The sequence below is a fragment of the Balaenoptera acutorostrata genome, chromosome 9 (assembly GCF_949987535.1).
Source record: "Balaenoptera acutorostrata chromosome 9, mBalAcu1.1, whole genome shotgun sequence".
NCBI classification, from domain to species: domain Eukaryota; kingdom Metazoa; phylum Chordata; class Mammalia; order Artiodactyla; family Balaenopteridae; genus Balaenoptera; species Balaenoptera acutorostrata.
In genome coordinates, this window is record NC_080072.1 from 39,102,653 (window position 1) to 39,356,318 (window position 253,666).

The following is a 253,666-nucleotide window of genomic DNA, read 5'->3' on the forward strand; positions in this document are numbered from 1 at the left end:
ACGACTGCCTTTGGTATTTGTTCTTTTAGAGATGTCACCTCGATTTACAATTATGAGCACAATTAATGAGGCTAATTGATTATTTTTTCCCCTACCAGATAAGAAGTTGCATAAGAGATGAGACCATGCCTGTTTCTGGCCATTATTGTATCACCAGTGTTTAACACAGAGCCTGACACATAGTAGAAGCTCAATACATATTTGGCAAATAAATGAATGAATGTCTGATTAAACATGCCATATAGCCTGTAGGGATCTCACTGAGGGAGGAGAGCTAGAAATGATGAAGAGGGAGAACTAGAAGGACTGGATATTGTGGCCACAGGAAAAAAAAGTCCACTGGTAATGAGGCAGTTAAAGGGCTAACAAGAATGGAGATAATTGTACAGTGAAGCAATGGCTCTCAAACCGTATTCCTGCAGAACTTCAGTGGTTCCTTAATGTTCTGTGAGCTGGCCTGAACATGGCTTTGTACCACTTAAAAAAAAATAATCCTAGGCTTGTTCTCAATTTTAATTTTCTCAACCTTAAGTTTTAATTTCATGTATTTTTCTTAATTTTTTGATACCTGCTGTCCCTTATCTATATGAAGACCTAGTGTATTGTGGCATGTTATATAACATATAGTCAGCAAAAATTTAATATAAAATGCTTCATAAAGTCCACAAATAACAAGATGACAGCCTATTTGAAAATACCTGGGGAAAAGGGTTGCAGATGGCAGGATTTGTTTTGAGGTAGCAGGGTCTGGGAGACCCCACACTAAAGCTTCAAGGCACCTTAGAACTGTGTTGGGGAGGTTGCCCAGATATAATGTTGTCCCAGTAATGTCTGCATCTGACCAGAGGAGAAGAGCCAGCTCTTTTGGTGACCATCTTGTCCCACCAGCCTGGGCTAAGCTTCTAGTTAATTAAATCCAAAATATTTTCTTCCATCCTTTGACTTTGTAATTTTTTGCATCTAAATTTAGGACTTGGTATTTTTCCTATTATGTTTTATCTCTGTTGATTCTTGTCCATAGCAACTTTGTGGATCCAGATTCTGGCAGTAAGTTCCATAGGTCCTGTCCATCCTCTCTGCTGTGGACTGAATTGTGCCCCTCCTCAAATATAAAAGCCCTAACCCCCAATATGATGGTATTAGGAGATAGGGCTTTGGGGAGGTAATTAGGGTTAGAGGAGGTCACTGTGGGTGAGGCTCTCTTGATGGGATTAGTGCCCCTCTAAGAAGAGACACCAGAGAGTGTGCCCTCGCCCTCGCCTTCTCCCTGTCTCTCTCTTTCTCCCCACCATTGATATCACAGCTAGAAGGCAGCGGTCTGCAAGCCAGGAAGAGACTCCTCACCAGAACCTGACCGTGCTGGCACCCTGATCTCAGACTTTCAGCCTCTAGAGCTATGAGAAAATAAATATCTACTGTTTAAGCCCCACAGTCTATGGCATTTTGTTACAGTAGCCTAAGCTGATTAAGACACCCTGTTTACCCCATTACCTCATGACTCCATTATCCTCAACTCTCCCCTTCTTTGCCATCTAGTTGCATCACCAGGTTACATGATTACTCACCTTCCAGATGCCCTTGCATTTGCTCCACAAGCTACCCTAGGTCCCACCTGGCCTCTATCCCTGCCAACTCCAACAAAATTGAATATGCCCTCCTCTGGGTTCTCCCTCCTCTATTAATCAAAATATGGAAGGCAGAGAGAGCCACTAACATTTAGCAAATCAATTAAAAACATAGGCTCTGAGGCCAGAATGTTAGGGTTCAAGTCCGAATTCTGCCATGTTAACTTCCTGACCTTAGGCAAGTAATTCAACCTACCTGTGCCTCAGTTAGCTCATCTATAAAACGAGGTGATTACATGAATTAATAAATCTATAGTACTTGGAATGTTATCTAGCGCATAGGAAAGACTCAGTAATTGTTACCATTATTACTACTCTGTCCCAGGCACAGTGCTAAGTGCTTCACATGTTGTATCTTATGTAATCTTTATATCAATCCTGTGAAGTAGGGATTACCATCTCCTTCTTCATGTAAGCAGCACCCCTGCCCACTCTATCCCTCTACCCTATTTTATTGTCTTTATAGCATCTACTACCATTCCCATACGACATTATCTATTAGTTTTCTTGCCTGTTGTCTGTCTCCCCAACACCCCTTCACACCTGCTAAAATGAAAGCTCTTGGAGATAAGGGACTTTATCTTGTTCACCACAAAATTCTAGTACCTAGTAAGTTCTCAATAAATATTTTTGAATAAATGTCTGATTGAATGAATGAATGAATGAAAATAAGGAGCTCAGGCACAGAGACGCAAAGTTGCTAGGCCACGGTCACATAGCAAGTAAGTGGCAGAGCCAGGATTTGACATCAGGTCTAGATGGTTCTAAAAATCCATACTGTCTCTGTTGCTCCCCAGAGCAGCAGAGATGAGCGCAGCTGGAGGAAGAAGTCAGGGGGAGAGAGTTAGATAACATTCAGCTCCCTAAGTCAGAGCTTCCCCTGTCTCCTCCCACTGGTCAAGTCACACTTCACAGCTGGTAAAGTCCATGTTGACATCCAGGGTGCCTTCATGACTTGTGACCCAGCTCCACCTTGCATCTATGAGAGGAATGTCTGGGATTTCACAGAGAGAAAGCCTCAAGTATAGGAATGGCCCCAGTTCAGGAGTCCAGAGGCCAAGGCTACAATCCCAGTTTAGCAAGTCAACTACGCATTGAAGTAACACGCCAATTTTTTTTTGGCCTGCACCATGAGGCTTGCGGGATCTTTACTACACATGCCTCTCTCGGCTAAGATGAGTGACTGTTACTTGTCTTGTTTATCAATGACAGATTTATTATCCCTGTAGTCAGCTATCCCTGAAAATGAGATTTATTGAGATATTCTACCATAGAATTGCTATCACTTTCTCTTTTTATTTAATTAATTAATAATTATTACTATTATTTTTTTTGGCCACACCACGCAGCTTGAGGGGTCTTAGTCCCCCGACCAGGAATCAAACCCAAGCCCTCTGCAGTGAAAGCGCAGAGCCCTAACCACTGGACCACCAGGGAATTCCCGAGAACACTCCACTTAAACTCTCTTAACCTTTCTTCTTCCTTTTTTTCATTTGTGCTGATGACATGATTTTATTGACACAAATTAATAAACAAACTCACCAGAAAGGGAACGTACTTTAGTACCAATTAATTGTCAGAAAGGCTGCCTTAGCATTAATTATGCCTAAATTTTAAAATGCTGTATTTGGCAGGAATTCTCCAAAATTTAAGTGAAAAATATATGCTGAATGGCCAACTAATTTGCTACTCTGGGTACATTTGAGAGTACATTTTTGGGAAGAGATATAAAATGATTTTTTCTGATAATTACACCAAGGCTCAGTTTTAGTAAAAATTTTTATTCTTTGTTAAAGTAACTGGCTTGTAATATTTTCACTTAACATTTTAGATATTCTCTTATAACCTTTATATGCAAAATGGTGGTATTTCAGCACTTTCCTTGAATTTTAGTTTCTTCCCTTGTAAAAAGGGGACAATAATCCCTACCTCACATATATGTTAAGAAATTCACATGGAATAATGTGTGTTGAACACTTGGAAGAGAGTGTGATACATAGTAAGCTTTAAACAAATGGTACTTCTATTAGTTTTCTTTTTCTGCATAACACATTAACCCTAAACTTCACACAACAGGCGCTTCTTATCTCATGGTTTCCAACGGCCAGGAATGCAGAAGTAGCTTAGCAGAGATGGTCTGACTCAGTCTCTCAAGAAGTTGCAGTCAAGTTGTCAGCTGCTGGCCTAGGGCTGCAATTATCTCAGGGCTCAAATGGGGCTGAAGAATCCTTTTCCAACCTCACTCACAATGTTGTTGACAAGCTTCAGTTCTCAGCTGCACAGAGGCTTCTATTCCTTGCCTCGCAGGTCTCTTCAAAGAGCTGTTCACAATGTAGACGCTTGCTTCTCCAGAGTGACAGATTGAAGAAAGACAGGGAAAGCGGGCACCCAAGGTGGAAGCCGAAAACATTTGTAACCTAATCTCGGAAGTGAAATCGCTTCATTTCTGCCAGATGCTAACCCAGGTACCATGTGGGAAGAAACTACACACGGGTGTGACTATCACAAGGCAGGAACCAATGGGGCCATCTTGGAGGCTGGCTACTATAGTATTTATTATTATTTCTTCTTCTGGTGAAAATTCAATTTCCTGACCCCACCTCTAGACCTTCCCATGTAGTAGTACTGAAGTAGCCATCAAAAAGCCAGGCAATTTTGATCCTGGTAGTCTGCAGACAGTGGTGAATTATCCAGTACAGAGATAATTGTAGTTATCTAAACTCCAGCTATCTAAATCACAAGTTCCATGTATTAGCAAATAAGGGAAGCAGAAAGATGAGGAAAGGATTTTATGTTTGGTATTTAAAAGATCAAAACAGTCACAGTGGGAAAATTCAGAACTTATAGACATCCATACCTTTTTATTTTTTAATTACATATGGGTAAGGAGGTGGAGTCAGTGTTTTTCAATGTTTAGGGCCTTGTCTGGAGTACACACTTTGAGAGCCACTGTTCTCATTCTAAATTCTCTCTCCTGGACTAAACTTCTTGTTTTTCCCGTTTAGCATCTGCCCCTACTTCTGGCCTCTTTGTCTTTCTCTTCTTGCTACTGTTAATATTCTAGTCCTCTCCTATCAGTAGCATCAAAAACACCAGTGACTAACATGACCACAGGCTCTTTGTCAAACCAAAAAAGTGATGTCTCAGACTGTGTTACTTGAAGTAAAGTACCCAGGTGAGGAGAGGCTTCAGGCCCTGCCCTGTGCTGGCCTTTCTCATCCACAGTTTGTATGAATGTCATCTTATGCTCTGGCTGCCTGAGAAGCGGCCAGTGGTCAGGGTCCCTCCACAGCAGCTCCTTGAGTACAGAGGTTGTGGGCACTTTTCTAGCTCACACCAAGGGAGGCCAGGCATCCTAGGAACCAGAGGTTTTTCCATGTGTTCTGGACAGACCTGCCCAGCTTGCTGCTGCCTCATGACACTCTCCGTTGCCCAGGGGCTGGACCCATTTCCCTTTTCCCATCTCATTTTTGGACACATTGCTTTCTACCTCTTAGTCTGACTTTGACATTCTTTGTTTCTTCTAACTTCTACCTTATTTTAAATTGGTAAAGGTAATATTGACATGTGGTTTAAAAAAATTAACAGGTGGGCTTCCCTGGTGGTGCAGTGGTTAAGAGTCCGCCTGCCAATGCAGGGGACACGGGTTCGAGCCCTGGTCCGGGAAGATCCCACATGCCGTGGAGCAACTAAGCCCATGCACCACAGCTACTGAGCCTGCACTCTAGAGCCCGTGAGCCACAACTACTGAAGCCCGCCCACCTAGAGCCCGTGCTCTGCAACAAGAGAAGCCACTGCAATGAGAAGCCCACGCACCACAGCAAAGAGTGGCCTCCGCTCGACGCAACTAGAGAAAGCCCAGGTGCAGCAACGAAGACCCAACGCAGCCAAAAATAAATAATAAATAAACTTATTTTTTAAAAAAATTAACAGGTAAAACCCATGCGGTGGGTAGTAAACTTCCTTCCCATCCCGGACCCCTGCCTCCCTCCATCACGGAACTAGTGTGGACGGTTTCTTGGGTACCCCTCAGAATCGGTTTATGAATTCATAAATACATCTCATTCCCTCTCTGTTACACACAAATTGACAAATCTGTGTGTAACAGAGAGGTAAGGTCTGCACATTGAGAGACTTGTCTGCACATTGCTTTGTTCACTTGGCAAAATACCCTGGAATTTTTTACTGATCAACATATAGATCTACAGCATTCTTTAAATGGCTGCATAGTATTCCATTATCTGGATATGTTACCATTTATTAATTACGTCCCTTTGCATGGATGTTTAGGCTGTTTGTTTCTTTTGGTTTTGGCTAGTACAACAATGAACATCTTCATATGTTTCCACATATATGTGAAAGCAAATCTGTTTGATAGATCCCTAAAAGTTAAATCACTGGTTAAAGGCTACATGCAATTTAAATTTTTATATTAATCCAAAGATGATATGCTAGTCTCCACCCACACAGTATTTCCTCACACTTTCAGAACATTGAGTATTATTAATCCTTTTGATATTTTTATTTTTGCCAATTTGAGAGTTGCAAAATATCTCATTTTAATTCAGGTTTATTCATTTAATTATGAATGGAGCTGAGCTTCTTTTCATGTTTATTAGTCATGAATAAGCTGTTCTTTTTCTGTGAGCTGCCTGTTCCTTCCTTTGTGATTTGATTTGAAATTCTAGCCCTGATGGACAGCAGTCCCAAAGCCCTTTCCCAGGCCTGCTCTGCAGCCACCATAAGCCCCTCCCCCTGTCCTGCTCAGTCCTCTACTGCCGCCTAGTGGTAGGGGTTGGATTTACCACTGGCCCTCACGGATGCTCTAAGTGCGGGCTCCTCGCTGGGGCTAACTCCCTGTGCTGAAATGATGCTCTTGCTTCCTAGGTACCTCTTTAAGCAAATTAAAATGCAAGACCTCCAGTTAATATGAATATCAGATAAACAACAAATAACTTTTTAGCTGGTACATATTTGTACTAAAAAATTACTCATGGGCTTCCCTGGTGGCACAGTGGTTGAGAATCTGCCTGCCATGCAGGGAACATGGGTTTGAGCCCTGGTTCAGGAAGATCCCACATGCCGCGGAGCAACTAAGCCCGTGCGCCACAACTACTGAGCCTGCGTGCCACATCAATATATTATTGATGGGAATCTAAATTGGTACGTACAATTAAATAGTAGGGAAAACAATTAAATAGTAGCTATCAAAATTTTAATTGTGCATACACTTCACCCCAGCAATCCAGTTTCTAGGTATCTAAATATCTAACACAGGGAGCTTCCCTGGTGGTGCAGTGGTTAAGAATCCACCTGCCAATGCAGAGGACATGGGTTCGAGCCGTGGTCCAGGAAGATCCCACACGCTGAGGAGCAACTAAGCCCGGAAGCCACAACTACTGAGCCGGCGTGCCGCGGCTACCAAAGCCCACGTGCCTAGAGCCCGTGCTCCACAACAAAAGAAGCCAACGCATTGAGAAGCCCACGCACTGCAACTAGAGAAAGCCTGTGGGTAGCAACGAAGACCCAATGCAGCCATAAATAAATAAATAAATAAATAAATAAATAAATAGAATTTAACAACAAAAAAATTGAACACAGGAAAACATGAGGAATATTTTCACATTAAAATACGTACAAGGAGGAAATTCCCTGGCAGTCCAGGGGTTAGGACTCCGAATTTCCACTGCAGGGGACACAGGTTCGATCCCTGGTCGGGGAACTAAGAACCCGCAAGCCGTGCGGCAGGGCCAAAAAAAAAAAGTAAAGCACGTAAAACGATATTCATTGCAGCATTGTTCGTGATAGTAAAAATTTGTAAAAAGCCTTACAGTTCATCAATAGTAGTGTGGTTAATTAAACTCTGCTAAATACATACTATGGAATATGATGTAGCATCTATAAAAAATAAAGTAGATCAATATGTCCTGTTAAGGAGAAAAACCCAAAATGGCGTCATTCGTGCCCGTGATACTAAATCTAGATTTAATACCTAACCTAATTGTAGTTTCAATCTTCACCAGAAATTAAATCTTAACCATCTCTGGAATTTTCTGGTCAGCACACAGAGGTGATCTGTCATCTGTGCCCTCTTCGTTCCCATCCTCCTCCCCGAAGTAGAGATAGTTTGCATGATAAAGACCTTGCCCGTTTCCCACCCCAAAAGAGACATCCTGGCCTTAAAAAATCTTTTATTTTCTTTTGCTAATAGCTCCCTTGCCCCACATTTCTTCCTATAAAAATCTTCCAGTTTATACAACACCCCCTTAGAGCTCCCGTCTATTTACAAGATGGGATGTTGCCTGATGCATGAATCATTGATTAAAGCTAATTAGATCTTCAAACTTATTCGGTTGAATATTGGTTTTTAACAGTACTGACATGAAAAGAGCTCCACAATGTATTTTTTTTTTATTAATTAATTTATTTATTTATTTTATTTATTTTTGGCTGTGTTGGGTCTTCGTTTCTGTGCGAGGGCTTTCTCTAGTTGCGGCAAGTGGGGGCCACTCTTCATCGCGGTGCGCGGGCCTCTCACTATCGCGGCCTCTCTTGTTGCGGAGCACAGGCTCCAGACGCGCAGGCTCAGTAGTTCTGGCTCACGGACCTAGTTCCTCCGTGGCATGTGGGATCTTCCCAGACCAGGGCTTGAACCCGTGTCCCCTGCATTGGCAGGCAGATTCTCAACCACTGCGCCACCAGGGAAGCCCCCACAATGTATTTTAAACCGAAAAAAAAAAAAACTTTATATATACATATATTCACACATAGAATGATCTCATTTCTGTAAACAAACCAAATTATATGTTTCCAAATATACCTATTCTCTATTTGTATTAATATAAAATATTATATATTCTATGTATCAATAGAAATCTATATTGTATCCTATATATGTATATAACCTATATACTGTACCTTAGGCATAATGGTGCATATCAAAACACCTCAGAAAAACCCCAGCAGCATGATATGGTAGTTTCCTCTGGTAAGGGGGGTGAAATTAAGTGGGGCAGATGGGGGCTTTTATGTTATTTATATTGTTCGAAATGTTTTTACATCAGGCACTGTGTTCAAATACTGTGCAACACATATATACAATGGAATATTACTCAGCCATAAAAAGGAATGAAATTGAGTTATTTGTAATGAGGTGGATGGACCTAGAGTCTGTCATACAGAGTGAAGTAAGTCAGAAAGGGAAAAACAAATACCGTGTGCTAACGCATATATATGGAATCTAAAAAAAACGGTACTGATGAACCTAGTGGCAGGACAGGAATAAAGACGCAGACGTAGAGAATGGACTTGAGGACACGGGGAGGGGGAAGGGTAAGTTGGGACAAAGTGAGAGAGTGGCATGGACATATATACACTACCAAATGTAAAACAGATAGCTAGTGGGAAGCAGCTGCATAGCACAGGGAGATCAGCTCGGTGCTTTGTGACCGCCTAGAGGGGTGGGATAGGGAGGGTGGGAGGGAGGCGCAAGAGAGAGGAGATACGGGGATATATGTATACATACAGCTGATTCACTTTGTTGTACAGCAGAAACTAGCACAACATTGTAAGGCAATTATACTCCAATAAAGATGTTTAAAAAAATACTGTGCAATACACACATTTAAAAAATAACAAAAAGTAACTGGCCTAAGGACACATAGCCCTTCCAAGGCAGAGCTAAGATGACAGCCTAGACCTGAGATTGGCAAAGACAGCTCATTCCATTATTGCCTGTTCACACAACTTCTCTGAGTTTCCTTTCTCCCAGTAGCCCCCACCCTCCCCCCCTCATTCCTGCATGTATCTCACCTTTTCTTCATCACCAAATGTCTTCACCTCCCAAAGTCACCCGTTCTTCCTCCCACTCATTAAGCCCTGGTCACTCTGTTCCCCTCAGGTCACATGGATGAAACTGCTTGTTAAAGCCCTGCTGTCAGATTGGGTTTGTATAATTACTGGAGGAACTCTGAGTGCTGAGACAGCTAAACACACAGGCCTGCACTGCTCAGGCCTCTGCCTCTCACCAATGACAATAAAAGCACGACTGCTGTAGCTCAGCACTCCAGAGAGTCCATTCCAGATGGCGGTCTCTGATAGAGTATCTCATGTCTATAACATGACTCTCCAGAAAGGGGTCAATAAGGCTTTCCTCTAAGATCATTTGAGCATCAAAGAACCTCATGCATGTGAGTGCACATTATAAAGTGGAGAGCGCTACAAAACCATTGGCTATTATAATCTCTTTTTTAAAGCCTGAAAAAAAATGGTGTATTTTGAAAAAGCGGTACATGCACAAGGAGAAACATCCAAACGGCACCAAAGAGAATGAGGTGGAAAGTAAACCTTCCTCCCTCCCACCTGTGACTGAGTTCTCTCCTCCACAGAAGCAATCATTTTCTAGCTCATCGTCTTGGCAACCATCCCTTCAGAGATAATCTTTGTATATACAAGTGTATGTGTATATCACATCTATATTCGCTTTTTTTTTTTTTTTTACCCCAGTAGGGGCACACTTCTATGTCTTGCTCTTTTCACCCAACACTATATCTCAGAGATCATTCCATATGCATACTTATAGATCTGCCTCATTCTTTCTAAGGGCTGCATAGTTTTCCACTCTAAGGCTGTACCAAAATGTGTTTAATTAGTCTCCTACTAATGGACATTCAGATTGTTTTTCAAACCATGCTGCAATAAATAACGTCGTTCAATTGTCTTTGCACACATGTGTGAATATTCTGGTAGACCATTTTCCTAGAAGGGAAATTTCTGTGTCAGGGTAGTTGCCTTTTAGATTTTTGACTGATAGGGCCAGGATATTGTAGTAGAGCACAGACTGGAGCCACGTGCTGGCTCGTCCTCTTACCAGTTGGATGAACTTGGACAAGTCCCTTAACCTCTTCATCTCTAATGCCACAGTTTCTCCATCTCTAATAGGACCTCCTCCACAAGGTGGCTGTGAAAATTCAATGAGTTAATATACAAAGGAAACTGCTTAGAAGAGCACCTGGTATGCAATAAACACATAGCATTAGCTTTTATTATATGATATAATTTTCTTACTTTGTCACATTGCCTTCAAGAGGTTAAAGTAACTTATATTCCCACCATAGTGTCTTATTTCCCTGACCCTCACCAACATTGCTCATTTTCAAACTTTTGAACTTGGTCAATCTGATGGGTGAAAAGCATATCTCATTATTATTTTAATTTCCTTTTCTTTTTTTAAATTTATTTTTTTGGGCATTTAAAAAAATTGAAGTATAGTTAATTTACAATGTAGTGTTAGTTTCAGGTGTACAGCAAAATAATTCAGATATATATATTACAGATTTTTTTCCATTATAGATTATTACAAGATATTGAATATAGTTCCTTGTGCTATACAGTAGGTCCTTGATGTTTATCTATTTTATACGTAGCGCTGTGTATATGTTAATCCCAAACTCTTAATTTATCTCCCCCACCCCTGCTGGCCCCTTTTGTTTCTATGTCTGTGAGTCTATTTCTGTTTTGTAAATAAGTTCATTTGCATCTTTTTTTAGATTCCCCATATAACTGATATCATATGATTTTAATTTTCATATAAAAACTCAATTGCTGAATTCAGTGACCTTCTGAGTCTTATTCCTACTGAACCTCTTGGTAGCATATGACATTTGAAGCCTAGACCTATTAGATTGTCCTCTCCTGAACAAGTCTTCTCCAGGGCCTGCTGGAACACTGCACTCTACTCTTGGGGTTCTCCTCCTGCCTCTCTGACTGGTCTTATTTATTTATTTATTTATTTATATAAATTTATTTATTTTATTTATTTATCTTTGGCTGCATTGGGTCTTCGTTGCTGTGTGCAAGCTTCCTGTAGTTGCAGCGAGCAGGGGCTACTCTTCGTTGCGGTGTGAGGGCTTCTCATTGCGGTGGCTTCTCTTGTTGCGGAGCACGGGCTCTAGGCGTGCGGGCTTCAGTAGTTGTGGCGCACGGGCTTAGTTGCTCAGCGGCATGTGGGATCTTCCCGGACCAGGGCTTGAACTTGTGTCCCCTGCATTGGCAGGCGGATTCTTAACCACTGCGCCACCAGGGAAGCCCCTGACTATTCTTTTTTACTGGTTCCTCTTCCTCCTTCTCTCCTGCCATGGCTCTCAAGACCTTCTCAACATGGGTTCACCTACTTCTCTGGCCTTATTTTCTTCTAAACACATCTACTTGTTCTCTGAACACTTATATATGTTTTCCTGCTTCTCTGTCTTTGCTCATGTTCTAAGTGGAACTCCATCACTGTTAGGGTTGCCAGATAAAACACAGGACACCCAGTTAAATTTGAATTTCAGATAAAAAACAAATTGTTTTTAGTGTTTATCTGAAATTCAGATAAACATCTTATTTTATTTGCTAAATCTGGCCACCCTACCCCCAGTACTTTGTACCCCTAATGCAGTTAACACTTTGTCTGACGTCATTGTTACTAGTGTTCATACAAGAACTAAAGCCCTGGCCAAGCAAGGGCTGGGTCTTTGTATTGTACATAGGGCTGGGCACACAGTAGTTTCTCAGGAAATATTTGCCGAATTCAGTGATACAAATTTTCTTTGGGCACAGGAAAATTGCTCCTTTCCTCTTATTCCTTACCTCACTCCCACATTCAGCAGTTGTTCTTGGTGATTTTGAGTAACCATATATTAGTTATCTAATCCAAGCTCTCTTAGATTATCTATAATTTCACGTGTATATGTTTACACCTGTTCATGGATTAATTGAAATATAAAGAGGCAATCTAGCATGGTGGCCAGTCTCTCCCAGATTTAAGTCTTGGTTCTCTTATTAACCAGTTGTACAATATTAGCCCAGTTATTTCATCTCTTCAAACCTCAGTTTTTCCATCTATAAAATAGGAACAAGTGCCTTACTACAGGCACTTATGATTAAATCAGCTATTATGATATTGAATATTGAGGGCTTTCATTTGGCCAAATATGTGGGGTTTTTTTGGCCATGCCATGCAGCTTGCGGGATCTTAGTTCCCCAACCAGGGATTGAACCCAGGGCCCGGCTCCTAACCACTGGACCGCCAGGGAATTCCCCAAAAAATGCTTTCTTGTTTTTTTTAAATGGTAGATCTTTTCCTTTTTCATATTGAGGTAAATTGACATAAAATATTATATAAGTTTCAGGTGTACAACATAATGATTCAATATTTGTATATATTGTGAAGTGATCACTACTGTAAGTCTAATTGACATCCATCACCATACTTAGTTACAAAATTTTTTTCTTGTGGTGAGAACTTTTAAAATCTACTCTTTTAGCAACTTTCAACTATGTATCCCAAAGTGTTTATTGCAGCTTTTATGTGCATGAGCAGGGAACTGTGCTGGTGACAGGAATAGTAATGGATAAAATAGGTTTGGTCCCTGTTTTCATGGACCTTACAATCTAACACTAGAGAGAGCCAGTAGTTAGAAAGAAAAAAACACAAATACGTAATTAAAAATTGTGATAGGTTCTATGAAGCAAAATGCTGGGGGTTGTAAGAATTTATGAAACGGGTCCTGAGCTAGTTCAGAGAGCTTCCTTGAGAAATAATACCTGACATTTATTGAATACTCAGCATATGCCGGTGTATTAGCTTGCTAGGGCTGCCATAACAAAGTACCACAGACTGGGTGGCATGAACAACAGAAATTTATTTTCTCACAATTTTTGAAGCTAGAAGTCTGAGATCAAGGTGTCAGCAGGGCTGATTTCTTCTGAGGCCTTTCTCCTTGGCTTATAGATGGCCATCTTCTCCCTGTGTCTTCTCTCTGTACCTGTGTCCATATTTCCTCTTCTTATAAAGACAACCATCATATTGGACTAGGGCCCACTCTAATGACCTCATTTTAACTTAGTTATCTCTTTAAAGACCCTATCTACAGGGAATTCCCTGGTGGTCCAGTGGTTAAGACTCTCACTTCCATTGCAGGGGTCACAGGTTCCATCCCTGGTTATAGAACTAAGATCCCGCAAGCCGTGTGGTTCGGCTAAAGAAAAAAAGATTAAAAAAAAAAAAGACCCTATCTACAAATATGGTCATACTCTGGGATCCTGGGTGTTAGGATGGAAGAAATTTCCTCATATTGAGGTGTGGGGAAGTCATCCTGGCTTATACATGATTTAACTTTAAACTTTATGCTAACTAGAATAGCCTGTTTTGTGGCATATTAAGCATACACTGTACATCTGCTCTAACCATTAAAGAAAAGGGTGCATTGTCCAGAAGTAAAGAATGTCTGTTTTGAAGATAGAGATAAATACCTCCCTTCCTGGAACATCAATGCTACACTCCTTTGATGATAAGACTCTCTTTGCAGGCGCCAAGGCCAGGCTGATTTGCTGTGTACGTGCTCATCTGTCTTCTTTGAAATTTTGAAGGAATGTACCCTGTAATGTTTGATGTTCTTTGCTCTGACAAGATACAAAGCTGCGCTAAAAACCATGCTTCTTTGGAACAGTGCCTCAGAGATATCTGAGAGACTGTCTCCTTGGCTATAGTCCTCAGTTTGGCTCAAATAAAACTCTTTTCTAGTCCCATTACAGATTGTTTATTGCTTATTTCTGTCAACAATATGAATTTGAGGACACAACTCATCCCATAACAGCCAGATATTAATCTATAGCACTTACATGCATTATTTTACAGCAATCCTATCATTGCTACTTTACTATTATAGATTAAACTGAGCTACAGAGAGAGGTTACGCACTTGCCTAAGGTCATACAATACCTAGGAGTCATGAAAACTGGGGCTTGAACCCTGATAACAATCACCACAAGCTTACGGAGTGCTTGCTGAACGACAAGTTGGAGCTGGCCCAGCAAAGGCTAGAGGGCGCATACCAGGCAGATGGGATTATATGGAAAGGGCCTGGAGTAGAAGAGAGCTTGGCGCTTCTAACAGAATGAAAGAGTCAAGTTGATGACATTAAAGAAGAGGGCCAGAACCTAGGGGCAGGACGGCAATAAAGATGCAGACCTACTAGAGAATGGACTTGAGGACACGGGGAGGGGGAAGGGTAAGCTGGGACAAAGTGAGAGAGTGGCATGGACATATATACACTACCAAATGTAAAATAGCTAGTGGCAAGCAGCCGCATAGCACAGGGAGATCAGCTCGGTGCTTTGTGACCACCTAGAGGGGTGGGATAGGGAGGGTGGGAGGGAGACGCAAGAGGGAGGAGATACGGGGATATATGTATATGTATAGCTGATTCACTTTGTTATAAAGCAGAAACTAACACACCATTGTAAATCAATTATACTCCAATAAAGATGTTAAAAAAGAAAAAAAGAAGGCGGCCAGGGTAACTCATAGCAGTCCTTTCAGGCCACGATAGGATTAAGATTCTGGTCTTCATCCTAAGAACAATGGGAAAACATTGACTCTACCTGCTGAATAGAGAACCACTTGAAGGAACTTTTAAAATCTTAGTTTTAATTTTTAATAGATGAGGAACCTGACATCTGTTAGTTTTTTCAATATATTACACCCAAGATTCCATATAACTTACAATCCTGTGAGGGGGAAATATTTGTAGAGTTGGCCTCCGGCAAGTGTGAACTACTTAAAATAGATGGGTATGTATTTGAAAGGAACTATGGCATAAGTTACAGTATGCTATGCTGGGCTCCACAGAGGGCGTAAAAACATTGAGAACTACAGTTCTGCCATTGGACAAAGACTTAATTTTGGTCTGTTGTTTGGGCAGCCTTAAATGGAGAAAGGTAGTTAGGGCCACACCTCAGCGTTAAACTTCGGTTGATAAAGGAAGACAGAGAGGCTTTGCCTAATATTTTTAAACAGCTTTATTGAGATAATTTACATACTGCAAAATTCACCTGTTTTAAGTGCATGATGATATGCCATCAGTACATCCAGTTTTGGAGCATCTCCATCACACCAGAAAGATCCCTACTGTTTGCAGTCGACCCGGCCTATTCTTACCCACAGTCCCAGGCCTGCCTAATTAGTGTATTTTACTGAGTAAAAATTACCCCAGATAACCTTAAGAGGAACCCTCGACTGGACTCCCAACGAATATGAATACGTACATATAAATATATGTACGTTTTGATCAGTGGGCCTAGTATATCCAGGCCGCGAGTGTATGTGAGAAATTCCTCCATTTATCCACTGAGCAAAACACAGTTCGCTGCCCTACATGGGGCTTATTATCTAAATGAGGCAAAAGCAGTAAGCGGGCGCCTCTACACACGGCACGCGTGCCTGTGTGTAGGAGGTGAGCACACGCCCCGTGCCAAGACGCTTTGAGTAATGTGCACCCAAGACAGACGACCAGTCGGTGCGGTTTGCGCCTGCGCAGCTTGGCGAGTGCCTACAAACGGGTAACAAACCCCCTGCTCGAGACCCGTCGGTTCTGCTGTTGGGACGCCGCCGTCTCAAACCTGAGCGTCCACCCGTGACACCCAGCGAACCCAGGCCTGGTAGGTAACCCCTCACCCCCTCGCTTCCCCTACCCAGAGCTCACAAGGAGCACCAAAATTGTCAGGCCTCGCGCCAAGGCCCACAGGGTAGCGATTCTCTCCCTTGGCCACTCCCCACAGTTTACTAGGCCGAGTCTCCTTGGTCGGTGAAGGGCTTAGTCCCGCCCCTTCGAGCCGACGCCAGCAGCCACGTACCACGTTTCTACGTGTCTCGAGTCTGAAAGCGGAAGTTACGCCAAAGACTCGCGAGGGAAGCGGCGGACCTGGAAGGGTACTGGCCGCTGGAGGAAAGGGGGTGGGCAGACGGCTTTGGAAGGCTCCGGAAGTGGTTGTGCAGGGGAGGGGTGGGAGAGGGGCTGGGCAGGCAGTTCATTCGGCTGTTGCTGGTCGCCTCGCTAAGGCGGAGATTCCGTCTTCTCCGAGAGGCTGGCCCAGTCCTCCGCCTCGGCCAGAATGGACTTCAGGGAAGTTCTCCTGATAGCTTCCAAAGCACAAGGTGTCAACAACGTGCCGGTAAGTACCAGCGGGGGCGCAACTGTAGGAGATCCTGGTCTTCAAGTTCCGAATGTGTGGCCCGTGGAACTTCCAGGAATCCGTCTGTCGGCTCCGGGAGAGGAAAGACCTGGACGCCGTTTTTGTTGGTTGGTTGGTTGGTGGTTTTGTTTTTTTCTCTTGGACATGTACTTCTGAGTACTGGGGGTGAAGACGGGCTTGAGATGCGAGGTGGGAGCCTTCTGACGAGCGGCTTGTTTAGGCTGTTACCCCTGCAACTTTGCGCTGGTGAGTAGAGCCATGCCTGGCACATAGTGAAATCTAGCGCTAGTAGTTTCTAGCTTCGGCGTAAACTTCAACCCAGGGGTTGGGGAGTTCAGGAATTTTAGGGACTTGGCCTGATAGCTTTTGAGGCGATTTCCCCCTGATCTTTGGGTCAAACGTTTTGTGATTTCCCGAAAAAGTTCTTTGACTTGTGGCCCCACCCACTCAACCAACCAGGTGATTGAATTATCACCTCCCAAGGCGGGAGTTGAGTGGATTCCACGAAATCCTTGGCCAACAGAATGAGTGAAATAGTTTCAGCTTCCATTTATTTGTGGTCGTCCAGATTTGTCTTTGTTTCAAATCTAGGTCCCATTTACTCAGTAAGGTTTGCTAATTCGCTAATATTCGCAGAGAGGTGTAAGACTTTAAATGAGGTAGTGGGTGAGAGTGCCTGCTTTGCGGGGGTGTAGCTGTTTTACATAAACTAATCATTTCTGTATCCTCAGATGGTACCACAGCGCAGCTGTAAACCGATAAATTGCATTGTGTTACCTGCGGTTTGAGAGATGAGATGTAGAGCTCAAATGGCTGTCTTTTAAAGTCAATTCAACTGGACCTTACTGAGCTCTCACTATGCATTTGTTAGATTTTTGTATATTTGCAATATTTTTTTCCCTCCCCTGCACTTTTCTTGTCTTTTGAGGCTGGCTCATTCTTTTTACTCTTTTGAAGATATTGATCTAAAAATAGTAAAATAACTGGTAAATAAAACTGATATTCATCAGTTTATTATATATATTCCCATCCCATCCCAAATACTCCGAATGATCTTGAAGTTATGCAACCTTGAATGACAGAATTACTTTCTGCATCTGTAAATTTCCTAGACAAGTCGATATTGGATCTAGTAACATTCATATTTGCATAAATTAGGTCCATATTTCATTCTACATCTTACTCAATTTCAGTGGAGGTCAAAGATAGATAATACTAGCCCTGATGCCGAAGACTATTCTGTGGAAGAATCAGAACCAAGTTACTCGTTTCTTATTCTAAAAACCAATGGTTGCTGAGAGAAAAGTACATATTTCTAGAGCAGAAGTTTTCAAACTATGTCTGTATTTCAGAATATATATATTATCGATTTATCTATGATTGGAATAACAAAGATTGGAAGCAAAAAGGAAAATGGGTAAATTGGCGGTCATTTAAAATGTAATAGATGAACATAGGCATGTACTTCAAGAAAGCATGCTTTTCCCTCCCACCCACCCCAAAAGCTAGTAAGCCTGGAAGTTTGATTTAGTTATCAGCATTATAATCCTTATCTTTTTACTTCAGATGAAAGTAAGTCACAAAAGAAACTATTGAGGAATAGAGCAAGATTGTATTTAATTTAATCCATGATCTTGTTTTTACTCGATTCATCTAATTATTTTAAGTTATTGAATATTTGCTTTATCAGCTCAAAGTAGAGCCTTTTAGAGCACACTATCACTTGTGAAATCTAACACATATTGTACAGTGTAAGATTGTTACAAAGCAAGTATCTTTATAAACCACCATCCAAGTCAAGAAAAACATTTCTGCAAGTGCACGGACACACACACACACACACACACACACACACACACCCCTGCTTGACAAAAACTTTATTGATTGAGTTATGGTCTGAGAACCACAGAGGCTTTGCAGTAATTGCAGATAACTCCATCCCTCTCTAGTGCTTGGTTCATATTTCTCTTTTAGCCATCTCTTCCCCCACCTTCCATTTGGATCCTATTGGAGCTGACTTTCGATTTCAGTCATCACGTTCCTGTGTCACACCTTTGCTACAGAAAAGAAATACACTAGCATTGATTAGACTAAAATCCAAGGGAGGCTAAAATCTGAAACACCTGTACAGCTATTTGGAACTCTTTGCAGGGCTTTTATTTTTAAGAAGTGTCTGCTATATCTGACTTGAAAAGCAATGAACAGTTCCCATTGGGACAGCTTTCTTTTACATTGTTTCTTTTTAAGAGAAATAGTTAGCTTTATAATGTTTTAGTTAAAAGAAGGATTGCATCATGCCTATAAATATTAAGCATGCTATCATTTCGCAGTGGAAAACTGAATACAAAAAAACAGCTGATAAAGGTGATGTAACCAGTCACTGTTATTAGCGCTGTTTATTTTAAAGGAGGAAAGATATTTTTGGTAACCTTGCCCTTAATATTTTTCTCCCTGGGTTCCTCTAACAAAAACAAAGTGGTTGTCTGATTTAGTAGAATAGAAGAGCTTAGAATCTGGATTCTTACAGGTTACAAGTAACTATAATTGATGGCTTGTAGTGCATGAGGCAAGTTAAATGGTCTTTCTCACAGTCAGTCTGAAAATCACCCCAGACAAGATACTGTAGCTCTGGTGTGACCCTCAGATCAAAAAGTAAGGGGAAGCCTTCATGTGGTATCAGACATATAAGGATTTGGGAAGCTATAGAACCTTGAGGGTAAGAATATAGGTACTTTATAGTAGTTACATTTCCTTTTTTTTAAATTGAAGTATGGTTGACTTACAATATTGCATTAGTTTCAGGTGACAGTATAGTCATTTGATATTTTTATAGATTATACTCCATATAAGATTATTATAAAATACTAGCTATATTCCTTGTGCTGGTTATCTTTCCTTTTTTATTTTTTAAAAACTTAAAAATTAAATTATTATTGGAGTATAGTTGATTTACAATGTTGTGTTAGTTTCTGGTGAACAGTAAAATGAAGCAGTTATACATATACATATACCCACTCTTCTTTCGATTCTTTTCCCATATAGGTCATTGCAGAGTATTGAGCAGAGTTCCCTGTGCTATACGCAGTCCTTATTATCTATTTTATTAGAGAATAAAAGGTCCTTATTATCTACTTTATATATAGTAGTGTGTATATGTCAACCCCAATCTTCTGATTTATCCCTCCCCCCCTTTCCCTTGGTAACCATAAGTTTGTTTTCTACATCTGTGACTCTATTGCTGTTTTGTAAATAAGTTCATTTGTACCATTTTTTTTTAGAGTCCACGTATAAGCGATATCATATGATATTTGTCTTTCGGACTTCACTCAGTATGACAATCTCTAGGTCCATCCATGTCACTGCAAATGGCATTATTTTGTTCTTTTTTATGGCTGAGTAATATTCCACTGTATATATGTACCACATTTTTATCCACTCCTATGTCAGTGGACATTTAGGTTGCTTCCATGTCTTGGCTATTGTAAATAGTGCTGCAGTGAACATAGGGGTGCATGTATCTTTTCGAATTATGGTTTTCTCCAGATATATGCCCAGGAGTGGGATTACTGGATCATATGGTCATTCTATATTTAGTTTTTTAAGGAAGCTTCATGCTGTCCTCCATAATGGTTGTACCAATTTACATTCCCATCAACAGTGAAGGAGGGTTCCCTTTTCTCCACACCCTCTCTAGCATTTATTGTTTGTAGATCTTTTGATGATTGCCATTCTGTAGTTTTGATTTGCATTTCTCTAATAATTAGTGATGTTGAGCCCCTTTTCGTGTGCTTTTTGTCCATCTATATTTCCTTTTAAAGAATAGTATAGGCCAACAAAAAAGTTTCTGCAGGCAGTCACTTTGTAACCCTTGATGATAGTTGATTATAACTGGATTATTTCCCACTCTTAGATCTGAAGATGACTTTTCCAGTGCCTGGAGCAGCTTTAGATTTCTAGCCTGGAGCAGTACTTCTGAACTGGTGTTTTAGGGAAAGGGTCTTTTAGAAACTACTGCCCCACAGAGATTCTGTTATTTCTCTTCCCCATCACTACCTAGACAATCTCTTTATGAATAATAAGGATAACAGTAACAACAATTAACATTTATAGTGCTTCCTTTGTGCCAGGCACTGTTCTAGGCACTTTTTGTATATTAATTAATTTAATCATCATAATAACCATATACGGAAGCTTGTTTTACAGATCAGGAAACTGAAGTCCAGGGAGATGAAGAAATGTTCCCAGAGTCACACAGCTAATAAGTGACAGGGTTAGTCGTGGCAGAGCAGAGAATGTAGTCCAGGCAAACTGGCTTCAGAGTTCTTGCTCTTAATCACCGCCCTGTGTTGAATGAGGAGAGTCTTTTGGAAATGGGGTGGTGAGGAAGGTTGTCTTCTATACAGCCTGAATCCATCTAGCTCCCTACCCCCAACTCCAGCCTAATATAGCCTTGGGCAGTAACCCTGTTGTTTTTTTGATGACACTTCTCAGTGTACAGTAAAGTCTGACGGGAGAGAAATTTAAAGACCAAACTAACAGCATATGGAAACTGGAGGATAGAGATTTACAGCCTGTTTGGGAGAGTGCCAGCATAGTTAACAGAAATAGAGTCTGAGGTTGAGGGAAAGTTCAGTGGTGGACCTGTTTGGGGTAATGGCACGATCTAAGAGGCAGGTAGAAATTAGGGAATGGCATTTAAGAATGAGGTTCGAGCTAGAGATGAAAGTGTTGGGATTAAGTTAGAAGTGAAGCATGTTGTAGTGGGAACACTTTTGCCCCTGAGTCAGGAGACCTAGATTCTAATTCAGACACTGCTACAAATTGTGTGAGTGATAGCCAGTAAATACACAGTTGTCTTTTGGGGGCCATTTCTAACATGAGGTTGGACTAGAGGCTCTGAGGTATCTATCTGATACTATTAATACATTTTATATAATCTGGTATATGTTTTAAACACAATAATAGTAAAATTTACATTTGACCCCATAGCAGTCTTGAATAGCATGCTTTTTGGTGGTTTTATTTTCACCCTCTTAGCTACCCAGCTAAGCAAGCCTAATGCAAATCAGTGGTTTTCCAGGCCTGCATTCATTCCCTGAGTATGATGTTTTGAGAGGATTGTAGAAGTTGTGTAGTCATTATTAAAGTTAAGGATAAATTTTTTTATTTTTATTTTTTGGCTGCATTGGGTCTTCGTTGCTGCGCGCAGGCTTTCTCTAGTTGCGGCGAGTGGGGGCTATTCTTCACTGTGGTGCACGGGCTTCTCATTGCGGTGGCTTCTCTTGCTGTGGAGCACAGGCTCTAGGCACGCGGGCTTCAGTAGTTGTGGCTCGTGGGTTCAGTAGTTGTAACTCGTGGGTTCTAAGGCGCAGGCTCAGTAGTCGTCACGCACGGGCTTAGTTGCTCCGTGGCATGTGGGATGTTCCCGGACCAGGGCTTGAACCCGTGTCCCCTACATTGGCAGGCGGATTCTTAACCACTGTGCCAACAGGGAAGTCCAGGATATATTCTTTTTTTTTTTTTAATTAATTTATTTTATTTTTGGCCACGTTGGGTCTTCGTTGCTGTGCACGGGCTTTCTCTAGTTGCGGCGAGCGGGGGCTACTCTTTGTTGCGGTGCGCGGGCTTCTCCTTGCGGTGGCTTCTCTTGTTGAGGAGCAGGGGCTCTAGGCGCACGGGCTTCAGTAGTTGTGGTTCGTGGGGTCTAGAGCGCAGGCTCAGTAGTTGTGGCACACGGGCTTAGTTGCTCCGCGGCATGTGGATCTTCCCGGACCAGGGCTTGAACCTGTGTCCCCTGCATTGTCAGGCGGATTCTTAACCACTGCACCACCAGGGAAGCCCCTAGGATATATTCTTTGAATATTTCTAACTCCTATTTGTAACCAACGATAAACCTCTAATTTATATAAAACCATAAGGAAATTTATATTTTCTACGATTACAACAATATATTATCTCCTGAGTAAAGAACAGCTTTCAAGAAGGAATTGACTATTGATTCTAATATAACATATTTGGTGAACATATATTTCCAGACTGAAAGCTCCTTATTTTCTTAATCTGACCATGACAGTATAGTTTCAATGCAAGGAACACATGTGTTTAAAGTGACTTAATATTTTCTAGGTCTCTTGGCTTCAGAATTACAAATCTTGGCAAAATCTCTGATACTGTATTTCGATGGCATGAGCTTCACTGTTGTGGATCATTCACTGGGGCCCAGCAGAATGACTGAGTCGGCTTGCAGTATAATAAAATGGATACACTTAGGATAAAAGAAACTCTTGTCCAGCTGCTTTTCATGAAGCTCAAACAATGAAGCAGCCTGGTGCCTTGAGTCAGATACAGAATTGGTGGATGCATCTTGATGTGTTGCTGCTAGAGCTAAAAGTGACCATCTGATGTGGGAGAAAGTGCAGACAGTTCTCCTGCCTTATTAAATGGAATATAATGTAATCCCAGCCTGAAGCTTTCTTTTCAACACGTGGTTCTCTGCTGGGCACCTCTGTGGGGGAAGGAGACTGTCTAATAAAATATTCTATTACAGCAAATCTTCTAATACCAGGGTCTGACTGCAACCCCTTTTTCAAAAGTCTAGCCAGCTCAATGTTAGGAACGTCTATAGTGATAGACCCAAGAGAAAGGAAAATACACGTTCACAGAAAAACTTGTACACAGATGTTCACAGCAGCATTATTCATAATAGCCAAAAAGTGGAAACAATCTAAATATCCATTAACTGATGATTAGATAAATGTGGTATATCCATACAATGAAAAATTATTCATCCATAAAAGCAATGAAGTACTGACTATGTTACAACATGAACCTTGAAAACATTATGCTAAGTGAAAGTAGTAAGATACCAAAGACCGCTGTAGCAGTCAGGGTTCTCCAGAAAAACAGAACCAGTAGGATCTGTCTTAGGGAATTGGCTCATGCGGTTGTGGGGGCTGCAAGTCTGGAATGTGTTGGGCAGGCTGGCGCTCAGGCTGGAGTTAATGCTGTCGGAAGTGGGGTTTTGAGGTGTCATCTGTAAAGCTCGAATCCATCTAGCTCCCTACTCCAGCTCTCCAACTCCAGCTCTCCAACTCCAGCCTGATAAAGCCTTGGGCAGTAACCCTGTTGGTTTTTTGATGACACTTGTAAGTGTTCGGTAAAGTCTGATGAGAGAGAGTTTCACATAGAAATTCTGGAGCAGATGGAGAAAAAAAAGTTTTTTTAATTGAAAAATCTTACCTACTTTGTATAATCACTTATCTACATAATTATTTACCTACAGCTTCTAAATTTTACCTTATTTTATGATGCATCTCAGTCACTATGTAATGGTACACTGGATGCATGATTTCATTTATATGAAATGTCCAGAACTGGCAAATCCATAGAAACAAAGTAGATTAGTGGCTGCCAGGGGCATAGGTGAAGGGGGAATGGGGAATGATTGCTGAAGGGTAAGGGGTTTCTTTTTGGGAAGGTGAAAATGTTCTGGAATCAGATAGTGGTGATGGTTGTACAACTCTATGAATATACTCATACATATTAAATGGGTGGATTTTATCATATGTGAATTAAATCTCATTAAAAATGTTAAAAAAGAAGATCATTATTATCTCTGGAGACCCAACCCTTTTTTTTTTTCTCCCCAGATTTCTAGGTTTTGATCTAAACTTTGCCTAAGAGAATATTTTTATATTCTCCTGGTATCTGCTTTTGAGTGCATCAAGCTACAGAGGATGTAAGAAACTATTAATTATGACTCAGCTCGTGTCAGTAAATAAGATTAAGCCTCATCAAGTAGGACCTTGTCCTACTTAAATTGTTTCCCAGCAGGCCCGCAAAGTAAGACGTTTTATAGATTTATTGAATTCCTTCTCCATCATACGGACAGGACAAGGACAGCAAAATTGTTGGGTTAAATGTGAGGCCAGCTTAATAAGTATCCTTAAGGGTTAGCAGTGTTTAAAAAAAAAGCTGAATTTGAAATTGGCATGTGAATTGATGAAAATAGGTGTATACTTTGAAAAAAGCTCAAAGTAGTCTTTGGGATTCTTTTCTGAGTGAATCCGAGTTCCTGAACCCCCTCCCTTGTTTCTTTATTGTGTTCTGCCTTTCCTGTGCTTGTTTCCCAGTCGGTGTTTCCCAAAGTGCAGTACACATAGCTTTCGCTGTACCATGATTTTCGGTGATACACAAATACGTTTTATTCCCATAGTTGCATTTTTTTAAGTTATATATTTTGATAGGATTTGGAAAAATATAACTAGCCCTTCAAGCCTGTCATTTTATAGGTATTATTGCTTGAGGTAAAGCTGTAGTAATAAGTCATGGTGTTTGATCTACATGTTTTCTTAAAATTAGTAAATAATAATACAAGTGGTATACTATAAAAGGGCAAAAATCATGAAGGTGATATGCGAATGATTGAAGCTTAGTAAACAAGGCATTAAACTGCCCCATTGACACTGTGGTTTACTTGTTCAGTGCCTGTATTCAGTCAAGAGTAGCTTTTCTGCTAGTCATATCCCATTACCTACCTCTTTAAGTCCCAGGTTAGGAAGAAAGATGTCTACCCTGAAATCAAATTAGGAAGTGCTCACTTGCTGCTGTACTACCTAGGTAACAAACCAATCCTATTTTAAATAATTAACACTAATGTGTATATTGGCATTTTGGGGTAGGGGGAGCCCTGTATAAGCTTTGATTTGGCAGGTGAATCTCTGGGCTGTATAGTTGGCAGGGACAGAAAAATCTTGAGCCTTGGCAACACAAATCCACCCTTCCTCTTCTCACATATCTACTTGATGGGATGGGGTAGAGTGAGTGTGTGCCTCTGCTTATGAGTCTATGTGTCTTATGCAACTTGAATCATCTTCATGGTAGCACTTCTATTAAGAAAATGGGAGTTTCCTGTGGATAAGGCCTATGTTTGAGGTTCTTGTAAACCATGACAAATTTTATATATCTAGTTAGGTAAGCAATATTTTTTTTTAATTAATTAATTAATTAATTTTATTTTTGGCTGCGTTGGGTCTTTGTTTCTGTGCGAGGGCTTTCTCTAGTTGCGGCAAGCGGGGGCCACTCTTCATCGCGGTGCGCGGGCCTCTCACTATTGTGTCCTCTCTTGTTGCGGAGCACAGGCTCCAGATGCGCAGGCTCAGTAGTTGTGGCTCACAGGCCCAGTTGCTCTGCAGCATGTGGGATCTTCCCAGACCAGGGCTCGAACCCATGTCCCCTGCATTGGCAGGCAGATTCTCAACCACTGCACTACCAGGGAAGCCCCAGCAATATTCTTTTTCTCCTGTTTTCCTTTCCATCTCCTTTCTCCTTTACATATTGGGTCACAATCCACTATGGAAAGGATTGCAACTAGATTTGCAAAGATATGGACTTATTAAAGGATTTTATTATGACAGCCAAAGGGACTGGGAAAGGAATCTGGATGTTCTCTTTTGGAATTTCTCTCTATGTGGGATGTGTCAGGTCTCAAGCATTGCTATCACGCAGGATTTTCAGGTTGGATTAGGGCCTGCTTTCTTGGCCAGCTGCTTTGTTGGTAGACTAACTTAGCTGGAACTTCCAGCCTGTTTCAAGATGCCTTCTATTTGGCAGCTGTGTAGTAAGCATGAGTCCTTTGGCTTTCCTCCAGGAATTTCATACACATTTTGGGAGTCACTTCTTTGGTTCCTAAGTAGCTCAATTTGTTCTCATAGGTTAGTGTTTCTTAACTAGCACAGCAGCAGGTTGAGTGGATAAGAATGTCATCTGCCTAAGACGAAAGAAGGAGGGCATTAAAAAATTCTTATTTCCTAGCCCATAAATTTAATTTGGAATGGTCCTGGAGATTAATCATCCTGGTCTGAGTTATTAGCTCTGTTTATCATACTTCTCTAACGATAAAATAAAAGGAAATATTTTTCCTTTTATAGTTTAAATTAACATTATTCTAGTTTTAGTCATTTCCCAATGCAGTTAGATAAAAATCAAAGCCCAGAGAAATACCATCTGTTCCAGGATAATGTTAGTAATTTTTGGGTGACATGGAAACCTGTCTAAAAGGGTTTGTGTGGCAAATTAATATTTAACGAACATAGAGCTACACTTAAAGGTTACAGAGACTTGGGCCCTTCTTGCTGCTTAAATTTCTTTGAAATGCTTTTTGGCTATGGCTGGCCACCAGCTTTGCCCATGGTCAAAGTAGGATCTCAGTATTTCATGATGAAAGCAAAGTAACCTATGAAGCAGCTATGAAAATCATCTGGAGTAGGGTACTTAGGAGGAAAACAGTTGTGATAGTAGTTTTTTCTGTTTGGAAAGTTCTGAAGAAGGCTAATCTTTTAAATCAGAATTCTAAAGCACTCAATCTGTTTTAGTGGTGATTTTTTTCAGTTCCCCCAGTCCAGGTATCTTTTTGGGAAAATAGCCTGAAAATAGTGTTCCTCTCAATTGTTCATTTATGTATTATTGAGGATGTTTAAAGAAACTCTGCACCTAAAAATAGTCATGTATAATCATATTTAGCCTGAAATTTTATAGCTAAGTTTTCATGTGGGTTATGTGATCTCTTAATTATTCAGAATAGATTCTTCAGTCAACATTTAAACCTCTCTGTTGCTTCAAAGTTAATTGTGTATAACTTTTCCTCTGTTTTTATTTTTAGAAAAGATACAGTTTGGCAGTGGGTCCTCCCAAAAAAGACCCCAAAGTTAAGGGTGTCCAGTCGGCAGCTGTCCAGGCTTTTCTCAGAAGAAAAGAAGAAGAGCTCAGACGAAAAGGTATGAATCTATATCCTTATTCTCAATTTTAAAGTCTTCTTTCTTCACAACTAGCTTGTACCTAACCAGTGGATGTTTGTAATATCATAACAGGCTAATGGATTTGTTGTGTATGTGTCTGAATCAGCTGTATTTATAGCATTACATATATTCTTATGTTGATCATTTGTATGGATGCTATCTTTTATTTCCTCTTAAATTAAAAGCTTTTTGGGTATAGTGACCATATCTTCTAATTGGCCATGTTAGCTTTCCAGTGAGAAGTAAGAACTCCATTCTTTGACCTTGGTTCTTTTCCTGTTTGTTTTTTTTTGTTGTTTTTTTTTGGCCGTACTGCATGACTTGCAGGATCTTAGTTTCCTGACCAGGGATTGAACCCGGGACCACGGCCGTGAAAGCACTGAGTCCTAACCATTGGACAACCAGGCAACTCCCTCTTGACCTTGGTTCTGAATCTGCTTCTACCTACTTTGTATTTTAATTTTTAAAAATATGTTATTAAGAGTGCTATCTAGGGACATCCCTGGTGGCGCAGTGGTTGGGAGTCCGCCTGCCAGTGCAGGGGACACGGGTTCCAGCCCTGCTCCGGGAGGGTCCCACATGCCGCGGAGTGGCTAAGCCCGTGTGTCACAACTGCTGAGGCCCACGCGCCTGGAGCCCGTGCTCTGCAACAAGAGAAGCCACCGCAATGAGAAGCCCGTGCACAGCAGCGAAGAATGGCCCCCGCTTGCGGCAACTGGAGAGGGCCCGCACACAGCAACAAAGACCCAACGCAGCCGAAAAGATTAAAAAAATAAACAAATAAGAGTGCTACCTAAAAGGTTAAAATAGGGACACTTTTGTAAAACGGGTAAACTCAAGCAGTAGGTTTACTTCACACAAATGACAAGGAAACTAATTCAATAAGTTCAAGTATCCACTGATTCGTAATTAATAACCAACTGTTAAGTGGGTACGAATATTCTCTTAACTTGGTATATTTATTTGGTATGAACTATTTTGTATATTTAAAGCTAAAAGCCAAGACTCTCCCTTGCTTAGTCATATAGAAAAACCCATATGGGTTTTACATTATGTAAAGATGACTCAAATTGATACTTGTTTAATGACTTCCTCATTTGATTCTTAGATGTCATTGAACTTCTTCAAACTGTAACTTGAATGTTGCTTGGTTTTGGCCACCTCCTGATTTCAGATAAACATACTGTTATCGAGACCCTGAAATAATATGTTGTTTTGTCTCTTTTAGCTTTGGAAGAGAAAAGGAGAAAAGAAGAATTAGTGAAAAAGCGAATTGAGCTAAAACATGACAAGAAAGCAAGAGCTATGGCCAAGAGGACAAAGGATAATTTCCATGGTTACAATGGGATTCCTGTTGAGGAGAAGTCAAAGAAGAGGCAGGCAATGCAAACACACACTAGCCAGGGAACAGACCAAGAGTTTGAGATGGAAGAAGAGGATGAATTCTTAGAATACAATCAAGCAGAGTCAGAGCAAGAGTATGAGGAAGAGCAAGAACTTCCCAAAGCTGAAAGCAAGCCAAAGGTCCCCCTTAAAAGTGCCCCACCACTCATGAACTTCAATGATCTACTCAGGCTGGCCGAGAAAAAGCAGTACGAACCGGTGGAGATAAAGGTAGTGAAGAAGACAGAAGAGCGGCCTATGACTGCAGAAGAACTTAGGGAGCGAGAATTCCTTGAACAAAAGCGGAGGAAAAGGAAACCTGAGACAGATGCAAGATTACCACCAACCAGAAAAGTACCCTCTCAGAAAGAAAGTGTGGGCACAAAACTTAGCAAAGGTTCTGGAGACACGCATCCTTCTTCCAAGGGTACTCCCCTTCCTTATGCTGAGAAGAAATCCAGACCCAGCACAGCTAATGAGAAACACTTGCGTTTATCCTCATCCAAATCCATGCCAGGAGAAAGGACCAAAGTAGTATCTGGCAGTTGCGCCCAACCCTTGCCTTGTGAGGGCCGTGACAGACCTGTTTTCAATGGGGCTGGAAAGCCCCACTCCAGCACCTGTTCACCAAGTATCCCAAAGACTTCTGCTAAAGGGACTCCAAAATCTGCTACTGAGCACAAAGCCAAAAAATCTCCTCATCCTAGCCGTTCCAGGCCTGGACCCATGGTCACCCCACACGATAAGGCCAAGAGTCCAGGTGTCAGGCAGCCAGGCAGCAGCTCCAGCTCAGCCCCTGGGAGGCCTAGCACAGGGACTGCTCGGCCCACGGTTAGTTCTGGCCCCGTGCCCAGGCGCCAGAATGGCAGCTCCAACTCAGGACCCGAGCGATCAGTCAGTGGGACCAGGAAGCCAACCAGTGACTTAAATCCCCCAGGACGGACAGTCAGTGGTACAAGTGGCCTTGGTCGACCTGCAGGCAGCTCAGGTTGCTCTGAGCGACCTACCAGTGGCTCCGGTGGTTCTGGGCGGCCTGTGGGTAGCTCTGGTGGCCTTGGGCGGCCTATGGGCAGCTCTGGTGGCCCTGGGTGGCCTGTGGGCAGCTCTGGTGGCCTTGGGCGGCCTATGGGCAGCTCTGGTGGCCCTGGGCGGCCTGTGGGTAGCTCTGGTGGCCTTGGGCGGCCTATGGGCAGCTCTGGTGGCCCTGGGCGGCCTGTGAGCAGTCCACATGACCTTCGACGACCAGTGAGTGGCTCAGGGGCCCCTAGGCGGTCAGTCAATGGCCCTGGCCGATCAGTAGTTCCAGCTGGACGAACTGTCAGCAGTTCAGGCCCTGGTAGACCAGTGAGCAGCTTTGCACCTGGGCGGACAGTTAGTACCTCAGGTCCCTCTCTGAAGCCCAAATGCACTGTTGTCTCAGAAACGATTTCTTCCAAGAATATAATCAGCCGATCCAGCAATGGACAGATGAATGGAATGAAGCCTTCCTTATCTGGCTACAGATCTGCCCAAGGTAGAATTTCCCCTCACCCTAAAAGTATTTATTTGTCACTAGGAAATTGGAAAGGATACTTTGTTTTATATAACCAAAGACCCTCTGAACTCTTCTATGTGCTTTCAAATGTATTCTTGTGTTGATAGAATCCTGATGTTTTGTCTGTCCTATGCCAGAGAGTTCCTTTAGTAACCATGGCTTGGAAAAGTCTTTAGAAAGAGACTTATCTAGGGCCCTCTGTGTTCACTCCTGTAATGTCTCCAAGTGCGATAAACTTAGCTATGGGGTTTGTAAGACAGGGTGAGTGTATATGCCTTTTGTGGTTCAATGAATGAATTCATCTTTACCTCTTCATGAAGACTATAGACACCTGTCTTCAAGGACTGGAGTGTATTTGTAAGCTTGAAGCCTTTTGTTGCATTATTTGGCCATTAAATATTTGTTAAGCACCCACGATGTGCCAGGAACTATTTTAGATTGCCCTTGTGTTTCTGCTGCTGACAGTGGCCCTAGCTACCAGTCCTTTAGGGTTCTGCCGTCCCAAGGTATGGGATCATTGGTGGCACCTACTAACTGCTGGGTCATAGTTTCTACACAGTATTAAGGATTTGTTGAAGCACTTGTTAGGCACCATGGAGAATATAAAAAGAAACAAAAGATGAGATTCCACGCTTTAAACTTCCTAATTCAGTCAAAACATTGGTTCTTAACCAAGGACAATTTTGATCCCCAGTGAACATTTGGCAATGTCTGGAGACATTTTTGATTGACACACTGGGGATGGGATGCTACTGGCATCTAGTAGATGGAGGCCAGGCTATTATCGTACACTGCACAGGACAGCTTCCTGACAACCAAGAAATATCTGGCCCAAAATGTCAGAGTGCTAAAGTTAAAGAAACTCCGAGCTCAGGAGACAAGCCACGCATATTAAAAACAACTGTAGAACAACAGAGGGAGTGTCTGTAATCAAGGACTAGAAAGCAGTTGTTCCCAGATACTGGTCTGTTGATCAGTGCCTGTCTTTTGCAGAATTTTTAATCAGTCTTTTGGCAAAATGACAAAAATTAGGATGATTCAGTGAGTTTTTCCTTAAAGTCAGACTTGCTCAGTTTGAACAATTATCCATATCTGGGAATCTGTCATACTTCATTGGACTTTTTAAAACTTTAATGGAATTATGGTGATAATAGATGGTAGATTGTTACCTTTGGCATCTTTTCTTGGCATGAGTAAAATTAGTGATCCTTTAGTGATTTGTAATTTTTTAAAAAAAAAATTGTACTAGTCTTTTAAATCCAAAAGAGTAGGAACTACTAAGCTAGAAAATGTAACAGTTCTAGTAAGCCCTGGGATAGACAGGAATTCTATTCCTTGTGGGTACCATGAAGCAACAGGGATGATGTAGTCATGAGTTCATGCTGGGGGCCAGTTGCTGGCTCTGGTTGGTTGGTTGGTTGGTTTGTTTATGGCTGCGTTGGGTCTTCGTTGCTGTGCGCGGGCTTTCTCTAGTTGTGGTGAGCAGGGGCTACTCTTTGTTGCGGCGTGCGGGCTTCCCGTTGTGGTGGCTTCTCTTGTTGCTGAGCGCAGGCTCTAGGTGCGCGGGCTTCAGTAGTTGTGGCTCGCAGGCTCTAGAGCGCAGGTTCAGCAGTTGTGGCGCACGGGCTTAGTTGATCCGTGGCATGTGGGATCTTCCCAGACCAGGGCTTGAACCCGTGCTCCCTGCATTGGCAGGCGGATTCTTAACCACTGTGCCACCAGGGAAAACCCTGGCTCTGGTTTTTGAGGCTGCCATCTTAATGAGTTCTTAAAATCTCAGCTTACATAGGACTTTGTTGGGACTACTAAGTTTTAATGATCTTATAAATAATGGCTTTTCTATTCTTAGGTCCTCAAAGGCTTCCCTCCCCTGGTAGTTACAAAAGGCAGCGAGAAGATGAAGAGGAGGAAGATGATGATGAATATGACTCTGAAATGGAAGATTTTATTGAAGATGAAGGAGAACCTCAGGAAGAAATATCCAAGCACATTCGAGAGATCTTTGGCTATGACCGAAAAAAGTAAGGCTAAAGAAGATTTAGAAATATATACTTTTTATTATGAATAATCCATGCTATGGGGAAAAAAAATAAACATTAATAGTAGAGGCATTGAATACAATTCTTAATTAGGAATCCTTGGATGATTGTTTAGATTTACTTTTTTGGCACTTAATATTTAAGAATTAATGCAGAATTATTTGTGTAGTTACTTGTATGAGGGCCAAAAAATATCCCTTTTTAACTGTTCTCTTTATAAGATATATATTTAATGAGAGTGAAGCAGCTTGGTGTAGTAGAAATGGATTGGCTTTGAAATCAGAAAGCCATCCACAGAGCTATGTTGAAAGCCAGTTTGATCTGACACCTGCTTTTCTTTGATGTAAAAAGCTTTGCTACTCAAAAGTGTGGTCCGTGAACAGCAAGCAGTATGGGACCAACAACATTGACGTCACCCGGGAACTTGTTAGAAATGCAGGCTTTCAGGCCCCACCTTAGATCTGAATCCAGATCAGCTTTATAAGGTTCCCAAGTGATTCACATTCATATTAAAGTTTGAGAAGCACTGATGTAGAGCAAAGCTCGGGGTTTGAATGGAAGTTCCACAGCTTACTAGCTGGGTAAACTTGAGTAAGTTATTTTTTAAATGACATTTGGGAGGTTTAAATGAGGTAGTATACAATTGACCTGTGAACAATATGGGGGTTAGGTAAAATCCATATGTAACTTATAGTCAGCCCTCCGTATATATGGTTCTTCTGTGTACCAGTTCCTCCCTATCTGTGGTACCACATGTGTAGATTCAACCAATCATGGACTGTGTAGCACTGTAGTGTGAAAAAAAAATTCTCATGTAAGAGGACCCATGCAGTTCAAACCCATGTTGTTCAAGGGCCAACTGTATAAGTAAATCCGTCAGCACTTGCGCTCTCCTTTGAAGTCATGGATATTAGAAATTAGAAGGCAATAGTAAGAAAAGGTCTTTAAAAAAATTTAGCAGAAGAAAGAACTGGATTAAAAATCAGATCTAAAAACCTAATCTTAGTAATGTCATAAGCTAGCTATATGCTTTTGGTCAAGCTGTTATCTGCCTCAGTCTCTGTTCTGAATCCATGAAACTCAAATGAGATTAATATATATATATATAATAATTTTCATATATATTGTGCTTTCATGATTTTAATATACACTGTCATGTAAATAGAGGTGAGTGAGTTGAGCAAACGTTGTTGGATTGGTACTTTGATCAAAATTAGATTCAGGAATAGTTGCCTTCTGGAAATACTAAGGGGTCATTTAATTTATCTTTACTTTAGAATCTCCCCTTTACCCAACCTCTGCCCGCCTCACTGTCTGCCAAACAAGGAGGAATAATCCTAAATGTATGTTTGATTTAGTTATAAAGATGTTGATGTTAAAAACAGGAGGATGTAGTTCCTTTAGAAAATCGGGTTTTTCTTTTTTTTTAACAACTTTGATTTTCTCTTATCAGATACAAAGATGAAAGCGATTATGCCTTACGTTACATGGAGAGTAGTTGGAAAGAGCAGCAGAAGGAAGAAGCAAAGAGGTAAGCACAGATGTAACACGTTTGTGCAGAAATGTCCTAAAAGTTCTTTTCTGTTCCCTCCTTCAGTTGCATCATTGGGAGCAGGGGCTTTGGGCCATGCTGTTTGAATTCCAATCCTGCTTACTTGCTGTGGGGCTTTAGACAAATCCCTTAGCCTTTTAAATCTGTTTTCCCATTTGTAAAATGAGAATATACTGTTTTTATTCATTGAGGTTTTGTGAGGGTTAAGATAATGTGTACAAGTTGCCCAGTGCAGTGACTCACCCATGTAGGCACACAATAAATGCTAGAGGCCTCCCCTGATCCCACTGTAGCATGTTCTTATTTTTCTTTCCCCATCCTTAATTCCCTTTCCACATCAGATACATCTCAGTCTTGCTAACCTGTACCACCGCTGGCCTCAAGGACCTGTTGAGGAATATGAAATTTCCTATGTCTGATTCCTGTTTGGCCACCTGATATCAAATAAATGATCATTTCTTGGGTAGGGGTAACAAATGATTACTTTGTTTATAAGGTTAACTTGGTGAAATAATTCACCTCATTCTCAACCCAGAATATTAAACCTCTTTCTCCCTCTTGCCGTCCCTCCTCTAACTAGATAAAATATCAAAATAAGGTGTTGGGAAGGGACAAGAAAAGAATGTTATTTATTGAATAAATGTTTCTTGTTCTTTAAAGCTGATGAGATAATTTATATTTATTACTGTAATGGGAATATTAAGGTGTTGAGGTTATATGTAAGGTCTTTTTTCCACTATAACTTGAGGCAGTGGCAGTGGCTCCTGGTGAAAAGTATTCCTGCTTAGTCTGTTTTCAGTGGTAAAGGCTTGAGGCATTTTGAGTGTATCAGCACATTCCATGTAAGCTCCCAGCTGAAATTTCATTTTTGCTTTTTTAAAGAGAGTGGTAATTTCATGTATATTGATAAATACCCCCTTTTTTTTCCTGACAGTTTAAGACTGGGTATGCAAGAAGATTTAGACGAAATGAGACGTGAAGAAGAAGAAATGAAACGTCGAAAGGCCAAGAAGCTGAAGAAGCGTTAGCTGCTGCTTTTATTTATTTTTGTGAAATTCTGAAAACAGTCTCCTGCAAGGAAGTCCTGCCTTCAGACTGAAGAAGCCCCTTATCATTTTAGAATTCTACTTGGGTACTCAAGGAGAAGGAATGCATACTGTCATCTATTTGCAGGCTGTCGTTAGAGCATAAAGTATCTTCAGATACTTTCCAGGGTGAAATCTGTAATGCAGATGACATAACACCCAGTGAGTGCTCTTACGAAGCTAACTGTTCACAGGTGCCACCCTTGATCCTGATGAGCTATGCACTCTCATGTGGGGCCGCTCACAAGTCAGCCAATCTTATGTTATTCCTTTGCTACTCTAAAAGGAAAAAAAAAGGATTGCTCCTTTACTTCCGTAATTCTGCTGATGTGTGAGTACGGCACTGCCTGGCTCCCAATCAAATTTATTTTGTCTTTTGATGAGGAAACTGGCCCTTCCATTAATGCTGCCAGCAATAAAGTGACCTGTCCTAACCTATATGTTTTGATTGAGAACTTGAAAATGTAGAGTAGCTGTTATAATTATATGGATGTCATTTATGTGACTTTGAAGTAAAAAGTAGAATAAATTGTATTCTGCATTATTCATGGATTGGATGCTGAGCATTCTTATTCACTAATTTAGGTGATTAGGCAATTAACAAAAATTTTTCCAAGTTAAAATACAAGTTATGCCATTTTATATAAGAATATTCTTTTCCAAGGTTTACTTTCAGATTTACTGTTATGTTGGCTTTAGTGTAAAATAGACAAGGTCACTGTGCTGTTTGATTTTTATCTAAAAATTTCATTTTTATAATTGAAGAAAAAATACTTATTTTATTCAAACATTAGATTTGGAAGAGTAATAATAGTTTAAAAAATAAGGAAGTGACATGTGAGGCTCCCCTCCTCCCCATTCCGCTCCCCCATTATAGAGATATTTTGGAATCCAAGGTGCCCTGGACCTTTTCATGTTAATGACTTTGTATTTTTATCTTAAATTCTTTAGTGATTAACGGTAAAAAACCAAAAACTAAATTCATGTGTATCAAGACCACCACCTTCTCTCTTTGCCCATATCGCACTTTTATTTCAAACTATGCACTGTGAAGAGATTTTTTTCCCAGGTGGAAAGGATGTTCCCTGTTACTGGTATTTACTAGGCTGTGGAACTTCTTCATTCTCACCTTTCTTCAAGTCATATCTATAGACTTGTTATATCTCTTAAGCCTCAAGTCCAAGCAATTCCAATCGGGCTGACCTAGGTTCTGGCTGGAGAGAAGCCAAGTCTCAAGGAAAGTCAGCAACAGAAAATGAGGTATGATGATGCCAGAGAGCATTTGTCCTTGACTCTGAGGGTTGGGGACAGTGGGACATAAGCTTGTAGAACAATTCTGTAATAAACATTGTGGCTATCTTAAGCCATTGACTGGTGGGGATTAGGAAGTAGGTGAGGTTATCCTACAAGAATCCTTACTCTTCAACAGGTCTAAAAGTTGTTTTTGTATATTCTTTTTTATCCGTAAAGCTTTCTTTATTCTCAAGTTTGGGTGTTATAGATTATCACTATTAGCCTTCCTTAATGGGATGACCCATCCTTAATGGGAATACCAGTCCTTTTAAGACTTTTGACTCATCTTGAATTGAGTTTCAAACTTTAAAAATGCAGGAACTTATTTTTGAAGTTGAATCCTATGAAAGGTGTCTTCATCACTAGGAATAACACCCTTCTAATGATCACATAGAACTGTTAAACACTGGTGGCAGAAAAGCCTATTGACTGCCTCTCACCAATCTCAAATACCTTCAGTGAAATTGATTCAAGGGTAGTGTGATATTCCATGTAATAAAACAGGTTTGGAACATGATTTCCTTTGCTGTCACTTAATGTGATGTTTTTTTCCCCCTTCAAAAGTTTGCTTGAATGTATTTTTTTCACTATTCAGACTCGTTGAAATCTGCAGTTACAATCAAGTGCTTGTCATAGCTGAAAGATTTCTGGTGGCTTAAAGCTTACTAGCACTTTACTCAATGATATTGTGCAGTTATTTGTACAGAAAGGCACCATTGTGTTAGCTAAAAGTTCCAGAACTTGGTAGAAAAAGTCAGGTTGTGTCCTTATGTGTCATCACTTCTGGGTGCGTTTCTTCTTCTATAATACAGATGTTGATTTCAGTTTTCTTCAGCATCAGCATTATAAAAGGGCACTCCTGTAGCTCATTAAAAAAAAAAAAGGTTCTGAATCTTTTAATCTTGGCCTTGTTTCCAAATCCTGTCTTCCATTTTGTTCTGCATCTCCTGACCACTCTTAGAAAAAGCTCACAAACCTTTGAAGAAACTGGAATAGGCTGTTATTTTATCAAGTTTACAAATTAAGTGCTTGATTTTTAATGTGTCCTCTACTGTTTTGATTTTCAGATTTTATTAATATTTGAAGATGTGCCTTTTATTGGATAATGATAAGTCACGAATGTAGTAATGTTATTTCAGTATTGTAATAATGTTACATGATCATGGATGCGGCATTCTCAAACACGATGTGAAGGGAAAGTAGTTTTCATAAAACTCATATAGCTCTGATTGCACAGTCCCACTTGCTTTAGGTATTGCTATGTCAAAGCAGGGGGGACTTTCTTTAAAGGCTACTTTCAGAACTTGTCTTTGTATTTTCTCTAAACTGTAAATGCAGTTACGTCCATTTGGAGGCCAGGGTACCACATGTCACAGGCAGCCTTACATGTGTGCCGTGAGAAGGTTCAAAGACTGTTAACAAGAAAGTCTATGGGAACTCGAAATTTCATTTTTTAATGTAATCCCCAAGATCTTTTCCAAGAAATAAATTACTGTTTTGTATTTTATAACTTAAAAGCAGCTGTTAGTACATTTCTGAGATATAGCAGGAGACCAAAACATGTTTGGAAAGAGAATAAATATATGAAGAGAGACCGGTTGTTTTATTTTCAATGTGCTGAATATATTAGACTACTATTTATTTTGTGAGTGGATGTGATGAAATAAATATTCAGGCGTTTAGTGTATGATTAAGAGTGGAATATAGATGTCTTTGGAGTTATTAAATCCATGTCTTTTACATAATGGACAAATCAAGTTTAAAGAAACATTTACATAGCATAGCTTGTTTTCTGGTGCTGTTGACCTGCAAGAGAATCTACTTTTGCATATACAGATAAAAGTTTTGCAATTTATGTATAAAAGACATTGTAGGCATTAAAAATATTTTATTGATATTTTCACTGGTTTGCATTTATTTACTAAAACTCATATTCCTTATTTCATCACCCTGAACATTATTCCAGCTAGAAACCCCAGTAGACTCATCAGACTTCAGAGATGGGGAGTAGACTCATCAGACTTCAGAGATGGGGTTTACCTCCTTACACACACCTCTGTTCCTTCTCCCTTACACATTCCCATCTGCTCAGCCCCTGCCACTGACACCTCTCCCCTCTTGCACCACCAGCTTAGAGAACTATTCTGGTATTAGACACCCAAGTTAGGAGAACTGTTTGGAGGTATAGCCAGGGAACACGGGAAGAAGAAGAACTGGGTATATAGTTCCTCTTTTCAAGAAATTGAGTGGTTCTGATCCCCTATAATACAAAGAGCCTGAGATGGCTGGGAAGATGAGTCCTTAGGAATATATGAGGCAAGTGGGCACAGCCATGCAGCCAGAGAATGTAGGCACTTAACTCAATGGAATGTGTTGAGTCTAGGTCATACAAGGATCATAAAAGATGCTGGTATCCTAGATTTAGAAATTATAAATTTTTGCTTATGAATCTTGAATTCACTTTTTCTATTAAAAAAAGTAATCCATACACTGCATAGAGGCACTTAAAAATACTTCAGCAAACAAATACCAAATAGTCATCAACAATATGCTTTCTGTGTAACCAAAAGATCTACTTTGTTGGTAAGTGTGTACTTTTGAACAATGAAACCATTGGTCATCCCAAAGCAACCACAGAATGGGAGCAGTTCCATATAATTTATTTTAAAAGTATTTGTATTTGTTAGGTTTTCTTTCTTTCTTTTAGGGTCAGAAAGCTCAAGCCACTTTTAGAGGGCTTGTTAGGAATATCCTAGGGCTTGGACACCCAAATTAATTGCATGGGTCTTATACTTAGGTTCCCATTCTTGGTCTCATGAACTCAAACTGCATCATATTGAGGACTGGGCAGTTAGCTTTTGTTTCTACACATGCTGCCTAGATCAGCAGCAGTCACTGCTAAAAGAAAAGGCAACTTCTTGTTTATTCAGGTGAGGAAGACTTGAACCAAGAGGTAGTCAAGGTCTTGGATAACCCAGCCTCTCTTGCTTGGCTCCTTTCCTTGGCGTGTAAAAGCACACCAAAGAGAAGACCTGGACCTTAATTTTGACTCTGCTACCGAGAACTGTGTGGGTTGGTAAGGTACTTAAGCCTCTCGACTTCATTTTTACCATTTTGTAAAATGAGGCTGAGGTTACTCTAAGGATTAAAATACTGTATAGTTTAGTATCTAGCACCCAATATGAAAATGTCCTTTCCCCACATGGTGTAAGCTTTGGGCTTAATGATAGCTGTGAAAAGGCCACAGAGAAATACCCTCAGAGAATAGGCTTAAAGTTGCTGCAATCTCTAACCCCTTCTGTAACGTTTACATTTTTCACCCCTGCCTGGACCCTGGACCTTGGACCCAGGAGAAAGGTATTATGTGGGAAATAGGTCTAAAGAGCTCTAGAGGATTTCTATGTTCAAGGGTACAGAATAGGGGACAAATTGAAGTAGGTATCTTAGTCTTAATCCCACTCTTACAGACTATGAAACAGAGGGGACCCAATCACTCCCATCCACCCAACTACCTCCCGACCCTCCATCTCCCTGTTTTGAGCTAACAGAATACCAAGTCTTCATTCATCTTTAAAAGTGTGGTAACTTGTTACATAAAATGTGACAACATGGTATGCAATTACTTTATGTGAAACCAACAGGAACAGTACAGCTGGCCAGGAACGCTTCAGAGCTGCATTACTTCACCAGGATCATCTGTGTTTATTTCCACCGGGGTCTGGGGGGAAAAAAGTATGTCAGGTGGGTGTTGCCTAGTGCTTGCTAGGGTGTGGGGCTGAGATAACTGCCTTCAAGGGCAGGTAGGGGTAGCTGTGTCCCATTCTGTCTCACCTAATGCCTCCGATCCCAGTTGCCACAGGGGCTTAGCAGTGTGGGAGCTGACAAGAGGCAAAGAAAAGATGAACATCCAAGGTCTAACAGGAGGAGAGAGGAAAGAGACATCTGCCACCAGAACCGTTTTACAGACCAGTGTTTACCTGATGAGGGACAGTTAAGTGTGGGTTGCTGGTGTGGGCTAAGTGGTATAGAAGGCTGAACATATAAAGTGTCCCATGAGCATGAGACTAGGTCAGCACTGTCAGACAGCTTTGAGTCTGGGCCTGAAATATCTTTATACCTCCAGTTTTTTTGAAAGACACTGAAGAACCTAAAAAAAGTAAAGACTCTTAGGAAAAGATGTATAAAAGATCACATGAAAGAGGGAACTCTCTCAACTCTAAGTAGATAGTGAATAACAATAGAAGTAGGTATGCTACAATAACTTTTTTAATAAAGAAGAGAGTATTTGTTTCAAAAGTTGGATTTTGATGCTTAGTTCATTTATCCCGGGGAATACATTTCAAAGTAGGAAGAGAGAACAAAGTTGAAGGCACACTTACCCCTCCTGGGGGATACTTATATCCCTTCCACATTGTTCCTGCAATGAGAAGCATCCATAAGACAACGATCATTGTGGGGCTTCTTGCTTAGCTGGTGGTGTGTGCAGGGGGAAACAGGCGGTTCTGAAAGGTGTGGTGTTCTATTCCCTGAGTCCTGGAAACTGGGCTGTCCTCATTCAAGACCAGATGATGGATGGTCCAGCATGATAGCTCCTGGCTGAGGAGCTTCGTGGTCTAGTCTGCCCTGAAGTGGCTCGCCATGGCTATTTGGTGGTCAGAGCTCAGACACCAATTGTGACATCAGCTCCTGTGACCTTGGGGATCAGAGTGAGTAGCTATGGGACAGTTGGCCAGGATGCCAGGTGTGTAGAGGCTAAAGAGCCCTTAGCAGAAGGGCTCCATTCTTTAGTGACTCTGTGTGGTTAGGATCTAGCTGATATCTTATCTTTATTAACTCATCACCTGCCAAAATTTTGACTACTTGCTTTATGCAATCAGATGCAAAAAAACCATTGCTGTGAACAAAGCCAAATAAAACACACCCTGGATTAACTGGGAGGAGTGACTGGCTATGTACAACTATAAGCAATTACTTAAATAACTATTGTTAGGCTATTCAAAGAAGAAAAATCTTGCACTTTGCAAAATGGCACAGTTAAACCCTCATCATGCAGGGGAAGCCGCCTATCAACTTCCCTGAGAAGGGAAGAGAAGGAAGATGGGCTATTATGCCCATTTCATAGCTGGAGAAACCGAGGCACAGAATAGTTTCAGTGGTTTGGTCAGGATCACACTGTGGCAGTGGCTCAAGCTGAACAAGTGCCCAGTGCCTCCATCTGCATCCCCACCCCACACAGGTCTGACTGTTGGGCCAATACTCTCATAGAAATTCTGGGGCAGATGGAGAAAACAAACAAACAAAAGAACCACCATCATGCCTTGCTCCTAGTATACCTGGGCCTGGGACTTGATAGATACCCATGCCTTCTGGAGAAGCTTCCCAGAAAACCTGCTCCTGTAATCGGCATATTACTAAGACTCTTAAGAGTTAAGTTTAACAATGGGAACATCTTTGAAAAAACTGGTCTGAATGAAACGGGGTGGGATTTGAGAAACCCAGGAAATGGTGTGCTAAAAGGACACGGCTACTAATGTTTCCTATCGGCAGGCTGGTCTAGTGGAATGAGTGAGAGAGGTATTAAGTCCCGAGATCTATGCTTGCAACCCAGCTTCACAAATGGGTTGGTTTGTGTGGCCCTAGGTAAGTATAGTCACCAGTAACTCTTTGTTGACTGGTTCATTATTTTGCCTAGTTGTTAAGTTAGCATTTACTAAATGCTAATTGTCAAGCTTTGTAATAAATGCTTTACATGAATTCCCAAATGTAATCCTCACAAAAACAGAAAGATACTGGAACATCTCCGTTATACAGATGAAGAAACTTGAGGTTCAGAGAGATTGAACTTTCTCAAGGTCACATGGCTAGGAAGTTGCAAGGTTAGGACTTGAACTCAAATTTACACTAACTCCAGTTTCAGAGTCTGCCAAAGGGGGCATTAAAAATGCTGGTCTAATTTATTACAGAGTTTGCATGGAGAAAATAAGTTAATAGATGGAACAGTCTTTGAAAAGAATACCCATGAGGTATGGTTATTAACAAATCTTTGAACCAGGGCTTGCTGTCCTCAGCAGTACTCCCCAAATTCTTTCCCCTTCCGCAGTCTATTTTATTTTCCAGAGGAATGTAAACTTTCCATTGAGATTTCAGGGTGCCACCAAGTTCTCTTGAAAGGGAAGAATCCAGCCCAACAGACCGTCACGTCCACCCACAGCTGCAGATCTTCATCCAAAGTCCGGCTCCTCGGGTGTGTCTTGCTCTCCTGAACAGCCTACCTCTCTTTCCACTTCAGAGTTGGAGGCTGAGGAAGAAAGAAACTCAAAGGCAGAGCTGGCCCTACTCATTGACACAGTAGGTGACTGCCTCTGTATGTGACTGGAAGGGCTGCTGAAAAGGTCCCACCAATGTCCACATTCCCTTTCCTCCCAGCAACCACTGATCCACTTGGCCTGAAATCCAGAAGTCAGGCACTGTCTCCACCAGACTCCTTATAAATTCCATAGTGCTTTGAAATAAGTGATGTTAAGTACCCAAGTGGAAGGGGAAAGGCTTAAAGATGTCCCAATGGGATGGGAAGTAGCCTGCGAAACTAACTTTGTTCCCACCACATCCTGACCTCTTATTAGTGGTGAGACCCCAACTATCTTTCCTGTTTGGTCAGAAACCCCAGCTGGGAGGGTTAGCCAGAGCCAGGACTGACTATGAGGGATTAACAGGCAAGGTTACTACTTACTATGAACTCTGGAAATGTGCCCATGTAACATGCAAATCCAACAAAAAGCATCCAGCCAAGCACAATCATGATAATAAGTAAAACAATTTCTAAGACACGATTGCACAGCAAAAGACTATTCACCAAGATCATGACAAAGGAGTATGCTCATGAAACCCTCAGTTGGTAGAGGTCTCGCATGTAAGTTCCAGTCCTTAGCTCCAAAGGATCTGCAGCTCCCTAGTAGAGAAGCTGGAGTCTACTAGGGCATTGTGACATCACTGATTATATTATGGCCCAGGCCACAACAGGTCGGAGAGACTGCCCCCAGACCAGCAGTTGAGCAGCAAACTAAGCTCTTTGAATGCGTTATCTCACAACAACAATATGAGGTAGGTACTATTATTTATCCCATTTTACTAATGAGAAAACTGAGGTTTACAGAGCCTGAGTGACCTGCACTACTAGGTCACACAGGTGATGCTCCAGGTCAGGGCCCAGTTGCCTGTTAGGAAGTTGGGCTCTTTAGACTAGAGACAGGGATTGGGAAAGGTGTGTTCCTAGGTCTATGACAGCTATGAATGAAACAAAACTGAATTCTAGGGAAATGAGAACTCTATTTCTGTCCTTGCAATCCCTCCCCTCCCATCTCAAGGGCTCTCTCACCACCATTTTATACCATTCTTCAATTCCTTTGGTCAGCTCCTGTCCACTGGTTCTCTTTTCTTTTCTTTTTAATATTTTTTAATAAATTTATTTATTTATTATTATTATTTTTTTGGCCGCGTTGGGTCTTCATTGCTGCCCTCGGGCTTTCTCTAGTTGCAGCGAGCGGGGGCTACTCTTTGTTGCGGTGCGCAAGCTTCTCATTGCAGTGGCTTCTCTTGTTGGGGAGCATGGGTTCTAGGCACGCGGACTTCAGTAGTTGTGGCTCACGGGCTCTAGAGCGCAGGCTCAGTAGCTGTGGCACATGGGCTTAGTTGCTCTGTGGCATGTGGGATCTTCCCGGACCAGGACTCGAACCTGTGTCCCCTGCACTGGCAGGCGGATTCTTAACCACTGAGCCACCAGGGAAGTCCTGGTTCTCTTTTCTTGGCCTTCAAGAAGCCACAAGTATCCTTGTCCTCTACTCACAAAAACCTCCAACTGTTGCTGGGGCTCCCTTCTTAACTGTCCTGTTTCTTAACTGCCTTTTACGACCAAACTTCCTAAACAAGTGGTCCATACCCGAAGCCTTTCTTTCCAGTCCACGCTTTTCTTCCATGCATCACATCCTGACTTCTGCCCCCACCCCACTACTTAGATGCTCTCTCGGAGGTTACCAAAGATCTCCTTTTTGTCACGTTTAATGACCTTATCTCGATCCCTTTGACCTCCCTGCACTGGTACGGTGGACCTCTCCCTCCACCAGAGTTCTTCCTACATACACATCTCCCTATTATTTTGATATTCCCTTTATTTTCATGATAAATCATTGTAAAACATGAAACTATCCAAAGATGTATAAAGAAAAACATAATACTCTCCCCCTCTTTCTTAGCCACATGATGTAACCAGTGTTACCAGCTTAGTGTGTGTTCTTCTGCCAAAGACTTCTCTACGAGCTTGCAAATATCACTACACATATAGAGGGATACAAAGGGGTTTTTTCAGTGTTGTTTTATTTAAGGTGATCACACTACATATGCTACTATGTAACTTGCTTTTCTCCTATAACAATACATCATGGACATCCTCCTGGGTCAATTAATAAAAAATCTAAATACATTCCTTTATTGTTTCTAATAATAAGCTTTATTGAGGTATAAATCACATATGATAAAGCACACTCATTTTTAGTGTACAGTTGATATGTTTTAAAAAATGTGTCAATCTTGTAACTACCACCACAATCAGGATAGAAAAAATTGTGATCATCTCAAAAAGCTCCCCGTGCCCCTTTGCAGTCAATCCCTTCTCCCTAAATCCCTTGGCCCCTGGCAACCACTGATCTGCTTTTGCATTTTCTAGAACTTCATATAAATGGAATCATAACCTTCTTCCACTTCCTTCTTCCAATCATAAGGCTTCTTTCACTTAGCATTAATGCTTTTGAGATTCATTCATGTTGTACAAGAGTTAGTTCTTTTTTATGGAATATTATTCCATTGTATGGATGTATCGGTTTATCAGTTTACCTGTCAAAGAACATTAAGGTTGTTTCTAGTTTGGGGCTATTTTGAATAGAGATTTTGTATTTTGAATAGAGATGTTATAAATATTTGTGTACAGCTTTTTAAGGGAATATAAGTTTTAACTTTTTAGGGTAAATCCCAGGAGGAGGATTGCTGGATCATATGAAAAGTGCCTGTTTACAAAAGACCCCGAATAGCCAAAGCAGTCTTGAGAAAGAAAAACGGAGCTGGAGGAATCAGGCTCCCTGACTTCAGATTATACTACAAAGCTACAGTAATCAAGACAGTATGGTACTGGAACAAAAACAGAAATATAGATCAGTGGAACAGGATACAAAGCCCAGAGATAAACCCACACACATATGGTCATCTTATCTTTGATAAAGGAGGCAAGAATATACAATGGAGAAAAGACAGCCTATTCAATAAGTGGTGCTGGGAAAACTGGACAGCTACATGTAAAAGAATAAAATTAGAACACTTCCTACACTATACACAAAAATAAACTCAAAATGGATTAAAGACCTAAATGTAAGGCCAGACACTATAAAACTCTTAGAGGAAAACATAGGCAGAACACTCTATGACATAAATCACAGCAAGATCCTTTTTGACCCACCTCCTAGAGAAATGGAAATAAAAACAAAAATAAACAAATGGGACCTAATGAAACTTCAAAGCTTTTGCACAGCAAAGGAAACCATAAACAAGACGAAAAGACAACCCTCAGAATGGGACAAAATATTTGCAAACGAAGCAACTGACAAAGGATTAATCTCCAAAATTTACAAGCAGCTCATGCAGCTCAATAACAAAAAAACAAACAACCCAATCCCAAAATGGGCAGAAGACCTAAATAGACATTTCTTCAAAGAAGATATACAGATTGCCAACAAACACATGAAAGGATGCTCAACATCACTGATCATTACAGAAATGCAAATCAAAACTGCAATGAGGTATCTCCTCACACTGGTCAGAATGGCCATCATCAAAAATCTACAAAGAATAAATGCTGGAGAGGGTGTGGAGAAAAGGGAACCCTCTTGCACTGTTGGTGGGAATGTAAATTGATACAGCCACTATGGAGAACAGTATGGAGGTTCCTTAAAAAACTAAAAATAGAACTACCATATGACCCAGCAATCCCATTACTGGGCATATACCCTGAGAAAACCAAAATTCAAAAAGAGTCATGTACCACAATATTCATTGCAGCACTATTTACAATAGCCAGGACACTGAAGCAACCTAAGTGTCCATTGACAGATGAATGGGTAAAGAAGATGTGGCACATATATACAATGGAATATTACTCAGCCATAAAAAGAAACGAAATTGAGTTATTTGTAATGAGGTGGATGTACCTAGAGTCTGTCATACAGAGTGAAGTGAGTCAGAAAGAGAAAAACAAATACTGTATGCTAATGCATATATATGGAATCTAAAAGAAAAAAAAATGGTTCTGATGAACCTAGGGTAAGGACAGGAATAAAGACACAGACATAGAGAATGGACTTGAGGACACGGGGAGGGGGAAGGGTAAGCTGGGATGAGGTGAGAGAGTAGCACTGACATATATACACTACAAAATGTAAAATAGATAGCTAGTGGGAAGCAGCTGCATTGCACGGGGAGATCAGCTTGGTGCTTTGTGACCACCTATGGGGTGGGATAGGGAGGGTGGGAGGGAGACCCAAGAGGGAGGGGATATGGGGATGTATGTATACATATAGCTGATTCACTTTGTTATACAGCAGAAACTAACACAACATTGTAAAGCAATTATACTCCAATAAAGATGTTAAAAAAATAAGAAAGAAAAGTGCCTGTTTAAAAATTTCTCTATCACTAATTTTCAGCAATTTTATTTTCAGGTTGCTTTGTGTAACTTTCTGCATGTTTCTTCTACCAGGGGTTTGGTGAACTTCTTGAATCTGTGAGTTTATGGTTTTCATCAAATTGGAAAAATATTTGGCTACTGTTCCTTCAAACACTTTTTCTGTCCCCCCCTTTCCCCTTCTGTGACCTCCACTACTTGTGTATTAGACCAATAACCAGTGTGATTCTGTCCCACAGCTTGCTGGTACTCTGTTCATTTTTCTTCTCTTTGTGTTTCATTTTGGATAGTTTCCATTGCTGTCTTTTTCAAGTTCACTCATCTTTCCCCCTAATCTTCTAAACTTCTGTTAATCCCATACAGTGTATTTTTAATTTGATTTTGTATTTTTCATCTCTAGAAGTTCAATTTCTTTTTTTTTTTAATTCTACCTTTCATTTTTCTCCACATGGTGTTCATGTTTTCCTTTACATCCTTGAGTATATTTATGAGATTGATAATAAGCATTTTAAGGAAGCTGTCTGCAAATCTATCATCTCTATCATTTCTGGGGCTGTTTCAATGGTTGATTTTTCTCTTTGCTGTGGATGATATTTTTCTGTTTCTTTGAATGCCTGGTAACTTTTCGCTGGATGTTCAACATGGTGAATTTTACAGTGTTGAGGGCTGGATTTTGTTATATTCTTTCTTTCTTTCTTTCTTTATGGCAGTGTTGGGTCTTTGTTGCTGCACTCAGTCTTTCTCTAGTTGTGGCAAGTGGGGGCTACTCTTTGTAGCAGTGCGTGGGCTTCTCATTGTGGTGGCTTCTCTTGTTGTGGAGCACAGGCTCTAGGCGCGCGGGCTTCAGTAGTTGTGGCGCGTGGGCTCAGTAGCTGTGGCTCGCGGGCTCTAGAGTGCAGGCTCAGTACTTGTGGCACACGGGCTTAGTTGCTCCGCAGCATGTGGGATCTTCCCGGACCAGGGCTCAAACCCATGTCCCTTGCATTGGCAGGTGGATTCCTAACCACTGCGCCACCAGGGAAGCCCTGTTGTATTCTTTTTGATAGTGTTGGGTTTTCTTCTGGGATGCAATTAAGTTACCTGCAATCAGTCTGAGTGTTCTGAGGCAAGTTTTAAGCTTTGTTATGGTGGGCCAGGAGCAGCCTTTTCTCTAGAGATAATCATCCCCACTACTGAGCTATGACCCTTTTAAGCACGCTCTCTGATGCCAGTGGTATTAGGTCTTTCCGATCTGTGGAATTTCCCACAACTCCCAGCCCTTCTGGGAGCTCCAAGAAATGTTTGGCCTACTGTTTCTGGGTGGTTCTCTTCTCGGTCTCATGGAATTTTACCCCATGTGTGCACAGACAGAACTCAGCTAAAGACTCACAAGGGTCCCTGTGGAGATGTCCAGAGTTCTTTCTCTGTGGAATTGCCTCTTTTCAGTACTCCATCCTGCAAATTCCTGGCACTTTGGCCTCCTTAGTACGCCACTATCTTTCTTTTCAATTCTGCTTCGTTTGGGTAACCCCTCTCTGTGCTGCAGTCTGAAAACTGCCTCTGGGCAGTAGGCAGGGGCTTTTAAAGCTCATCTCTTTTGTTTCCTTTCTTTCAAAGTTCACAGTCTGGTGCTGGCCCTTGTGCAAGATCTGAAAATAACTATTTCATATATTTTATGCAATTTTCTATTTGTTTATGGAGAGAAGACAACTCCTGTAGCAGTTGATTCTTCATAGGCAGAAGCAGAAGTCTAACTTATTTTTTTTTAATTCCTGTATAATATTCCACGTGTATTTCTTCTTTCTCTCTCTCTCTTTTTTTGGCTGAGCCGCATGGCTTGTGGGATCTTAGTTCCCTGACCAGGGATTGAACCCAGGCCCCAGCAGTGAAGGCACCAAGTCCTAACCACTAGACCATCAGGGAATTCCCTCATCTTTCTCCTAATAATGGATATATCAGTCAAGATCTAGTCAGGAGATAGAAACCACACAATAATTTGAACAGAGAAAGTTCGATAAAAAGAATTATTAACTAGGAACAGGAGATTAATGGAAGAGGTAGAAAGCTCTACGTGCCACAGGAATAGCATATATAGGGAGCAGCCACCACCACTAGAGCTGAGGCAAAGCATCCAAGGAAGGAATAAACTTGAAAGAGTCTCTGACCTTCCAGGGTTGAGATCCAAAACTTGCACAAGTGGTGGTCATGACCAACCGGATGGTAGGGAAATCCAATGAGCTGCTGTAGGCCGAACCTGGTACATAGGGTGCCACCCTCTGAGATGCTGGTGGAATCTGCTGGGAAGTCTCCATGGGGGGCGTCTGTCAAGCTTACTGATCACTGCAGAGAATCTACCCTCTGGGGATATGCCAGTAGAATGTACTGGGAAGCCACCTTGTTGGGGGTGGTAGAACTCATTGAGTAGCAGGAGCATCACTGAAACTCAACGGAAAGCACCCTACAGAGGGGCCACTGAAACTCGACAGAGGTGAGCACTACTGGATATCCCGACTCATGCCACTGGCAGCCACATGGCAGGACCAGGAACAAAAGCACACTGGAAGGAGGAAGTCTCTTCCTCCTGCAGTATCACCCCCAGGCCCTCTATTGACAAAACTTAATATTGTGCCCCCTAGCAAGGGAGAAATGCTTAAAAGGTCCAGCTCCACAATAGCAGAGCAAGCAATAAATGGTGTATTTGGAACTGAAAGGTAATAAATTAGTAACAGGCACAATGTGCATTTAGATTTTTTTCCCAACTTTTTATCACCGTAAACAATGCTGTGATTGTCATAAACAAAATTTCTTGGACACATTTCTCTTGCACGTTGCCGATTTTTTACTTAACCAGAGAAGCAGCAAAATGACCAAAAAAAAAGTATGCCAGTTCAGACAGAGCATGAAAATTGAGAGGCGATATAAAATCCTTAGAAAAAAGAACTAGTTTAAGAAAAGAAAGATTGCAGTTTCATTTCACAAAGTCAAAGGACATTTGTGGAAGGATGGCCTGAGATGCAGCATATGCTGTCAGTCAATGAATAACAATATAAGCTCCACACATCTAAAGAGTAAATGATACTGTCTTGTTTTTTTGGTTTTTTTTTTTTTTTTTTTTGGCCGCACTGCACATAGCCTGTGGGACCTTAGTTTTCCGATCAGGGATTGAACCTGGGCCATGGCAGTGAAAGCACTGAGTCCCAACCACTGGACCACCAGGGAATTCCCAATACTGTCTTCTGATGAACAAAATTTCTAAATTTTCATGAGGTCCAATCTATTTTTTTCTTTTGTTGCCTATGTCTTTGGTGTCATATCCAAGAAATCACTGCCAAATCCAATGTCATAACGCTTTTGTCCTACATTTTTTTCTAAGAGTTTTATTGTTTTAGGGCTTACATTTAGGTCATTGATCCATTTTGAGTTAATATTTGTATATGGTATTGGATAAGGATCTAACTTCATTTTTGCATATGGATATTCAGTTTTCCCAACACCATTTGCTGAGAAGACTGTCCTTTTCCACCTGAATGGTCTTGGCACTTTTGTCAAAAATAATTGACCATATATGTGAGGGTCTGTTTCTGGACTCTCTACTCCACTGGTGACATACTTAGAGTAGTCAAAATCACAAAGGCAGAAAGCAGAATGGTGCTTGCCAGGGGCTGGAGGGAGGGAAGAATGGGAAGTTATTGTTTAAAGGGTACAGAGTTTGTTTTACAAGATGAAAAGAGTTATGGGGACAGATGGTAGTGATGGCTGTAAAACGTTATGAATGTAATTAATACCACTGAACTGTATACTTAAAAATGGTTAAGATGGTAAATTGTACATTATGTGTATTTTACAATTAAAAATTTTTTTAAAGAAGTAAATGATAAGGATACATTTGTCTGATATTCAGAATACCAAGGTTTTACCCCTAAACAATGTGTCTGATAGGACCCATAACTATGAAACCAAAGAGTGTACACAGAGATCAGAAGCAGAGGACCAAGAAAAGCCATTCTTGTGTTTTTTCTCAAACTATAAACAAAGGTCCAGAATATACACTTTGCCCATTTCTTAGCCTGGGGACTTTTTTTCCCTTTTAATATAATTAACATCTTTGTATAATACATACATCCTGGGTACTTTTATTTCTCTAAGACAAATTCCCAAAAGTGGGGTTAAAACTGGTATGTATACTTAATTTTGTAACCTTTTCTCCCCAGAACATTGTCAGTAATACATCTCTTATTCAACAGGATCTCAGAAACAAGGAAATAGGAAATACTTCACTAAACCTCAGTTTGCTCAACAGTAAAAGTGAGGTAATAATTGATAATAATTCCATCTAGAGTTTTGTGAAGATTAACTGCAATGAAGCGCATAAAACTCTTAGCAATGTACCTTCCACATGGGAATTGATAGCTACACACACACACACACACACACACACACACACACACACAGGCATAGAGTGTTCCTAGTGCCTATAATTCATCCATAGTGATTAAACCAGAAGAGAATTGGTGGTTTGGATGGAAGGCTTCTTCCATAAAAGGTTCTTTCATAAAAGATGGAAGAACCCTGTTCAGGCCTTACTTCTAACTTGATAGCTTTTCCTTGATTAATGGATTTCTGATAGATTTAACAAAATCTTAGAATCTCTGGAAGTTTCAAAGTTTCTGAGGTGTGTTAGATCTGGCTGAGGTGCTCTTAACAAGCCTCTTATCCTTCAACCGTCTCACCTCCTACCTTGCCTCCCGGCTTCCACTCTCCACTACACCCCCACCCCCAGTCTCTTCACAACTCATCTGTCAGACTTATTCTTTTCCAACTCAGTCAGATCGTGTCACTCCTCTGTTCAAAACCCTCCAGTGGCTTCCTCTCTCTCAGAGCAAAAGCCTAAGAAAGAAAAAAGCAGCCCCTGACATCTGGGAACTGGACTGACCAAGCTAGGTCTCACTGTTGCTACTAGGTGACCTGGCCCTCACAGCCAGGCTCCTGTTGTCTCCTGTTGGATATAAACAATCTCAGAACACTGACATCAGACAGGGTCACTCAGATCATGATAAAATGAGACCAAACAAGCCCTCGTCATAATTTCTTCTAAGCAGAGACAAAAACAAGGTCACTGTGCAACCCAGGAAATACCCAAACATCCTCTTCTCTCTGCTAATGCGACTACTGGTTCTCTACCAATTACAGCCTTAACCTTGCTCTAGTTTACCCATCTGAGAGATAATATATATTGAGATACCCATTCATAGAATTGTCTCTGCCTTCTGACAGCACCCAATCCAAAGTAAAGCTTTGATTCCTTAAGCCCTCTCCCAAATCACCCAGAGCCCAAATCCTATAATAGGTTCTTTCCACACTCTTACTCAGCTGTCCCAGTGGTTCTCCACAGTATCTGCTCCCTTATGGGCAGGAGTAATCAACCCAACTTGTTTAAGTATGTGTGTGTTCCTGATGGTCTCTGGTGGGAGGGCACTGACAAGCCAGAGTCACAGCTGTCCCCAAAGTCTTTATAGTGGTTAGAATCACCCAGGCCTGTTAAAACAGACTGCTTGACCTGATCCCCAGAGTTTCTGATTCTGTTAAGTCTGGGGTGAGGCCTTAGAATCCGTATTTCTAACAAGTTCCAGGTGAGGCTGAGGCTGCAGGTCTGGGGACCACACAGGAAGAATCACTGTCCTAAACCCTCTGCGGCTCCCCCTTATTTCTCTGAAGTAGCCTACTTCTGCTTCCTCACCTCTTCTTTGGACTCCAGCCACACTGGCCTCCCCGCGGTTTTGACTCTCCCCAAGCACACGTCTGTCTTAGGGCTCTGGATGCCCTCTAATATGGAATGCTTACTTTCTCGCCTCTCAAGGAGACCTACCCTCACTTCCTTAACCTGCCTTTTAAAAATTATTCCCCACAACACTTAATCACTTCTAACATACGGTCTAATTTACTTACTATATTTATTGTTTTGCTCTCCTCCTCCTAATAAAAGAATGACAGCCTTAGGACTGCTGATACTTTTGTCTATTTTGTTTACTGCAGTATCCGCAGACCTAGAAAAATATTGCAGGGGAGCAAAATTTGCCACCCTAAAATGTGTCTCTTTGGCAGGAGGGTTAACTTAGGATGCCCATTTTTAAGGCCCCCTTAACTGCCTAAAAGGATTTAGAGAGAAGGCCCGTTCCCCTTATTAAGCTGTCACCAGAGATATCTGCAAAGAATATGGGCTAGGTGTGGTGGCGGGAACTCGGCAGAGCCTAGAAATCAGTCTCCTAGTCTCTGCAAGGGCCAGCAAACATTTGTTTACCAAATATTTACTCTCTCTCTCCATGTGAACTGCCTTTTTCCCCTTTGAAGTCTCAAACCACAACCCCCAACATCCTCTTTTGCCATAGCTGAAGATGGTATTTAAGGTGAGGGCTTCAGCCATTAAGGGGAGTCACTCAGTTCTCCTGGGTCTCTCCCAGGTATACATGCTAGTAACTTTTGTTTGATTTTCTGCTATTATTCTGTCTGCTGTCAGTTTACTTCTTAGACCAGCCAGAGGAAGCTAGAAGAATAGAGGAAAATTTCTTCCTCCCCGACAATATCTAGCAAGTAGCCAATGCTCAACAAAAGTTTGTTGAATAAATAAGTGCTCCTTCCAGCCTTTCACTTTCTTCTCCTAATAGAATCACAGCATTCCTACCTTTGGCTCTTCCCATAAATACAATCACCTTCCTGCCCACCCAACCTCTTGACAGTTACAATAGTCAGCTCCCAGGACTTTTTAGGCCCACTGGCTCAAACCAGGGATGCAAAGCAGGTAAGTAACTCATTCAAGGAGACCAAACAAGGCCCGCAAATTGCATCTCTTCGTCTTACTTCTCCGGATGACCTTAGCCACCAATCTACCTTTTTTGTCTTCAAACTCTTTTTGTTACCTGACTTTTTCCTCTCTCGGCCACCAACGCTGTTATGCTCTGCCCCGCCCCGCCAAAGGCAACCCCCGCCCCCATACTGCACCACCCTCACTCGGCTGTCTTATCTCCCAGTTCTGACAATTCTCCTCCTGCGTCCGTTTTCCTTTCTAGCCCCCCCGAAATTTCTCTTTTGAAGCTCCATTACCTATTCCTTCCTAAATCCAACCACAGTTTGGGGTCTTTCTTGATCTTTCTCGATACCCTACTGAATTTATCACATCCTTCTCGGAACTCTCTCCCAGAACAGTGCCAATATCTTCTACCTCCTTTACTGCTTCTCCTCGGGTCCTTCCTATTCCTGTCTTCACCGATGTCCCCAAGTTTCCCTCCAGCAAGCTGGGTCGTGGTTCCCTTGGCGCTCACGCGTTTCTGAACGCGCTCAGGGTTCGCGGAGGAGCGGTGGTGAGACTCCGGGCGGAGCCTCGCTGAGCCTGGGGCGCTGGACATCGGTGGACTTTCGAGTCTGGGAAGGGGTGGGGCCTTGGACCGCTCGGGAAGTTTGGTCCTCGGCAGCCGCCGTCCAGGACAGTGCGGAAGGAGATTCCGGGCTTGGGGTCTCAGAACCGGACTCGCTGTTCTGGCTGGAGATGGAGTTCAACAGTGAGGGTCTGAGGCGACTGCTTGGCAAGGTGCGGCCAGCCCGCCGGGCAGGGTCTGGGGCGCCGGGGCTTGGGGGCGTTTCCACCCCTGGCCGGGCCACCTCCTTGGGGCGTTTCCCCGGCTTGTCATGGGGCTTGGAGCGGGGTGTGGGCTGGCCTGAAGCCGGCTACGGGGAGTGGCCGCAGGGAGGGCGCGGACCTCTCCTTCCCGAGGCCGGGGCTCTGGCTTCGCCTGCAAATCCGAGATCCCCCAACCTCCACCCGCTGTGAGACCTTCTCACGCCACCAGCTTCTCTTGGTCTCAGCTTCCAGTACTCGCCAGTCCCTTTAACCACGCCTTTCTCTCTGCAGAAATGGCCTGCCCTCACCCCCATCCCCTTTTTTTATGACTTGCGTTGCTCATCCTTTGTAGGACTCAACTCAGATGTCACTCCCTAGAAACAGAATCACTGCCTCCTTTACTTGCTTTCAGAAATATCGATTATCACATCGTGGAGTAATTATTTACATACAAACCTTACTCGGGCGGTGAACTCTGATGGCAGAGACAGTGCTGTAGTATTCCCATCACCTAGCCCTGTGCCTGACACGACGGAGTGCTGAGTAACTGTGCAGTGAATGAAAGACCTGTGTAGACTTGAGAATGAAGACAGGGTTGGAAGGCCCAGAAGAGAGCCTCGTAATGTTGAAAGGTTGAGGTGGAGGGCTGACCCGGAAGTCTGACTTGCGTTTCTCGGGCATGACTAACGCCGGTTTCTATGTTACACCAGGCTCTTAGTTCAGGCTCTCTGATTCCCCACCAGTGTACAGTCTGAGGCAACCACCTTTTTCACCAGTTTCTTAGTTAAGTGATTCATAATGCTTCTTAAAACTTCCCTATGCGGAAACCGTACGTTTATGCCGTTTTTTTGTTTTATTTTTTATGAAAAAAACTGATAAAAATTTTATTGAAGCATGAGACATGATACATTCTGAATAAAACAGTAGCAAAATGTAATGGCAGCAGGTAAATATGAATCATATACATGCACATACTTTTCTGGTTCTTTTGATTACATTTTCCTCTCAAGATAAACTGCTTTCTCTTTAGTTGGGTTTGCCTGTGTCTTTCTTTGTTGGGGCAGTTTGTACACCCCTTTGAGGTTTTGAAGGCTTATGATTGAAATTGTTTATATACTTGATTTGAATGATTTTATCTACTGTGACAGGTGTGTAGGTCTTGTAGGAAGAGAAGTATCATCGTCCTTAGGATTATACCCTTTTCTGTCTCCTCTTCAGAGAACATGAAATTAAAAGAACCACTCTATCAAGTTTTTCAGTGACGGAAGCATGGTGTATTGTCCAGGGGGAAGAATTGCTAAAGCTGAGAATAGAAAAAGAACTTCATAATTTTGGTGGAACTGGAATGCAGGAAAAAGACAAAAGAGAGACAATAATTTTCTCAAGGATGGGACCAGAATAGTTGAGGAAGGTTTTTGTTTTTGTTTTTTATCATCAGTGCATAGCATGGAGTCTGGCACTTAGGTGCTTAATAAATGTCTGTTGGATGTGTAAATTAAGGAGACTATTTAGAAACACGTTAGTCCAGCATATATTTCCAAAGTTCCTTAACCCTCGAGGTAGGCAAATAATATAATAACTTAATACTTAGAAATAATTTTACTGCTGAAAAATTTGTGAAGTGAACAATACATTAAAATCAAGCAACTGTAAGGAGAACATGAAAAAAATCTTATTGAAAACAAATGAAACCTAATAAGTATTCCAACCTAGATAAATATTCCAGCTTCGTGGATGTGAAGATGTCAGCTCTCTCCAGGTTGATCTATAGAGTCAATGCAGTTCCAGTCAAAATTCAAACAGGGTATTTGGGGAAATTTTCAGACTAATTCTAAAATCATTTGGAAGGGCAGAAGGCCAGGAATAATCTTGACATTTTTACAGAAGAAGAATAGGTGTGGAACTTGCTCTACCAGATGTCAAGACTAGTAATTGAGGCTTAGTGTGATATTGGTATAGGATAGACAAATTAACCAGTGGATTAGACTGGAGGGCTTAGAACCATGTTCACACGTGTTTGGAAATGCGATATACAACAGAAGAGGCATTGCAGATAACTATAGAAAGGAGGATGCAGGGACAAATGATTATCTATACAGGAGAAAATGAAATTGGACCCTTACCTCTTACCAAACATAAAAATTCCCCGTGGACTGAAGATTCAAGTGTAAAAGACGAGCTTTAAAACGTATAGAGATAAATGTAGGAAAGAATCTTCATGGACTCAGAGTATGCAAACATTTTTTAAACAAGACGTAAAATACTCAAAGAAGAGTGATAAATTTGATTTCATTCAAATTAAGAACTTTTATATAAAGACAACACGAAGAGAGTGAAGAGGCAAAATACAAACTTGGAGAATAATACTGTAACGCATAATTGACAAAGTATTGGTATCCAGAATATATAAATTAGCCTACAAATCAATATTAAAACCAATAGAATATTGGACAAAAGACACGAATAATCATTTTTTAAAAAACAAAAGAAGAATCAGGGAAATGAATGTTTGCTCAACCCATTAGTAACCATGGAAAAGCAAATTGAGAGCATGGTAAAACACCATTTTCTCTCACTAGATTGTCATAAATTAAGATCATTTCAAAGGGTTTGGAGGATGTGGATGAATGGGAATTTTAAACTCTATGGTAGTTACCATAGAGAATTCATAATATATGAAGCAAGAGACATTCGCAGAATTACTCATAATTAAAAATTAGAAACAACCCAAATGTTCATTGACAGAAGGAAGGATAATTTGTTCTCTACTCATTCACACAATGGAAAACACTATGCAGCAGTGAAAATGAATGAACTACAACATGCAGCAATGCAAGTGAATCTTAGAAACATTATATTCAGTGAAAAAAATTGGAGCTTATATGCAAAATTATATTTTGATTAAAACAAGAAACAACTAAACAGCAAACAGTGTGGTGTTTAGGGACGCACACAAATACGATAAAAACTATGGAGGGCAAAAGCAAAGGAATGTGACTACACAATTTAAGGTAGGCAGTTGAATGGTTAAGAGAAGGAGCACCCGGACAGATGTAATGGAATTGGAAAGGTCTGTGCTGTCCAGTATGGTAGCCACTAGCCACATGTGGCTCTTTAAATTCATCAAAATTAGATAAAATTAAAAATGAGTTTCTCGGTCACACCAGCCACATATTAAGTGTCAGTAGCCACATGTGGCTTGTGGCTACTGTATTGGACAGAACACATAATGATCTTTTCCATCATGGCAGAAAGTTTTGTTGGACAGCACTGTTCTAGATCAAACATGGGTGAGTTGGTGCCTGAGTGTTTATTCTTCAAAATGTGTATATATGTACATATATGTTTATATGTATATATATTCTTTAGTTGTGTTAAATATTAAGTTTAGAAAAATTCTCTGGTTCCCTAATTCCTATTTCCCACTCCCCTGGCCAAGTTACCTTGGACAGGTAACTTAACCTAGATTTGCTCAGTTATGAAATAATAGGATTGGATTTGATCTGTAAGATTCCTTAATGCTTAATTTTTTTTTTAATAAAATGATGCCACAAAGTATTCCTCAGGGTGTCCAACATTTGAGCAATGTCATACAAGAGTACTCTTGATGTTCATAAGTATCAGTCTACTAAATAAACATACTGTAGTATAGTGGATAAAGTTAAAATTTTAGTAACTTCTCAGTTTTTCAACTGATTTTTATGATAGCATAATTGCTTTAGTTTTAGAATCTCATGGGCCAGTTTTCCTCTTTAGTTCCCTGCCTGCACCCTTTAAGCAAATGGCATTGTCTGAGGCATATTCCTTGGAGAATGTTATACAAGCTTCTCTTAGGTGGTATAGGAACAGTAATGGAATATATGTCTTAATATAACACTAAGAAGATATTCTGTTTCATATATAGTGAAAATGATGTGCTTTTTATTTTTCTAGAACAGATAAAATAGGTCTTTTTCGTCAGAAAGGCAAATCACATATTCGACTAGTAATGATGTTTGGATTTTCAAGCCTTAAAAAAAGAGTGCTTTTGCCTTCTTTTGACAAACTTTTATGTCAGTTTTGCAGTTAGATCAATTCTGGTGTATAGCCCTATGCAGCCATTAATCATTACATTCTCAGAGGATGTTAAGGATGTAGAAAACAGCTTATAACATCAAGTAGAAAACAAAACAAAAATTATTTGGTTCATAAAAAATGTATCTTCCAGGTGACAACAATGCAGCCTTTTGTACATTTATGTAGTGTCTGGAGTTGGGATGGTTTCATTCACTTTTGTTTTCACTGAATCAGGGACACTGAATCTGGGACTCATTTTTACCCTGCTGTAGTTAATACTGATCGATTCTTAGTTTTAGTGATCTTAGTGATCGATGCTCAGTCCTTTGGATCATAATTGCTTTCTATATCCACTCTACTGGTATAAATCTGCCTCTTTGCTAACTCCCATCCAATTAGCCTACATTTATTGAAGCCATACCCTGTGCTAAATGCTATGGGGAAATAAAAATGAGTAAGAGATGTTTCCAGTCCTCAAGTTGTTAATTATACACTTTTTCTTCTGCCAAATTCTTTCCCATCTTAAAATGACCTTCGTCCTTCCCTCTAATTTTCTGTACCGTTCTAGGCTCTAATGTGAATTGCAGACAGCTCTTTTCAGAGGCCTTTCTGTAACCTAGGTATGCTTTGTCGATTCATCGTTTCTTGTCAATACTTACTATTGTATACATATTTTGTTTAATATCTCACTTTTACATATGTTAATCATGAGATCTTCATACATACCTACTGAAGTTAGGGGGCAGTAGAGCTTATCTCTTTTGCCCATGAAAAACTTAAGACTCAGAGAGAGGAAATAGGATCTCTTAGCAGTTATTTTATTTTCTCCCTATCTCCTCCAACCCTAGGCACCCACTAAGCTACTTTCTGTTTCTATGGATTTCCTATTTTGGGTACTTTATGTACAAGTCATACAATATGTGGCTTTTTGTGTCTGTTTTCTTTAACTTAGTATAATGTTTTCAAGGTTTATCCATGTATCAGTTCTTCATTCATTTTTATGGTTGAATATTCCATTTTATGGATATGTCACACTTTATTCATCAGTTGATGGACATTTGGATTGTTTTCACTTTTTGACTGTTATGAATAATGCTGCTATGAACAATTGTGCACAGGTTTTTGTGTGGACATGTTTTCATTTTTCTTGGGTGTATACCTCAGAGTGGAATTGTTGGGTCATAGGGTAACTCTGTGTTTAATCTTTTGAAGAACTGCCAAACTCTTCCAAAGCAGCTGCACCATTTTACCACCAGCAGTGGTGTATGTATATGAGGGTTCTGATTTCTCCACATCCTTTCCCACATTTGTTACTGTCTTTTTGATTATAGTATGAATCCTCAGACTTCTTTTTTTTTTTTTTTTTAGTTTGTTTTTGGCTGCATTGTGTCTTCGTTGCTGCACTCAGGTGTCCTCTAGCTGTGGCGAGTGGGGGCTACTCTTCGTTGCGGTGCGCGGGCTTCTCATTGCGGTGGCTTCTCTTGTTTCGGAGCACGGACTCTAGGCGCGCTGGCTTCAGTAGTTGTAGCACGCGGGCTCAGTAGTTGTGGCTCGTGGGCTCTAGAGCGCAGGCTCAGTAGTTGTGGTGCACGGGCTTAGTTGCTCCGCGGCATGTGGGATCTTCCCTGACTAGGGCTCAAACCCGTGTCCCCTGCATTGGCAGGCGGATTCTTAACCACCACGCTACCAGGGAAGCCCTTTTTTATTCTTTTTTAAGATTGTTTTGGCTGCATTCCTTGAATTTCCATATGAATTTTAAGGTCCATTTGTAAATTTTTGCAAATGAGCAAAAGTCAGCTGGGATTTTGATATGGATTGGCGATTGTTGAATCTGTTGGGGAGCATTGCCATCTTAACAATATCAAGTCTTCTGATCTATCGACAAGGGATATCTTTCTGTTCATTTAGATCTATTTTAATTTCTTTCAACAATGTTTTGTAGTTTTTAGAGTCTAAGTTTTGCATCGTGTTAAATTTATTCCTAAGTATTTTATTCTTTTTGATGCTATTGTAAACGTAATTGTTTTCTCAGTTTCATTTTCAGAATGGTAATAGACTCTTAACATACTTTTTTTTTTTTTTTTCATTTAATGCCTAGCACAAGTCCGGTAGGTGGGTATACTTTCTCTTTGCGAATGAGAAAATAAGTTCAAAGAAGTTAAATGATTTTGCCCACAGGGCAACCAAGGTAGTATTTCAGAGACTACTTCTGGATGAATGAGGAGGCAGTTCACTCAACCTGACTGCAAACCTTTGCATGCTTTCTGTTTTCCCTTTGAAACCCAGCTGCGGTACCAGGTAGGGAAATTCAGGGTGTCTCAAGTGAATGAGATATTCAGGCATGAGAGGTGGATCTTACAGTGATGACAGGGGTGCTTCATCCTGCCCTATTTCTTAAGCCTTCAGGAAGTATTTGGAGGCATTTGATATAGTGATTAAAGGCCCAGGCACTGGGTTTGAGCTCTGGCTTCACTACTTAACTTGCTATCTACCACAGCAAGTTATTTTGATTCTCTAGCTTTCATTTTCATCTTCTATAAAGTCAAGCAGTTATAAGCCCTGCCTACTTCATAGGGTCATTATTAAAAGGATGAAGTCAAATACTATTCATGTTTGTAAAACTCAGAGCCCAGGGCCTAGCACATAGTAAGTGTTCAGTTAAATGTTAATTTGTAATTGTTCTGTTGCTTATAATTTTATTCTTATTCCGTGTTCATTTTTCTCTCTTCAGTACAAGTTCAGGGATCTAACTATGGAAGAACTGAAGAATGTAAATATGTTTTTCCCACATTTCATATATTCCATGGATACCTATGGTAAGAATTGTATCCTCTAGTTTTTGCTACATTATTTAAACTATTAATTATTTGTTCCTAGAGAGCTACAAACTTATTATAATTTGTCATTTCTCTCTTTTATCCCCTGATTTTGAGCTACACTTTATGACCTGTGGTTTTTGAGGAAATTTAAGTTAATAAAATTTATATGGTATTAGTTTTCTATTGCTGCTGTAACAAATGAACACAAATTTAGTGGCTTAAAACAACACAGGGACTTCCCTGGCGATCCAGTGGTTAAGACTTCACCTTCCAATGCAGGGGGTGCAGGTTCAATCCCTGGTCAGGGAGTTAAGATCCCACATGCCTTGAGGCCAAAAAACAAAACATAAAGCAGAAGCAATATTGTAACAAATTCAATAAAGACTATAAAAATGGTCCCCATCAAAAAAAAAATCTTTAAAAAACAACAACAACACAAATTTACTATCTTACAGTTCTTTGGCTAGAAGCCCAGCACAGGTCTCTGTAGGTTAAGTGTTGGCAGGTCTTAGTTCCTTTTTGGAGGCTCTGGGAGATCATCTATTCTCTTGCTTTTTTTAGTTTCTAAATGTCACCCATATTCTTTGGCTCAAGGTCACCTTCCTCCATCTTTAAAACTAGCAATGTTGCATCTCTCCGACCATCCTTCTGTAGTCAAATCTCCAGAGAAGAGGTTCTCTGCTTTTAAGAACCAAATGTGATTAGCTTAGGCCCACTCTAATCATACAGGATAATTTCCCCATGTCAGGGTCCTTAACTTAATTGTATCTAAAAAGTTTCTTTGCCAAGTAAGGTAACATATGCACAGGTTCCAAGGATTAGGGTATTGGACATCCTTGGAGGCCATTATTCTGCCTACCACATATATGGTTGATAATAAATTAATAACAAAGTTTTAGTTATCTTCTTCACTTAATATAGAGGGTCTGGTTACCTGAGAAAGATTTTACTTTACTATCTTTCAAAATTTCTGACCACAACCCACACTTGGAAATGTATTTTATATCATGACCCCATATACACACAACTAAAGTATTATGTACACCTTGGCGTTTTCTCTTCTATTCCATTCCATACCGTTTAAAAAAAAATGCTGACTGAGACTCACTAAATTGATTTCAGGACCCACGAATTAGTCAAAACACACAGTTTTGAAAAGCTTCTTTATTCTACATGGGTATGTTTTGTATTTGAATTAGCTTGGGTTACAAAAATATGTCTAATTCAGAATTATATATTGGAAAATTTGAGGCATTATTGAAGTATTTCTTAGGAATAGCTAATTTTATGTGTAGAAGAAATGATTAGATTCTGGCCTACCTGTGTCTGGCTTCTCTTGATTAGCACCCAGGTATTTGGTGCTGCATAAATGCCTGGGATGGGGGATTTAACAGCTACTATTTATTGAACACCAGATATACTTCCAAATGTTTTATCTATATTATTTTACATATTCTTGTACAACCAAAGCTGTGAGGTGAGTATTATCATCTTCACTTTTCAGAGAAAGAAACTGAGGCCTAGAGAGTTTAAATAACTTGCTTAAGATTACACAGCTAGTTAGGCATGGAGTTGGGGCTTGTACTCATGTCCATCTTGCCCTCTGCTTGAATAATACTTGTTCTTTTACAATCTGTAAGTAATCTTATAGATTTAAACCTTTGTTATACCAGTTAATTCTTGTTCTCATTTCCCCCATCTAGAGGAAGTAGGCTGTGGTGCCATTAAACCCTCAAGCTATAGGATTAATATTGTCAAGGTACATTTTATTATTGAAGACAATGTTGGTCGTGTATTATAATCATTTTTCTTTTGGCTTTTTGAATAATTTGGACAGTGACTATTTACACCTGTAGTTTCTCTACCACATTTTCAGGTTCTTCTGTGTCCCCGAGAAACAATCCCTGTTCCACTCCTCTGTCCATTTTAGTTTTGCCTTAGAGTGATCCCTTCACCCATTGTTACCTTTCACTCATATAGTTCAAGGTAAATATTTGTACTTATGTACACTCTTGGCCTTGAGTTTTCTGTCAGCCTGGCTTTTCCTCTTCTCCCTTTCTGATAGGTCATCAAATCTATTTAGACTTTTTTCTTCCCCTGCGTAAATAGTATAGTAAGCTACTGAAGTCCTTAAAGGACCACATTCCAAGGCACTTTGACAGTTTGAAGCCAGATGTAGTGTTTTCTGTATTCAGTTCAGAAATTAGGGCATTGATTCTCCATCAGTGTGTCCCAGATGGGTAAGTTGAAATTTCAGGGATGTGAAGATTGAGAAAAGGTTGAGAATAATGGAGTTAGAGAAAGCAAAGATAATTGCTAATCCTTCTAAAAGGTCACTTTCAAAAATAAAACTAACTTTTTTCTTCTGATTATAAAAGTTATAATCTGATATCTAAAAGTGATTATAACTGATGTTACATGTGACAATTATTTGATAATGTCCCCACATTTTATAATCCTTTACTTCTTATTAAGGGTTTTCACATCATCTCATTTAATCATTATGACAACTTTATGATGCAGTCTTTATAGATTTTATATCTTTATTTTCTAGATGATGAAACTGAAGGTCAAAGAGGTTAAAGTAACCAAAAGTCACATGCCTCTGTCGACAGAAATAATAAACAGTCTATAATAGGATAGAAAAGAGTTTTATTTGAGCCAGTCTGAGCACTATAGCCTCAGATAGTTCTGAAGAGCTTTCCAAAGAAGCATGGTTTTCAGCACAGTTTTTTTTTTTTTTTAATAAATTTATTTATTTATTTATTTATTTATTTTGAGCTGTGTTGGGTCTTCGTTTCTGTGCGAGGGCTTTCTCTAGTTGCGGCGAGCGGGGGCACTATTCATTGCGGTGCACGGGCCTCTCACTATCGCGGCCTCTCCTGTTGTGGAGCACAGGCTCCAGATGCGCAGGCTCAGTAGTTGTGGCTCACGGGCCCAGTTGCTCCATGGCATGTGGGATCTTCCCAGACCAGGGCTCGAACCCGTGTCCCCTGCATTGGCAGGCAGATTCTCAACCACTGCACCACCAGGGAAGCCCTTCAGCACAGTTTTATATCTGTCAGAACAAAGAACATCAAACGTCACAGGGGTGCAGTCCTTCAAGGTTTCAAAAAAAGACAAATGAGCATGCACACGATGAGTCAGCATGGCCTTGGCGCCTGTGAAGGGAGCTTTATCATTGGAGTGCTAGCGTTGATGTTTTAGGGAAGGGAGGCATTTATCTCTGTCTTCAAAACAGACATTCTTTACTTCTGGACAATGCACCCTTTTCTTTAATGATTAAAGCAGATGTACAATGTATGCTTAATGGGCCACAAAACTGGCTATTCTAGTTAGCATAAAGCTTAAGTGAAATAATGTATAAGCTAGGATGACTTCCCCGTATCTCAATATGTGAAAATTTCATCCATCACCTCTAAGTAGGAAAAGTCGGCCAGGAACTTGGGATTTCAGTATCTTAAGTCCTGTGTTCTTTCAACTACCTGCTCTGCTTTCTAAGAGAACATCATTTAGTTCTTTGCCCTTGTCAACATATTTACTGATTCCTAGATGATGGTATTTAGAAACTATGTGTGTTTCTGTATGTGTGTATGTACATGCACACACTTTAACACGGTTCTTCCTACTTCTGATTGCGCATTCTGGGGCTTTTTTTTCTTCCAGTTTTCAAAGATAGTTCCCAGAAAAACCTGCTGAATTTCACTGGCACTATTCCTGTGATGTATCAGGGTAAGTGTGGAAGTTGAGAAAATGTGGGAATTTTCTAAAAGATCAGTTTAATTAGAACTTATATTTGTTTAGTTCCATAACATTCTCAAAGTGTTTTTTGTTTGTTTGTTTGTTTTTTAAAGAACATTTTTACGAGCTGGTCAATTTTTAATTTTTTATTTATTTATTTTTTAAATATTTATTTTTTTGGCCACGCTATGTGGCTTGCGGGATCTTAGTTCCCCCAACCTGGGCCCCCAGCAGTGGAAGCTCAGAGTCCTAACCACTGGGTTGCCAGGGAATTCCCCTCAAAGTGTTTTAACATGTATATGATCTATACTGAACCTTACTGGATATAGCAGAATGCTGTCCCAGTGAAGGAAGGCCTAGGTTAATACCAACAAATTCAATTCAGTTCAATGAATATTTATTTATTGAATGTCAACTATCTGCCCACTACTCTGCTAGGTTTTGAGGTACAGAGGTGAGCAAGACAGACATAGGCCTGCGCTTGTGGAGAGTTAACTCTGCTTTCCATAGGAAACTGCAGGGATCCCACCTTTTTCTCCCATTACATGAATGTTTTGTTCCCCTCCCTTTCCCTCTATATGATGTAGCATTATCCCCATTCTGTTGGTGAAACTGAGTCCTGGTCACGTGGTTTACCTGAGTCCACACAGCTGGTGTCAGACTGGAACTTAAAACTCCAATAGGAAATTTTTAAAACACAGGCGCCACTAAAGCTCAAAAAAAGCAACATATTTTCAGATGACCTGACAGGTTAAAATAGCTAAGTGTTTGCCCAAAAAGAAAAAAAAAATCACTGACTTCCCTATAATTAATTCTGTTTGTCTAGACCTACTTCCTTCAACGTTTAACAGGACTAACCTGTCAGATGGGTGTCATAGGAGGTTGCTTCTCTAGTATGATTTGAAGAACACCAGAGAAGTGTTGGTTCCAATTATTTCTCTGAAGTGGTGCTTGAAATTCCACCTTTAAAAATCCATTCCCCTTTTAAAATGCAAATAATCTCAGGAGGAATAACATCCAAAATCACTAATATACAGTGCTGTGCTTATAGAAAATGCTCGGTAAATATTTGTTGAATGATTGAGTTAGTTTATTTGATTACTGACTGAAGGGTTTAGGAATACATGAACTTACCGGGTATTTGAAAGAGGAGGTGCACTGAAAAAGGGCTGAGGAAGATCTGGAAACCAAATGGGGAGAGAGCAGTGCAGTTTGCTGTCTCTTACAAAGGATTCATCGCTGTATTATGGGAGCACATTGCCCAACAGACACCAAGAAGATGTATTTTGGGGGACTTTTTTCAAAGTAAGTGCTTCATTATGGTAGTGGCTAGACTGTTACAAACCCTCCTTTATTGCTTCCCCCTGCCCCCATGATGACTTATTGCCAGAGGTACACTCATGTTTTATTCTTCCTCTGTGTATGTCCAATCATAACATCTCCTTTGGCACAGAGAATGCTTAGAAATTCAGTTTGGTTTTTATGAATAGGAATGTGGTTGGAGATGAAAGTAGGTCGCAGTGGGCTCTGAAAAAATTGCAGTGAGGTAGGCAGAGCAGGTATAGAGTCGATTTTTATTTTCTTTCCTTGCTTCTCCCCTCCCAAGCTCTCAGACTGTTTTCTGGCTGCCTAGAGAATTTTACTGAGACCTGTTTCCCATTACTTGTGTTCTGTGTTTATTATGGTTAGATGTTAGAGAGAGAAAGAATTCTTACCACCCCAGTGATTGATTGATTGATTCCATAGTTCTTACCAACCCCAGTGATTTCAAGGGTAGTTGCATGTTGACAGAGGAACTTACAAATTTAAATGAATCATTGCTTAGTAGCCCTCAGTTTCTAGGACAATGTGGGGAGGTTACAGGAGGGCATAAAAGTTATCTTAAGATGCCACTCATTGGCACTCTGCATCTTCCTAGAGCGGTGGAGTCAGGTCATTGATTCTTATGCTGGTAGTAATTCCAAGGTAGTAATGGTACCTGCAATACCTTTTTTTTTTTTTTTCTTTGGTAGTACACTCTTTTTCCCCTTTGCTTTTGACTAGAATTATAGCAACTCCTTGTGATGCATACTAGTTATTTCCTGCTGATCAGAAGGTCAGAATGTATTATCTTTCTCATCTGTAAAATGGGCCAATGATGGAGCGTAACTCTACAATTTTGAGGATTAAATGCATTACTCTAAGTAAAGCTCTTAGCATAGTTCCTTGCACATAGTAAGTGCCTAATAAACATTGGCCATTATTATGTGCATGCTTTTGTTACTTTTATCTGGTTACTAGTTTTTTTAGTATAATAATAGTACATGCTCATGCTAAAAAAATTTAAACAATTGAAAAGAGATGAGGTTAAGCTTATATCTAACCTCCCACCCAGTCCTATTCCCCAGGTGAATCTTCTGTTGATATTTCCTTATATATACCTGCAGAAATTTTCTGGATTATTTCTTATCCCTCCAAGATTGTGTCAAGGTTGTGATGACACTTTTCCTTCATCCGTCCATTGTTTAGAGATGTGTATCATCTTAGTAAGATGATACCCATCTGAACTTTATTTACAGCTAACTTAAATTATATCCTTATGATATAATTACTTTATTTATTTATTTATTTATTTTTTTTTTATATTTTAATGTTTTTATTGTATTATGAAGGCAAAGTTCACATTCTTTTTTTTTTTTTCAAACATCTTTATTGAAGTATAATTGCCTTACAATAGTGTGTTAGCATCTGCTTTATAACAAAGTGAATCTGTTATACATATACAATATGTTCCCATTTCTCTTCCCTCTTGCATCTCCCTCCCTCCCACCCTCCCCATCCCACCCCTCTAGGTGGTCACTATAATTACTTTAAATCTGAGGACTCTACCAGGAGTCCTGACTCTTTGATAATGAATTACTGAAAGTAAATGGGCAGGGTAGGAGGCAGGGCATTTGCTGACAGAAAAGAATGAGAAAGAAGGAAGAAGGGCACAGAGAATACCAATAGTGGAATCTTACAAGTTATAGACATGGGAATCAGGCTCACCATGCGCTTTGCCAGGAGTGTGGTATTAAAATGCATGAATGCTGCTGGGGAGAGGCATTGATGGAGGCAGCAGATCCTTGATCAACCAGGAAGATACCTTCAATAGACATTTCTTTCCTTTTCTTTAATGTGTAGTGATTAACATTAGAAAATGGCTCCATCGAGATTGGGACTACCACTCCAAAACAAAAAAAATTGCATGGCCTAGGACTTCCCAGGAGGTCCAGTGGTTAGGACTCTGCACTGTCAATGCAGGGGGCATGTGTTCAATCCCTGGTCGGGGAACTAAGATCCCGCATGCTGCACAGAGTGGAAAAAAAAAAAAAATTGCATGGTCCAAACAGTGGCTTTTAAATGTTTGATTGTGACCCACAATAAGAAATACTTTCGTATACATAGTTATATATGTATATAACTAAAATTAAATTTATTGTTTGTAGCCCACTAAATTAATTTCATGACCTATTTATTGTGACCAACATTTGAAAAACACTGGTCTAGAGTATATAACATTAGACAGAGTGACTTCTGGAGGAATGTGATGATGTGTCTCAATACCTGTCGGTCACTCTGTGGTGCTGTGATCACATGACTTTATAATCATAGAGTACCAACAGCTATGCCTGTATCCATACTGTAAGTACTTAGATACTATGTATGGTGATGGATGTTAACTAGACTTATTGTGGTGATTATTTTGCAATATATACAAATATTGAATCATTACGTTGTATACATGAAACTAATACAGTGTTATATATCAATTATACCCAAATAAAAACAGTTTTTTTAAATACTTAGATAAAATTAGAAGAGGAATATGGTTCTGAGAACTGCTGATATAAAATAATAGAAATAGTACTAGGACATTTCTATTATGTAGTGACTTCCAGTTCTCTAGAATTACATGGGAAGCTTTTAAAAAATGTTGTCCAGACCCTGTCCCACTGAATCAGAAACTTTTGGGGAGAGGCCTGGATATTGGTATGTTTCAGAGTTCCTTAAGCATTTCTAATATGCAGACAGAGCTGAGTATCATTGTGCTTAGGGCAGGAGGAAGCAAGATGAAAAAAGTAGAGGATTTCCTTAGTAAGAAAAAGATTGCAGTGGAGAAGAAAACTTTTTATTTATACATTGCTTATTTCCAAAATGGGTTTGAGGTAAATTGTAAAAATTACCAACCAGTCATGGTACTTACCATGTCATGTACTGTTCTAAGCATTTTATGTACCTTAACTTAATTTTATCCTCACAACAATCCTATGAGGTAGGAGCTTTTATTATTCTCATTTTGTAGAGGAAGGAGTTGAGGCACAGAGAAGTTAAGTAACTTGCCTAAAATCATATAGCTAGTAATGTGTGCAACTAGGATTTGAACCTAGGCATTTGTGCTCCTGAGCAGCCATGTTTTTAAATATATTGAAAGACATATGCATTAAGACTGTGAAAGCAGGAATAAATATCGGGAGATACAACAGAACAGTTAAGATAATTGATCAAATTTCTAGTTTAAGGTTAGTTTTTGCACTTATATTAGGTTTAGCTTTGGGCTTCCTGTAAACCAAAACAGTCAGAGATTTTGGCTCTCAGTAGGCATGACATACATGGTTACATAGTATGTGGTACAGGGTTACATAGTACGTGGTACATGGTTACATGGTACATGTACATAGAAGAGCTTTCATTTGGGTTCCTATCTCAATACAGTAAAATTTAAGAGCCACTGGACAGGGCTTCCCTGGTGGCGCAGTGGTTGAGAATCTGCCTGCCATTGCAGGGGACACGGGTTCGAGCCCTCGTCTGGGAAGATCCCACATGCCGCGGAGCAACTGGGCCCGTGAGCCACAATTACTGAGCCTGTGCATCTGGAGCCTGTGCTCCGCAACAAGAGAGGCCGCGATAGTGAGAGGCCCACGCACCACGATGAAGAGTGGCCCCCACTCGCCGCAACTAGAGAAAGCCCTCACACAGAAATGAAGACCCAACACAGCTAAAAATAAATAAATAAATTTATTTTAAAAAAAAAGAGCCACTGGACAAGGTGACTGTTAAGGTTGTTTTCAGCTCTAAGTTGTATGTATCTAACCCAGCTTGTATGTTACAGTAGCTGCAATTAATGAGCAACTTGAGGGCCAGTATCAAATGCATCTTTCATTTGTTCATTCACTCATTCATTTAAAAAACATTTATTTATTTATTTATTTGGCTGCGCTGGGTCTTAGTTGCAGCACGTGGGATCTTTAGTTGTGGCATGCGGGATCTTTGGTTGCAGCATGTGAACTCTTAGTTGTGGCATGTGGGATCTAGTTCCCTGACCAGGGATCGAACCTGGGCCCCCTGCATTGGGAGTGTGGAGTTTTAGCCACTGGACCACCAGGGAAGTCCCCATTCATTCATTCTTATTTATATAAGAAACTTTTATTGAGTATCCAGTATGTTAGGCACTATACTTGTTGTAGGGGACATGGAAATGAATAATACCTAATCATCTCTAGACGTTTATAGTGTAAAAACAGAAATAGACTTGTAGGCAAATAAATTGGGTGAAGCAAAGAAGGTTACCTAAAGAAGATGTTGTATCCCATACTCCTAGCACAGTAGGTCCTATAAATATTTATTGAATTGAATTGAATAAGCTGGCCATTGTCTTGATTATATTTCCTCAAATGTTATACTGGTGCTTTAATGGGAGCATATTTCCAATGTGAATGTGGATGAAAATAGGGAAATAGGCCTCAGTTTACATAAATCCTTTATCTATAAACTTGACTAGACTTGTGTTTTAAAATGTCACCTAGCTATACCATAAATATAATGTGTGGTTCATTATTGTTTGAAGATGTGTTTATTTTGTCTCAAATAGGTAATACATATAACATACCAATTCGTTTGTGGATTTTGGATTCTCACCCTTTTGCTCCCCCCATTTGCTTCTTAAAGCCAACTGCAAACATGGGAATCTCAGTTGGAAAACATGTGGATACTCAAGGCAGAATATACTTGCCCTATCTCCAAAACTGGAGCCATGTAAGATCAGTTTGGATTTTCTTTTAAAAGTTTTTATTTTTCTGAATATTTATCTTCAATCCTAATGGTACAAATAAGTTAGTGAATTTTCTTTCAATGATAATTCTTCTTGTGGGCTTTAAAAATAATTTGAAATTGAGCTCCCCAGAGTCACCCAAGACCCAGAACCCTGATGATGGCAGCCTGCATCAAGCTGCTCTCTCCAGGTCTGGGAGCCAACCATTGTTTGCTCCCTGTCTTTTTATAGTTTGCCGTTTGATAAAGCAAATGAAGAGCTACTAGCAAAATATTGGGGCATTATTTCCTAGTTCCTCCCCAGTAAAGATTCTTATGTAATATGTGTATTTATTTGTAGTTTTGCCGGTTTTTAACCTTTATGTAAATTGAATCATATTGTATATAATCTTCTATTTCATGCTTTGTTTTAACTGAGCATTAAGTTTTAGAAATTCACCCACAGCGATGCATGAAACTGTAATTTATGTGTTTTACAATCCCTCACAGGGACTTCCCTGGTGGTCCAGTGATTAAGACTCTGTGCTTCCACTGCAGGGGGCACAGGTTCGGGGAACTAATCCCACTAATTTGGCACGGTCAAATAAATAAACATAAAAGTAAAACAATAAAAAAATAAAAATAAATGGCCCAGACTTAAAAAACAGAAACAAAACAAAACAAAACAAAAACACAAGCCCTCACATTATGCAGTTTTGTATTCTGCATATTTCATCTATCATTATATCGAGCATTTTTCCATATTAAACAATGTTTTCAAAACACATGGTTTTTAATGGTTGCCTGATGTATTTGTAAATTGCTCTGTTAGAAATTTAATGATGAGCATCCTTAAATATAAACATATGTAAATATAAATGTATATATCTTATAAATCTTTAATAATTTCCTAATGATAAATCTCTAGGAATGGAATTATTGGATCAAAATTTTAAAATGTTTTGAAGGCTATTCTTATATATTCCCAAATTGGCCTTCAAGAGGTAGACAAAATGTTGTAATTCTACCATCAATAGAAATCAGTATGGGGGGTACCTGTTTTACAGCACCTTTGCTCTAAAGGGTGCTATAAAAGAAGGTACTATCATTAAAACAAAACAAACCTTTGCTTATCTCTATGGTTCATTTACTTAGAAGGATGTAGAATATGCTCTCATTTTTGTAACTAACACTTTTATGAAAGGTTAATTTATAATATATTTGTATATACCCAGAAAGTTGTAGGACCGGAGGACAGGGATCTGTCAGAGAGGAGTGAGGTTGAAGTAAAGGATGGCATTAGGATTATCACTTCTTATTTTATATACATATTGTAAAAGCATATGCAATTGTGGATGCATTTCATATTGTTTTATGGTTTTCTATTTTTTTCATATAAATAAAACTTTTAAAAAGAAGAAAAAAAAGAAATAGAAAAAGAAAAGATGCATACCAAATTGTCAGTAGTGGAGTTCAGGTGGGGAAACATTAATCTTTTACTTTATGAACTTGTACATTATTTGCATTACTTAGTGATTTAAATAATAAGATTACCAGTTAAATGTGATGAATAGGGCATGATAAAAATTCATTAGTTGGAAGGACAAAAATGAGGTCTTAACCTTAATGTTTAGTTCTTTGGTTATTTGAGAAATTGAAATCTTATCATACATTTATTTATCATGTACGTTTCTTCTTTTTTGAATTGTCTGTTTATCTCTTTCATCCATTTTTACAACTTTTTAAAAAAATACTATCCTTCAACAGTATTTTGACATCTGTGCCCTATTGTGGGAATTTATCTTTCCTGTTTCCTCTTTCTGATTTTCTTTGGCATCTCTTTTCATAGTTTTGTTTGTTTAATAAATACTCAGAGATAGTCCTATAATCTAGTCAAGGTTGTGCTTGATTTCAGATCAGACAGTATTGATTTCATTTTACTATTCTGAACCTCTTTATTATAAGCTAAAACTAGTCTTAAGAAGATACTATATTATTTAAATGGCCCTATTTAGAAGAACTACATTTGGGGGAGGGGGAGGGATTAATTAGGAGTTTGGGATTAACAGATACACACTACTATATATAAAATAGATAATATGGCACAGGGAACTATATTCAATATACTGTAATAACTTATAATGGAAAAGAATCTGAAAAAGAATATATATATATATATATATATATATAACTGAATCACTTTGCTGTACACCTGAAACTATAACACAACATTGTAAATCAACTATACTTCAATTAAAAAAAAGTATGATGTTATGATTTTTAAAAGTACTATGTAAACTTTAAGTTCCACGTGCAGTTGGAATTACATAGTATAATTATACAGAGTTTGGAGCTAGAAGGAATCTAGAGGTCATCTAGGCCAAGGATTGCAGACATTTTCCCCAAGAGAGTCAGTGTGCTGCATTAGGCCTACAGAATTTTGTTTGAACAGCACAGTGGTTTTGTTTTGCTTTGTTTTGTTCTTAATATGAATTTGAATGACTATACATGTACTCTTTCCAATTTGCCACAGTGACCATCTCCCCAAATTTTCTTATACTTGACAACTTCACACATTATGTTATCTGCTTAGTCTTTAAAGGTATATGAGTTTTTTTATTCTAATAAAAAATTTATTAGAGTGAAACCCAGACTCTGAGAAATTAAGCAATTTTTAAAATGAGCAAGCCACTAAATATTCCTAATAATAATAATAAAAACCATATATTTTACACTCACAACATATAATTTGCATACATTAGCTCATTTTTTTCTCATATTATTGGGATTTATTATTCACATTGTATTGCTAATAATACTGAAGCTCAGAGAGGTTCAGTGCATTTCACTAAGTTTGCTTAACCAGTTAAATTAAAATGAACAGTACTGGATTAGATAAATATCAGTATTCATTTTATGATTTGATAGTGGTTATATAGGAGAATGTTTTGTTCTTTCTTTTAGGAAATATATGCTAAAGTATTTAGGGCTGAAGGGGTATCATATCTTCAGTTTACTCTCGGTTCAGAAAATAGAGGAAAAGAGACTAAGAAAGCAAATGTGATAAAATGTTAACATTTGAGTAATCTGGGTGAGGAGTATATGGAAATTCTTTGTACTATTTTTTTGCTACTTTTCTGTAAGTCTGCAATTATTTCAAAATCAAAAGTTAAAAAAAGGCAGATAGACAAGACCATTCCCAAATATAGGTACTCTGCTAGTAAGCACATTTATGCTGTTTTCCCACTTTTTGGAGATGTGGATTTAGCATTTCTCCCTTTATTTTTCAGCTAAAAAAATTAATTTTTTTCGATTAAATGTATTAAAACAGTTAAAAGTATCATATAATTTGTATGGTAGTTTTCGAAAAATGAGAGCATGATGTAATACTTTTCTTTTGGCTAACTCTATAACAATGTATAGGTTAACAAGGTAGTATTCCTTAGCAAAATTTTTGCATAACTTTTCCCTTTGTGTGTGTTCTGTAGCCTAAATCTGTCATTGTTGGATTAATTAAAGAAATGATTGCCAAGTTTCAAGAAGAACTTCCCCTGTATTCTCTATCATCATCTGATGAGGCACAGCAGGTAGACTTGCTAGCCTATATTGCAAAAATCACTGAAGGTTTGTATTTTTGTTAATCATAGAGTTATGAGTTTACAATTTCTCACTAATATCCTTTACTCTCTGCTACTTGATTTCTCTAAATAAATACATGCTTGTATATGTACATATCTGTGTTGAATCAAAAATTCTTATATATTTATTATAAGGTAAGTATTACCATACAGTTCCAATGAATATGGTTTCTTAAAATGTAAAAGATTACTTTTATCCTGACAGCTAAAATATTTTGTTTTTTTCAAAACCACTTGATATATATTAATGATCCCAAACCTTTTTCATTATACGTTTATGTGGCTTTTTGCCTCATTCAGTATACTGGACCAGAGAATCTATGATTCTCATTGTTTCTCATTGAGGATAAAGCAAAATACCCATGCTTGCAAAATTTCATGTTAAACATTTTTTTGCATTGTAGACTAGAGCAGTAAGAATCACAATGTTTTTCAGAATTATGGAAATCCTATTTTTTTAAGTCTTATATAATATTTTTTAAATGTTTGGAAAGATATTTTCTGTTTAAAATGATAGCCTCTATTTAGTAGAATATTTAATATGAGATTCCTGTCTTTCTTGCATTTCATTTGTTCAACAATATTTTTGAATGTCTATTATGGAGTGCCTAGTACCATGTTTTCTGTCCAAGTTATTGAACTTTGGTGTATTTTTTTAAGATGCTAAAAAGATTTTTGATATTTTTAAATTCTTATGATAGTTCACTTTACTTTTTAGGTGTCTCAGATATAAATTCAAAGAACTGGGCAAATCATGAGAATAAAACAGTCAATAAAATTACCGTGGTTGGCAGTGGAGAACTGGGAATTGCCTGCACATTAGCAATTTCAGCAAAGGTATGTAAGCATGGTGGTTATGAATACATCTGTCATATTGCTACACTTTTAGGCAGTTTCTATTTAACACACAAGAAGTAATGGCTTCATTTTGTCATGTGGGAAAACTTCATTTTGTCTTAAAATATATTTAGTAAGCTGACAAAAAAAATATGTGAAAGTTCTCATCAGTAATGTTGCTTCTTAATTAGTAGTTAGTCGTGGAATAGGCTTTGAAAACATTATTTGAACAATGGGCTCATCATCCTAATCCAAGGGAAACCTCAAGTTGACATTCATCTGACTTGGTCACAAAGTCTTTTGTGTTTTCTGAGTCCTGCTGCTTTAATTAAACTCTTATTTAATATAATACTTAATTTAGCTATTTCTAAAATTAACATTTTTTAAAAACAATTGCCTCTTCTTGTGTAATTACTCTACTTTCTTTTAGGATCATAGTTCCTGATTTGATATTTTACAATAGTTTGAGATTTGCCTATTTTTCCATGAGTCCTTCTTACTAGATCTTTTCTGTATAAATTATTTTCAGAAAGGCTTAAGTCCCCCCTCCAGAGAGGTTGAAAGACCCTCCAGGGCCCAGTATCATGGTAACAGCATGTCTGTGTCATTTGAGCCATGTAGACCAGAATAGACTAGTTCAGGGGTCCCCAGCCCCCGGGCCAAGGACCACTACCGGTCTGCGGCCTGTTAGGAACCAGGCAAGAGGTGAGCAGTGGGCGAGTGAGTAAAGCTTCATCTGCTGCTCCCATCGCCTGAACCATCACTGCCTGAGCCATCCATCCCACCACCCCTCCACCCCCACCCCGTCTGAGGAGAAATTGTCTTCCACGAAACCCGTCCCTGGTGCCAAAAAGGTTGGGGACTGCAAGACTAGCTCTCCCTCCATGTATTTATTTGATAGCTGGTATTTAGTTTTCTTTTCTATTAAAGTTTGATTGATTGCCATCTAAATTCTTCCCTTTCCATTTAAGATTCACGTATATCTTGGAGGTAGGTTCTACTTCAGCAAATAGTTAAACTGTATCCAGGGAGCTAGAAGATTTTAAAAGCTAACTGTTCAGAACCATATATGCTAACTTGACATATTATATTTTCACTTCCTCCACCCTCCATCTGAATGCACTCTTCCTTCTTAATTGGAATTTGAAATGTTTGTAGATCTTTTGTTACTAAATAGAATGCTTCAATAAACACTGTCTTACAAGTTGTTTATTTTCTTGTCTGAATTTTCTGTTAAGGGTACATAATCTCAGAAATAGTACTAGTGAGTCAGAGGGCATGAATGGTTTTTATGGTACTTATTACATATTGCTAGATTGCTCTTCAGAAGGGCAGAACTTTACACTGCTAATAACAGTGTAATTTACACTGCTAATAACAATGCACACATCAACCTGATTTTTGGCATTGCTAACAGTACTAAGTTTTATCAATTTTATTTGTTTTTGGTAAGTGTAGGAAGACCCCTTAAAGTCATATTTCTTTAACTGTTAGAAGTCGCACTATCAGTATTTCTTTGTTTGTGAACTGTCTAGTTGGAAGGTTTCTTTCCGTTTTTCCCTTTAAATGTTAATATTTTGATACAAGGTACAATATTCGAATAGTGCAACAATATTCAACTAGTGCAGTAGTAGTCATAATAATGGCAGTAGTTGAAGTGGTGGTAGCAGCAGTAACTAACCCTTACTGAATGCTTACTAGATCCAGGCACTTGTCTAAACACTTGATTCATTTTTTTAAAAATAAATTTATTTATTTTATTTATTGATTTTTTTGGCTGCGTTGGGTCTTTGTTGCTGCGAGCGGGCTCTTCTCTAGTTGCAGTGAGCGGGGGCTACTCTTCGTTGCAGTGCATGGGCTTCTCATTGCGGTGGCTTCTCTTGTTGCAGAGCACGGGCTCTAGGTGCACGGGCTTCAGTAGTTGTGGCACATGGGCTCAGTAGTTGTGGCTCGCAGGCTCTAGAGCTCAGGCTCAGTAGTTGAGACTCACGGGCTTAGTTGCTCCGCGGCATGTGGGATCTTCCTGGACCAGGGCTCGAGTTCCCTGCATTGGCAGGCGGATTCTTAACCACTGCGCCACCAGGGAAGTCCCACTTGATTAATTTTTACAACAACCTTGTGACTTAGGTACTATCGTTACTGTCATTTTACAGATGAAGAAACCAGGGCATAGGGAGGTTACCCAACTTGCCCGAAGTCACAGTATTAATAAAAGGAGCCAGGGTTTGAGGTTGGGCAATCTATTTACAGAGCCTGTATTCTAGATCCTTATTACCCAATGTGTGGCCTTGGCATCATCTGAGATTTTATTGGAAATACATAATCTCAGGCCCTACTCCAGATCAAAGGAAGTAAATCTGCATTTTTACAAAATTCCTGGTAATCCATGTGCTTCACTGATCTATTAAATGGCGATCCCTTAAAGCTTGAGAAGCTCTGCTCTAAACCACTATGTAACACTGCCTTGTTGTGGTTATTGACGGACATTTAGTTTGTTTCTAGTCTTTTGAATATCCTTATACATATTGTATCATTTTACACATGTACTAATAAACTTGTAGGATGATTTCTACAAATGAGGTTGATGGATTAAGGGAGTTGTGTTTTTATTTATTTTTTTTATAAGGATTTTTTTTTTGATGCAGACCTTTTTTTTTTCTTTTTTTGTCTGTATTGAAATTTGTTACAACATTGCTTCTGTTTTTATGTTTTGGTTTTTTGGCCACAAGCCATATGGGATCTTATCTCCCCAACCAGGGATCGAACCTGCACCCCCTGCATTGGAAGGCAAAGTCTTAACCACTGGACCACCAGGGAAGTCCTTGTGTTTTTAAACTTTGACAGAAATTGTCAAATTATCCCTCATATCAATTGTGCTAGTTCTTTCTCATTCCCACAGTGTATGAGAATACCTGTTTTCCCACACTACTGTTAAACTTTGGGATCTTTGCATGTCTGATAAATGAAAAATGGTAACTCATAGTTTTCTTTGCATTTCTCTTATGAGTGTGGTTAACGTTAATAAAATTAATAGGTACAATTTAGAGAGGACTGCTCTTTGCCAGCCCTGTGTCACATAATTAATCTTCATAACTCCAAGAAATAAGACCAAGTTCAGTGACTTGCTCAGTCTTACAAAGTTAATAGCATGGCTGGATTGCTTCTTGTACACTTTCTGCCTCATAGTCTGGTAGATCCCTGGGTAGTCTTGCTCCTGTACCCTAAGATAGGAGAGATGCTCATATCCTTTGCTGCTTTGGAAAAAGGACTTACACAAAGGTAAATCGACTCTTAGGAGTTTCCATGCTGTTGTTTATGGTCAGCCCACCATGGCACCTAGAAAGCTGTCTACAGGCATGTGAAGTATTTTCCATGAGATCTCTGGGGAGAGAACTGCATGATAATTGGGTTTTATTTTAGCTTTATGACTATTATCTTTTTTTTTAAGAGAAACTTGGCATTAGTGTTGACATTGATGCTAAAATAGACCCAAAAAAATCACTCTAAATTCTTTCAGAATGGAAATTATGACAAAACGAAAACATAAACGGAAGAACAGTAGCAAACATATTGAGTGCACCATGTCATCTTTTTTACTCATTATCCCATCGAAAGAAACCTGCACTCTGTGACTTCTGAGTTAAGCCCTGTTAGAGCCCAGTTTTTAGTTAAGCCTAAAGGATCACATTATTCAAGTGCATAGTATTTTCTTGCTTGTATGTCCCTTTTATTGCTATTGTGCTACTCCTTCATAAGAGAGCACATAGGCCTATGTATTCGTTCTCCCTTAGCTCTCACTTCTGAATGAATTTAAACTGAGTAACTGGCCATGTGCAGTGTAATGCTGTTCTTTTTCTTATTGTACTGTACAGGGCATTGCAGACAGACTGGTCCTCTTAGACCTCTCCGAAGGGACTAAAGGAGTGATGATGGACCTTGACATATTCAACCTGCCTAATGTGGAGATCAGCAAAGGTCTGGTTATTCTGCTTAAAAGATTTGTGCCTTGTTTGCCCTTATATTTGAGTCCTAGAATTTTTTTGTAGACTTTATTTTTTAGAGCAGTTTTAGGTTCAGAGTATTATTGAGCAGAAGGTACAGAGATTTCCTGTACACCCCCTTCCCCCACACATGCACAGCCTCTGCATTGTCAGTATCCCCTACCCAAGTGGTATAATTGATAAACCTCCCTGGACACATCATTATCATCCAAAGTCCATAGTTTACATTAGGGTTTACTCTTGTCTTTGTATATTCTATAGGTGTGGACAAATCAAACATGTATCCACCATTATGGTATCAAACAGAGTTGTTTCACTGCCCTAAAATTTCTCTGTGCTCTGCCTAGAGTCCTAGAATTTTACTGCTGAAAGCATCTTCAAGATCACCTAGTCCAAGTCCCTCATTTTACATGTTGAGAAACTGAGATTCATATAAATTAAGGGACTTAACCTGAAGTCATACAGATTGCAACTAATTAGGTTAATAAGAGTCAGATAAGCAAATAACATTCAGATCGGTTGGAAGGATTTATTCTCAGTCTCTGACTTATACCTTAGTATAAATTGTTTTCTCTGATTGCTTCCTTTTTCATAATATATTGGTTAAGAACACTGATTTTAGAGTTAGACATGGGGGTTTGCATACTAGCTCTGCCATTTGTCAGATTATATAATCTCTCAAAGTTCAGTTTTATCATCTGTAAAGTGGGAATTAATACATACCTCTTGGTATATAGCAAAGTGCTAAATCAAGATTTAAAAAACAAAATTCATTCACATTGCTTTCACTAAAAATATATTGTTAAAATGAATTTTAATAAGAACAAAAGAGGGGTTTGTATCATTAATAAATAAAATTTAGAATGTTAAAAAAGTAATTTTTAAAATCTTTTTAATTCAAAAGATTTGCATATATTAACAATGTACATAATATATTAGTACAGACATATATATGTAGGTAAATACCAGATTTGGGGATGTGGGAATAAAATTATTTTATTACCAGGGATGCATGATCAAAAAATATTGGAAGGCCATTGAACTAGAGAATGTTTAGTCTCCGAAAACCAGGTTATAGCTAGAGTCAGGTTGTAATATGCTATAGTTGCTTAGCTTTCCTTTGCCTTTCCTTACTCAGGTCTCGTGTATTCTTTTTTTTTTTTTAATAAAGTTACTTTTTATTTTATTTATTGGCTGCGTTGGGTCTTTGTTGCTGCGCGCGGGCTTTCTCTAGTTGCGGGGAGCAGGGGCTACTTTTGTTGTGGTGTGTTGTGGGCTTCTCATTGCAGTGGCTTCTCTTGTTGCGGAGCACGGGCTCTAGGTGGGCGGGCTCCAGTAGTTGTGCCATGTGGGCTCAGTAGTTGTGGCTCACAGGCTCTAGAGCGCAGGCTCAGTAATTGTGGCGCATGGGCTTAGTTGCTCCACGTCATGTGGGATCTTCCTGGACCAGGGCTCGAACCTGTGTCCCCTGCATTGGCAGGTGGATTCTTAACCACTATGCCACCGGGGAAGCCCTCGTGTATTCTTAGCCATATTTTCCAAATAAAATATTGAGACATATGGTTTCACAAGGCTGAATGTACTAAGAACTGCAGTGGATCAAAAAGTTGAAATTATACCTATAGGTTATAAAAACTGGGTGTAATAGTTCTAGCAAGCCTCTGGATCCCTGTAGGATACAATGGATTTATTTTCCTTCTCTGGAAAGAGTACAATAGTTGCCTTAATGATCCTTTTGTAGGCCTTGTACAGAGGATCTCTTGGGGAGCTGGATAGTCTCTTGTGCCTCTCATTTCCAGGTACTGAAGTTCTTAAGGGACCTCTTCACTCTTCCAAATCACTCCAGGAGACTGTTTAGTACATGGGCCCTAGAGGTTGTGAGGCCATTTAGGACCTGAGGAAATTGTTTCTTCCTATGTGTCTCATTAACCATCAATAACTATTGTTTCAGATAATTGAAAGAATAGAATCCTTAGAGTAGATATATAAGATGTGGTACTTGCCACCAAGTAAGGAGTTTTGAATGAATTAGCACTATATTGGGGCAACTTTCATGTTCCCCTTGTTAATTTTGATTGCATATTCCTGATAATTACTATTACATGAGGTAATTTAAAATATAATATTAGCTAACATCTCAAATATGTTCTATGATATGGAGAAGTGTGTTAATAATTTTGGGAAAGTAAGCTCATTTGGAAATTTTAGTAATGCCCCATCATGACAGGCATTGATGATCATCCTAGAGTTGTACTTTTCTCCATTTGGATTTTTTAAATAACTACTAAAATACTTTGGGGAGGGCTGTGCATATGTATATATGAGCCTGCAAACATGCATACTCTACATACATAAGCGAACAGTGTGTGCATAGACTAAATGTGGAGAAATACTGAGGAACTGTTAAGAGTAGTTGCTTCAGAAGTCAGACTGGGGAAACTGGTTCTGCACTTGTTTTTAGCACTTAATATTTTTATCCCTTTTTTTATTGTGTTAAAATACATATAACATAAATTTACCATTAGTGACATTCAGTATATTCACAATGTTGTGCAACTGTCACGAATATCTAGTTACAGAACATCTTCCTCACCCCAAAAGGAAACCCTCTACACATTAAGCAATCACTCCCCATTTTCCCTTTTCCCCAGGCCCTGGCAACCACTGATCTACTCTGGATTTGCTTCTTCTGGATATTTCATATACATGGAATTATACAATATGTGGCCTTTTGTGTCTGGCTTCTTTCACTTAGTGTAATGTTTGCAAGGTTCATCTATATTGTAGCATTTATCATTCCTTTTTATGGTTGAATAATATTCTGTGGTATGGATATGCCACATTTTATCTATCCATTTATCAGTTGATGTACATTTGGGTTGTATCTTTTTGTTATTGTCAGTAGTGCTGCTGTGAACATTTTTGTACAAGTTTTTGTTTGAGCACCTCTTTTCAGTTCTTTTTGGTATGTACCCAGAAATGGAATTGCTAGGTCATATCACAATTCTGTGTTTAAGTTATTGATTAATTTATAGTATCATTTTGAAGATCATTATTAATAGCACATAGAGATCTAAATAGCTCTATTTCTTTGAACAGCTTTATAATAATATTCCATCATATGGATGTCTGTCTCCTATTGGTAGACATTTAGTTTTTTTGTGGTTTTTTGTGATTACAAATAATGCTGCAGAGAACATTGTAATGTAATAAAAATCTTTGTGTATTTCTCTACCTAGTAGGATAAAGTAGAATTACTGGGTCAAAGGTGTTTTTTTTTAGAAATTCACAGTCTTTTATTTATTTATTTATTTATTTATTTATTTATTTATTTATTTATGACTGTGTTGAGTCTTCGTTTCTGTGCGAGGGCTTTCTCTAGTTGCGGCAAGTGGGGACCACTCTTCATCGCGGTGCGCGGGCCTCTCACCATCGCGGCCTCTCTTGTTGCGGAGCACAGGCTCCAGACGCGCAGGCTCAGTAGTTGTGGCTCACGGGCCTAGTTGCTCCGCGGCATGTGGGATCTTCCCAGACCAGGGCTCGAACCCGTGTCCCCTGCATTGGCAGGCAGATTCTCAACCACTGCGCCACCAGGGAAGCCCCCAAAGGTGTTTTTAAAATGTATATTATTAAGTTGTACTAATTTATACTCTCACCAGCAGTATATGAGGGTTCCTGTTTCCTTTCTGCTGATTACTTTTATTTTATATTAAGCATAGCTAATAGAATAATTATCCTATGATATTATTTTGATCATGTCATTTCCTGGCTGAAGACACTATTATGTTGGTCCCTTATCCTTAATAATAATAATAGATGCCATTTTTTTTCAGGGAATCCAGTAATATAAGCTAGATAGTTTACATATATTCCATTACTTCTCTTACTTTATTTTATAGATGGCTGAGAGAGATTGTGGCTTTGGTCACACAGTAAGCAGGAGTTTCAAACATGTTTGTTACCAATTTCTTATGATTCACTCCAGAAATAGTCTCTGCATATACAAGCATAGATGTTTGGGTGCATGAGTATGTGTATGTGTGTGCCTCAAGAAAAAAGTGTTCAGTAGTTGCAAATTAAAAAATAAGTTGTTGTTGGGAGTTCCCCGGCAGTCCAGTAGTTCGGGCTCCAGGCTTCCACTGCAGAGAGCATGGGTTGGATCCCTGGTCAGGGAACCAGGATCTCACATGCTGCGTGGTGTGGCCAAAAACAAACAAAAAAGCTGTTGTTGACATATGGAGCAAAGTAAAATTTGCTCAATAGCCAGTGGTTCTTAAAACATGGGTTATGGATTGATCCCTTGTGTGAGAATCACCTGAGGTGCTTTTTAAACTTACAGAAGCCTGTGTCCACCCCAGGCCTATGGAGAGATTAAAAGGCTTTAGAGTAGGAAGGCTTTCTTGCACTTCTGAAATCATATTAGACAGCTACTACTCTGTTTACTTATAAGTCAACCTTGAGGGTGAGGGCATTTCATCATTCAAAGTAGAGGAAGCTAAAGAAGGAAAAGAAAGGAAATATGATCCTGGCAAGATCGGTTGGGGCCAAACTGTAGGGTCATAATTATGTTCAACTGTTCACTGATATTTAATACAGTAGTATGGACAAGCTACCTAATCCTTCCAGATATCAATTTCCTCAACTTTATGACGGTATAGGACTAAGTTTCTAAATATAGCATAGTGTTGAACAGCACTCTGAAGCCAGTCTGTCTGGGCTTGAATTCTGGCTCTGCTACTTACTAGCTCTATGACTTTGAGCAGGTTACTTAACTTCTCTGTGCCTCAGATTCCTCATCGGTAAAATGGGGATGATATTGACCCCACAGTGTGTTGTGGATTACATTAAATGAGTAAATACAGGTCAAGGTGTTAGAACAGTACCTGGCACATAGAAGTGGTATGGAAGTATTAACTATATCCCTTTCAGTTCTAATGTCTTCCAATGCTGAGATTTTGACTCATTACCAGGTATCTATTCTGAACATTAGAACATAGGCATTATTTACTTAAGAGGACTCATGAAGAATCATAATTAAAATCCAGGACTTCAGTTTTTGGATCTACCCCCACAGCTGTGTCAGATTATGAATTAAAATTGGATAATGCATTTCCCAGTGGACACCTTGCACAAGGGTTTCATTCTGCAACTTGTTTAGGAAAATGGCCTTATAGGCTTAATTAAGACTATAAACCCTGGAATCTACTCATTGTCTCGCTGAGATGCTAATAATCATTTACACATGTTGCCTGAACTGATATCACCCTAGTTACTTTATTATTTTTCTGTTGTTTCTGACACTGATAATTCTGGCCACTGTTTTGGCATGTACTTATGTAAAACACACTGTGTAATAGAGAGTAATGTAGTTGAAAAATAGCGTAAGTATGCTTGAGGATCAGAGACATGAATTCTGGAGAACAACTTTTCCTAAGTCATAACAGTTGCTTACATGTAAGCCCCATTAGAAGAAACTAAAACCAAGACACTGGCCTTCAATGTAAGGAAAAGTCAGTAAAAAAATGAGCCAAGATGTTTTATCTTGATTTAAAGATTTTCAAATAATTTTTTTCCTCTTTGGAGTAGAATCCTTAATAAATAAAACAGATACAAACAACACTATGCTGTGCCTGCCAGCTTTCTTTCCACTTATTCCCATTCCTACATGGCTTCTTAGTCACTTTCAAGAAACTCTAGGGCCCCTAAACTCGCAGTTTAAAAATCAGTGATGAGAACAAACGTATGGATACCACGGGGGAAGGGGGGGTGGGATGAGTTGGGAGATTGGGATTGACATATAGACACTATTGATACTATGTATGAAATAGATAACTAATGAGAACCTACTGTGTAGCACAGGGAACTCTACTCAATGCTTTGTGGTGACCTAAATGGGAAGGAAATCCAAAAAAAGAGGTGATATATGTATATGTATAGCTGATTCACTTTGTTGTACAGTAGAAACTAACACAACATTGTAAAGCAACTATACTCCAATAAAAAAATTTAAAAAAAGATGCGGTATATATAAAAAATGGAATATTACTCAGCCATAAAGAGAATGAAATAATGCCATTTGCAGCAACATGGATGGACCTAGGGCTTAAAAAAAAAAAATCAGTGATGTAATTGATTATAGGTGCATTCTGCCTATAGCATATTATTTATTTTTTCTAAGAAAATTGTGAATTACATAGAAACCTAATTCCCTGTTTGTGGAGTCTGGATCCTGTAATTTATTTTATCTTTTTTGCTCTTTCCTCCCTTGGGATACACTCTTGCTTTTAATCCTCTTTCTGGAGGCAAACCTCAGCACTTTGTATCCTTCCTATGGACACAGGATTGATCTAGAGGCAATTGTGCTAAAAGCTGTCTAATTGTAGAAAAGAAGAACCTGATTATCATGAACAAGAACTTGGTTAAAACCTTTATCTTGAGCTCAGACTGTTTCTTTTTATTCATTAGATTTGTCTGCCTCTGCTCATTCCAAGGTGGTGATCTTCACAGTCAACTCTCTGGGTAGTTCTCAGTCCTACCTCGATGTGGTGCAGAGCAATGTGGATATGTTCAGAGCCTTTGTTGCAGCTCTGGGACATTATAGTCCACATGGCATCCTGCTCGTTGCATCTCAACCAGGTACAAGACTTTATTTTAAATAAATTTGGTGGTCCAGTGTATCAGTAGAATTGCCATTTCTGATAAAAGTCATAAAACAAGGTTATAAAGGGACAGCCAGAGTATTCAGTTAAATTGCTCTTATGATGAACAATGCAGTATTTTCCATATCCTGTCAACCAGTTACTTCTTCTGACTGGCATTAACTAGAAGGTTACAACTTACAATTTTTTATGTAATATTACTATTAATATGTTCCAGGTTGTTAGCCATGCCTTTCTCAGTGAGAAAATGGTTAAACGCCCAAGAGAAAGATGCAGTAGCTTATAGGAAGGATCCTTTGTTAACTCTGAAGTGTCATAAAATGTTAGTGAGCACACCAGAGTGCATTTTTAACATTTTGTATTTTAAATTGTTTCTCAAATTATTTGAGAAATTTTTTTCAAAGAATTAGGTGGTACTGGACTCAAATTGGTGAACAGATTTTTTTTAATGTTCCCAGTATAGGAGTATGATATGAATTTCACTTGTTTTCCTGTAGCAACTGATTGAAGGATGTTGGTCTAATTCCTGACATCCTTTTGGCACATAAGAAAAAAATAGTTGTATTTTTGTTGATAATGCTGTATAGCATGGTGGTGGTATATGAATCAGTATTTTAATTTAAAGATAGAAATTCAGCTTAAGCTAGATATAAAAGAGAACTTGATCAATGAAAAAAATTATTTTCTGGTTTTCTGTACCCAGTTTTCATCTTTCTTGCTTAACTGCTCAAGGAAATTATCTGTTTTCCACTCTTAAAAATTTATATTTAACAGCAAAGTTATGTAAAATCATGCTGAAACCTGGTTAGTTGTTTTTAATTATTAATTAAAATTAAAATATATTAAATTTATATAATATATAATAAAATTAAAATATGTTATGCTTCATAGTACATTTAGGACCTAAGAAGAGTATATACAAGTTTTAATATACTTATTAAAATAATAAATATTTTGTTTAGGAACTAGGCTAGAAGTATATTTTTTAAAATATTTATATTTTCACCTTGTATGTAATATTTAGTGGAAATCATGACCTATGTGACATGGAAACTGAGTGCATTTCCTGCAAATCGAGTGATTGGAATTGGTTGCAATCTGGATTCACAGAGATTACAATATATTATTACAAATGTTTTGAAGGCACAGACTTCAGGAAGAGAAGTATGGGTTATTGGTGAGCAGGGAGAAGACAAAGGTAAGAAATACATGTTTATTAGTTATGTATATTGATAACCTACATCACCAGAGGCCATGATATGCATGATATGCACAGTTCTGGGGACTCCAGAATTGTGGCGCTTAATTGGCTTTCCTTCCACATTTGAGTGCCTTTTGTGTGACAGGCCCTGTATTGTGAATACACTCTGCAAACATGTCATTCTGATTGTATTTACTTTTCTGTAAGTAAAATGCAAGACCCCCTTAGGTTTTATAGTTTTATTTATCTTTTTATATTTTGTATTTGAATTTCAGCATCCAGGATCAATTTAAGAGTTTAATTTTCTGGAGAGCAACATTTACATAAACCCTAAAGCATATACAGAACCCTTTCCTTTACTCTCCCATCCTGCAATCTTGCTTACCTTTCCCTAAGTTCAGACTTTCTCCCTAGGTACATACCTCCTGTCCGTTTCTCACCTTTTTAAACAGAATTTTCATTCTTTATTTACCCTTATGGCCTTTTTTTTTTTTTTTACTACCTACTTGCTCTCTGCTCTGTCCCTACCACAGAAAGCATTCATAAAATACAGCCCCCTGGATTTGAAAGCCCCTTTTCCTATCCCAAAAGAATGCTTTCCCTATTTGATTCAAGAATCTCTTTTTTCTTTATTTTTCCCTCATGCTATAAAGTCAGGTTGGTTAGGTGATAAAAGTGCTTTATCCTAAGTTTGTTCATTTTTATTCATTTAAACAAGTATATGAGTGTCTACTCTTCTCCCTACTGTATAAGATGTTAGTGTGATACAAAAGAGGCACAGAGCACAGTCTCTTCCTTCATTATACTTAAAAATTATTTTAGAGCAACAAGAAAAATATTTACAAGATGTTTTGGCTAACAATGAAAGTATAGGGTACTATTTGATTAAGTGCCAAAAATGAATATATTTTAGACTTAGAGTGCTTAGACACTTATGAGTGAACATTTAACATGGGTTGAAATGACTGGAGAAAATTCTGTGCAGGCCATCATTGAACTGTACTTTGGAAGAATGAATAGGATTTGAATAAATAGTAAAGAGTGGGACAGACATTCCAGGAATGGGAAAACAGGCAAAGGCACACACTTAAGTATGGCATGTTCATGGGATAAAAAAATCTAGACTGGTTGTTGCGGAGTTTCAACCAGATAAACTTGGTTGCTATCACATTTTGGAGATCCTTGAATACCTGATAAAAGAGTTGGAAGGTGATTCTCAGGCAGAGGGGAACTATTAAAGGTACTTGAGCATGGGGGTGATATGCTAAAAAAGTAATTTGGGGAAAATTAATCATTGCTTCCTCATTTAAAGTATATTACTATTACTCTGTTCAGCCTGTATGTGCTATAGGGTAGAGCACAATGTAGAAAAGAACTTCTCTGCCTGTGAGGAAGTGATCATTTAACTGGAGAACTGGAGGAAGATTTTAAATCTGTATAAATCTGCACTGGCTACCTAGAAAGTTCAGTGCTAGAAAGAGTCGGGCTATAGAATAAACCTTGACAAAACCTGACAGTGTGATTCAAGCAGAAATAGCTTTTCAGGCTCAGAATGCTTCCTGACACTAAACACTAATCAATAGAACCAGAAAAGGGGAGCAAATAAGAACTTGGAGCAGATGTATTAGAGTAACAAATGTCTAGGGATTCAAACAAACTCAAGACCCCAAATTTTACTCACTACTACCATTTGAATTCTGGCCCATGTTGATCTCTTGCTTGTCTGATTATTGCAGATCTCCCAGTTAATTTGCTCTTTTCCCTCTAGTCTACCCTGTAAATGATGCCAAATTAATAATGATATTAGCTAAAACTTACAGTATTTGCAGTATGTTTCACACATTAATTCAATGTTCCTAAGTCACGTTCCTCTTTTCAAAAACTTTCACAGGCTTCCTCTGACCAAATTATTAAATTCTTTTGCTTGCCATTCAAGGAGTCCCAAAATACAGTCTTAACCTTCCTTCCCAATTACAGTTATGGAGAGAGTCATTAGAGAGCTGGAAGGGACCCAAGGGATCATCGATTACATTTTATTGTAGGGAGCCAGCAATGGATGCAGGGATGGTAAGAGTGACGTCCCCAAGAGCCTGTAGCTTTTCAGGTCAAAGCAGGACTAAAACCCAGGTCTTGTGCATCTCGGCTCCACCCCACGGCTTTGCTTCAGCCACAGGGACCTTTGCCCATTGAATTTACCTTTCCCATAATCCCTTCTCTTTCTCTCTCAGCATATTCAAATCTCATTCTTCAAGATCTAGGTCAAGTCTCCCTTACCTTACCCTTTGAAGCTTTTCTTGATCACATCATTGCACAGTGATTCCTTCATTCCTTTGAGCTAAAAGCTCTTGCTAGCTATGTGGTAATTAACCATATATTGTCTCAAGATATTTATTCTTTTGTTAAACTGCTGTTTATTCTGATCCAATTTGAATTTTGTGTGTGTACCTTCTCCTTATTGAAAGCGTAAATTATTAAGCTGTTCTTTTAGTTGAAAAAGCCGTACATTCACATTGTAAAAGGATTAACTAGTACAAAAAGATATGTAGTGAAAAATGTCTCCCTTCTATGCCAGACACCCAGTCCCTCTCTCTAGAAGCCATGCAACCTTGCAGAAATGTTCTGTGTATGGACAAGCACATGTATGAAGTATACATAATACATCATTCTCCACCTTGCCCTTTTACTTATCGATATGACTTGGAAATGATTGCATAATAACATATATAGATCTTACTCATTCTTTTAAACTACTGCATATACCAAAATTTATTTAACCAGTCCCCCTAATAAGTTATAATTTTTGAATGAGTAAGAACATTTCACAATATGGTTATATTAATATCTCAAATTGTAAAGAGAAAATAAAGGATGGTGTGACTTGATAAATAAACCTAAGGTACTGTGCTGACTGCTGTTGGAGCTACATAAATGAATAAGAACCTGACCCTGTCTTTAGGCAGCTTGGAGTCAAATATAGGAAACAACTATAATAAAAGGCAGTGTTGACTTGCAATAAGAGAGGTCCAAGGGAAGTAAGACAAAAGCACAAGGAAGGGAGCTCTCAAGTAGGAACTAGAAATAGAGAGATGTAGGTGCATGTGAATTGAGATCACTTAGATATAACATTATGTAATATTTGACACATATAAAAGAATACGTATAGCATATATGTATGTTTTAAAGCATCATAGTAGAACAAATATTCATGAATCCATACTCAATTAAGAACAATACAAATACCATTGAAGCTACCTATGTACTCCCCAACCCACCTCCCTATCTCCCTTCTAGGTACTGCTATCAGATCACTTTTTATCCTGTCTTCTACTTTGTTTCAGAGACAGTTCTATCCACTGATAATTGCCTTGGTCTTGAAGCCAGAAATGGATTAGAGGCTCCCTCTGCTGGTTTCATGTATGGACACCAGTTGGTTATATCTTTGCATAGGTGACACCACAGTAATAGCAAAATTAGAATTATTTTTTATGGAGTATTAAGTGCATTGCATATCTCATTTAAAATTTAAAACCACTCCATGAAGGAGGTGGTAGTTTTCCAAATCAATATGTGAGGAAGCTTAAGATTCAATGAGGTTAACAATTTGTGCAAGGTTTACACATTTAGTAAGGGCAGAACTGCAATTTGAACCCTGGTCTGACTCCAAAGCTGTACTTTTTCTTGCTGTGACTTAATTAGATAATTTATCTTAAGCATTTAGTACAGTGCCTGGCACAGAGTAAACACTCAGTAAATGGTAGCTGTTACTACAATGATCAAGATGGCGAGATGGTGATGAATAGAAAATTGGCAAAGGGACAGGGAAAACTACACTTTGAAATAATGCAATATTAGGGTTTAGAAACAGAGTTATAAGAATAGCAGATATGTAAGTGAAATTATTCTCTTTAAGTATTTCAGAGACAAATGACAGTTACAGCCTGGAGGAGGAATTACATGACATATAAGACCCTTTAGGATTTGTTTCGTGCTTCCTTCCTCAGCCTCATCTTCTGCCATTCTGACAAGCATTTTATGCTAGTCAGATGATCAACTTGCAGCTTCCCGAAGGGTTCATGCACTCTCATGCTGCCTTGCCTTTGCACCTGATGCTTCCTTTCCCTGAACATTCATTAATTTGGCTAAGTCCTGCTTACCCTTCAAGACTGGGCTTGAGGGCTTCCCTGGTGGCACAGTGGTTAAGAATCTGCCTGCCAGTGCAGGGGACACGGGTTCGAGCCCTGGTCCGGGAAGATCCCACATGCCGCGGAGCAGCTAAGTCCGTGCGCCACAACTACTGAGCCTGCACTCTAGAGCCCATGAGCCACAGCTACTGAGCCTGCGTGCCCCAACTGCTGAAGCCCGCGTGCCTAGATCCCGTGCTCCGCAACAAGAGAAGCCACCGCAATGAGAAGCCCGCGCACTGCAACAAAGAGTAACCCCAGCTCGCCGCAACTAGAGAAAGCCCGTGCACAGCAACAGAGACCCAGTGCGGCCAAAAATAAACAAATAAAAATAAATAAATAAATTTATTTTAAAAAAAAAGACTGGGCTTGAGTGCCACCTCTCCCAGGAAGCCTTCCCTAATTCTCCAGGTTAAGTAAGTTTATGCCTCTATTATAACCACTATCACACTGTGTTATAATTGCATATTTACTTGTCTCTTCACCCCACCAGACTGTAAACTCCTTGAGCTTGGAATGGTCTCAGTAAATATGTTTTGAAATGAATGAATGATCCTGATACTATCTTGTTGTATCCAAAGGTCATTCATAGTATGCCCCACCAAATTAGTCAGTAGAACATGTGCTTTGGAGCTGCTATTTTTAGCTGTGATATTGAAATCATATGTAAACTGCAGATAACTCCTTCAAATGGTGTTTTAGAAACCCAAGGGCTGGACCTCAAAACAGAGTGTTAGATCATCTGCTTCGGGCATCAATCTTACCTAAAGGATAGGTGTTATACGTAATGGAAAAGAGAGATCACATGGTCATATTTTATTAAAATTTTTGGGGTCAGAGGATTACTGTTTTTAAGGAGTAGAACCAGAAAGATTAGGATTGATTAGATGCATTATTTGAAAGGGATTCTTAAACTAGGATAAATATACATTTAGGAAGTGTGAAGCGTTGGGCAGTAAATGAACAAAAAAATGAAATAATTCAGTCCATCTAAACTTAACTGAAAATCCTAATGACTGTGTCAGAAGCAAATTTGAACATAGTGAAGCTTTCTCCCTCTCTCCAAACATTGTTTTCTTATGGCTCTTATAAGTCTGAACTCAGAGGAAAGATAAAACGTGATTATGTGTGTAATATATAATGGCAGTAATACTCATAATTAAATTCCAGACTTCTTTGTGTCTATTGTCTTTTCTTATACCTACCTTGCCCTTTTGATTTATCTTTCCAAGGTCTGTAAATGCCATGTTCCATTTAGCAGACATTTCTCTGCAATTTTCTGTATATTGTGAATATACTAATAATGTGCCAAAATTTTGTTTTAGAAAATAATTCATGTATAGTCCTTCCATTCAAGTGAAACATTTTTTAAAACCCCTTAATTTGTCCACATGTATTTATATTTTTCATGTAACAATTTTTGGTTTTGCTTCTTTTTTAACTTAACATAAAAACTTTTAAAACTTTTCGATGTTTTTCAACTTAACTGTTGCAACTATGTTTTCCTCTTTGTTTAATATAATTATGAATTGTGGACTTCCCTGGTGGCACAGTGGTTAAGAATCTGCCTGCCAATCCCTGGTCTGGGAAGATCCCACATGCCGCGGAGCAACTAAGCCCATGTGCCACAACTACTGAGCCTGCGCTCTAGAGCCCGCGAGCCACAACTACTGAGCCCACGTGCCACAACTACTGAAGCCCGTGTGCTCTAGGGCCTGTGCTCCACAACAAGAGAAGCCACTGCAAGAGGATGCCCCTACACTGCAACAAAGAGTAGCCCCTGCTCGCCGCAACTAGAGAAAGCCCGCACGCAGCAACCAAGACCCAACACGGCAAAAAAAAAAAGAAAGAAAAAAATTAAAAATATATAAATAAATAAAAATACCTTAAAAAAATTATGGATTGTGTGCAAGGTTAGCTCGTATTATCTCCTGTGCATTCTTTTTTTTATAAATTTATTTATTGTATTTATTTATTATTTTTGGCTACGTTGGGTCTTCGTTGCTGCGTGCAGGCTTTCTCTAGTTGCGGCGAGTGGGGGCTACTCTTTGTTGCGGTGCGCGGGCTTCTTATTGCAGTGGCTTCTCGTTGCAGAGCACAGGCTCTAGGCACGTGGGCTTCAGTAGTTGTGGCTCGCGGGCTTCAGTAGTTGTGGCTTGCGGGCTCTAGAGCGCAGGCTCAGTAGTTGTGGCGCACGGGCTTAGTTGCTCTGCGGCATGTGGGATCTTCCCGGACCAGGGCACGAACCTGTGTCCCCTGCATTGGCAGGTGGATTCTTAACCACTGTGACACCAGGGAAGCCCATCCTGTGCATTCTTTATTGTGGTAAAGAATCTGTGTTGGAGGACACAAAAGAAAAACACATGATCCCTGCCCCCTGGAAGCTTATAATCAGTTTGAGGAGGGGAAGCTGTCCTTTGTTGCTGACACATCACTAACTGGCCTAATCTTGAATGCAGTTTAGAAGACTTGTGGGAATTCCCTGGTGGTCCAGTGGTTAGGACTTGGCACTTCCATTGTCGTGCCTGGGTTCAATCCCTGGCCAGAACTAAGATCTTGCAAGCCACGTGGCATGGCAAAAAAAAAAAAGAAGACTTGTATCTTTTTTTAATTTATTTATTTAATTAATTTATTTATTTTTATTTTTGGCTGTGCTGGGTCTTCGGTTCGTGCGAGGGCTTTCTCCAGTTGCGGCAAGTGGGGGCCACTCTTCATCGCGGTGCGGGGACCGCTCTTCATCGCGGTGCGCGGGCCTTTCACTATCGCGGCCCCTCCCGTTGCGGGGCACAGGCTCCAGACGCGCAGGCTCAGCAGCTGTGGCTCACGGGCCCAGCCGCTCCGTGGCATGTGGGATCTTCCCAGACCAGGGCTCGAACCCGTGTCTCCTGCATTAGCAGGCAGATTCTCAACCACTGCGCCACCAGGGAAGCCCAGAAGACTTGTATCTTAAACATAAAATAGTCTTACATACCCGAATGTGTTTTTATTTTGCCTACCCAAATAAAGATTTGTATCAAAGAATGTCTTCACAGTGATGAGAAACAGATGACTATTAGAAAGGTTTCAAAATGTTACTTTCAATTTAGTATTAAAGTGTGGTATAAATATCCAGTTCATGTGTATAGCTTTAAGTTTTTAAATTGTTTTTAAAAATGGTGTGGTAAGAGGCAATGGAAAACCCAAATATGCTGTTAGAAAACAGGACCCTGCCTCTCTAACAGCTGTGGAAATCTAGTCCAGAATAGGTGACCAAATTATTCCTCGTCTGGTGAAAGAAATTAGTATGTATGGTTCCCAGTGGAGCAAATGCCAAGTGCTTGCAGCACATGGGAGCCTATTATGCATTGCCTGCTGAGAAAAGAAAGCTTTCTACTTGGACAGTAAAATGGCCCAGTGTTGTTGAGAGAGAACAGGTAAGGGGCTGCAAGTAGACTTTGGGGATCATGTTTTGGGGGAACTGCAGCTCAAAGTCTTTCTCACCCCAAGCAGTCAGTACAGCACATTTAGTGCCACCAGTGGAAAAATGTAACTCTAGCTAGAAGGGGGGAAAATGTTTCTTTAAAGTTTAATACAGGTACCCTTAACTGCAGATGATCATTTATCACATCTTAATCCTAAGAGAGTTATTGACAAAATATAATCAATTTTTCGTTTAATTTTTAGTGCCCACATGGGGTGGCCAAGAGGACGTAACGAGGCATAACTCTCAGGTGCAGCTGTCCAACAGGTAATACTGAGTGTAGTTTTGCATTTATCCAACTAAAAACCATATACTTCAGAGCTAATGTAACAGCTGTTTGCACAGCATGTACTTACCGGGCTTCTGCAAACAAAACTTACTAGTATGGACAAAACCAAAGTACATGAGAGCAATGTTTTCTGTTCTTTGATTTCTTATCTCAAAGTAGATCTAAGAGTGCTTTGCAAGCTTAATATTTAGATATACAGTTGACTCTTTAGAGGGTAGAATAGTTTCCTTATTTGTAGGCAGTGATTTACTGCTCCTATATTTAGGATATAGGATCCTATATCTGAGGGTATTGGATATTTTCTTAAATGTAGAAGAGAATTTGTCCATACCACTTAAAAATCAATATATATTTATTAATCACACATAAATACATTTGGAAATTAGTCTAATATCAATGGATAACCCACATTATAAATTCAGGCAAAAACAAAGTATAATGCACAGATCCTCGTATCTTTTGTGTTTATTCAGAGGCCTTCCTGGTGTCTGGACCCGATAGGGTGGACTCTACATACTGTATGTTTTCATGCCATTTGTTGTTTTACTGTCACATAATAACATCCTTTCCTGAATTCCGAGTGGTGATTTTTAGCTTTTTAAACCTGCAGTTTATGGTTTTTAGAATATAACAACTAGAAAGAATATTTTCTCTTATTGAGAAGAGTAGTATGTTGTATAATCCATTCTAATCTGCTTCTCTATATAATCCTGCATTTATAGCTTTTAAAAGGAAGGAATTCAAACATGTTTGTTTAATTTGTATCACTTTTAATTAGTTACAAAGCGAATGTATGCTCTCATAAAACTTTATTTTTTTATTGAAGTATAGTTGATTTACAATGTTGTGTTAGTTTCTGGTATACAGCAAAGATAAAACTTTAAATACTGCAGATATCTATATAGTAGAAAGTGAAAAGCAGGGGTAATTCCATTCTCCAGAAACAACCACTGTTAACAGTTTAGTGTCCATGTGTCCAAACATTTTTTCCCATGCTTCTGCAAACATTATCATTATTATTTATTATTATTTTTATAATAATAAATGTATGCTATTTATATTATCTTGCAACTTGCTTTGTTTCCTTAATAATAAATCTTGGATATTTTTCCATTATTGTACATATAAATCTACTTTATATTCTTCTCAAGAGCTATATGGCACTAGGGCACTTCCCTGGTGGTGCAGTGGTTAAGAATCCGCCTGCCAATGCAGGGGGCACGGGTTTGATCCCTGGTCCGGGAAGATCCCACATGCTGCAGAGCAACTAAGCCCGTGCACCACAACTACTGAGCCTGCGCTCTAGAGCCTGCGAGTCACAACTACTGAGCCCACGTGCCACAACTACTGAAGCCCGTGTGCCTAGAGCCCGTGCTCTGCAACAAGAGAAGCCACCGCAATGAGAAGCCGGTGCACTGCAACAAAGAGTAGCCCCCGCTCGACACAACTAGAGAAAGCCCGCGTGCGGCAACGAAGACCCAACACAGCCATAAATAAATAAATAAATAAATTTAAAAAATAAAAGCTATATGGCACTACATTTGGTAGTGATTTATTTAACAAGTCCTCTTTTCATGAATTGTTTCCAAATTTTTTTGTGTCTCAAACAAGACAAACATGGTCATATGTATATCTTTGCACACTTGAGCATATTGCTATAGGATAAATTCCTAGAAGAGGAATTTCTAGATCAAGTGTTGCCAAATATTCCTCTTAAAAGTTGAATAATTTTGCACTCTCAACAGCAGTTATGGGAATGCCTGTTTCTCTGTAGCTTCTGGGAAAGTAGTTATCTATCAGTCTTTTTAATCTTTGCCAATTTTGATGGGCAAAACTGATGTATTTATTGTTTTAACTCATATTTAGTTAAATATTAATGGTGCTGAGCATCTTTTTATATTATTAGGCCATTTGTATTGACTCTCTGTGAACTGCCTGACATTTTAAGAAAAGCTTCATTACTAGACTGTAGGTTTTCCTAACAATTGCTGTATAACTCTCACTTCTGTGTCATAAAAATATCTAATTAATACCTTAAACAGAAGCTAAAACTAAATGTACATATTTTGTGCATTTTCTAAAATCATGATTTGTGTGTTTTATTTTTGTTTTTGTTTTTTATAACCTAGAGCCATGGAACTGTTAAGGGTAAAAGGTCAAAGATCCTGGTCTGTTGGACTGTCAGTAGCTGACCTGGTTGACAGTATTGTGAATGATAAAAAGAAAGTGCATTCTGTATCAGTTTTAGCAAAGGTAATTGCTATTCTCATTCTCTCATCATATTTTAAAATATTTATATTATTCATATAAAGCCAGAAAAAGTGCTGTTCACACTGTAACCCAGGTATCTTCAGTATCACCAGCTTTTAGAGTAACACATGGGAGAAGACAGTTTGGTCTAAGCTCTGTCCTGCTTGGCTATGGGAAGTCTGGGCTTCTACCAGGTTGCCCTTCACCCCCATTAATTTTTGGAATGCCCAAGAAGCATTTATAAATTCCATAAACTTCTTCTGGTTGTCATTTATCTCCTCAGCCAGCCAGGTCACTCCAGACTGACGTGCCAACTGGTCTTAGCCAATCATCAGTCTGCTTCTCCAGTTCAGTTTGTTCTTTACTGCTTTATTCCAAGTATAGAGTCCCTAAAGCACAGCTAAGATGAGGCACAAGTGCTTAACCAAATGTTCATGAAAACTTAGGAATACCAGAAGGGAAATAAACCATGGAAGGAAAGACTGAAAACAGATGACCAAATTTGACTGCACTCAGAGTCCATGTTAAGCCCCTCCCCTGGGAATTCACTCTGACATTATTTTTCTTAACCCCCAGCCTGTTATCCATATTGCAGGGGGCTAGCTTACCTCCCCGTAAAGTGGGTGTCTTTGACCAAGTTCCTCCCGTTTCACAAAAATTTTGTGAAACAGTAACTCGAATTTAGAAAATAAATGAACAATTTTTTTTTAAAGTTCAACTTATATCACTTTGTACTTCTAGGACCAGAAAAGCAAGAAAATATCCATATTTATGGTATTATCTTTTTTGCAGTGATTCAGCTCTAATATAATCCCAATTTTTTTCATTTCAGGGATATTATGATATAAATAGTGAAGTGTTTTTAAGTTTGCCTTGCATCCTTGGAACCAGTGGAGTGTCTGAAGTCATCAAGACCACAGTGAAAGAAGATACAGTGACTGAGAAACTCCAAAGCAGCGCATCATCAATACATAGTCTCCAGCAACAGTTAAAACTTTGATTCTAAAGTTCAGAGTTACTTGAAAGGAAAGGTCATTTAATTTTACCAACATATATATAGGGCTGAGAACTTCTGTGTCTTATTATTTATCCTTACAAACTGCTTGGTTAAGGTAGATGGTTTCTTGGCTGGCTTTGTAATATGAATCCTTAGGTAGTTAGATAAGAAGGAAAAAAATCTAATTTTCTTTGTTGTTCTTGAGATATCTATACCGTTCTTTAAACCTACAGCAGAGATAAACATTCATCTGCAATATGCATCATTTTAAAATTATGTATCCTCAATTAGGAAAACAGCACTTTGGGAATACTTTGAAAATGATACATTTTTAAAGGAAAATTACTCTTTGACTGTTACAATAACCATGATAAGCCGAAGGCCCAGTATGGATTTACAAAATCTGTGCCAGCTATACACTCAAAGGATCCACAATTTAAGCTATTAATTTTTCTTCTTTAAAATACAGTTGGTATTAATAATAAAGCATTTTGTTTTCCCTCTTCAAATTAATAAGCTACCAAAAAAATGGAAAAGAATTTTACACGTACTTTAAAATAGTAAAAAGGAAAATGAAATTTTTTAATATATGAAGAAAAAGTATACTTTAATTTCCAGTGGGACTGTCCTTTCTGGAATTTTCTGTAACCTCTTCCTGGGCTATATAAGATCTCTGACATCTCAAGAACGCACTGTGACATAAGTAGAACCATAGAGAATGTGTATTTTTAGTGCAAGTAAGTTATGAATGAAAGCCAAGCAGTTTACTTTAAAGCTAAAATATGAGGCTTTCATAAAAGCCATTGGTCTTAATGGGGAGAGGTTGGGTGGGCTGATTGTCTGAGCAAATCCTTTAACTACTCCTGAAGAAATGATTTACTTTGGTGATGGGTCAATAATGACAATATCTTCATATGTGAAAGTTAGCATATTATTACGAATGTGACACACAACTAATAGCAACAACTAACATCAACACTTCTAGTATTTCTGGCAGTGTGATGAGCACTTTATTGTTTTATTCCTCAGAATTATTTATTAATCCTCACAGTAACCCACTGAGGTAGGGACTATTATCATCATTTTATAGAGGAGGAAATTGAGGTTTAGTGCCCAAGATCTGATGACTAAGGGACACTTATATACAACATCTACTTTTTCTAAGTACTAGAAGAGGGAAAAAGCATAAAAGCGGAAATAGTTACCACAAGACCCTAAAGCTGGGGTTCTATACTCTTATATTCTCATGTAGAGACTTTTTTTTTTCAGTATAGTTTTTAGAAAGACTGATTCTCTGACTTCCCAGACTTGCCCTCAGCAACTAGCTGGGGGGGATGGGGGAGGTATGCACTGAAGTAGGCGTTTAGTTATGTAGTCATTCAGTTAAATAACTGGGAGCCTGCTATACACCAGATGCCATACTGGGCACTGCAGATACAGTGGTGAGCAAACCTGGACTAGGTACAAGCCCTCATGGTGCTTATAATCTAGTATGGAAACAGTAATCAAGTCTCACAAATAAATGTACAATTGCAAGTGTAATAAGTGCTGTGAAGAAGTCCCAGGTGCTTTGCAAGCATATTATAGGTAACCTAAACCTGGTCAATGAGATAGGAGCCAGATGGATTATAAGGGCAGACATACCTTAGGTAGAGAGGAAACAGTCAAACTAATGCTGATTTAGCATAATAATGGATGCTTATAATGATGAGCTTAAATCATAAAGAAAAGGTGAAATTATATTCAGTGTTCCATGTTTAAGTAGAAAAGTATTTAATATGCTTGGAAAGATTCACACCATAATGAACTAGTGTAAAAACATTGGCCATTTGAAGAGAAGAGCATTAGTTCTGTGTAATTTCACTGCATGGGTAGGTTATTTTGGTGTTAACTCTAATAGTATATCCTCACTGTCCTTTTGTATGAAATAAGAAAGTAAAACTAAAAGGACCATTTCTTGTGTCTTTAAAGTCGCCTTTTCTAATATCAGATACCTAATTGTGCTCTTGAACAATAACCTAATTACAAGATACTGTATAAATAGATGAATTGCTAAGAATTCACTACATTAATTATAAAAGGAACATATCACTACAACAATACTTATTGTGTCTGTTATTCCAGGTACTGTGTTAGAATCTGAGTAGTCAAAAGATGAGTAATAATAGCCCTTGCCCTACAGAAGCCCACAATATAGAAGTAATTCTATCAGATATTTCCTTGAGTGTTGAGTATTATAAATCATATAGTAAGTTCCATATGTAAGTCAAGAAGCAGTACCACCACCACCTCACTGTGATTTGGTGATAATTTGACATTCATGATGCTTCTATTAACTTTCACTTTTTTCATCTTTCCAAAATCATGCAGTGTCTCTTGTTATGGTTTTTAATGGGGCTTGGATTAAAATGCTTCTTTGATATTGTAACAGATAAATATTTTATTTTCCAATTTACATTATAGTTATTCTTAAATATCAAGAATAATGAATAAAATAAACTTTGCCTTTAAAATTACCGGGAGATTCCTAATTTATTGAGTGGAAGGAAATGTATTCAGATTGAGGAGAAAGATTCTTTCCTATAATTCATACAGTCCCCAGGGTATTTAGTTACTTCATTTTAAGTGGCTTAAGTGCAAAATGAAGAGAATGCATTTTGTTAATTGTTTTCAAACTTTAAAAAATTATTTTTAACAAGAAAACCTTTTGAACAATATATTACCTACACTCTTCCAATTGATAAAAGTAGAATTGCTCTAATTGAAGTTGCTCCTGGGTAAGCTGTGGCTTTAAGAATAGTTTGAAAAGCACATTACTTTTAAGGGACAAAGAAGAGGTGTAGGGAAGGATAGACTGCCCTATAGTTTGGTTTGACTGGAGCTGTGTGCTTAACTAATATATAGTGTCCAAAGAAAGATACCTATTAAAATAGACTTTATTTTGTGTGTGTGTGTTGGCAACAATGTGTAATGATGCTTCCACATGTTGTCAATTAGGCCCTCTTTGTGTATGTGACCTTCATTTAGATGCCAATTTAGAAGAGAATACCACAGCCTGTTCCCCAGTAGCACTATGCTAATATCATCCAAATAATCATACTTCACACCGTCAAACCCAAGCTTTACAGTACCTCAAACGGCACTGTACTTACAAAACTGGTGGTGATGTGCAATAATAATGACTAATATAAATGACCATGAGGAACTTTTATGGGTAGTAGAAATTCAATTAAGATAGAGTACCCACTCTTGCACTGTATAATAAGACAATGAGGATCTGAAGATGAGTCTGCCCTCAAAGACTTGGACTTTGTTAGTGGACAGGCTAGTACACACACGGAGTCCAAGGTAGAAGGTAGGATGTCTGGGCACCAAGGAGAAATGGGGGCTTGGATTAAAAGGCTTAATCCAAGCACTTGGATTAGGGGAATGATTTCCTGTAGAAGAAATTACTGCCTGGCTTCCTGTGAAACGAGGGCTCTGCACTTTGCCCTCGGGAATGTAGTATGATGAACTTTTCACCTTAAAAATGAAAAACAACCTGATAATCAGAGAGATCCTGGGCATCGCCTTTTGCAAGCCTTTCATCTTAGAGTTGGAAAAAACTGAAGACCGAACTAGCAGTGGATTTGCCTGCTATTATCAGAAGGGCAAGTCAGTGGCAGAACAGTTTTCTGACTCCAGTCCAGTGCCTTCCCACCTGATGAATCAATCGTTTAAGCTCACTGGCAAGATCTTCGTACTTCTTCCCCTCCCTGCACCTGCGCTCTTAGTCTAAGGGCAACTGTCAAAGACCTGCCAATCTTATCCCGGCTCAGTTTCCACCCTCGGAACAAGACTGCACTCTTGGAAAGATTCACAACATAATGAACTAGTGTAAAAACACTGGCCATTTGAAGAGAAGAGCACAAAACTGCACAAGATTGCTCGGCCAGCCGAACTCTATCCACGCCCAACCTCGGTCACCGACCTCGGAAGTGACGTAAGGGAAGCGGAAGCGCTGGCGTGGTGGTCGACTTCCTGTTGGTAGAGGCGGGGGGGTGGGGGGCCGGCTCCGTGGTTGCGACTGTGTGGGGCGGCCTGGGGCAGCCCTGGAGCGGCTGACCCTCTGCCTGTGGGGACGGGAGTCGCAAGGCGGCCGCCATGGCGGGGTCGGAGAGCCAGCTCAAGAAAATGGTGTCCAAGGTGAGGCCGCGGCGCGCTCGCCTCTCGGCGCGCACCCATCGCTCCCTTCCGCGCCGCCGGGGCCTTCCCGACCAGCCTAGCGAGCCCCCCCGGGCGGGCCCGAAGCCCCGGGCAGTGCCCGGCCGCCTCCGCCGCCCCAGTTCCGTGATGTCTGTTGCCCGGTGCCGGGATCCTGGGCCGGGACCGGCGGGGGGCGGCGACGGTCAACAAAGGCGCGGAGCCGAGGCTGCCTGCCACCTGCCGCCCGCCCTCCTCTTTTCAGGGAGAGAGTTTGGAGCAGTCTTTGGGGCAGTATAGTTTTCGTCTTAGTTTTTATCAACACGAAGAGAGGGTTGTACTTAAAACTCGGTCATGGGCACTCCTCCACTTGTGTCCCAGTGTAGGGTTCGTCCGTCTTCGCCCTTCCCTCCCGGCCCCCGGAGATTGTGTCCTTTTCAGTTTGTATTCCTCACGCAGCTCAATAGCCGACCCGCGGGAGATCATAACTTTTGGTTGAATTGGCTCAGTTATAAGTAAAAACGTCCTGAGAAGCCAGAATACCGGTACCTCCCTACATCGGGTGAAATAAATAGAATTCCATTACCATTTCAGGGACTTTGATTTGCTAAGAGTGACTACCTTTAATTGTATGCTACTTATAACGCGGAATTATTTGCTTTGAAATTTTTAATCTTCATCGTTCAAGACCGGTGTATTTTTTTTCATTTTTTAAAAAAGCAGGTAGGCATTTTGTATTTAAAGCCGTGAGTTATTTTGACAACTACTTAAAATGTGGCACCTGATACCGGAGTGAACTGGGTGGTTTTTTTGGTTTTTGGTTTTTTTCAGTTTACCAAAGCTAATTGGAATAAGATGTATGTGAAATGGTTGAGTGTAGAATCTTCTCCAGTTAAACGATTAGCTTTAGATACTTTTGTCAAAACAAGAATGGTAGGAAGCAAAGAAGTTTAAACAGTTTTCAATAGTATTAAAATACACTATTATGTATGAACTTATTCCTTTGAAAAATATACTTTTTCCTCCAGTAAAATCATCCGTATGGTCTTTGATGGAAGAGCAGATAATCTCTAAAGAGAAAGTGATGGTTTTTTAAATAAAGCTTCTCTTGATTGTTCTAATATCTTCTAGGCTTCTGATTTTCTTTCTTTTTTTAAAAAATTGAGGTACAGTTGATTTGATTTTCTTTCGAAAAGTAATTATCCTTAATTGTAGAGGAAGTTTTAGGGAGCCCTAGAAGATTGTGGCAGAGGTCTATGTTGTAACATTTATATATTGCTTTTTTTAAAAAGTATGTTGTTTTATATACTATGTAACTGAAGAATATCTGTTCCGTACCATTTTTTTAATCTTTAAAGTTGATAACATTGCCCTTAAGGTTTATTCCTTAATTTATATGTATGAAGGTATTTACATACAAGGACAGGAATATTCAAATATTGGTTTTGAATTTTAAAAACCATAATTAGTTTTCCTAAACTTTCTGTAGAGGAACCTGCCTTCACAGACAGAGGCAGGACATCTTTAGAAGATATTTTATACCTCCACCTGTATTTTCCCTCCACCCTCTTCATATCCTAAGAACAAAAAAGGACATAGGGAAGAGGTGGGAAAGGGCATTCTGTCTTTCTTTTGGTTCTTGGCCCAATATCTGAAAAACCGAGTCTCTTACAAGTGGTGATGTCCGTTCTGAGTATCGGCATGTTTTCTCTCGAGCCTGTGAATAGATAGATAGGTAGGAATAGTAAGTAGGATAATAGAAGCAATTTGTGGAATTTCTTCCTCCTGGTGGAGGGCTAGCTTCAGGTGTTATCCTTTCAGTTGGATGTGGTCCAGTGTAGGCATTGGTAGCCAGGACCTTGGACACATTGCTAGGGTGATGGTCCTTTACTCTTTATCTGATTCTGGGACTTCCATCACCCAACATGTTACTTTGGGCCACCTGCTTTGACTTACGTCTTTTTTGAGGTATAATTGACATAGAACAGTATATTATCTTTTTATATATTACTACAGGTATTTTTTTCCTTTGAGCATTTATTTTAGCTCCCAACTTAAATACAGCTTTTAGTTTAACAACCTCTCTGTCATTGTTTTTGCAGTTAAGAGAGGTATATTTATACTATTGGTCCATCTTGCTTTACACAAATAACTTTTATATTTTTCATACAGACAACTACCTGTATTCTTACATGCTATATCTACAGCATTCCTAGAGGTGGAGTCACTACTAACTAGGTAGGAGAGAGGTGGCACATTAAAGATTGTAATGCACTTCACACTGTTTTAGATTCTAGGGATACAACAGTGAACAGACAGTGTGGAATTTAAATTCTATTAGAAGGCAATAAACAACTCAGTAAGTACACTAAGTAGCATGTTAGAAGGTGTTAAGTACTTTGGAGAAAAGTAAAGCAGGAAAGGGTGATAGAGTGCTCAAACGTGAGAATAGGATAGGTTGCAATTTTATAGAATAGTAAAGGAAGGCCTTCCTGAGGTCTATTTGAGCAAGACCTGAAAGAGGTGAGGAAGCAAACTGGAACAATCTGGAGTAAGAACATTCCAGGAAGAAGGAAAAACAAGCACAAGGGCCCTGAGACAGAAGCTTGTCATGCATGATAGAGGAACAGCAAAGGGAGCTAAGGGGGCTGGACTGCAGTGAGCAAGGGGAAGAAACAGTGCTGAATAAAGGGGTGGTAGATTTTGGAGGGTCTTGCAGGCCACTGTAAGCACTTTGGCTTGTACTTGGAGTATGGTGGGAAGCCCCTGATCTGTTAACAGTATAGCTCCAGCTGCTGTGCTGAGACTAGACTGTAGGAGGTTCAGTAGAGTGGAAGCAGAGACAACTCTAAGGAGGCAGTTGTAGTAACGTCAGTGTAGCTATGAAGGTAGTGAGGAGTGATCAGGTTCTGGATATTTTTGAAGGTAGAGCTAACAGGGTTTTCCGACAGACTCACTGTGGATGTGTAGGAAAGAGAGGCATCCAGGATAATGTCAAAGCTTTTGTCCTGAGCAACTAGAAGGATACAGACATGGAAGACTGTAAGAGGCATAGATTTTGGGGGGAAGAAAAGGAGTTCAGTTTTGATCATGTTAAATTTGACATTCATTAGATATCCAAGTGGAGATATCAAATTGGTAATTGGATATACATGTCTGGAGTTCAGGAAAGAGGTTCAGACTGGAATTTTTAAATTTGGGAGTTATCAGTGTACAAATGTTATTTTAAGCCATGCATGGAGATCACCAAAGGAGTGAGTTGAGATAAAGAAGAGGACCAAGGACTGAGCCCTGGGGCTCAATATTATTAAGATAAGAGGTTAGGAGAAGAGAAAGAACCAGCAAAGACGCTGAGAAGGGGCAGCCACAGAGAGGAGAAAAAGAAGCAGTGGTGTCCTGCAAATCAAGTGAAGAACATGCGTTAAGAGGAAGGAATTGACTTGGTTAAATGCTGCTGTGATAGGTTAAGTAAAATGAAGACTGAGGATTGGCCGTTGCATATGTCCATGTGTGGCAGTTAATGGTGACGTTAATGAGCAATTTCAGTGAAAGTGGAAAACCCTGATTGGAGTGGGTTTGAAGAGAATGGGTCTGGTCTTTGAGCATCAGTGGTTAACATCACGGAGAGATACCTAGATGTCATATGCTACTTGATGGAAAAACACCATCATCTGTGAAATGATCTTGCCAGAGAGAGGGGAAGACAGTGGAGGAAAAAAAAAGTAAAATTTAGAAAAAAATCATGACAAGATCATAACTTCCAGATCCAACTACTAATTCACAAGAAACACAAAGGGAATAGGAACATACATATTAAACTACACCAAGAGGACGCAGTTAGCAAAATCCAAACTGTGGGAGCTTCTGTAGGACAAATGAACCGATTTCTTCAACAAGTAAGTTTCAAGGGGTTAAAATAGAAATGGGCCCACTGATGAGATAAATAAAATGTGTTATATCCATATAATGGAATATTATTCAGCAACATGAATGTACCTTGAAAACCTGCTAAGTGAAAGAAGGTAGTCATAAATGACCACAGACTATATAATTCCATTTATATGAAATGTCCAGAATAGGCAAATTGATAGAAACAAAGTAGATTAGCAGTTGTCTAGGGTGAAAGGGGATGTCGCTGGTGGAGTGAGTGGGTGATTGCTACAGGGTGTGCGTTTCTTTTGGGGGTGATGAAGATGTTCTAAAATTGATTGTGGTGGCGGTTGTACAACTCTGAATGTACTAACAGCCACTGAGCCTTACGTAAGTCACTTTAAATGTGTGAATTATATGGTATGTGAATTATATCTCAGTAAAGCTATTATCAAAAAAGAGGGGTGGGAGAGAATCTGTAGATTAAAAGAGGCCTAAAGGACATTTTAACAGATTGAAATATGTGGTCTTTATTTGGATCTCCATTCAAACAAACTAAAAAAAAAAAATGACATGAGACTGTATATTTTATGATATAAGGAAATAGTGATTATTTTAGTGTGATAATAGTATTGTGGGCTTCTTTTTAAAGTTCTTATCTTTTAAAGATACGTACTAAAATGTTTATGGGTAATAGGATATGATGTTACCATTTGCTTCAGAATAATACAGGAGGAGGGAAAGGTGAATGAGATTATAGATTAAATAAGATTGGCTATGAGTTGATTGTTGAAGCTGGGTGTAGTGCTGAAGCAGGGGATTTATTATACTGTTCTACCTTTGGATACCTTTGAAATGTTTCATAATAAAAAGCTTTAAGAGGAGAGAGTAGGAAGAGAGCAATTACAGTCAGCAAAAGTAGGAAGCTCCTTGCAGGAGTTTGCTGTAAAGGGGAACTGAGAGAAGTTTGGTTGTAGGTGGAGGGGGAAGGGAGGTAAGGAATGTTTTTGTGGGAATAAGACAGGAGAAAGAAGAATATGTGTGTGGTAATAGTACTGATCCCATAGCATGGAAAAATTGGTGCTTCAGGACAAAAGAGGTCAAGAACTGCTGAAGAGATGCCTTTGAGTAGACCTGGATTTATTTCCTAATTTTTCTTGTATTTTCTCCCTTACTGTCTCTCACTGTCTTTTGTGCTGGTCTCTGAGATTTCTTTGACTTTATATTCTAATCCTTCTATTGGATGTTTTATTTCTACTCTCACTTTTTTTTATGTCCAAGAGTCCTTTCTTTTCTGAGTGTTCTTGTTTCATGGATACAATATCATTTCTTCTTTCTTTGAAATTTTTAATGCTAATTCTTTTTGAAGTTTTCTTCTGCTCCTTGCATTATTTTTATTCTTAGTTCCTTCTTTCCGTTTCCGTCTGTGACATGTTTCTTGGAGTCTTTCTTTTTGGAATAGCTGACTGTTCCTTTTTAAGAGAGAAGCACTAAAAGCTGATTGAAAGCTTTGTGCGTGCATGGAGCTTGTCAGCTGGTGAGCTTCAGTGTGTTGTGAACAGATGGGGATCCCCATCTCCTGATTTCCTAATCTGCTAAGAGTGTGTAAGCAAGGTTCCTAGTTTTCCTGGACTGGAGCGGTACAAGGCAGGGGTATGAGAATACAATACAGCACGTGGTAAATTGCAAAATAGTATTGACGATGAATGCTGGAGAGGGAGAGATCGTTTTGGGCTAAAGGGAAGTCTGGAAAAGGATTCATTGAGAAGGAAAGTGATGTAAACTAGGTCTTTGAGAATGATTAAGATTTGATTTGGCAGAGGGCCTTTTAAGTTGGAAAAAGCTAAAATGGAGGTAAAAGTTTGAATAGGTGGCAGGAGAAAAAGCTACTGAGGTTCTTTCAGTCTTTATTTAATTAATGTTAATGATCACTCAGAACCATTATACTTTTAAGAAGAGTGCTATTAAGAAAATAAGATTTTAAGAAAATTAACCTAGCAGTAAAATATGGGCATTGGTTTTAAACTAAATTCATTTGTAATTTTCCTTTTCAGTACAAATACAGAGACCTAACTGTACGTGAAACTGTCAGTGTTATTACTTTATACAAAGATCTCAAACCTGTATTGGATTCATATGGTGAGTTTATATAATAAAAATATCAAGTACTATACTTTGAGTTTACTCTTTTTGTTAATAATTGTAGGTTTCCCATTTTCCCTTTAAGTTTGTTGGTTTTTTCATTGTAGGACTAACCTTCACCTAAAAAAAGTTGTGAGAGATAGGAAATTACAAGATCTAATAATAATATATTATATTTGTTTAGTTATTTCAAGTTTTAATATACTACTCTAACATAGAACTAATGCAAATTTAGAAATAGAGGTGATGTTAAAAATAGTTTAGTCCATCATTTCCCAAAATAGTATCCATAGTTGTGAAGAATGTTGCTTTGGGGGCATGGGTAGAGGGGATTCTGAGGTTAAGTTTGAGCACTTATAGATTAAACAAAATTAAATGGGTTTCTTTGCAACAAGATTTCTCAGAGCCTTTAATATGCTAATGTGTCATTATGCCTCACCAAGGGGGGAGAGAAGATAATACATTGTTCAGTATATTCTAAAGTTAATTAACTAGTGAACCTTTTTTCTCTCTAGAACATCTCTTTATATTCTTAGGAACACATTTTGTAAAACTATGTTCTGGACTATCCTTTTCATTTTATAGATGAAGAAAACACTTAAAAACTATTGTCCTTAATTCTGTAGAGTAGGTAGCTGACAATTTGTGTCCACCTTCTATTGAGATGAAATAAAGTTGTGATTTAAGGAAGAAATGACAATATTGAGAGGGTTTTTTTTTTTTTTTTTTTTAACAGTCTTTTTGGCCCCACCAGTCCTAACATAATCTCTCCAACCCCATCTCCTGGTAAACACCAAATGTGCCAGGGCCAAGGGAAACCCATGCTGCCTCCTGTCCATTGTGAGGCCCTTGGCAATGAGGGCAAAGAGCTGAATTTTGTAGCTGAGACTCTCACTCGAAACTCCACTCGCCCCCAGGGCTTTGTAAACAGGAGCCTGGTGAGAGGCAGCACAGGGGAATCAATCCTGAATTTCCTGAACAACAAAGTCATGAACCGGAAGTCTTCTCCCAAACTAGGGCATAATTCTCCTTCCTGTCCACATACTGTACTATGGTATTTAGATCTGCAAAAAAACTCATATTACCAAAATTAGAGTTAATTTAAAAATGGCTTCAATGGGGGAATAAAGTGACAAAGGCTAGAACTTTATGGTAAGTGTATATAGTTTTTACTGAAAACTAAAAGAGTAAATGTTGATCAAAACTGACAAAGACTCCAACATCATTGAACAAATATTATATATACAGCCACACAGCCTGGACCAAGTCTAAACCATTGTCATCAACATGCTTTTAGAGTAAATATAACCCTAAAATTAAATACGGTGGTCTTTTTAAAATACAAGATCAGAATAAATTACAGCACAGTTTATAATTGTTAATAGTAGGTAAAAGAACTGAGGTGTTCTTGTACTGCACATTACATCCTTTCCTCTATGTAATACAGTGTTAATTCCAAATCATTATTACAGATAATAGCAGTCCATGTAACACAAAGTATGTGCCCTAGTTATTCAATCAATTATAGGTAGGAAAACTTGTGCGATGTGAGAAATATTTGTATTAAAAGAAGATGTCCGTATTTGACTGTGAAAACTTTTTTCCTTTTTCATACTGTGGAATACTACATTGGGATTGAGAATGACAGTGAGTGGGAATAAACATCTGAAAATATTAGGTTAATATTTAATATGGTGTCAGTTAATAGTGATTTTTAAGTAATTTTATAATCATGTTGGTTGGGGATCCAGAGCTCATATTATTGGGACTGTAGCATTAACATTTAATTTTCCAAGTAGTTCATAGCATCTTTACTCATTCAAAAGCTGATCCCATTAAGTGAATCAACAAAGGATACTTTATTATTGGACAAAATGTATGAACATTAACAAGTTAGTCCCTTTCAAGGGTAATAATGTGTTTTAACTGTTGTTTCTGAAACATAAGAATAACTTATGTGGGAGTATCTGTGAAAATGCTTGTTGATTAACTCATTATTCTTACCTTTTAGTTTTTAATGATGGCAGTTCCAGGGAACTAATGAACCTCACTGGAACGATTCCTGTGCCTTATAGAGGTAAATGTCTTATGTGATTCATGTTTCCAGCATAGATGCATTTTAATTCACATTTAGTTGCCAAAGAATTGTAGGTATTTAAGCTTGCTTTCTTGTGACTTTCATGATAATATAGAAACTTCACCTCCTATTCTAATTGAACTTCATTTGGCAGCAGCACCTAATATTTTCAGCTTTTTTCCCCTACTTCCTTACCAAGATATATCAACAAATAAGTGCCTCAGTGCACTGGAAGAGTTTGTTTCATAGAATCTTAGAACTAGAAAGGGATCTTAGCTGCCTCCTAGTTCAGCTCCCACCCTACTCAAACTTATCTGACAATGGGAAGCTGTATGGTATAGTGACTAAGATAGAGGCTTTACAGTCAGGGCAGAGTAGGGTTTTAGTTCTCCCTCTGTAATCTATTAGTTTTGTGACAATGGGCATCTGTAACATTTGGATAATAGTACCTAACTCAAAGAAGAATTCATTTGTAATAATGTATGTAAAGGACTTAGCACAGGGGCTGGTATATCAAAAGTAGCTATTATTTATGGTTGTAATGCTGATGATGGATAATTACGTCTCTGTTAGTCAGCCACCCTCTGCTGGAATACTTACAATGATAATGGAGCATTCAGCTTCATGAGCAACTGTGGACAGCTCTGTTTGTTAGTTATTCCTTGTGACTAGCTAAGACCTGTGTCTCAGTAACCTACCCGTTGATTTTATATAGTACCTGCTGTGCGTGGGGGAAAAGGGCTAGGGATACAAAGGTGAATAAAGGATGTACCTTCTCTGGAAGAACATGCACAAATAGGGGAAACAGGGAATAAATAGATATTTACACTATTCTATACCTGTTATAGAATAATGAAATATAAAGGTGCTGTGAGATTATAGAGGAGAACAAGAACACGTGGGAAGGTCATCAAAGAAATGACGTTCAAATTTGGTATTAAAGGATGAGTGAACCATTCATAACAGAATGGACATCCCAGGCAGAGGGAAAAAACACTTGAGCATCAGCATTTTATAGAGCAAATACGAGTAAAATTCAGGATTACTGACTGCCTTTACCCCAGGAAGTAAGCTCTGGTGAGGGAAAAAGGTATGTGGGAGAGAGAAGGAGGCAGAAGACTATCGTAGACATAATTAAAGACATTTATTATTTTTTTCTTCCAGTTTTATTGAGATGTAATTGACATATAGCACTGTATAAGTTTAAGGTATACAGCGTAATGATTGACTTCATACATCAAGAAATGATTACCTCAGTAAGTTTAGTGAACATCTGTCATCTTATATAGATACAAAATTAGAGAAACAGAAAAAAATATTTTTCCCTTGTGATGAAAAATTCTTAAGTTTTCATCAAGTTGCGATGTTTACTCTCTTAACAACTTTCATATATAACATACAGCAGTGTTCATGACATTTATCATGTTGTACATTACATTCCCAGTACTTAGTTTTTTTTTTTATTTCTGGCTGCGTTGGGTCTTCGTTGCTGCTCGCGAGCTTTCTCTAGTTGCAGCGAGCAGGGCTACTCTTCGTTGCGGTGCGTGGGCTTCTCATTGCAGTGGTTTCTCTTGTAGCGGAGCACGGGCTCTAGGCGCGCAGGCTTCAGTAGTTGTGGCACCTGGACTCAGTAGTTGTGGCGCACGGGCTTAGTTGCTCCGTGGCATGTGGGATCTTCCCGGACCAGGGTACGAACCTGTGTCCCCTGCATTGGCAGGCAGATTCTCAATCACTGCGCCACCAGGGAAGTCCCCTTGCTTATTTTATAACTGGAAGTTTGTACCTTATGTCTACTGTCCTACAATTCTCCCTTCCCTCCAGCCCTCACCTCTGATAACCACAAATTTGATCTCTTTTTCTGTTTGTTTGTTTATCTGTGTGTGTTTGAAATATAATTGACCTATAACACTGTGTTAGTTTCTGTTACACAACATAGCAATTTGATATTTCTATACCTTTCAAAATGATCAACATGATAAGTCTAGTTACCATCTGTCACCATACAAAACATTACATAATTATTGACTGTATTCCCCACACTGTACATATCATACTGTGATTCATTTATTTTACAGCTGGAAGTTTGTACCTCTTAATCTCCCTCACCTATTTCTCTCCTCCCACCTTCTTCCCCTCTGGCAACCAGCTCTTCTTTTTATCTATGAGCCTGTTTCTGTTTAGTTTTGTTTGTTCATTTGTTTTGTTTTTTAGATTCCACATATAAGTGAAATCATACAGTATTTGTCTTTCTCTGTCTGACTTGTTTCACTTAACATAATACCCTCTAGGTCTATCCATGTTGTCACAAATGGCAAGATTTCATTCTTTTTTTTTTTTTTTTAAGATTTCATTCTTTTTTATGGCTCAGTAATATTCCATTATGTATATGTATACCACATCTTCTTTATCCATTCATCTATCAGTGGGTACTTAGGTTGCTTCCATATCTTGGCTATTGTAAATAATGTTGCGATGAACATAGGAGTGCATATATCTTTTCAAATTAGTGTTTTCATTTTCTTCAGATAAATAACCAGAAGTAGAATTGCTGGATCATATGGTAGTTCTATTTTTAATTTTTAAGTAATCTCCATACTGTTTTCCATAGTAGCTGTGCCAATTTATATTCCCACCAGCAGTGCACAAGGGTTCTCTTTTTCATACACACACACACACACACACACACACACGCATACGCATACATATATGTAAATTTTATTTAAACTAAACCTTTGTTCCTTCACCATTTTTTTTGTACGGCACAGTTCCTAAGCCTAAGTAATTCTGGAGAATCCATCATTTTCACAAAGCAAAGAATTCTAGATGGTGGAAATAAAGTTATGTTTTATGTATTAGGATATATTTTATTGGAGTCTTTTTTTTTTTCATTGTAGAAGTAGTTTTGGGTGAAAAATAAATCCGAAGTCCCATAACTGATTTCTTTAAGTGAATTTTATGTGTATATACTTTTATGAAGTAAAACTGTTTCTGAGTGGGGGAAATGTATCTGAATTATGTTAGGTGATTCAAATGTTTGCTTGGGACACTGGGCTTTAACCTTAGGAAGAAAAGTCTTTGATTTATGTTCAGTATATTAACTATCAGATCCTTTGAAACACTGTTCATTTTGACTATATATAGTCAAAGTTCTCAACTGAGAGAGATTCTATTACATAAAGCAAAAGAAAGGGGATGACATCATTGATTCTGAAACTACCACTGAAAATGCCATATTCATTGGTCAAGCTGTGGCCACCAGTCAGCATCTGTTTGACACTTGGATTAGGTCTTACAGTGTGACTTTTGGCAAGGGAATTTCAAGTCTAGCATATCACTTTCTGAAAGGACACCATTATCTATGGTCTTCCTTCTGTATCCTTTACTAGTGAACTTTATTAACTGAAGCGACAAGAGTCAAATAACAAAGAATGGCTTGAACCAAAAGATAATTTGTGAATAACGTTTTTACGGCAGTAAGTACACTTACTACACTGGCAGAGTAGTAATTAATTAGCTCCTTAATCCTGCTCATGTATTTTACAAACTGAAAATTTGAGAAACTGATGTTAAACAGAACTTTGAAACATAAAATATTTGTTGTGATTTTTTTAAAAAGTGTTGCTTAGTTGTAGCTCTTTCTTGCTTACCTACTAAGCCATTATTGAAAAATAATAAAAGTAGAGTAACTGAAGTTTCTCTTTCTTTCTCAGGTACTACATATAATATTCCAATATGCCTGTGGCTGCTGGACACATACCCATATAATCCCCCTATCTGTTTTGTTAAGCCTACTAGTTCAATGACTATTAAAACAGGAAAGCATGTGGATGCTAATGGGAAGATATATCTTCCTTATCTACATGAATGGAAACACGTAAGTATTAACAGAGTGTTCTGTGAATTCGTTGTATTTTATATATTTTGTTCACTAGCATTTATTTTCTGTTAACTCTCAAGGAGGATTAAAGGAGAATAAATTCACATAAGATCACTAATCACTGACCTGGGTAATTGAAAAAGGCTCTTTAAAAGAAACATATCTGGACTTCCCTGGTGGTGCAGTGGTTAAGAATGCTCCTGCCAATGCAGGGGACACGGGTACAAGCCCTGGTCCGGGAAGATCCCACATGCTGCAGACCAACCAAGTCCACATGCCACAACTACTGAGCCTGCACTCTAGAGCCCGTGAGCCACAACTACTGAGCCCACGTGCCACAACTACTGAAGCCCGTGCTCCTAGAGCCCGTGCTCCGCAACAAGAGAAGCCACTGCAATGAGAAGCCCATGCACCGCAACGAAGAGTAGCCCCTGCTTGCCACAACTAGAGAAAGCCCCCGTGCCACAACGAAGACCCAATGCAGCCAAAAATAAATAATAAATAAGTAAATGAATTTATAAGAATAAATAAATAAATAAATAAATGAAACATATCTTATATTTCTATAGAACTTGGTAGTTTATAGAATACGCATAGTCACTATTTTATTTGCTTGAGTTGAACCTTTAAGAATAGATAGAATTCACATATGGGAAATGCATTTAAAACATATTGGGGGGCTTCCCTGGTGGTGCAGTGGTTAAGAATCCACCTGCCAATGCAGGGGACATGGGTTCGAGCCCTGGTCCGGGAAGGCCCCACATGCTGTGGAGCAGCTAAGCCCGTGCACCACAACTACTGAGCCTGCACTCTAGAGCCCGTGAGCCACAACTACTGAAGCCTGTGTGCCTAGGGCCCCTGCTCCACAGCAAGAGAAGCCAGTGCAATGAGAAGTCCATGCACCGCAACAAAGAGTAGCCCCACTTGCTGCAACTAGAAAAAGCCCGCGCTCAGCAACGAAGACCCAACGCGGCCATAAATAAATAGATAGATAAATAAATTTATTTATTTATTTGAAAAAATACATATATTGGGTTGGCCAAAAGGTTCAGTTGTTTTTTTCCATAAGATGGCTTTAGTAGCACTTAGTTGTCTTTAACTTCATTCGAAACAATTTTGTTAGATTGTATGTGATAGCTGTCCTATCAACGTGCATTTAAAAACACATCAAAATTGGTGGATTTTTGTGTCGCCATTCATTTTAATATTGAAGATGGAAGAAAAACAACATTTTTGGCATATTATGCTTTATTATTTCATGAAAGGTAAAAATGCAACTGAAACGCACAAAAAGATTTGTGCAGTGTATGGAGAAGGTGCTGTGATGATCGGATGTGTCAAAAGTGGTTTGCGAAGTTTCATGCTGTAGATTTCTCTCTGGATGATGCTGCATGGTCGGGTAGACCAGTTGAAGTTGATAGCAATCAAATCAAGACGTTAATTGAGAACAGTCAACATTATACAACGTGGGAGATAGCTAACATACTCAAAATAGCCAAATCAAGCATTGAAAATCATTTGCACCAGCTTGGTTATGTGAATCGCTTTGATGTTTGGGTTCCACGTAAGTTAAGCAAAAAAAAACTTTCTTGACCATATCTCCGCATGCAATTCTCTACTTAAATGTAATGAAAACGTTCCGTTTTTAAAATAAATTGTGATGGTAGGTGAAAAGTGGATACTGTACAATAATGTGTAACGGAAGAAATCATGGGGCAAGCGAAATGAACCACCACCAACCACACCAAAGGCCGGTCTTCATCCAAAGAAGGTGATGTTGTGTATATGGTGGGATTGGAAGGGAATCCTCTATTATAAGCTCCTTCAGGAAAACCAAATGATTAATTCCAACAAGTACTGCTCCCAGTTAGACCAACTGAAAGCAGCACTTGACAAAAAGCATCCAGAATTAGTCAGCAGGAAACACATAATCTTCCATCAGGATAACGCAAGACCGCGTGTTTTTTTGAAGACCAGGCAAAAACTGTTACAGCTTGGCTGGGAAGTTCTGATTCATCCACCATATTTTTTTTTTTTAATTTTTATTTATTTATTTATTTATTTATTTATGGCTGTGTTGGGTCTTCGTTTCTGTGAGAGGGCTTTCCCTAGTTGCGGCGAGTGGGGGCCACTCTTCATCGCGGTGCGCGGGCATCTCATTATCGCAGCCTCTCTTGTTGCGGAGCACAGGCTCCAGACGCGCAGGCTCAGTAACTGTGGCTTACGGGCCCCGTTGCTCCGCGGCATGTGGGATCTTCCCAGACCAGGGCTCGAACCCGTGTCCCCCGCATTGGCAGGCAGACTCTCAACCACTGCGCCACCAGGGAAGCCCACATCCGCCATATTTACCAGACATTGCACCTTCAGATTTCCATTGATATCAGTCTTTACAAAATTCTCTTAATGGAAAAAATTTCAATTCCCTGGAAGACTGTAAAAGGCACCTGGAACAGTTCTTTGCTCAAAAAGATAAAAAGTTTTGGGAATATGGAATTATGAAGTTGCCTGAAAAATGGCAGAAGGTAGTGGAACAAAAGGATGAAAACGTTGTTCAATAAAGTTCTTGGTGAAAATGAAAAATGTGCCTTTTATTTTTACTTAAAAACAGAACACACTTTTTGGCCAACCCAATAGTATACTGGTGGCATATATTTGTGAAACTGTTCAAATCTATTACTCAAAGTGTTCCTATCAAGAAGTAATACTAGTAAGAAACTTCTGTTTCTGCCTCTGATGGTATAGCTCTGGCAGTTTCTATCCAAAAAAGTGCTAGAAAAGCCAAAGTACAAACAACATCTGTGGAAGGCTCTGGAGAACTGTTGAGGCAATTAGGACTTGAAGGGCCAAGATCCTTGCTGCAAAGAGATGAGTCAACATTCTGCCAGTTTTCCCTAAGAGTATTTACTGATTCTTGGTACAGAGTGAGAGGCTGAGAATCTGGGCAGAGGGCATTAGCTAGAGGCAAAGAAGACTGCACAGTTTCTAACACTCTCACAGGGCTGAAAAGACAACAGTTGCTGTTCTGTGTGCCAGGCAGCCAGTATCTTAGGAGCCAAGATTTGGGAGAAAAGGAAGCTACAAAGAAGCGAGCCAGATACTTTGAGTTTCCCCCTTAAGGGATATGCTGAATTCCTAAATTTCAAAGACAAGATGCTAAAAAGCTAAGCAGAAAGCCTCTGAAATTCATAGCCAAGTTCTCAGCAGTCTTAGGTTGAGGAGGCAGTATGAGTTTGGAACCACTCAAAAGGAGGAGGGGTATGAGTAAACATCCTAGGCTCTCAGTTGGCACCACTGGAGGAATACACCCCATGAGTGGGAACTCAGGCAGAATAAGCCCTATAAAACTCCACCCTTGAATCAGTTCAGTGCCTGATTATATTAAGGTGATTCTCACGGTATCTGCCGGCCATAGGATAGAGTGAACTGTTGCTGGAAGAAGATAATATATAGAGCCTTGTCTAATTTTTCACGAAGTGTCCGATGTACAATTTTAAATTATCAAGTACATCAAGAGACAGGACAAAGAGGGAAAAAAGACAGTAGAAACAGGATACCACCCCCCAGGTAACCCAGTTATCAGACACAGACTTGAAAATGATTGTGGTTAATATGTTCAATATGGAGAATTAATTGTAATATAATTATATTTAAAATGAACCAAATAGAAATCTTAGAACTGAAAAATAGAATAATAAAAATTAAAAACTCAATAGAGGGACTTCCCTGGTGGTGCAGTGGTTAAGAATCCGCCTGCCAATGCAGGGGACACGGGTTCGAGCCCTGGTCTGGGAAGATGCCACATGCCATGGAGCAACTAAGCCCGTGTGCCACAACTACTGAGCCTGCGCTCTAGAGCCTGCGAGCCACAACTACTGAGCCCACGTGCTGCAACTGCTGAAGCCCACGCACCTAGAACCCATGCTCTGCAACAAGAGAAGCCACTGCAATGAAAAGCCCGCACACCACAACGAAGAGTAGCCCCCACTCTCTGCAACTAGAGAAAGCCCGCGCACAGCAACGAAGACCCAATGCAGCCAAAATAAAATAAATTTAAAAAACAAAACAAAAAAACTCAATAGATGGGTTTAATAGCAGATTAGACTCAGCAGAATAGAGAATTAATGAACTGGTTTATAAATATGTTATATTTTTAATGCTGTTGACGTAGGAATAAACCTTACAAAAGATGTACAAATCCATTATGGAGAAAATTCCAGATTTTATTGAAAGATATTAAAGAAGACTTAAGTCAAAAAAAGAGAACCTTATTCATGGATTGGAAGACTCAGTATTATAAATATGTTGGTTCTTTACAAATTGATCTATTTCTTAACAGAAGTGTTTGTTTCTTTGCATATTTGTTGATTTTGTGAACTTGATAAGCTGAATCCAAAGTTTATATGGAAATGCAAAAGATTAAGAATAGCCAAGAAGAATAAGGTGGAAGGGACTTGCCCTAGAGGTATCAAAATGCATTTTAAATAACTAGTAATTAAGATGGTATGGAATTGTCAGAGAAATATTCAAATGGATAGATGGAACATAATAAATAACCCAGAAAAAAGATCCACTATACAGACATACCTTGGAGATATTGCGGACTCAATTCCAGACTACTGCAGTAAAGCAAAATGTTGCAATAAAATGAGTCACACAAGTTGCATGGTTTCCCAATGCATGTAAAAGTTATGTTTACACTATACTGTAGTCTATTAAATGTGCAATAGCGTTATGTCTAAAAAAACGGTATTTATACCTTAATTAAAAATATTGTATCTTATAATAAAGCATAATAGAATATGAAAAAGAATATATATATGTATAACTGAATCACTTTTCTGTACAGCAGAAATTAACATTGTAAATCAACTATACTTCAAGAAAATAAATTAAAAAGAAATACTTTATTGTTAAAAAATGTTAACCATCATCTGACAACGCAGGGTTGCCACAGACCTTCAATTTGTAAAAACTGCAGTATCTGCAGAGGACAATAAAGCTAAGCACAGTAAGAAAAGGTATGCCTATACATAAACACTTGACGTATAACAGTGGTATTATAGTAGGTAAGTGGGGATAAGATTAACTTCAGTCATGGAGTTAGGACAGTTAGATTCCTATTTGTATAATATACAAAAATCAATTTCAGGTAGATTGTGCAAGGCAAAAAAATAAGACTTTTAAAACATAATATAGGAGACTGCCTTTCATGATCTTGTAATAGGTGAGGGTTTTTTTTAACAAGATGGAAAACTTTTACTATAAAGGAAAAGACTACTAAATTTTACCTTGAGCTTATGCAGATTAAGAACTTCTGTTCATGAAAGACACATTAAAAAGTGTGAAAAGACTAACCACAAACTGAAAGAATATACTTGTAGTACTTAACACCCACAGGGTAACGTCCAGAACATAAAAATAACTTTTGGGAATCATTAAAAGAAAGAAGCCCAATAGAAAAATAGATGAAACTGTTGAACAAGTACTTCACAAAAGAGAAATCCTAATGGCCAGTAAACATATGAAAAGATGTTTAATCCTGCTAGTAGTGAGGGAAATATAAATTAAGACCATAACGAGATACCATTACATGCACATTAAATTTGCACTACCAGTTGACAACGCTAAGGGTTAGAGAGGATGTGGAGCAAAGGGAACTCTTAGACACTGCTGATGGGAGCAAAATTGACACAACTACTCTGGAAATTAGTTTGGCATTACCTAGTACAGTTGTAAGTGCCCATGCCCTATGTCCTAGCAGTTCCACTCCTTGGTATGTACACTAGAGCAGGGTTTCTCAACCTCAGTGCTACTGGCGTTGTGGGTTGGATAATTCTTTATTGTGGGAGAGCTGTTCTGTTCATTATAGGATGTAGGATCCCTGGCCTTTATCCACAAGATGCCAGTAGCATGACACAGTTGTGACAACTGAAAATGTCTCTAGACATTTCTAAATATCCACTGGGAGACAAAAATAGCACCCCCAGTTGATAACTACTGCACAAGAGTAACCCTTGTGGGCTTCCCTGGTGGCGCAGTGGTTGGGAATCCGCCTGCCAATGCAGGGGACACGGGTTTGAGCCCTGGTCCAGCAAGATCCCACATGCCATGGAGCAACTAAGCCCATGCGCCACAGCTGCTGAGTCTGTGTTGGAGAGCCCGTGAGCCACAACTACTGAAGCCCGCACGTCTAGGGCCTGTGCTCCGCAACAAGAGAAGCCACTGCAATGAGAAGCCTGCGCACCACAACGAAGAGTAGCCCCCGCTCGCTGCAACTAGAGAAAGGCCGCGCGCTGCAACTAGAGAAAGGCCGCACGCAGCATGCAACTAAAGAAAGGCCGCGCGCAGCAGCCAAGAAAAAAAGAGTAACCCTTGCACATACATACTAGGAAACAGAGCAAGAATGTTCATGGCAGCATAAATAACCAAAGACTGGATACAAGCCGTATGACTGTTAACAACAGGAGAGTGAATAAAGAAGTTGTGTATTCATTCAGTGGAACACCATACAGCAATTAAAATGAATTTATAACTATACTCTTTAACAGGAATGTATCTTACAAACATTGTTGATATAAGTCTCAATAGAATCCACAGTTTGATTTAATTCATATGAAGTTCAGAAACAGAAAAAATTAAACATACTGTTTAGAAAATTGTTTATAAGGTAGTTTAAAGAAAAGAATGATTATCTGCTAAGTCAGAGAAGTGGGTAACTCTATAGAATAGAGGGGGATGCAGTCAGGAACTTGTAAGTTGCTGGCAATCTTCTATTTCTTAACTTGGATGATAGCTACACAAATTCTTTATTGTTACTCTTTAAAGTTACATATGTTTTATACATTTCTGTATGTATGATATATTCCACAAATCTAACAAAAAAGACATAATGGTAGCTAACTTTGGTATGGTATTCAAGGTTATATCATGGAAGGTCCTGATTTTTAGCTAAGGACTTCGTCCTGTAATAGGCAGTTGGGAGTCATTTTAGATTTCTGAACAAAAGTAAGGCATTAAATGCAATGATTATTTGGTATAATGTCTGAAGTGTACTAGATAAATACATTAATTAGTTTTCTGACTGAAAATCACTAGCTGCTCTAAAACAAAACCCCAGATACTAGAGACAACACTGGAAATTTCTTGCTCACATAATAGTCCACTGGGAGTCTTCCTCACTGGCAGGCAGCTTTCCCTCACTTGAGTTTCAGGGACCAGGCGCTTTCCAGTTTGTTGTGCCACCATCTCCCAGGGCTTCAGAGTCCTCCGCATCAAGGAAGACAAGCAAAGAGAGATTGGTGGCCCTCCTTCTTGTGCACCTTGGCTTAAAAGTTAAATCTCTTCTGCTTATGGTCCGTTGGTAAAAACTAGTTGCAAGAAGGACTGGAAAATGTAGTTTCTGCCTAAGCAACTGATTCTCAGCAGCAACTGAGAATGGTATAATGGGAGGGGAGCGTGAACTTTTATAGAAAATTCTCTCAATCATAATCAGTAAGTAAAGCTAGAAGCCGCACAGAAGGCTGTTGCAGTAATCTAGCATGGCACAGAACGTGAACTAGGGCTGCTCTCATTTATCTTGATCTTACTAATTCAATTGCTTATTAATCCTAATCCTGAACATGTATCATATACTGCTTAGAATGTAAAATCTGTCCTTTTTATTGCTTGCTGGAAAAGCTAACAAAAAGGGATAGAGAAGAAAGCAATTTTGCTCTAAGTTTTCAGGGTTTTCAGTAGGAAAACAATTTTATAAAGATACTATATGTTTCAGTTGACCCTTAGGTGTTTGAGCTAAAATAAACTAATATTCTTGCTACATTTTTTTGTATCCTGTATCATTCTGAATTAGTCATTTGTCATTCTGAAATATTCATGACCTGTTGCTTTATAATAGGCCTGGAAGTAGGTATTAACAATTTTCCTTCCTTCAAAGACTTTAATGTGAAAGGAATGGTATGGTAAAGAATTAAAATAAAATTTGTCTTGACAAAACTATGGTTATAAGACTGTATAAATGGAGTACTGATTCATACTACAAACGTGGATTAACCTTTGAAAATATTATGCTAGGTGAAAAAAGGCAGACACGTATTGTATGATTCCATTTACGTGAAATGTCCAGAATAGGCAAATCCAATGACAAAATAGATTTGTGGTTGCCAGGAGCTGAGGGGAGGGGGAAATTGGAAGTGATCACTAATAGGGACAGATTTCTTTTGAGGATGATAACAATATTCTGGAATTAGACAGTGGTGATGGAGAAAAACCACTGAACTATACACTTTTTTTTTTTAAATTTATTTATTCTTGGCTGCATTGGGTCTTTGTTGCTGCACGTGGGCTTTCTCTAGCTGTGGCGAGTGGGGGCTACTCTTTGTGGTGTGCGGGCTTCTCGTCGTGGTGGCTTCTCTTGTTGCGGCACATGGGCTCTAGGGTGCGTGGGCTTCCACACTTGTGGCGCGTGGGCTCAGCAGTTGTGGCACTCAGGCTCTAGAGCGCAGGCTCAGTAGTTGTGGCGCACGGGCTTAGTTGCTCCGTCACATGTGGGATCTTCCCGGACCAGGGATCGAACCCATGTCCCCTGCATTGGCAGGCGGATTCTTAACCACTGCACCACCAGGGAAGTCCTGAACTATACACCTTTAGATGGTAAATTTTATGGTATGTGAATTATATCTCAATTTTTAAAGTGCCTGATTTTAAAATCATTTTATGATTTAGTTAGGGAGTTTTGTTGGACTAAATAATTAACAAGATATTAAATTGTGTGATTCTCAATAGCAACCCCACACACACCAGCCATAATCTCCAGCCTACACTCCTTGGTGCTACACAGATACTGTACATGTTTACTCCCTGTCTCAGCATGTAAGTTTACAGACAAACATAAGAAGGGTATTGGAATAGTGAGAATCAGCGAGTTTTCATAAGAAGCTTTCTGAAATGTTATCTGTTGTCACTGTCCATATGTTGGGACAGAATGGAACAAAATTGGTGCTTTGGAAAGTTGAAAGCTGCTGGTAAACTCTTCTATCAGGAGAAGGGAAGTTATGAAGATGATTAGCTGATCAAGATAATTGAGTAATCCTTCAGAACCTGATGAACTAATGAATGAAGTATGTGAGGTGAGATATACACAAAATATAATGGGTGAAAACAGAACCATCAGATAAGTCAGTTTGAACAACTTTGCCTAGCATAGTTTGTCTTAAATTAGTGATCAATAGATACTTGAGAAAAAAGTTTAGCAGCCTTTATGGGATATAGGCACTCTCTTTGTAACTATGGTATTGGAAGGAAAGATCCTTTAATAATTTATATCTTGTACAACAATCTAGTGATTTCTTTTTTTTTTTTTTAAAGGATTTTCTTATTTATTTATTTATTTTTGGCTGTGTTGGGTCTTCGGTTCGTGCGAGGGCTTTCTCCAGTTGCGGCAAGCGGGGGCCACTCTTCATCGCGGTGCGGGGACCGCTCTTCATCGCGGTGCGCGGGCCTTTCTCTATCGCGGCCCCTCCCGTCGCGGGGCACAGGCTCCAGACGCGCAGGCTCAGCAATTGTGGCTCACGGGCCCAGCTGCTCCGCGGCATGTGGGATCTTCCCAGACCAGGGCTCGAACCCGTGTCCCCTGCATTAGCAGGCAGATTCTCAACCACTGCGCCACCAGGGAAGCCCAATCTAGTGATTTCTAAAATGGAGTCTACCTATAATTTCAGAGTGCATATACTATCTTTAATAAAAATTAATCTAGGAACACGTGTTTCCAAGGTAACATTGTTATCTTTTAAAGGCCTTAAATAATATTTGTGACTACTGCTTACATCTATCCCTGAGTTCGTACCAGAATCCTTAATTTGTCCACTGGAAATATAATAAATTTTGGTTAGCTGTATGGAGTCAAGTGAAGAACAATACCATCTGAATTTTGCAGTATACTGCTTTGGCTAGTGCTGTTTTCATATACATGAAGTAGCAGCCTTGGTACACATAAATAATAAGTAGAAATCACCTAGCTGTATTAAATTAATTAAATGGAATTTTCATGTTTGGGGTCCTACAAAGGAAATTGTCGAGCTAAGTTGAAAACAGATAAGAAATGGCCAGACTTTTACTTATTGCCAAAAAGTAAATCTGTAAATGACTTAAATTTGTTTTCTGTTTTTAGCCACAGTCAGACTTGTTGGGGCTTATTCAAGTTATGATTGTGGTGTTTGGAGAAGAACCTCCAGTCTTTTCTCGTCCTACTATTTCAGCATCCTATCCACCATACCAGGCAACAGGGCCACCAAATAGTAAGTAGAACTGAGATTTGATTTTTAAACTCATATAAACAAAAGAAAACAAAATCTTGTAAATAAATTTTTTTTGATGACTTCACTTTGCTTTTTAGCTTATCAAGTTAGTGGATTTTTTGGAGGTATTCTGAGGCCCCACATCTGCATGTACAGATTCCCAACAAAGACTGGCATTTGGGCTTTCGTTTGTGGGTAGAAATCTAACTATGGGTGTGCTAGATTCCAAAATGGAAGAGAAAGAATGCTGGAATAGAGCTGGAATTTTTTTTTAATTATGCATGCCATGGAATAGCTTTATTCGATCCGTTTGGAAGCAGATACGACTTGAAAGGCAATCTGACCTTTTCTTTGCAACTCCAGGATCAGTGCTGTAGATAAGAATCAATTATAAAGTAAACTATATCATTCACATTCAGCTATTCTGGGTGTACACCATGGACATCTAGCTCTCAGCTTTCTTCTCTTGAGTACAACCAATTCATGATTTTACTTTGAGTGGAGAGGGTGGGGGCATGGAGTCAATATCAATTCTCCCCTAACTGGTGTACATTATCTCTATTATTTCTGGGATTTTCAAAAATAATTCTTACTGATACTTTAAAATCACCCTGGATAATTGAGAGTTGGTTGTACTTACTTGTTTTGACTTTACTAAACCTGTTCATTGTGTTTTGAGCTGCGATTTTTTTTAAACAAATTTTGTTTAAGATAATTAACCAGACTTAATTTATCTTGTAAGTTAGATTATGTGAGCTTTCATTTTCCTTCCTCTGAAAATTATCCTCTTCCTTTTTAATCCATTCTGCCTTGAGGAGCATCTTGACTAACAAGCTGAATGAGAATCTAACAGAACTTTCTGAATCCATTTCCTTTTCCTTCCCTGCTTTCCCAGAATAAGCTTGGTTGTAGCATTTTGTTGCTCTTTTAATAAAGATTCTAGGGATTCTTTTGGATCAGAAATTTGTTTTCATCTTAATCAATTCTGTTGACTTTAATATCCAAGGTAGAATTATCTTGCCCATCTAATGTTGAAATGCAAAATATTTCCTAGATCATCGTTCACATTTATTTGCTCAAATAACATAGCCAGTGACCACTTAAGATAAAGGTAACCTTTTCAGAATGTTAGTCCCCTAAGCAACATTTTTTTCCTAAATTTCTTTTAGTTTTATATTAACATTGGAAGTGCAGCATTCAAGAAAGAGACCTCACTAAAGAGATCACTATTACACTTCCATTTTGCACTCACTCACTATAAATCACATTAAACAATATAGAGCTAATATAAGTAAATTACTAAAAGAGACCAACTTATTGTCTATCCATTACAGTTTTAATACTTTTTATACATTTAAATGATATTCATTATTATTATGTATGACTGCAAAGAAATGAAAGTCTGAATTCCGTCCTACACCCACACATCAAGGAACAGCCCAGAAATTTGGATCCATACTTAAACAAATACGATCGTCTAGTTAAGAAATTATATACTTCTGTTATTATTATTATTATTATCATTACTGTAAACATTTTTCATCTCTGGTTTTAGGACGACTTTTGAGCTAGCTATAAGTCACACTAAAAAAGTGTTGTGCCCAAACCTCATTTTTTGACAACTAACAGTAATAGTCAACATTTATTCAGTGGTAACTATGAGACACATTTAAGCACTTCATATTAGTTCTTATTTAATCCTTATAATAACCCCATATATTATGCTTATTTGTATTCCATTTTATTCTGGCTCTGAAATTACTTCACCTCATTATCTGCTTCCTTACCAGTCTTGGACTCAACTTTTGTTGTTTCCCAAAATCAAAATTTGAAGATTTTGGTCAAATTACTAGCTTTTCAGAACCTTAGAAAGGAAAATTGCCTATAATTATGAGGAAATTGCTTATAACTGTGAAGTGGTGGTTTATATGTGTTTAAGAGAAACTAGAATGGGGAGAGAAACTAGTAATTGACTGTATATGTTGCTGACACCTAATAGTGGCCTCATCTTTTGATGTTCATAAAGATCAACTGTGTTTTGGCCCAGGAAGAAATGTTTTATGAGATCTAGCAATTACGACATTTTGGGAGGTTTTTTTCCCTTTATGAAATAACATTGAACATCATCCTTAGCTTCATTATACTTAAGAAAAAATTTACTTATGACATCTATAGATTCATCCTAACAAGAAGACTATGAACACTGATACTTGGGGATGTCAGCTCAGCAACTCTGATAAAGACGTTTAAGGCCCTTAGTCAGAGCCCAGCATACTTCTCCCATCCACTTGCATTCTGTGCTGTAAAAGTTTATTTTTTGAGTGTTCCACTTCTCTCTTCAAGCCTTTGTATACCATTCATCTACTAGATCACTCTTGTTTACCCCCACCTCCTACATTTAATTAGCTACCTCCTGTATGATCCCATATATATCACTCTGTACTTCCCCTGTCATGACACTTATCACTCTGTATTTTTATTCTTTTCTTGTTTATCTCCTTCACTAGACTATAAGCAACTTGAGGCCAGGAATTCTCTTTCTTTCTTTTTTTTTTTTTTAATCCAGTGCCTTTCACAGAAAGGCACTAAAATATTTACTGATTGGATTAAGGGCTAATTCATCATTATATTCAGTGAGAAAAATTTCACTGAGGTTAATTTGATTCTCAGACAAGTTGTTTCCAGTTAAGGCCAAAATTAACTTCTCTTTTTCTTCCTCGATGTTGGTTAGCCTCTTGGCACCACTGACTACTTCTTTGTCATTAGTGTTCTCTTTAAAATACATATAAAGCATTCTTTATGCTTGCTAGATTTGAACCTTTTTCCACCTAGTATTTCCAAGCTTTTGTTTGTTTTAACCAGTCTGGCTGAATATAAGTTTTGTTTAGGAGTTCTTGTAGTAATTTGAAGTGGTTTAAAGTCCTCAGTTAAGCCAACAAAACCAGCTGTGCTAATCGGTCAACATAATCTTGCAAGAAAATATCAAAAGATATCTTAGATGTAATAAAGAGGTCACTTTCTAAGAAGCTGACCTTGGACCAGAGGAGGGCACAATTACCTTCCTCTAAATTCCAAATTGAATTGGCTCCTGTCTCAGGTTATAGACTCCTTGAGAGCTTGAAGAGCTGACCAGGTTGACCTGTTTGCCAGTTAATCCTTGTTGGAATTGTCATGTTTAATGCTTTTAGAGTTATGTGATTTGAAGATATTTATTAGTTGCAGTGAAGAACTAATATGGCTGGAGTGTTTTGTTTCAGTGCTGAGATTTGAATTCTTTAACTGTATGAAATTTTGCTGTGGTTTGATGGTGATGTATGTCTTATTTGATACCCTATATATCCAGGACTATGCATACTATTTTAAAATATTAAAAATTATTTTTAGCTTCCTACATGCCAGGCATGCCAAGTGGAATTTCTGCATACCCATCCGGATACCCTCCCAATCCCAGGTAATGAAAAATTATCTTTTGAATAATTGTATTAGAAATTCTGTTCAATCTAGAATAAAAATAATGGGTGCTAACTAGGGCATTAAAGTGAAATTAGTTGCAATTTAATGGAAGGGAAAACTCAGTTTATTGCTAAAATTTTATGGTATATACATAGTTCAAGAGGAGTTTTTTCCATTTAGAGAAATGCAGCTGCATTCTATTTAGAGAGAGGAAAGGGGTGGGGAAATGGCAATAATCTTGATTAGTTTTGTACCTTGAAATCCTTGTTTCTTTCCTTTTAAGAACTCTGTATATCCAGTGTAAATGGCTGAAAGATTAATGGAATACTAATTATGATGACTTCAGCCACAGAGAAAAATATTTTAATATCCTTCTAAAAAAACTGACCTTTTCTGTAAACTACAGGGAATGAATTAATGGTGCATATGATGGGGTCAGTCTTGTCCCCATATTTATTTATTCAGTTCATAGACTACACGTACTACCAACCTTTATTATCCATATGTTAATAACATAACAGAGGTAAATTAAATTAATAGTGAAATCAGTCTATGAATAATACATACTAGAAAAATCAATAAGAAATAATTATTAATCCATGTTTTAAATGTGCACCTGTTCCAGGGGTAATCTAGGAGTACTTTCCAAAGGTGGTCTTGGGGCTAACTTAGAATGCAAGACTGGCATATACTTGGTGCCTAGATGAAATTTTCCAGCTACTCGAAATTAACAGGAATTAACAAAAAAATTTGAACCCTGCTAACTCTTCTTAGCTTCATAGAACCTCACAGATAAATGCAGCTAGAATTCTGGAACACCTGCCATAAATAAATATATGTATATACATATATAATATGCAGGATCTTATAAGTTAAATTTAGCAAACATTTATTTGGGCGCCTTTCTGGGTAGTAATTATTCTGTTACATTTATCTGGGTAAGCAGAGACTAGATGAACATCTGTCAGAGACAAGAGAGAAAGATTCCTATGATTGTTACATATAAACAAGTTGTAAATTTTAGATTTCTTGAGGCCTTTAATTTTCTGATTAAGTTCTAGAAATGGAATTCTGTCTGAAGCCTTGAAATTACAAGCCTTTATAATGAACAGTTGCTAGTAAGAAGGAACTTTGGGCATATAGGGAATGGTTATTAGAAGCACAATAAGGAAATGGACTTCTGAACAATGAAGCCACTTCAGAGAAACCTGTAGATAAAAATGAAGGCTGAAAATATTGACAGAAATGTAAATCTTACTCATCTTACATAACCTTAAAAGTGTCTTTTGTGAGGTTATTTGTAAGAGGTTCCTTTTTAAAAAAAATTTATTTTATTTCTTTTTTTTTTTTTTTTGGCTGCATTGGGTCTTTGTTGCTGTGTGCGGGCTTTCTCCAGTTGAGGCGAGCAGGGGCTACTCTTCATTGTGGTGCGTGGGCTTCTCACTGTGGTGGCTTCTCTTGTTGCGGAGCTCGGGCTCTAGGTGCATGGGCTTCAGTAGTTGTGGCGTGCGGGCTTCAGTAGTTGTGGCGTGCAGGCTCAGTAGTTGTGGCTCACGGGCTCTAGAGCACAGGGTCAGTAGTTGTGGCTCACGGGCTTAGTTGCTCTGTGGCATGTGGGATCTTCCCGGACCAGGGCTTGAACCCATGTCCCCTGCATTGGCAGGTGGATTCTTAACCACTGCGCCACCAGGGAAGCCCAGAAGTTCCTTTTTGAGGTAGCTATTTTTCAAAGATTTGATGCGTTTTGTTTTTTGGGTTTTTTTTGAAATGTAACTTTTAATCTCATGACAGGCTAATGAGTTGTTAAGGGTAACTGTACTCACATTACTGTCTGTATCCTTCTGCATATGCAAGGTCTTGGCAGAAGAGCCTCAGAACCTCTTTCTCTTCTCGCTTTATCCTAAAGGAGAATTAGTAAATCAGTGACTCAGGAATCTTTATTTTACAACAGTGAATATGAGAATATTTATTCTTGCTGTGGAAAGTTGGACTAGATGATCTCTAAGGTCTCTTTAAAATTTTAAGATCTTTTGAAAGTTTTATTTAGCACCTTGCAGCGTGTATACAAGGAAACTAAAAAGTATGTCAAGGATAGTTGTTCCAGTTTTGGTATATGTACTAGCAAGCATGTATTATTAGAAAACAGTTTCTGATATCAGAAAAGACAGAAAATGTTAAGTGCTGTGATAAACAGCTTTAAAGGAGAGGTCACATCTGATTTGGAGGTGGGAGCTTAGAGATAGCTTCATAAATGAAGGAAATGGTTTAAAAGAAAAGTAAGTATTTAGAGGTGGAGGGAGCAGCAAACAGTAATAACATTTTATATCAGAGGAAACTTACTGGTTATTAAGTTCAGCCCACTCAATTTTATGTAATCAAAGATGTGAAAGCCAAAAAAAATCCCAGGAAAGAATAAGGAAACACTCTAATATGGCTGGAGAATATAGGGTTATGAGTAGGAGGACTGAAGAGTGTTTTTTTTTTTTTTTAATTATTTTTGGCTGTGTTGGGTCTTCGTTGCTGCGCATGGGCTTTCTCTAGTTGCGGAGAGCGGGGGCTCCTCTTCTTTGCGGTGCGCAGGTTTCTCATTGCGGCGGCCTCTCTTGTTGCGGAGCACGGGCTCTAGGCACGCGGGCTTCAGTGGTTGTGGCTCGCGGGCTCCAGAGCGCAGGCCCAGCAGCTGTGGCGCAAGGGCTTAGCTGCTCCACGGCATGGGGGATCCTTCCGGAGCAGGGCTCGAACCCGTGTCCCCTGCATTGGCAGGCGGATTCCTAACCACTGCACCACCAGGGAAGCCCCTGAAGAGTTTTAATAAAGGTGCAACTTTCATAGGTATTACACATCTCCCCAAACCTTCTCTGATCTCCTCTAGCTGGTATTGATTTTCCACTACAGTTGACTCCTGAATATCAGGGGGAGGTCGGGGGGCTAGGGTTGTCGACCCTCCTTGCAATTGAAAATCCAAGTATAACTTTATAGTCGGGCCACTCTGTCGTATCTGAGGTTTCGCATCCTCGGATTCAACCCACTGTGGCTTGTATAGTAGTCTAGTATGTATGTAGTGAAAAAAATCTGCATATAAGTGGACCAGCACAGTTCAAACCCATATTGTTCAAGGATCAACTGTATATACTTCCTGAAGTTTTATTTAGCATTTATTGTTTTCTTTATCCTATCAGGATTGTTTACAGGGATCTTGCCCTATTTTGATTATTAGTATCTTGAGGAAGAGATGGATTCATACTTTAGCTCCTGCCTCAAGCACTTGAAAACAGTGCTTTAAATAGAATAAACAGTAAATTTTGAAGGGGCACATAAAGAAAAAGGAATATAAGAGTGTTGGGAAATTCTTTTTAAATACACTTAGTCCAAAAGGGCTCTTAAAAATCTGAAAAAGATTTCCTACATAGGGCAAATTGTTTAATAATGTACAAAGATAGAAAATAGTACTACTAAATTATTTTTTTACTCAAGAAAAGTTGTTAACCCTGAACATAGAGAATAACTACGAAGGAGAAATTAAGCAAACTAAATAAAGAGACAGGGAGTTCTCTGAAGTTAATATCTGTAGGCCTAGAGGAGTTTTATACCACTTACTGAAAAATTCAGCAATAAAATCACAAATTGTCCTTGAAAAAGTATGCAAAATGGGAGGAACTCCAGAAAAAGCAAATTTATTCCAGTGTTCAAAAAGGTAGATTCAGAAATTTGAATAAGATTGACATTGTTTCCTTGCAGCATGGATTACTAGAGCGACTAGAACAAAAGTACTGTGCAGTAGCATTCAGCATGTGTCCACTGGGAACAGAAATGCTTAACCTTTTTCTTTTTTGATTTTACTTTTATACTAATCGATAAGAGAGTATCATGATTACATTGAATCCTCAACAAGTTATACACAAAATTTTTTTGTTGGTGACAAGTTATAAAGTGTGAACTAGTAGTACACATAGGAGAGAATCTTTGAGCCACTGCCCTATAAAAGGATTACTGACTATCAACTCAGAGCTCTTGCTCCGGAACTCTGGGCTGGGTCTTTTTAGTCAGTAATTTTAATGGACTCATAGAAGGCATGTTAATCAGAATTGCAAATGTCATAGATCTGACAATTGTAGATAAAATAGGATTCATCAAAATTGATTGTTCAACTAACAGGTAGCTATAGTAATCATCCTGTTCCTTTTCCTTCTCCATTATAAGGGAAACACTGCCAAATTAGTGATCATTCAGAGGAAAGTGATTAGATCTGAAAATCAGAGCTGTGAAGAATGGTTGAAGAATTAAAAATATTTCACCTGAAGAAGAGAAGACTGAGGGGAAAATGTTAGAAGTCTTCAAATATTCAAGTGATCTTCCAGAGTGCAAATTTAGGACCATTAATTAGAGGTTACTGTGTCAAAATGCAGTTAGTGTTCAGTAGAGAAAGATGACCATTTGTCAGGGATATTGTAAATGATATTTATGAAACAATGTTGGATAGGAGATTGGAGGACAATACTTATAAGGAAAGTTTCTTCCAACTCTGATGTGAATACAGGAATGACACAAACCTTCCTTAGAGTGAAGAGGAAGCTTTTAAAACTTTATCTCAAGAGGAGTATTTTCAGATCAGACATTCAAAAAGGTTATCAATGAACCACAGGTAAAAATTAAATAATATTATTTCCCTGTATGCTAGGAAATCAGAATGGAAAAGTTCTCACAAAATATTTGTTGCTCTCAGTTCTGATACTGTTGGACTGCCCTTAGAAAAACTCAAGTTGCTTTCTGCTACTGTGAAGGTGACCCTCAAATAACCAGGCCCAAGGGACTTCCCTGGTGGTCCAGTGTTTAAGACTCTGTGCTTCCACTGTAAGGGCACGGGTTCGATCCCTGGTCAGGGAACTAAGATCCCGCATGCTGCAGCCAAAAAAAAAAAAAAAAAACCAGGGCCAAGCAAGAGTATTTTAATCATTTACTTTAAGAGTAAACCCAGTGTCATTAATGGAATTTTTGTAGAGCTTTGCTTGAATAGACACCTGTAGCTCTAAAACTGTAAAGTCATTAACTGGTAAGACAATGGAATATCAAGCTTAGCTTCCTGAATGGGGTGGGTTTTTTTGTTTGTTTGTTTATTTTAAGTCTTTATTGAATTTGTTACAGTATTGCTTCTGGGTTTTTTTAAATGTTTTTTGGTTTTTTTGGCCGTGAGGCATGTGGAATCTTAGCTCTCCGCCCAGGGATTGAACCCACACCTCCTGCATTGGAAGGTGAAGTCTTAACCACTGGACCGCCAGGGAAGTCCCCTGAATGGGGTTCTTAAAGATACTGTAGAGTTGGGTCATCTTAACATTTAATGTTTTATGTTCTTTTCTTTAGTGGTTACCCAGGCTGTCCTTACCCACCTGGCAGTCAGTATCCTGCCACAACAAGTTCCCAGTACCCTTCCCAGCCTCCTGTGACCACTGTTGGTAAGTACCATTCAAAACTGTATTTCTCCACATAAGGAAAGTCAGTCTCCTGTTGTGAAAAGTGCATTTCACTTTTGTTTTTTATTGAATAAGTTTGATATGTAACATTGTGTAAGTTTAAGGAGAACAGTGTGTTACTTTGATAGATTTATATATTGTAATATGATTGCATTATAGCGGTATTTATTACATTACATAATTATCATACAGTATTATTGTCTGTATCCATTATACTGCGCATTAGATCTCTATGGCTTGCTTACTACTCGTTATATATAAATATTTGTACCCTTAAATATCATCAATTTTATCACACCTCCCCCCACTTCACTTTTACATATGAAATGTTAGAATACTCTTTCTTTTTAGACCAAAAACTCTTAATGATCAGTGTCCTGTACTCTAAAACTTGAAATGATTTATCATCATATAAATGAGCCTTCTACCAGGGCATAAAAGTAAATTTGATTGACTCTTATCACTCTTTCCTGTGTTTCACATATTTATTGGTGAACATTAATGTGTGTTGAACTATTAACAGATACTTAGGTTTTCCTAGCCTGGTTATATGTAAAAACAGATGAGCATCTTTAAAAGAAAGCACCATTGGGAAATATGAGTGGATCAAGTAAGATAAATTATTGCAGACCAGTAGTTCTTGGTTTTTTATGTTGCTTATTAGTAGAGTTACCTGAAATATAATTTTCTTCAGTTGAGAAAATGAAAGCAATACAAGAACTTCTACAGACCCCCAAGACTATCTGCCCCTACCATATCTGCCTTCTCCCTGTTACCACAGATCATTATTTCTACCCACTAGGTTTTATCCTCTCTAATTTACTCAGGGACATCATTCAGCAGTTTCCCCTCTCATCATCAGTTTTTGTTCTCTACTGGGTTGCTCTCATCAGCACCCAAAAATATGCCCTAAAAACCTTTAAAAATCCTCCTCTTAATTTCCCTTTCCCTGCCACCAGTATTCCATTTCTTCATTCCCTTTTAGAGCAAAACTCCTTGAAACAATTATCCATACTTATTACCTTCAATTCCTCTTCTTCCTTTCACTCTTGAACCACTCCATGTGGGATTTCCCTCATGTCCTTCCACTAAAGCTGCTTCTCTCAAGGTCACCATTGACCTTTATGATGTTAAATCCAGTGGCCAATTAAACAGTCTCCACTTACTTGGCCTGTCAGCAGTATTTGACACAGTTGTATCTCCTTGATACACTTTCCTCTCTTGCTTTCTAAGACCCCAGACTCACTTGTTTTTCCTCCCATCTCACTGGTACTCATGCTCAGTCTCCTTTATAAGTCCCTCCTTTTCTTAATATTGGAATGCCCCCGGCTCAGTCCTTGGCATTCTCTATACTCACTCTCCTGGTGATCTCTACCAGTCTCATAGCTTTAAATACCATTTCTGTGTCCACACTTCCCAAATTTGTTTCCAACTTATACCACTCTCCAGAATTCCAGATTCTTATATCCAAGCTCCCTTCTCAATATCTCCATTTGGATATTTAATAGACATTTCAAACTCAATGTGACCAAAATTAAACTCTCAATCTTTCTATGATGCTTTCCCACCTCCAGTGATACCTACTCAATACTCTAACTTTGGTGTCATCCTTGATTCTTCATCAAGAACCAATTATCTTCAAAATACATCTAGAATCTGATCACATCCAGTGCTGATCCAAGTCACCGTTATCTTTCATCTAATTTACTTCAAAAGCCTCCTAAAAAGCATTCTTCTTTCCTTAGTCCCTACATCTGTTTTTAACACAACAGCCAGAATGATCCTATTAAAAGATAAATAAATTATATCACTCCTCTACTCAGAACCTTCCAATGTCTTCCCATTTCACTCAGTGTTCAATCCAAATTTCTGAGGCTTAGAAGGCCCTTTGTGATCCTGCTTTCCTCCCCCTGTTACCTCTCTGAACTCATCTCCTACTACTCTTCTGTTTTAGGATTCGTCCACTACCTGTTCCCTTTGTGTGGAGCAGTCAGGCCTACCCTGACCAATCTACCCCCATCACCAACCCCGCACACATACACACACATGCCCAACACCTAGAACAGTGCTTGATATATAGAAGTTCATCTAAATATTTTACTGAGTGTCTGAATGTAGAATCTTGTGAAGTTTACTTTTCTGTTACATTTTCTGATCAATTGTAAGCATCCTGAGATCGCTGTAAATATCTCCCCTTCCCCCAAAAAGAGCATTTTCTTCAGCTGTTTTTGTCGTTGATGCATTCTAATTATTGAGATTCGAGTGGCAATGGTTTTGTTTTTTAAAAATGTTCTCATCCTTCTGTAATATAGCTCTTTTTTTAACAATGTAATTTAAATGCTTGAGTTAGAAACCTGATGATGCGAGATCATTAATCCACAAGCAAAACACACTAAATCTTGTTAAGCTCTCCATTATGGCTCAGGCATCATCAGTAAAATAGGAATAGTGCTATTTGTTACCCTGTTTCTCACTGAGATGATAGTATTTGATTTGTAGAGAACCTCAGTTCCTAAAGATGTTTTTTATGTTAACTCATTTCACTACAATAGGTATGAAGCATTTTATAACTTAGAATAGATGATATCCATACATCAAAAAAATAGGAATATGGAGAAAATGGTACGTTTTAAATCAAATCTAATGTTTGTTTTTAGAACAAGAATCAAAGCAATTAATATTTTATTGTACTTTTAAGAGTACTTTCTTAGAAAGGCTAGAAACAAATTATCATTTTATGATAATCTAGGATATCCTTTTAATGTATGTTGTTTTTCTACCCTTTGTTGCTTGCCTACTTGTTTTAGTAGTACATTGTGCAAAACACTGTTGAACTTCAAAATTGTCATAAAGGAAAGCAGAAACATAAAAGTATCATCTGAATGTTAGAGTTCACAAAGAGTCAACATTTTCTCAGTCTGTCAGTGGCCATCAGGATTTGTGCTATTATTCTCTGTGCTACTAAGGCCATGAGAAAGAATGAAAGTGGTTATTTGTCCTTTGTGGAACTTGATAGTTTCACTTTAAAGATTTTGATTTTATGAGGTAAAACAAACACCTGTTTCAAGGCATCATTAATTAACTCATGTCTTATTATTGATGTGGATACCTGTGCAAGTGTTGATTTTTAACCATCTCCAACAATATTGAAGTAAAAGAACCACTTAAAGTGAAGTAATAGAGGCAACTTCCCTGGCGGTCCAGTGGTTAAAACTCCGCACTTCCACTGCAGGGGGCAAGGGTTCGATCCCTGGTCGGGGAACTAAGATCCCAAGATTTCACATGCTATGCAGTGAGGTTGGGAAAAAAAAAAAAAGAAGTAATAGAGATTAGATTCTTAATAGCAGTCTCTTCTGAAATATTGCAGAAGACTGAGGATTGATGCAGATCTTGGGACTTAAAACAGCTCTTTCTGACTCCATTACATGTAGATTTTGAACAACAACCTTTAAAAGAATGATAATCAGAGAATTTGTTTTGTCATGTCTTTTTATAGCTTTTTTGTTACTTGGCAGACAGCTTCCTGCCTAACCTGACTTTTAAAACCACCTTCATGAGATTGGTGCTCACTGAGGGCATTGACTAAGCAGTGAAGGCAGCTGTTGAATAGTGGAAAACCTGTTGGTGGTGCTTTTCCATCAGGTCTGGGCAACTGCAGTGATATTTTAATTTATTTGTATTATTTAATGAGGGAAAAGTTGTGAGCTATAACTTAAATTCTTCGTTGAAGTTACTGTAAGACCAGGTGTTCTTTTTGTTTTGTTTTTTTGGCTGCGTTGGGTCTTTGTTGCTTCACGTGGGCTTTCTCTAGTTGCAGCGAGCGGGGGCTACTCTTCGTTGCGGTGCTCGGGCTTCTCATTGTGGTGGCTTCTCTTGTTGCGGAGCATGGGCTCTAAGCGCACAGGCTTCAGTAGTTGCAGCACACGGGCTCAGTAGTTGCGGCACGCAGGCCCGAAAGCGCGTGGGCTTCAGTAGTTGCGGTGTGTGGGCTCAAGTAGTTGTGGCACTCGGGCTCTAGAGCGCAGGGTCAGTAGTTGTGGCGCACGGGCTTAGTTGTTCCGTGGCATGTGGGATCTTCCTGGACCAGGGATGGAACCCATGTCCCCTGCATTGGCAGGCGGATTCTTAACCACTGCGCCACCAGGGAAGTCCCAGGTGTATTTTTTGTATATCATCTTTGCAAGTGACTAGCAAAAACATTTTCTACTGGAAGATCAGTGGGAAAAGATGTGGAATTTGGACAGTTTTCCTTAGATTTTCTGCCCATTGTAGGCATTATATATCAACAAAAGCATCAGAAGGAAGGTAAACTTTTCTTGATATCTAAAAAACTTAAAAATTTAAATTTCTGTTTCTTCAGATTCAATTATGTTTCTTAAGAGTAAAACATTTTTGTTAGGAGTGGCATATAACTTTTACCAAGTTGGCATTGCCAAAACTATAAGAGAACTTGAACTCTGATTTTAAAGGTTTAAAACTACTTGACCGCCACCAAGTTACAAAGAATAAGTTTAGGAGACAACATTAATACTTGTTTGTTCTCTTAATAGCACATGCCAGAATACAGCAGAAGCAGGTATGGATATTGGTCATCTGTATGTTTTCAGGGCTGAAAGACGGGCATTCAAGAAAAGCTTTGGTCCCCAGCTGGGCATTCCCATGCAGAATTCCAAACTCTATTGGATAGGGAAGAGTGGCATGAGGGACCAGTCACTCTACCTTGATTCATGCATAGCACTCTCTGTCAGACCCTGATGTGCTGGTGGTGTACCCAGGTGGCAGTGATCTGGGAGTGATGAAGTTGTTTGATATTTTAATCCAAATTAAGAAAGATTTAAGATTTATTGGGACTTCCCTGGTGGTCCAGTGATAAAGAATCTGCCTTGCAATGCAGGTGATGTGGGATCAATCCCTGGTCAGGGAACTAAGATCCCATGTTCTACGGGGCAACTAAGCCCGCATGCCACAACTACTGAGCTTGCGCACCTCAACTAGAGCCCACGTGCTGCAAACTACAGAGTCCACACTCTCTGGAACCTGCACACCACAACTACAGAGCCCATGCACCCTAGAGCCTGCACGCCACAACTAAAGAAGAGAAAACCCGCGCGCCACAACTAGAGAGAAGCCCATGCGCTGCAGCAAAGATCCCACATGCCACTATCAAGCAAATGTTCAAGAATGTTACTAGAGTGTGGTCCAGTATGGTACCCAGAAAAGTGTGGTCCCACTCAACGAAACCTCTACATGTTATGAATATACGTGTGAAGAAAGTCAGTGGACAAATTGGCTCCTTTATGAAGTTCATCAGAGGATGTACCATCAGTACATCACACACATGCATACACACAAATACATACCACATTTTCTTTTTTTTTCTTTTTTTAATTAATTAATTTATTTATTTATGTTTGGCTGCGTTGGGTCTTTGTTGCTGCGCGTGGGCTTTCGCTAGCTGTGGCGAGCGGGGGCTACTCTTTGTTGCAGTGCACGGGCTTCTCATTGCAGTGGCTTCTCTTGTTGCGGAGCATGGGCTCTAGGCACGTGGGCTTCAGTAGTTGTGGCCCGTGGGCTCAGTAGTTGTGGCTCACGGGCTCTAGAGCACAGGCTCAGTAGTTGTGGCGCACGGGCTTAGTTGCTCTGCCACATGTGGGATCTTCCCAGACCAGGGCTTGAACCTGTGTACCCTGCATTGGCAGGCAGATTCTTAACCACTGTGCCACCAGGAAAGCCCTTACCACATTTTCTTTATCCATTCATCTGTTTTTTTCTTCAGTTATTTGTTTATTCATTTAGTCATTCAACATATATTTACTGAGTGCTTGCTACATTCCAGGAGTAAGAACAACACAAAGTAACTTCCTGCCTTCATGGAGTTTACATTTCAATGGGGGAAGACAGAAAACAAAGTTACAGCATAGTATACAATGTACCAGATGGAGATAAATGCTACCTAGGAACATTCAAACGAAAGAGGGGCACAGGAAGACCTGGAGGGTGAGGACTGCATTCTGTTCTCACCTCCTCTGTATCCACCTTGCTCACACTACTGGCCTCCTGCCACTCCTTGAGCCCCAACACACTGGTTTGCTGTTTCAGCCCCATCCACGCTCTGCTCGCTTGGATGGTGACCTGGAGATCTGTTCACTGCTGTTGCCTCTGCCTGAAGAGTTCTCTCCAAGACTGGAAAAAGGCTTTTGTGCCTTATACTTTGAGGTGGGAGTGTGTTTATGGTTCAAGGGACTGCAGAGAGCCCAGTGGTGTGAGTGAGGGGTGCACAGAGAGATGGGGTCGGAGGGGAAACAGGGCTGGCTCAAGTAGGCCCTTGTGGGTCAGGGGGAGGCCTGTGGCTTTTCCTCTACGTGAGCTGCGGAGCCACAGGCAGGCTTTGAGCAGAGGAGTGATCTGATCTGATTGCTATTTTAACAGATGCCTCTGTGCCAGACCCCGGGAAGGAAGGGTGGCAGCGGAGCTCCCCACCCCGAGGAGACCACTGCAAGAATCCGGGTCTGAGATGGTGGCTCGGACCAGTGTGGGGACAGAGGATGTGGTCACATACGCTGAGGAGGGGCATCCATTCATCTATGGATGGACACTTAGGTTGCTCCCTTCCGTGTCTTGGCTATTGTAAATAATGCTGCGGTACACGGGGGTGCATATATCTTTTCGAATGACTGTTCTTGTTTTCTTCAGAAAAATACCCAGAAGTGGAATTGCTAGGTCATATGGTAGTTTTATTTTTAATTTTTTGAGGAACCTCCATACTGTTTTCCATAGTGGCTGCACCATTTTGCATTCCTTCTAGCAGTGTACACGGGTTCCCTTTTCTCCACATCCTCACCAACATTTGTTATTTGTTTTCTTTTTGATAATAGCCATTCTGACAGGTGTGAGGTGATATCTCATTGTGGTGTTGATTGCATTTCCCTGATGATTAGTGATGTTGAGCATCTTTTCATGTGCCTGTTGGCCATCTGTATGCCTTCTTTGGAAAACTATTCAGGTTCTCTGCCCATTTTTTAATCAGGCCGTTTGGTTTTTTGATGTTGAGTTGTATGAGTTCTTTGTATATTTTGGATATTAACCCCTTATCGGATATTTTTTGCAGCTATCTTCTCCCATTCAGTAGGCTGCGTTTTCATTTTGTTGATAGTTTCCTTTGCTGGTCAAAAGCTTTTTTAGTTTGATGTAGTCTCCTATTTGGTTTTTTTGTTTGTTTTTGTTTTTTTGGTTTTTGGGGGTTTTTTTTTTGCTTTTGTTTCCCTTGCCTGAAGAGACATATCCAAAAAAATATTAAGACCAATGTCAGAGTACTCCCTATGTTTTTTTTTTTTTAACTTTTTTTTCTTACAGTTGTATTGAGATATAATTGACTTACAGCACTGTATAAGTTTAAGGTGTACAGCATAATGATTTGACTTACATACATCATGAAATGATTACCACAGTAAGTTTAGTGAACATCTGTCATCTCCTATAGATACAAAAAAAAAAATTTTTTTCTTTGTGATGAGAACTCTTTAGGATTTACTCTTAACAACTTTCCTATATAACATATAGTAGGACTTCCCTGGTGGTGCAGTGGTTAATAATCCACCTGCCAGTGCAGGGGACACGGGTTCGATCCCTGGTCCAGGAAGATCCCACATGCCGCGGAACAGCTAAACCCGTGCACCACAACTACTGAGCTTGCGCTCTAGAGCCCACGAAGCACAACTACTGAGCCCGCGTGCCACAACTACTGAAGCCTGTGCTCCTAGAGCCCTTGCTTCGCAACAAGAGAAGCCACTGCAATGAGAAGCCCGCGCACCACAATGAAGAGTAGCCCCTGCTCGCCGCAGCTAAGCCTGTGCGCAGCAGTGAAAACCCAAGGCAGCCATAAATAAATAAATGAATAAACAAACAAAAATAAATAAAATATAGCAGTGTTAATTATATTAATCATGTTGTACATTATTACATCCCTAGTACTGCCTATGTTTTCTTCTAGGAGTCTTATGGTTTCAGGTCTTACATTTAATTTTAACCCATTCTGAGTTTATTTTTGTATATAGTGTGAGAAAGTCCAGTTTCTTTTGCATGCAGCTGTCCAGTTTTCCCAAAACCATTTATTGAAGAGGCTGTCTTTTCCCCATTCTGTATTCTTGCCTCCTTTATCATAGATTAATTGACCATATAAGTGTGGGTTTATTTCTGGGCTCTCTGTTCTATCCAGTTGATCTATGTGCCTGTTTTTATGCCAGTACCATACTGTTTTGATTACTGAAAAGCTTTGTAGTGTAGTTTGAAATCAGGGAGCATGATACCTCCAGTTTTGTTCTTTAACGTGGTAGATTCTTAAATTGTTCTTGTTCACAAAATAATTTTAAGGTATGACTTTGATTCTGACCCATTTTGTTTTAAAGGATGGAATCTGTCCTTCAGATTAATTGGCCTTTGTGCTTAAGCCTGCTAGTAGCATCTTTCATGATTATGATAGTTGAATGATTTTGTAGCACCATTTCTTTTTTGAAGTAGTTACTACTTTGGCATCTATTTTAATAAGGTCTATAGTTAACCTCTGCTTTTGAAACTTGAATTGTTATGTAAATTAATCTAAATCTTTGTGCTGTGTGTTTATTTTCAAGAAGTGTAAACCTGCTGATGTTTTTCTTTTTCTCATTGATTGTGGTAATAGAAACTTTCTAGAGTTTAAAGAGTACTGCTCTAATAGTGTTTAAAAGGTAAATTGAGGTCCCCTGATTTCTTTGGAAGAAAGTTCCATAGCCCGCCCAGAGCCTGGCCAGTAGTATTAGAAGTTTATATATTCATAGACTATAAATAAAAGCCTTTTGTAAGCAGCTTAATGAATTTGCCTGATTTGTGTTTAATAGCACAAATCAGAATGGCTCTGCTCATATAGTTGTTTGAAATGTTTCTCCTATTTCAGAGATTGACCTGATTTTCTGTTTTTATTCTAAAAGGAAGTAATACGGGCTTGATCCAGTGATCCACATGGGCTTGATCCAGTGATCCACATGGGCTTGACCCAGTTTCTCAGTAGATGGGTCAATAATCTTCCGTTTCAGATTGCTTAGGCTCCATAGTTTGCTCTGTAGCACAAATGCCCGACCAAAGATCATTATGTGGGTCTTGAGCAAGTAACTTCAGGAAGGAAAAATGCTGGGGGTGGGGGCAAGTGATTCACTTTGCTGGTTAGAGGTAAGATCAGAAAAGTTACTGTTTAGTTATTTTGTATTTTTCTTTGGGGTTACCGTGGGTTCTTTCTCTAATATAAATGAGCTCCTTTTTGAGTTGTAGGAAGTAATGCTCATCAGTAAGTACTGTTAGGAGATAAATAAAACTGATTATCTTTAAGTGTTTAAAGATGGTCTAAAATCAGGTAGTGTATGCCAGTGTACTTTGAAGATACTGGCCTAAATTATTCATTGAATTATCAGATCCACTGAGTAGAGTATTGGTTTCCTAATAGTAGAAAAATCGTCTTATTTCCTAAGGATTAAGTTTAGTGATTGGATCCTATCTGACATTTAAATGAAGTTTTTGTTCAGGATTGTTTCTCAAAATCTATGTTACCTTTTCAATTGCTGCTAATCTGGAATTGTAGAAGGGCACTTCTGAAATCCGACTCTGCATGAGTAAAGGTCAACGAATGTGTGGGGACTTGAGGTATGGCAGTTTGCCACAAACTCACTAATCCAAGGCTTGTTATAGCAGGTATAAAGAATATTAAAATTTCTCTTAAGACGTTTGAGAAAAAAAAATTTTTTTTTGTTTGAAGAGTGATCAAGAATAAGAATCTTCTACCAAACGTTTTTCTTTTTTCTTTTTTTTTTTTTTTTGCGGGGGGGCTGTGTTGGGTCTTCGTTTCTGTGCGAGGGCTTTCTCTAGTTGCGGCAAGCGGGGGCCACTCTTCATCGTGGTGCGCGGGCCTCTCACTATCGCGGCCTCTCCTGTTGCGGAGCACAGGCTCCAGACGCGCAGGCTCAGCAGTTGTGGCTCACGGGCGCAGTTGCTCCGCGGCATGTGGGATCTCCCAGACCAGGGCTCGAACCCGTGTCCCCTGCATTGGCAGGCAGATTCTCAACCCCTGCACCACTAGGGAAGCCCCCAAATGTTTTTCTTACTTGTTTATATAAACAACCTCTTAAAGTGTCATGGTTCATTCAATTTTGAACTTTAATCTGGGTTTTTCTCTTGGCATTCACATTTCAGATCTTACAGTTTGTTTCTTTAGAAAGTAGATGGATTTAGTGTTCAAATATACTGTATAATAAGGTCTATGTGTGGTAGAGGAGAGGACTAGGTCTAACCTTGGCATTTCTAGCCTCCTCGGGTGAACTGTGACCTTTATAGAAAGCCAGGTGACTGCTGCCTCAGCTTGATTCCCATTTTGACTGTTAATGGCTTTAGCTGGAGACTTATTTGGAAGGACTTATTTGGTCCTGTATTGTAGCATTTGCCTTAACGTATTTTATAAGAGAAGTAGAATGTAAATTCCAGGATTTAAGTGTGTTTTTTAAAATTGGTTTTTGAAAATTCACCATCAGTATAACTTGATTCATTTTATTTATTTATTTATTTATAATACTTATTTATTTATTGGGTTTGCCGGGTCTTAGTTGTGGCACATGTGCTCCTCACTTGTGGCCAGCAAGCTCCGTAGCTGTGGTATGTGAACTCTTAGTTGCAGCATGCATGTGGGATGTAGTTCCCTGACCAGGGATTGAACCCGGGCCCCCTGCATTGGGAGCTTGGAGTCTTAACTGCTGTGCCACCAGGAAAGTCCCTTGATTCATTTTAATGTAATTTTAACAAAGTTTGTTGATATGTTTGTGTGTGAAAAATCCAGACTAAAAAAGACCCTTAGGCTTGTATTAGTTCAGATAACTCCTACACAGATAAATGGGACACTAACTGCTGCATATGATTGACCACACATTTGAATACCTAACCATATTCATATAATTTGGGTTCCCCAATCTCTGGGAGAAGGTTTGTTGTATCTCACAGGAACCATTTCATATAGGATATAATAAGAAAGTTCTTTTAGAAACAAGTTTTAAAATTCCTATTGTTAATGCATCTTTATCATAAAATGGGGATTTAATGAAATACCATCTCCACTAGTCATTATTTTGTAAATCATCCTTTGGGCACAAAATTCTAAACTTGTAGAAATTACCCCTTTTTGCTCTCACTTAGGACTTAATAGTGCGATATAAGAAACTAGAGATTTTGGTTTGGCATAAATTCTGTACAAATAAACAGCTAAGTCATTTTTTTTTGGTCTTTTTTTTTTAATTGAAGTATAGTTGATTGATGACTTAATAAGCAAAGTGACTCAGTTATACATACATTCTTTTTCATATTCTTTTCCATTATGGTTTATTACAGGATATTGATTATAATTCCCTGTGCTATACAGTAGGACCTTGTTTATCCATTCTATATATACTAGTTTGCATCTGCTAATCCCAAACTCCCACTCCTATCTTCTCCCACTCCCCTCCCCCTTGGCAACCACCAGTCTATTCTATATGTCCCTGACTCTGTTTCTGTTTCATAGATAGGTTCATTTGTGTCATATTTTAGATTCCACATATAAGTGATATCACATGGTATTTGTCTTTCTCTGACTTACTTCACTTAGTATAATAATCTCTAGTTGCATCCATGTTGCTGTAAATGGCATTATTTCGTGTTTTTTTTTATGGTTGAGTAGTATTCCATTGTATATATTGTACCACATCTTCTTTATCCATTCATCTGTTGATGGACATTTAGGTTGTTTCCATGTCTTGCCTATTGTAAATAGTGCTGCTATGAACAAAGGGGTGCATGTTATGTTTTTGAATTATAGTTTTGTCTGGATATATGCCCAGGAGTAGGATTGCTGGATCATATGGTAATTCTATTTTTAGTTTTCCACAGTGGCTGCACCAACTTACATTCCCACCAACAGTGTGGGAGGGTTCCCTTTCCTCCACACCCTCTATAGCATTTGTTATTTGTAGACTTTTTAATGATTGCCATTCTGACTGGTGTGAGGTGATACCTCATTGTAGTTTTGATTTGCATTTCTCTAATAATTGGCGATGTTGAGCATCTTTTCATGTGCCTATTGGCCACCTGTATGTCTTCTTTGGAGACATGTCTATTTAGGTCTTCTGCCCAATTTTTGATTGGGTTGTTTGTTTTTTTGTTGTTGAGTTATATGAGTTGTTTGTATATTTTGGAAATTTTAAGCCCTTGTTGGTCACATCTTTTGCAAATATTTTCTCCCATTCTGTAGGTTGTCTTTTCGGTTTGCTTATGGTTTCCTTTGCTGTGCAAAAGCTTGTAAGTTTGATTAGGTCCCATTTGTTTATTTTCATTTTTATTTCTATTGCCTTGGGAGACCGACCTAAGGAAACATTGGTGCAATTTATATCAGAGAATGTTTTGCCTAAAACAGCTAAGTCTTTAAATCATACTGAGAGGAAAAGCAAGTTGTCTTGCTGAGAAAGGGAGGCGAGTACTTTTGAATGGTGAGGAGTGAAGCACATAATTAAAGGGTTAGGATTCGTGTTCCAAAGCAGAATGGGAGAAGAGAGTGGAAGACTCCCATCTGGTGGTTTCAATCTTTGAAGATGTTCTGAGGATTTTTTTTGCCTTTGTGGGAAAATGGTAAAAGGAGGGCTTAAGGCTTTAAGAAAGAATCCAAAGGACTGAGGATTTGGGTTAGGTTATGGCAGGCGAGGCCTTTGGAATTAGAAGTCCTGGTGATCTGACAGAATGAGAGAGGCTGCCATGGCAGGCAGCCTGTATACAGGACTAAGAGAGATGGGCAAGGAGTTGGGACTGGGGGGAGATACTGGGACCAGGAGTGGAAGAAAGGGAGGTCGAAGGTACGGAAAGGAATGAGTGGAGATAAGAATTGATGAATTTGGGGAGGTTGATAGAGTCATCCCAGTGTCTATACAGGAGGTTGTGAATAAAGAGGTGGTCAGAGAGGAAAACAATAGGAAAATGTGAGTGGAATGAGCCCAGAGGTGATACAGTAGCTGGTAAATTGATGAGAACACTTTGGAAAAGTCAGGTGTTGAGAGGCCAGGGATGTGAAAAACAAGACCTCAGGTTGCCCTCTGGCTTTACAACTCTGAATTCCAAAGCACACATTGTCTTAAAGTTAATAGTTTTGCTTCTCAGAAATACGAAATAATAAGCTGACATATTTTTGTAAAATCAGAAGTGAACTCTGAAAAGCATATAATGTATGGATTTGTATTTTAACAATCAATCAGAAGTATTAATTGCCTCTTTGTAAACACTGGAGGATGGATACTGTTTGGGCTCTCCTCAGCAGGAGGTTTCTAACAGGAAAGAGGACTCTTAGCAGGAGAGTCTGATACTGGGCTTTTCCTTTCACCATGTACAAGCAGTGTCCCTAGGACAGATGGACGAAGGACACTCTTCAGGAAAACCTGGCCATGGGAGACCCTGTCTTTACTCACTTTAGAAGAATAGAACCCAAGTCAAAAAAAAAATAGTTCTTCTGTGGTGGAAACAAGAAAAAGATGGGAAAAAAAACACAACTCTAGATTTAGACTCTTTTTTTGAAACCTATAACACCTGAGAACTCCAAGGTCTCCCAGTGTCATTTACAAAAGCCCAGAAAAGCACCCAGGGTATCCTGGGTATGGACCAGCTTCTGGGAGAAAACAACTTTACGAATCAAAAACCACAAAAAGTAGAGTGACCAGACCAGTGTATGGAATAGCGAGAGTTGTGATCAGATAGGACGCTGAAGAGCACAGGTGGCGCTGGTTGCGGTGTAGTTTGGACAGTGCAGTTTCCTTATAGAAACAGTCAACTTTGCATGGTACCAGGAAGGAGCCTATAATGGATGGGAACATGAGTGGTGAGACTCTGGGTACATTTTTACAAACGGACTTGAAGGGGGTTTTTTCCCCCTAGTAAGCAGAACTCAGCGTCAAGGTGATAACAGTTTTCAGCTCAAAGTGGAAGCGATACTTTCTGTTAATCTGTAATCATTCTTTATTCATTATAAGCAATAAAGGTAAGTATAATTCCCCATGTGTATTCCATCATCAAACATAATTGAAAATCAAAATACCATTTATCATTTGCTGATTTAGGACCCTAACTAAAGAACACTGACAGTCATAAAGAGTATCCATACTTATGTTAAAAGGGAGGACCTTCTGAAGAAAATATCTGAGGAGTAAGTTTTATATAAGACACTGATTAGGAAGGTACATTTAGGAGAGAAAAGAATCTGACAATAAACAGAATGTTATCAGATGTTGAATTTTTTGGATGGCATTCTCTTTTGCACATCTGCTCTTTCCTGTTCTTTTCGTAAAGGGTAAAGGAGTAAAAGTCTTACAGAAGGGAAGCCATGTTAACCTGTATATTAGTTTAAGGAAACTCTGCCCATTCTCAGTCTTACTGGCCTCTAGAGTGGGTTCCTTCCTCCTTCAGCTTAGCAGTAAAGCCTGAGAATAGACTTGACCTGAATCAAATGTTTTACCTTGGTATAAATTTGTTGTCCCATTTGTTGGAGATTTAGGAATAACTGTAATCTGTAGGGATATAGCCTCTGCCTCATTGAGAAAATAGCTAATTGTTTGGGCTGTTAAGGCAAGAAAGTGGGTAAATATGGATTAATAGTAATCTCTTGCAGGGAAAGTATTTCTAAATCAACTCAGATTTTAAATGCTATGTTTTATGAAGTTGTGACATAAAATTTTTCTTTCCTCGCACTTTGAAAGTGTTGACTCATATTTTGTTCTGTTTTGTCATGGCTCTTGTGAAAGGAATAGAAAGAGATTGGGAAATAAGCAAGTGTTTCTGCCTTTTTCTCCTGCAGGTCCCAGTAGGGATGGCACAATCAGCGAGGACACTATCCGAGCCTCTCTCATCTCAGCAGTCAGTGACAAACTGAGATGGCGGATGAAGGAGGAAATGGATCGTGCCCAGGCAGAGCTCAATGCCTTGAAACGAACAGAGGAAGACCTGAAAAAAGGTCACCAGAAACTGGAAGAGATGGTTACCCGTTTAGATCAAGAAGTAGTAAGTAACTCATTGAATAGTTGCACTATTTAGATTGAATCGTAGCCATGGCAAAGTGTTCTGTATGTACTGTGGTTACCCTGAACATTGTGGGTATAGTTAAGAGTTCAGAAAATTATACACGCCTTTAAGCATTTTCACATAGCTCCTCTACAGCTTTGTTAAAAAAAAAAAAAAAAAGCAGCCTGTGGTTGGAATGTAGTCTTTGATTGGGGAGTGGATGTATGTAGAGGATTTCTGCTTGCACCTTCACCCCGGGGGATAATGTTTTCACCCAAAGGAGGACTGTTTGAGTGCTTGATGTTACCAGACAGTTACTAGGAAATAAGAATTTGAGAGAGCTCTAAGTCGTGATAAAGATCTGCAGACCCTGGGTGCAAACTTAAGGGTCAGTTCTTTTTTGTTTCCAAATGTTGTTTGAACTATATTTAAAGTATCTTTGGTGAGCCCTTCTAACTTAATAACCCATAGAGTATGCAACCTTTAGCTCTTAAGCTTTCTCACATTTTTATCAGACTGCTGTGCCCTGAAGAGTCAATGTAAGTCAGCCCTGTGACTTCTTTTGTTTAGTGATGTAGAGGCACTAGCATAATTTGAGTGCCAGCTTCACTCTTCACTTTCATTCCTGTGATGGAGAATTTGTTTCAGCAAGTGTACATTTTTGATGAAAGGGTAAAGAGTTATTAAGTGTTTGAGGGCTTTGGAGAAAGTGATTTGTATGTACACATTACTCTAATAAAATGGTTCTAGTGTGTAAAGTGAGCTTCTCAATAGCCAGCTATTTTCAAAAGTTCAGGAAAGTGACACCAGTACAGTTCAGAGCCTGCAACCACCACCTGCTGTATCTTGTGAATAAAGTTCAACTGTTGGGAGTTCTATGTGTTAAATTGTCTGTACAGACTGGGGAAAGTTATTCCTCTGAGGCAAATGCCCACTTGTTTTGAAAGAAGGACCTCCTTTGTGATTTTCATGTAAGGAACCTCCTGCTGGAAAGTGTCCTGTCTGATGGCTTAGTTTGCAGTATCATTTGTCACTGGTAAGTGACAAGCTTTATCACTGCCACCAAAAGTGCTCAGCTCAGCATCTCCTGTTTTCACTCAGCATGCTAGAGCACACCTTTTCCTCTAACTTTGACTAATGTGGTACATGAATCTCATCCATGAGTTGTTTAAGTGTTGTTTTATTAGCAAGTCTTTCTGTGAAGTTGAATTGTAGATGTCTGACAGGCAGATAATTACAATTAGTATAAAATCATCATGCTTGGACTATTCTGTTTTCAGGCTGAGGTTGATAAAAACATAGAACTTTTGAGAAAGAAGGATGAAGAACTCAGTTCTGCTCTGGAGAAAATGGAAAATCAATCTGAAAACAATGATATTGATGAAGTTATCATTCCCACAGCCCCACTATACAAACAGATCCTAAATCTGTATGCAGAGGAAAATGCTATTGAAGACACTATCTTTTACCTGGGAGAAGCCTTGAGGCGGGGAGTAATAGACCTGGACGTCTTCCTGAAGGTATGTCTTCCTCGCTCTGCTTTCCAGGGTTTTGGAACATGTGTTTTAGAGACACTGACCTTGAAAACCACAGATCAAGAGGGTTTCTCTGTAGGAGATGGGTTAAAATTCTTTGTCTTTCCAAAAGAGAGCAAGTGAGATAAATGGCTGTGAGCAGTGTCTTCCCACCTACAGAAGGGGCTGAGAATCATCTGAGTAGGGGAAGAAAAGTGGGCTAGTGGCTGCAGTTCCCCACCCCACAAGATAGCATCAAGCTGAATGTAATCCTTCTCTCTTACTACTGTGCCTGGGTGGATCATGAGGTACAGTCAGATTTCCATCGATTCTTTCAGGTCACATCATTTAAACTGAGATCATTGACTGCCCCACCCTTAGTGTTTTTGTTTTTTTCCTCTGTTAATTTTCTTAGACTTGCATAGTTTTATACCTGTTTTCCCAGATCAAACAGCCTTGCGAAGTATTGGGTTTGCCCTGCTGGTTATAGAGCCCTTCTGAATAAAGGTTATTCCAGGCTTAATGCTATTGTACAGACATGAAGATCTGTAAGCCAAGTTTGGCTACTTCTCTCTGTTGGGTCATGAAGAGCATGGCTTTAGGAATAATAGCAGCCTTTGGATATTCAATACAGCTGCTGCTGATGCTTCAGTGCACATGCGAGGCTGGTCAGGTTGCTTGCTGATCTTGCCTATCTTACTATGAGTGTGTGGCCAAACCACTCTTGGACCTGGTGCAAGCACATGAATAGCTGGGACCCTAGAGAGGACTTCCTTTCTGTACACTGTCCCCTGCTTGGGTGGCATAGCCTAGGGAAAGATACACATGGAGAGGCAAGAGAGGTATGCTGTTTGCCAGGCACTGGACAAAAGCTGGCCTTGTGCTATACTCATCCTTGCCCTTCCCCTTTTTTAGCCAAGTGGGGACAAACAGTCACAGTTTGTACAAAAGTTTTTTGTAACTTTTGTTAGGATCACAGTACAAGTTTCCCTGCCATCTTGGTTGTCTCAAGTGCAGCTTGAACTCCTGAGCCAGATCCTGCAATGTGGTGCTTTCCCTGTGAAGAAGGCCTTTGTAGGGTCTCAGAAGACTACTTTCCTTAACACAACCTGCCAGCATCAATCCAGTGAGTTTAAAAAGCCACATGTAATAAAGTATTGGCTCCAAAGGAAAGTTGATATGAGTTTAGGTTCTTAGCTCCCACCTAGGTTACAAACTGTCTGATAGTTCATGCCTGGGCCTGGATCAGAGCCAGTCTAAACTGTTGAAACTTTTTCCCCCTTCACAGCATGTACGTCTTCTGTCTCGTAAACAGTTCCAGCTGAGGGCACTAATGCAGAAAGCAAGAAAGACTGCCGGTCTCAGTGACCTCTACTGACTCCTCTGATACCAGCTGGAGATTGAGCTCTTCTAAAGCATTCTTTTCTTCTCTTCCTTTCTCTTATATCAGTAGGTGCCCAGAATAAGTTATTGCAGTTTATCATTCAAGTGTAAAATATTTTGAATCAATAATATATTTTCTGTTTTCTTTTGGTAAAGACTGGCTTTTATTAATGCACTTTCTATCCTCTGTAAACTCTTTTTGTGCTGAATGTTGGGACTGACTATGCTAAATAAAATTTGTTGCATAATTTTTCTCTTTTACTGAACATCTTTAGGAAAAATATATGAAACCTAAATAAGAAGCTCGGCTTCTAATTTAGCAAAGTATAATATCCATCGTGAGTTGAAATTTAGCATTATTTATCCTCTAGCATATAAAGTGAATTCTATTCAATATGGGATATAATAATACCACATAGAAACCTAAATTTTCAAATATTTGAAATTGAAGGATTTGAGTGACTTTTTTTGTGAAAGGTCCTGGGTGGTACCCTCCTACCAGTTCCTGCCTAGATTTGTTTCCTTTCCAGGCCTGACAGAACCATTACTGTTTTCATCAAGAAAGGAACAGAGTGGCCAGTACCAAGCTACACACCTGAGAATTTATATTAACTAGGCAAGATGGTCTGGCCACAATTAAGGAGGAAGGTATAGTGTACACTGCCTCTCTGCATTTATTGTCATCTGAAGTCAGTCTTCCTGGCGAGTGATTCTGTAGTCAAGATTGTGGCCACCCATCCAATGATCTACATGTCCTATAAAGCTTATCTAGCAGAACAGAATTTTCTCTGTCAAAATGAGAGAGCTAGAAGGTTCATGAGGTTATAAAGAAATGAACATTCTAATTTAAAATGTTTTAAGGTATTCAGGGAGCCAGGCAGCCTGCTCTATACTTCTCCCAAGAGAAGAAAGACCAATTTGGTCTCACTCATCACTGAAGAGTTTGTATAGTTTAGATCTTTTCTTAGAAAATGAAAATCTACTTGTAAAAATTATCAGAATAGAAACTAGCAAGGCTTAATCTAGTGTTAGGTTTGAAGCTAACATGTAAATGAGTTATTTTTGTGTATACATTTATTTTTACATGGTAAAGGAAGTTACCGCTTTTTTATAGCATACAAATGAACACAGGTTTATCAGCCAGCCAGAACGAAATAATTAGCATACACTTGATGAAAAGAATCATGGTCTCTAAACACAATAAACACACATCATACATTCTTTTGGACCAAATGGCAACTACATATATAATATACAAGGCAAGTACTGGTACATCAGAGGTACCAAAATACCTTATTTGATGCAGTGACTTAGGAATTATAAAAAATAACTATCATCCAACATTTGAATGCTAAATAAAAGAGTTGAGGGGCTAAACAGAGGAGTCACTCTTCCCTCCTTCTTTTTTCCGACTTTTAGGAATTTGAGTTTATTCAGAAGTTTTACGTATTTAATCCTGTAAGTAACTACTATCTCTCTTTCGATAACTTCAGAACGGTAGTTTTAAGCAACTTTAAAACTTGCGCTCCTTCTGAATTTCCCAGAGAGTTTCTGCACCCTTTTTCAGACGGGCCTCTTCTGCAGAGGTCAGCTTTACCTTTATGAGGTCTGTAATAACATTCTCTCCCAGGATACATGGAACACTAAGGTATATTCTTCATTTATTCAATAGTGGCCCTGAAAGTAAAGACTTAAAAATTATTCCTTTCTCTTTTCTTCTAACAAAGGTCTGCAATATGAGAAACAACAGTTGCTGGGTGAATTGAGTATTTAACAGATTTGTAGTATGAACTGTAGCAGAAAAAGATACAAGGAAAGAACAATTTGAAACAGATGACTAGACATATTTATTGTTCACAATCATCTGCCATCTTCCCACACAGGCCCCAACCTCTTGCCGTGTTTGCTGGGACCAACCCTCCTTTTCCTATCTCCTTGCCCCTACACCACTTCCTATCAGGGAACCACTTCAAAATTCCTATTACTTTATTCCCAGGGATTTAATTCCATTTTACTTTACCTTCTCCCATTCAAACTAGCAAAGGGATCTTATCCAGGCCCCAACTTTCCCCTCCCCAGGAGACCAACTGCTAATACTTTTGTGATCAGTGCTTCTTTCTTAGGTCTCTTCACTGGACCTCATTGAAACTGTTTGTTAGAGAACAACTCAAAATGTGGCAAGACCTACCACAGTGGTTCCCAATGTTACTAGATATTTGTAGAGCTAGTTCACTCAGTTAAATAATAAAGATGCAATAAGACTTTTATCTAATAGAATGTATAAGAAATACCACACTAGGTCAGGACAGAGGTCTACAAAGGTAGGCCTCTTCCTCCTCTACCACCATCCCTTTGTCTCTGTCTCTTCAGCAGCAGCAGCAAAGAACAGATTTTAGGAAGAGAAGTGCTTCCACAAGATCAACTTCAAAAATTTTCATCAATTCTCTTTTACATCTATCTTATGTTGATATTCAATATTTTTTCAAACATAAACATCCTACCTTACTCATGGTGGAAACTGGATGCACTCCTAAGATTCTTCAGAATACTTTGTTAAATCAGCACAGATAGGGCAACACCCCATTTCTTTTTAATCACCTCACAGCCACTGTGGAGTTGGAAGAAATCATGAACATAAGTTAATTTTAGAAGAAATACTTGTCTTTGAACATCCATATTGTGGCAGCCTGACAATGCCACAAATCTGAAATGTTTCCATCAATAATTTCTCCTAGGCATTTCTTATAGGAGTTGGTTATGTAAGGTAGGAAAACAGAGTTAATGACGGTAAGTACAGAGATCCAGAAGTTAATGTGAAATCAATTTTACTATTAACAGTAAAGAATATATAGCAACAATTAGAAAAAATATATTGTCAGTTAACAAGTGAGTGCCTACTATATGGCAGATACTGGGTTAGGCTCAGGAGTGAGTGAGACAGACTTAGTCCCTAACTGCTTAAGAGTTTATAATGTGAATATGATCACACCAAAATAAAAGTAGAAGTGCTAAGGAAAGAAAAGTCCAGCAGATACAACAACATATACTTAAAGGACCGAAGTCTCATCCCTCTGGCACAATTCAGGCTTACAGCTAACTTCCAAGGTACTGAAAATACAAAACATACTACCTGGCAACCACTACTTTGCAGACATTTTCCTCCTGCTCAGGTCTTTATCAGTTCCTTTATCTGAGTTCAGAACCTTCGGAGAGACCGCAGCAATGTTCATTCCACTCCACACAGGAACTAAGAAAAAGATACCCCCAAATCCATTCATTACATAGTATTATATAACAGGTTGTTGTTTTTTTTTAACCTTAGCAAAACTGTTACAATTGCCCTGAGTGGTTTACAACTAGGAACGCTCAACAAAACTATCAAAAATTCAGATGTCTAAGCCCCCTATCCCAAATCGGCTAAATCAAAATCTTCAGGGATGGAGCCCACAATTCTATCATCTTGGCAGAGATTCTCCAAACAAGAAAGTGACAGTTTTGAAATTTTCAACTATAAGTTTTATCACTTCAAGTCCTTTTCCATAGCCAGGGGTTTGTATTAGATCAATTTCAAGGGTTCTTAGCCAGAAGAAAGTAAGATAAAAAGGACTGCTATCATATTAGCACCCCTTCTCCTCTTCCCTTTAATTTTCTCCAGTTAATAGGAAGAATTCATGTTACCTGAATTACAATACTGACCTTTCGGAACTAGAGTATCCTAAGTTAAATATAAACTACATCTTGTTACTTAGTGCTGTGTTAAGAAAGTCTTACAATCTTAATTGTACATATATGTAGGATTGTAGTAACATTCTCATTTTTTTCAAACTTGTATTTCTGGTGAGTTATTTTATTATAAAAATAATGTGCTAAAAATTAAAACACTACTAAAAGGACCTAAAGTAGAATAAAAGTCCTTTCACCCAGGAGGTATTTTACTTTATGATTAAATATATGATCTGAAATATATTTCAGAGAGTGTGCACAGCTCAGTGGTACTCTTAGGCTTACCACTTGAGTCTCTGTGCTCTAAAAGGACAAACCATGACAGCTTTCAGAGTGGACACCAAGCCTCTGCCCAGTCAAGAAATGGAAGGGGGCAGTGGCCAGATTACAGCCACTCCCAATAACTACAGTTTTGGGGAAATGCTCTTAACTTCCATGCTACAAAGTTAAGATACCCACTGAGAAGAAAAAATTCAAGTCAGAAAAAGTTCTCACTTTAAATGATAAACTTTTTTACATTTATCTAAATTAAAACTAAGTCTGATGTTTCATTGGGGGGAAAAAAACAGTTCTCTATCCAACTCCAGTTACACCATAGTTTCAACAATATCTACCCAATAGAAATAAATTATGAAAAACTTTTGTCGCTACTTTGTATAGACTTTTGTGCAGAAACACATTCATTCATGCCATTAAAATTTAAACACAAATCAATATCCCTTATCAAGTCTTTCTTTGAAATAATTTTTCTCAGAGAATAACCCATTTAGAGCAAAAATCTTAGTTAAGACGGAAACAGAGAAACAAGTATACATGGAATGTAACTGTCAGGCAAAACATAATCAGGCCTTAGTCCCACTAGGCAAGGGAAGAAAATTGGCATAGTCTGATGTTTTGGGTATGTGAACTATTTTAAACATTATTTTATCAGAATTTTTTTCTCATTGAATTTAAAAAGTGGTAACTTAGCCAGAAAGTTAGTGCAGATACAGTAATGGCAAACAAGAGAATTTCAACAATAAAAAAGCATTACTAAGGATACACAGAGATACTACATAATATATGAAACAATCCAACAGTACATAATAATCATGAACTTAGATGCAACTCATTGAAATGGCCTCAAAATATATTGGAAAAAAAATTGGGAAACGCTAGGTGGATTTGAGTAACTACCTTTATCAGAAACTGACAGATCAGTAATAATTCATTAAAAATTTGTAATTTAGTAAAACTAAACCAAATCAATAAGTGTGAATGGATATAGAAAGATCATCCAATTAAGTCTATTTTCCCCCCAAATACATAAAGGAACATTTACAAAAACTGTATTAACTAGGTCACAAAGGAAGCCTTAACAGATTTCAAAGAGTGGATGTTAACCCGCATTTCTCTGATCTCAATTGAGCTATGTTAGAATCAATCACAATATAACAAATTTTAAAATGTTTCAAAGCTAAAAGCATACTCTTAACTTGCTGAGTTAAAGAGAAAATAAAACTAGGAATTACAAAATACTTATACCTGAATGACAATAAAAGTGCCACAAAACAAAACAAAAAGTGGTACTTACTGTTAAGTTTATATTCTTAAATGCATTTTTTTAAAAACAAAAAAGATCAAGGATAAGAGTTACTAACCATAAAGTAAAAGGAAGTTTTAAAAAATAAGCAGAAAGTAGTAAGATTGAAAACATCAGTATCAATACAATAGAAAGTAATTCTTGGGGAGAGGAGGACTAATAAGTTAGAGGAATATCTAGCAAAATGAGGGCACAATGTCCCCAACAAATAATATTAGGAAACAGGAGAGGTAAGCAGAAATACAGTAAAGGTTTAGAAAGTCATAAAATATGAAACACATGCCAGTATAAAACTTGGATGAAATGGACAGCTAGAAAACTTCCTAAAATGACTTAAGAAGAAATGGAAAATCTGAATAAACAAATTACATTAATGAACTTTTAACAAAAATCTAGCCCCTCACCCTTTCAACTGTTTTACAAACAAGTTATATCAAAATTTCAAGGAACAGTTTGTTCTTATGCAACCTATTTTATTAGATAACAGAAAAAATTTTTTGGTGGGGATATAGTAAAACCTTGATACCGAAACTGAGCAAAAGACCAGATAAAAAATAGTAAACTCATATTATTTATTTACACAGATACACAAGTACTAAATAAAATATTAGCAAATATACTTAAGTGGGGTTTTTGAAAACTACTTCATGACCAAGTAAGTTTTAGCCCAGAAATGCAAAGATGGTTCAATATCAGAAAATCTATTAATATATTACACTATGTGAGATTTAAAGAAAAAGATCATTTGAATTGTACAAAAACCTGATGAAATTCCAAATCCATTAGGGTTTAATAAAAGTAAAACTCAACCATCTAAGAAGAAAAGGAAACTTAACCTAAAAAGGTATCTATCAGAAATCCAAAACAAACATCACAAATAATGAAGAAAATTTAGAAGTATTTTCATTACAGTCAGGAACAAGACAAGGATACACCCACTATCACTGTTTCTATTTAACATCTTACTGGAGATCCTCCTAGCCAATGCAATAGGACAGGAAAAAGATAAAGGTCTTAAGTATAGAAAAAAGGCCTTATTTGGAGATGGTAGGTTTGTCTCATAGAAAATGTCTGGTAATTTGTAAACTATAGAAATTAAAGATCAGAAAGAAAACAAGAAATAACAGAGACTTGTGGGGGACCATTAAACACACCAACATGCGTTATAGTAGTACCAGAAGGAGAGGAAAGGAGCAAACACATTCAAAGAAATAATGGGTGAAACTTCCCAAATATGAAAAACATTAATCTGCACATTCAAGAAGTTTAAGGAACTCCAGGTAGGATATACTGAAAGGGATTCTTACTTAGACACACCATAGTTGAACTGTCAAAAGCCACAGAAAAAATATTGGAAATAGTAGGAGAAAACACTCACTGCATACCAGAGAACCAAAATAAGTTAACAGCTAACTTCTAATCTGAAGCAATGGAGGCCAGAAGACAGTTGAATGACATTCAAAGTGCTGGAAGAGAAACTCAACCAAGAGTACTATATGTAGCAAATCCATATTTCAAAAATGAAGGCAGAATAAAGACATTCTCAAATAAATAAACATTGAGAGAATTCACTGCTAGCAGCCGGCCTGCCTTACAACAGATACTGAAGAAGTTTCTTCAGGCTGAAAGGAAGTGATACCAGGCAGCAATTCATACCAACATGAAGAAAGGAGCACTGGTAATAGTGAAATATAATTTATTTATATAAATGTGTGTGTGTGTGTGTGTGTGTGTGTGTGTGTGTACACATACATACACACACATACACCTACCTCTTATTTAAAACACAACTGCATAAAACTATATAAAATTTATTGTTGGGCCTACAAGATATACAGATAGAAGGTATTTGACAATAACAACCAGAAGAGGAAGGGAAAGATACTAGAGTAGAGCAAGGAAGTGACACCAGACAGTAACTCAAATCTACACAAAGAAATGAATACCAAAAGTGAAAAATAAGGTTAATATAAAAAAAATTCATAAATATATTTTTGTCTTCTCTTAGCTTCTACAAAAGACTTAAGATTATATAAAGCAATAATTATAACACTATTGTTGAATTTTTAATACATATAGACATATACAACAATAATAGCACAAAAGTGGGTGAGGGATTGATGCTACAATGGAGCAAAGTTTCTATATTTTATTGGAATTAAGTGTGCAAAAATGTGAAGTACATCCAGGTACCTTAAGCTGATATTGTAACTCCAAGAGCAACCACTAAAAAAAAACCCTCAAAAAACATAATTTAAAATTAAATAATTAAAATGGTACTTTAGAAAATGCAAAAAAAGACAGTAAAGGAGAAACCAAGGAACAAAAGAAGACACAAGACATACAGAAACAGCAAAATGACAGGCATAAATCCAAACATATCACAGTAACAGTAAATGTGAATAAACAGTCCACTCAAAAGGCAGAGATTTTCACACTGCATAAAATGAGATCTAACTATATTGCTCGCTAGAAGAGACACACTTTTTTTTTTTTTTTAGTACTATCTGTATTTTGGGGTCATTATCCTATTTTAGTTTTTTTTTTTAATTGTAGTTGATTTACAATATTGTGTTAGTTTCAGGTGTACAGAAAGTAATTCAGATGTATATATGTATTTTTTCAAATTGTGTTCCATCATAGGTTATTACAAGATACTGAATATAGTTCCCTGCACTATACCGTAAATCCTTGTTGCTTATCTATTTTATGTATAGTAGTTTGTATCTGTTAATCCCATATCCTTATTTATCCCTCCCTACCTCCCTCTCCCCTTTGGTAACCGTAAGTTTGTTTTCTATGTCTGTGAGTCTATTTCTGTTTTGTAAATAAGTTCATTTATATCATTTCTTTTAGATTCCATATAGGAGTGATATCATATAATATTTGTCTTTCTCTGTCTGACTTACTTCACGTAGTATGATATTCTTCTAGGTCCATCATGTTGCTGCAAATGGCAATACTTCATTCTTTTTTAGGGCTGAGTAATATTCCATTGTATATATGTGCCATATCTTCTTAAACTATTCACTCAGTATGATAATCTCTAGGTCCATCCATGTTGGCATTATTTCACTCTTTATTTCATACACACACACCACATCATCTTTATCCATTCATCTGCAGTGGACATTTAGGTTGTTTCCATGTCTTGGCTGTTGTAAATAGTGCTGCTGTGAACATAGGGGTGCATGCATCTTTTCAAATTATAGTTTTCTCTGGATATATGCCCAGGAGTGGAATTGCTGGATCATATGGCAACTCTATTTTTAGTTTTTTGCGGAACCTCCATTCTGTTTTCCATAATGGCTGCACCAACTGACGTCCCCATCAACAGTGTAGGAGGGTTCCCTTTTCTCCACACCCTCTCAACATGTTATTTGCAGACATTTTAATAAGAGCCATTCTGGCCGGTGTGAGGTGATATCTCATTGTCATTTTGATTTGCATTTCTCTGATGATTAGTGACGTTAAGTATCTTTTCATGTGCCTATTGGCCATCTGTATGTCTTCTTTGGAGAAATGTCTACTTAGGCCTTCTGCCCAATTTTTGATTGGGTTGTTTGTTGTTTTGTTATTGAGTTGTATACGCTGTTTTTGTTTTTTTTTTAATTTTATTTATTTATTTTTATTTATTTATGGCTGTGTTGGGTCTTCGTTTCTGTGCGAGGGCTTTCTCTAGTTGCGGCAAGTGGGAGCCACTCTTCATCGTGGTGCGCGGGCCTCTCACCATCGCAGCCTCTCTTGTTGCGGAGCACAGGCTCCAGACGCGCAGGCTCAGTAATTGTGGCTCACGGGCCTAGTTGCTCCGCGGCATGTGGGATCTTCCCAGACCAGGGCTCGAACCCGTGTCCCCTGCATTGGCAGGCAGATTCTCAACCGCTGCGCCACCAGGGAAGCCCCAGCTGTTTCTATAGTTTGGAAATTAAGCCCTTGTCGGTCACATCATTTGCAAATATTTCCTTCTGGTCCATAGATTGTCTTTTTGTTGATGGTTTCCTTTGATGTGCAAAAGACTGTAAGTTTGATTAGGTCCCATTTATTTATTTTCGCTTTTATCTCTATTGCCTTGGTAGACTGACCTAAGAAAACACTGGTATGATCTATGTCAGAGAATGCTTTGCCTATGTTCTCTTCTAGGAGTTTTATGGTGTCATGTCTTATATTTTAGTCTTTAAGCCATTTGAGTTTATTTTTGTGTATGGTGTAAGGCTGTGTTCTAACTTCACTGATTTCCATGCACCTGTCAACCTTTCCCAACACCACTTGCTAAAGAGACTGTCTTTTCCTCACTGTATAATCTTGCCTCTTTTGTCATAGATTAATTGACCATGGGTGTGTGGGTTTATTTCTGGGCTCTCTATTCTGTTCCATTGATTCATATGTCTGTTTTTGGGCCAATACCACACTGTTTTGATTACTGTCGCTTTGCAGTACTGTCTGAAGTCTGGGAGGGTTATGCCTCCTGCTTTGTTCTTTTTCCTCAGGATTGCTTTGGCAATTCTGGGTCTTTTATGGTTCCATATAAATTTTAGGATTATTTGTTCTAGTTCTATGAAAAATGTCATGGGTAATTTGAGAGGGATCACATTATATCTGTAGCTTGCTTTGGTAGTATGGCCATTTTAACAATATTAATTCTTCCAATCCAAGAGCATGGGATAGCTTTCCATTTCTTTGAATCATTTTTTGATTTCCTCTATCAATGTTTTATGGTTTTCAGCATATAGGTCTTTCACTTCCTTGGTTTATTCCTAGGGGTTTTTTTTTATTTTTATTTTTTTATTTTATTTTATTTTTGGCCATGCTGCGCGGCATGAGGTATCTTAGTTCCCGACCAGGGATCGAACCCGTGTCCCCTGCCCCCTGCCCCGGGCCGAGGAAGCGCAGAGTCTTAACCACTGGACCGCCAGGGAAGTCCCGGGTTTTTTTTTTTTAAACGTAATTTTAAACAGGATTTTTTTTAACCTTCTCTGATATTTGATTGTTAGTGTAGAGAAATGTAACTGATTTCTGTATATTAACTTGTATCCTGCTACCTTGCTGAATTCATTTGTTAGTTCTAATAGTTTTTGTGTGATCTTTATTATTCTCTACATAGAGTATCATGTCATCTGCAAATAGTGACAGTTTTACCTGTTCCCTTCCAATCTGCATACCTTTTATTTCTTTTTCTTGTCTAATTGCTGTGGCTGGGACTTCAATACTACGTTGAATAGAAGTGCTGAGAGTGGGTTTCCCTGGTGGCTCAGTGGTGAAGAATCCGCCTGCCAATGCAGAACACGGGTTCGAGCCCTGGCCTGGGAAGATCCCACATGCTGCAGAGCAACTAAGCCCGTGAGCCACAGGTACTGAGCCCACGAGCCACAACTACTGAGCCCACGAGCCACAACTACTGAGCCCATGTGCCACAACTACTGAAGCCCGTGCACCTAGAGCCCGTGCTCCGCAACAAGAGAAGCCACCGCAGTGAGAAGCCCACACACCGCAACGAAGAGTAGCCCCCACTCGCCGCAACTAGAGGAAGCCCACGCGCAGCAACAAAAACCCAATGTAGCCAAAAATAAATAAATAAATAAATAAATAAATAAATTTTTTTAAAAATACAGTAATTTGGCTGAATATCACAACCTAGATTTCTGAGCTCCAGACTCATAATCAGCTACCAGCTACCTGTTTGATATCTCCTCTTGAGTATCTTTTCAGATATCTCAAATTTAACATGTCCCAATTGGAAATCTTGGTTTTTCTCCCCTAAACTCAACACTCCCTCCTACTTCCTTCACTGACTCCCACCTCCTTGAAAGCATCACAATTCAGATAAATGGAACTACCATCCAATCAATCGCTCAAGGTAAAAATCCAGAAGTCATTTTTTACTCTTCCCTGTCCCTCACTATACAAAATCTGTCAGTGGTCCTGCATGTTTTATTTCCAAAGTATATCTTAAATTTGTGCATGCACCAGTGAGGAGTCTAGTACAATCTTGGAGGGTTAGTCAATAACGTATTGTGCTTTCACTTCAGCACCCTCAGCAATCTGGAAAACAGCTCAGATGTGAAAGTCTTTAGTTTGTAAAACTTGGATTTACACACTACGATTCAGCAAATTATCTTTTCATATACGCTAGTATTTAAAGAAATCTTCATTATGGTACACACACTGATTATGCAAAATACATGTTAAATTAACAAAACAGGAAGCGATTCTGGCTATATCGGTAGTTTAGAGTTTAATACCCATTATTTTTCTCTACCAAGTTACTAAACGCACCCCCACACACACAAAAAATTATTCACTGAACAGCCAAAATAAAGGTGACCTGGATTGGAAACAATAATCACTTTGCAGTGGAGACTGTGTTAGATAATACTGGAAATCATTAATTTAAACATGGACACATTTCTCTGGATTAAATCAAGGTATGTTTCTCTTTATCTGGCCTGCACCTGCTGTGATAATCACTATGTTGAGTTTGCAGTGACAAAATAATCTGGGGAAAGATTTGAATAGAAAACATTACGGGAGAAAACATCTAAAATTTGAGTACACATTTCCTGTTCAGCTCAATCACCACACTTTTTACTAAAGAGTGAGCTCCCTTAGATCTTCTACTATGCCCATAGCACTCTTAATTTCAGGAAATTAGTACTAAATTTTCCTTGTACATTTGTTTCAACAACCTCCTAACATACATACCTCTTGCACTTTATAGAATAAAAGGTCAAAATGTACATTGTTCTGGTAAATGAGAATGTTTACTTAGAGATAGATGTGGTATGAAAAGACCCTTGAACAGGGATATACTGGTTCATTCATTTGTTCATACAATTACCTCCTGGGAGCCAAGTAAATAAAGTACAGTAGTTAAGAGCTTAGGCTTTTGAGTCAAAACAAAGGGATCAAATTCTTACTCCATCATTTTTATTTAACCTTGATGTGCAGGTGCATCATCTGTGAAACATCATAGAATTGTGCTGAGGTTATTAAATAAAATAAAGTGCTTTAGCTCAGTGGCTGGCACAAAATGGGCAATCAATTAATGATTACTGTCATGATAATTACTATTACTGCTGCTCACAGGAACTCACTCTGGTGCTGTAGAAAGCCCTGTAGACAAATTAAGTATAACCTAATGAAATCTGAACATGTTATGAGACTACAGGGTAGGGAGCAACCAACTTTATAACAATTGGGGAAGTCATGATATAAAGATATGATTTTCTTAGATATTTATTAATGTACTATTAGAATATTTATAGTATTTAGCTATGACAGTAACCTTTGCTGGAAAAAATATTTAGGATTTTCATGAAAGGGCTGCCATGTTGCAGACCCACTGTCTCACCCATCAATTTGCCTTCATCAGCATCCACAAAGGCAAGTTCATCACTCAAGCCCTAACATTAGTCAAGTGGGAGAGGGGGGCGTCTGGATTAACTGGAGAATGAAAGAAAATTCTTATACTGGCAATCTATATCTACCTTATGAATTATCAGACTCAGGGAAGACAATGAATCTGTTCAACATTTCATCATGATATAAAAGTCCAAACTAGAAGAGATACAAGCTACAAGGAGGAAAGCTTCAGCTCACAATTAGGAGAACAAACAGAGAAGCCATTTAATAAACAGAACAGTCTCTGAAGGTAGTGAACACCTCTTCAATTTAAGCTGAGGCTGCACAATGATAAAGAAGGGATTCTGGAGAAGGAATTTCTCACCGGACTACGAGCTCCTAGAGAAGAGGAAGTCATTCATTTTCACTCATCTGGTGCTTAGCATTAACCTGGCACACAGACGCTCAATAAAAGTTTTTTGAATAAATAGATTAAAACATAGGGCCCTTTCCAACTCTAAAATTTTATAGTTCTTTAATCAAGCAATGTTATATGCAAAAAGGAATCAGTACTATATATTTCTAGCATGCTACTTCATATGTAATAAAGGAGGAAAATAGTACTATGTATTTCTAGCATGCTACTTCATATGTAATAAAGGAGGAAAATTATATATTGTATTTGCAAAAGAAACTCTAGTGGATACACAAGAAACTGACAAATGGTTTCCTAAAGTGGAATTTAGGGGGAAGGTTGGATGGAAACAGGATGAAAGTGTGACTTCTCTATGTATATCTTTTTTTTTTAAACATCTTTATTGGAGTATAATTGCTTTACAATGGTGTGTTAGTTTCTGCTTTATAACAAAGTGAATCAGCTATACATATTATGTATATCTTTTTATATTACTTTTAATTTTTAACCTTGTGAATGTATTACCTTTTGAAAAATAATGTTGTAAATAACTACATATTATCTTTATTATATATTACTAAAATCTTCACTGAAAAAAACCAATGGCTTTGAGCTAGTACTTAGAAATAAATGATCAAGTATCCATAATTTAAGTACATGTCCAACTTATATTGTTGGATCTTTTTACTTTATTCTAACTAATGGAAATTCAAAGCCAAGCACTTTAAACTTGATTATAATTTATTAGCTTAGAAGTCTAAACTGTATCACAAGGAAAAGGTTGTTGCTTAATGAGATGCCAATGCTTTCTGGATACTCTAAATTATTTACAGAGATTATAGTAGCATGGAGCAGAATTACACTATTGACAAAATTACCTTTGAAACATAGTTTTTAAAATGTTCTGTGTAGAAATGAGCACACCTAGCACTCAGATCTTGGGTTACAATATCATACTCCAATAAAAGGAATCAGGGCTCCTTGGGAAAAAAAAAAAAAAGGCTGATTTACGATTGAAGCAGAAAATATATGACAAGAAGAAGCTGAAAGATCTTATATGCCAGAAACTAGAGAAGTGCTCAAACTAAACAAAAACCCTATGTTGACAGGGGTATGTCAAAGGGACACAGTAGTCAACTGAATGAGCTCCCAATGGCCAAAGCTGGAACAACTTGAGAAACAAAAGAAAGATGCACTTAATTATAACCCAAAATATAAAATAAACTTCATGAGCCCATACTGATATTAGTAAATGACTGAATGAATCAATAAAAAGGAGAGAAAAGACAAATCTCCCATGCAGAAGAATCCCAAATAATTTATGAAGATACTCTACTCCCAAGGAGAGGGAACGTAACTCCCCACTCCCTAAGTGTGGGCTGTACATAGAGACTTCCTTCCAAAGAGCACAGCATGGAAAGATGGAAAAAAGAGTAACTTTACAGTAGAGAAACCTAACACTACCTCAGCAAGTGACTGAGGTCAACATCAACTGTAATAAATCATGTTGATAGTATGTACTCTGGAAATGATGTGATGAAAATGCTACCTAACCTCTGTGTCTTCCTCCCCAAAATCCATTATTTCAGTCTAACCATGAGAAAAACACCAGACAAATTCCAATAGAGGAGCATTCTACAAAATATCTGACCAGTACTCCTCAAAACTGCCAAAGTCATCAAAAACAAGGAAAGCCTCAGGAATTCCCTGGTGGCCCCTTGGTTAGGATTCAGTGCTTTCACTGCCAGGGCCCGGGTTCAACCCCTGGTTGGGCAACTATGATCCTGCAAGCCACGCGGCGTGGCTGGGGAAAAAAAATACACAAGGAAAGCCTAAAAAAGAAATTGTCATGGTCTAGAGGAGTCTAAGGAGACATGAATGACTAAATGTAACGTAGTATCCTGGAAGGGATACTAAAACAGAAAAAGAACGTTAGGTAAAAACCAAAGTATGGACTTCAGTTAATGACAATGTATCATGTATATATTATCTGTATACACTTATCTATTCATGCAACTTGAGACAGTCTGTGGCTTTTTTCTCCTCTATAAAATAGATCTAATAATTACTTTTCAGGGCTGTCAGATAATGTATACAAAGCATATTGTTATTATCATTATAATCAATGTTGTAAACAAATGTGTTGGTTTTCATGTATGTGTATTCTTCTTAGCAATGAGGACACTGCTGACAAAGGCATTATAGCTGGTAGGACAAAATGAGTCATGAGGAATTCATATGATTGCCGGAAGCAGCAGTTGACAGTACCTGACGCTCTCAGTGCCTTATGTCATTTAGACATGAAATCCAGGCCTAATCCTTTAAATCCAATAAATCATGCCAGGATTAAAGGCTACAGAAAGGTAGCTTGAAGAAATCTTATAGATATTCCATTAATAAAAGCAAATCATAGCTAAAAGAGTTTATTATGATTTACCAAAACGTTATGTGTTCACATCAGGGTAATATTCTTAGCAAGGGGTCAGATCTTTTTAGTCCTGTGTCTCTCCATTAAAAGTGGAAGCTAACTTTATTAGCGACATCAATACTAAGAAAACTAAACACTAAAACTAACCTAACATGAATAAAGAAGGAAGGGAAATAAAAATAGAGACCAGGAAATGGGAGAGAGATTTTTAAAGGAAAAAGATTATTGTATTTGTTACTAGTAGGACACCTACCACAACTGACAAGTTGCACACTCTTTTTCTGCCACCTATTTCTCCAGTTGTTTTACTTGTGAGCAGAGTTTCCTAGTCAAGCAAAGGGGGACCTCATAGTATCACCACACTAAGTGAAAGTGAAATGTCAACATGCTTTCACATAGAGACGCTTCTAACATATAGGATACCATCATAAGAACTAGAAAAAGCAGCCCCCTCTGGGTGGAACAATTAGAAAAGAGCACCTGTTCCTCTGGGTTAAGCCAGCAGGGGCTGGATAGGCCCCCACTCACCTCTTGAACTAGACACAACCTGCACAACGATATGTGGTGGCCTTGCCTCCACCTAAGGAAAACTTGGTTAACCCAATGGCACAGAGCACATAACTTACTTTTTCTGGGGGGTGGGGGAAAAGGTAGATTTTTAATAACTGCTTTTATCACCAGGTTAAGTCATGCAGTTACAAAGTAGTTAGAAATTTCTGAAAGGATATTATTGTTAAAAAAGACTCCTTCTTACATAAATAATATCTAGTACTTCATTGGGACACTAATGTTCAAAAGGTCCTGACCAAACAACTCCCAAACAAAACACAACCCTAGGTTGTTTCCAGCCCACTGGGAATGAAGCCGTGCGCAGAAGATGAGGCCTGTAAAAGACGACACAAAGTCAGGGCGAGTCAGAGCCTTTGGTAATGCTCAGGGCCGCCAGCCAGACTCCAAAGACAGAGCTCAAGTGGTTTCTCCTGAGACACTCTACTTGAATTATTGTTCAATTAGTCAACACAACACATCTTCAAAAGAGAACAATTAACATGATAAGGAGATGACTGTATTCTTTGGACTGTATGTCATAATTGTGGTTAGTAAATTCTGACAGTCTTAACAAAAACAGCCTCCATCATTTGCAGGTATGAAGGTAACTTAATTCTCTACCAGGCTTTTTATTTTTGCTGGATGACAAAATGCGATTGACAAGCTATAAATGATACTGTTTTATGTTACAAAAACACTAGCTTTTTTCATTTATTATATTTACAGGCATTCACTGCTTGAGTCAAGGTTAGGCTTGTTAAGTGATTAAAGGAAATTTTATTACAGCAGCATATATTTTATTCTAAAAGAATAAAATGCATAAAGAGAAAGTTTATTTGTTTGTAACCTGTCAAAAATTGAGTTATTTTGCTGATGTAAAATACCAGTAACTCACTTGAGGACCATGCTACCTTCCGAAAATGCCATGTACTTGCTTCTTAAATGTGTCAAAGCACTTGATAGACTTGTCCAGAGCTGAAGCGGCAAGCTACTGACTGCTCTTGGACAACAGGTGCTTCCCCGGGGCTACAGCTGACTGTGCTGGGAAGCAGCCATGGAGCAAGGCAGCACAGCAGATGGAAAAAAACTTTTTATTTAAAGGCAAAATGCCCAAATGGCTCTCTGGCATAGCTAATTTCTACTATCACGTATTCGCTTATATATGGTCCCCTAACCTTAATTTTTTTCTTCTTAAGGGGCTGATTTGGATTAACTTGTTGAGAATGGTATATAACTTACTTTTAATAAGATGCTGACAGCACAGGCCATAGCAACTGATCCACTTCCTTACTGGGATGAATGGCCTCTTCTGAAGCGAAAATCTTAAATTCACGCTTGACGGTCGCCATCTTGAGGAAAAACTGCAAAGCCACAAAGCCACTTCCGATTGATCTGGAATTGGTCTGTAGCGAGAGGGCGCATATAGAAAACTCCCGGGCCCCGGTGGGTAAGGAGGCGCTGCAGACACACAGGGAACGACAAAGATGACCAGCAAAGCAGCTGGATAATTTCTGGCCAGCAGCAGCCCAGCATCCAGGAGGCAAACCAAGGGGAGGAGGAAGGTGGGTCCACTGAAGAAGGGTTGAGAGGGAGTGAAGGAAGGAAAAGGGTCTGCTCCACCAAAAATGAGACCTACCACTGGTAAATTTATTTCAGCCTTTGCCCTGAAGCCTCTGCTCTTCCTTCCCTCCGCCCCCCGCGCCCCCATTCTTCTCCTCCCCCGGCTCTTAGCTCCAGGACCGAGCCCAGGGTCCGCGAGCCCAGAGTCCCCAGGCTCCGGGCCTAGGATGTCCAGGCGCGCGGTACTTCTCGCCACCCTCACACGGGTGAAGGGCCAGCCGCCCCTCAGCGGGATGCATGCCGCCTGCAGGGGACACAGAGTCAATGTCAGGCAAAAAACATACACTCCGGCGGCCCCCACTCTCCCGCTAGCCCGCAGCACTCCCGCGGCCCTGCTCATGGCCGCCGGAGGAAGAGGAAGAAAATGGAGGAAAGCAGAGGGAAAGCTGATTGAAGCTCAGAGGAGGAAAACCTTTGGCTACTGAGGCTGCGCAGGGCGGCGCCCAGCCCGTGCGGACCTCGCGGGGGCCAAGCGCGCCAGGTGCAGGCGCGAGGCCTGCAGGCGAGCTCTGCGGCACTGCACCTGCGCCTGCTGCCTGTTGCAGGTTGAGGTTCCTGTGGCTGGCGGGTTTCAGAGAGGCTCCTTGGGCTCCAAGCGCACGAGGTGCAGCAGGCACACTGAACTAGAGGGACTCAGCTATCAAACGGAGTGTTCCTTGCCCAGAATCCATCCACCAGGGAGCCCAAGTAAATTTATTTCTAACGAAACCTTGTCTAGATGTATCGGTTTAAGGGCTTTTTGACTCTTGATTGGGAATTTTTCACCAGGGCTGTGGGAGAAAGGGATCTCAGGGCTGTTTACCACCCAAATATGAGCTTAAGTAGAAAAAACAAAAATTTTAATTTAAACCCTCTATGCAAAGGAGATTTTTAAATAAGATACAAAACCCTAAGAATTTGATCAGGGCAGTGCTAATTGATAACCATATATACAATTGATAACCATTTCTACAACTCATTATTTGTGAAGTCATTAAATGTAGAATCTAATAAAATCCCCCTCTCATCCATTAATTTGGGATGAACCAAGGTTTCCACTTCTCCTCCCACCACATTCTACCCAATTAACTGTTTTCTTACTCATTTGTGAATCATAAAACATAATACACATCTGACAAATTCTTTTACAAAACGTAGAGCAGTGTTTCTCAACCTTTTTTCACTATCTTTCCCTCAAGAGCTTCTTCAGACATTAACCCTAATCGTTCAGCTCCCTCACCTGCCCCCACAGCATGAGATTAAATATTCTGGAGTGAGACTTTTGTCTGGTAGGGTTGAGCTTTGGAGAGCCAAACCCTTGTAATATCAAAGATTTTTTTCACCAACCCCCCACCCAAGAACCAATTTTCACCCCCTTGGGGCAATATTGCTCCAGCTGAGAACACATGATGTACAGCAGTTTTATTTCCTAGAATATTCCCTGTAGAAAGTATATTTTGCAGCTTTTTGATCTCTGCAAGGATCTCCTAAAATGAAGCTTTAATTTGGTGTAAGAGAGGAGCTTAAAACAAGACAAAATCCACAGAAGACTCCCCTCCCCCCCATCCTAACTGAACTCTCATGACCATATTTTGTACATTCAAGGGAAGAGTTGAAAAAAAAGTAAAGACAACAAAATAATGGGAAACTAATTATGTTCAGTAATAGATGACTGAAATGAAAGCTATTAAATAGCAAGAATAACAGAGAGTGAACCGTAACTCTCTGACCAAATGGGTTTGCCTCCACTAGAGCCATGTAAGTCCTCAGGGTCTGCATATATGCCTTCTAATTTTTCCCACTGGTCCTGTCCTAGTCTAATTTGTAAATTACCTTGGTCCTGATTTTTTAGTTTTTGTTTCACTGTATATTTCCTATAGCTGCCTTAAATTCTTTGTGGAATCAAGGAAATATATATTTTTGTAGGAAGCACATGCACTCCTACCTTGGACACCAAGAGGGAGCTACCAATTGACTGTTACCAAGCATCCATCAATAACCAGTTAGATGAGGTACCCTAAATACTCACTGTGAAATACTTGAGGGCAGAAATCATGTCATACTGAACTCATAACCATAACACAGCAAGCAGAGTAGTAGTTTGCTAAACGAATAACCTAGAGGATGGTCTAAACTCCCTGTGTGGTATTTCAACAGAGGGACCAAATCAACTATTAGAGTTTATATTAATTGGTATAATACTTGCAGGGTTGAAGATATTTCATTTAATTTTTTTATACCATGAAGTTATATTTCTATTTTACTTCTGATATACATTGTCTTAAAAATAAGTACTTAGTAAAGATTATATATAAACACATAAAGTTAATGAAGCAATATAAAGTGAATATGCCGGTGCCCTAATGGAAGAAAGCATAAAATGAAATTTCAGTACTAGAAATTTTGTTGTTTTATGAGAAGAATCATAAGTTCTATATTAAATGGATTATTATACATATTCTACTAAACCTGAAGACAACTTTTACATATATGATATACTTCAGAAGTATAACTTACATCTGTACAGGTCGAGTATCATTAGAATAGAGAAATAGAGAAATTCCTTTACCATTTCCTTTTTCTAGCCTTGAGAGGCTGGAGTTATGTCATAGGTCCAATGTTCTTTTATTTTTTAAAGATCAGGTGAAAATACTTTCAAAATGTAAAATATACAGTCTACTATCTTCTGTTCTATAAAACATGGAACATTAAAAGGTTTTAAAATATCAGGTCTTTTTGGACATCCCAAAGTGTGTTTGCACTCTTCTTTAAAAGGGCCTCCTCCTCAGAATTCAAGTTAACTTTCACAACATCTGAGACACCATTTTGGCCCAAGACACAAGGGATACTGAGAAAGATTTCTTCTTTTATTCCATAAAAGCCCTAAAAGGCAAAATTAGGTTATTATTCAGTAACCTGATATGGAAAAGCAGCTATGCAAGAGAGCTTCAGAATAAGAATACACAGAGAGACTATGGAGCTCAAGAATCACTCGGAGGGCAGTAGAGTGATCGTCAACAATACGAAGAGCATCCTAATGTCCTATGATCATGTAAGAACTTGTGTTTAATGACATGAAGAATGTGCCAGATGCCTTCAAAGGGGCCAAAAAGGGCACTGTCTATTTTACCCCTTACCCTTGTCATATTTCTTTCTAAGGGGAAGAATGCCATGCAGTCTGATGAAGGACTGTGAGATCAAGCAGGCTGTGTTTGGTGTAAAATAATCAAGAGAACAGTGAAGGCAGAAGCAGGAAGTGGCTGGGCAGGCTCTGCTTTGTATAATCTTTACATCAGGGGATGCCACTGAGTTTGGACAACAGATGCTAACAGGTGGCTTCTCAAGCTTCCAGAGGTGAAGCCTCCGGTGGAGCCCAAGGTTACAGGTACTCACATGTCCAGCAGGGTTTATGTAATTCCCCTGCCAGTCACCAATGGAATGTACTCCTGCCCTCTGGCTACCACCTGGCTTCTATTCAGGACCTCCCATGATGGACAGGGCCACGGAATAGGTGCAACCGTGGCCACCACCCTATCCTAGGGCCATGGAACCTCCCATCAGCAGGCCTGATGTTCCCTCCACTCCTGCAGCTGAAGCCAAGGCTGTAGAGGCAGCTGCTAGAGCCTATTACAACCTGGGTAACCCACACAATGCCTACGTGCCCACAAACCAGCCTCCACCTCCTCCCTGGAAGGTAAGAAGACCCAATAGACCTCTCACACCTCTCTGCCCCCTACCACCCATTGCCTTTTCCTACCCCAGAATGTAGGGTTGGAGGAGGCAATGGGAAGGTCTTGTTGTTCCTCCAGGTGTGCCTGGAAAGTTACCAGGAACTAGTGTTGAGAAAGGGAGAGGCTCCTTGACACTGGAGTGGTGCCTCCCAGCTTCTCATGATAGTTCAGAGCCCACAGGCACTACTCAGCCAAGCTTCCCTCTCACCGTCTCTGGGGCTCTCCTCAGGAGCTCAGCGTTCCTGTTTTACTCTAGTGGCCCCACAGAGGGACTCCCTATCCACCTTTTCCACTGCAGTCCAACTCCCTCATTTTGGTAGCCACTTTATACTCAACCTCATGATCTCCATCAGACCAGCCACATGTCTTCTCCTCAGGGTCCCCTGCCAGGCTCTACTCACATTCACTCCACTCTGGTCCGTGCCTCGCCATGGAAGGCCACTGTCCCACCAGACTGTCAGCCCACATTCCCTTCCCAGCCACATTCCAGCTGCAGTCACACTTGCCTGCCCCCGCTTCCCTTTCCTGTCCTTGGTCATTCTATTGCTCCCTCTGTGTAGCACAATACCTTTTAGAGCTTTAACATGAGCTGCCAGGGGTTGGGTGGCATCAGGAACAAGGCAGCGTGGCTGGGGCAAAAGCCCTCCTGCCTTCCGTGCTAGTGTTTCAGGAATTTGCTCTCTCTCCTTTCACTGTATCTCTTCCTACTAGAAAGGGCTTCTTGGATTAGAACTGGAAATGCATGTCCATACCATTATGCCATTTGGGGGCTGCTGGGTAGACTGAAATAAGGGCCCTGACCTCCAAGGCTGCCCTGGCCTAGCCCTGTGTACTGCCATGACCTGCTGCCCCCCCCCACTCAGCCTATCCTCTTCCCTTTAAGCGTCATGCCTGGTTGGCAAATGACCCCTGGATGCACTGAAATTTGCTTCCTTTCCTTGTAGACTGGCCATGAAGTGAGGAAATGGTTATTTAAAGAGAATTCCCTATTTGACAAAAAATCAAGTTAATATATTAATGTTAAATAAACTCTATTGGCAACTTTATTTGCTGAAAATGTGAAGTAATAAAAATGAAGTAACTGGGGAAAAAGAATAAGAGCATACAAATGATTCTGCTCTTAATGTCAAATGTTTAAGTATTTCCTATAAACTATAACTCGTCCATTGATTTGTTCAGTAAAGACTATGAAATTCCCATATTACTCAATCTCTTTTCAGGAGCATTCATTTGACACCTCCCTGACTCTTCTTCAGGAGCCCTCTGGGGGTAATTGCTTATTCTCCCACAGCCCTTTGTATCCTCAAAAGAGAAAGAGTGTGGAATCCACTGTATACTCCTCATTGTCTCTTCCAAATTATTAATCCCTTGCTCTCTTAAAAACAAAAAAAAATTCCCCCTATTTTTTGAGGCCCATCTTATTCAGCTCTTCTTCCTTTTCTAATGACCGTCTACAAACCTCTTGAGTATTCCATCTCATTCATAAAAGACTCTGACACCTAGCAACCTTCTCTCTCTATCCCAGTTTGTGCCATTATCCTTGGTGACTTCATTGTCCATGTGGATAAACAAACCAATTCCCTTTCTTTCCAGTTTCTTGTCTTCTTTAGCTCATGGGACCTTCTCCCACCCCAAGTATCTTACTCTGAACCTTGTTATGAGGTTCCTCCGTATCCAACTTATATTCCTTTCTTGTAACTATTTTGCTACACCCTAATACCCTTTGCCTATTTTAATTTTTAGTTTTTATAAATATCTCGTAAATTCTTTATTACTCATTTTCTTTTTTGTAATTTATTCATTTGTATGTAGATAACATTTAAGGACAACGGTCTTGAATTTGACTGTGACCCTCTAGCAGAAGGTCAAACTCATTTTTAACAAGTATAGAAACCAAAACTACCTACACCTCTATCTATCTCTCTGTCTTCCTCTCTTCTCTCTCCCCCTTTAACACTCCACAAGTAAAACCCAAACCCAGATGAATTCAGTTATCTACTTTCTCCACTCCTGCACTCAGATCCCTAGAGAAAACCACACAACAAAGCTGATCTTTAACTTTTGTCAAAATTAATGCTTATCTACCTCAAATAAGCATCCACCTGACAGTAATTCTGCCTTTATTTTTTGTCAAATTCTATTTCTCACTATCTACAAAGATGATTTCAAATCTTCTCAAACATCTGACTTTTCTATACCTCCCTTGACTTTCAGTAGATGATTTTGTCTCCTTTCACTAAAAAGATAGAAGTCATCAGATGCTTCCAATGCCAAACTTACAAACCTATATGATTAACTACCTATCTTCTCTTTGTTATCCCCTATTAAAAAAGATAGTTGTCCCTCCTCCTTTCTAGGACTAATACCTTCACCAACGCTCTGTATCCCACCCTCTCTGCTTATTACTTCTATCTTCAATATCTTCTTTACATCTTATCTTTTAAACAACAACAACAAAAAAACTTACCTTGCCCTGGTTTTCCTCTCCAGTTACTGCTCTCTCTCCTTAATTTCACAGGCACTTACCTCAAAAGAGCTGGTTATACCGGCTTTAATTTCTCCAGTCTACTTAAAACGTTCTCAACTGGAGGTGATTTTGACTCCCAAGGGACATTTGGTTATGTCTGGAGACATTTTTTTTTTTTTAACATCTTTATTGGAGTATAATTGTGGAGACATTTTTGATTGTCAAAACTGGTATGCTACTGGAATCTAATGAGTAGAGGCCCAGGATGCTGCTAACATCCCACAATGCACAGGACAGCCCCAATAATGAAGAATTATCCAGCCCAAAATCAATAGTGCCGAAGTTAAGGAAACCCTGGTGTACTCCAATCAGAATTTTTCATTTCTATTACTTTATTAAACATCTGCTAAGGTTATCAATGACCTCTGTTACTTTATCTTCCTGGCATTTTTAACCCTCATTTTATATGACTTCACATTAATCAAGAACAGAAAACCAATCCTTTCATCTTTAAGGCATCCTCCTTTCACTTGGTTACCATGATTCCATGTTCTCTTGGTTCTTCTTTTAACTCTGGCCACCACTTAGTCACCTTCGTGGACTCACACTGTAAACTCTGCTGTTAATACTGAAATTCCTCAAGACTCAGTCTCAATCTGTCTTCTCACTTTATACTCTCTCCTTAGGCAAGCTCGTTGAAAGTCATGGTTTCAGTTACCATGTGTAAGGGATATCTATTGTCTTTGCCTGTCTAGTATCTCTTTTTTTTTTTTTAATGTTGACAGAACCTCTCTTTTTCTTTTAGGAACTGCCTCTCTCCGAACTGACAAGTATCACACGAATGGACAAGTGATCCCAGAAAGGCCAATTATCAAGAAATTAACATGGGTAAAGGGAGAGGCAGGGTCCTGATACTATAGGCTCTAAGCCTGCAGCTGCTGGGGGCCATCTTTGTTGCCCCATGGAAAAAGTCCACGTGAGCTTGAAGCCAATAAGAGTGAAAAGATGAGCCAAGATTGTGGAGAGAAAAGACAGCTCTAACGATATAGTTTGAGCATGTGGTTCAGGCCTCCTTGGCATTTCAGTTACATGAGCCAATATATTTTCTTTTTGCTTAAGCTAGTTTGGGTTGGCGTCTGTGGCTTTTAACTAGAAGAGTCCTAATATACACTTTTTATGCGGATGATGCTCTTATTTATAACTCCAACCCAAAACTCTTTTATGAGTTCCAGAAGCTTGTACCCAACTGCCTATTTCCTCTCAGATATTGCAAAGGCACCTCAAATTCAATTTCTCCATAACCACAAACATGATCTTCAAACCTGATTCTCTTTGTTTTTCTGGGGTTTTTTCTTGTTCCTTCATCTGGTACATAGCCCTCTGCCTTTTCATCTTGTCTATCTGTCTGTAACTGTGGTTTTTGGACCACAGGCTGCAGGATTGTAGTTTTTCTTGCTTCTGCTGTCTGCCCTCTGGTGGTTGAGGCTATCTAACCAAACCTGATTCTCTGAATATGCCTTTCCTCAGTGGATCATATAACCATTTATCTAACTGTGCAAAACAGAAACCTAAGAATGACCTTTATCTCCCTTATTTCCCACTTCATTCCATTATCAAGACCTATGAATTTTACCTCTTAAATACAGTGTAACTCAAATTTGCCACCTTCTTTTCATCTCTACTACTACCATCCTCTCTGTTCTGAGCTAATGCACATCCTCTTCCCAAGTTTACCCACCTCTACTCTTGTCCCCTTCAAATCTGTTCCATCCATCACAGCCCCAGGAATCTTTTTAACAAAAAGGATTGTAAAACCAGTCCCTTTCTTAAGTTCCTTTGGTGGCTTTCCATAGCTCTTATGGTAAGGACCCAAACCCCTTTATAAGACTTTCAGTGGCCTGACCCTGCTTACTTCCTCCAGCCTTATCATGTACTTCTCTTTGCTCCCTTTGCTCTGTGCATTTCAACAACTGACCTTTTTTTTTCAGATCCTCAAGTGCTCTCCACTTATATCTACCTCAGGTCCCCTACACATGTGTTCCCTCTGCTTGGAATATTAGTCCAGCCTTGCAAATTAACTTCTACTCATTATTCAGATTAGGTCATTTTTACTTCCTTAGGAAATCTTCCCTAACCACCACAAACGCCCCCTCTGCAGAGTAAATTCTCTTCTTGTATACTCTAAGAACTTTGTAGTTTGTCATCATAGCACTTAACACAATGTGTTATTATATATTTGCTTTTGTAACTGTTTTATTAAGTTCCTATCTTTCATTAAACTCTATGAGGTCAGGGCCTCTGTCTATTTTGTTCACCAACATATTCTCAAAATTTTGTATAATGCCTGGCACATAGTAAAGACTAAGCAATATCTAAACAAAGATGATAAGTGAAGATTCTATTTAAGCCTACCTTAACCATAGTGGAAACTGGATGCACTCTCCTGAGATTTTTCAAAATTGATCTTACCAGATCTGTCACAGACAGTCCAACAGCCCAAGAGGTATACCCCTTCAGCTTGATAATCTCATAGGCACTACAGTTGTGGAAAGTAAGAAAATCAAATCCATGAGAAGTTGATTCAGAGAGAACATAATATTTTTCAAGCATCTGTTCTGAAGCAAGCTACATGTCAATACCACTCTTAAAATTTTCTCAGAGATGTCTTCTTGAAATTATTTATGAATAGGCAATAAAAATTTCTATATTATTCTCATAAACTTCATTATTCACTTCAAATAATAATTCATACTTCACTTATCATAAAGGTGGAATATTAGGTCATTGTGCCACTCAAAATGAAACTTAGTTTTAAATTTTTTCTTAAATATCCAAACATAGAATCTGATCACCTTGAAAGTTAGCATATATATCTTGCTGACCACATAATATTGTTACTAAGGTGCCAATGTAAATTTAAATTTCATATAATTATAAGCCAAGTTACACATTTTTCCCAAGAATATATTATTAAATCAACAACATACTGAAGTATGGGGAAATGTTCATGATACATTTTCAAAGGAAAACAGCATAATCCTAAACATTATGTAATTTCTTATCTCAGCCTTGTAAAAAACATAATGCATTTTTATAGGAACTTTAGAATCATATCAATCCACCAAATTATTAATAGTGATTATTTCTGAGTGACAGGCTTACAGGTGAGATTATCTTCTTTTTTAAATTAATTAATTAATATTTTAATTAATATTTTGGCTGCATTGAGTCTTCGTTGCTGCACATGGGCTTTCTCTAGTTGCGGCGAGCGGGGACTGCTCTTCATTGTGTTGTGTGGGCTTCTCATTGCAGTGGCTTCTCTTATTGCAGAGCATAGGCTCTAGGCGCGTGGGCTCAGCAGTTGTGGCTCGTGGGCTCTAGAGCGCAGGCTCAGTAGTTGTGGCACACGGGCTTAGTTGCTCCGCGGCATGTGGGATCTTCCCAGACTAGGGTTCGAACCCGTGTCCCCTGCCTTGGCAGGCGGATTCTTAACCACTGCACCACCAGGGAAGCCCCGGGGTGACATTATCTTCTTTATGCTTATGAATTTTCTTATTTTCTACAATAAATATGTATTTTATTTTTGCATTGCCACCAACAGCGATCTCGGGTTTGGATTGACAGTAAAACTCAAAGGACAAAGAAGTTTTAACCTAGCTCTTAGTTTATATAGTTTTGAGAAAAGGATCCAGGACAAGAAACACAGAATGTACAGTATCATTATTTGTATCAGATGGTCTTGCAACTACCTAGGCACAGTTTCAAGGCCCCAGGACTGCACACAACACACTCGGTAGCAAATTACACTGTGTAAATGGGCCAGCTCAACACAGGAAAGTTGGGCCTGGACTACACTTATTGTGGTGTCCTGTGATTTGACTATCAATCCAAAACCAGGGGCACTACTAGAGGCCATGAGGATTGATGTCAAAATTAAAATTAACTTTCAGATCCTCAATATAACCAAGACTCTGTGGGGTAAGTAAAAAAGAAAAGAAGGAAAGTTTTGCCTAGAGATTGATTGACTAGTGGTGTATGAGTTGAAGAAAGCTTTGCGGTAGATAAGTGGGGACAAATCTTACCAGTAGAATCTGGATGACAGGTTTATCCTCTCAGGAATTAACAAAATGTCTTGAGAAAGAGAAGAGGGTTGAGAAGAAAATGGCTAAAAACATAATCCTTTAGTTGCTATTAATCATCCTAATGAAATTAAAACCACTGGTGTAAAAAGGGAGGACAGAGAACAAGCAGTTTCAAGGCTGGTATTTTAAGACAAAAACTGACCCCTGTTGTAAACTAAATGCTCTATTCAGAACCTGGAAAGACATTCTATTAAATCATGATGTCACTCCCCTGCAATTGTTAGTTAGGCATTGGAAAATCAGAGGCTATAATATAAAAGAGTTGAGTCATTTTTAGATAAGTACCAGCAGTATCCTGAGGATTCTTTGTAACTATAGATCCTCTGCTAAATGAACAAGGGGCAAATAATTTAATGCTGGACACTGCATTGTTGAGAGGACTAACTGGAATGAGTACTGATCTGTAATGTGTTGCAGTGTTTGGTATTCAGATCATACAGGACTTCAGTGGAAAATGTGATCTTAATCACTATTCCCTTATAGCAATAGTGTTTCAAATGAAAAAGAAACTAACAGTCCCTGTAGTACAATCATCTGGGATTGGGCAGACAAAAGCCTAACACTGTGACCTCCCTATAAAGATGGGCTACTCCATGACATCTGGAAACCAGTATTGGCTAAAACATGTTCCTTAGTGGCTGGGTTATAACTGAGCCTCCAGATCAGTTAGATTCCTGCATTTACTGGGAAATGGCCTCTAGTGGTCCCTGTAACTGGAAATATATGGTACAATATATGGGTAAGGGACATTTTTGTTAAGATATGAAATGATACTGTAATATTAACATAGGTTTCATTTGCTAGGCATTAATTTAATCTCTTATCCAAAGCTATGTGGCATAACAAAGGTTTGTAGGTCCCCTTAAGGAAATTTAAGAAAATGAAACATACCAATAAAAATTATCACAGTGAAAAGATATTTTGGGAGATTGACCTGAAACTTCCAATTGATGTGGAAATAGTTTGACTAGAAGAAGAAATAAATTTGCTTTAGAGAAACTGAACACACAAATGCATCTATCAATAACTTTAATAAGGTACAAGTGATAGTAAATAAAAGGGCAAAATAAGATAGTCCAATTAGTTAAGAATTACCAAAACATCTGGTGAGGGATTTTGGTTACCTATTGGATCTTACAGATCCTGGTGATTATAGGTATACAAGCTTGTTTTTTTTCTATGTGTAAAATATTAGGACATGTTTGTCACAGAAACTATGAAGAATATATGATACAAAGATAATCACCTAGGTCATGGGTAAATGGTTAACATCAGGTATGGACCCTTTCCAAAAAGGCAGGAGTATCTGGGAAGATGACTTTGAGTTGGCTTTTTCACAAAACAGTTTTCTAGGTTTAAAAATCTAGTTAAATACTTGAGGATTCTAGGAAGATGGAGAAGTAGGAAGCACCAAGAATCTATCTCCCCAACTAGACAATAACTGCACTGCCAGAATCTGTCTGATATAACTTTTGGGGGAACTCTGGAGTCTTCTGAAAGCTTGAGATTTCCAGGGGAAGGTTTGTATGTTAAACTGTGGTTAATTTCAGCCAATTTCAGCCCTTAGCAGAGTAGCAGGGCTGTTTGCATGTACCCAAAGCAGTTTGTGCACAGCCTGTGAAAAGCACCCTTTCCTCCAAATATCAGAGATCTGTTCTCTAATGACTGATTACTGCTTCTGATGACAGAGGTGTAGACAAAGAGGGCAAAGCCATTGTTGTTGCACCTCCCCACAACTGTTGCAAGCCTCTCCCCCTCTGGCTAAAGTAACCTCCAAGGAATGTAAAGGGCAGGCACCCTTTCCCTTAATATTTCTTTTTCCCCTCTTGGGAGCCAGACATTAAAGACCAGAACATACAAAAGCAGTTGCATATTTGGGGGAAATTAGAAAGTAACCACGTATGCCCAGGGAAAAGCACAGGCCTAGAAACAACCTCAAAGACCTTAAGAGTACACCTCAGGTTGGTCCCTGGCACAGAAGCAGCCTTCAACAATCAAAAAACAAAAGCAATAACAATAACAAAAACCCAGCAAACCCTGGGGAAGGGATAGAATCTGATAAAATTGTCATATTATTAGATTCAAACATCCAGTTTTCAACAACAACAACAAAAAATCACAAGGCATACAAAGAAATATAAAAGTATGGCCCATTCAAAGGAAAAAATGAATCAACAGAAACTGTCCCTGGGGGAAAAAAAACTGATGGCAGATATACTAGACAAAGACTTTAAAACAACTGTCTTAAAGACACTCAAAGAACTAAAGGAAGATGTAGAGAAAGTCAAGAAAATGATGAGTGAACAAAATGGAAATATCAATAAAGAAATATAAAACCTAATAAGAACCCCCACCCCCAAAATTCTAGAGCTGAAAAGCACAATAACTGAAATGAAAAAACTCACTAGATGGACTAAAAAACAGATTTGAGCAGGCAGAAGACAGAATCAGCAAACTTGAAGATAGGACAATGGAAATTACTGACTGAGGAACAGAAAGAAAAAAAGACTGAAGAAAAGTGAAAAATAAGATCATCAGCAGATTTCTCACCAGAAACTTTGGAGGTCAGTAGGTACTGGGCAGATATATTTAAAGTGATAAAAAGAAAACAACTGTCAACCAAGAATCATATCTTATATCCAGCAAAATTGTTCTTCAAAAGTGAGGGAAAAATTAAGACTTTGCCAAAGAAACAAAAGCTGAGGGAGTTCATCACCACTAGACCAGTCCTGCAAGAAATACTCAAGGCAGTCCTGCAGGGTGAAATAAACAGTAACTTGAAGCCATGTGAAAAAATAAAGATCTCAGTAAAGGTAAATGCATGGGCAGTTATAAAAGCTAGTAATATTGTAACAATGGTTTATACTTATACTTTTTGTTTTCTGCATAATTTAAGAGACTAATACATTTTAAAAAAATTAGTCTAAAAGCTAGTATTACTGTGACTTTGGTGTGTAACTCCCATTTTCAAATTTAAGAAACAACTGCATTTAAAAGAATTATTAGTTTATATTTTGGGGCAAACAGTGTGTAAAGATGCAATTTTGTGACATCAACGATCAAAAGAGGTGAGGATGGAACTATGAAGAAGCAGAGGTTTTGTATGTTATTGAAGTTAAGCTGGTAGAAATTCAAATAAGAGTATTATAACTTTAGGGTGCTAAAGGTAATCCCCCATGGCAACCAAAATGAAAATAGCTATAATAGCTATAGGATATATACAAAAGAAAATGAGACAGGAGTTTAAATATTTCACTACAAAAAATAAACACAAAAGAAGACAGTAATGCAGGAAATGAGAAACAAGAAGCTCTAAAGCATATAGAAAACAAATAGCGCAATGACAGAAGCCCCCCTTATCAGTAATTACTTTAAATGTAAACAAATTACACTCTCCAATCTAAAGAGACTGACAGAATGGATCAAAACACAAGAGCCAAGTACATGCTGTCAACATGAAACTTACTTTAAAGCCAAAGACACAAATAGATTAAAAGTGAAAGAATGGAAAAAGATATTTTATGCAAATAGTAACCAAAAGGGAGCAGGGGTGGCTATACTAATGTCAGATAAAATAGACTTCAAATCAAAAAAGTTTACAATAGGCAAAGAAGGACATTACATACTAATTAGAGGTTCAAGAAAAAAAATGAAAGAAAATAAAACAATAATTATAAACATGTATGCATCTAATAGCAGACCATCGTGAAGCAAAAACTGACAAAATTGAAGGGAGAAATAGACAGTTCTACAATAATAATTGAAGACTTCAATACCTGACTTTCAATAATGGATAGATCAATCAAACAGAAGGTAAGTAAGGAAATAGAGTTCAACACCATAGACCAACTAGATCTAACAGACAAACAGAACACTTTACCCAACAATAACAGCATCTACATTCTCCTCAAGTGCACATGGGATATTTTCGAGAATAGACCATACGTTATGCCACAAATTAAGTCTCAATAGATTTAAAAAGACAGGCATCATACAAAGTATATTCTCTGACACAACGAGGTGAATTTAGAAATCAATAACAGAAGTAACACTGGAAAATTCACAAATTTGTGGAAATGAAAAAGCACACTCTATAACAGCCTAATGGATCAAAGAAGAAAGCACAATGGAAATTAGGAAATACTTAGAGATGAATGAAAATGAAAACATAACATAAAACTTATTGGTCAGAGAGAAAGCAGTGCTAAAGGGTAAACTTATAGCCATATATGCTTACATTAAAAAACAAGAAAGATGTCAAATTAACAATCTAATGTTACAACTTAAGGAACTAGAAAAAAAAGAACAAATTAAACCCAAATCTAGCAAATGGAAGTAAATAATAAAGATCAGAAATAACAAAATAGAGAATGGAAAAACAATAGAAAAAAATCAATGGTTCTTTGAAAAGATCAACAAATTGACAACTTTTAGCTAGATGAATTAAGAAAAAAGAGAGAAGACTCAAATTACTAAAATCAGAAATGAAAGTGGAGCCATTATTACTGATTCTAACCATTACCCATTTACCAAGGCCAGACAAAGTCAGTATAAGAAAAAAAACTAGAGGCAGAGGCACCACACGGGCCGGGCAAGCTTCTGGGTTGGAGCTGCACGCCATGGCCTAGCATGTCGGAAGCAGGTGAGGAGCAGCCCATGGAGACAACGGGCGCCACTGACAACGGACACAAGGCCACCCCCGAAGGCGAGTCGCCGGCCGGCACCGGGGTCGTGGCAAGTGCTGAAGGCGGGAGCGCGGCGCCCCAGGCTGGCAACCAGAAAGGCAAGGAAGGCAACTAGATAAACGCCAGCAAGAACGAGAAGGATGCGGGAAAACTGTTCATTGGTGGCCTGAGCTGGGATACCAGCAAAAAGGACCTAAAGGACTATTTTACCAAATTTGGAGAGGTCGTTGACTGTACAATACAAATGGATCCTAACACTGGCTGGTCAAGAGGGTTTGGGTTTATCCTCTTCAAAGATGCAGCCAGTGTGGAGAAGGTTCTAGATCAGAAGGAGCACAGACTGGATGGCTGTGTCATTGACCCCAAAAAAGCCATGGCCATGACGAAAGAGCCAGTAAAGAAAATTTTTGTGGGGGCTCTGAATCCTGAAGCCACTGAGGAGAAGATGAGGGAGTACGTCAGCGAGTTTGGGGAGATTGAAGCCATTGAGCTTCCAATGGATCCAAAGTCGAACAAAAGACGAGCCTTTGTTTTCATCACCTTTAAAGAAGAGGAACCTGTGAAGAAAGTTCTGGAGAAAAAGTTCCACACCATCAGCAGAAGTAAGTGTGAAATCAAGGTGGCTCAGTCCAAAGAGGTTTATCAACAGCAGCAGTATGGCTCTGGGGGCCATGGGGGTGGCAACCAAGGGAACCGAGGCAGCGGTGGTGGTGGTGGAAGTGGAGGAGGTCAGAGTCAGAGTAGGAATCAGGGCTATGGCAGCTACTGGAACCAGGGCTACAGCTACCAGCAGGACTATGGACCCAGCTATGTCAGCTGTGACTACTCACCTTATGGCTATTAGGCCCCGGCTACAACTACAGTCAGGGTGGTACAAATTTTGGGAAAAGCCAGCAACACGGTGGCCATTAGAATAACTACAAGCCATACTGAGGCTTTGGCAGAAGTGCTCGACTGACCGCACACACTTTGGATATCAAGTGAACACAATTATGTACCAAATTTAACTTGGCAAACTTTCTATGGCCTTTCCCATGTGCATCTTATTTAAAATTTCCCCCCTGGAAATCACTCTTCTATTTAATATTTCCAGAGCTCTAGTTATTTTAGGCAGTGAGCCTGTGGTGTCTCAAGAGGCCAGAGGGGCATTATGGGCTCATTTTTATTACCAGGTTACCCAGAACCAGATTGGAGTGTCTGCTTCCTGCTGCTGCTCTGCAGCCTGGACCTGTGGACCCTGGTTGTAAAGAGTAAATTGTATCTTAGGAAAAAAAAAAGAAAGAAGAGAAAAAAGAACTAGAGACCATTATCCCTTATGAACAATGAGGCAAAAATCCTCAACAAAATACTAGCAAACCAAATTCAACAGTATTTAATGGATTATACACCATGATTTATTCCTGGAATGCAAGGATGGTTCAACATACCAAAATCCACCAATGTAATACACCACATTAAGAGAATAAAGGAGGAAAACCACATTATTATCTCAACTGATGCATAAAAATCGTTTGACAAAATTCAACACCTTTTCATGATAAAAACACTCAAGAAACTAGGAATAGAAGGAAACTACCTCAACATAATAAAAGCCATACATGAAAAACCCACAGTGAAGGTCATACTCAACAGTGAAAAACTAAAAGCTTTTCCTTTAAGGTCAGGAATAAGGCAAGGATGCTCACTTTTGCCACTTCCATTCAACACAGTATTGCAAGTTCTATCCAGAGCAATTAGGTAAGAAAGAGAAATAAAAGGCATTCAAATTGGAAAGGAAGAAATGAAAGTATCTCTACTTATAGATGACATGATCTTACATGCAGAAAACTGTAAAGATTCTATACACACACACAAAAAAACTGCTGAACTAATAAATGAATTTGGTAAAGTAGCAGGATACAAAGTCAACATTAAAAAATTGCATTTCTATATAATGACAATGAACAATCTGAAAAGGAAATTAAGAAATCAATCCCATTTACAATAGCATCAAAAAGAATAAAATACTTAGGAATTAACTTAACCAAGGAGGTGAAAGACTTGTACAATGAAAACCATAAAACTTTGCTGAAAGAAATTAAAGAAGACATAAATAAATGGAAACACATCTTATGTTCATGGATTGGAGACTTAATATTATTAAGATGTTAATACTACCCCAAACCATCTATAGATTCAGTGAAATTCCCATCAAATTCCCAAAGATATTTTTTGCAGAAGTAGAAAAACCCACCCTAAAATTCATATGGAATCTCAAGAGACTCTAAAGAGCTAAAACAATCTTGAAAGCTGAAGGACTCACACTACCTGATTTCAAAACTTACTACAAAGCTACAGTAATCAAAACTGTATAGTACTGGTATCAAGACAAACATACAGACCCAATGGGATAGAATAGAAAGCCCAGAAATAAACCTATATATCTGACATTCAACTGATTTTCAAAAAGTGTGCCAAGACCATTGAATGGGAAAAGGGCAGTCTTTTCAACAAATGGTGCTGGAGAAACTGGATATCCACGTGCAAAAGATTAAAACTAAACCCTGACATAACAGCATTTACAAAAATGAATCCAAAATGAATCAAAGATCTGAATGTAAGACCTAAAACTATGACACTCTTACATGAAAACATAGGGCAAAAGCTTCACGACATTGCATTTGGCAATGATTTCTTGGACAGAACACAAAAGGTAACAAGAGAAAAAACAGACAAATGGATTTCATGAAAATTTTTAAGTTTTGCACATCAAAGACACTATAAAAAGAGTAAAAAAAGAGCCTATGGAATGGAAGAAAATATTTGTAAATTATCTGATGAGAGATTAATATCCAGAATATAGACAGGACTCTTAAAACTCAACAACAACAACAATAACAACAAAACAAACAACCCAATTCAAAAGTGGGCAAAAGACTTGAACAGACATTTCTCCAAAGAAGATATACAGATGGCCTATTAGCACATGACAAAATGCTCAGCATCACTAATTAGGGAAATGCAAATCAAAACTACAATGAGCTACCACCTCACATCCATTAGGATGACTACTACCAAACAGAAAACAACAGGGCTTCCCTGGTGGTGCAGTGGTTGGGAGTCCGCCTGCCAGTGCGGGGGACACGGGTTCGAGCCCTGGTCTGGGAAGATCCCACATGCCGCGGAGCGACTGGGCCCGTGAGCCACAACTGCTGAGCCTGCGCGTCTGGAGCCTGTGCTCCACAACAAGAGAGGCCGCGATAGTGAGAGGCCCGCGCACCGCGATGAAGAGTGGCCCCCGCTTGCCGCAACTAGAGAAAGCCCTCGCACAGAAAGGAAGACCCAACACAGTCAAAAATAAATTAATTAATTTAAAAAAAATAAATAAAGAGAGAAAAAAAAGAAAACAACAAGTGTTGGTGAGGATTTGGAGAAATTGGAATTCCTGTACACTACTGGTAGGAATGTAAAATGGTATAGCCACTGCGGAAAACAGTATGGTGATTCCTCAAAAAAACTAAAAATAGAATTACCACATGATACAGCAATTCCACTTATGGGTATATACCCAAAAGAACTGAAAGCAGGATCTTGTACACCCATGTTCATAGCAGCATTATTCACAATAGCTAAAGCATGGAAGCAACCCAAGAGTCCATCAAGAGACGAATGGGGCTTCCCTGGTGGCGCAGTGGTTGAGAATCTGCCTGCCAGTGCAGGGGACACGGGTTCGAGCCCTGGTCTGGGAAGATCCCACATGCTGCAGAGCAACTAGGCCCATGAGCCACAATTACTGAGCCTGCGCGTCTGGAGCCTGTGCTCCACAACAAGAGAGGCCGCGATAATGAAAGGCCCACGCACCGCGATGAAGAGTGGCCCCCACTTGCCGCAACTAGAGAAAGCCCTCGCACAGAAACGAAGACCCAACACAGCCATAAATAAAATAAATAAATTAATTAAAAAAAAAAGAGACGAATGGATAAGCAATATGTGGTATATTTACATACAGTAGTATATCAGTCAGCTTAAAAAGGAAACTCTGACATATGCTATAACACGGATGAACCTTAAGGACATTATGCTAAGTGAAATAAACTAGCCACGAAAAGACAAATACTGTATGATTTCACTTATATGATAGAGTAGTCAAAATCATAGAAACAGAAAGTAGAAAGGTGGTAGCCAGCGCCTGGGGTGAGGGATTAATGGGGAGGGATTGTTTCATGGATACAGAGTTTCAGTCTTAAATTATGAAGAGTTATGAGATGGATGGTGGTATGGTTACAGAAGATTATGAATGGTTTTTATACCATTGAACTATACACTTAAAATGATTAAGATGGTAAATTTTATGTTATGTGTATTTTATCACAATTAAAGAAATAGGAAAAAAATAAATACATAAATTATTTATGTATAAATTAAAGATAAATGTGGAATAGTAATCATAATGGAACAAGGTTATCAGCATTGCATATTATGTAACTCTTTTTTAAAAAAAATATTTATTTATTTATTTTTGGCTGCGTTGGGTCTTCATTTATTTATTTTTGGCTGCATTGGGTTTTCATTCCTACGCGCGGGCTTTCTCTAGTTGTGGAGAGCAGGGGCTACTCTTTGTTGCGGTGTGCGGGCTTCTCATTGTGGTGGCTTCTCTTGTTGTGGAGCACAGGCTTTAGGCATGCGGGCTTCAGTAGTTGTGGCACGTAAGCTCAGTAGTTGTGGCACACGGGCTTAGTTGCTCTGCGGCATGTGGGATCTTCCCAGACAAGGGATCGAAACTGTGTCCTCTGCATTGGCAGGCAGATTCTTATCCACTGCGCCACCAGGGAAGCCCTATGTAATTCTTGATGTGTGCATTGCACCAGGACTAGAAGACTGGGAACAAGCATGCAAATCCTGAGACCTATGTGACAAGAACTGTATCAAAAACTGCTGGGACACAAAGGCAGTGGCTTTCCTGTGCTGGGGTAGTCTGCTCTCATCCGTTGCAACTGAGTGTGCCCCCTGTAGTGATGGGGCCTGGAAGCTACACCTGAGCATTTGAAACACCTCCTGAAGTAAATGCTAATATTCCATACTGTGTTTTCTGTCCAGTATCCTTTCACTAAGCTAGATAAACTTAATGCTAGATTAAAGTCTATTATGTACTGTTAGTTTGACAGTCTGAACTCTAGACCACTATCGGTAGCCATGTACAATACTCATTTTATTTTATTTTTTATAATTGTGGTAAAATTTGCCATTTAAACCATTTTAAGCATACAGTTCAATGGCATTAAGTACTTAAACAATGTTTTACCACCATTACCACCATCCTCTCCAGAACTTTTTCATCTTCCCAAACTGAAACTCTATACCCACTAAAGGGGTCATGTGCTTTAAGATCAGAAAATAATATAATTTATTTTTTTTAACTAAAAGTCATGTAGAGAATAAAACTAACCCATAATAACTTTTTTGTTATATTGTGTGCCTTTTTAGTCTCTGCCCTAATTCTTATACATTTTTGTAGGGTTGCTATCATAAATATACATTCAATAAACATGTACTTTTGTAGATTTAATATTCCAGTTTTGAATATCCAAAAGTGATTTCTAAGTTCTATAATTTTACTAATACGTATCTTGGTTAAGTCATGAAGGAGAATCATGTATGCTATTCAGGGGATGTGTACAGAGTCAGACACTTCATTTATAAGTAAACCTAATTAGTTAACTTCTGATCATCTGCATCAGTTTCATGTTTCTTTTCATCAAGTCTTTTGAACTTAATCAGTTAATTAATCAGTTCTGGGTACCATTCTAAGCATTCTACACGTACTAAGTCATTTACTCTTCATAATAGCCCTCTAAGGTTGGCTCTATTACTACCCTCATTTTAAATATGAAGAAACTGAGCTTTCAATATTTTAAATAACCTCCCAATATCACACCACTAATAAATGGTGAAGCCAGGTTTGAAAAACCCTGAGCAACGTGGTTCCAAAGTCCATGCTCCTAATCACTATGCTATATTGCTCTCAAACATATATGACTTCTTATGAAGTGAGAAGTGTATTTTTTGATTTGAACAATGCTCCCCAAAAGAAAGCTATGCATTATGTATATCTGAATTTGGGGATTTTCAGAATGTTATTTATCTCACAAAAAGCAGAGATCAACTTTTATACTTTTTGTCTGCAAAATTTGTTCTTACAATAGATTATTAAGGCACTAAGAAAGTGAATGACTAATGTTACCTTCCAACAACTTGCTTATGGATATTTTTCCACTGGTCCTTGTCTGAATCAGTTCCTAACTTAGGGTCTAGAGTCTTCAGAGCAACACCAGCAACGTTTACTCCACTCCATAAGGGCACTGAAAGAAATAAATCTCAGAAGGAACTCTTCTTGCCAGTACTGCATCAGTTGTTTAAGTTCAGTGGGTTTTTTAAGAATAAAGTTAGGTTACTACCTTACGCCATATATAAAAATAAGTTTCAAATAGACAAAGGAGGTAAATGTAAAAAATAAAATTATAAAGCATTATAAAACATGTAGTAGAATTTACTTGTAATTGTGTAATAAGGAGGCATTTTAAGCAAGACACAAATATAGAATCCACAAAGAAAATAATCTATAAGAAATGATAAAATATTATAGGAGGGAAAAGAGCAATAAATTAATACCATACTATTAAACCATACATGATTTTTTAAAAATAAAATCATGGAATACTAAATGGGAGAAATTAAAACATATCTGGCAAAATAACTTTTTTTTTAAATATAAATTTATTTATTTATTTATTTATTTATTTTTGGCTGTGTTGGGTCTTCGTTGCTGCTCGCGGGCTTTCTCTAGTTGCGGTGAGCGGGGGCTACTCTTCGTTGCAGTGTGCAGGCTTCTCACTGTGGTGGCTTCTCTTGTTCTGAAGCACGGGCTCTAGGCGCACAGCCTTCAGTAGTTGTGGCACGTGGGCTCAGTAGTTGTGGCTCACGAGCTCTAGAGCACAGGCTCAGTAGTTGTGGCGCACGGGCTTAGTTGCTCCGTGGCACGTGGGATCTTCCCGGACCAGGGCTCGAACCCGTGTCCCCTGCATTGGTAGGCAGATTCTTAACCACTGCACCACCAGGGAAGCCCGCAAAATTACTTTTAATAATTTTCAGGAGGAAGAGCTAAGACAATAATACATGCCAACAGGGTCAAATTAAGGCACTAGTCAAAGAAATATTTGTTTAAGTCAAATCAAAAGTATTTATTATACTACGACCCTTGAAGTATAAAGAAAAGAGAAGGGCTCATTAAATGTTTTGAATAAACAAATGGATGATTGAATAAATGAACAAATGGTGCCTATTCTCAACAAGTCTATTGGCATTATGGAAAGAAGACTTACACATATGACATAATTAGAGAACACTGTAAGTATAAAGTTCTAATTGTATAGAAGAGATTAAATGTTTAAGTTAAGAAAAGAAAATGGTTCGTGTGACCTAAGTAATAGCTTAAATCACATATTAAGCAATTTTATTTCTATGAAAAGTCAGGGAAAAACAAATCTATACAGTCAGAAAGTAGATTAATGGTTGCCTGGGGCTAGAGTGGGGTGAGTGCAGGAGTGGGAGTTTTTTGGGGTGATGAAAATTTTCTACAATTAGATTGTGGTGACAGTTGCACAACTCTGAATAAAAAGCCAGTGAATAATACACTTTAAATGGGTAAAGTTTATGGGATGTGTTTTATATCTTAATAACTCTGTTTTTAAAATCACAATGAAACTGCTCCAGACAAACACTCGTTGACTTTTAAAATAGCTATATGCTCTATACACTATTTTATAAGAGGTAGCTAAATCAATGACACAAAAGACTGAAAGTAAAGGAATAGAAAAAGTTAGTAATATGCCAAAAAAATAAGTGCTGTACAGCTATATTTAAGGAAAAAAAGCATTATTAAAGATAAGAAGTGTGATAATATAATGATAATGAGTTTACACTTACCACTTGAATCACCATGTTCTCCAATAATCCAACCATGGCAGCTTGTGGGATGTACACCCAACTTCTCTCCAATTAGGTAACGAAAACGGGCAGAGTCTAGATTACAACCACTTCCAATTACACGAGTTGCAGGTAAGCCACTTATCTTCCAGACAACGTATGTCAAAATATCCACTAGGAAGAAAAATTTCTTGTTAGAAAAAGATTCATAGTAACTTCCTTTTACAATTTGATTTTTTGAATAGATAGACCAATTGTCTTAGAATCAGATACAGATTCATTACAGAGTTCAAAATGAAGCAAATCAACAAAAACAAAAAGATAATCTCTCAATGGGTTTTTAAAAGATTAAATTATTCACCATCAGAATTTTAAAACAAAAGATTCTTTTTTTTTTTTTTTTAATTTTTATTTATTTATTTATTTATTTATTTATTTTATTTTTGGCTGTGCTGGGTCTTTGGTTCGTGCGAGGGCTTTCTCCAGTTGCGGCAAGTGGGGGCCACTCTTCATCGCGGTGCGGGGACCGCTCTTCATCGCGGTGCACGGGCCTTTCACTATCGCGGCCCCTCCCGTCGCGGGGCACAGGCTCCAGAAGCGCAGGCTCAGCAGCCGTGGCTCACGGGCCCAGCCGCTCCGCGGCATGTGGGATCCTCCCAGACCAGGGCTCGAACCCGTGTCTCCTGCATTAGCAGGCAGATTCTCAACCACTGCGCCACCAGGGAAGCCCCAAAAGATTCTTTTTTGAAATAACATATGTGCCTATCTGTATACTTAATAATCAGTGAATTATACCTCTTTAAGATCACCTAGATTTTTCCTCTCCATCACCACAGCCTCATCTAAACTATCAGAATCTCCTACCTAAAATAAGGCCACATGCAGGCTCAGGGCTGTATGCAGGTGAGTGCATGCTCAGGAAAAACATGAGAAGATCCTAAACTTTAGCTCTGTCTAACCATGAGGCTCTGTGAAAGCAGGAAGTGAAGGCTAAGGCACAGTTATAAACTGCCTGGCTAAGTGTTGAAGGCATGCCCCAACTTGCACACAGAGCCTTCCAGCAAAGACTGGGAGATATCTTTTGGTTCCAAATATTTAAGGAAAGTTCTGTCCAATCACTGGCTGACAACTAAACAAATAGAACAAAGGCTTCTGTGTTCATGTATAATAAAGAATACAGATGACAGAATTAATTCATAAAAGTCATGAAACAAACAAACTACAAGCATCAGCAAAGCAAACCCTGGGAGGGAAGAATTTGACTTACAGAGTTTTCTTGCCATACATTTTTTTTTTTGCTATACATTTTTAATGTCCAGTTTTCAACAAAATAATTGAGGCATTAAACAAAATAAGGAAATATGGATCATACAAAGGAAAAAAAGCAATCAATAGAAACTGTCCCTGAGTAAGCCCAGATATTGAACAACTATCCTATCTTCAAGTCCACTGATTCTTTCTTCTGCCTTCTCAATCTGCTGTTTTGCCCCTCCAGTTAATTTTCACTTCAGTTAAGTTTTTAACCTCAGAATTTCTATTCAGTTTTTAAAAAATAATTTCTATCTATTAATATTCACTATTTGGTGAGACATCAGTCTCATATTTCCTTTTGTTCTTTAGACATTGTTTGCTTTAATTCTTTAAACATAGTTAAAACAGCTGATGTAAAGTATTTGATAAATCTTTATTCAATTACTCTGGCTAGAATTTCTAGCATGATGTTGAACAGAAGTGGTGAAAGGAAGCCTCACTGCCTCGTTCCTGGTCTCAGGGGGAAAACCATTTAGTCTTTCACCACTGAGTATAAGCCGAGCTGTGGGTTTTTCATAAATATCTTTTATGAGGTTGAAGAAATTTCCTTTTATTCATAAGTTTACTAAGAGATTATTTTTCAAAATCATAATTCAGTGTAGAATTTTCTTTAATGTTTTTTCTGCATTATTGGCCCTTTTATCATTATATAATATTCTTCTTTGTCTCCATTATTGGCCCTCTTATCATCATATAATATTCTTCTTTGTCTCCAACAATAATTTTTGTGTTAAAGTCTAATTTCTGTGATATCAGTATAGCCACTCCAGCTCTCTTTTGGTTCCTGTTTGTATGAAATATCTTTTTCTATCCTTTTACTTTCAGCTTATTTGTGTCTTCAGGTTTTTTTTCTCTTTTTTTTCAATTTTTATTGGAGTACAGTTGATTTATAGTGTTGTGTTAGTTTCAGGCATACAGCAAAGTGAATCAGTTATACATATACATATATCCACTCTTGTTTTTTTTTGTTGTTGTTTAGATTCTTTTCCCATATAGTCCATTACAGAGTACTGAGTAGAGTTCCTTGTGCTATACAGCAGGTTCTTATTAGTTATCTATTTAATATATAGCAGTGTGTATATGTCAATCCCAGTCTCCCAATTTATCCCTCCCCTCCCCTTCTACCCTGGTAACCATAAGTTTGTTTTCTACATCCATGACTTTACTCCTGTTTTGTAAATAAGTTCATTTGTACTCTTTTTTTTTTTTTTTTAGATTCCACATATAAGCGGTATCATATGATACTGGTTTTTCTGTATCTGACTTACTTCATTCAGTATGACAATCTCTAGGTCCACCCATGTTGCTGCAAATGGCATTATTTTGTTCTTTTTTATGGCTGAGTAATATTCCATTGTATATATGTACCACATCTTCTTTATCCATTCCTCTGTCGATGGACATTTAGGTTGCTTCCATGTCCCGGCTATTGTAAATAGTGCTGCAGTGAACACTGGGGTGCATGTATCTTTTCAAATTACAGTTTTCTCTGGGTATATGCACAAGAGTGGGATTGCTGGGTCATACGGTATTTCTATTTTTAGTATTTTAAAGAACCTCCATACTGTTCTCCATAGTGGCTGTACCAATTTACATTCCCACCAACAGTGTAGGAGGGCTCCCTTTTCTCCACACCCTCTCCAGCATTTACTGTCTGCAGATTTTGTGTCTTTAAATCTAAAGTGAGCCACTTATAATTAGGCAAGAAAAAGAAATAAAACACATCCATATTGGAAATGAAGAAGTAAAACTATCTCTATCTGCAGGTGACATCATCCTATATATGGAAATCCTAAAGAATACACAAACACACAGGCACCAAAAAAACCTATTAGAGCTAACAAATAAATTCAGTAAAGTTGCAGGATACAAGATCAACACTCAAAAATCAGTTGTATTTCTATACACCAGCAATGAACGATCAAAGAAGGAAAATAAGAAAACAATTCAATTTTCAGTATAGAGTCAAAAATAATAAAGTACTTAGGAATAAATTTAATGAAGGAAGTACAAAACTTGTACACTGAAAACTACAAAACATTGCTGAAAAAAATTAAAGAGGAAATAAATAAATGGAAACACATCCCATGTTCATGGATTGGAAAAATTACTACTGTTAAGGTAGCAATACTCCCCAAATCAATTTACAGTTTCAGCTCAATCCCTATTAAAATTCCAAAGGCCTTTTATGCAGAAATGAAAAAGCCAATCCTAAAATGCATATGAATTCACAAAGGTCCCTAAAGAGTGAAAACAATCTTGAAAAGGAAAAGCAAAGCTAAAGGACTCACACTTCCTGATTTCAAAACTTACTACAGAGCTACAGTAATCAAAACAGTATGCTACTGGCATAAGGATGGACATATCAATCAATGGAACAGAATTAAGAGTCCAGAAATAAACCCATTTACTATGGTCAATTGATTTTAGCAAGGGTGCTAAGACAATTCCATGGGGAAAAAATAATCTCTTCAACAAATTTTGGGACAACTGGATCTACATGCAAAAGAATGAAGCTTGATCCTTACCTCACACCACGTACAAAGTTAATTCAAAATGGATCAAAGACCTAAATAAGAGCTGGAAATATAGAGTAAACCTTCATAACTTTGGATTTGGTAATGATATCTTGGGTATGACACCAAAAGGAAAAATAATTAAATTGGACTTCATCAAAATTAAACATTTTTGTGCATCAAAGTATACTATCAAGAGAGTGAAAAGGCAGCCCACAGAATGGGGGAATATATTTGTAAATCATATATCTGCTAAGAGTCTTGTATCCAGATTATACAAAGAACTCTTATTACTCAACAACCAAAAGACAAACAATGCAATTTTAAAATGAGCAAAGAACTCAAATAGATATTTCCCCAAAGAAGATGTACAAATGGCTAACAAGCATTGAAAAGATGCTCAATGTCATTAGGCACTAGGGAAATGTAAATCAAAACCACAATCAGATACCACTTCACATCCACTAGGAGAGCTAAAATTAAAAAATAGAGAAAGTTTACAAGTGTTGGTGGGGATATGGAGAACTGGAACATTTATAAATTGCTGGTGGGAATGTAAATACAGCCACTATGGAAAACAGTTTGGCAGTTACTCACTAAGTAAACATAGAATTACTGTATGACCCAATATTTCTACTCGTAGGTATATACCCAAAAGAGTTGAAAACAAGTGTTCAAGTAAAAGTTTGTACATGAATAGTAGCACTATTCACAATAGCTAAAAAGTAGAAACAACTCAAATGTCCATCAAGTGATGAATAGATAAATACAATGTGGTATAGCTATACAGTAGAATATTATTCAGTCATAAAAAGGAATGAAGTACTGATGCATGCTGAAACATGGATGAACTCTAAAAATATTACTAAGTGAAAGAAGACAAAGACAAAAGGACACATGCTGTATGATCCCATCTATATTAAATATCCAGACTAGGCAAATCCATAGACACAGAAAGCAAATTAGTGGTTTCCTGGGTATGAAGAGAGGGGAAATGGGAAGTGACTGCTTAATGGGTACAGGGTTTCCATTTTAAGTGATGTAAAATCTGGGCATTAGACAGTTGTAGCAGTTGCACAAAATAAAATGTACTTAATGCCACTAAATAATATACTTTAAAATGTTTAAAATGGTAAACTTATGTATATTTTCCCACAATAAAAAAATAGACTTTCACTCAAAAATTTTTACTAGAGACAAAGAAAGACATTATATAATGGTAAAAAGGTCAATAGATGCTGGGGAAAAAAGCATTTGACAAAATTCAACACCCATTCATGATTTTAAAAAAACTTTCTGAAACTATGAAGAAAAGAAAATTTAATGAAAAACCCATATTAAACATCAAACTCAATGATAAAAGACTGAATAGAGTCCCCATAAGATAAGGAACTAGGCAAGTATGTCCACTTTCAACACTTGTTGTGCAAAGGTGACATGCACAAATACCACTAACACCAGAGGCTATAGATATAAACAATGTTTATTGAAGAAAATCTTAGAAGGAGAGAAGTAGGGAACCACACTCTGTACACTGAATTCTCTTTATTCCACAGTATAGGTTAGGCACAGATCTTCTGTATACAAAATTGCCGAGGGAAGAGAAGCCTCCTTTGGCTGGCAAGCAGGATGTTCTCTTGAAACTCCTACAAGAGCAAGAGTGAGCCCCACCACCTCACTATGTTACACATTTATACGTTAGCTTTGGAGGGAATGGAAACCCCTAGTTTCCTTAAGTAACAAAAAATTTATCAAGGGATAGCTGGATTCAGGAACAGTGGTAAGAAGTATGCATTTCCAGGGCCAAGGTCTACATACCAAAGTCCCCAAAAAGAACCATGCATGCCGGGACTTCCCTGGTGGTGCAGTGGTTAAGAATCCGCCTGCCAATGCAGGGGACACGGGTTCGAGCCCTGGTCCGGGAAGATTCCACAGGCTGCGAAGCACATAAGCCCGTGGGCCACAACTACTGAGCCTGTGTTCTAGAGCCCGTGAGCCACAACTACTGAAGCCCACGCGGCCTAGAGCTCGTGCTCCACAAAAAGAGAAGCCACTGCAATGAGAAGCCTGTGCGCTGCAACGAAGAGTAGCCCCTGCTCGCCACAACTAGAGAAAGCCCACGCGCAGCAACGAAGACCCAATGCAACCAAAATAAATAAATAAATTTTTTTTTAAATCTTGAAAAAAAAAAAGAACCATGCATGCCAGGAATGCTGACAACAGCTTAAGGCCTTGCTGTCCCTCCACAGGCTGGCTCAGTTCAGCTGATTCAGCTGTTAAGCTACTGAAAGGAAGGAGGAAATGAGTTTCCAGGGTCATACAGATTTGCCTCTCCTCATTACCAATATTCATCACTGTACTGGAAGTCCTAACCAGTGAAATGAGGCAAGAAAATAAAAAGATCTTCAAATTGGAAAGGAAGAATTAAAAGAATTAAAACCAGTAAATGGTTTGAAGATGACATGATAACATACAGAGAATATCCTAAGAATATAAAGAGAATTACTAGAATTAATATGTGAATTTAGCAATGTTTCAAGATACAAGGTCAATACATAAAAAACAATAGTATTTCTATATGCTAGCAATTAAACAATTAGAGAATGAAATGTTAAGACAACTCCTTTTATAATAGCATCGAAAATATGAAATATTTAAGGATAATTTAACAAAATTTGCGTAAGATATAACATTGCTAAAAGAAAATAAAGAAGACTTAAATAAATGAAGAGATATGCCATATTCATGGATTGGAAGACTCAATAGTGTTAAGATACCAATCTCTCCAATTTATCTACAGCCAGCATGTGTTTGTATAGAAACTGATAAGCTAATTCTAAAATTTATGTTAAAATGCAAACAACACATAATATCCAAAGTAAGTTTAGAAAAGAAGAACAAAGAGAATTTATACTAATTTAAAGAGTTAGTGTAATCAAGGTGATATGTAATAACAAAAGAATATATATGGAAATCAATGTAGAAAATAAGGAATCCAGAAGTAGAACCACATATATGATAATTTTCTACAAAGTTGTCACAGCAATTCAGATGTGAAAAAAGCATTTTCAACAAATGTTGTGAAAACTGGATATTACCATTGAAAAAAATGAATATCAATACTTACTTTACATTAAACACTAAAATTTATATGAAAATGAATCACCGTCCTAAATATAAAAGATAAAACTATCAAACTTATATAGGAGAAAATCTTCAGACTTAGGGTAGGCAAAGGGTTCTTAACTAGGAGTCAAAAGAGCATAAAGCACAAATAAGAAATTGACAAACTAGACTTCACCAAAATTAAAAACTTTACTCATTGAAAGATATCATTAACATTAAGAACACAAAAAGGCAAGCCACAGACGGAGAGAACCTATATGCGATACTTAATATCTGACAAAAAGACCTGTATTCAGTATATATAAAGAACTCCTATAATTTAATAATTAGAAGACAAAAGATCTAAGTTTTAAACATGGGCAAAATATTTGAAGAGACCCTTCACAAAAGAAAACATACTAATATTCAATGAACACATGAAAAGATTCTCAACATCTTTAATTATGAAGGCAATACAAATTAAAACCATAATGATATTGGAATGGCTAAAATTGAAAAGACTGACAATACCAAATGTTGACAAGAATGTGGAGCAAGAATGTGGAGAACTCTCTTGCAGTGCTAATAGGAATGTAAAATGGAACAATCACTTTGAAAATCTGTTTGGCAGCTTCTAATAGAGTTAAATATATATCTACCATATAACCCATCTATTTTGCTCCCAGGTATTTACTCGAAGAAATAATGATTATATCCATGCAAACACTTGTTCAAAAATGTTTACAGCAGCTTTATTCATAATAGTCAAAAGCTAGATATAACCTAAATATATGCAACTGGTGAATGGATAAGCAAAAAAGTATTTAAAATGCATAAACAAAAGAATAATCACTCTTCATCCATAAAAAGGAACAAATCACTGATACTCCCAACAATATGGATGAATTCTGAAAAAATCATGCTGGTAAGAGAAGCCAGACAGAAAAGATTCAGTATGATTCCACTCATTTGAAATTCCAGAAAAGGGGGCCAGAGGTGGAACAAGGGATGGACTGCAAAGGAGCACAAGAAAACTTTAAGAGATAATGGAGATGTTCTTATCTTGATTATGGTAGTGGTTTCATGGGTGATTACATCTATCAAAACTCATTGTGGAATGATGGCAGCAAAATGGCCCAATAGGACATACCTCACTCATAACCCCCCCTCAACAACAACAATTTGGCATTCACCTATGGACAAAAGTACCTTTATGGAAGCTATGGAATCTAGCACCATACACCAAGGGACCCCAGAGGAGACTGGCCTAACCATGCGTCATGTAATAGGTATACAGACCTCAGTCCTGGCTGTGGGTCCTACAAATGGCCCATATGTCTCCAGCCCATTTCAGCTGCAGTCCAGTAGCCCCTGGAGAACAATGTCTTAGATAATCAACCACAGACAAGATAGGCTTTGTGGAAGCCCAGGTTTCCAACAGAGAAGTTCTAGGACACCACTGGAGCAAAAAGATATATATGAATTTGGATGCATAGTAAAAGGAACAGTTTACCTTAACCTGCAACACTCCTTCCCCCAGATGGCAAAGCTCAGGGCCAAGAGAGACCTTCTTAGCCCATGATTTCTTCCACAGGGGGAAGTGAGAGCATGTAAGTGAGCACCCAGCTTCCCTAGCTGTGTGGATCACTGGCAAAGAGACCCATTTCTCTCTCACCCCATCTTGAGTACTGCATCTTGAGCTGCATGACTGGGAGACTGGAAGAGGCTGGGAGAGTGGCAAGTAGGACCCTCAGAGACCATTAATGCGACATGGATCTTACTAACTGCATTGTAGACTCCATCAAGAAGATCAGCTCATGAACCACTGGGGATGCCTTGTCCATGGATTCTCCCCAACTAACCCACAGGCACTCCTAGCTCTCCACACACCTCACCCACACACATCCCCAACCTGTGGCTGGCTTCCTGTGTGTGCTCCCAGTGGTAGCAAGAGCAAGTTTTGGCACATGGCTAGTGAGCACAGCCCAAATCTGTGGGTCAGGAACAGACCACAAACTTCACCTTTATCTATGTCCTTGGGAAAGCAATGTCCTTGGGAAAGCCTCCTTGGGAGGCTGTCAACACCTGGCCTACTGAACTGAGAGAACTGAACAAGAGAAGGCATACAGGCTTAAGAATTCTGCCACACAGGGAGTAAGAAGCATGGAGTAGGCATACACATAAAAGGTCTGAGAAAGCCTCAGAATCCCTAGTAGGGCTGGCAGAAGGTATTTCTCTCCTGAAATCATTGGGTAAAAAATAGAGATGACTGCTACTTCAAATGCAAAGACAGCAACACAAAACTTCAAGCAATGTGAGAAATCAAGGAAACATAACACTACCAAAAGATCACAATAATCTTCTAGTAATCAACTCCAAAGACATGGAGATCTATGATATATTCAATAAAGAATTCAAAATAGCTGTTTTAAGGAAGCTAAATGAGCTACAGGAAAACAGAGGAAGACAATACAATGAAATCAGGAACACAATTCATGAACAAAATGAGAAACTTAACAAAGGGAAATCATAAAAAAGAACTAAACAAATTCTAGAGCCGAAGAAATGAAAACTGCAATAGAGAGCATCAACAGCAGAATGGATCAGTGGAAGAAAGAATCTGTGACTTAGAAGACAGGGCATTTGAAATTATCTAGTCAGAGGAAAACAAAAGAGTGAGGACAGCTTATGTGATTTATGAAATTCCACCAAAAGAAAAAAATCTGCAAATTATTGGAGACCCAGGAGAAGAGAGGAAGAAGGAATAGAAAGTTTATCTAAATAGTGATTGAGAACTTCCAAAATCTGGGGAGAAATGTGGGTATCCAAGTTCATGAAGCTCATAGGTCAGCAAACAAATTCAACTGAAAGACATCTTCAAGAGACATTACAGGACTTCCCTGGTGGCACAGTGGCTAAGAATCCGCCTGCCAATGCAGGGGACATGGGTTCGAGCCCTGGTCTGGGAAGATCCCACATGCCATGGAGCAACTAAGCCCGTGCGCCACAACTACTGAGCCTGCACTCTAGAGCCCATGAGCCACAACTACTGAGCCTGCGTGCCACAACTACTGAAGCCCGCCCACCTAGAGCCCGTGCTCTGCAACAAGAGAAGCCACTGCAATGAGAAGCCCGTGTACCACAACAAAGAGTAGCCCCTGCTCGCCGCAACTATAGAAAGCCCACACACAGCAACGAAGACCCAACACAGCCAAAAAAAAATAATTTAATTAATTTTAAAAAAGAGACACTACAATAAAACTGTTGAAAATCAAAGACAAAGAGAGATTCTTAAAATCAGCAAGAGAAAAGAAGCTTATAACTTACAAGAGAACCCCCATAAAGCTTCAGTGGATTTCTCAGAGAAATCTTTCAGACCAGGAGAGAGTGGGATGATATATTCAAAGCACTTAAACAAAAAACTGCCAACCAAGAAAACTCTACTCAGCAAAATCGTTGTTCAGAAAGGTTAGAAAAGATAACACCTTTCTCAGACAAACAAAAACTGAGAGAGTTTATCACCACTAGATCTGCCTTACAAAGAATAATGAAAGGAATTCCTCAAGCTAATTATTATAATTATAATTATAAAATTATCATAGTTAATGAAGGATGCTAATTAGTAACAAGAAAATACACAACACACTGGGTAAAGGTAAACAGATAGTCAAATTCAGAATATTCTATTACTGTAATATCGTAGTATATTAGCCACTTAACTGTAATAAAAAAGTCAAAGGACAAAAGTAATAAAAATAATTTGTTAATGAATATACAATATAAAAGGAGGTAAACTGTGACATCAAAAACATAAAAGGGGGCGGGGAACAGAGCATGTTGGGGGGGGGGTGTCGGACTGAGTCCCCTTTTCCGGCGAGGTGAGCGCAGAAGAGCGGGAGCTGAGGATTTCCGGCTACTCAGGTTGTGGCGCGGCGACTGCTGCAAGATGGAGGTAGGCTCGGCGGCCGAAGATGGTCGGGATGGTCCCCGGGAGCGGCAAGGCTTGGGTGAAGCCGAGAGGCCGCAGCAAAACCACGAAGTGCGGCCTCAGTCTGGGGCAGACCGGGTACCAAAACATTCCTACTGGTTGGATCTCTGGCTCTTCATCCTCTTAGACGTGGTGTTGTTTTTCTTCGTGTATTTTTTGCCCTGAATGGTTTGCCTGATACCTAAATTAAGAATTTTGGCTCCTGGAGTGGATCCTGAAAATGACTACAAACTTCTTGAACAAAGAAGACAGGATTGTGCACCAGAAGAATTTCAAACTCTAAGGGACCTTCATTTCATTTTACACATTCTGTTATTCTTTGGGGGGACTATATTAAATGCGTAATGATCTCAGCCAAAAAAAAAAAATCAGCATAAAATAGATGGTTATGTCTATTAGATGTTTTATGTATGCCTTATGGTAACTACAAAGTGAAAAGCATATACACAAAAGATAAAAAGAAGGTAATCAAAGCATACCACTAAAGAAAGTCATCAATTCACACAGGAAGGCAGCAAGAGAGGAAGAAAAGAACACGGGAACAACAAAATAGCCATAAAACAGTTAATAAAATGTCATTAGTAAGTCTTTACCTATAGTCAGTAACTACCAATAATTACTCTAAATGTAAGTGGATTGAATTCTCCAGTCAAAAGGCAGAGTGGCTGGATGGATGAAGGAAACACTACCCAACTATATGCTGCTTACAAGAGACCCACTTTAGCTTTAATGACATACACAGGCTCAAAGTGAAGGGATGAAAATAAGGATATCCCCTGCAGGTGGAAACCAAAAGAGAGCAGGGGTAGCTATACTTGTATCAGACAAAACAGACTTTAAGCCAACAACTGTTAAAGAAACAAATAAGATCTTTGTATCATTATCAGGACATGCACCCAACATCAGAGCAGTTAAATATATTAAGCAAATACTAATTGACAATAAAATAATAGCAGGGGACTTCAATACCACTACTTTCAACAGTGGATAGATCATCCAGACAGAAAATCAATAAGGAAATGTTGGAATTGAACTATACTTTAGCCCAAATGGACCTAACAGACGTACAGAACATTCTGTCCAACAGCAGCAGAATATACATTCTTCTCAAGTGCACGTGGAACATTCTCCAGGATAGATAATATGACAGGTCCAAAATAATTTAGCAAATTTTTTTTTTTTTTTTTTTTTATTAATGGCTGTGTTGGATCTTCGTTTCTGTGCGAGGGCTTTCTCCAGTTGTGGCAAGCGGGGGCCACTCTTCATTGCGATGCGCGGGCCTCTCACCATCGCGGCCTCTCTTGTTGTGGAGCACAGGCTCCAGATGCGCAGGCTCAGCAATTGTGGCTCACGGGCCCATTTGCTCCGTGGCATGTGGGATCTTCCCAGACCAGGGCTCAAACCCGTGTCTCCTGCATTGGCAGGCAGATTCTCAACCACTGCACCACCAGGGAAGCCCCAATTTAGCAAATTTTAAAAGATTAAAATCATACCAAGTATCTTTTCCAAACACAATGTTATAAAACTAGAAATTAACAGGAGTGAAACTGGAAAATTCAAAAATATATGGAAATTAAACAACACACACCTGAACAACCGAAGAGTCAAAGAAGAAATCAAAAGGGAAATTTAAAAATATCTTGAAACAAATGAAAATGGAAACACAACATATGAAAACTTATGGGATGAAGCAAGAGCAGTTCTTAGAGAGGGAAGTCTATACAGCATTAAATGCCTACATTAAGTAAAAAGAAAAACCTCAAATAAACAACCTCAAGGAGCCAGTAATAGAAGAACAAACCAAGTCCAAAGTTAGCAGAAGGAAGGAAATAACAAAGATCAGAGTGGAGATAAATTAAACAGAGACTAAAAGGACAACAGAAAAGATAAATGAAACTAACACCTGGTTTTTTGAAAAGTTAAAATTGAAAAACTAGACTAAGGAAAAAAGAGAGAAGACTCAAACAAATAAAATCAGAAATGAAAAAAGAGACCTTACGATTGATACCACACAAATACAAAGGATCATGTCACTACTATGAAAAATTATATGCCAACAAATTGGATACCCTAGAGGAAATGGATAAATTCCTAGAAACATAAACCTACCAACACTACATAATGAAGAAATAGAATAAATGAACAGACCAATAATGAGTAAAGAGATTGAATCAGTAATCAAAAATCTCCCAACAAAGTCCAGGACCAGATGGCTTCCCTGGTGAATCTACCAAACATTTAAAGAATTAATGCCAATCCTTCTCAAACTCTTCCCCAAAACTGAAGAGTAGGGAAAACTCCCACACTCATTTTATGAGACCAGCATTACTCTAATACCAAAACCAGATAAGGCTGCTACAGGAAAGCTACAGGCCAATTTCCCTGATGAATACCGAGGCAAAAATTCTCAACAAAATATTAGCAAACCGGGGCTTCCCTGGTGGCACAGTGGTTGAGAGTCTGCCTGCCGATGCAGGGGACGTGGGTTCGGGCCCTGGTCTGGGAGGATCCCGCGTGCCGCGGAGCGGCTGGGCCCGTGAGCCACAATTGCTGGGCCTGCGCGTCTGGAGCCCGTGCTCCGCAGCGGGAGGGGCCGCGATGGTGAGAGGCCCGTGCACCGCGATGAGGAGTGGCCCCCGCTTGCCACGGCTGGGGAAAGCCCTCGCACAGAGGCGAGGACCCAACACAGCCAAAAATAAATAAATTAATTAATTAATTTTAAAAAAAAGAAAGAAAAATATTAGCAAACCAAATTCAACAATATATTAAAAGGATCATAAATCATGATCAAGTGGGATTTATCCCTGGGATGTAAGGATGGTTCAACATATGCAAATCAACAAATGTGATATACCACATTAACAGAATAAAAATAAAAATTATATTATCATCGCAATAGATGCAGAAAAAGCAATTACCAAAATTCAATATCTGTTCATGTCAATATCATATCAACAAAGTGGGTAGAGAAGGAATGTACCTAAACATAATAAAAGCCATATATAACAAGCCCACAACTAACATCATACTCAAAGGTGAAATCCTGAAAGCTGTTCCTCTAAGATCAGCAACAAGCCAAGCGTGCCCACTCTCACCACTCCTATTCAACATAGTACTGAAAAGTCCTAGCCAGAGCAATAAGGCAGAAACCAAAATGAAAAGGTATCCAAATTAGAATAAAAGAAGTAAAACTGTCTCTGTTTACACATGATATGACCTTATTTATAGAAAATCCTAAAGACCCCACCAAAAACTAATAGAACTAGTCAGTACATTTAGTAAAGTTTCAGGATACGAAATACAGAAATCAGTTGTGTTTCTATACACTAACAACAAATTACCTGAAAAATAAATAAAGAAAACAATCTCATTCACAATAATATCAAAAACAATAGATACTTAGGAATAAATTTAATCAAAGAGATTAAATATCTGCACATTCAAAACTACAAGAGTTTGATGCAAAAAAATGAAGCAGACACAAATAAATGGAAAAACATCCCATGTTCATGGATTGGAAGTATTAATATTGTCAAAATGTTCATACTATCCAAAGCGTTCCATAGATTCAATGCAATCTAAAATACCAATGGCATTTTTCACAGAAATAGAAAAAACAATCCTAATATTCATATGGGACCACAAAAGACCCCAAATAGCCAAAGCAATCCTGAGAAAGAAGAAAAAAGGTAGAGGCATCACACTTCCTGATTTCAAACTGTATTACAAAGCCATAGTAATCAAAGCAGTACAGTACTGGCATAAAAACAGACATATAGACCAATGGAACAGAATCGAGAGCCCAGAAATAAGCCCTTGCAGATACTGTCAACGGATATTTGACAAGGGAGCCAAGAATACTCAGTGGAAAAATACAGTCTTTACAATGAATGGTGTTGGGAAACAATAATCACATGCAGAGGAATGAAATTCGACCCCTATCTTATGCTGCTCACAAAAATTAACTCAAAATGGATTAAAGCTTTAAACAGAAGCCTGAAAGTGTAAAACTCCTAGAAGAAAATGTAGGGGAAAAACTCCTTGACATTGGTCTTGGCAATTATATTTTTGGATATGACACCAAAAGCACAAGCAACAAAAGCAAAATAAATAACTGGGACTACATCAAACAAAAAAGCTTCTGCACAGAAGAAGAAACAGTCAAGAAAATGAAAAGGCAACCTATAGAATGGGAGGAAATATTTGCAAACCATGTATCTTATAAGGGGTTAATATTCAAAACATCTAAGGAACTCATACAACCAAAAATTCTAAGGAACTCAATACCAAAAATTCTGATTTAAAAATGGGCAGAGGAACCAAATAGACATTTTTCCAAAGAAAACATACAAATGGTTAACAGGTGCATGAAAAGATGCTCAACATCACTAATCATCTGGGAAATACAAATGAAAACCACAGTGAGATATCACCTGACACCTGTTAGAATGGCTATCACCAAGAGGACACATGTTGGCGAGGATGTGAAGAAAAGGGAACGCTTGTGCACTGCCTGTGGGAATGTAAATTGGTACAGCCACTATGGAAAACAGTATGGAGGTTCCTCAAAAAAATTAAAAATAGAACTACCATATGACCTAGCAATCCCACTTTTGGGCATATATCCACAGGAAATGAAATCAGTATCTCAAAGAGATACCAGCACTCCCATATTCACTTCAGCATTATTCACAATAGCCAAGATATGAAAACAACCTCAATGTCCATCTACAAATGAATGTCTAAAGAAGATGTGGTATATAGATAATGGAATATTCAGCTACAAAAAAGAAGGAACTTTTGCCATTTGTGACATAGATGGACCTTGAAGGCATTATGCTAAGTGAAATAATTCTGACAGAGAAAAAAAATACTGTATGATGTCACATATGTGGAAACTAAAAAAGCCAGACTCATAGAAAGAGAGAATAGAATGGTGGTTGCCAGAGGCTAGGGGAAAGGAGAATGGGGAGATGTTGGTCAAAGGATATAAACTTCCAGATGTAAGATGAATAAGTTCTGAGGATCTAATATTGGCTATAGTTAACACTATTATATTTTATATATATACTTGAAAGTTGCTGAGAGTAAATCTTCTCTTAGTGAATCTTCTCCCTCCTTTTTTTTGTGGTGTTCCCACCACAAATAACCACGTTATATGCATTAAACTTACATGTCATATGTCAATTATATATCAGTAAAGCTGGAAAAAAACAAAGTATTGTATATTTTGGATGGGTGCGGTTTACTGTCATAAATTTACCTAAATGACATTGTTTTAAAAAGGAAAAAAAAGGAATGGTATGGAAATATCATCCTTATGCAGTTCAATGGAGTAGAAGAGACTTACCTGGATTTGAAACAATAAGCATCTTACAGTCAGGACTATTTTGGACTATGGCAGGAATGATTGATTTCATGATATTCACATTACGTTGGACCAGGTCAAGGCGACTTTCTCCTTCCTGCTGCCGTGCACCTGCTGTGACAATAACTAATTTGGAGTTTGCAGATACACTGTAATCTAAAGAAGGAAACAAAAGAAACTATTTGGATCAAGACTGCCATAATCACTGTGCCTTAATTCTTTAAAAGTCTATTGTATGATGATGGTATTAAAGTACTACCTTCATGTCTGGCATTTGCAGATGAACAGGTTTTCCATATAGTAATGTTATCTTGTATAATCTGAAGGAAATTTTGTCACTATGATTTACCAATGTTCACATGGCTTTTTTAAAAAAAATAATAACAGAACCTACCACGGCTTTTAGCCCACATTCTCATTTGTTATTAAGGCCTGAGGCACTGCAAGTCAGCTCTCTGGATTTTTAGAAATACCATATGAATCAGAAGCTTAGAACTCTGAGAATTTATGTGTGTTTCATGATTCGAAGAGTGAGAATGTATTTACTTAAAATTATTATTATAACTTGTTTATGTATTTGAGATCATAAACAAGTTCTTGATTCACACAAGAAAATTAATTACCTTCTAAATCTGATGACCAGTTGTAAAATGTTTCACCTATTAAACCCAATGACAGGGGCTTTCCTGGTGGCGCAGTGGTTGAGAATCCGCCTGCCAATGCAGGGGACACGGGTTCGAGCCCTGGTGCAGGAAGATCCCACATGCTGCGGAACAACTAAGCCCGTGCGCCACAACTACTACTGAGCCTGCGCTCTAGAACCCGCGAGCCCCAACTACTGAGGCCTGTGCACCTAGAGCCTGTACTCTGCAACAAGAGAAACCACCGCAATGAGAAGCCCACGCACCGCAACAAAGAGTAGCCCCCACTCACTGCAACTAGAGAAAGCCCGCACGCAGCAATGAAGACCCAACGCAGCCAAAAATTTTTTTAAATAAATATATTTTAAAAAAACAACGACAATATGTTACAATGCTCACTATCCCACACTGGACTTTTTTTTTTTTTTTAATTATTTATTTATTTATTTATTTATTTATTTATTTATTTATTTATTTTTGGCTGTGTTGGGTCTTCGGTTCGTGCGAGGGCTTTCTCTAGTTGCGGCAAGTGGGGGCCACTCTTCATCGCGGTGCGGGGACCGCTCTTCATCGCGGTGCGCGGGCCTTTCACTATCGCGGCCCCTCCCGTTGCGGGGCACAGGCTCCAGACGCGCAGGCTCAGCAGCTGTGGCTCACGGGCCCAGCTGCTCCGTGGCATGTGGGATCTTCCCAGACCAGGGCTCGAACCCGTGTCCCCTGCATTAGCAGGCAGATTCTCAACCACTGCGCCACCAGGGAAGCCCTGGACTTTTTAAAAACTATCATATACTTAGAAGTTATTTTCTATTTGGATGTCAAAAACTAAATTAGCTAAAATCTCTATATGCCATCTCCATTTTTAAAAAACTTATTTTTATGCTCTTTTGAAAAGGAAATTTGCTTGATTTTAAACATACTATTGCATCTCTATGATCATTCTTATATCTTTCTAATCCAATTTATAAACCATAAACATGTGAATGGTTTTCCTGCACCAGTAAAGATTTTAATTAGAAAGACAAACTTAGAGAATTTCATTTCTTAGGCTGGCAAGTTTCACATTAATCTAAGAGATTATCTTTCCCTTGTATCAAATAAAAGATCTACAGGAGGAAGTTCTCTTCTCTCTCTGCATACATAGTCTACTCACTCTTGCTCAAAGACCTTGCTTGACATCATCTTCCATAAAGTCTTATCTAACAGCAGAAATCCGAAGTAATCTCTCAACCTCTGTCTCTCTCTGCAACTCTCTATCCCAGCCCCTCGTTTTCTCCCTCCTCCCCCCTCGACTTTTAGAGAATAAACTGGCAAAAAACCTTGCAACTTCTCCAGAATCATCTCACCATAGCTCAGATCAACTATTTGAAATATTATGTCCAACAAATTCAATTAAAGTGTATACCAGAGTAAAATATCAAGTCTTTTCACAATCTGCCCGCAAGTTAACTTACTAGCTTTGTGTTTTATTTTTATTTCAGATTTTCCAGGTACCCTGATTCTGTTAATGCCATCATCTCCTTACCTGTTATTTATTTTCCTTTCTAAATATAACTCAATCTTCCCAGAGACAGCAAACCATAGTGGTCTGGAGCAAAGGCTTCTTCAAATACCAATTCCTCTGCCAGGCATCCCCTAATTATATCATTCATAAATACTACTCTGACTTCACTGAATTTTTATAGCACTTACTGCCTGTAATTCTCAGATAGTCCTTATTTATAGTGCTTTATGTTATCTTCCTGTGGTTATGTTGTATTTATACCTGTAACTTGATCATTAGATCCATAATAACAGATTCTGGTCTCATATTATCTTAAAACCTTAAAAAGGTTTACTACCTGTTCATATTTAAATAACATATTAAGTTTTATCTGTTTTGAATCATAAGGTATGTATTACTTTAGATAAATATTATGTATCTGACATTTATCCATGTTAATGTGTGTCCCTGTAGTTCATTCACTTTCATTGCTGTGTAATATTACAGTGCAAAATTGATCAACTTAGTATTGTTATACAATGAATTATTTCCAGTTTGGGGCTGTTACAAATGACAACACTATACATCCTTGTACATGTATCTTAGTGCACATGTACACAAATTTCTCTTGGGAATATACCTAGGAGTGCAATTTCTAGGTTTGGGATATGTTCATGTTCAACTTCACCAGGTAATGACAAACTTAAAAAAAAAAAGTAGTTTTACTATAATACACTTCTACATGTCATGCATGAGAAAACCTATTGTTCCACATCCTGACAAACACTTAATATTATCACACTTTTGCCAATCTATTAGGTGTGTAATGGTATATTGATATACTTTTTATTTTCTTGGTTACTAATGAGATTGTCTTTTCCTATATTTATAGGCAATTCGAGTTTCTTCTTTTGTGAAATGTTCAAGTCTTTTCCTATTTTTCTATTGGGCTATGTATATTTATCTTATTTATTACACAAGTACTTTTAGTCTGAACACTATTCCTTTGCCAGTTGTTTATGTTGCAAATATTTTCTCTCAGTTTACGATTTGTCTCTTCACTCTTTTACAGTGCCTTTCTAAGAACATAAACACTAAACTTTATACTCCTTCCTTTACTGTTCATGCTTTTTGTGTCCTTGTGTTTAATAAATTCTTCCCTATCCTGAGGTCAAAAAGATATTCTATGTTATCTTCTAAACAGAAGCTTTGAAGTTTTGCCTTTCATATTTTTGGTCTTTAACCAATTTGGAATTGTGTGTGTTATCAAGAAAGAGTTCAGGGGACTTCCCTGGTGGTCCAGTGGCTAAGACTCTGTGCTCCCAATGCAGGGGGCCTAGGTTCGAACTCTGGTCAGGACACTAGATCCCACATGCCGCAACTAAAGATCCTGCATGCCGCAACGAAGATCCAGTGCAGCCAAATAAATAAATAAATAAATAAATAAATATTTTTTTGTTTAAAAAAAGGAAAGGGTTCAATTTCATTTCTTTCCATAAAAACAACTATTGCCATAAGAAAAAGAATTTATAAGTCTGCAAATTTCCCATTGATCTACAATATGATCAGTGTTATATAGCAATCTTTTGCTTGTCTCTGCACTTAATTAGTGTAGCTTTGTAATAAGTCTTGATATCTGGTAAAGCAAGTTCTCACCACCTTGTTCTTTTTCAAGAGTATTCTTGACTGTGCAGCCCAGGCTGTTGCCATGGTGAAGCTGAGCAAAGAGGCTGCAGCAGCTCTTCAAGGGTGGGCACTTTGCCATCCACTGGAGCTCTGTTCCTTTCAAGATTTACCTGGGATTTGAGAAGAATGCCTGAACCTACTGTTTTGAACCTGCTTTGGGGATAAAGGACTATTTGGTCATCTGGATTTGGAAGCGATCAATGGACAGGAAGAACATGGAAGGTGTGCACTCTGCCTGGGAAGTGAGATGGAACATCTTTCAGACATTTACCAGTTGGATGGCACAGGGTTCTCACTGCACAGCTGCATCTGTGGCAGAGGGGAACCTCTACTTACTTATTTATGATAGACTGTATCAAAATAAGTGTTTTTAACAATGTTTTAAAAAAGTGTCTCGTCTATTCTTGGACCTTGAATTTCTGAATGAATTTTAGGTTTAGTTTAATATGTACAACAATAACAACAACAACAATAAAACTTGGGTTTTGACTGTGATTGCATATAATCTATAATCAATATGGGAAGAACAGACATCTTACAATATTGAGACTTTTATGAACAAGGCACATCTCTTCATTTATTTAGATATTTAACATCTTTCAATGAGGCTGTATTATTTTCTGCATAAAAGCTCTTATACATGTCTTGTTAGATTTATTCCTAGGTACTTCCTATATTTGATAACATAAATAATACCTTAAAAATTTTTTGCTTGTTTTTGAATAGATTTTTAATAATAATAGTTAATATTATTAATAGTTAATAATTATTAATAGTTAATATTATTAATAGTTAATAATTTTGTGGCTGGCATCCTTGCTAAACTCTTATTTAGTTCTATATGTTGTCCCTCTTCTTATATTTGTTATCTTCTTTTTGATTTTTTTGTAAAATCAAAAAGTATGTTTTTATAATTTTACTTCTTCCCCTTTACTAAAAGGATTGATTCAGGTACTTATCCTGCCATATGACTAGAAATTAAAGGCTGAATGATTTTTTTTAACTGAATATTTTTAAATATTTTTTTAATTAATTAACTTATTTATTTATTTTTGACTGTGCTGCGTCTTCGTTTCTGTGCGAGGGCTTTCTCTAGTTGCGGCAAGCGGGGGCCACTCTTCATCGCGGTGCGCGGGCCTCTCACTATCGCGGCCTCTCTTGTTGCAGAGCACAGGCTCCAGACGCGCAGGCTCAGTAGTTGTGGCTCAGGGGCCTAGTTGCTCCGCGGCATGTGGGATCTTCCCAGACCAGGGCTCAAACCCATGTCCCCTGCACTGGCAGGCAGATTCTCAACCACTGCGCCACCAGGGAAGCCCCTGAATGATTTTTTAAAGTATTTTAATACAGGAGTAGCTCTTTTAACTTGACTCCACTCAATAAACTCAACAGATTAACTGATGTAAAACATACTGATACCCAAGGCACACTGAACACTCTCAACTAGCAGACTTCTGTCTAGTACATCTGTATACTTCTGCTCATGAGTTGCTGCATATCAAGAATCTGTCACGCTTATACCCAAATATATTTATGCCAGATATATCTATTAATTATATAATATGATGTAAATCACTAAAATATGAGGGTGAAAGAAATACATAGCAAAGGTAAACACTACATTCAGGATTGAGATATGAATAGATGTTAACACACAGAATGTATCAAGTGAATGGTAATGTTTTATTTCTTTTGCTGGGTGTTGGATACACTGATGTTTGTTATACTTAAAACTTTTTATATCTGAAGTATTTCATAATTAATTTTTTTAATGATTGTTACTATGAAAATTAAGTTGAATGCCTTAGAAAGACATATTAAAAGAAAGTTGTTTAAAAATCTTCCTTTTAGGTATGAGAGAAATAAAAATGGAGAAAAATCATAAAAATTTAATAGAATCTTGTGATTAGACTGCTTCATGAGTATCTTTAAATTAATTATAGTACTTTAAAGAAATAGAAATGATTACTACTGGTGTGCTATAAAAAACACACTGCAAAACTCCAATCAGCTGAGCCATACTCAAAGTCCTTGCCCTACAATCAGAAAATCAGCAAATAAAGTTCTAAGTACATTAACATGTTTTAGGTCAATATAAAATTTTATGATGGTTCTTTCTAACAGGCATTTTTAAATTAAGTAACCACTTTCAGTTCCAATCATGTTAGATAAGAGGGATTCTAGTAGAAAGTGCATCTGTTGAATCACATTACCAAAAAGCACACTACATACATCAGTGTATGATAAAAGTTATTTTTCCTAATACTCTAAGGCTTCTTAGTTGGCCAACACATGATGCTAATGTTAATGGGGCTAAGCTCTCCATTTCCTCTTCTATAGCCTCAAACTATACCCTGAAACCTGGTCCTCTAAAAACACACATCAAAAAAACAGGTTAGGGACTTCCCTGGTGGCGCAGTGGTTAAGAATCCGCCTGCCAATGCAGGGGACACAGGTTCGAGCCCTGGTCCGGGAAGATCCCATATGCCATGGAGCAACTAAGCCCACGCACCACAACTACTGAGCCTGCACTCTAGAGCCCGCACTCTAGAGCTACTGAGCCTGCGTGCCAAAACTACTGAAGCCCGCGAGCCTAGAGCCCGTGCTCCGCAACAAAAGAAGCCACTGCAATGAGAAGCCCGTGCACTGCAATGAAGAGTAGCCCCCGCTCGTCGCAACTAGAGAAAGCCCATACACAGCAACGAACCCCACACAGCCAAAAATAAATAAATAAATAAATAAAACAGGTTAAAGAATATAGATAAATGTATCAGTAATATTACAAAACTATTCAAGACTGCATATCCTTGAGAAAATATATAAGACTGAATGACAAGTTTGAAAAGCATTTATATAATGTCAGTTGTGTAAAAAACAAATGAAAAACGGAAAGAAATAAACAAAACCATTAACAGACGAGATTTAAGATTTTCTTTATACTTTTTTTGTATTTACCAAATTTTCTCCAATTAGAATGGAATGTTCTTTTTTTTTCAAAAAACTAACCTTCTAAACTATATGTCCTAATTACAATAGTGCTATTTTTTAATTTTATATTTATTGACAACAGTTTGATAAACTTCATTACTTTTTTTTAAAGCTCTGAAAATAACTTTATAAAACTAACCGTTTCCAGAGACAATCTTTGAAGTATTAAAGAAAAGACTGCCATGCTGAAGATCCATTGCTTCTCCCTTCAGTTTGTCCACTGCAACATCAACAAGGGCGAGCTCATCAGCCAAATCCTAAAATACATGAAAGTCCTGAATAAAATGTTCCCATTTCAATTTTAGGAGAAAGAGAAAAAATTTTGTGTGGTTATTTTATAATCAAAGGAGTGTTACATTTTTAATAGAAAAAGTGGTATAAAAATAATGGTCTTTGTGGGAGTTCCCTGGTGCCCTAGTGGTTAGGATTCTGAGCTTTCACTCCTGTGGCTCCGGTTCAATCCCTCAATCGCCGGTCGGGGAACTGCAAGCTGCAAGGCATGGCCAAGAAAAGTCTTTTAATGCGCCTAGAGAGACCAGAAGTTAAGGTAAACAACTGAATGTAGCAAAAATTATTAATTGCTTTGCCTTCATGTAATTGTTAAGTTTTTTAGAATTGGTTTTCTTCCACTTCAGGTAACAGTATAAAATGAATAAAAAGTTATGAAATCCTTTCAAAGGTTTTTATTATATTAACCCTTATGCCTAATTTCTGACTTGGTTGAAGTTGTTTTTAGTATGAATGCTTATGGCCAAAATATAAAGATAGCCGCCTGTGGGAAACCATTTCATGTGGCTCAGTATATTACAATTAACGTCCGCCCTCCAACCTAGGGGTAGATAAGCATATACCAGACCCAACCAATTATTCCATCCTTCCTTCTGGCTGCAGCAATTAGTTCACAAATGGGTATGTGGCCCAGGCATAACAAATGAGCACAATGTCTATGAGGTTAGAAAATGGAAGATGAGAAATGAAGTCTCGTTTTTCTTTGGCATCATAAGCTCTAATGATATAAGACTCTAAGAACAAACTGTATAGCCATCTTTACCACCATATACAAAGACCCTGCCCAAGAATTAAGCCAACAGTGGAAATATAAACTAAGATATGCAGAGACTGTGTCTTGATATGTCTGAATTCCAGAATTCAGTAATATCTGAAGCTAGCTCTACTGAGATTTTTCCAGTTACATGAACAATATACAGTCTCTATATACTATACTATACTCTAATTTATTGGGTTTTCATCACATGCAACAGAATATAGAACTATATAGAAGGAATGTCAGGGACTTCCCTGGCGGTCCAGTGGTTAAGACTCTGTGCTTTCGCTGCAGGGGGCACGGGTTTAACTAAGATCCCGCATGCCATGTGGCAAAAAAAAAAAAAGAAGAAGAAGAAGAAGAAGAAGGAATGTATTCCCTCAGATTCCAGTGGCCAGATTCCAAAGGTGAACAGTAAGGGAAAGGAATCAAAGTCCCTATTTACTACTGTTCCCCACCCCACCCCCCACATCAGGTACCATCTGGCCTTTCTGAAAAATTGTAAATTCTAAAATTTACTAAATTAAGTGTCATACATCAGGAATAGGATAAGGATAAGGAGTTTCATCCAAAAGAATCATATATCACTCTTCAGCTAACTGATAAGATCATGCTTACAGATCCATTTTTACATCTGTGTTTCTGTCTGGTCTGGACAGGAAAACAGAAACCACTCTAAGCATTTCAACAGAAGGAATTTAATATAGGGAACTGGTTAGACAGATGTTGAAGGGCTGTAAGAACAGAAGGGGAACATTTATGGTAACCCAGAGATAGTAACTGCAGCTTGAAGCTACCACCCCTAAGGCTGAGGAAGCAGAGAGTCTAAAGGAGGTGTTTCATGGAACTAGGCTCAGACTCTGGAAGAGGCAAAATCTGCCTACTGCTCATACCACTAAATGGACAAGATGAGGTCAATGCTGGGGGTTCCAAAAGAAAGTGGAGGTTAGAACCAACTGCTACCTTTGGGACAAAGGGATACAGCTGGTATGAGAGTGAACAGAACAATAAGCAAACAGGAAGCAGCAGGTCATGGTTCTCCTCCTGCCTCCCAACTTTCCTCTAGTGTTCCCTATTGGCAGAACCTAACAAGATGACAACTAGCAAAGGAGAAAATGATTATGCGGAGATCCAGCACCAGCATCACAAAGCAGAGTATACAAAGTTGAATTTGGAGCTGAGTGCCAGTAAGTTAATAACCAACACAGCCTGCTTTTAAATTACATTTCCAACTTGATTTATCTCCCTTCTCAACAGGTTACCAGAAAATTCTCTCAAGGGAATCCTTCCATCCCCATTTGTCTTGACTGTCAAAGATGGAGCTCAAATAATCCCTAAAAGTTTTTGTTTATTTGTTTTTTAAGAATTAACTACATCTATGTGAGTCATTTCTCAAATACAATTCCAAATAGAGACCCTGGGATTGTTAAGCCTACCAGAATCTAAAGGAATAGTTAAGAGTATCCCAGGATCTTTTCTCTAGGGAGGTCCTGAGTAACCATAGTAAGGTAGAGAGATAGAAAAAAAAATTAATCTAAGGAAAACTGCTACAGGCACTTTGCTCTGTACAGGACAAGGAAGTAGGTTGTACTGCTATCCACTCCTAAAAACTTTACATGTCCTGAAAAAAACCTTTAAAGTCCACCTTTCATGAAATATGCAGGTGTCATGGTATTCATTACAGCCCTTATGTCCCTTCACATCAGTGGACTATATGAATATGAATATTTTAATATCTTTCATCACTTTCCATTTATCCCACAATTTATATCAATGTGACTTGAAGACAAGGTCCTGAACTACTCTCCTTCATTTGGGAATTTGCCAGGGTACAGTGGATTCTAGTAGAAAATAAATGGGCTCTAACAACTGACCTTCTCATATAATTTGATTTCTGAAATTTCATGATAATATTCCTTGGAGTAGGCTTTTATTGATTCATTGTGCTGAGCCCTCAGTGAATTCTTCGTATCTACAAACTCATGTCCTTTTATCTCTTGAATAATCTTCTTCCCTCTCTTATTTCTTACTGAAATGTCAATCAACTACTGGACCTCCTGACTGACCCTCTAATTTCATCTCTTTTCTATATTCCATCTTTGTCTGACAGTCTGCTATCTAGCAGCCCAGAGGGAGTAAGAAGATTCTTGCCTCACTGTCGAACATGTAGACGTTCAATGAATTCTACTGCTTTCAATAGGATGTTTGTCCTCTATTGTCTTTGATTATCTTGAGTGCAGAGCCTGTCTAGTTAAACTTCTCCAAAGAATAAACTCCTTCCCCTTGTCTGCTGGGATGTGAGAGGTGGTTGCCTGCTGATTAAGGTGCAGAAGGAGCCTGGTGGTTTTCCCTCTCATCATATAAACTTTCAACTAATCCTGTTATTTCTTTTTTTTTTTTTAATAAATTTATTTTTGGTTGCATTGTGTCTTTGTTGCTGGGCGCGGGCTTTCTCTAGTTGCAGAGAGTGGGGGCTACTCTTCGTTGTGGTGCCCAGGCTTCTCATTGCGGTAGCTTCTCTTGTTGCAGAGCACAGGCTCTAGGCGCAGGTTTCAGTAGTTGTGGCTCACTGGCTCAGTAGTTGTGGCTCACGGGATCTAGAGCGCATGCTCAGTAGTTGTGGCGCACAGGATTAGTTGCTCCGCAGCATGTGGGATCTTCCCTGACCAGGTCTCAAACCCATGTCCCCTGCATTGGCAGGCGGATTCTGAACCACTGTGCCACCAGGGAAGCCCAATCTTCCTGTTTTTAGTCCCATCCCTTAGCTCCGTCTTGTGAGGTAACTGATACTTCCAACTCCTGAGCCTTTCTGAGGTTCTGGAACTTAACTGGCTTTGCTTCTTCTCATCATCTCCCTATGCAGGTTTCTAAAGATTGTCTAAATAATGTAGTAAAGCTTTTAAGGGTACAGAATATGTGTCCAGATTGCCAAGTTTTGAATTCTGGCCTTTTCACCTACTAGCCATTTGACCATGAGCAAGCTATTCAACATCTGTGCTTCAGTATTTTCATTTATAAATGGAGATGATAACAGTACCTACCTCCTAAGGTTGTTATAAAGATTAAATAATACCTTTAAAAGATTTAGCGAGGTGAAAAACTTAAAGTTGGAAACTACAAAACTGCTGAAACAAATTAAAGAAGACACAAATAAAGAGATATCCCATGTTCATGGATTGGAAGATTTAGTATTGTTAAGATATCACTACTGCTCAAAACAATCTACAGATCTAATGCAACGCCTACCAAAATCCCAATGGTATTTTTTTTTTAAGAAATAGAAAAATCCATTCTAAAGTTCATATGGAATCTCAAGAGACTCTGCATAGCCAAAACAATCTTGAAAAGGAACAAAGCTGGAGGTCTCAAGCTTCCTGATTTCAATACTTATTACAAAGCTACAGTAATCAAAACAGTGTGGTACTAACATAAAGAGACATGCAGACCAGTGGAATAGAACAGAGAGCCCAGGGGAAAAAAAACCTCTCACATATATGGTCAGATATTTTTTGACAAGAGTGCCAAGATCATTCAATAGGGAAAGGACAGCATTTTCAACAAATGAGATAACTGGATATTTACATGAAAAAGAATAAGGTTGGACTGTTTACATTATACTATAGACAAAATTAACTAAAAATGGATCAAAGGCCTAAATGTAAGACCCAAAACTATAAAACTCTTACAAGAAAAGAGAGGGAACGCTTCATGACATTGGATTTGGCAATGATTTTTGGATGTGACACCAAAAGCACAGGCAACAAAAGTAAAAACAGATAAATTGAACTACATTAAAATTTAAAACTTCTGTGCATCAAAGGACACAACAACAGAGCGAAAAGGAAACCCAAGGAGTGGGTGAAAATATTTGAAAATCATTTACCTGATAAGCAGTTAACATTTAGAATATAAAAAGTACTCCTACAACTCAAAAACAAAAAACAACCCAATTTTAAAATGGGCAAAAGGACTTCCCTGGTGGTGCAGTGGTTCAGAATCTGCCTGCCAATGCAGGGGACACGAATGCGATCCCTGGTCCGAGAAGATCCCACATTCTGCGGAGCAACCGAGCCCGTGTGCCATAACTACTGAGCCAGCAAGCCACAACTACTGAGCCCGTGTGCTGTAATTACTGAAGTCCACGCGCCTAGGGCCCGTGCTCTGCAACAAGAGAAGCCACCGCAATGAGAAGCCCGTGCACCACAATGAGAAGCCCACACACCACAATGAAGAGCAGCCCCCGCTCGCCACAACTAGAGAAAGCCCGCACGCAGCAACGCAGACCCAGTGTAGCCAAAAATAAATAAATAAATAAATAATAATAAAAAAGAAAAATAAAAATGGGCAAAAGATTTGAAACATACATTTCTCCAAAGCTATACAAATGGCCAACAAGCACATGAAAAGATATTCTGGAAACAGAAAGGAAAATTAAAGGACTTCCATTGTTATTTTATCAAATTTGGTACTTTTTATTTTATAATGAGAATGTAATGCTTATATAATTAAAAAAATTTTTTTAAAGTATAAGCCATTGGGAAATATGATTTTCACCCATTACTCTTCAAGGAAGGCAAAGTGCTGAATCACTCTAACAGAAAATGTTATACTATTAACAAAATAATATAATCAGTGTGTCTCCTAGGAATAAATTTAAATAGTCTGGCAATGCCTAACAGATGGTAAACTCCAAATAAATGTTTCTTAAATTGTGTAAAAATCAGATGATACTTATTTGCTCCAAGGGATTAACCCTGCAACCTGCACTCATCATCATCTACAAGACCTATAAGTGCTTACTTATTTTCAGCCACAGTACAGGCTTATCACTTACCTTCAATAAGATACAAATAGCACAAGCCATGCCTACAGCACCAGTTCCAACAATGGTGATCTTACTCTGGGAGACTTCATCTTCCTCAATTAGATTCTCAATAAGCTGCTCCTTGACAGTGGACATTTTGAGAACCTGATAGGGATAATGCAATTTCAGTGGAATCAAAGTCCCTGAATTAATCACTCTCATACCTACCGATGTACTAACCACACTGAACATCTAAGGAACTACCTCTTGAGTCTGCAGAATTTTGGAGCCAGGAGTAGGGAGAAGCCAAAAAAAAAAAATTCCTGGTCGAGGGGTGGAACACAGACCAGTCTATCTATCCGTATTAGGGATTGGGGAACCAACAGGTTTTTAAAGGTTCTCCCTGCCCCCAGCCACCATTTTCGCTCCAGTCCCAGTCACTCACTAACGCTTAGCGTGGCGCAACAGTACAGACAGCCCGAATGCGCAACGCACGGCCGTTACGTTGCTTTTTAAAATTACACCAGGAAAAAAAAGACTGCCAAGTCCGTTGAGGCGTGAAACCCAGCGACAGTTACTCCCTGAACCGTTACGCAAGCACGCTCCCACGCATGGCTCTCCTCCGTCAGCACGCAAGCTCCGCCCCCCGGCCAGCCCGGGCGCAGGCGCATTGGCTCAGGCTTGTCCTCTGGCCTGAGCGGGGCCTGTGGTTATCTTCTCTTAATACAGGTGGAATTCTAGACGGTCTTGAAGAGTGTGCAAGAGAGGGATGTTGGCGTGTTGTTTCATTTCCTTCAGCCGGCCTAGGCTTCGGACTGACTTTAGGGCGAAGCTTTTTGGAGGCCAGACTACCACGTGGTGGGCAAGGGGCCAGGCTCAAAGCCGTCGTGGGAAAGAACTCTCCTGGGAGCGCCCCATAATCTCCAGCGGATCAGCTAAAACCAGCATCCTGAGGACAGTGCTTCTAAATCTGAATTGATAGTAGCTAGTGGAGGCGAGATTGAAGATGGGCAGGGCAGCTATCTTGGGACATATGTGGCAGAGCTCAAGGCCTGAACCGACCTAACTTACCTCTCTATGAGAGGGCATGCTGAAGGGACCTGGGCGCCGAGGACGAAAAGGAATTTAAGGAAAGAGCAGACTTGGGAATGATCAGCCTGAGTTTCAGAAACAAACTTTTCAGTGCACTTACATGCCCTTGTCCGAGCATTTATTTGCAGGAATTTAAAAAATTCTGACTAAGTTCTATAACTTAAGGACTGACTGGTGAAATAGTTCGAATTTCTCTTGAGAGAAGAGGGTAGTAATGAAAAGGAAAGGCCATGTCTAGTTTTCTAAGGGTTGATTTTAATTTATGCCAAGGATTTATAACTCACAGAAGGGGACACAACCTCCTCTGTCATCTTTTGTCATCACTTGCATTTGAATCCTTTTCAGAATCTAAAGGATAATCTATTTTCTGTATCAAAGCCAGTAGTTTGTTTTTAATGTGGGTTAGATCATGCAGTGAGGCTGCTTAAAACCCTTCAATGGCTTTCCATTACACTTAACCAGTTTATTTATTTATTTAAATTTATTTATTATTTATTTATTTTTGGCCGTGTTGGGTCTTCGTTTCTGTGTGAGGGCTTTCTCTAGTTGCAGCAAGCGGGGGCCACTCTTCATCGCGATGCGCAGCCCTCTCACTATCGCGGCCTCTCTTGTTGCGGAGCACAGGCTCCAGACGTGCAGGCTCAGTAGTTGTGGCTTATGGGCCTAGTTGCTCCGCGGCACGTGGGATTTTCCCAGACCAGGGCTCGAACCCGTGTCCCCTGCATTGGCAGGCAGATTCTCAACCACTGCGCCACCAGGGAAGACCACTTAACCAGTTTTTACCACAACCTAAGAGACATTCAAGACTTGGCCAGCTTCTGTCCCTCCAACTTCATCTCAAGACACCACACTTCCCTCCAGCTTTTGGACAGCTTTTTCCTGTTCCATGTATCTGGAAAGTTCTTCCCCAGCCCCTCTCAAAGTTGATTCCTCATTTTCAGTTTCGAACATAAATGGCACTTCCTCTAGCTTTCCTTGACTAATGTCTCAATTACCATCAGCTCCCTACATCTCTCCTGTTTCTCTTATGGCTCTTTTCACAACCTACTACCAGCCCCAAGCAAGGGGTTCACAGGAGTGGCAGTGACTGTTGGTTCTGTACGTACTACCACTTGCTTGTGTGCTTCCTTCCACAGCAGCTCCTGGCCCTTGTACCTCATTTACCACAGGGCTGTGAGCGAGACACAGCTGACCTGGATGACCTCCAGATTCAAGCTCTACACTTGCCTCAGGCCAAAAGAGGGGTAATTTTAGTAGTGACCAAACTCCTGCCCTAGGTGAAGAGGCTCTTCATTCATACCTGCCCAAGGCACATGTTCTGAACGTCCCCTTTGCTTCCTCCACTAACTGGCAACTTGTGTGAGATGAGTCTAAGTCCTGCTTAATCCACTTCCCAAGGTTATTAAGACTAAAATGAGATCATATAACAGTAAAAACAATCAGGGCTCCTAGCAGAGTTGGCCTACCCTTGCCTGGCGCAGGAAGGTGCAAGGTGAACATGGAACACATAATGTACCAGAAAGTAAGGAAGCTTTGTAAGATTAAATCTGAAAATGCATGAAAGATTAGTTTAATGAATCTGTTAAGCATTTTTTGTCACGTTGATACTGGCTAATTTATTGTATGAAATAATATGAAGTAAGGGTAAATACTTTTTTTTTTAAAGACTGAAGATGCATCAAAGTCTACAAAAGGCTATAGGAATAATTGCACATCTCTTTGGGGGTAATTAAAAAGTTCTTAGATAGTGGTAATAGCTGCACAACTATATGAATCCACAGAATTGTACTCTTTAAAAGGGTGAATTTTGTGCTATGTAAATTATATCTTAAGGCTGTTATTTTTTTCAAATACTACAGGAAAGCAAATCCTATTATAACAGCTAATTGTCAAGCCTATGTAGGTTAGTCTTGTCCTTCTACATTTGAGACACATTAAAAAAAACAAAAACAAAAACATAATTCTTTCCCTTACCTAGCTCTCAAGAAGGAAACTTTGGAAAAAATATCCTGGAGGAGTGATAACCATAAAGTTGTTCTAGTTAACCTCTATAAGTATGGTTTTTAGGCCTGGAGAAGGTCACAGTTATAGAAATATTTTGAGGGAAATCTAAAGAAAATTTTTGAGTAGACAACCACCAGGACTATTTGGTTTAAAATTGTTAAGTACCATTATGTTACTGCCTCCAGAGAGTAAAGGTTCTTAAAAATTTTTGTCCCCCTGTAGTGGCCAAGTACCACTGCTTATGTTCAGTTGGCAAATAATGTTTTTTACATTCATGTATAGAATGTTACCTGTGTGAACTGTAGGGTACAAGTTATGATTAGCACTATAATCAAGTTATCTCATAATACTTTGGGCCTTAGTATATTAAAACAATTGATTACAATGGAAATGGTAACAAAACAGCTAGTTAATCTAGTCACACCCTTAATATATTAATTCTTATTAAAGTCTTGTCATTAGAAACAGTACCCCTTAAAAAATCATCATAGTGTTGCCCAAGAATAACCTAATGGCTCCCATTAATATAATTAACAAATAACAGCTTTATCACTTTTTATCTTAATAAATTAGCAGAGTAGTCACTGTTCAAGGTTTATTTATTGTTTTAGTTGGTATAACAGATAGTTGGCTGCATTATTTATGTTGATTTTTCCTTTTTACATTACATGGCAATGTATACTATTCTGATACATATAGTACATAAGATTCTTTAGAACAAGACATAACAATGTCTTGTTATGCACAAGACATGCAACACTGGATTTATAATCAATCCCAGAATGTGATTAATTGGAGAAAAAAAAAGTTGGACTAGGCATCTTGGCTAAAGGAACCAGAAGTTCTATAACACAGAGTTAAATACACATCTGGTTTGAGGGGTAACTGCAGCATCTGCAACATTGTCAGTGGTACCTCTTGAGGAAGTAGAACTATTTTACACGAACCAATTTAGGACCACACAAGATAAGTGCCATGCAGCATCAGGATACAGCTGCAGGGTTTTATGAACCATTCCTATTGCTAATGTTAGGAAATTGATGTTTTTCCTAGGTTGTCTTAACATTACTGCTTTAGTCACAGACCAGATATAAAGGACAATATGCACAACCTCCAACTAAAATCCTTTTGTAGCCTAGACAGTGAAGTGGTATGATATTAGACTTTAAAACTGCAGCTCTTTCTGGATCCCCCAAAGTGTATCTGCACTCTTCTTCAAACAGGCCTGTTCCTCAGGAGTCAGAGTCACTTTCACAACATCTGAGATTCCATTCTGTCCCAAGATGCAAGGAACACTAAGGAAGACATCCTCTTTTATTCCATAGAAACCCTGAGGACGAAATGAAAAATATTTTACGTTTTTTCTATGCATTCTGGGATCTCCCAAGAATTTCATTCTTTACAATTATGAAGCTTACTTAATACAACTTGATAAGTAGAAATTCCTTTCCAGATTTTCAGTTAGGATGTAATGAACAGTGTAAAAGAAAGTCATTAACATAGCAGCAAGATTTCGATTCTAAAAGAAAATCTAAATTATTGCCATTATCCATCGTACTTTGCAATTTTTTTTGGCTGCCCCGCAAGACTCGCGGGATGTTAGTTCCCCGACCAGGGATCAAACCTGGGCCCTCAGCAGTGAGAGCATGGAGTCCCAACCATTGGACTGCCAGGGAATTCCCCGTTTTTATTGTATAACACTTTGGTAACTCTAACTTGAGTGTGTTTTCTGGTTTTCCCAAAGGAAAAAATTTGTTTTATAGTCTTCCACCCATCTCAACAAAATTGAGTAGAGTTTGTCAGTCAACAAGTTATCAAGTATCTATGTGCTGAACACAGTGTTGGTGGACATTAATCCTAAAGCTCAACCGTGTCTTTTCAGAAAAGAAAGTTGCAGGTGCATTAATTTATTTCACTTAAATCAGCGATTGAGGACTTAACATTAATCTAATTGCTTTCTCAGAAGTTTTTTTTTTCTTTTAAAGAACAGGAAATAACGGCATTCAAGTAAAACCTATTACTACATAGACCTACCTTAATCATGGTGGAAATCGGATGCACCCGCCTAAGGTTCTTCATTATACTTTCTGCCAAATCTGCCACAGATAGTCCAATGGCCCAGGATGTGTAGCCTTTCAGTTTGATCACCTCATAAGCACTGTAGGGTAGGGAAGTGTAGGGAAGGACAGGGAAGGGTAGGGAAAAGTAGGGTGGGACGAACAAAGAAAAAAAAAGCTTTCACTGAACATATGCTTTATAATAAATCATTTTTATAGTAAATAATACTATATACATAATATAGTAAAGTTGCATTATATACCTAAGTGTAACCTTTGCACATGTATGCCAGGATATTATGTATGGGTATGTTCACAACAGTATTGCTGGTAATAGCAAAAACCTGGCAACATGCCCAATGCTCTCCAAAAGGAGAATGGATAAACTGTGGTATACTCATACAATGGAATATCACATAACTGTGAAAACAACTACAGCCACATGCGACAAAATGGATGATTCTTATAAATGCAATACTGAATTTAAAAATGCAAATCCAAGAAGATTACATATAGCATGCTTGACTTGGGATTATCTCAAGAGTGTGTATGTTGGGGGGAGGGGTACACAGGGATCAGTGGGAGGAGCACAGAATTCACTCATTTCCAAGCACCAGCAGACTACTAACTCCAACTCAACAAACGCTACAGTTAGTTGACAGCGACTGTCTACGCTTCTTGGGTGGGATGATGGGTTAACAGGTTTTAACTAAACAAATAGAAAAAAGAGGGTCTTGCCTACACCCATCATGATTCATTCTCCAATTCCATAAACTTGAGATCCACACATGGCTACCTTATTTAAAGTAGATAATGCCACTAAGTTGAAAGTTTCCCTATTTGAACAATTTCTAACAGTTAATAATTATTTTCATTTTTTTGTACCATTATGAATATATACCTTGCTTAAAATTTTATAATCATCTGAATAATATAAGAAGCTAGCTGTGTTTCTATTCAGAGACTATTATAAGTTTTTTTTAATGAATTAATTAATTTATTTTTTGCTGTGTTGGGTCTTCGTTGCTGCGCACGGGCTTTCTCTTGTTGAGGCGAGCGGGGGCTACTCTTCATTGCAGTGCTCGGGCTTCTCATTGCAGTGGCTTCTCTTGTTGCGGAGCATGGGCTCTAGGCCCGTGGGCTTCAGTAGTTGTGGCATGCAGGCTCAGTAGTTGTGGTGCACAGGCTTAGTTGCTCTGCAGAATGTGGGATCTTCCCGGACCAGGGCTCAAACCCTATGTCCCCTGTGTTGGCAGGCGGATTCTTAACCACTGTACCACCAGGGAAGTCCCTATATAAGATTTTTAAATTCTTATTCCTAACTAAATGAATCATATGCTTTTGAAGTAAAGACTGAATCTCAAATAGGGTAGACTTAATCTAACTTGATTTATCTTAGTTTACATTACAAATACAGGAAGATTTATCATACTCTAAATGAGTAACCAAATGCAAATGCTATTAGACTTTTAATCTTTTTTTTTTTTTTTTTTTAGGGGGGCCATGCCATACGGCTTGCAGGATCTTAGTTCCCTGACCAGGGACTGAACCCACATCTGCAGCAGTGAAAGTGCAGAGTCCTAACCACTGGACCTCCAGGGAATTCCCCAAACTTTTAATCTTTTAAATAAAAATAATAAGTTTCAACCTTCTGTGTTACAAATTATGAGATCTATTACCTGTCAACCACCTGTTTGTGAACTGCTTTCCAGTGTTCCTTATCTGCATCAGTGCCTAATTCAGGGTGCAGATGCTTCAGGGAGACACCAGCAACATTCATTCCACTCCATACAGGCACTAAAAGAAATAGTACAGAATTTATTTATTCCCATGCACCAGCCAGCAGACTAGTAATTCTGACCCATTCTTCTAAAATTGTCTTTTCTTATCTACGGAGGATTATCTCCTTTTGGTAGGTGGTCAAGACTACCAATACTCTTTTAGATTTTCATTGATTAGATTATGTAAAGCTAAGAATTTTCACTATATTCTAATCTGTTTTCCTAACTTATTGAGATACTATGAGATCATAAGAGGAATTTTCTTGGCATAAGGAATTGAGAACTCTGCACAAATTATAACATCTCTCAACTGTGATAATAAAAGATTTCTTTCTCATACACTCCACTTGGATTGGCTTACCTTTTCAGGGACAAGCAGTTTGAGTCCAAACAGCTGTGATATTAAATGAAGTATCCTAAGCACTATCATCTTATTTAATATGTGTCCATTATAATAAATAAATTTCATTCCCCATCCCGTATACCAAAAAATGTCATACAAAATGGCTAAAATCTTAGCAATTCTTAGCATATAATTATACCAAAAGATAAGATTTCTGGAAACCATCTACCCTAATGAATGGATATCTGATTTAGGCTCTGATTTAGTAACGATACTCCTGTCGATTTTTTTACACAATTTCTTGAAAACAATAAGAGAAAATAAGTTATGCTTACCACTAGAGTCTCCATGCTCCCCAAGGATCCATCCATGACAGCTTAATGGGTGAACTCCCAGCCTTTCCCCCATGAGGTAACGGAACCGGGCTGAATCCAAATTGCAACCGCTTCCAATAACACGGTTTTTGGGAAAGCCGCTTATCTTCCAAGCCACATAGGTCAAGATATCCACTGTGAAGAAAATATTTAGGCACAGATACTACGTGAATCATTAGATAAGGACTGACTACTCAGGATACATGGCTCTGTATACATCTTGATATTGATCATGACCAATCAATATTTTTGTTAATATTTTTAAGCCTCTATACTGTGTATAATATAGCAAATACATTAAGTATTCAAGAAGTGTAGTTTAATGAAAATAAATTGTGCATCAATAACACATTATTGGGACTTCACTGGTGGTGCAGTGGTTGAGAATCTGCCTGCCAGTGCAGGGGACATGGGTTCAAGCCCTGGTCCCGGAAGATCCCACATGCTGCGGAACAACGAAGCCCGTGTGCCACAACTACCGAGCCGGCGCTCTAGAGCCCACGAGCCACAACTACTGAAGCCCATGCACCTAGAGCCCATGCTCCGCAACAAGAGAAGCCACCGCAATGAGAAGCCTGTGCACCGCAATGAAGAGTAGCCCCCACTCGCCTCAACTAGAGAAAGCCCGTGCACAGCAACGAAGACCCAATGCAGCCAAAAATAAACAAATTTTAAAAAATAAATAACACATTATTCATAAACTTATCCCTTATCCAAGATCTTCTTAGGCAAGTAACAAATTTTAAAGTGCAGACTACATTAAAGGCATTGTATCCCTTTTAATGTTTTAAACTTAACTGTTTTACAAACACAAACTCACTCTGAGAAAAATGAAAAATATGAGAAATATATATACAGATTATGATATATATTGATACTATCAGTTTTACTCTAGCTCATCTATCTTTATGCCATTAAAAGTCTCACCTGGATTGGAAACAACAAGCAACTTGCAGTTTGGGCTGTATTTTACAACATTAGGAATGATGAATTTAAAGATGTTCACATTACGCTGGACCAAATTAAGACGGCTTTCTCCCTCTTGCTGACGTGCTCCAGCTGTGATAATAACCAGCCTGGAGTTTGCTGTCACATTATAGTCTAGACAAAAGAGAAACAATAACCAGGTTAAGGCCTTTAAGAAAACGCCAGCAAAAGTTTGTCCCATTAACTTTTTTAATGGACAGTTTTATCAGTGTTTTGCATATGTGGCATATAAATGCCCAGACTCCTCCTTTACTTTTTGGAGTTTTATCACTGTGGCCACTTACATGGAAGAAGAATAACATCAACACCTTCCTTGTATTCTGGTTTTAGTTATGTGGTTGGCTTTATATAACTATGATTGGGGGGAGCTGAAAGAAATAAAATTTATTTCATACTCATATCAAATGAGACACATCCCCCAATTTTTTGCCACCTGAGGTCAATGCTCACACTCTTCCACACTCCTATTTCTACTTAACTACTTAATTGTGGTCATACCAGCTCAGGGATAGGCTCTTTTTTTTTTTTTTTTTTTTTTTTTTAAGCAGGGGGGCAACTGTACACTTATCAAGCATGTCTTGCTTCTAGATACCCTATGGCACAGTGTGGTTAACCCTGGGTTGAAGATAATGAAGGGACTCACCTATCAGATAAATGGTCAATGATTTTCAAGTGTCAAAACAGACTCTATTTGGGCCTATGTCTGTTTCCTGGCTGGTAATTGTAAAGTGTGATAGGGTTAAGCCAAGAATATCTGCTGAACAGACTCATTTACCCTAGTCTCAACCTTGTATTAGTGTATGAAACAAAGCAGTGGAAGTAAGTATATTTAAATATTTGAAGCAATGTGGTAAAATATGGACCTATGAAGCTTTGCTAATTACATTCTAATTCAGATGCTTTCCACATCATAGACGAACTGGATTTCCATTTAAAACCATTTGCTGGAAATTCAAACATTGATATCCATAGGTACCAATGCAAAATTGTTCAAAGGCTCTCTTATCCTGTATAAAAAAGAAATCTCTGAAGAGCTAGGATTTTCAAGCCTGATAAAGAATTAAGTCTAGCATAGAGTGTAATACAAACATGTTGAAATCAACCTTTGCCAGAGACGATTTTTGGTGTTTTAAGGAAAAGGCTGCCATGTTGGAGATCCATCATCTCTCCCTTCAGTTTGTCTTCTATGACATCAACAAGAGCAATTTCATCTGCCAAGTCCTAAAAGACAAAAAATTTTCAGTTCAATGGAAAATTGCTATTTCCAAACTTTTAGAAGGGCATGCAAAATTTCTATATTTCTGGAATAGGAGAGTTCAGCTACTTTATTAACTATTTTCAGGACATACCTCAAAGTAGAGGCAGGCCTCCATTTAAGAGCTGACTCCCAGATGACCTATACATAGGAAAAAGCACTGACCCTCTCTCCAACCCTCTCTCCTCATTGGAGCAACCTCTGCAGGAGGTCCACCACTACTGTACAGAAGCAGAACACTGGATTGGCAGTGACTAACAACCAATTATATAAAACTGCTCTATTTAGTCTCTCAAATTCAGTTTTACACATTGATTTTAGGTTGTTAGCCATTAAATAGATGATATTGATTAGTATTAAGACTTTAAAAAGTGATATTCTGGATCATTCCCTGGTTACATGTTTTCCATATATTAACCAACACTAACAGTTTTATTACATAAAGACAGATTTGTGCATTACAAAATGTTGGTGAAAAATATCCTTTCAGATGAACCTATAAAATTTCACAGGTGCATCTCAGACAAGGAGCACCAGCAACAGCTTTAATACAAATGGAATGAGGACTATTATAACCAAAGAGGTATACTCGCTGAGCTGCAGATCTACCCCTAATCATCTACAGTATAATGAGTGGTCTGGCAGTTACTCTTAGCCACACCTGAGTTAGGGGGCATCACAGGTGTTTCATAGGCTTGGGAAAAATAAATGACATCAATTTCTGAACCAATGGGGAAAGAATAAGAGTTGGTATACTATGTGGTCTACGAACATATAGAGCAACCTGTGTAGTTACAAGACCTTTGCATAGCTCATTTCTGCCTTCAGTCCCTTCTCATTTCAATCCTTTTCTGTTCAGAATCCAGAATTCATCATTTCACTCTCTTATTAGGAACTCCAAATCCGAACTTAAAATATTTTAATATGTAAAGCTGCCTCAATTTCTTTTTCATATAAACCAGGTTTGAGTGCTGTAAAAAGTACTTTTTTTCCCATATTTTTAAAATGAATTAATTTATGTATTTTTGGCTGTGTTGGGTTTTCGTTGCTGCGTGCGCACTTCCTTTAGTTGCGGCGAAGGGGGACTACTCTTCATTGTGGTGTGCGTGTTTCTCACTGTGGTGGCTTCCCTTGTTCTGGAGCACGGGCTCTAGAGAGCAGGCTCAACAGTTGTGGCGCACGGGCTTAGTTGCTCCGCAGCATGTGGGATCTTCCTGGACCAGGGCTCAAACCCGTGTCCCCTGCATGGGCAGGTGGATTCTTAACCACTGTGCCACCAGGGAAGTCCCCAAAAGTACTTTTTTTTAATTCACAAGTTCTCTTTTTCTAATTAAATTTTAGCTCCATAATTGGTACCAAAACTGCTATCTAACGAGGGGGGCAGAGGGGATTAACATGGGTGGAAGACTTCCCACATTCAGTTTAATTTTTACCACGTATATATATCAATTTCAATTCCAAAATTACTTTTAAATAATTTTAGCTTGTTTAAAGGCATGGACTCTACTTTTTCATTTGTAGGCAACTAATGCAGGTTAATAAAGTACTGTGAATTTAGGAAACTGGGTCTCCAGCCTAAAAACCTTTAATTTTTGTAGTTTAGATACTCTTTTGGTATAGCATCATGTTTTACAAGTTTGTTTCACATAAAGTTCTTTGAATGAGTGCATGAACCTAAATATGTGTATATACAATGTGATAATGCAATTCTTGGAGAGTGAGTGGAGGATGGATGGAGTTAAGGTATCCTTGGCTTCCAGAGTGATAGGCTCTCACTTACCTTCATTAAGACACTGATGGCACAGGCCATGCCAACAGCACCAACACCAACCACTGTAATCTTATTGTGGGGGACATGTTCTTCCTTAAGAAGATTCTGAATCAGCTGATCCTTGAGAGTTGCCATATTGGACTTAAAACCGAAAGGAATCTATAAGGGGAAAAACACGCAGTCACTGCATCCTCTTTAAATTAACAATTATTAACCAAAAGGTGTTCTGAAAAAGCTTCTTTTGCTTCCTTTTGGGGTAGCTGCCACTAAAAATCACAAGAGATGACTAAAAAGGGAGAGGGAAAAAAACTTAAAGACAGACAAAGGAGAATTGAAAGGCCTAATGCCAGGATCTGGTCTGACTAGGATCTTGGTGTAAACGTCCTCACCTTGGCGTGGAAAAATAATATTGACGTTTGGGTGTAAGTATAGCCTCCTGAGGGCTCACTCATCTTGACTTGTTAACTCCAAGTGGAGCGGGCCTTTCCTCAAACAAGATCACTGTGAGCCGCCCGCCCAACTCTACTCCCGTCACCAGGACTCCTGCCAAGCCCCTCCAGGACCACAGGTACGTGAGTAAACGGCCTTTGACGGCCTCACCGCGTTGCCCAGCGCCAGGGTGAGCTCTGCTCATGCGCAATCCCTCGTTTTCTTCTCCCTCACCCCAACCCCCGCCCCCGAAGAAGCGGCGGAGCCCGCGGATTTTACGCCCCGCCCAGACCCGGAAGATTAGCAGCTGCCCCTCCCCCACCCACCTACCCATTCAGTATCGCGCAAGCGCATTTCAGAGTGCTAGTGGCCGCCGGCTACCGAGAGGTGGGCCCTAGACCAGACAGCACAGCGGACGCTTGCGAGGCCCCGCCCGTGAGCGGACGTGACCAGAAACTATCCTGCTCTCTGGGTCAGAGTGAGCTCAGAATCAGACTTTAGGCTAAACTAGCGCCCCAAAGCACACACGAACAACGTGAAGCCCGGCTGGCAGCCTCCCTGGCCTGGCGCGCTGCCAGAGCCAGATTTTAAATCGTGATATTAGGAACCCGGGACTGTTAACCAACCCACAGGGAGGCACCTCGTGTGGCTTCTGCCGTGATCTTCGTTGCAAAGGCGTGAGGCCCGGTATGAGGAAATTCTGTTACTACAGGAAGTGCAGCAACAGCTGCAGAGGCCTGAAGCCTGGAGCCCTAAAGTTAATAAATACTTGGTGGAACCCTCGATTTCCAGAGCCGGGGACGGGGGCTTCGACTCTTTTAATCCAAACCTGCACTGCATTCACTGGGGAGACTGTTGTAGATTGCATCCCGAAAGCACCACGTCTAATCTTGACACTGCCCCAAAGGGCAAAAATATCCGAGAGGAATTCCAGGCAGGCAGCCCAGAGTCACCAAGCTGGAAACGAGTCTCTCCTTACAAATCACTGCTATTTCTAGACAGCCTTGTAAGGTTTCTAGCAGCCTGACAGGGGGAAGGGAGTTCTTTCAGCCGACATCTGGTTTCACCAAAACCTAAGCTCTGGGCTGCAGCGCTCCCTTCAATGTGGGGATACGGGTGCGCGTGAAGCCCTGAAGAAAGAGGGTCTACGCCCCAACTCTGCCAGCCACTCACTGTGACCTTAGAGATGCCCCAACCAGTCTTAGGTCCCCCCATTTGTCAAAAGGAGGGGAAGGTACCGGATTATCCTCCTCTCATTACATTGTCTGAGAGGCGGGAGAGCTGGTACCCTTTCGGCTTCATATTTGCATGCACCATGTCTAGCATAGCGCCCTATACATCGTTAGCTGCTTAACACATGTAACTTGCACAAAGAGCACCCTTTTAATCTGCAGGCAGCGGCTGCCCCCAAGAAGCCCACCTCTCGAGATTCCGAGGGTTAAAATGCAACCCGAGCGGCACCCAGCGCCTTTCCGGCTTCCAGAAAGCCGCCCCAGACTGCTGAGGCTTTTTCGGTTGCATGGGCTCCCGGAACCCGACTTCGAGTTCCGTGCAGTTTGCTCGTTTCGAGCCCGGAGGTATGCCCTCACCCCCACCCTTCAGACCTGTAGTCTCCTGGTCCTTCCTGCATCCACCCAGGCCTTCGACCCCAGGTTAGGTGCGGCCACCTCCTTGGTTCCCCAGCCCGGCCAAAGGCCACTGTGCCCACTTAGAGCCAAAGCAGGGTGCGGCCGGGCCCACAGCCCATTTGTGGCATGAGCCACCGCCCAGGTCTCAGGACTTTGCCTCTGGGAAGCAGCGCCCACCCCTCCCGTGAGCAGGCAGCGCGAGGCCAGCTTAGTCCCAAGCAGTCGCTCTCCCCCTCGGGCGCAGTGCGCGCCGGGCCCGACCGTACCGGGAGTGCACGTCGGGCGGGCGTCGGCGGGAAGCGGTGCTGGACCCGGAATTGGCGGCAGCTGCTCGGGTACTCCGACTGGGGAGCGGGAGGGGCCTTAAATAGAACCGCGAGGCTGACGTCAGGGGGGGAGCCGGGCGGACGTGCGGGAACCCACGTGTGGGTTGGGCTGGAGGCGGGCTCCGGGCGGGGCGGTAGAGAAGCCCCGGCGGCGCGCGCATCCTGAGGACCCGCAGGCTGACCGACCCACGTGCGCCGAGACATCTAAAGGGCTGTCCAGAGCCACGCTACCTCTGCACAGAAGTCCGGGCCAGAGTCATAAGCCGCGGTCAAGCCGACCTTCAATTTCCTCTTCCATAAAATGTGAAAGTTACTCTCAAGGAAGGCTCGATCTGAATTTTTGCCGCTGTTGCCCGGTGCCCAAAACAGCTTCTACCACGTCATAGACACTCGACAAATATTTGTTGAAAGAAAGAAAATGCCTAGCACACCGTCAGTCTGCTTACCTAAGTCGAGCGATTTCCAAAACTTGACCCTGCTTGTCCCCCTACTGCTAAACCTTCCAAGTCCCACAATTCAAAAGTAAAGCCTCAGCCTCTCTGGTCGGCACTCCCTACTGCCCCACCGGCCCAGCACCTTGTGTCCCAGCCGCGCCCAAGAACAGTCTGGGTTTTTTTTGTTTTTTGTTTTCAGCATATCACGTTAATTTTACCTCCAGGCCTTTGCTCACGCTGGTTCCCGGGCGGCCTTGCTCCTCCACCTCTTCCAGCTGTACCCATCTTCTGCTACTCCCCCTACTCGCCCCCCACATACACTTACAGAGTCGGTATCTCCCTCCTCTCTGCTTCCACCACACAAGTCTATACATCCTTCAAACCTGTTGCCTTCGAGGTGTATGAGGCTCCGCTCTCCCACCTGCGGGTGAGTCTCTTAAGGGCATGGGTGAGTCTATTTCCTCCCTGCACCTGGGGAAGCAATTTAGCCGCCAGCTCTGAGAAAGATCCCTAATCATGGCTTCCTTGGTTTTGAAGGGAAAACTCTAACCTCATCTTCAGAAAAACAGGGCATCTCTCTAGCACATCCTAACCGTCTTCCCATCCCTCCAGGAGGCCCGGAGGAGCCCAGGAGGCCAGGAGGTTTGGGGAGGACCTAGGCTGTCTCCCCAAACACACAGCTGGAGGGGCTGAGGGCCAGCCACAGGTTCTCCAGGGTTCCTTGGGGCAGGGAGGACTGCAACAGTGTCTGTGGTTCCTCAGTCTTTGCAACAATGTCCTCATTCAGTCAGGGCTGGGCCCCTGGCTTCCTATTAATGCAACCGCAGCTGTCCGGAGGAGGAAGGCAGAGCATGGAGAGCAGACGTTAGGCTGGGGAGACAGGTAGGAACCTTCACCAGGAGGGCTCTGGGACAACCTCTGAAGATAATCTAGGCAGAAAGTTTGCAGTCCCCTAAATTAAGGCACCTAACAACAGCTCACTCCAAGCACAGCTTCCCTCTTCATGTAGAACAGGAGCTTCTATTTAACTCTACAAATATGAATCAAACAAGTACCATTTACTCAGCACCTCCTGTGTGTCAGGCAGCAAGCTAGGCAATCCCCATACTCATCTTCATTTTAATTCTTTGGAGCAGGCATAATTATCCCCATTTTTCAGATAAGAAAACTGAAGCTCAAAGAGATTACTGACTTTGCCAAGGTCCTACAGCTAATAATTGATTTCAGCTGGTACTTTAACCCAGGCTGATGACTCCAAAGCCTGTGATTTTTCTTCTGTATAGGATGTTGTCCCTCCCCCACCCCTTACCCCCCAATTCCACAAAGGTCAAGAAATTATATAGGGGGCCCAAGCCAGTCCCAGGCTCAGTTTTCAGTGAGAGGCAGTGGGTGGCAGTGGGTGTCTCTGCCTGTCTGCTCGAGCTGAGACGTGGGTCTCTGCATCCTCAGGCTGGGACTTACACCATTGGCACTCTTGCTTCTCAGGCCTTTGGCTCGGGCTGGAATATATACCACCTGCTTTCCTGGGTCTCCAGCTTGCAGACAGCAGATCGTGGGACTTCTCAGCCTCCATAATCGCATGAGCCAATTCTTTCTAACGAGTCTCATTTTATATATATATTTTCCTTTCTCTGGAGAACCCTGAGTAATACAGTATCCTGACTAATGCAGTGCAAACAGTAGAATTTCTGTATAAATGTCAAAGCCAAGGGTGGGGCAGGAAACTGTTTCAGAAGGCAGAACAGACTTCTCACCCTGACCAAGTGGTTTTTTGTTTTTTTTGGGGGGGTGGCCTCTTTAAAAGGGAAAATCTCACAGAGAGGTGGTTTGACCAGGGGACAGACTGGCCTCAGAGAATGGGTGCTACTCAACATCCAACATAAGATTTTCCTAAAGTGACCCAGGCCAGAGAATGGTGTCTAACCAAAGCAGTCATTCCTTTATCCAGTAAGTACTTATTATCTTCCTTCTCAAGAACATTCAATGGCTCCTCAGTCAGTGACCTCCAGGATAAAATTCAAATTCCTTGGAAAGGCACACTAGGCTTTCTATGATCCAGTGCCCACATCCCTCTCTGGCATTATCTCCTATTTTCCTTCATGCCAGTCCCAAGGGTACTTACCACGTTCCCCAAATATGCCACCCACTTCCACCTGGGCGGTTCCTTCAACTCACATGATCCCCTTCACACCATCCCTACCCACCCACGCCCCACACCTCCATAGATCAAATGCTGTTCCTTGGGCTTTATATTAAATTAGTTCTTATTGCTGTGCATCTCTTGCTCTCGGTAGACTGTAAGCTCCTAATGGACAGAAACTTTCTCATTCATCTCCACATCACCAGCATTTATTTGTTTAATAAATGTATTTTGAATTATGTGCCTGCTGTATAAAGGGCACCATTCTAGGTGCTAGGGATACAAAAATGAATAAGACAAATTTATAAGCCTTCAAAGCTTTCTCCACCATTTAGTGGAGAAAACCAACAACATCCCCCTCTATAGTCAAAGTGCAAGATAGAATGTAAACTAACACAAAAGATGTAGAAAATATTGCTCTAGTATTCAGAGGAGAGAGAGGTCCTTTGGCCAGGGATACTGGTGAAGGATTCTTGGAAGAGATGGGATCTGAGCTCAGCCTAGAAAAAGACTTCAATTAATGAAGATCAGGTGTTGAGAAAGCAGAGAACAAATGCCTGGAGACAGGAAATTTGAGGTATGTCTGGTGAATCTTTAGCTTTAAATGCCAGGCTGAGAAATTTGGGGGTTTGGCTTTTTGGTTTTTGGTGGTCAGTGGAAGTCACTGAAGTTTTGGGGAAATGGGAGAGATAGGGTGAAAGCAAGGTGGTTGAAAGGTGATGGTTGACGGTCCTGAGTAAGGACATTGTTACACAGCAGAAAGCTTCAGAACACACACAGCTCCAACCACCTCTGCACAAAACATATTCTTCTCTGACACACCCTACACGTCCCCATGGCACCTCTGAACACTCGCTGACAGCCTGACATTTTTTCACCTTTTCCACAGTTGCAAAGCTGATGGCTTTCCTAAGGTGCAGGGTCCAAGATGCAGATAGCCTCTTCCATCTCCATCCCTGATAGGCCAGGCCCTGCTGCGTATGTGCCAAAGCAGAGGCTCCTCTCTCTGGGAAGAGAGCAGGTGCCTGCCCCTGGGAGACTGCTTCATGTCATCCCCCCAGTCGCATCTTCTTCTCGCATGATGGGAGGAGAAGCTGAAGACCCCAGCCCAACTCCTCAAGTTCTCCTGGGTGCCGTCTCTTCTGCTATCCTGATGTCTCCCTGCCCCCAACTCCTTCTTCTCCCCTCCTCCAAGCTGGCTCGTCCTCAGGCACTAGATGCTGCCTCTGTTTCCCTTTTTGGCTTAGACTGTCATTCCCTCCAGAGTTCACTCCTCACATGATCCCCTAACAATCCCCTCAGAAACTCTAAATTCCCTTTGCTGTATACTGAATGTTTGTGTCCCGCCAAAATTTATATGTTGAAACCTAATTCCCAATAGAATAGTATAATATTTAGAGGTGGGGCTGTTAGGAGGTGATTAGGTCATGAAGGTGGAGACTTCACGAATGGGGTTGGTGCCCTTATAAAAGAGACCCTAGAGAGAGCCCTTGTCCCTTCTTCCATGTGAAGACACAGGAAAAAGACTGCCATCTATGAACTTGGAAACTGCCAGCATCTTGGTCTTGGACTCCCAAGCCTCCAGAACCATGAGAAGTAAATTTCTGTTGTTTGTAAGCCACCCAGTCTATGGTATTTTGTTATAGCAGCCTGAACGGACTAAGGCATTACCCTTCCTGCCACTTTCTACCCCAGGAAAGAGAGAAGACCTGTGTCCTTTTCTCTCCATCCTTCCCTGGCAGGGAGTTAGGCCTCAATCTTTCCATCCCATTGACGGGTTCCAAGGCAAAGACTGCCACCAGGATATAAGTGGCTCCCAAACTGAGGCCTTCCAAAATCAGTGCTGCAGAGGGAGTCCCAGGGCCTCTCCAAGCCAGACAATTCCCAGTGTAACAGAAGATGTCCCTTATCTAATCACAGCAGGGGAGGACTGTGGGAAGCTGCGACAGCCTTTCCCTCTGACAGGTTGGGTGGCAAGGACAGTGACAGTGGTGGCTTGGCAAAGATGAGTGAGCAACCTGGCGAAGAGGCAACCCTGACCTGGGGTTCTTGCCCCAGCTTTGTCATGGACCTCTGGGTGACATTATGGCAGTCACATTCCCTCTGTAGTCTCAGCATCCCTGCCTCTAAACATAAGAGGGTCTCTCTCTTCCAGCTCAAACATCCCGGGAGGCTCTGAGCTAGGGAGCTGAGCCTCCACACACACCTTCATTTTTCCAGTTTTGCTCAGGACTCAGTGGCAAAGGCCGCCCCCTATTTTGGAAAGTGATTGGGGCTACTATGGGGGTGGAGACAGACATCCAAGGCTCCTGGCTCCACCCATGGCAACAGGAAATCCATGCCTGGCACTCTCTTGTCCCCATATTAGCTCCAAAACGGGGTCCAAAATTCCCAAGGCACTGGTGGGTATTGGATTGTTAATAAAAAACAGTCTCACAGGGCTTTGAAAGTGAATCACTGATAATAGGAACCCATCTCTCTTTGATTCCTGCATAGATGTTTCAAACCTTTACCAGATGGAGAATTCCATTCCAAAGCCTAGCTCAAAAAAGAAGGGCAATTTCCTCTAAAAGTCCAAGAGGATCAAGCCAATTGTAAATATGAATACCACCAGGGAATTGTATTGGTAATTTCCTGGGGCTAGGTGTGGGAAATGAATGGAAGTCTTCTTAGCTGTGCAGCTGCCGACTGCGGGGCCCCTTCACTGAAATTTGGGTCCTAGGTTTTTGTTTAAACTGGGGTACACAGGCACTCATCTAGCTGCACCTCACAACGCAGGCTCTACTGGAGAAGGAGGCCCTCTGCCCTGTTATTTGAGCCTGCTCAGAGCACCCTGACCCGAAAAGGTAGCCCCACCTCATTTTTCCAGGGTACCAGAAGGGAGCCTGGGATTCTGTTAAGAGGAACAAAAGAGAGCTCCTTTGAACCCCAGGAGGGACCACAGGCTGTGATGGGTACAGACATGGAGAAGGCTTCCCTGCAGCTGGACAAAACTCAACGGGCCTTCTTTTATGTGTAGCTTAGGGGGGGTGTTTCATATCCATTCTCTTGAGGCATTTTCACCTCAACCGAGAGAGGAAAGCAGAACAAGAATTTTGACCTGTTTTACTGGTGAGACTACCAAACCTCAAAAAATGTAATTGCTTCAGGCCCCTCATAGCTGGAAAGCAGCCAGGTGGATTTCAAACTCCTGGTCTAGTTTTTCTTCTCCTACGCTACTCTGCCCCTCTGTCTTTCCTGGGGTGCCTCACAGCCTGGAAAGCAGTTAGCCCTTCGCTCTCTGAAAATCAAAGGACAAATGTGATAAATACTCCCCAAGGTCCAGACAGCTCATCTGCCCACAGGGCTGCTTCAGGGCCCTATCTAATAATCTAATAAGCCTCCCTCTTCCTGGTGCTCCATTAGCCTGGCAAAGCCCACATGTGTGCAGGGCCAAGCTCTGCCCTCTGTACAAACATAACTTGCAGCGTCAGGCTGTCTTAAAGGACATTTTAACTGAGCTGATCTTCCAGTTTTAGCCACAGAAGGGATGAAAGCCTAGGAGAGGCCCTCACAGCCTTGGCCCTCCTTCACCCACTGAATCAGTGAGGGAGATCAGCCCCTCACACCTGCCCCTGCTTTGCTTACACTGCAGGGCCTCTCAGCAATCCGATTGGCCTGCAGGGCAGACGTCACTGCGCAGTGGGGAAGTAGGGCTGGGAGAAGGAAAGGGAAGGGAAGGGAAGGGAAGTGAAGTGCTCTTGACTCTACCGTAGTGTTTCAGGGGTGGTGACTAAGAAACACGAACCTCCCAACTAGTCTAGCGTTTTCTCCCCTGCACCAGACACCATGGCCTTCTCCACCAGCCTGGGCTGCTTCCTTGGCACTGTGGGTGTGGCTCTTCTCCCGGCTTGGCTTCTGGGGTTTTCCACTGTACCAGAGCCGCTCCGAACAAGCCCTGGCTTGGGACTGGCAGCTTGGCGGGGAGGCCTCGCTCTGCAGGAGGCCACACCCCAGCCACTAAAGCCACGGGATTGCAGGAGCCCACCTCAGTAGAGCGCTGTTCTCAAAGAGCTCCCGGCCTCAGCCTCCTCTGCAGCCCCCTCGGCTGCAGGCTCATGATGTCACGGAGTCTTCCCCCAGGCTGAGCTAGTTCTCAAGCAACCAAATTTCTCCTCCTCATTTCCTAAGGGAGGCTGCCTGTCAGCCATAGATGGGCACAGCCTGTGCCAAGATCTCCACGGTAACCAGGGGCCACAGCTTCCTGCCTTGGGTGACGACCCAGAGCCAGCACCCTTGGCAGGGCTCCCTTGCAGACTCCAGTGGGGCTGACTGTCATTCGGGCCCATCACACCCCACTGTCGTGCCTGGAACTTAGGAACAGCCTAGGGAGGAAGCCCAGCTGGGTTTCCCTGGAAGACTTCAGACCCAGCAGGAGTTCTCTGAGAAAAGTCTGGAAACGGGGCAGGCTAGGAAGGCTCTACTTTGGAGTCCACCCGCTCCCTCCCACATGGAATTGATTTCTCAGGGCAGACTGTGGGGCTCTGGTGGTAAACCTTCTTTAGGGTAATGGGTGAAAGTTGAAAATTGCGCAGTGTGTTAGTTGCCTTTAGACTTTGCTCTCCCTGGCAGAGGGCGTGTTGGTGGTGCAGCAGATAGTTTGCCATGGATTAGGCAAGAATCCCAGGTCCTTGTGACCCCTACCCCATAAAATGGCCCCTGAGGCATTTGAGGAGCCGGCAGGCTCTTAACCAGGGTGGGTGTTTATCAATGTGGAGTCAAAGACTCCAGAGTGAGAGGGAAGGTAGGGTGGGTGCCCCAGGAGCAGAGATGGAGCTAAAACTCGCTTCCACAGTGTCAAGAACTGGGGCGGCCTCTTCAGAGAGATTCCGTTTCCAGGAGAAAACCAAATCAGAATGCCAAGTGGAACTGCTCCTGGTATGACCCACTTCTCCTCTCAGCCCTCTGTGCGCATCTCCGGGAGGGAGTCTGAAATTCAGTTGTGTGGATAGTGGACCGGGCAAGGTTCATTCATAGCCTTTCCTGCGCCCTGGGGTAGTCCTTCTCCTGTTCAACTTCTTTTCCCAGTCTCTGAGGGGAGTTTGGTTTTTGCTCAACTTGTGCCTTGGGCTTTTGTGATGCAGAATCAATACCTGATTGGGGAAGACTGTGTATTTGGACCGGTAGTGGAAGGGAGGATTTGGGTCTACAGGATGTTAATCTGTATAATAACGAGGAAGAGAAAATGTCTCAAGGGAATTTTGGAGGCAGTGGAGGTGGAAGACTGGAAAAGAGTTGCCTTAACTTCTGCTGACTGATGAAAGGAGATTTGAGAGTAAGGAGAATTCTTGGTCAATGCTGCTGTGGACATCGCGGTCATCTCCACTCTCACTTTGCCAAAGGGCGAGCCTGGGATTTGAGCTATTTTGAAATTACTTGTGATGCTGAAGGGTGCTTCCTAGTCAGTGCCAGGACACCAAACCTCGCGGGTCCAGACTTTGTGAGCATTGCAATAATAATCACTCCCATGTTTATTGCACGTTGAATATGTACGTCCCCAGCACTCCTACTAAACCCTTTAAAAGCACTGTTTAATCTTCACAACTAACTGCCCTGTGGAGTAGGGCACATCATTACTCCCGTTTTCCAGAAACAGGAACTGAGTCTTCGGGAGGTGAAGGCACTTGCCCAAAGTCACACAGCCAGATCTGCTATAGCCAGGTTTCAAAGACATGAAAGCCAGGTGGCATCTGGGCAAGTTCTTTGCAGGGAGACCAGGTGCAGCTACTGCCCGTGACAGCAGGGACAATGGGGAGTTCCTCTCAGGAAATTGCTAGGCCGCGCTGAAGAGGGCTCTCTGTGGAAGCCGCAGCCTCTCACTGACCTAACGAAGCAGAAAATCTACGAAGTTGACAGCAGGCATGGCTCCACGGAGGCTGCTCCCTCACTGCTCTGAGCAGCAGGAATGCGCCGGGGGAGGACGTGATCATCTCGGACAGCTCCTGTCAGCCTGTTTTCCTGCCATTTTGTTAGTCCTGGGACGGAGACGCTGGGGAACACAAAGCCCAGGTTGACCCTTTCCGAGGAGGGCCCTGTCCATCTTTCTGTCCAGGCCTTTCAGAAAACAGACATCCCTGCAAACTCCTCCACTTGGAGGGATACTCTGCACATCTCCTAAGGGACAAGGAGGGGCAGATGGCAGAGCCTCCATCTGTACTGCATTCCTCTGCTGTACCAAACTTCCTGTCCTTCCGGAAGACGGTCTCCATGGGAACCTCAGCTTTGGGAGCCAGTCAGGTTCAAACCCTGACATGACTCCTACTGCCTGTATGTTTCTGGGCAAGTCACTTTCTAAGCCTTATGCATCTTTGAAATAGGAAAAACAAGGAAATTGCTCAATAAACCATATTCCTATCTCAGGAATTGAGCTGAGGAGAGAGGCAAGTTTGTGGTCACTGCTTGTTTTTTTAATCTATTTATTATTTTTTTATCTATTATCTATCTATATTTTTATCTATTTTATTTATTTATCAACCTATCTATAGGTTGTTTGTTTTATCTATTTCAGACTCTAATTGGTTCAGAGCATTCTTCCTGGCCCTGCACCCAGGCCGAGCCTGACCCCTTCCTCAGGTGAGGATCTTCTAGAACCTGCACATAATGCCTGCCTTATCCACCCTTTTTTTTTTTTAAAGATACTTTATTACCTAGTACTAAAATTGGTTGTATACACAAGGCTGGGCTGGTCAGGGAGGGGCTACAAGTTTCCCAGTTTTTTATGGCATCCTTAGTTTATGATGTAAAGCACACGGTTGTTTCTGGCCACCCTACGCTGGCTGGTCTCTGCCCCTTGCATGGATTCAGAAAGGCAGCCCCCGCCCACGAGACCCTGGCCTCCCTCGGTTTTGTTTCTCTCACAGTTTGGAAAGAGAGGCAGCCATGCAATGTCCAGACAGCAGCAGGGGGAGGCCCATGTTTCCAGGGGACAGGCCTGCTGTTGTCTTTCCCTCAGTATGGCTCTTTGCTTTGGCCTTACACTGCCCTGGGTTTGACTCCTGATTCCACCACTCACTATGAGAACTTGAGCAAATTACTTCCTCTCATGGGGCCTCTGTAGAATGGGGATAATACCATTTTCATAGGTTGTTGTGAGGTTTAAATGTAAAGCACCCAGCACCCAGTAGGTGCCCAATAAATGTTAGCTTCCTTTTCGATCCCTGGGGGGCAATCTGGAATGTTGAAGTGAAGATACTTCTGGGAAGCTCTCAAGAGCCCCAATCTAAGAAGAGGGATGGCCTCCAGGAGCTGGGAGAGACCTTTGATATCACCTGTTTCCCCACCTGCGCTGCCTCATCTGGGCTGGAGCTGTGCCAGGGGCAGTTCTGAGACAAGCGAGCGGCCTCCCTGAGGCTGAGAACTGAACGCTCTGTCAGCGACCAGCCCCTCCCATGTGCTCACCCTGCATCTCAGAGCCGCAGGAGCAAAGGTGCAAAGGAAGGGAGGTCTCTGGGGGCAGAAATGCAGCTCTAAAGAGGGAGGCAGTTTCTAAAGGCCTGCTTTGCTCTTCTAGTGCCCACACTCTGCAACTCACAACTGGCTAACTCCAACCAGGCCCGAAGGATTTCTATGTCCATTCCACAAAAACAAACAGTGAGATGCCCACACTGGACAATCCTTAGTTTCCATTCCAGCTGGGGGAAGAGCACAGGCCCTAGGGCTTTTTTAGAAAGAAATGTGGTTCTGGATCATGTAGCACTAGCTAGCTGCAACTCAGCAGCATTGGTGTTTAGGAAATATCAGTCATTGTCACAGTGTTTGCCATTCCTGAATAGCACCCATGTTACTCTAGTCAACATGCTTCTTTAAATTGACTCCCTATTTTACTTAGCTTCATCCCTAGCAAAAATGTGCCTGATATGCCAGTTACATTAAATATATATATATATATATACACATTAAAATATATAACTATACAATTAGAAATTTGAAATGCTCAGTCATCTGATATTTATTTACTCAATAAATAAGTAAATTTATATATATTTACTCAACCCGCTGGAGGTGTGCTAACCACACTTTAGAAAACACTGGGCTAGTGAACAACTTAGCAGTGGGATCATGTGATATGCTCACACACACACCAGGGGAAAAAGCACGAGCTCAGTAACTTTGGCTTGCTCTATGACAAGGAACAGAGGATAGCTACTAGGGGTTTGGGTTGTGGACAAAGAATGCTGCTGGCCAAATCAGTAAACAAAGGATGTTGTGGCCATCAAGTCATTGTGGCCATCAAGTCATCAGCCACTGCAGTCACCCCCAACGGTGCACCCTGAGTGGATTCAGGATGGAAAAGAACAGTATGCTGGCCCTAGATAGTTGAGGTGCATATCAAAGGAATGATTTCAGTGAGCCCAGACTCTTGCACCTTCCCATACAGAGAAAAGCGCTAAATTCATTAACTTGAGATGTTTGTTTTTTCTTTAATTAGCGGAAACCTTTTGATGTTCAACTACCTGGTTTGTTTTTGCAAAACTCTTATATATGCTGGCTCTTCCCTTACCTCTTCAGAAGGATCCTTCAGAGCTATATGAGAGGCTGTCTCCCGGGCTTAAGTCCTCAGTATGTCTGCCGAATAAAACATAATTCTCAACTTTTAGGTTGTGCATTTTTTTTCAGTCAGTTTAGAGCAGTCATCTTATGGGGCATTTAGTCATGAAATGGTGAGCATTCACCTCGACACTAAAATAACCAAGATTCAACACTAGTGGATCTCTGGTTAAACGTGGCAGATTGAACTCATATGTTTATCTTAGTTCCTTCCCCAAATCCTACTAAAACAATGGGAAAAGAACATACAAACGTATAATCACACAAAGACCAAGAGACTGGTAGAGGAGACAACCGCAGCTGAGGTCTGTCAACCACATTTTAGAAAGCTGAAATCAGTGTGACTAACACGAGAGTGAAATCCAAGTGGCCACAGAGGGAGGTGGTGAAGAGATGGAAGCTGATTTGCACTAGATGGGCTCAGGAGCTGGAGGGAGCAAGTTCTATGGAAGATAGGAGTACAGTGTGGGCCTGAAACAAGGGATCTAAGAGACTGGAGACTCCCGGATTCCTTCCCCACCTGTGCAACAAAATGACTGCCTCCTGCCTCCACCCTCACTGAAAATAAGGGGTTTACTCTTTGGGGAAATGCAATCAGGACGCAAGCACAGTGGTGAGAGGCACTGGGGCATAAGAGAATGTCTATAGACAGAGAACCCCCTTCCTGAGGCAATTCCCAGAAAGCTAGTCTCCAGGCTTATACTCCCAGGTAGAGACACAGAGGCTCCTTCTCTGGAGAGACTGAATGGTCTCAGAGAAAAGTTCCCCAAATACTGACATGTGAGAGACCTGGCTGGCAAAGCGGCTTCCCCCCAGTTACCCCGGTGGACGTCCTCTATTCGACAGACCTGCCTGTGCACATGGAGCTTCTAATCCACGTTAAATAACTTGCTCAAATACAAGGGCCAGCTGAGGGGTTTTACAGTCTGTTCAGAGTTTGGAGTGAAGTGGCCATAGGAGTGTTAGACGATCAAGCCAACTGGAAACGGTGGTGAAAGAAAAGTTGGTCAAGAAAGTTAAGGGAACCTTAGTACCCTGCTCGGCTGTGATGCTGGGTATCTTCTATTTGCCCTGCAGGTCCACTCTCTTCTTCTCCACCCTGCTCTGGGTTCTGAGGGACTGACCTGAAGGAACCACACAGCAATGGTGCCCCCATGCCCTCTGCCTTCCCTGCAGAGACTGGGGGAGAGGGAAAGTGAGATGGAGCCCTCCCTGCGGGACTGTGGGTGGGTTGTGTCCCTTAACTCCTGTCAGGGTCTCTTCTCTCCTGGTGACCACTTCTTTCCATCGCCTCATCAGGCCTAGGCCTGGTAACTAGGATACCGTACTATAACTTATGGTTTCTCTCTACTCTGCCTACACTTTGGAAAACTGTCCCTTTATTAATCTCCTTAAATCACCCAATTTGAGGGTGCCATTTATTTCCTGCCAGGACCCTGACTGAAGCACCAAACAATATTCACATTATCAAAATGTGAACCCTGTTGATCATCAAAAAACGGTGAGATAACTATATTGGGAGTCTGGAGAGAGGGAAATGGGAATAATGATAAGAACACTAAATCCTTCATGACCATAATAGTGGAGAATAACAAAATTGATAAATTGAGAATGGTATAATATAAGCTAAAAGAGTTGAAAGTGATTAATTCTGTGATGAGGGAAGTTGGTGGATTTGATGTTTTGGTATGCACCTTTTAGTGTTTTTGATTTTTTAAATTATGAGCATGAATAACTTTGCTAAAAAACAAAATCAATTTTTAAAAAGTAAAATGTCAGGAGAAAACAGGACAGTGAAGGTCCGTTGAATTCTTCTGAAGACCCAGCACATAATAGAGGCTTAGGCACCAACAGCAGAGTTGGAGCCTGGGTGGCCCTCCGTTAGGGCTTCAAATCCAAGAATCTGTGTCTGTCACTGCACTTCGGGAGAATGAAGCAGTCGCCCAGCCTCAGAGCCACATGTGCTTGTCAGTGTGTGGCCTGATAGCACAGATCTCCCTTTCTCCATTATTTATAGCAGGGAGAAGAGAAAGTTCCAGCCTGCCTGAGCAGGGTGGGGAGACAGTAAGGCGATTAGGGAGAGAAAGGTCAATAGTTCGCAGCTGCACAGATTTGCTTTGAAGAGCTAAGCCTGAATCTTAGCTCTCCACTCTCAAATTGGAGTCAGGGTATTTAGGCAAGTCATTTCACCTTTCCGAGACTCAGTTTTATTAAGTTCCATGAAGGCACAGTCTATTCTACCCATCATCTAGGACAGTGCCTTTTCCTGACCCGGAGATTTTATACGGTGGGGTCTGTAGACTGATGTATAGTAGGAGCTTGATAAATAATTGTTGAGTGAATCCTAAGGATTAAAAATGTACATATAACATGGCAAATGTCTGGCAAATAGATCTAATAAATATTAGTTTTTTCCCCTTACTCTCTGGTCCCTATCAATGATGATATTTTATGCCAGCCTGAGTCAATAAGCTTTGAGCTGAAGTCAGGTAAAGGTAAATAATAATAAATGGTACGAAGAACAATTATGGAGTGCTTAATTTGTGCCATGCAGTATTCTAAGCACTTACATTGATTAGCTTATTTAACTTTCACAATAAATCTGTAAGTACTCTTATTACGCCCATTTTAAAAGTGAGGAAACTGAGGCATGAAGTGATGAAGTAATTGCACAACTATTAAGTGGCAGGGTTGGGATTTGAACCCAGGTAGCTCAGCTGTAGAGCTTGAGCGCTTTCTCATTTACTAGATTTTTACTAACCTATTCATGTAACACAGAAAATTGATCACTATTATGTTTTTAAAGAAATTCCTTCTTGCCTAACTAAGCTATACTTGTGATATGCAACTGTCCAGATAACAAATAACCATGTTTAGGTCTGGGGATGTGCTCACTGAAGCCTGTTAGTGACCTTGTTTTGAAGAGAAACCCCTTCACCTGTTTTATCAAGTTTCAAGGTTGCTCTCCTGCTAACTCAGCATATTTTCAACCTCTTTTTCTTTGATCCCAACCTCTATTTTTTCTCTTAATTTTTATTGGAGTATAGTTGATTTACAATGTTGTGTTAGTTTCAGGTATACAGCAAAGTGAATCAGTTATACATATATCCACTTTTTTAGATTCTTTCCCCATATAGGCCATTACAGAGTATTGAGTAGAGTTCCCTGTGCTATACAGTAGGTCCTTAATAGTTATCTATTTTATATATAGTAATATGTATATGTCAGCCCCCATCTCCCAATTTATCCCTTCCCCCGCTTACCCCCAGTAACCATGTTTGTTTTCTACATAGATCCCAACCTCTATTTTTAAGAAAAAATTTTAGCAAGTACTTAAAAGATAACAGGATGTGCTTCCCTTCCCCTTCCCACCAAAAAAAAGGAAAGCTTTTTCCCCTAAATATCAAACATATGAAATGAAACATTAATTTCAAACGAATTTTGGATTCTAATTGACAGTATCTTTTTTTTTAATTTTTTTTTTATGTGGGATCTTCCCGGACCAGGGCTCGAACCCGTGTCCCCTGCATTAGCAGGTGGATTCTTAACCACTGAGCCACCAGGGAAGCCCTGACAGTATCTTTTAACTTATAGTTGTCTTTTGATCTATATTTTACATCCCAGGGAAGAACACAGAAACGTTCTCCTCACGTTCTCAAAAGAATGGAATTTATTTCATAAATACTGTAACTGAAGTGTGAAATCAGTTATAAGCAATTTTATACGTATATTTTAAAGTAATTTGGAGAATGCAGGGCACCACAAAAAAGTGACTATTAATACATCTATTAAAGATAAGCCATGAAAATTAGATTTGGGCAGTTTTTTTGGGGTAGAAGTACAAGTAAGCACCTTTACTGTTGAGGGAATTTTCTTCCATTTAGATTTCTAAACAATGAAATCGAGAAGACGCTGCCTTTCACCGTGTGGCTCAGTGAAAACCTGTATCAGCATTAAGGACAGCACTCACCCAGCACATGTCATGCGTTGGACTCTGCTCCAAGTGCCTTATACTCTATTTATTATCCTCACAGTAATCCTATCCGTTAAGTACTATAACACTCACTTTATAGACGAAGAAACCAAGGCACAGATTAAGTAAAGTCACACATCTAGTGAGCTACGCAGCTGGGATTTGAACCCAGTGTAGGTCCAATGACTGTGCTCTAATGGCTCTGCTACACCATGTCTCTACTGCTGCTGAGGCTGCAGTCAATCCTGGGAGGGCCTGTTATAACACTACTTTTTCTCTACTTTTTATATCTGTGGGTCTAAATGTTCTTGGGTAATAAGAATCTGATTGTACAAGTAAAATTCCAAGGAATTTTTGCATTCAGGCCAGACATAGCCTGTTCTTACGGATAACCAGGTGCCAGAAGTAGTAGCACACTAGTGGATAAGGTCAAAATTCACAAAAACTTAGCTTACAGAAATGGGACCATGAATGGGTTCTCTATGGAGATAAGCCCCATTGTCAGGGTTTATCTTAAAGGGTATAAATGTGTGCACAGGTGTTTGCTAGAAAAATCTTAGATTGTAGGTTAGAAAAATAATTTTAAGCACATAGAAAAATGTCCAGGAGAAAATACACTAAGCACTACTTCAAGAGAATGAGATTTGGGGGTAAGGATACAGAAACATTTTCTATTATTTTATATATGTCAGTACTATTCAAACCTTAAAAATATTATACCTTTGTAATAATTTAAAAAATGGACATTAATGGTCAGTGATCTTGTATTTGTCATTCCTTTTTCACTCTCTGTTCACCATTTAGGTCCTCGAACCAGAAAGATATAAATTTGAGTAATAAAGGTCTTTGAATTCTAATACCTAGTGAACCTAGGTAACTAGTAAATTTGACATGAGGGGAGGGCAAATCCAGTGAGGTAAGTATAGACATTTCTGTGATTATAACTAGCATGTAGTTGAGTCTTGTTTTTCAATCCAATCTGACAATCTTTATCTTTTAGAGTGTTCAGTCTGTTTTAATTGCTAGTAAGTTGGGTTTAAGTCTACCATCTTGCTATTTATTTCTATGACTACAGATGAGTAAAATTTTAAATTTAAGCCAGTTTAGGGACCTCCCTGGCAGTCCAGTGGTTAAGACCCTGCAGTGCGGATGCAGATTCAATCCCTGGTTGGGGAACTAAGATCCGGCATGCCGTGCTGTGCGGCCAATAAGCAAATAAATAAATAAATAAATAAATTCCAGCCAGTTTATCTTATGCTTCAACCTCAGCCTACTTTTCTTTTTAAAGAGAATTCATTTTTATTTATTTATTGGCCACGCGCACAGCTTGTGGGATCTTAGTTCCCTGACCAAGGATCAAACCCGGGCCCACAGCAGTGAAAGCACCAACTCTTAACCACTGGACTGCCAGGGAACTCCCTTCAGCCTACTTCTGTTATCATTCATCCCAACAAACACAGCAGGTTACCAGGTGGCCAGAGAGGGTATAGGTTTTTCAAGCTGTTTTGTTAGGGGGAGTGGGAAGAGCTGGATCGCTGGCTCCACCTCAACAGGTATAATTTCATGTTTGTCATAAATATTAGGGATTCTGCAAAAAACTATGAAAACAGGGCTCTGTGGTTACAAAGTCTGAATTCCAAGGTCTTTTCTGTGACTTAAATACACACCCAATCGAGGATATGGACTACAAACTAAGGCTGATCACCCCTGAACCAGGTTCTAGGCAATGCTCCAGCTCTGGACAATTTAAGAGCTGAAAATAACTAAGACTCCCCTGGCCTCAGGAACTGGGAAAACAGCTGAGTCTTGAAGAAGCTAAATTGGGAAAGGGCAGAGGTAATGCACTGAGGACTCCCATGCAAGTTCTGACACTGGAAACAGCAAATCTAAGTTTAAAATGGGCAGCTTTCCATACCAGGGCCACTGTTGGCTCCAGATGATATATGCACCAATAGGAAATCACTTTCTGGGTTAAACCCTCAGCCTGGATGAGTGGCTTACCCTCCTAAGTTATAGGTGTTTAAGCAATCTTTTGCTTTCCAGACTGAAGCAGATGTCACAAAGTATACTACTCATTCTGCAGTGTTAAGTGTTAAAGTAGACTAGCACTACTAATTTTATGTTTTTCCAAGAGAAACTCATTCTCCTAAGGCATGCATACTTTCACTATACTATTGTATTTTGCAGCCCTTTGGGCTAATGGGACCCACTAGGCAGAATAACCCCATAATGTGATTTGCCGTAAACCAAGTACAGAATAGAATTGGAGGCAGGAATGACTGACGGGGCAGTCAAAAGAAAAACTAGGCAATGGAAGCCTGGGTTGGGGAATAAAAGCTTCCAACTTCACAAGCATCTTGTCCCATCTTAGTGACTGCAGAAGCTTAGCAGTTTAGAGTAAGCTCTGACACTTACTGGGGTAAATTACTTAACATCAAAACCATTTCTAAAGGTGCTAGGCATCTTTATCGCAGCTCTCAATCACCAGCGGCTGCTATCATTTTCCACAATGGGAAGGTGGGGCCGTAGTAGGTCTAAACAGCCGCCAAAGTTCATTTTGAAAGGACTCCAAGGATCAAATATTTCACATGTAAGCTGGACTTGAAAGTGAGAGCTACCTCTGGTGAAATCTCCCTTAAGTCCTTCATTCCTTATGAGACTTAATCATACACCTTATGAAAGTCTTTATTCAGTTCCCTCCTTTCTATTTACCAGAATTCCACTTTAATTTGGACCTAGTTTCTAGTCTGGATTGTTCCAAAGCCTTCTAGGTTTTGGCATCCCCAA

At 39.5% G+C, this 253,666-nt stretch overlaps 8 protein-coding genes and 2 pseudogenes across 17 annotated transcripts; 6 read left to right on the plus strand and 4 right to left on the minus strand.

The window, feature by feature from the left end:
* Positions 1-15,993: 15,993 nt before the first annotated feature.
* Positions 15,994-38,225, plus strand: SPTY2D1 (SPT2 chromatin protein domain containing 1). 2 transcript variants are annotated; one of them, XM_057552433.1, is made up of 6 exons: positions 15,994-16,106; positions 27,301-27,415; positions 28,665-30,332; positions 32,203-32,374; positions 33,846-33,923; positions 34,879-38,225. In XM_057552433.1, the coding sequence occupies exons 3-6, from the start codon at positions 28,742-28,744 to the stop codon at positions 34,970-34,972; spliced, it is 1,935 nt and encodes a 644-aa protein (XP_057408416.1). In that variant the 5' UTR covers positions 15,994-16,106; positions 27,301-27,415; positions 28,665-28,741; the 3' UTR covers positions 34,973-38,225. The 2 variants fall into 2 exon arrangements, with proteins under 2 accessions (XP_057408416.1, XP_007174891.2); XM_007174829.3 differs by lacking the exon at positions 15,994-16,106 and adding an exon at positions 16,437-16,619.
* MISFA (mitochondrial sheath formation associated) lies at positions 38,218-54,614 on the minus strand. 2 transcript variants are annotated; one of them, XM_057552434.1, is made up of 3 exons: positions 54,241-54,614; positions 40,702-40,739; positions 38,218-40,040 (listed from the first exon to the last, which is right to left on the minus strand). In XM_057552434.1, the coding sequence occupies exons 1-3, from the start codon at positions 54,422-54,424 to the stop codon at positions 39,990-39,992; spliced, it is 273 nt and encodes a 90-aa protein (XP_057408417.1). In that variant the 5' UTR covers positions 54,425-54,614; the 3' UTR covers positions 38,218-39,989. The 2 variants fall into 2 exon arrangements, with proteins under 2 accessions (XP_057408417.1, XP_057408418.1); XM_057552435.1 differs by lacking the exons at positions 38,218-40,040; positions 40,702-40,739 and adding an exon at positions 42,038-42,620.
* Positions 54,450-101,320, plus strand: UEVLD (UEV and lactate/malate dehyrogenase domains). 4 transcript variants are annotated; one of them, XR_009009197.1, is made up of 12 exons: positions 54,450-54,606; positions 61,424-61,508; positions 65,178-65,243; positions 71,143-71,306; positions 74,789-74,924; positions 75,657-75,775; positions 79,648-79,750; positions 86,242-86,412; positions 87,460-87,633; positions 91,638-92,233; positions 95,481-95,544; positions 97,696-97,768. XR_009009197.1 is itself a non-coding variant. In XM_007174831.3 (12 exons), the coding sequence occupies exons 1-12, from the start codon at positions 54,565-54,567 to the stop codon at positions 98,814-98,816; spliced, it is 1,416 nt and encodes a 471-aa protein (XP_007174893.1). In that variant the 5' UTR covers positions 54,450-54,564; the 3' UTR covers positions 98,817-101,320. The 4 variants fall into 4 exon arrangements, 2 of the variants coding, with proteins under 2 accessions (XP_007174893.1, XP_007174894.1); XM_007174831.3 differs by lacking the exon at positions 91,638-92,233 and adding an exon at positions 98,649-101,320 and having other exon boundaries at positions 97,696-97,819; XM_007174832.2 differs by lacking the exons at positions 65,178-65,243; positions 91,638-92,233 and adding an exon at positions 98,649-101,320 and having other exon boundaries at positions 97,696-97,819.
* Positions 101,321-102,838: 1,518 nt separating this feature from the next.
* Positions 102,839-152,397, plus strand: TSG101 (tumor susceptibility 101). Of its 3 annotated transcripts, none has more exons than XM_057553473.1 (11): positions 102,839-102,998; positions 108,920-109,004; positions 111,019-111,084; positions 114,795-114,958; positions 125,127-125,253; positions 125,352-125,378; positions 128,638-128,704; positions 134,065-134,156; positions 149,050-149,252; positions 150,533-150,772; positions 151,738-152,008. In XM_057553473.1, exons 1-11 carry the CDS (start codon positions 102,957-102,959, stop codon positions 151,786-151,788), a joined length of 1,164 nt encoding a protein of 387 aa, XP_057409456.1. In that variant the 5' UTR covers positions 102,839-102,956; the 3' UTR covers positions 151,789-152,008. The 3 variants fall into 3 exon arrangements, with proteins under 3 accessions (XP_057409456.1, XP_007174899.1, XP_007174900.1); XM_007174837.3 differs by lacking the exon at positions 151,738-152,008 and adding an exon at positions 152,055-152,397 and having other exon boundaries at positions 102,842-102,998; XM_007174838.3 differs by lacking the exons at positions 125,352-125,378; positions 151,738-152,008 and adding an exon at positions 152,055-152,397 and having other exon boundaries at positions 102,842-102,998.
* Positions 152,398-155,237: 2,840 nt separating this feature from the next.
* Positions 155,238-169,533, minus strand: LOC103006265 (L-lactate dehydrogenase A-like 6A). Its single transcript, XM_028164740.2, is given in 9 exon segments — positions 155,238-155,396; positions 156,158-156,184; positions 156,187-156,330; positions 163,777-163,886; positions 163,888-163,927; positions 163,930-163,947; positions 164,737-164,854; positions 169,424-169,473; positions 169,476-169,533. Coding segments are annotated over 9 exon segments (672 nt in total). The 3' UTR covers positions 155,238-155,289.
* A 2,968-nt stretch (positions 169,534-172,501) lies between these two features.
* LOC103018917 (L-lactate dehydrogenase C chain) lies at positions 172,502-221,855 on the minus strand. Of its 2 annotated transcripts, XM_007174840.2 has the most exons (7): positions 221,730-221,855; positions 215,990-216,107; positions 209,041-209,214; positions 192,771-192,944; positions 191,029-191,146; positions 178,394-178,517; positions 172,502-172,666 (listed from the first exon to the last, which is right to left on the minus strand). In XM_007174840.2, the coding sequence occupies exons 1-7, from the start codon at positions 221,853-221,855 to the stop codon at positions 172,502-172,504; spliced, it is 999 nt and encodes a 332-aa protein (XP_007174902.2). The 2 variants fall into 2 exon arrangements, with proteins under 2 accessions (XP_007174902.2, XP_028020491.1); XM_028164690.1 differs by lacking the exon at positions 209,041-209,214.
* On the plus strand, positions 172,758-176,834 carry LOC103001550 (WW domain-binding protein 2-like; annotated as a pseudogene).
* LOC103018657 (heterogeneous nuclear ribonucleoprotein A/B-like) lies at positions 184,753-185,741 on the plus strand (annotated as a pseudogene).
* C9H4orf3 (chromosome 9 C4orf3 homolog) lies at positions 203,596-204,038 on the plus strand. Its single transcript, XM_007174839.2, has one exon. The coding sequence runs from the start codon at positions 203,649-203,651 to the stop codon at positions 203,853-203,855; it is 207 nt and encodes a 68-aa protein (XP_007174901.1). The 5' UTR covers positions 203,596-203,648; the 3' UTR covers positions 203,856-204,038.
* A 3,527-nt stretch (positions 221,856-225,382) lies between the features above and the next one.
* On the minus strand, positions 225,383-235,792 carry LOC103019556 (L-lactate dehydrogenase A chain). 2 transcript variants are annotated; one of them, XM_007174843.2, is made up of 8 exons: positions 235,687-235,792; positions 233,373-233,522; positions 231,441-231,558; positions 230,278-230,451; positions 229,312-229,485; positions 228,532-228,649; positions 226,830-226,953; positions 225,383-226,125 (listed from the first exon to the last, which is right to left on the minus strand). In XM_007174843.2, the coding sequence occupies exons 2-8, from the start codon at positions 233,496-233,498 to the stop codon at positions 225,961-225,963; spliced, it is 999 nt and encodes a 332-aa protein (XP_007174905.1). In that variant the 5' UTR covers positions 233,499-233,522; positions 235,687-235,792; the 3' UTR covers positions 225,383-225,960. The 2 variants fall into 2 exon arrangements, with proteins under 2 accessions (XP_007174905.1, XP_057408942.1); XM_057552959.1 differs by lacking the exons at positions 226,830-226,953; positions 235,687-235,792 and having other exon boundaries at positions 225,383-226,003; positions 228,555-228,649.
* Positions 235,793-253,666: the final 17,874 nt, after the last annotated feature.

Excerpts from the sequence above, each read along its gene's own strand:
- SPTY2D1 (XM_007174829.3), top strand. The coding sequence starts at position 16,560 with ATGGACTTCAGGGAAGTTCTCCTGATAGCTTCCAAAGCACAAGGTGTC. Across the intron at positions 27,416-28,664 it reads AGAAGAGCTCAGACGAAAAG|CTTTGGAAGAGAAAAGGAGA; the intron begins GTATGAATCTAT and ends TGTCTCTTTTAG. Across the intron at positions 32,375-33,845 it reads TTTGGCTATGACCGAAAAAA|ATACAAAGATGAAAGCGATT; the intron begins GTAAGGCTAAAG and ends TTCTCTTATCAG.
- MISFA (XM_057552434.1), bottom strand. The coding sequence starts at position 54,424 with ATGTCCAGCGCCCCAGGCTCAGCGAGGCTCCGCCCGGAGTCTCACCAC. Across the intron at positions 40,740-54,240 it reads GAGGAGAAGCAGTAAAGGAG|GAACAATGTGGAAGGGATAT; the intron begins GTAGAAGATATT and ends TTCTCATTGCAG. Across the intron at positions 40,041-40,701 it reads ATAAGTATCCCCCAGGAGGG|ACCCCGGTGGAAATAAACAC; the intron begins GTAAGTGTGCCT and ends TTTTCCCCCCAG.
- UEVLD (XM_007174831.3), top strand. The coding sequence starts at position 54,565 with ATGGAGTTCAACAGTGAGGGTCTGAGGCGACTGCTTGGCAAG. Across the intron at positions 74,925-75,656 it reads TATTGCAAAAATCACTGAAG|GTGTCTCAGATATAAATTCA; the intron begins GTTTGTATTTTT and ends TTTACTTTTTAG. Across the intron at positions 87,634-95,480 it reads TGAGCAGGGAGAAGACAAAG|TGCCCACATGGGGTGGCCAA; the intron begins GTAAGAAATACA and ends TTTAATTTTTAG.
- TSG101 (XM_007174837.3), top strand. The coding sequence starts at position 102,957 with ATGGCGGGGTCGGAGAGCCAGCTCAAGAAAATGGTGTCCAAG. Across the intron at positions 111,085-114,794 it reads GATTCCTGTGCCTTATAGAG|GTACTACATATAATATTCCA; the intron begins GTAAATGTCTTA and ends TTTCTTTCTCAG. Across the intron at positions 125,254-125,351 it reads GGCAACAGGGCCACCAAATA|CTTATCAAGTTAGTGGATTT; the intron begins GTAAGTAGAACT and ends TTTGCTTTTTAG.
- C9H4orf3 (XM_007174839.2), top strand. The coding sequence starts at position 203,649 with ATGGAGGTAGGCTCGGCGGCCGAAGATGGTCGGGATGGTCCCCGGGAG.
- LOC103018917 (XM_007174840.2), bottom strand. The coding sequence starts at position 221,855 with ATGTCCACTGTCAAGGAGCAGCTTATTGAGAATCTAATTGAGGAAGAT. Across the intron at positions 209,215-215,989 it reads AAAGATTGTCTCTGGAAACG|ATTACAGTGTATCTGCAAAC; the intron begins GTTAGTTTTATA and ends TTCCTTCTTTAG. Across the intron at positions 172,667-178,393 it reads CAGTTTCCACTATGGTTAAG|GGCTTTTATGGAATAAAAGA; the intron begins GTAGGCTTAAAT and ends TTTGCCTTTTAG.
- LOC103019556 (XM_007174843.2), bottom strand. The coding sequence starts at position 233,498 with ATGGCAACTCTCAAGGATCAGCTGATTCAGAATCTTCTTAAGGAAGAA. Across the intron at positions 230,452-231,440 it reads AAAAATCGTCTCTGGCAAAG|ACTATAATGTGACAGCAAAC; the intron begins GTTGATTTCAAC and ends TCTTTTGTCTAG. Across the intron at positions 229,486-230,277 it reads GCTTGTTGTTTCCAATCCAG|TGGATATCTTGACCTATGTG; the intron begins GTGAGACTTTTA and ends TTTTCTTCACAG.